The following is a 288,358-nucleotide window of genomic DNA, read 5'->3' on the forward strand; positions in this document are numbered from 1 at the left end:
TGCCTCTTACCTGGATAACTTACATGATATGGTTTTCAATATAAAATGAATCTTATTTATTTTAAACCAATTTTATACTCAAGGGACCTTCCTATTTTTGAAATATGTAATAGGAATAAAATAAATGTAAGCCACTGACACATTAGGAAACTGTAGAAATCAGTTAAATGAAAACAAAACCAACAAAAATCATTGCCAATGGTTTCTCTTATCTGAAGCATTTTGAAATGCAGGATATCTTGATAACAGTCATTATCAAAAGTAAATATGATTTTTGTCTCCCATTTAACTTGGAGGCCATATACACACTCAGCAATTAATCAGATGTTGAGAAATAGGTTGCCTGTTTAATGCTTGCATATAAAATAAATGTACAACATTATTATTTTGAAAACTTGGTGATTTTTTTTGTTTATTGTATCAAGACTGACAATCAAATCTGAAAGGAAGACTAATTATAGAAAATATTTGGAGAATAATCAAGAGTACAGTTTTTTTCATTTTTTAACTAAAGAAATTTAATTTCTAGTGGAAATTTGTAGCACTGATAGCAAATCAGAGTTAATGAGATCAGGATAAAATAAGTGGAGTAGGCTGGTACTCTGAAATGAAGTGTTAGGCAGAGTTTATGTGGGAAAGTATATTTTCCAAATAGTGCTCAAGTAGATAAGAATAAATTTAGTCGGGCCTTAAAGTTTAACTGAAAATTTAAAATATGGCAATAATCTGTGTTGTTGTTGTTTTTTTCCTACTGATGCTATACAGATGTGAAGAGCATTACGGGTCATCTAAGGAAGTGGCCTTAATTGGCTTACTATATACTTGGTGAAGACGTGTCCCTGAAAATCTCTTATGAGTGTGTCAGGAATTAATAAAATTTGATTCTAGCTCAATAATTTTATCTATACATATCCTAATTTTTCAAAATGTACTTCAAATGAATTGTAAAATCTATTTGTTTTCATTGGTTCATTATAATTACACCTAATAGTTGGATTAGTCGGGCATATTTACTCATGTGTACAACATAATTTGTTCAGTTTCCTTCCCCAGTTCATCCTCTTTCCCTCCTCCTCCCTCCCCTTGTTCCTCTCCTAGGATGCTTTCTATTTTATTAATTGTTGCATTAATTGTTATGTATTAACCATACATAAAGATGGGATGCACATTTGATGTTTGACATATGCACGTAGCATAGTTTGGTCAGTTTCATCCCTCAGTCCCTTCCTTTCTCTCCCCACCCCCAATCCACTTTCCCTACTCTACTGTCCTCCCTTGTAACATTCAAGTTAAATCACATCTTGGCAACATACTCATTTTAAATTTACATGAAAATATCGATCTTACTTGCTATGAATATTATTTTGACACCTCATTAACAAATTGAATAAAACTTTTGACTCATGCTTTTATAGACTGAATGTTTTTAATCATATGTTTAAATTCTATTCCCCAATGTGGTGGTATCAGAAGGTGGGTTTTTGGAGGTACTTAAGTCATGAGAATGAAGTCCTCATTAATCAGGTTATTGCCCTTATTAAAGAGACCACAGAGAGCACTATTCTCACCTTCTTTCTACCCTGGGAGGATGAGGATGGGGAGGATGGAAGGGGAGAGGAAAGGGGGAAAGAAGGAGGAAAATGGGGAAAGGGAGAAAAGGGAAGGAGAAAGAAGGAAGGAAGAAGGAGGAAAGAGAAAGAAGAAGAAGTAGTGAGAAGTATGCAAACCAGAAGGAGGCCTTCATCAGAACCAGATATGCTGAAGTCATTCCACCTCCAGAACAGTGAAACATAAATTTCCAATGTCTAGAAACTGCCAGTCCGTGGCATTTTGTTACAGCAACCAAATACTAAGACATGTTTTCTTTGTAGCATCATAATTTTATCATTTTGAGTATTAGGGTTTTGGGGGGGTATTTCCTCAAAAGAAAACAATATCACCAGGAAAATCTGCAGTGTGTCAGATGATTCAAAAGCTGATAATGGAATGGTAAATAAATAGGGTCATTTGTTAACAGGAATGAAAACATGAAAGAACGAAATGAGGAGGAAGCAGACAAATCAAGTATTTCTAAAAAAAAAGAAAGAAAAAAAAGAGATTCAGAATGAGAAAGGGATGGAAATTACCTTGTATAGGTTTGTTATGTGGCATTTGAGTAGGGTATAGTGTTTAATTGCTGGCTCTGAAGAAGAGGAATGTATTTGTCAATTTTGAAAAGTATTGACAGATTCATTGGAATTCTCATTGTTTAAAGTTCAGGGGCCCTTTGTTAATTTAGTGTGTATGATCCCACTAGAGAGAAAGCCAGACAGTCTAATTGGCTGTTTTATATGTGTTTCTTTATATGTTTTGACAAAATCTCCACTGTCTGCTCCATGTTAGCAGGCACTTAATGATGCATGTGCATTCAGAATCCATCAAAGAAGATTGGAAATAATAGATGTTTCATAATTGAATGTAAGTGAATACCAATTTCTCTATCATACTGAACTGACTAATTTGGTTACTTTCCAAAATCTTTTAGCTTCTACCTTCTAGAGGTACCAGAACCACAGGTTTTCTGTTGTTTTACTAAAATGTGCCTTTTTCCCAGAACCATCCAGCCCTCTATCTTCTATATAACACCTATAGAACATACTTAATGTAATCATTCTATCTATTGCCCAGAAAATGGTACAAATATCATTAATAAATATTAGATGAATGTTAGTGTTAATGTTAGTGAATGTGGTTTTCTCTAATTACAGATAGTCAACTCATATTCTTTATAAATTTGTATGTATACATACACACACCATATATATATAAATGTTTACACTCTCCCCTGAGTAGCTAAATTCATATATCTGCAATCTCAGCCAATGATTGGCATTTTATATTAACTTATACCTATAAACTTTTCATTTGTCTATTCTTTCCTATATGTTTATCACATTTCCATTCTCTTCACCTTATTTGGCATTCTATTTTTTATTTTAGTTCATAATTTATGGTAAGAATTTCAGAGATTCTCTCAGTTCATGTGGGACATAAAACACAACAAATCATAACAAAATATATGAGCATAATTTAATTTCATGATGATTAGTAAAAATAATAACAAATCTGAAAAGTTAATCAACTTTTAAGAAAATAAATGACATTATGATAAATTACAAATTATGAAACACCACACAGAGCACTTACAAATAATCTTTCATGTCTATGTCTCTTCCTTCTTTCACCTCTGGAAAGGACAGTTGGCATTTTCATTTGTATGTCTCCTATATGCATATATAAAATAATTCAAGTGAGAAAAATATTTTAGTTTCTCAACATTATTATGCAATGGCATGTGTTTTCATATCAATTCTTACCAATTTTCAGTGACTTATACTTTGTTCTGTAGAATAAACAAGTCTGTGCTAAAGAGTTAAATCCTAGTGAGCAGCATGAATCTTAAGATTCAGTTTAAGTGTAGGAACATCCCCAGAAAAATAAATTTTAGTAACAGCTCAGCTGCAATATTTGAATATACTCAGTGTAGCATCGCATAATGTCTAAATTTATGTAGGATTTTGGGAGAGGATATGCTTTACAGAGAATTGTAACACTGAAGCAACATATGGAAGAAATTCTAGGAAAGGAATTAAGATTTTATATTTAGTATACTAAAGAAGTATATGGCAATCAAAATATGTGTACTTGATAAATACTTGTTCTATGCAAGTAATTTTGTGCTTTGTATGAGACTCTGAATTAGATTGCTTTAAATGATCACACCTGTTAGATTTGCATTTTATCGCAGTCTTGTTTTAACACAAACCCTACAGTCAACAACTTAAGGTGTTTCCAGTGTAGAATCAGAGCAATCTCTTGTAAACTTTCAACATATACTATTTAGCAATTGGTAATTAATACACAATACCTTTCAAAATGGCTTCTTCATCCTAATTTCATTTCTACCTGAAAAACTTTTACTATATTCCCTGATAAATTGAGCAATTAAAAATGTTAACAATCAGGGACATGAAAGCTTGCCTTGAAAACATTCATCACCCTTTCTCACAGTGATTAAAAGGCATGTGTACTGTGACCTTAGCATCTGTTTAAGTGAGAAAATGACATTTTATAGAGGTAGTAAGAAGTAGTAATGATTTGTGAAAAGGAATATTATGTGATTTCTCTAGAGTTCTCATGTGAAAGCCCATTCTACTTTGTCAAGGAGCTTGGTAGAAAGATTCAAAGTAAATGAGCATCATCAATAACATTAATTACTGGCTGCCTCCACAGATATGTATATTAGAGACACCAGGCAAGATGGGTTTTACTAAAGCAAGACAAACCCCTGAATCATACAGCCATGAAGGGCAAGCTGTGCCATGCATCCAGTTAGACCTGACTTTATCACTAAAATAGATATGCTGCCAGATTGAAAATAGAAAGCATTCCACTAAGGCTGCAGAACTCTACAAAACAATCCACAGCACAATAGAGATGTCTATTTAAAAAGTAACTAATTTCTAGCCCTGAGGAATGCTATATGCATTTCAGAAAGAAACAGAAAATAATGATGCTAATGATGGCCACATGCTTAAATAAGTACTTGTTTTATAACTTGTCCCTAATTCTAGGATCCTCTAGGACAGATCTAAATGTTTTATAACACTCTTCCTCACTTATTTGCTATGTGTATTTACCATTTTTATTATTATGTTCAGTGGAAATATCAGGAAGTGATATATTGTCTTGGATATAACAAGTTTAGTAAGTACCTCTGGGTAAAATTACTTCAATTCAAAAAAGCATATGCATTTTCTTATGCAAAACTTGAACCTATTAATACATAGAACATCAAAAATATGATGGCATCACATTCTGTAGAACTACAAAGAATAATAATTGATTATCGGGTGAGGAAACTAGAAATCTACACATGGGACAAAATGCAATAAATACTTGGAGAATTTGTAGTGTTGTAGCTTCGGGTTTCCTGTCCCACATGTCTCTGAAACAGGCATATAGGTTGTGCTGAGCTAGATTTACTATTAAGAGCCATAAGCTACAGTTTCATGTAATGACTTAGCGAAGAATCCTGGGCCAATCTCCTTGACACTTTCATATAGTTATTTTACCTTGGGCAAATTACTTAATCTTTTGCTGCCTCAATTCGCTCACATGTAAAATGGGAATAATAATACTAACTAACACAAAAAGTTGTTGGGAGAACTAAAAATCATAGTCCCTTTGAAATGAGCATATGGTTTTTACTATATAAGTGTTTATTGATGATAATTATTCATATAAAATATTGTGTTAGGGTCTGCAGATGTAACTTACCGCAGTCCGGCTGCAGCAAAATAACCAGGGGGTGACGAGCAACTTGTATACATTGATACAGCAGGAGTGGAAGCCGTTTATTATAGGACAGGAGCGGTATATATATACATTCCACACAGCTTATCTTAATTTACATAAACTAGATACAGCAGTCAACCAATAATAAATCTCCACACTTAATGGCTCGCTGGCGCCACCTCACAAACCACACCCCCTGGCAAAATACCAGGCGCCATCCTGACTTGTTTACAGACTCTAACAGGAACTCAGTGGTAAAACATTTCAGAAGAATGCTGTAGGCCCTGGGTTTGATTTCCAGCACCACAAAAGTTGTATTAAAAATATCTACATAACCACTACATATCATTTTTTACTTCTGTCCCAACAAGGCAATGAGGTTACAAGGAATAAGGATGTTATTTCCAGAAAAGTGAGCTATAAAGACCCTCATGAAAACATTACATGTAATGGAGAATTGGGAATGATACCATAATGAAGAGAAATAAGGGAATTAAGCAGAAATCTAAACGCTGAAAGTACATATTAATATTTTATTGCCCTAAAAATCTTTTCTGTGCCTTGATTTCTCTTCCTTCTCCCCAGACTCCTGGAAAACAATTACCTTTGCAATTTCTTTATACTTTTTCCTTTTCCACAATATTCTACCTTATCATTAATCCTGTAAACTCTTATGAAATAACATTTGAGTAACTGTCATCAAGAAGACTATGGAAACCTGATGATTGAATTCAATGTGGTATCCTGCATGAGATCATGGAACAATGAAAGAACATTAGGGGAAAACTACTGAAAACTGAATGAAGTTGGATTTAATTAATAATAATACACTGATGTCAGTTCCTTAGTTGTGACAAATGTATTATACTAATGTAAGACATTAAGGGAAACTGGGTGGGGGTATACAACAACTCACTCTTTCATCATTAAAATTTTTCTACGACACTGTATGGATTGTGAAACAAAGAATTAATTGCAAAGTAATAACCCTTTTGATTTTATGTCTTCTGAGCAATTATTTTATATAATATTTTCAATCTATTAATACTACTTAATGCTTATTTACTGTATCAAATAGGATAGAAGACACGTTTCATTTATGTGCAAGCATTTACTCTGATGTATTAGTTTTCCATTGCTGCATAGCAAATTGGTACAAGCATAGTGGTTTGAAAAAACACTCATATATTAGTACAGTTCTGTAGGTCAGGAATCTGGCAAAGCATAACAAAATTCTGTGTTCAAGTCTCACTGGACTGAAATCATGATGTGACTTGGGCTTTGGTTCTTTGAAACCCACTAGTTGTCCAAATTCGTTTTCTTGCTGTTGCTAGGCTGAAGTCAACTTTTCCTTGCTGGCCATCATCTGGGGCCAACCCCTGACTCCTTTTTATCTGACACAAAAATACCTTAATATACACAGCATTAGCCTCTTAAACTAGGTAAGTGTGGTTATTCACAGTCTTCAGTTAATATTGTAAAAACCCAGATAGAAGCTGATTTAGGAAGGCATAAAAATGTAATAGAAATTACTCTTCTCTCTTAGTCTTTTACTCTTTTATCAAGTCTAGTTTGGATATTGGGAATGTGTAAGGCATGAGAATGGTTAAGTCTGTCATTTAATGTCCAAAATAGTCACAATCAAGAATACATCAGTTTTGGGACTGGATAGTACAATGTTAAAAAAAAGCAATAGACTTTAATAATTTTCTTAACAATTGTAAAAACAAATCTGCCTGAAGTTTTTGAGTCTTTAGTAGATGTGTTTGTCTTAGAGCTCGGTTCACAGCCCATGGTTCACAGCCCTTGACAAATATGAATGATGATAATCACCACCAGGAGTGCTTTACAGGCCTATGTGAAGAGTGGTAGCTTGAGGGATTGCCTGGGACAGAAGAGGAAGCAATTCTTGTGATGGCAAATGCTACTAAAAGAGATTAAATAAAAATATGAAACTCAGGCCTTTTTATTTAGTCCTTAACTCAATTATTGATATGGATACCTAGATAATTTATTGTCAAATGTCTTTTGGAATTTGTATAGGTAGTGAAAACAATTAAATAATGTGAATTGAATGTTTACAATACATTTATGCACAATTTGGCACCCGTTTTCTAAATTCCCAGATATTCCTTTGTAAATAATTTATCCAAATTTTGTTTACAAGGAACTAGAATATGATAATGATTATGTCATTTTTCTCCTTTTGTTGTGAATGACAAGTAGATATCTTATCTCAATAGAAGGCTTTGGGAAACTAATATGCAGTGAGAATAGAAGTTCATTTTCCATTCAGTAAAATAAAAGTCATGTAATCCAAATCAACCAGGTATACAAACAATAATTTTTATAAACAGAAAATAAAATTACTTAACATTTTTAATATATTTAATTATAAATAAAATATATACAAAAAAGGTATCAAATGTTACTGCCAAGCACTATGAGTATCCACAAACTGAAAACATCCATTCAACAGTATCTATTGCCAACAAAAACAAAATAGAACTAACCAGTGACTTAGAATCTCTTCCCTATCTTCTTCCAGTTTTATAAGCTAACTACTTACTTTGAAGTGCCATATAGCAGTTTCTTTATTTTTAGACTTTGTATAAATAAAATCATTCCATACTCATTCTTTTAGATGTAACATCATTTTTGAAAATACTGTTTGTGTGATTCATTCACGTCAATACTAAGTTGAGATTAGTTCTTATTGCCATAATGCATTGATTTGATTGTTTCAATATATTGCATTCATATATACATACCTCAATTAAGAGAATACTGTATTGTGTGAAATTTTTGACTATTAAAATAGAGCTACTGTATTCACTTTCCTACTATTCATTTGTAAAATAAATGTAAGCTTGTCTAACAAGTACATAAGAGAGTACTTCCTGGTTCGTAGAGCTGTATTTGGTATTCTCTGGCAATTAAGTCAAAGAAAATCTTACCTTGGGTTTGCCTGCATATAATTTTGTTTACAACCTTGTTTTATTTATCTTTTCCCAAATTAAACTTTAAACTCTGAGTGATAATATGCTGTTTGGGTTTTTTTTTTTTTGGTGTGTATGTGCTTGTGTGTTTACATGTGTGTAAGTGTGTGTTAATAAGGATGTAGTGTTTGTGTATGTGTGCATATTTTTATGTGTAAGGACATGAAAGATTTAATACTCAAATAAATATGAACTTGGCCAATAAAGGAAACCTTATTACTCCATTACCTTGAATAGGTCTACAAACTACTATAGTACCAGGATATTTTTTTCCCCAGCCTATATGGGCCATTGAACCCAGGAGAACACTACAACTGCTATATATCCCAAACCATTCTAAGTTCCAGACAAGATGTTGCTAAGTTACACAGAATGGCCTTGAATTTAACACCCATCCTCCTGCCTTAGTCTCCCAGATAGCAGGGGTAACAGGTGTGTGTCACAGTGCTTGACTTAGGGCTAGTTTTAAACTAGAATTAAGTTCATTCATTTTTGTTTCAGATAAATTTTCCCCTTTATTTCTATTTTGTGAAAGAGTTTCAAAAACTTTTTTTTGTTTCACTTGTAGAACTTGTTTAAAATGCTAATACCATTTAGATTTTCTTTTTATGGATCAATTTAATTTTATATATGTATATATATGTGTGTGTGTATATATATAATATGTGTAATATATATGTCAAGTTCATAGATAACTATATCTGTAAAGATCAATTTATATGACAGGGAGAATTGTTAGCTATTTTCCCTTATCAATTTATTGTTTGTTATATTATGATTCTCCAGAGACACAGAGCAATAAGATAGGCAGATAGAAAGATATAAAGGTATATAAGGAGATTTATTATGAGAACTGGCTCCTGAGATTATGGAATCAAAAAAGTTTCTCAATATATCAACCATAATCTGCAAAACCAAGAATGCCAATGATATCATTCAGTCTGAGTTCAAAACAAATGCTTCAGGATCTCTGCTGATGTAAGTCCTAAAGTTGAAAGCACAAGAATCATGAGTTCCAGGATCCCAAGGCAGGAGGAAATTGATGCCCTTGTTCAAGAAAATAGGATAAATGCTTCCTCCACTTTTTAATTTTCATTTAAGTTCTCAATAGATTTAATGTGTCAAGTACACTTTAGTGTGGGTAAATTTTCTTTAAATTGTCTGCTGATTCAAATGCCAATCTCTTCCAGAAATACAGTCAGGAATGGTTTACCAGTTGTCTGAGCATCTCTTAACTCATTCAAGTTGACATGAGATTAATCAGCATATCTGTATTTTTGTTTATTTGTTTTAGTTTGGGGACATGGTGGTAGGGGGTTAGTGATCAGCTTCTGAGGACTAAATCATGATCATTGTTTCAAAGTCAGAAATTTCTGAAAAATTTTTTTTGGTTAATATTTTTGTCTTATTTTCTAATCACATTTCCTTGACCTCCTCATTTTTTACCTGGCTTCTGTAATGCTTATATTCCAAATTATTTATTACAGGGATGATTCAGAAACTTGTAGAATATTCATTATTACTCTGCCTAATTAAAATTTGCCATCTCTCAGGGCTAGAACTGCAAAGCTTTAGGAAGGCTGCATAATAATATTTTACAGAAAATTATGGATTAATTCTTTCAAATGAACGTTAGTCATTTGCACATACAGATATAGAAACCTAAGGGACAATTACCACTAAAGAACTCACAATTTAATATAGGTTTTCTATTATACCTATGTAACTATGTCCCAGGCCTCAGTTTGTAGCTAAGAGAGGTAAGAAATCCATTCTCTTTGCTGCTTTCCTCCCTGTGTGTGTGTGTGTGTGTGTGTTCACACACATGCATGCACATGCACTTCCACAATGGTAAAGATGGTGATTGCTCTCCCTTTTATTTGAATTTTGAATCATACAGAAAAATTGTAACAATATTATACTTGAAAAACAAGTTTTAAATTTTTTATCCCTTTTTATTAAGAAAATAAACATGGAAAATATTTCATAATAATTTCCTCACCAATACCACTTGAGGTAAATGGTTAATAAGTTTCAGTTGTTCGATATTAGGCAGTTAGAAGATATTTTAAACAATTTTACTATAAAATATTTTTTTCAGTTAATGTATATCCAAATGCACATGAATTGAATATATAACTGAACTTTTATAAAAATTCATAGTTTTCTTCCAAAGGATAACCATATGTAGTTTGCAATATTAGCTCCTTTTTAGCAAAAATCATTTTAAAATAAGACATTTAAGTGAACCTAGCTTTTCTTTTTGCCCTTGAAAGACATCTAGTAGATTAATAAGAATTAAAGAAAACTGTCACATTTCCCCTTTGCTAAATATTGTAGGATTGTATGAGTGTTCCCATTGATGGTCTTAATTTGAAACCTAGAATTTCCTATCAAGAATAAGTCTCCAATTTTAAAACATTTGAGTTTTGTAAGGAACTATAGAAACATATATTTAAGGCAATTATGCAATACATATGCCAAACTATCATTTAAACTTGAGAAAATTTGATTATATTCTAATACTATTGGTTTATTTGCATAAAGAAATAATTTTTGATAAAAATTTTTAAAATTTTGCATAAAGGAATAACTTTTGAAATTCATAAAAGTTTAAATGTGTATTCTTTATGGTACACTTCTATTCAATCTCTTTTACTTATTTTAAAAATCTTTTTTTAATATATATATTTTAGTTGGAGACAATATCTTTATTTTATTTATTTATTTTTATGTGGTGCTGAGGATCTAACTCAGGGACTCACATGTGCTAGGGGAATGCTCTACTGCTGAGCCACAACCCCAGCCCTTTTATTTATTTTATAATTGTTTTACATAGAAAAGACAAATTGATGGCCTAGAATTAGATTAAAGTGTATCTCTCATCACTCTTTTTTTCTTTTTTTGTCATCAGTTTCAATGAATTTGTGTCATTTAATTATGACTAGTTTGGGGGGCATATTGAACCAGTATGAACTAAGTTTTAGAGCATATTGATAAAATACTTTATTTCATATCTGTTTATAATTCTACTATACCTTTATTGCACTGACACAACTGATTAGGTAATAAATGATATACAGAGGTTGAAAAGTGTGTATAACATAAAGAATTTGCTTTGTGAATGAATATTATATTTTTCCCTCAGATTTATCTGAAGGTCATGCAATAGCTTTGTTTCTTTTTTTCCTGATTCTTGCTAGCCTCCGTGTCTCCTCTTCCACCTTCCACTGTAATACAAAATTATCTTTACGTTGAGGATATTGATCACAAAATAATGAAGCTTTGTTTCAGAGATGCCAAGTAGATTTGGGGAACAACTGGGAGAGCAGGGTTAATTTTATATCTTTAAATGGGCTTTTCTGAACTGGGTCAAACTACAGAAACAACAATATCCAGGAACCTGGATTGCTCCTGCTTTACTTGCAACTGCTGAACAAGAACTAAAAGACTTCAAACCCATAAACCAACCATATGCCTCTGCCAATCATGCTTTGTGGAAAATATTGCAAAGTTGAAGTTTTTATTCTTTTAACCTCTTCCATTCTCCTCCATATCTCAGTGCATGGTCCAGATGCAACTGAACTCTTTCTTTCAGTACTTCGATTTCTCATTTGAGCTTGTTATTGGTTTTTACATTAGATTTATTGACAGACTATAGAATTAAGAATAGAAACAACAGCATTTAAGAACATTTTTTATGTTACAAGCACTGATGATTCAACATGACTAGAAATGAACTGAAATTTTGGTAATTTTACCATTTCTATTTTTATCTTTCACTTAAATCAAGGAGGTTATTTATTTTTAAATAAATTTCAGTACAGTACTTGAAGTTAACAAAGGAAGTGTTTCCTTTGAATTTGAAGGACTATGTTTTCAGAGAAAAGGTAGGCCAGAAAATTCAGTTCAGATGATGAGAAAAAACAGTATATCATTTTAAAAAACTACTCAGTTTACTTTACAATTTTGTGATGTCAATGGCTTACTATATTTAATGACCTACCATATGACTTCTACTTAACAAATGCTAATTAGTTATAAATCTCTTAGTAGTATAATTTTTTTGAATGTAAAATGCTTTTCATACTAAATCAGAAAACTTCAATGAAATATTGGCACAACTTTATTTTGAGATGAATGCCTTTCCTGCAATACTGTTGAATTCCCATGAACATAAATAATATAGTTTAAAAATATTACTTTTTTGATTTGGTGGTAAAGAAATGTTCAAATACTGGCATAGTGCTTGGTATATAACATTAAGTGCATTTTAATTGACTATATCAATTAATAAATATATGTTCTTATTTGATTTACAGATGACATTTTGGAACATACCCCAAGAATTGTTTTACTCTATTATGAGTGCCATTTGTGCTGTGGAATATTTGCTTGACTAGACCAAGATATTTTGTGAGGAAGTCAGAATCATCTCATGAAAAAGACCACATCAACAGTTTTGTCCTTGAAGGAGAGAGAAATTTGGAGGGTAAAAGCAGAAACTAGTCCCAAAGTAGATTTCTCCAGTAAATGGATTTTATTTTGCCACATGGTTCTCATTTTGCCAGGAGACCGGTGAATTTTTTTGTTAAGAACATATCCAAGAACATATCCTGAATTATCCTAAATTTTAAAATAAAGAGGATAAAGTAAGAATTGTGCCCAGATCAATGATATCAGAGAAGAAAAAGATTTTGAATCTACATTTTTTTTTCTTTTAAATTTTTACTTTGGAACCTTTACCAAAAAGAAAGTTAATATACTATTCCTCAAATACAATGACATTCTCTTCAGCTAATTGATTTATTTATATATTTTCAGCTAATTGATTTAACAACATTTCAGGATCATTATTGGATAGATGGACACCGTGTTTTATGTCTCATGCTTTTTGTTCCATCTGCACATCCAGTCTGTCACTAGACAGACATTCATTAACACATAACTTATGTTATAGAAAGGTCATGATGAAGGTGTCTCAGCCCTGCCTTATGGTTGAATTGACCCCATTGTCCTTCCATGGCCATAAGTATTCAATAAATTGCCATATTTAAAAATATGTAAGAGATGAAGTACTCTATTGTGTTGGCATCTTCACAGCTGTTCTACTTCTTTTTTGGCAGATTCACTGCCTCTTGACCAAATCATTATGAGACAGATTCAAGAGCTTTTAATTGTACTATATTTTAGTAGCTTAGGAGAGAGAAATGTGAATAGGGTTAGTATCAAAGGACAGAATTGCATCTTTATATTTTTATATTTAAAGATCATATGAAGAAGAGTCAAAACTAAATTGTACTTTTCTTCTGTGGAATATATTCGAGTCTCAATTGACTAAATATCTACTCCATCCTCCACCCCTTTGGAACCAATATACTGTCTCATCAATGCTTTAATCAATAACTTGTAGTGCTCCAGCGATCGAGACCTAATTTTTAAAGCAGGAAAAGTAGTAGAGAGGATAAGAGCTATTGGTAGTTTTCAGAGGATATACAGAGTGGTTCTATGATTTTTTTTTGTTTTTAATTGGCATCCCACATGGACATATTTCTTCAATCTTATGAGTGTGATGCAAAATAAATTTCTATTATGATCACCTATTGATGAATACTATTCTCTTGAATTATACAGGCCCACATTAATTCTGAATCTCTACTCTGTATGCTCTATGCAACAGCCCTACTATTTCATTCTCTTGGAGAACAGAAGAACTACTTAACTTTTCCTGAAGTTCTCTTCAATACCTTGCACTGAAAAAAGACAGATTCACAGACCAAAATCCACTAGTCTATCCTCAGGTACTCAAGGAAGAAAAGGCAACTTCATTAGTAAAATTCATAGTAATCAATTCAAACTTAAGGCTGTTTTCTTCATTTAGTAAGTTTTAATTGAGCTCTCTTCTTGGTTCACAGTCGAATGGATGGATGTTTATAATCTACAGGTAATTTTTTAAAATAATTTTATATACTGGTTACATGCAATTCTGTTTTTAAAAAATCATTTTTTTTTCATGGATTGAACTTAGGGGCACTCAACAATTGAGCCACATCCCCAGCCCTTTTTGTATTTTATTAGAGACAGGGTCTTACTGAGTTGCTTAATGCCTCACTGTTCATGAGGCTGGCTTTGAACTTGTGAACCTCCTGCCTCAGCCTCCAGAACTATTGGGATTATAAGTGAATGCCACCACACCTGGATAAAATTCCAGACTTTAATTGAGGACTTCTGGAGTAAAGCCAGAATTTGTGTATTTCATATAAGCTCTCAAGCTGGCCCATTGACATGTCTTTGAGTACCAGTGTCCTAAAAGGTAATGAAGTCACTCAAATCACAAAAGCTTCCACACAAATGTGTGAACAATGTGGTAAGCTTTATTGGCAGAGTTAAGAGTAAAGCATTAAGAACATATCCAAGGCTAGTGGAATGCCTAGTGCTTTTAATCCCAGAGGCTCTGGAGACTGAGGAGGGAAGATCACAAGTCCAAAGTCAGACTGAGCAATTTAGGCCTTAAGTGACAAAACTGACTATCTGAGAACAAAAAGTAAAACAGCTGTGAAAGTTGCTCAGTGGTTAAGAAACCCTGGGTTCAATCCCAGGTAACAACAAGAACAAGAACAAAAACAAGAACAAGAAGAACAAAAACCCAAAATGTATCAAAGAAGGTTTCATTGTGAAGGAAGGCAAAGACTGAGTCCCAAATGATATGTAGAATTTTGATGAACAAATTATTACAGAAAATATGCTGCCATTTATGATACAATGAATAATGTAGTAAGACAGACTCATGAAGAAGTCTGAGATACTGTGAAAGTCAGTGTGGTAAGAATATACACGAACCTGTGGGAACTGTCAAACTAAGATGATAGTGGGAAAGTAGGCTGGTCCAGATTATAAGGAAGAAATCAACACAATGATTTTTGTATTCTTTAATTTGCATAAGTAGAAGGGGCTACAGATCACAGAATAAAATTATTTCTATCATTTAAAGTAATAATTTTGAAGTCATTTTCAGGATTCATTGATAAGGAAAGTCTGGTGACAATAAAACACAGAAGAAGATTCTTTTTTATTTTAATGTTTTAGAATTTGTTTAATCTGTGATACGTGACAGCAGAATGCATTTCAATTCATAGTACACATATAGAGCACAATTTTTCATGTCTCTGGTTGCACACAAGGTAGAGCCACACCATTCGTGTCTTCACATGTACTTAGGGTAATGATGTCCATCTCATTCCACCATCTTTCCTATCCCCATGACTCCTCCCTTCCCCTCCATTCTCTTTGCCTTATCTAAAGTTTCTTCATTCTTCTCATGCTCCCTTCTCTGTCCCCATTACGAATCAGCATCCCCATATCAGAGAATACATTCCACCTCTGGTTTTGGGGGATTGTTTTACTTCACTTAGCATAATATTCTCCAACTCCATTCATTACCTGCAAATGCCATGATTTTATTCTCTTTTAATGCTGAGTAATATTCTATTGTATATATATACCAAATTTTTTTTATCCATTTAACTACTGAAGGGCATCTAGATTGGTTCCATAATTTAGCTATTGTGAATTGTGCTGTTATAAACATCGATGTGGCTGTGTCCCTTAGTATGCTGTTTTTAAGTTCTTTGCATATAAACTGAGGAGTGGGATGGATGGGCCAAATGGTGTTTCCATTCCAAGTTTTCCAAGGAGTCTCCATACTGCTTTCCATATTGCTGCACCAATGTTCAGCCCCAGCAGCAATGTATCTGTGCGTCTTTTTCCTCACATACTTGACAACACTTTTTTGTATTCTTAATAGATGACATTCTGACTGGAGTAAGATGAAATCTTAGATGAGTTTTGATTTGCATTTCTGTAATAGCTAGAGATGTTGAACCTTTTTTATATATATGTTGATTGATTATATATCATCTTCTAGAAAGTGTCTGTTCAGTTCTTTGGCCCATTTGCTGATTAAGTTGTTTATGTTTTTCGTGTTAAGTTTTTTGAGTTTTTTATATATCCTAGAGATTAGTGCTCTATCTGATATGCATGTGATAAAAATTTGCTACCATTCTGTAGGTTCTGTATTCACTTCACTATTTTATTATCTATTTATTTATTTATTCATTTATTTAGCCTAGAAAAAGCTTTTTAGTTTGAATCTGTCCCATTTATTGATTCTTGATTTTAATTCTTGCACTTCAGGAGTCTTGTTACGGAAGATGGAGCCTAATCCAACGTGATGAAGATTTGGGCCTACTTTTTTTTTTTTTTTCTATTAGGTGCAGGGTCTCTGGTTTAATTCTTAGGTCCTTGATCCACTTTGAGTTGAGTTTTGTGCATTGTGAGAGATAGGGGCTTAATTTCATTTTACTACATATGGATTTCTAGTTTTCTCAGCACTATATGTTGAAGAGGCTACCTTTTTATCCAATGTATGTTTTTGGTGCCTTTGTCTAGTATGAAATAACTGTATTCATGTGGATATGTCTCTGTGTCCTCTTTTCTGTACCTTCGTTCTAAAAGTCTGTTTTGGTGCCAATACCATGCTGTTTTTATTAACTATTGTTCTGCAGTGTAGTTTAAGGTCTGGTATGGTGATGCCACCAGCTTCACTCTTCTTGCTAAGGATTGCTTTGGCTATTCTGAGTCTCTCATTTTTTCCAGATGAATTTCTTGATTGCTTTCTATTTCTATGAGGAATGCCATTGTGATTTTGATCAGTATTGCATTAAATCTGCATAGTGTTTTTAGTAGTATGGTCATTTTGACAATAATAATTCTGCTTATCCAAGAACACAAGAGATCTTTTCATCTTCTAAGGTCTTCTTTAATTTCTTTCTTTAGCATTTTGTAGTTTCCATTGTAGAGGTCTTTCACCTGTTGCCTTAAGTTGATTCCCATGTATGTTATTTTATTTATTTATTTTTTCAGGCTATTGTAAACAGGGTGGTTTTTCTAATTTCTCTTTCAGAGGATTTACCACTGATCTATAGATGCCTATAATTTATTAAGGTTGATTTTATATCCTGCTACTTTGCTGAATTCATTTATTCGTTCTAGAAGTTTTCTGGTAGAATGTTTTGGATCCTCTAGGTATAGAATCATGTCATTGGCAAATAGTGATAATTTGAGTTATTTTCCTATCCGTATCCTATTATCTTTTGAGTTATTTTCCTATCCCTTTATTTCATCTGTCTAATTGCTCTGGCTAGAGTTTCAAGGACTATGTTAATAGAAGTGGTAAAAGAGGGCATCCCTGTATTGTTCCAGTTTTTAGAGGAAATGCTTTCAATTTTTCCACATTTAGAATGACATTGGCCTGGGGCTTAGCATATAGCCTTTATGATGTTGAGATATATTCCTGTTATCCCTAGTTTTTCTACTGTTTTGAATGTAAATGGGTACTGTGTTTTGTCAAATGATTTTTCTGCATTTATTGAGATGATTATATAATTCTTATGTTTAAGTTATTGATGTGATGAATTATATCTATTGATTTCCATATGTTGAGCCATACTCACAACCCTGGGATGAAATCCCACTTGATCGTGGTGCACAATCTTTTTGATATGTTTTTGTATTTGGTTTGCCAGAACTTTACTGAGAATTTTTGCATCTATATGCATTAGAGATACTGGTCTAAAGTTTTCTTTCTTTAATGTGTCTTTGGTTTTGGAATCAGAGTGATATTGGCTTCATAGAATGAGGTCAGAAGTGTTCCTTTTTTATGAAATAATTTGAGGAATACTGGTATCAATTCTTTGAAGGTTTTGTAGAACTCAGCTGGGGATTCATCTCATCCTGGGATTTTCTTGGTTGGTAGGCTTCTGATGGCATCTTCCATTATATTGCTTGAAACTTATCTGTTTAACTTGTGCATAACATGCAGATTCAGTTTGGGCAAATAATATTACTCTAGAAATTTGTTGATGTCTTCAATATTTTGTATTTTATTGGAGTAAAAATTTTCAAAATAGTTTCTAGTTATCCTCTGTATTTCTGTAGTGTCCATCATGATATTTCTTTTTCCATCATGGATGTTAGTAATTTGAGTTTTCTCTCTCCTTCTCTTTGATAGCATGGCTATGGGTTTATCAATTTTATTTATTTTTTTCAAAGAACCTACTTTTTGTTTTGTCAATGTTTTCAATTGTTTTTTTTTCAATTTCATTTATTTTAGTTCTGATTTTATTTATTTCCTATATTCTAATGCTTTTGGTGTTGATTTGTTCTCCTTTTTTCTAGGGCTTTTAGATGTAACGCTAGATCATTTACTTGTTGACTTTTTCTTCTCTTAAGAAATGAACTCCATGCAATCAATTTTCCTCTTAGTACTGCCTTTATAGTGTCCCAGAGATATGATATGTTATTTGCATTCTCATTCACCACTAAAAAGTTTTTAGTCTCCTCTTTGATGTCTCCTGCAATCCATTGTTCATTCAATAGCATATTATTTAGTCTCCATGTGTTGGAGCAACTTTTATTTCTTATTTTATCAATGATTTCTAATTTCATTCAATTATGATTGGATAGAATGCAGTGCAATATCTCTATATTTTGTATTTGCTAAAAGTTGCTTTGTGGCATAGTATATGGTCTATTTTAGAGAAAGATCCAATCACTCATTGATTGATGAAATGTTCTATACACGTCAGTTAAGTCTAAGTTATTGATTGTATTATTGAATTCTATAGTTTCTTTGTTCAGCTATTATTTGGATGATCTACACAGTGTTGAAAGAGGTGTGTTAATGTCACCCAGAATTATTATGTTGTAGTTAATATGGCTCTTGAAATTGAGAAGAGTTTGTTTGATGAATTTAAATGCTCAATTGTTTGAGGCATATATATTTATAATTGTTATGTCTTGTTCATGTATGGTTCCCTTAAGCAGTATGTAGTGTCCTTCTTTATCCTTTTTCATTAACTTTAGCTTCAAGTCTACTTTATTTGATATGAGGATGGAAACCCTGCTTGTTTCCACAGTCCATGTGAGTGGTATGATTTTTCCCAAAACTTCACCTTCAATCTCTGGATGTCTTTTACTATGAGATGAGTCCCTTGAATGCAAAACACTGTTGAGTCTTCTTTTTAAATCCAATCTGCCAGTTTATGTCTTTTGATTGATGAGTTTAGGCCATTAATATCCATGGTAATTATTGAGACATGATTTGTATTCTCAGTCATTTTTGTTTATTTTTCATACTTGACTTGGTTTTACTTTTTATTCTTCTTTCTTTTACTTTAATACCTCCCTCTGCTGATTTTCATTGTTGTTTTTATTTTCACCTCATGAAATATTTTGCCAGGGATATTTTGTAGTGCAGATTTTCTAGTTATAATTTCTATTAACTTTTGTTTATCTTGGAAGATTTTTATTTTGTCATCAAATCTGAAGCTTAATTTTGTTCAATATGATTCTTGGTTAGCATCCATTTTCTTTCAGAGCTTGGTATATGTTGTTCCAGAATCTCCTGGCTTTGAGGTTCTGGGTTAAAAAATCTGCAGAGTTCCTAATTGGTTTCCCCCATATGTAATCTGATAACTTCCTCTTGTGGCTTTTGAAATCCTATACTTATTCTGTATTCTGGGCATTTTCATTATAATACATATTAGTGTAGATCTGTTGTAATTTTGTACATTTTGTGTCCTGTAAGTCTCTTGTGTTTGATTTTCCAATTCATTCTTCATGTTTGGGAAATATTCTGATATTATTTCATTGAAGATATTGTACATTACTTTGGTTTGAATCTCTATGCCTTCCTCTATGCCAATAAATCTTGGATTTGGTTTTTTGATGCTGTCCCATACTTCTTGAATGTTCTACTCATATTTTCTTACCATCTTCACTGTGTGGTCAACTTTATTGTCAAGATTGTATATTTTCTCTTAATTATCTGATGTTTTGTCTTCTAAGTGATCCTGTCTGTGGGTGATTCTTTCTATTGTGTTTTTTAAATTTTATTTATTGTTGCTTCATTCAAGGATTTCTGATTTCTTTTTCTGAATCTCTGTCTCTTCCTTGAAGTAGTTTTGGTACCTGTATTTGCTCCCTCAACTCTTTCTTAGTGTGATCATCTTGGTTGCCTGCATTTGCTCCCTTATCTCTTCGTTGGAGTGACCAATTTTTGCCTGTATTTGCTCACTTAGGTCCTTCTTTATTTTGCAGATCATTTTAATGATGTACATTCTGAACTTCTTCTCTCACATTTCATCAACTATGCTGTCCATGGTTTATATTACTGTAATATCTTGGTTTGTTTAGGGTACTTTCCTCCCTTGTTTTCTCATGTTTTCTATGTGTCTTCCTTTATTGCAGGGCAGATCTGAGATTTTACCATTCCTACCATATAATTTTATAGTATCCCTGCAGACTACATATATCTCACCTTGGGGTTGGGCTTCTAAACCCTGGCTGGCGTCCCATGATAAGTTCTATTACAACTAAAGGTGATTGTGGCAATAGCAGAGATAATTTAAGATATCAGTGTGGTATCCCAAGATGAATGCAACCACTTTCAGAGATGAGGCTGCAAGTCTGGGCTGCCTATTCCAAGATATAGTTGCATCCAGGCCCCATGTGTTGTCCCATGGTGGAGGTTACTCTGTGGGATGGGCTATAGCGATGACTGCAGTGTCCGCAGATGGGTTAGACCTCCATTGTGTTGTGGGTCTGCCAGTGGATAAGGGTAGTTCTTTGCTAGCGTGTGGCTTCCAGCACAGGTCTGCAGCTTGGTTGGGTGCTCCCGGGAGTAACCTTGTCCTTGGACCCTGTGTGGGTTGGCAAGGCAGTCCTAGGCCTTGGTCTTGGTGCCTGCACAGGTCAGCAGAGCAGTGAGAAGATTTTAAAATAGTTCAAATGCAAAGAATAATAGTTCATATTAAGGCAGAATATGGGAGTCAGAGAAGAATGGCCAAACTTAAGAGATATTCACAGGTTTTATTACTGTTTATTAATAGTAATAGGTGACTGATTTGTCATGAGAAAGAGAGAAAGGGGACAATTTGTTATGATACTAAATTTTCTATCTTAGGAATCAGAAATAACAACAGCATTCAAAATTTTGGTCATGTCAAAAATTTTTGTCATTAAAATACATGTATGCAACCTAAAAATTCAGTGTCTTTTCTATTTCTTTCTTGTAAAAGCTAACAGATAATAAATCATTATTAATCTATATATTACAGATCTGATGTTCTTTTAGTTTTCATAGCATCATGCTAACCAAAATAATTTTAAGTTTAAAATAGAAATGATTTCTCAAGGCTTAAGAATTTTAAGACATTTGCTTTGGTGTCATTATAATTATAATATATGTTTTTTCATTTTTCATGTTATATGTCAATTTTTTATGTTCTTGTGGTAGTTTTATTTTCAATAGGAAAAAGAACTTTCTTATATAATTGTATCATTTCCACTTTTACTGAACTCTATAACTGCATGTTCAGCAAAAAGAGTGAAAGCACTTTCACCAAGTTAGTATACATAGTGTAGGCATAGGAGGATAAGCAAGTTTACATTTTTGTAGATAATAACTAAGATTAAAAATATAAAATAAAATTTTAAGTCAGAACACTGTTATATACTGTCAATTTCTTTTTTTGAGAGGAAAACATAAATCTTTATTATGTATTTTCTAAACTCAGCTGTAGTTTATGGCAAAGTGAAAGGAAAATATTTTGCTCTAAAAATGAGGTTAAATATAAAACATACTTTTTAGAAGTATCCTGCAATATTTACAATAGTTAACAGCATGACTTTTAGAAACTTGAGTATATAATAGTAATTTGTCATTTTTCTCCAAGTTCATTGACATTGTCAAGGCATATTTAACTCAGCAGGAGGATTTAAATTTCATACTTGGTGATTTCATGAGGCATTCTTCTCACCCTGAGGTATCAGCTAAAAATTTCCTTTTTATTTCTTTCAATAAATTACCATCTATTCATTTCTCATGGCTTCATTAGAATGTTCAGATGCAAATAATCAAAACACCACCTGTTTTCAAACCATGTTTATATGAAAGTTAACTTCTGATTTGTAATTTGGATAATGGCTGAAGAAATTCTCATGAATACATTCTTCATGGGCAAGCAGAATTACAGGGTTTGGTGCAAGTCCCAAATGGCATAATATGATCTGTTTTATCAGTGAGTTTAAATTGGTTGTGTTGTATCTGATTATTAGTACTACTGGGGGAATATAATACAAAGCAAAATCAAATGCAATATAATGACATTTGAAAGCTAATAAATATAAAGAACACCAAACTTTTATTGTAGTAGAAACTATGATTTCCTATAAGTTTTATTCTATCCCTGTTTGAGTGGAGAACATTTATTCAAACCATGTACAAACTCTATTTTACTACCCCAGCCACAAACAAGATCTCCTTGAAATTCCTGTGAATTATAACTCAGTCTTTCTTCCATTTATTGCAGAAAATGGGTCTTAATCTTTTATTTTTATTTTTTTTATTTTGATGCTGGGGATCAAAGCCAGAACCTTGCACCTGTGAAGTGCATATTCCTCCACTGAGAAGAAACACCCCCAACTCCCATTAAGTCTTATTTTAGTGTTCATAATGATAATGGTTTTTATTAAATCCATGTAATAGCCAGCTGTTGTGCTAAGCACTATACATTGTATTTGTTCTAATTATGTCAGAAAGCACTATCATATCCAAATTATGTCATCTACATTGTATAGCAGAGGAAACTGCTCTTTAATTCTATTTATTGCCCTATCAAATCACACAGCAGAGCAATGCCAAGCTGTAACCATGTCTTTTCATTGTATTAACTTGTTTTGGTTTCTTATATTTAAAGTTTGAGAATGTTATCAAATGATATTATTTTATTTCAATGTGACTCTTGGACTTTCTTTCTTTTTTTTTCTTCCTTCCTTCCTTCCTTCCTTCCTTCCTTCCTTCCTTCCTTCCTTTCTTTCTTTCTTTCTTTCAAGTTTGCACTTCATAGAATCGAGTCCAAACTACTGACTGTTAACAATTTGCTTTTTCTTACCATATTTAGTAAAATTTTATTAATTAGCAAGTACCACCGATTTTCTCATATAAAAATATTATTTAAAAAAACCCTCAACATACACCATTTTGAACCCTTAGAATCTGCTCATCTGCTTTGAGAAGCTTCTTGTTGAAACGATTTTTTTTCAGTTGTTCCAAATGATCTCTATTATAAGAATAGGCCCAAAATATTGAGTGTACCTTTTTAAGTACACAATGCTTTATACAATATGAATTCTTCCTACTGTCTGTTATCCTTCTCTCACCCTATGCCACATACACATACTCATGTAGCAAAGTAAATCTGTTTTAGTAGACTTCCACTTAACTGACCAGTTGTTAAACTGGCTAATAATGTTGACTGACACTTGCCCTTTCTTCTATCAACAAAGCAGCACAAGTCCAGGATACTCTGAAACTTAATGGCACACCAACTTCACACTTCTGTTTCTTCCAGCTCAGCTATCTGCTGAATACATGTCTATTGTTTTCTTAATCCTTTGCCATATTTAATCTGAAGAGTATATTATAGAAGATTTTTGCTTCTGTGTTCAAAATTGTGGTTCTATGTGCATATGTGGACAGATTTAGCATAAGAGATAAATCTAGCTTTGAGAAAGATGCTGAGAAACTTCCTATTCTTGCTCTGATTGAATACCCTGAGGATAATTTATTTGTTGAAAGCTTGGCGCAATTTGCATATACATACTATCTCACCCTATGTCTTCTACTTCTTTGATTTTTTTAAGGAAAAGGGTAGATGATTCATCTTTTCTTAGATTCTTTGGATATCAATCTATAAATATTATTATTTAGTTCTTTTTAGTTATATATGACAGTAGAATACCTTGTGATATAACTATACAAGCATGGAATCTATCATATTCTAATTAGGATCCCAGTCTTGTGGATGTATATATGTTTATTCATATATATACATAGAAACAATTATGTCAGATTCATTCCATTGTCTTTTCTTTTCCTCTCTCTCTTTCCCTTCATTTCCCCTTTGTCTAATTTACTGAATTTCTATTCTTCCCCTCCTCCCTTTATTGTGGTTTACCTTCCATATATATCAGTGAAAACATCCAACTTTGGCATTTTAGGACTGACTTAATTCACTTAGCAGGATATTCTCTATATCCCTCCATCCACTTACTGACAAATATCAGAAATTCATTCTTAATGGCTGAGTAATACTTCATTGTGTGTGTGTATACATATATATATATGCAATATATATGCATATATATGTGTGTGTGCATATATATACACATATAATTTATTTGTTGACACACACACCACATTTTCTTTATCCATTAATCTATCAAAGGGCATCTATGTTGACTTCATAGCTTAGCTATTGTTTTTTACTTACTTTAAGGGATATTAAATTTCCTTTCTCCCTCATCCATCCTTTTTATTCAGCTTTCTTTTGGCAGATATTATGCATTACATTTATGTAGTGCATGCAATCTGACCTTTTATTTATAAGACCTTCCTTAATTTTGCCCTAGCTCTTATTATAATACATTTCTTATTTCTACAAAATACATGTCAAATACCTCATACTACTTATGCTAAATAGAACACCATATCTAGTCAATTTTGTGTTTCAGTCCAACTCTGAAATTTTTTGTCATTTTTATCTGCATCTGCATAACTCTCATTATCCCCAAATTTAATCTGTATAATTACAAGTTAAATTATACTACTTTACACAGAAATCATTTTTATCTGTTGCTGGTCATATTTAACTTCATTAGTCAGAAAAGATTTGTCCATATGATCTGATTGTCTGATTCTTAGAGCATAAAATTTTCCCCAAAAATAGGTATAATAATATTTTTCTCAAAATATTTTTTTTCTTTTAGAAAACTGTTTTAAAATTCTCCTAAATAAAGAAATGTGAGTGGCTTTCATTTCCTTTATGAATAACCATCTTTTCTGCTACCACATGGAATGACTAAAACCACTGGTTGAAAAAAGTTATGATGACTATGACTCCCCAAGTTATTTAGAAACATTTTTGTTCCATGCAAGGAAAGAAAGGCAAAAACGATATTTTTTTCTATGAACCAAAAGAGAAAATATAAAATGCTAAATCTGATAATAAATTTAATATTTAATAACTATGCAACATTGAAGCAGCCACTTTCTTCTTGAGAAAGCTAATAATACCTAACTCATTCACTTATTTGAGGATTACAAAAACAGAATGTAGTTACCAAGATTCTTGGTACCTGTGAAACACTTAGTAGTCAATTCTAGAAAAACATCATACGCTCAATACATGGGCCAGACCAAGGAACTCATCAGAATATACATAAGAAATATATTTTTTTCAAATATTTATTGATAATCTTCTCCGTAATGAGAGAAGTACAGATGAAGATAGATTGAAATTAATTTTATGCTATAAATATAAAACCAGAAAAAAATGAAATTGTATGTATATACATTTTATTTAACTCACCAACATCACTTCTGTCTTAAAATAACTGCAGAAGGGACTGCAGTTTGTGGCTCAGTGGTTGCCTCCCACATGTGAGGCCCTGGGTTCAATCCTCAGCACCATATATAAATAAGCAAATAAAATAAAGGCATTGTGTCCATCTACAACTAAAAACTATTTAAAAATGACCTTAGAAACTGTTTCAATCAGACACCCATCTAAATAAAAATGGATTCCCAGTGTCTGTTCTCCAAGATAGGAGTTGGCAAATTATGGTCTGCAGGCTGAAAATAAAATGGAACATCTTCATAAAGCAAAGAACAAAGAAAACTTGTCACTGTTATATTACCTCTTTGAAATTACAGAAAAAAATCTTAAAATTTACAAGTTTTTTTTTTTAAATCAAACTTTTGTAACCTTTAGACTTTTCATGTCATAAATAGGTTCAAGACCTAACGTGGCCTAAAACACAGATTTATATACTCTTTTGAGAGTACATTTCTGGTTCAAAAGAGAATGAGGCCAATGAGATTTAGTTTAAAAATATTGCATGTGGCAGATCTGAAAAAGTCACTTAATGTTCAACAATAATTCATTAATTTATTTTAAAATGCATCCTCTAAGGCTTTTAGTGTTGATGAAAGACTCTATCTGACACTAAGTAAAGACAATAATGCATCTGCAAAGAAAGAAGACATTTCACAGTAACAATGCTTTAAATTACTTAAGGGAAAGATTGAGCTGGCCAAAGACAGGGGTGATCACTATTGTAATATCTGAACTTCCTTTTAGGTGTTTGATTGTTTGATTTCATGCAAGTAGCATTTTAAAAATCACAATTTCAAAGAAAATAGGCCATCTAAGTACATATGATTGTGCTTAGAGAAAAATCTTGAGCACAATCACATATACTTAGATAAGACATATTTTTAAATATATAACATTGAATTTGTAGTTTTCACAAAAGAGCCAGAGTAATTTGTGTCTCTGCAAATTTAGTAAATTTATTCTGTATAATATATTTATATTTATAAATGGAAATTATTTTATAAATTATAAAGCATTTTATGAGACATTAAAAAAAAAAAATATATATATATATATATATATATATATATATATATAACTTAATTTTGTTGCTATGGCAAAAGGAAAATACCCAAAACACTATTTTTATTTCCTGCTTAAATCTACTACAAATTCTACTGTGCCCTTGCCTTCTTAAACTATTTTTGACTCCCCAGTTTTAAAATTCTTGTCTACTATATAATACTAGGTATTTAACCCCTACATACACTATTTTTATATTTTTTTTTTTCTGAAATGTATTCATACTTAGCTTTGGAAAGACTGATGATTTGAAACCCCTTGAATGATACTACTTTTGTCACATGTAAATAGCTTTATTTTTGTCATCTCATTCCTAAAACAGGCAAAAAGTCACTTGAAAAACAGGTCTACCGTGTTTCTCTAAGTCTTGCCAAAATAACATTAGAGAAATTTTCTAATGTTTTTATCACTTTATCAAATTCAATTTTTAAAACATAAAAGCATACTCTGTTGAAAATTAATTTTATATTCTCAAGGGTTTTTTTTTTTTTCAGTATTGGGGTTTGATCCCCGAGGAACTCTACCACTGAGCTACATCTGCAGCATTTTGTTGTTGTTGTTGTTGTTGTTGTTTTGAGACAGGTCTCACTAAGTTGCCCAGGCTGGCCTGGAACTTGTGATCCTTCTGCCTCCCAAGTAGTTGGAATTACAGGCCTACAGCACTCTGCATGGCAATTAATTTGATTTTAATAAGTAATTATTAAGTTGAAATGTTTATAAAGGTACACCTAATATTTATTGAGAATTTCTAATTATTATATGCTCAGTTATATTGTGCTACCTAGGCAGACAAATGTTGATTGTAATTAGAAATAAAACTGTCTAGTTTACTTAGTAAACATAAAAAGATCAGGATAAATTATAAAATACAAATACTCCCAAAAGAAGCTGCTTGCAACCTCAGTGTCATTGTGATTTGCACAGAAAATTTCATATCTATAGAAAAGTGTGAAAGAAAAAACCAAAAATTTTATTAAAGAATTTTCTTCTAAGATTTACCAACATGAAATATCTAATCAACTAATAAAGCCTCCATGAAGATTAATACAAAAAATAATTTATCTAGTGGCTAATAAGAATTACAAATATATAGTAGAGCACTTGCCTGGTATACATAAGGCCTTGGGTTCAATCCTCAGCACTCCCCCTCAATTTTTTTTATATAATGAGAACAAAACATAACTGAAGATAAAACAAACAAGAAACTAACCAGAAATTGAGGACAAGAAACATTTACCTGCCAATTTATAAGATATAGCAATAAATATTAAGAACAAATAAGAAAAAGTGAAAGCTAGTGGTAGAGACTTCAATGTATAAAGCAACTTGATATGATTTTTTTTGTTTTCAAATAATAATTGGTAAGCATCAGCAAAGTAATTTTAGTTATTAAAATAAGACATAAGTAAATAAACCCATATATATGTATGTACAAATATATATCTGCCCCAGTCTGGCTGGGCACAATTCAGGAGCCACTTGTCAAAAGAAACAAACTTTATTTTTAAAACTACAAACGCCAAACAAAACAGCTCCTCAGGAAAAACCCTCAGAGCCCAACTGCCACCACCGGCTTCCACAAGCCTCTCCCACACACCAACCACCACCTCCCCCAATCCTCCTGCTCTTGAGGCCGATTGGCTAGGTCGTGTGGGCGGAGCCAAAGAAGTCCCCCAATGAGCAGTTCCGTAGTCTGAAGGGCAGGGAAACAGCCCAATGAACATGACCGCAGAGGAGCCAATCAGCTAGATGTTGCTGGGGCCACTGTGAGCCAATCATCAGCTGGCAGTCTGAAGGGCAGGGAAACAGCCCAATGAACATCACCGCAGAGGAGCCAATCAGCTAGATGTTGCTGGGGCCACTGTGAGCCAATCATCAGCCGGCAGCTGGAAGTTTGCTGGCAGCTGGAAGTTTGCTGGGGCCCCTTTGGCTGTGGCTCTCAACATATATCTATATTATATATATTGGTATATATTTGTATATACAAATATGTAGATATGTGTGTGTGTAAAAATATATATGGGTTTATGTACCAATGCATATAAGAAGATCACAATGAGAGAAATATGCAGAGCTATTCATACAACATATTTATAGTGTTATGCACTTTTTTCCTGATTTAGGGAATTCATATTTGCAGGTTAATATAAAACTATTTTAAAAATAATTTTCTTTCTTTAAAAGTAATTAATGCCTCATATGAAATATCTAGAATATGCAATAATAATATAACCCACCAGAAGATGAACTATGTTTAACTATTTTGTGCTCAATTTTGTCCACACATTAATATTTGAAGTATTGTTTTTTTCTCCTTATTTTTATTTTTCTCTAGGATTACTGAGAATTTCTAATTATTATATGCTCAGTTATATTGTGCTACCTAGGCAGACAAATGTTGATTGTAATTAGAAACATAACTGTCCAGTACTTATTGATTGGAAAATTCTTCGATTTTTATTTGTCTTAAACCAAATTAATTTTACTATCCAAAAGCTCAATATATCATTAATTTTTAGAAATCCCCATTGTCATGAAAAAGAAAAACAGTATTCTGTAGGAAGTCTCTTTAATTCATATACTGATGTCTTTTATACCTTTGCTCATTACCATCAATGTTAAAGCATTAATAAAAGATTAAGATGTTCCCTGCCAGTTCAAATATTAAATTGAAGCTCACATGTATACTTCTCCATTGCAAAATTTCATTAAAATTACAGAAAGAATATGCCCTGAATAAAATACTAAACCTACAGTAATACTGAAGTCAAGAAGAATACAGAGTTGAAAGTTTTAAATGAAACAGGATTTGCCTAGTTTCAGAATTTCCCTTTAAGATATTAGTTACAAATGAAAGATCATGGACAAACATCATTGTTGTTCTCTTCTTACCCCAAATTCCTAACTTTATTCCAATCATGTGGAAAGATTGGACAGATATAAATGGAGGTAATTTTTTTTTAAATACGGAATTGGTACAGCCTACGAGAGATTAAAAGGAATAAAAAATAATCAAAATGTGGGGTGCTAATTAGGATCTTAAAGGAAAAAAACAATATTATAAGGAAAAGTGGTAAAACTGTTTTAAATGTTTGCTATGTAATTGATAATGTTATACTAATTTGTTTTATCCTGTTAGCACTATGTTTGAATTGGATTTTAATATTAAGGGAAGTAAGGTGAAGAACATCCCAAAGATTTCCAACTTTCCTAAGTTTGATAGTTTTAAATAAAATGTAAAAGAAGCCAAACAAATCCTCACAAAAAAATTTAAGGGCCTTCAGTAAGAAGGAGAGTAGGAAGGGAGAAAACAACAGCATAAGTCAGTCTAGAAAAAAAAAAAAAACAGAAATCAAAGCCAGAATAAAACCACAGACTTGTTTGGGATCACAAGGAGGAAACCTCTGAGAGGTAACATTACTTGTTTTTCACTGTCTTAAATACAATCAAACATAAATGGAGTCATAAAAAATACAGGCTTAAGTTATATAATTAATGTCTCTCTTGATATTCACCCAACAATCAAGTGTCATAGCATTTTAGGCAATGTGAAGGCATCTGTCTGGCAGACCCTAAATAATGCTTTGAGCCAAGTAAGAATTTTCCTCTATGTGATTCTACTCCAGGTTGCAATGAAGTGGAATCCATAGTTGGAATTTTAAAAGGAAGGGTGAGGGGGCAGAATAGTTTTAATTCTCACCTTGGGTTTGTGATCTTCTCTTCACTTTTCTATGAATAGTTGATTTTTTCTTGTGAGGCTATTCTTTCCAAAACACAGAGCATTAAATTTTATACCTTCCAACTCTCTAGTGAGTTGTTTTCTGTCCTTATTTATAACTGAAAATCATCATCATCATCATCATCATCATCATCATCATCATCAAGGCATTGCCTTGAAGCCTGAAATTTAAAGAATTAATTTATATAATTTGGATTTTTTAAAAACCATACAACTTTTGTTTTATCAATGACATCTATCTTCATCCTAATGTGAATGTATTAAATAGAAATATGGCCATATAACACACCCTCTATAAATGTCTTTCTTAAATTTGAATTCAATACAATGCTAAAATAATAATGTTATGTTATCTGCAACTTGGTAGAGGTGGAATAAATAAAGGTTGATCACATTCTAAGTATTGTTGAGAGGCGGTCAATTTATGCAAACTTTTAGTGGTTTAATTTGCATGTAAAATATAAACCATCGGGAGAATTTTGTGTTATAAACAAAAAAAATAAATATAATAACAGATAAAAAATCTATGATCAGAATATTGATTACTCATTAAACTTTCAATACTAGGTAAATGAAAAAATAACAAAAAAGGATGAAGGGAGACACTAAAGTGTACCCAAATGACTTCCCCACTCCTGCCATACTGGGGATTAAACTCAGGAGTGTTCTACCACTTTTTATCTTTTAAATATTGAGACAGGTTTTCACTGAGTTATCCTGGCCTCAAGCTTTCTATATTACTATCTCAGCCTCCCATGTAAAGTTTACAGACTTGTGCCACCACACTGCTTAAAATGATATTCGATAAAACTGAATATCAGTTAAAAAATGTTATGGTATATAAATGAGTATGTGTGGTTGTACAATACTCAAAAATTTACAAAGCAATGTATCTATATTAAGCCAATAACCCAATTTCATTAACATAATAGTTAAATTTTTATTTAACTATTTAAGTATATTTATTTAACTATTTTTATTTATTTATTGTGAGTCAAGAACTATTAGTAAGTTTATATGCATTAGTGATTTGAATTTTCACAAAATTCCCCAAATTCAATATTATCAATATCTTCATTTTGCAGCAGTGAAAAGAAGTAAGGTGAGCTACATATCAAATTTCTTCTCTCATTGCTTTGAGAAGCAGTTTGACTCTGTAGTCACTGAATAATGAATGCACCTTGACCATCCTAGATCACCCCTTCCCTATAATTTATAAAAAACAATGTCTTATTTTAATTATGCAAGGTATTTATTATCTGTTGATCATTTTATTTTGACTTTGCAGATTAAACTCTAATGTGTCAAGGATTTGATTTTCTGGTTTCAAATTCCATTAGAAACATAATCAATTTTTATTTGCATGAACAGCAAGGTAGTTGACTTCTGCGAAACATCATTATATCTTCTAATTATAAGTAAAGTAGAGCTTATTTTCAGTAAGGTGGATTGCTATCCCAAGCCCCACATCTTTTTTACTCATCCCAAAACATGATGGATTGCAATAATCCACAGTCACCAGGTGTTCAAGTGAAAAACAGCTGATGTTCTCAAGTAACTTCTGCAAATAATCACCATCCTAAATCTAGACTACACAAAGTCCAAGAGATTGTATATTTTTAAATTAAGTTGCTTTCTTAAACTTTTTTTGTAAAAAGAAAGAATAATGGAAACCGGAACCTCTTCACTAAAACAGAACTTACACTGAATTTTCTGACCCTGTTGTCTTTCTGAGTACAGATAGAAGTAAAGTTGCATTATTTATTATTCCTAATAAATAATACTTCTAGTATATCTATGTATGTTATTGTGGCATTCATTCCAAACCCCGTTGTACAAGAGATGAAAAAGTAGAAAATACTTGCCATGCATGACATAAACCATTCTAATTAAATATGGTGTCATTTTGGATTGATAATTTATATTATTTGTCTTTATTTCCTTATAAATTAAAATAATATAATTTAATTAACAAATTATACTTAAATTTTAGAAAAAGGTACAGTGCCTAGTAAATGATAGTATTTAATTAAATAGTATTTTTTTCTTATTAACACTGATACATCTATTATCACTCTTAAAATTTATACCATGCACAATGCTACAAACTATATTCCCATTAATATAAGCATAGAGAGAGATGACTTTATCAAAATTAATATCATTGTAGAAGAGAAGAGAGAAATAAAAAAAATGAGGAAGTATACTGGAAAAAAACACATGTGGCTGATAACATCAGAACAGATATAAGAAATCATTAGAATCTAAGGAATTAGATGTCTGTAATATGCATGCAAATAATATTACAAAAATACTGCTTTGGTTTAGAAGGTGCATTTCATTATATTAGTCAAAATATTTTTGATTTACCTTATAAATTCTTCTTTCACATTACAACTGTTTTGGAGAGTTTGTTAACTTTCTAAATACATTGGTGTAATGATTTCTTGCTATTGATTTATAACTAATTGCATTTGGGAAGAGAATTTTACTTTATAGGATTCTAATCTTATTATATTTATTGAAACTTGTCATATAACTTCTAGATGTGCTAGCACAGTAAATGTTTCAAATACTGTTCAAAATATTGCATATACTGATATTCCTGGCAATTACATCAATTAGAAGCAATTGGTTAATACAACTCTTTAAATCTTATATAAGCTTACTGAATTTCTGTGTACTTTATGAATTTCTAAAACATAATTGTTGAAATGTCCAACTTTTAGTTTGAATTTTCATATTACTAATTTCTAAATGTCATGCCTAGAATGTTTCTAAATTATAAGCAAAAAATACAAATGAATTGTAAGCATTCTGGTGGATCTTCTGTAATTTAAAGTGAGGGAATAAATAGCATTTTGAAAGAGAAAGAATATTTCAAAATATGGGGAATGCAATGATATAGTTATAGAACTGTGATTTTTCTGCCATTGATTTGACACAAGAGTCAATTCTGTTTCTCTGGATCTTAATAAAATTGTAAGGAAAGAGTGAAGTTGACTTTTTTTAGATCAGATGTGCATTTCTAATTCAGATATCTTATGTTTGGGGATGGGAAGAGAAAGCTTACATAGAGGAATTTTATAATCAGTTAAGAACATTTGGCCTTGTGCAAGGGTTGATGCAAACTTTAAATAGAATCTAGAAGCAAAGATCCTATTAAGAGGTTTGTATAGGAAAGTAATGATAATCATATATGCCTTCCTTTTGCAGGCCACATTTTAAAATCAATCTTTTAAAAATAATATATTAGAACACATGGATTTATTGAAAACAATAAATTGTACCTACAGTTATATTTGCCTACTTTTATAAGACACTATCTCATCCACAGATTCTCTATGTCTCTATTGAATTCTATTAATTATGCTTAAAATTCATAGGCATTATGCATTTCCATTTCTCCTCCAAGACTCCTCAACTAGCAATCTGTCCATCTTCTTTTATTGGCCCTAATGTGACAAAAGGGCTATCATATAGAAATGTCCTTGATTTTTCATCCTCAAATTTCTCTTTATAGTCTAACCTATGTGGAAACAAGTAGAATCCTGTGCAGAATAGTATTCTCATTTCTTGAATTCTGTGTTTTACTCTTTGGTAGTTGAATTTTCTTTTCAGCAGGATAATACAATGTGAAGTTGCTATTTAGGAGTCTTTTTGGTAGGAAAATATCTGCTTCAACTTAAATTATTCTTTTATTTCATACCAGATAAAGAATTCTGAATTTAAAACATGTTTAGACATAACATCAAGGGCATTGCTTTTCAGTTTTAATTTTTCTTTGATAATATTTTTAAACCAGTAATAACTTTTTGTTTATGTGTTGTTTAACACATTTTTGTGGGTGCTCTTCATTATAGATACCATATCCAGGAGAATACATAATACAATGCAATCAAATTCCCATAACCAGAGTAAGAAGATCAATCAAGCAATAAACATTCTTTACTGTTTGAACAATGCTTTTTAGCAAGACATATTTCTGCCTGGATGTGATAGTTTTATGTGCCTGGATTCATGTAGTTCTTTTTCCAGAAACATATCAAATGGATATTATTTTATGATATTCATCAAAAGGTCCTATAAAGATAGTGAAAAGTTGCCAAGATGCTAAATTTAAAATCTCAGCCAATGAAGATAACATCCAAAGTAATAACAGTTCCAAAAAGAGAAACCAGAAAACAAAGAATGGATAAAAAGTTGAAAGGATCCTTAGTTGTGAAACTGACAAAATCACAAATGATAAAAATTGGTCCCCGAATCTGATTTATTTCCTTGCTGCCTTCCTTCCTGCCTCCCTGCCTTTTTGCCTTTCTGTGATCGATTGGTATCTAAGTGACTAACCATATCATTTTCCCTAGCTTGTGTTAGAAAATAAAGAATTTACACAATACAGACATTACACTCTATTGTAAGACATCAATTCTGTTTCTTATTTCTCTATAAATTTTCTAACTTTCTGCATCTTGCTAGTGACCATGTGAACTGAAGTCTTGATCATTCTGTACCCAGATAAGGATATATTGTCCTAAATGTCATTTTTACATTTATTTTCTTGCAGAAAGATCTTCAGGAGTACTCTTATTATAAATGGAAAATATTAATATAATACAATTTATTAGGTCTGTTTGCCCTTAATATAAGATAGTATTCCCTAGAGTGCCTCACAATTTTTTTTTGGTTGAATCTCTGATCAAGTAAAAAAGAACTCCCGTGTAGTATTTGTTGCCCTCTTAATTGGCTTTTTATTCCATCTCTACACAGTATCTTAGAAATCCCAGAATGTTCCATTATCTGTGTCATCTCTTTGCTCTGTTGTGTTTCTACATATGAATTGATATATTGTCTCTCATCACTCTTTTTGGGGGGGGTGAGGTACTGGGAATTGAACTCAGGGCCACTGGACCACTGAGCCACATCCCCAGACCTATTTTGTATTTTATTTAGAGACAGGATCTCAATGAATTGCTTAACACCTTGCTTTTGCTGAGGCTGGCTTTCAACTTGTGGTTCTCCTGTCTCAGCCTCCCTAGTTGCTGGGTTTACAGGAGTGCATTACCATGCATGGCTTCTCATCACTCTTATTTAGGCTAATTCCTACTCTTAATAAGCCCTCAATTGTATTGTTAGCCTTCAATATAACCACACTCTGAGCTTTGGGTACTTCTTTTGCTTGCCCAAAGGGAAGATTTTGTTATATGCTTTATTATAATAACTATGTCATTTCCACTTAATTTTGAGTCATTTGAATGTAGAAACTGCAATTAATTTATCTTGGATTAGCAGTGAGTAAAGATACTTGACATAAAAAAGACATGCTGGCCTTTTTTTAAAACATAAATTAGCAATCTAGCAAGTACATAAAGAATGAATATACTATGTAAATAATGAATGCACTATGCTTCAAAAAAAACTAAATTAATATTAATGTCATAATTAGAAAAGTGTTGCTTTCTTTGGAAAGAATTCTTTGGATGTTGATAAGCTGTTTCCAGTCATCTAGTAAGTAGTAAAGTAGGACAATTAGTAAATGCACCCTTCACAATGAATCCACTGCATGTTCTTATAAAATATAATCAGCAAGTTGTAAAATATTGGACATGTTTTTATACCCTAAAATATGATTTAAGGAAATAACTACATAGGTTGGAATCTATTAATTCAACATAAGGCTGCTCAGATCAGTATTACCAGCAGAATGAAACAACACAAATTCGTGGGTATGACCAAGTAAATGTGGCATTTGGAAGGATATTTTACTTTGTTATTTTCTCCCTCTGGTATTTTATGTAGTATCAGCTGATAATGTTAAAGTCATTCTGTAAATGAATTTGAAATTTTCAATTTTGGTTTTATATGACACATTCATGATTTCCAGGCATTATAGCCAGGCAATGTCTACTCGCTTTACTAGTCTCTCATGATAATGCTGTGGTTTATTATTTCACTAAAGACACACACTCAAAAAGCATGCTCAACTGTCAACTCATAAAACAGATGTATTTCAATAGCTTGAAATTCTTACCTAGTGAAAGGAATTTTATATTGGGGATTATAGTGGTTCAGAAAGTCATTTCTAATTTTACTTATTTAATCAGGTAAATAAAACATATTGAGAATTAAATAAAACATTGGGAAAAATGAGATCTTTATTTTTTTCCAAAACTTGAGATTCTTTAAATACGTTTGTAAACACAATATATATAATGGATTTCAATTAAGGTCCCAAAGAACTTCATTATTTTTAATTTGAGCAATTTGCAAGAATTTCTGTTTCTTTTTGAACTTTCCAAAAACCTCATATGTTAAAAGTCAATGAATGGTTGCACTACTCTGTGCCTAGGAGTAAATGGAAGGTATCTTCTTATCTCTTCTCTATTTCAAACTCAGAATTTTCTGAGTTTGAAATAGAGAATTACTAAATAATACATATTTAGTAATTACAATTAACAGATTCCAACAACTTGTTATAAAAGTTTTCTACCCCCTTCCACTTTCTATGTAAATTTTGTGTTTGTAAATTTATAATACATTTAAAAAGAAAAAAAGCACAATTTGTATCATTACTAAAGAATACAGCTAAATAAAAAGATATCCAAGTCCTTTATTTTTTTTCTTTGGGGGTAAAATTTCTATCATATAAATATTACTTGTGGTATAAACTAATGTTGGTATACCTTGGAAAAATCACTGCACAGATGATGATTATGTGTATGCCATTAAATAAAAATTCTCTAGGTTTTTGCAGTATCTTAAAATTTCCTTTAGGTTTTTATTTTGTATCTAATTTTTAGCAGGTTTTTAAGGCAACTAACATATTTTATTGTTCTCTGGGATCCATATAAGTGCAACTATAATTAGACATGCATATGTCAAATGGTTTTCAGAATCCCAGAAGTTAGAGATGTAACTTAAATTAGTTTAGCATCTTTGTTGGTGGCATTTATTAAAAATGTTTGATATGAAAAAAACCAAATGCTTAGCATTTCTACATAAACAACATACTTCAGAAAACAAAGTCAAGTATGAAACATCCTATTAAATTGTGTCAACAAAAATTTATATGATGGAGATGATTGCTGTATCTCTGTTCTTGTCTCTGCTTAAACATCTCACATTTAAAGTTATAAATCCCATTTCAAATTATTATCTTCACTATTTTTCTTTGTGCATTAGGGTCTTTCTACTATTTAAATCAACACATAAAGCCTCAAGTGATAAATATGCCCTGTAAAAATCTTAATAACATTAATTTATTAATTTATTGATTTGTAAACTTAAGATATCAGCAATCTGATCTCTATTTTGTTGTTGTTGTTGTTTTATGTTAGGGAATAGTCCTACATCTACCACCCTTCATGTTTTTCTGCCTTAAATTTTGGAACTTTTTTTCAATGTTTTATAATATCAAAATGCAGGCTGCTTTTGTTGTTTACATAAGTTAGAAATTACATTTTTTTTGTATGTCAAGTCATAGCTTCTACAAAATGTACAGAAATGTAGAAACTTTATTGTTATTATTTGCATCAATTTTTCTTACAGCTGCTTTATCAGAAACCACATGTTGACCATGTTGAGGCAAATCCTTTATTCTTGGAAAATGGTACAAATCCATTCTTAGATATGGAATTTTATTTTAAAAAGAAAATCACCAACTAAAATGAATACTTATAAAAATAATTTTAACATTTAATCAGATTTTAGAAACATTTAATACACATTTTTATGAACATAGGATGTGCATATTTTTAAATAACCAAAAATTTGAATTTAGACTGATGCTGGCATAAATCATTGCAACACAGAGAGGTAATTCGATTGAATTTACATAAGGTCATTAGGAGCAGGACAAGTACAGAGCTGGAGGACTCTAAGTAGAGGTCTTGAGAGACAGATTTTCTGGTAAACAAAGCAGAAAATTCCAATGTTAGATATGAAAATTTCAGATTTTAGTAATTTATAGTGGAAATCCTAGAAACTATGATTGGAAACCCAAGTTGCTAAATTAAACATTATACAGCTGAACATTTGCAGTTAAGCAATGAAGATCTTTATTATCAGGAGTGAATCTTGTCAGGAAAAGAACAGAGAACTAAGCCTTCTAATGTAATCCAGGAACAGGTATCATTTCCAATTATCACTATTAACGGCAAAGGGGAGAAAATCCAGTAGCAAAGGTAACAGGACTTGATTTGCTTAATTATCTGTGGCTTAGATTACTCTGAGGACTTATTTAAATTAATACCCATCACCGAATCTTCTCATAACCTATTGAAATATTTTCTCTTTGCATGGATCTGGGGCCAGGGGACAAGATTTCAGTTTATTCTTGCTGCAGGGACTGGCAGGCTATGCAATCTGAGTTACAGGCAAGGAATAATTGCCTAAAACAGGCAAATATAGTGACACTGTGAATGTGGCAGATTACATACCACATATTGTTTCACATATATTTGAAATATAAGCATATATTTTGATAATTAGTTTTGTGAAGGATGGCAATTAGTTGATTTTATTCTTGGAAAATTTATCAAAATATATTCCAATAAATACTTCTATTAAAATGGCATATGGCATCAAATTATAAAATGTAAAATAACTATTGCTAAGAGGCTTAGATTGTGGAACAAGTGTTTAATGATTTTGAGTTGCCTTTCTTGCATAGATTAGAAAAACTTTCAGGCCAAAAAGTCACATTATTTTCTAAGTTATGAAGCAGGAATGATAGGATTCATTATGAGATGTCAAAGTATGAGACCTGATTACATTTGCACTTAAAAGATAAAGTATTTCTACAGCCAGCTGTGCATTACTTGTTTCATTATGTAAAATTTAAATTGGAAACCACCGAACATTTTAAATAAAGGCAATGCATTGCCAAGACTTATGACATTTTATTATTTCTCATGATTTAGGTGTGTACACTAAAAAGGAAAAGCAACAACCATAGTATAAAAAATTTTATACACAAAGTACTCTTAAATGTACTTACAATTTCTGTTAGTCTAGTCTTTATACCTTATTAAAATGTTCATTTTATTCTTGAAGTTCTGTTCAGAACAAGTGAAAAAAATGAAATAATTTTTATATTTATTTAATGTGTCTCAACTCATTCCATTCTAGTATATGTAAATAACTTGATCTCCAATGATCCTCATTTCCCTCGTATGCTGGGTTAAGTCATACAATGAATCTATGTTTTACATGATGTGAGTTTCCAGGCTACTTAAATCTTAAGAATAAAAACTAGATTGTTGCACTATGGAACCAGGAATGGTTCATAACATAAGAAGTCTATGATCTTTACTTTAGGTGCATTTATTAATATCTATTTCAAAAGAAAAGCAGCATGCTTAAGAATCATCCTAAACCCAAAAGGTCAGGTAAAACACTGCCATGTTCTTTTTGAAAAATATCTGTAACCTCAGAAAGTTAGAGGCAATCGCTCTCGTATATTTTGAGCTCTGATATTTTGATGCCTACATTGATCTTTTTGCTCAGTATTGTTTTGGCTATTCTGGCTCTCTTATTTTTCCAAATGAATTTTAGAACTTTTATTATAGTTCTGTGAAGAATGCCACTCATATTTAAATGGTAACTGCACTGAATTTGTATAATGCTTTTTGTAGTATAGCCATTTTTGATTACATTAATTCTGCCTATGCAAGAACATGGGAAGTTTCTCCATATTCTAAGGTCTTCTTCAATTTCTTAAGTGTTCTATAGTTTTCATTGTAGAGTTCCTTCACATCCTTCATTATATTAATTCCAAAGTTTTTTTTTTCTTTTTAGATTATTGTGAATGTAATAGATTTCCTATTTTTTAAGCAAATTTATTATTGGAGTATAGGAAAGCCATTGATTTATGTTTGTTGATTTTGTTCACTATTTTACTAAAATTATCTTCTCTAGAAGTCTCCTGGTAGAATTTTTGTGTCTGATAAACACAGGATCATGTGCTCAGCAAACAGAGAATTTTAACTCTTCTTTTACTATTTGTATACCTTTAATTTTCTTCTTTTGCCTGATGCTCTGGCCAGAGTTTTAGAATTGGTGAGACTAGGGATCCTTGTTAAAATGTTTGCTGTAAATTTGGCTCACTTTTATTCTCATCTATTATGAAGATGTTGGAAAGAAAATTAATTATTCAATGGGAAGATTAGCCAATTTTCAATCACACTAGGAAACTGATTCTACTTTTACATAAAGGGCACACATGATAAACTTAACTGGAGTCACTTCTTTAGGAATAAATCTAGTTAAAGTTCCCTGATTGATCTTAACTATAAGTAATACTATGGATGATTGAAAAACAATTAAAACTAGTTTATTTTAAATTGTTCTATGGGTTAAACTGCATAAATGGTTTGAAAAGGAAAACACTGTGTAAAAGCTATATGTTGTTTTCAAGATTTTCAGCTTTGATTAAATTTATTATCCATTTTCTCTTTCATAGTATCTATATCAAGATAGTCATATAGGACATAATGCTATATATTTTGTTATTCTATATACTTTCCATTTGCCATTCTCATATAAACTTATTTTATATTTTTTAAAGCATTTCAGTCTGTGATGTTTCTCATTCTTCATTTTCTCAATCAAGATAGGTAGACTATTTGGGATTTCACTATTGGGACTATGATTAATGAACTGTGTAGTACAAATACAGTCAGGCTATGATCTACCACAAAAATGAGAAAAAAAAATATATGAGGCTTTGGAAAAGTAGTAGGATAAATATACATTGTGGCTCACATTAGCTTATGCATTCTTCTTTTGGTCAATATAATTTATTATTTATTGTGTGTTAGAGTGTGTAGAAAAAAAATATATATATAATATATAATATATATATTTATATATATTATATATATATATATATATATATATATATATGACAGAGGGAAAGAAAGAGCAATTTCTGTCTCTCTATGCTTAAATATTGAAAGGGAAATAACCATAAAGATTGAACATATTATGATTATCAGCAGAGAGAATAAAACTAAAATAATAAAAGTAAAATTAAAGAATTAAAAGGAACAATATCTGAGATTTTTAAAAAAAATCACTCTATTGCTTAATGCATAACTTTGAAGACATCAGGAATAGATAATTTAAAGATACATGATTAGTAATTATCTAATCTGAAATGGCAAAGAAGCTCAAGGAAGCATAACACAACTAATTTTTGCTTACCTGGAAAAACAGCAATCATTCCAACACAGTGAGTGTAAGACTTAGTAGAGAAGAAGATGCCATCCATAATTTCTTTGATTTTGAGGAAAACCTCAACTGTAGGAATTTATATAAATCTTTTACAGGATAAGTACACAAAATCTGACCTATTAAAATCACAGTTAAACTGGTGAAAACAAAAAAACAAAGTTGCATTGGAATCTTTTTGTTATATTAATTTTACATTCTGCTTACAGTCCATTTTCTTTTTTAACCATTCTAAAAACTGCCATTTTTCACAATTCCACAATACTAAGGGTTTGACAAATTTAGAACACTGGTAGCAAATGAAATATTGGAATCAATTGTTATGGTTTGGATCTAAAATGTCCTACAAAGCTCCTATGGTGAAGGTTTGGTCCCAAATGCAGCCTTGTCAACAGGTAGGGCTTTGGGAAGTGATTGGATCATGAGGGTTGTAACTTCATCCACTGATTAATCCATTTGATGGATTAATAATTTGAATGGTCTACTGGGGAGAGGTAGAAAGTGGGCAGTTGAAGCATGGATGGAGGAAGTATGTCATTGGAGGGTGGAGGTTTGAGGACGATATCTTGTCCCTGGCTCCTTCTTCTCTCTGGTTTCTGGAAGCCAGGAGCTGGGCAGCTTTTCTCTGCCAGGGCCTTTTGCCATGAATGTTCTACCTCATCTCGGGCCCAAAGCAATGGAATCTGTAAACCATGGACGTAAACCTCTAAAACTGTGATTTAAAGGGGGATCTTTGCAACTCTAAGTTGTTGTCATCAGATATTTATGGTCACAGCAATGAGAAGCTGGCTAATACAGAAGTATACATGTCAAATAAATAAAATTGAAAATGAAAAAATAGACTAGTAGTAGAGTACGGGATGTTTACTTGTTAGCCACTATTCCTTTTGTTATTTAATAATTAAGATAATAATACTGTTTAACTGTTATCTAAGTTTCAGAAAATAGGTTATTTGAGAAAGGACTTCCTATTTAGGGATTAAAAACTGATGAGTAGGGAAGAGTAGTTACTTTAGATTAGGTAGAGGATAGAAGGTAGGGAAGGGGAGGCGATATGGAGATAGGAAGGATAGTAGAATGAAACAGACATTATTACATGATGTACATAGATGACGATGTGATTCTACAACATGTGCCATCAGAAAAATGAGAAATTATACCCCATCTATGTATGATATATCAAAGTGCATAAATGAATTCTACTGTCATGTATAACTAATTACAACAAATAAAAAATTTAAAAAAGAAAAACTGATGAGAGGAAATGATTGAAAAAAGAAATAGTCTAAGTAGAAAAAATAACTATTGGATAACTTTTTCTGAGAATATCAAACAAATAACACTGTGAGGAGATCAGGGCTAATGAGTTAGTTTTGGATGGGAAACAATCAAAAAATAGTTTTTCATCTGATTAGGTCAGTATATAGGCAATAACAGGTATTATTTTAGTAACAATTTTAAATATAAGTCTGGGAAAGTGATCAGTTCATGCCAGATTGTCCCTATTTGATCTGGGGTATACAAGGTAAGGTCATTACATAAATGACGGAAAATGAGGATAGAGATTCAGACTGGAAATGATTGTTAGAATAACTATTATAGAAATGCAATATTTAGCTCACTCTGAGTGAGGAAAAGTATTCTTAGCTAAATTCAGTGCCTTGGCATAAGATGAAAATGTTAAATACTGGAGCCAAAAATATGCAAAATTGGTGTGTGTGTGTGTGTGTGTGTGTGTGTGTGTTCCTGGCACCATTCAGCAGACTGAGGAAGCTGAATTACAAATTACTTTTTAAGTGTAAGAAATGCATATGATAGGTGAGAATATCACATTGATTTTCTAAGGGGAAATCTTGTAACAGAAGTTAACACCTTTTACTAATGAGTAAAAATGTTGTACATAATCATCTGGAGCTAATTGAACCCATGAAGTCACTTGTTGGTCTTGTTTGTCATGGGATTCACATGAGGGATGCTATGTCACAGTTTCTATGCCTGGAAGACAGTTATAGAAACACACTGTGAGTAAACTCATGTTGATAGTAGCACTTGAGAATTAGGTGCCGAAATTCTTCCACTTCATAATTTGCTTTTGGCACCTCTTCTTAATCTTCTACTCTGTATAAAACATAGTACTACTAGCAAGCAGCATATCACAGCATTACTTGGAGATTTGTTAGGTGGCAAATTGGTGTCAACACTACTAGCATTTTTAGTACTTACAGAATGCCACAAGAAAATTGAAAAAAAAATAAGGGCAACTTGAAATATTCCTAAAAGAGATGCTGCCACATTAGAAACAAATTAGATATTTCTATTTTAAGTAAGTGAACTATTTACTTTCAGAGTTATATAAAATGTTAAATTTTACATATTACACATATTACAAAGTAAAAGACAAAATATGTAAATGTTAATTAGGAATCTTTCAGAAATTCTTTGTACATTCAGAAAGAGGGAAACCAACATCAGTTATAGTGAGATACTTTTTAATTTATTTTTTCAGAAGGGCACCTCTACCCAAATATGCATTTATTATTTAAATATATGATATGAAACAAAATATGAGAATATAATAAAATATTTTAAGTGAACTTATATAACCTTTAGCAGGACAAAAAATATTTATGGATCAAGAAAATGAATACCACTGGACTTTAGCTTCTGTTCTTGTAGGTAATCTCCAAGATCTTACAAAATGATAGTAATTATGTTAATAGCCTTCTTCATAACAACAGTAGATGATAAATGGATCAATTTCCTGGTGTGCAGACACTGAACTATACTTTCCTTTTAGGGCTCCAAAATTCATATCACAATGAATTCTATTTTCCCCATGTTCATATTGTTATTATCTTACTCTTCACAGGCATTTAGATGACCATATCTGAAAAGTATTCCTGTTCGAGTATTTTCATCATGTTTCAATATCTAGATAAAATATCATCTCTTTGAGAATATCTTTCTACAATTGTGTTACTAAAAGTATCTCAGTTATTCTTTCTGTATCTTCATGGGATCAAGGGAAGCCAATTTGTTATTTTTATGTTCATCTTCTTGTGGATTATTTGTTTTGCTTATTGATTCATTTTTGAGAATTTTTGTCATTTTTATGTTTCATATTTGTTCTAAAAGGTCTTTTGATATTTGTGAATTTTTTTCCTTTTTTTTAGTTATATACTCCACTAGAGTATGTTTTTATATATTTATATAGAGAATACTCCAATCTACTTATACTAGATTTAGGGATTCACTATGATATATTCATATATGTGTAAAGTTAAATCAGATTCATTCCACTGTCTTTCTTATTCCTGTCTTCCCTCCCCTCCTTTTATTCCTGTTTGTCTAATCTACTGAACTTCTATTCTTCTCCTTCCACCCTTTGTGCTGTATTAGCATCCACATATCAAAGAGAACATTCAACCTTTGCATTTTGGGGACTGATTTATTTCACTTAGCATAATAGTCTCCAGTTCCATCCATTTAATAGTAAAAGTCATAAAGTTTTTCTTTCTATGGCTGAGTAAATATTCCACTTTGTATATATATCACATTTTTCTTTATCCATCCATCTGTTCCAAGGCACCTAGGCTAGTGCTATAGCTTAGCTATTGTGAATTGAGCTGCTGTAAACATTGATGTGTCTGCATCACTGTAGTATGTTCATTTAAAGTCATTTGGGGGCTGGGGATGTGGCTCAACTGGTAGCTCAATCGCCTGGCATTCATGCAGCCCGGGTTCTATCCTCAGCACCACATACAAAAAACAAAGATGGGCGACGCGCTGGCAATTCAAACTGACAGCCGGAAAAAGCGGAAGAAGGAGCAAAAAACGACGTGTTCGGTGACAGACTACAGCTCCGAAAGAACCTAAAAAGCGACCCCTGCTCCACTTCACCAGCACAAACGCTCACTCAGGAGCAGCCGCTGTGGGAGACACCTGAGGGGACCGCGAGGGAGAACTGAGGGAGGGAGGACTCGAGAGACGGCGCGAGCGCGAGCACGCTGAGGGCCGGGGGTGCTGGGAGCCGAGCTTGCGGCCAAGCAGTGCTGAGAGTCGCGGAAGAACGGAGGATTGAGGAGAGCCAGGGTCCTCGCGGTGGAAAAGCTGAAGAGTTCTGAATCCTAGGAAGAGACATCCCTCCTACCAATGCAGTGGACTTCATTGGACGATGCTATTTCACCGAAATCTGCAAATGTAAACTTAAGGACATCACGTGTTTAAAATGTGGGAACATTGTAGGTTATCATGTGATTGTTCCATGTAATTCCTGCCTTCTTTCCTGCAACAACGGACACTTATGGATGTTTCACAGCCAGGCAGTTTATGTTGCAGGTATTTTGTCAATAATGGTACCAAAGAAGACTTAATTGGAGTTTTGTAAATAAAGTTGGTTCTAAAAATGACCGTCCCCAGGATATTGAGGAAGATGGCGGCGGGGAGTGAGTGAGCCGCTCTGTGCTCTGCGCCACCGCCACCGCAGCGTATGTTGCTGCTTCTTAAAAAGAAGAAGTAAAGACCATTAAAGGAGATCTGTCGACAAGGATTCAGCACCGTGTCAAGAAAAGGGCCTAGATAGAGTGAATCCGCCACGACTTCAGCGCGAGCATGCCTGCAAGCTAGGCAAACCTGCAACCCACGGGCGGGTCAGGTCCAGCAACCTGCCGAGTGACAGAACAGCTACACGTGTCTGCAGAGAACGCGGACAGGACCCACAAGTAGGACAGGGCCGGTGGCTTGCTGAGGGGCGGAACCGACCCCTCCCCCAGTGCCTGCAAGCTAGGCGAACCTTCGACCCATCGGGAGGTTAGGCCCAGCAACCTGCGGAGTGACAGAGGTGCCCCTCGTGCCTGCTGGGTAGGCGGACCTTTGACCGACCAGCAGAGCAGACCTAGGGCCTGCCAGCGTGGTACACGGATCACACCAATTGGAGGAGGATCACAGCCACTACCTGCCCTGCAAGGGTGATTTTTCAACTATACAAGAGCAATATAAATAAATAGAGGGAAAATTTCAAAACACAACAGTTTCACCAAGCAGAAAGAAATGCCAGCAGTATGAAAAGACAAGGAAAGAAAGGATCACAGGCAATGCAGGTCAACTCAACTTTAGAAGAGGTAATAGGTGCAACAGATGGAATGTCAGATAGAGAGGTCAGGATATACATGCTTCAGATGATCTGGAGTCTCAAGGAAGACATGAGACAGCAAAATCAGATAATGAAAGATCACATTGACAAACAAATCCAGGAAGTAAAAGATCAATTTCACAGGGAGATAGAGGTAATAAAAAACAAACAAATAGAAATCCTAGAAATGCAGGAAACAATAAACCAACTCAAAAACTCAATTGAGAATACTACCAGCAGAGTAGATCACTTAGAAGAGAGAACATCAGACAATGAAGACAAAGTATTTCAACTGGAAAAGAACATAGACAGCTCAGCAAGTCTGCTAAGAAACCATGAGCAGAACATCCAAGAGTTATGGGACATTATCAAAAGACCAAATTTAAGAGTCATTGGGATACAGGAAGGCACAGAGCTCCAAACCAAAGGAATAAAAAGTCTATTCAGTGAAATAATACAAGAAAACTTCCCAGACTTGAAGAATGAGACAGAATCCCAAATCCTAGAAGCCTACAGGACGCCGAATGTGCAAAATCATAAGAGATCCACACCTAGACACATTATAATGAAGATGTCCAACATACAGAATAAGGAGAAAATTTTAAAAGCTGCAAGAGAAAGAAAGCAGATTACATTTAGGGGTAAACCAATCAGGATAACAGCTGATCTCTCAACACAGACTCTGAAAGCTAGAAGATCCTGGAATAACATATTTCAAACACTGAAAGAAAATGGGTTCCAACCAAGAATCGTGTATCCCGCGAAATTAAGCTTCAGGATAGAAGATGAAATTAAAACCTTCCAGGATAAACAAAAATTAAAAGAATTCGCAGCTAGAAAACCATCTCTTCAAAAAATCCTTGGCAAAACATTACAGGAAGAGGAAATGGAAAATAACATTGAAAACCAACTATGGAAGGTAGGACAGTAAAGGGGGGAAAGTAGTCAAAGAGGATAACAAATCAGGTTTAGTAACATTAGTAAACAAATATGGCTAGAAGAACAAACCATATCTCAATAATAACCCTAAATGTTAATGGCTTAAACTCACCAATTAAGAGACACAGGCTAGTAGAATGGATCACAAAACAAGACCCAACAATATGCTGCTTACAGGAGATGCATCTGATAGGAAAAGATATTCATAGACTGAAGGTGAAAGGTTGGGAAAAATCATACCACTCATATGGTCTGAGGAAACAAGCAGGAGTGTCCATACTCATATCTAATAAAATAGATTTCAAGCCAAAGTTAATCAAAAGGGATAAAGAAGGACACTTCATACTGCTCAAGGGAACCATACACCAACAAGACATAACAATCATAAATATATATGCCCCAAATAATGGTGCAGCTGTGTTCATCAAGCAAACTCTTCTCAAGTTCAAGAGTCTAATAGACCACCATACAATAATCATGGGTGACTTCAACTCACCTCTCTCACCACTCGACAGATCTACCAAACAAAAGTTAAATAAGGAAACTATAGAACTCAACAACACAATTAACAACCTAGACTTAATTGACATATATAGACTATACCACCCAACATCAAGTAGTTACACTTTTTTCTCAGCAGCACATGGAACCTTCTCAAAAATAGACCATATATTATGTCACAGGGCAACTCTTAGACAATATAAAGGGGTAGAGATAATACCATGCATCTTATCTGATCATAATGGAATGAAACTGAAAATCAATGATAAAAGAAGGAAGGAAAAATCAAGCATCACTTGGAGAATGAACAATAGGTTGCTGAATGATCAATGGGTTTTAGAAGACATCAAGGAGGAAATTAAAAACTTCCTAGAGTTAAATGAAAACACAGACACAACATATCGGAATCTATGGGACACATTGAAAGCAGTTCTAAGAGGAAAATTCATTGCTTGGAGTTCATTCCTCAAAAAAAGAAAAAACCAACAAATAAATGATCTCATACTTCATCTCAAAAGCCTAGAAAAAGAAGAGCAAAACAACAGCAAAAGAAGTAGAAGGCAAGAAATAATTAAAATCAGAGCTGAAATTAATGAAATTGAAACAAAAGAAACAATTGAAAAAATTGACAAAACTAAAAGTTGGTTCTTTGAAAAAATAAATAAAATCGACAGACCCTTAGCCATGCTAACAAAGAGAAGAAGAGAGAGAACCCAAATTACTAGCATACGGGATGAAAAAGGCAATATCACAACAGACACTTCAGAAATACAGAAGATAATCAGAAATTATTTTGAATCCTTATACTCCAATAAAATAGAAGATAGTGAAGGCATCGATAAATTCCTTAAGTCTTATGATCTGCCCAGATTGAGTCAGGAGGATATAGACAACCTAAACAGACCAATAACAATAGAAGAAATAGAAGAAACCATCAAAAGATTACCAACTAAGAAAAGCCCAGGACCGGATGGGTATACAGCAGAGTTTTACAAAACCTTTAAAGAGAAACTAACACCAATACTTTTCAAGCTATTTCAGGAAATAGAAAAAGAGGGAGAACTTCCAAATTCATTCTACGAGGCCAACATCACCCTGATTCTGAAACCAGACAAAGACACTTCAAAGAAAGAAAACTACAGACCAATATCTCTAATGAACCTTGATGCAAAAATCCTCAATAAAATTCTGGCGAATCGGATTCAAATACATATCAAAAAAATTATACACCATGATCAAGTAGGTTTCATCCCTGGGATGCAAGGCTGGTTCAATATACTGAAATCAATAAATGTTATTCACCACATCAATAGACTTAAAAATAAGAACCATATGATCATCTCGATAGATGCAGAAAAAGCATTCGACAAAGTACAGCATCCCTTTATGTTCAAAACTCTAGAAAAATTAGGGATAACTGGATCATACCTCAACATTGTAAAAGCAATCTATGATAAGCCACAGGCCAGCATCATTCTGAATGGAGAAAAATTGAAGGCATTCCCTCTAAGATCTGGTACAAGACAGGGATGCCCTCTCTCACCACTTCTGTTCAACATAGTCCTCGAAACACTGGCCAGAGCAATTAGACAGACGAAAGAAATTAAAGGCACAAAAATAGGAAAAGAAGAACTCAAATTATTACTATTTGCAGATGATATGATTCTATACCTAGCAGACCCAAAAGGGTCCACAAAGAAGCTATTAGAGCTAATAAATGAATTCAGCAAAGTGGCAGGATATAAGATCAACACGCATAAATCAAAGGCATTCCTGTATATCAGCGACAAACACTCTGAAACGGAAATGAGGACAAGTACTCCATTCACAATATCCCCCCCAAAAATAAAATACTTGGGAATCAACCTAACAAAAGAGGTGAAAGATTTATAAAATGAAAATTACAGATCCCTAAAGAAAGATATAGAAGAAGACCTTAGAAGATGGAAAAATATACCCTGCTCATGGATAGGCAGAACTAACATCATCAAAATGGCGATATTACCAAAAGTTCTCTATAAGTTCAATGCAATGCCAATCAAAATCCCAACAGCACTTCTTGTAGAAATAGATAAAGGAATCATGAAATTCATATGGAATAATAAAAGACCCAGAATAGCAAAAACAATACTAAGCAGGAAGTGTGAATCAGGCGGTATAGCGATACCAGACTTCAAACTATACTACAGAGCAATAGTAACAAAAACAGCATGGTACTGGTACCAAAATAGGCGGGTGGACCAATGGTACAGAATAGAGGACACAGTAACCAATCCACAAAACTACAACTATCTTATATTTGATAAAGGGGCTAAAAGCATGCAATGGAGGAAGGATAGCATCTTCAACAAATGGTGCTGGGAAAACTGGAAATCCATTTGCATCAAAATGAATCTGAATCCCTATCTCTCGCCATGCACAAAAGTTAACTCAAAATGGATCAAGGAGCTTGATATTAAATCAGAGACACGGCATCTGATAGAAGAAAAAGTTGCTTATGATCTACATACTGTGGGATCAGGCTCCAAATTCCTCAATAGGACACCCATAGTGCAAGAGTTAACAACTAGAATCAACAAATGGGACTTACTCAAACTAAAAAGTTTTTTCTCAGCAAAAGAAACAATAAGAGAGATAAACAGGGAGCCTACATCCTGGGAACAAATCTTTACTCCACACACTTCAGATAGAGCCCTAATAACCAGAATATATAAAGAACTCAAAAAATTAGACAATAAGATAACAAATAACCCAATCAATAAATGGGCAAAGGACCTGAACAGACACTTCTCAGAGGAGGACATACAATCAATCAATAAGTACATGAAAAAATGCTCACCATCGCTAGCAGTCAGAGAAATGCAAATCAAAACTACCCTAAGATACCATCTCACTCCAGTAAGATTGGCAGCCATTAGGAAGTCAAACAACAATAAGTGCTGGAGAGGATGCGGGGAAAAGGGCACTCTTGTTCATTGCTGGTGGGACTGCAAATTGGTGCAGCCAATTTGGAAAGCAGTATGGAGATTTCTTGGAAAGCTGGGAATGGAACCACCATTTGACCCAGCTATTCCCCTTCTCGGTCTATTCCCTAAAGACCTAACAAGAGCATGCTACAGGGACACTGCTACATCGATGTTCATAGCAGCACAATTCACGATAGCAAGATTGTGGAATCAGCCTAGATGCCCTTCAATAGATGAATGGATAAAAAAAATGTGGCATTTATACACAATGGAGTATTACTCTGCATTAAAAAATGACAAAATCATAGAATTTGGAGGGAAATGGATGGCATTAGAGCAGATTATGCTAAGTGAAGCTAGTCAATCTTTAAAAAACAAATACCAAATGACTCCTTTGATATAAGGGGAGGAAACAAGGACAGGGTAGGGACGAAGAGCTTGAGAAGAAGATTTACATTAACAGGGGTGAGAGGTGGGAGGGAAAGGAAGTGAGAAGGGAAATCGCATGGAAATGGAAGGCGATCCCCTGGGTTATACAAAATGACATATAAGAGGAAAGGAGGGGTAAGACAAGATAATACAAATGGAAGAAATGATTTACAGTAGAAGGGGTAGAGAGAGAAAAGGGGAGGGGAGGGGAGGGGAGGGGAGGGGGGATAGTAGAGAATAGGACAGACAGCAGAATACATCAGACACTAGAAAGGCAATATGTCAATCAATGGAAGGGTAACTGATGTGATTCAGCAATCTGTATACGGGGTAAAATTGGGAGTTCATAACCCACTTGAATCAAACTGTGAAATATGATGTATTAAGAACTATGTAATGTTTTGAACGACCAACAGTAAAAAAAAAAATAAATTAAAAAAAATAACAAAAAACAAAAAACAAAGATGTTGTGTCTGCTGAAAACTAAAAATAAATTTTAAAAAAAAAATTCTCTCTGTCTCTCTCTCTCTCACTCTCTCTTTTTTTTTAAAAAAAAAGTCATTTGGGTCAAAACTGGGTCAAATCATGGTACCATTCCAATTTTTATGAGGAATCTTCATACTGCTTTCCAGAGTGGTTACACCAATTTGCAGCCCCACAAGCAATGTATGAGCATATCCTTTTCTTAAAATTCTTGCCAAAATTTTTATATGTTTTGTTTTCATATTGTAATTATCTATTTATGCCAGGAATTCGTGTGTTGAAACTGATTTGCTTCCAAGAAACTTTGATTAAACCCTCTAATTCAGTTGTTTTTTTTTCAATTGTCCTACAAAAAAATGAATTTTCTATACAACATTCAGAATTTCTTTTAAAAAATAAGCAAATTTGCTCATAAAAATATCATAAACCAAAGCTACTTAATCTCAACTAGTATATTTTTCATTCATTTTAACTAAAACCCAACTCCTTCAGTGGATTATATTTTACCAAAATTCCTCAATAATATCATCTACCTTATGGGGATATGTCTCACTCTCTAGATTTATATAAAGAACTAATTCAGACACAATCAATTTTGAAATGAACCTATGTGGAAATACTTCTAATACAAATTTTAAAATCATATGCACTCTGTGATTCTAATTAACTTAGTCACTCCATAAACACATCATTGAAATATGGCAACCATAGAGTTAAGTACTGTGAGTTCTAACATGATTATTTTGGTTTGGTTCTTTCATCTCTCTCAGGTGAAAGGGAAGACAAATAACTGTAGGATATTTTTTTATGTACTATGGTAGAAGATTTAACACATGTCATGCTTATATAAATTGAAGAGGATATTGAAATCTTGACATTGACTGGAAATCTATTAATTTTATATTTCCTCATAATTGCCAAATTATAAAAAATATAGGTAAGACAATTCATTCATCATTTCTATACATTTTAAATGCTCTTAGAAGGACTAGTTATTAAGGCAAAACTTATCAAGCATTTTTATCAGATAAAATATACTTATAATGCAGGTATTCTTATTCACTGATACCATAAATATGAATGTTGATTTACCTAGATAATCATAACTGGAGATCAGTCACATAGCCTTCTATTCTTAGTACTTTACCCCTCTCGTATCAGAACCTCAGAACTTGAAGATTTCAATTTGGCAGGCTCTTTCCCAGTGAGCTACATCCCTAGCCCAACCTTGAATTTTTTTTTCCACATGAGTTAGAAATAAAGATTATATATGACATTTCCCTACTTTTTGTGTAGGCAAATGGTACTCTACAAATTATTTATGAATAATCTATAAACTCTCATTTTCTTATAGCTCTTTGGTTTGATAGTGCATTTTAAGTTCTGATCATAGACATTATCTCATTTTTAAAAGGTTGATTTCATTCTCAGAGGGTCAGAATCAACCTGTGTACATTGGGAATGATAGGGTGCTTCAGTGTTCCTCTATCTCTGAGAGAAGAAAGGGATAACCACTTGGGTTTGGCTGCATATGGATATAGTAACCATATAGTAACTGAAATGGGGAGTGGGGAGGAATAGTGGGAAACCACTGATCCCATGATAAAAACTATAAAAAAAAAGCCATACATCAATCCAAGTTAGACTGAGATTCTTAAATCTCCACACTTGGCTGCTACACATGATGATGAGAGCAGCCACATGGGACAGAGTGACAGAAGAGAATGCCTAGGTTTGGAATAATAAGAAGCAGCTAAGGAAGACTGTTTTAGAAATAAATTTTGTGGGCTGGAGATGTGGCTCAGCGGTAGCGCGCCCGCCTGGCATGTGTGCGGCCTGGGTTCGATCCTTAGCACCACATACCAACAAAGATGATGTGTTCGCCGAGAACTAAAAAATAAATATTAAAAAAATTCTCTCTCTCTCTCTCTCTCTCCTCTCTCACTCTCTCTTAAAAAAAAAAAAGAAATAAATTTTGTATTTGTTCTACAAATTTTACCATACACATACACAAAAAATATAGATTGGATTTAGGAGCATATTTCTGTAGATATTAAATTTCTGTAGAGGGCTGGGCCTGTAGCTCAGAGGTAGAGCACCTGCCTCGCGCACGTGAGGCACTGGGTTCGATCCTCAGCACCACATAAAAATGAATAAAGATATTGTGTCCAACTACAACTAAAAAAATATTTTTTAAAAATTCTGTAGATATTAAGGGAAACATAATAAGCTTCAAGAAATCCAAACCTTAAGTTATGTAAACAAGAGGTATAATATTCTATTGTATCCAATTTAGTGAGGAGCATTTTTGACAAACTATATTCTTCAGTAATGGTGGTATAATAATTATGACATTTAACAGAGGTGAAGATCTGTGTCAGTTTTTCATTGCTGTAACCAATACACCTGACAAGATCAACTTAGGGGAAGAAAAGGTGATTTCAGTTCAGCCCGTGGTTGACTGTCTTAGTTGCTTTTGGTCTGAAGTGAGGCAGAACAGCATGGCAGAAGGGTATAGCCAAGGAAACCTGCTTTCCTCATGGCATCTTCGAAACAGAGAGACAGGGAAGAGCCAGGGGTCCAAGATCCAATCCCCAAGTGCACACCCCCATAACTCTCCTCCACAGCCAACTTGCCTATAGTCACCACACAGTTAAACTAGGATGCATTGATTAGATTGCAGTTAATATAATCTAATTATTTAATGTCTGAAAATTCCTGCAGTAACACAGGAACTTTGGGGGACACTTCCAAACCATAACTAGATATTATATTCATAGGTTTTAAAAATGTTCATTTTTAAGCTATTTAGTTGTTTTAATAGATAGGAATTAACAAATAATGGTATCCTAGAAAAGAGTAGAGTGTCATTTTAGCCAGTCCACAAAAGACTAAGCTAATAGGTAGGTGGCCTATAAGCACTTTAGTGACCAGAAGTCACACAGGTCATACAGCTCGTTTCACCTTCTTGTGTCATCAGCCACATCTGCGTGACCAATGCTGGCCCATTTAACACCCTTTCTCCATATCAGTGCTTATGATGTAGGAAACAGAAAACAGCGTCTCCTCAAGATTGTAATTGAGAAATTGAACACCCATCACTTTCTCCCTCATATCTCATTGCAGTTTTTGCTGCAAAAGGGTTGTAAAATATTCTTGCCATCTAAATAACTCTAAAGGGAGCAAAAATCTTTGTCTCCTTTACTAAATGAAAAAAAAAAAAAGAAGAAGAATATTGAGAGAATACTACCAGTCCCTATTATTGCATTCTTAAAGTTAAAAGAGACCTGTGATATTAGTTGGTATATTTAATCTCTTTTAAAAAGGAAAGAAATATAAAAAGCATACCACTATCCTTGAGAATGTGGTTAAAAATTTCTGAAATTTTCCTTGAAACAAAATATATGGTGTTCACAAATGATTCCTTTTCTTCCATCTGGTTTTGCATTATATGATGTCATCATATGCTCTTAAACTTTCTTGTAGCTTTATTTTGCAAATAATAAATTTAAATGTCAAAAAAGGTGATAGCTTGCCTAAAAGCATATGACTCAAAGACAGGATGATGACTTAGATATGAATATATAACCTCTATTTTCTTCATCTTATTGATTATGATGGGCATTTATTTCAAAGGGAAAAAATTGAAACTACCTCATTGTGTCTATTATTTCAATTCATGATTCTCATGACTACATAATTTCATTTTTTTTCTCTTTTGAGGTATTTATTGACACATCAATTATACACATTAACGAAATTGACTGTGAGGTTTTCTTTTGTGCTTACGTGCATTGAGCAGATCCATTTCCGTGGATTTCTAACTTCCCAAACTAGCACCCTACCCAGGACCTAGTTCCCTCTCCTATTTTCAGATTGACAATTTTATTGCTTTTGATTTTAGCTTCCACATTTGAACAATAATATGCAATACCTATCTTTTTGTATGTTTTATTTCACATAACATGATGTTCTACAGATTAATCCATATGGTGGAAATTAGAGTCTTAATTTTTTATTGCTGAATGATATTCCCCTTGCTTTGTCCATTTACCTATTGAGGACAATTAGGCTCATTCCATGTCTTAGCTATTGTGAATAAGTGTTGAGGGCCACAACCAAGTCAAGATGGCGCCTGGCAGTTTGCCAGGAGGAGTGGTTTGTGAGCTAACACCATTGAGCCATTAAGATGATGAAGATTCCTTATTGGCTGATTGCTGTATCTAGACGATGTTAATTTAAACAAGCTGTGTATAATCAGTTAGGTATATATACCTCTGCTGTCCCACAATAAAGCGGCTCCTGCTGTTTCAATCTTCACAAGTTGCTTGTCACCACCCCCACCCCCACCCCCATCCCACCCCCATTTATTTTGCCCAGCCAGACTTGGGCAAATAAGGCCACAATGAGATTTGTATGCAGATATCTCTTTTGTATACACACCTTATTTCTTTAAGATATATACCCCGGGACTGAATGCGGTCCATTAATTTATAATCCCAATGGCTTGGGAGCAGGAGCATCCCAAGTTCAAGGCCAACCTCAAGATAGTTTAGGCCCTTAGAAACTTAGTGAGATCCTTGCTCAAAAGAAAAACAAAAAACAAAAAACAAAAAAGGGTTGGGCATGTAGCTTTGTGGCTAGAACACCTGGGTTCAGTCCCAAGTATTAAATATCCCAGGAATGGAATTGATGATTTTTATGGCAGTACTATTTTTTATCTTTTTGAAAAAATTCCATACTGTTTTCTATAGTGTCTGTATTAATTTATATTTCCACCAATAATGCTTGAGGACGACTTTTCCCCTATATCCTTACTATTATTGGTTTTTATTTGTTGTGTAGATTTCCTTTGTTTTGAATGCTGCCATTCTAACTGGGGTGAGATGGAATTTCATTATACTTTTAATTTTCATTTCGTTGGTATTTAATGATATTGATTACTTTTTTAAGTACTCATTGGCCATTTCTATTTTCATTTTTGAGAAATACCTATTCAAATTATTTGCTCATTTTGGGGTTGTATTACATAGTTTTTTGTTGTTTTGACTTTGAATTCTTAATATATTATGGATGTTAAACCTCAATTAGATGAATGGTTCACAAGTATTTTCTCCTAATCAGTAAGTTGTCTTTATAGACTTTGTTATTTTTTTTTCCTTGGATGAGTCTATGCCTTCTATTTTAATGTAATCTCGTTTGTCAGTTTTTGCTTTTCTTTCTTATTTTTGGAGTCCTACCATAAAACTATTGCCTGCATTAAAAACTTGAAATGTTTTCCCTATGATTTCCTTTAGTGGTTTCATAATTTGATTCTTACATTAAGATGTTTAATCTATTTTGAGTTGATTTTTGTATAGGGAGAGAGATAGGGGTCAAGTTTCAATCTTATGCATATGGCTAATTAGTGTTCCCAGGACCATTTATTAAAGTTGCTGTCTTTTCTCCAATGTATGGTGTGGTAACTTTATCAAGAATCAGTTGACAGTAGTTGTGTAGATTTATTTATTTTTTAATTCCATTATTTTATTCCATAGGTCTACAGGTCTGTTTTTGTGCCAAAATAATGCTGTTTTTGTTACTATGGTTGCATAGTATGTCTTGAAAGTAGATATTGTGATATTTGTAGCTTTGTTCTTCGTTCTTAAAATTGCTTCAACAATTTGGTATCTTTTGTGCTTCCAGGTCAATTTTAGAAATATTTTTTTCTATTTCTGTGAAAAATATTATGGGAATTTTGACAGAATTGTTTTTAATCTATAGATGACTTTGAGTAGAATAGATATTTTGTATACGTTAATTCTTGCATTTCATGAACATGGGGCAATAGGAGTTATTTCCATCTTTTAGTGTCTTCTTCAATTTATTTGATCAATATTCTGTAATTTTCATGAAGATGTCTTTCACTTCCTTAGTTAAATTTATTTCTAATTTGTGAGTGTTTGTGTCTATTATGAATGGGATTTCTTTCATGATTTATTTCTCAGTAAAATTGTTATTGGTACCTACAAAAGCTACTGATTTTGTATATTGATTTTGCATTCTATTTTCCTGATTTCGTCAGTTGTAATAGTATTTGGTAGACTCTTTAGATTTTTCTGTGTACTTAAAATTGTATCATTTGCAAATGGGAATAATTTGATTTCCTCCTTTTCTATTTGTATGCTGTTTACTTACTTCTTTTGTTTAATTGCTTTGACTAAAACTTTTAATTCTATATTGAATAAGAACAATGAAAGCGGGTATACACTTGTCTTGTTTCTGATCTTAGAGGAAAAGCTTTCAGCTGTTCTCCATTCAGTGTGATATGACTATGGGTTTGTCACACAAAACCTTTATCTCTTTTTCTGATCTGATTGATTCAGCTGATTTTATTATGATCAAAGGCTATTTTGTATCTATTGGTATGATTACATGATTTGTATTTCTATTCATGTGGTATCTTATATCACATATGTTAATTATTGAAACATCTTTGTATACATGGAATGAAAACAACTTGGTAATGGTAGGGGATGTTTTTATGTGCTTTTATCTCACATGTGTCCTGCTCAGGCAGTGGAAATGGGGTTCCCCTCAGTGCAGTGGGCTGGCTGAGAAAAACTAGAAAAAAATAGAACAACAACAAAAAAAAAAAAAAAAACACAGGTCACAGTATTTTCAAAAGTGGGGGCAGGATGGGCAAGCTGATCAGATGAATTGAGCTTCTATATTATGGTAAATAGAGCCTGTGCCTGCTTCATTTATATCTAGAAACATCAAAGGCCTTCCATAGAATGTTCTTCACCAAAAACACCTAGAGGTGGGCTGTCCAGTTCCCAAAAGGTTACACCCTTCTCCAGAGATATTATGAGGGACCTTTATTGTAGAGCTGAGATAAAGGTCACATGCATTGAGTAATCTATTGCCGAGGAAAAGCCATGGGTAATTCACAATGCCAAAACTAAATCTCCCTAGCTACCATACCAAGAGAAGACCCTCATGTAATTCACGGCTGCCTTCCCGCACTTTTGAATCCTCTTTGCTAGTATTTGAGAAATTTTGGAACTACATTCAACAGGGATATTGGTCTATAGTTTTGTTTTGGGGTGTATGCATACTTGTGAGTTCTTGTCAGGTTTTGGTAACAGGTAACGTTGACCTTATAGAATGAATTTGGAAGGATTTCTTTCTTTTCAATTATATGAAAAAGTTTTAGAAGCACTGTAATTAGCTCTTCTCCAAAGTTTAGTAAAGTTCATCAGTGAAGCCATCCAGTCCTAGACTTTTCTTCAGTGGAAGATTTTTTGTTTGTTTGTTTGTTCCTGATTCAATCTCATTATCTCCTTATTTGTTATTCACTTATTGAAGTGTGTGTGTGTGTCTGTGTGTGTGTGTATGTATTTTTTTCATTCAACTTTGGTATGCTACATGCATCCAGAACTTAGTTCATTTACTCTAGATTTCCCTATTTGTTAGCATAGAATTTTTCAAAAGAATTTCTAGTGGTCCTTCAAATTTCTTTGGTATCAGTAGCAATGTCTCCATTTCATCTCTGATTTTATTTATTTGGACCTTTTGTGGGGAGGATAATCTAATTAAAACCTTCTCTGTTTTGTTCATTATCTCTTTCTTTCATTGATTCTTAGTATTTTTCTATTAGACTTTGCTTCATTCATTTCTGTTTTGATCTTTATTATTTTTTTTCTTCTGTTAACTTTAGGTTTGTTCGTTCTTGCTTTTCTAAGACCTTGAAACTTATCATTAGAATATTTATTTGAAATTTCCTTCTTATGAAGGTACTCATTACTACAAATATATATATATATATATATAAGCACTCATTAATGTACACATATATCTATACATGTACATATATGTGTGGGGGGTATATATATGTAAAATTTACCATTGAGCCACAATCCCAGCTTTTTTATTTTTAATTTTGAGACAGTCTCATCAAGTAACTTAGGGCTTGGCTAAATTTTGAGGCTGGCCTTAAACTTGAAATCCTCTTTCACCAGTCTTCTGATTTAATAGGATTATAGATGTGAACCACTTTACCTGGCAATTTAATGATTTTTGATGTCATGATGAGAATTTTTTCTGTTCTTGTGTATTTAGAGTTCTGTTAGCTTCCTGTACCTGGATGTCCACATCTTTTCCAAAGTTAAGTAAGTTTTCTGCAATTTTAATAAATATTTTCTATGTCCTTAAACTGTATTTCTTTCTCTTCAGGTATGCCAATGAAATGGATGTTTAATCTTTTCATATTTCTTCAAAAATATTAAATGTTGTGTACTTTCATACTCGTTTTTGGTTTTTATTACTGTCAGAACATGATATTTCCAAGGATCTCTCTTCAAGCTCCATTATTTTTCCTTCTACTTAATTGAACCTGTTGTATTTTTCAAAAGATTTTTTTAATGACTTATCAACCTTTTTATTTCTGAGAGATTTCTTTTTGATTCTTTTTCCACATCTCTCTTTGGCAAATTTCTCATGTATATCCTGCATTGTCTTCCTAATTTCATTAAAACTGTTTATTACATTCTGTTGGATCACATTAAATTTTGTAAAATTAATTTTCTTATATTTTTATTAAGCATTTCATCAACTTTGATGTTTTTGAAGTCTGTTTCCAAAGAGTTCTAATCTTAGGAGAATTCATATTACCTTATTTTTTCATACTTTTTAAATATCTAGTGTCCCTATGATTAGCTTGTACATTTGGTGGAATGTCACACCCCCTTTAATGGAGTGGTCTTTTTAGCAAGTTGTTTTCTTCTCAAGATCTGTGTTGGGTATCAGTGCTTTGTTTTTGTTTTGTTGTTTTTTTTTTTTTTTTTCTGGAAGTGATCAATTTATAGCTGGGCACCATCATGTAATTTACCTGTGCCTCTTTGGCCATGTTTTGTCAGTTTGAACATACTGCATACTGTACCAGTGTTGAAGAGACCCACTGCATCTCCAGGCTATGCAAGTGGGTAGATACTCTCTAGTAGTTCAGGCAGCAGTGGTGTACACAGTAGAGTTTGTGGAGTGTGGCTTTGATCACTTCTTTAATGGTAATTGTGGCTCTTATCAGGTGATAGGCATATCACCAGGCACTGTTGGTATTGGCTTTGTTAAATAAAAAGGACTGTGGTACTGGCTGTGGTAGTATTGGTGATAGGTCTGAAACACTTGTCTTCTAATTAATTTACATTAGTACAGTTCAGGTGATTCATGGGAGAGGCATGGTGAGGAATGTCAGCACCCCATGTGTTAATGGTACCATCTAGTGTTGTCAGTAGTGCATGATTAGACAAGGTGTCTGCTGATGCAGAGGACCCATGTAGATGTAGTTAAAGTGAATGTTGTGTTTGTCCTCCCTGCCACTCCTGTGAGTGTGCTTCTGGGGGATATCATATACCGCCCCCATCAGCTGTGCATGCCTAATGCCAGGATGATGGCTGTAGGCTTTACTCCACCATGTCTTCCATTGTAGTGCCCACCACAGATCAAGTGGGAGTTGGTTGCAGCTAGATCTGAGCAAAATTCCCTCAGCTAAGGTACTCACAGGCATGAGCAAGAGTAAAAGTCAACATCATTAGGCAAACATTCTCTCCAGTGCAGTGAAATAGCTTGGGGTCCTAGAGATGAGAATATGTAGTAGTTTATGAACTTACTCTAAATAAAGCCAATAGGTTCCTTCTCAAGATGGTTCCTGGCTACATAAACCTGGGTGTGCTCTGATTGAAGTGAATTTCTTTCACACAGCCTGGCTACAGTGCAGATTTCAGCTTTTCTACTTATTTATATGATTGTGAAATTTTTCAGTAACTAGGATCCGAAGTCTCTATACCTGACAGAGTTTTCCAGAAACTCTTCTTTACCTTTACCCCTGTTCACGAATGATTCCCCCTACACATGGCTGTGGAGCCAGGGAAGCAGATGCTAAAATATTTTCTCTTGTTATTCTAGTTTATGTAAGGTTCTCATTTTTCTACCATTAAAATTTCAATGTTCTCTCACATTCACTCACCTCAAAAAGTAGCTATACACCTATTGCTTCAATTCTTTTTGTGGGACATCAGATGAGTGACGGGTGTCTCTCAGTCATCTTTTGAAATTCCATAAACTGTACATTCTTAGGTTATTTCAGACAATCAAATCCCAACTCTCTTTGCAATAAGTTGTATCTGGATCTATAGGGATTCTGAATTTTAGGAGATAACATTTCATGAAGTTTACTCAAATAAAACAAAAATATATTAACATTAATTTAAAATAAGAGGTAGCATGTACTTATTAATGCTTTTTTAATTTACATAGAAAGATGTACAAATTTCACTCCTTCCTGTCTAGTAGGGATATAAATAAAGGTAATAAAAATATAGTACTCAGTAAAAAGTAAAACAATATGGCAACAAAAGCCTGTATTACTAGAAAAAAATATAAATTACTGATAATATATTTTTTAAAAATCTAAAATGCTGTTTCTTATTGATCAATTATTATGCTCCCAATTACTACTTGGTCACAAAAATACAATTGTCTTATGTTAGACACATTTCAGCTTCTCTATGAAGTAGATATGTTTCAAATCAAAACTATTTACTAAATAATTGTATTTAAAAGAAACAGGTATGTAGTGGATTCCTAATAGGAGCAGCTTTATACATGTATTCCATATATATATTGTATTGAAATGGCAGCTATTATGAAGACCAACCACAGTAAGTGTTGTTGAGGATTTGGGGAAAAATGTGCACTCATACATTGCTGGTGGGACTGCAAATTGATGCAGCCAATATGGAAAGCAGTATGGATATTCCTTGGAAATCTGGAATGGAACCTCCATTTGACCCAGCTATCCCTCTCCTTGGACTATACCCAAAGTATTTAAAAAGAGTATACTATAGGGACATGGCCACATCAATGTTTATAGAAGCACAATTCACAATAGCTAAACTGTGGTGCCAACCTAGATGCCCTTCAGTGGATGAATGGATTAAAAAATGTGGTATATATACACAATGGAATTTTACTCAGCAATAAAAGAGAATAAAATCATGGCATTTGCAGGTAAATGGATGGCATAGGAGAAGATAATGCTAAGTGAAGTTAGCCAACCCCCCCCCCCCAAAAAAAAAAGGTGAATATTTTCTCTGATATAAGGAGGCTGACTCATAGTGGGGTAAGGAGGGAAAACATGGGAGGAATAGATGAATTCTAGATAGGAAAGAGGGGAGGAATGGAGAGGGAGAAGGTAGGGAATTAGCAAGGATGGTAGAATGTGATGGACATCATTATCCAAAGTACATGTATGAAGACACAAATTGGGTGTCAACCTATTTTATACACAGAGATATTAGAAATTGTGGTATATATGAATTGTAATGCATTTCACTGTTGTATATTTGAAAGATAAAATTAATAAATATATACATATAATGTGTTGAATAAACATTGTAATAAAGTAAAATTATTTTAATTATCAAAAATTTTAATTTAGGCATACTTCTAAATTATTTCATTCTTGTTTTCTAGATGGAAGAAATAAATGGGAGTTTTTTAATGTGGAAAATATCAGAGAAAGATGAAGTAAGAAGTTGCTGACTGATTTTACTCTAAATGAAGTTTCTCCAATAAAAACATGTTTTTTTTAAAGATACAAAGTTTTCCTATTTAGCTTTCTTCTACATTCTCCAGGGTTCTAATTTTTCCATATACCTTACCTTCATTATCTCTTTTCCTAATTCCATCAGAAAACTATTCCTCTAACTTCATAGCCAGGAAAAAAAGGAGAAATTTATGTTCATTTTTATCTACATTTTACTTTTTTGAGTCCTATTGTAAGATATTATCTTTCCTGTGTTCAAAAATTAATCCTAAAAAAATTAATCCTATTGATTAATTGGGTTCATTGTTGCCCTTACATTTTCAAAACACTCTCAAATATCTACATCTCATTAACATTTGTTAAGATAAGAATTCTTCAAGAGTCAAACAATGCAAAGCAATTTAAAGATATATAAAGTATTAGTAATCATTCGACAGCCAATTCTTTTACATACACCCTTTCTCAAGATAATCTCTTTAAAAAATGTGTTTCCTCTATTTCAACTCCTCTCTCATCTCCTACATACTTTGATGCACCCGAAATCAAATGTTGTCACTTTTCCAGATCTCTGGTCAACAGCAATATGCTTAACACATTATTATTCCCATATTTCTTTCTTTGGTTTTTCTCTCTCCATCCACAATACAATGTGATCACCAATAAAGAACTTTACATTTCTTTTTCTTCCACAGCTTAAAACGTTTGTTTTGTATATCACTTCTTTTTTTTTTTGCATTTACTCTTTTTTTAATTTGTTTTAATTAGTTACACATGATAGTACAATGATCTTGACATATTTACATTTGAATCAGATGGGATATAATTTCTCATTTTTTTCTGAGTATACAGGTTGCAGAATTACATTGGTCATGCAGTCATGTCTATTAATAATAATGTCTATTTTATTCTGCTGTCCTTTCATTCCCCCCTTCCCCTTCCCTCCCCTCTCATCACTTCTCTCTACCCAATCTAATGTGACCCACTTCTTTTTCTTTTTTCCTCCTTACATCATCATACCTGTATTCTGTATATCAAAGGGGGTCTCTTCCCTCTTCCATGCAAATACCATTCTCCCCCCCTTCTTTATATCCATGATGAGTAAATGAGTGAATGATCAAGTGAATGGTCAAGTTAATAAATAATTTATTATTTTCCTTTAGTTTAGTAAATGGTAAAGGAATATTGAAATGAAAAATGTTCTCGACAAACTTTTAGTAACATTGTCAATTTTATGTAGATAAATGTGATCAGAAATCGAGGCATTTGCTAAAATTTAAGATTAAATGTTTTAAATGAGCAATAGATCAATAATTTTAGTATATTTTCACAAGGACATGAAGTTAAACTTTCAATAAAGAATTGAATGAAAGAAAGACTTATTCATTCAGTATTGCTTATAAGGCAGCATTTTAAATCCTTATGTGAAAATGAATTTTAAAATAATTTATTTTTGATAATAGTTAAATATTCTGATTACTTTTATGAATACCATTAAATTTGGTTAAGTAACCAATTATCTTCTAGCTTGTATTCATATGAATTATTTGTATTTTATTTGTATTTTTGAAAAACTTTGAACAAAATTCTATCACATAAGCAAATCTTTAAACAGGAAAATCTGAAATGGTTGTATTCTTTATCTCGGTAGAAGATTGGAATACATAAATTACATTTTTATTTTACTGATATCTGAATTTAGATCAGCTTTGATGTAACAACTGTTGGTTGACCCAATTAAAGTGAACCTCTCATCAAGTTGATTTAAGTCTACTCTGATGTTACCCAAGAATCTAAAATATGTGCTATTTTAAACAACCATCTGGCCTCTTAAATTCAAAACTTTATTTGACTGCAGTGTTCGGAAGCTGACTTTTTGTTTCTAATTAAATTTTGTTTTATTCTGTTTTATATAAAACTTTCTGCAATATGGCAAGTAATTTTCTTTTTAACTTACATGAATAGTTATCTCCCCACCATTAATTCTACCTTAAGAAAGCAACCATAACCTTTAGAAGAAAGTCAGTCATAATGAATGTCACAACTTGAATATTTCAGAGCATTCTAAACAGAAAAAAAGTGAGAGATGATGAGGGGATGGGGAGAGATAGAGAGAGGGAGAAAGCGAAGGAGAGAAGAGAGGGGGAAGGGAGGAATAGAGAAAACTTTATTTTTGAGGAAAATAATATAGCATGTGGTATTCATCTCTTCTAGGCAAAGTAAAACATTCTACTGAAAATCTGAGAGATGACTTATAATTCAAAACTTCTATAAATATTCAAATTGTCACTCTCTAACTTTCTGTGCCTGTATTCCAGTGCCATTTTCATCAATTAAATTTATTAAAATAATAATAATTTTTCTGTTTCCCTCAATATATGGACAATTGATGTTGACATAACTCTACAGTGATAGTTTCAGAATGCTGAACAATTATGTTCCAAATAATATTCTTCAGTAGGAGTTTATTTTATTTATTTGAGTAAACTCTCTGAAATATTATGATTGAAGCATCTCATACATTTCATATTTATTAATCAATTATATATCATGGTATGACTTGTGTCAGGAGGTGGAAATGCAGAGTTAAATGAATGAACAGTCTATTTAGCAAAAGGGTAGTTTCTGGTTCATGCTTTAATTTCAATATAAGAAAAACTATTCATCTTAATATTTAAATATTATTGCAAGGTTAGAAAATTACTTTTGAAAAATCAAACAATATAGATGCATACAATAGTAAAATTGGCAGCACCCACCTACCATGCATCATGCTTTGTGTAACTACTATGATGGCATGCCATTTATTCTTCCAGATGTGCACACATACACACATGAATACATACATAGAAGAAGCATAGTTTCCATTATGGCAAAATTTTTCCTACACTATATGTGTTTCTGTAACTCATTGTTTTTCTTAGGAAAATATATTCTTAACATCTATGTTAGTGCCAAGAAATCTACTAATCTGTCTGTATTATATATTTAGTGTATTGTTCCCACAATTTTTAATGTTCTAAATTATATGTAAATGACACATATAATATTTCTGTGTAGGCATATAAATACATGTGTAATTTAAAATATCCTTGCATATTTTGCCTTTCTTCCTTTTTTATAAAAAAAAATATTATTAATCATTTACTCTGTGGGAATTTCCTCTTGAATTCTGTAAAACTACTGCATCTAAGGAATAAACATCTTAGAGGAAGTTATGGAAAATAAATAAATAGATGAAATTGATTATTACAGTTTTTGATAATGTTATACTGTATGATAGAGATTTCACCACAGCAAATAAATTTAAATAATTGAAGATGTAAACTCAAGAGAGTTCTCTTTCTAATCTTGCATGTACAGAATTTGGAAGATGCCTCTTCTATACACACAGGAAAAAAAAAAAAAACCTGAACAAACGAAAATCAACAACTTTTCTTAGATGTATTAGAGAATTAGAGTCCTAGGATAGGGTAAACCACTTTTTTTCAGACGGATTCTCTTTTCTTTTTGCAGTGCTGTGAACTTACACACACTGAACAAGAACTCTACCTTTGAGCTACATGCTTGAAACTTCCCTTTTTATGTTATTTTTAGACAATCTCAAGTTTCTGAAGCTGGCCTTGAATTTATGATCCTCCTGTCTCAGCCTCCTGAGTAGCTGGGATCACAGGCTTGCACCACCATGACCACCTTCTGTTCCCAGAACTAAAAAAGTAAACAGGCAGACGCACAGAATAATAATGTCTTAGAGTGGAAACCCATGAAAAGAAAACTCTGTAGGAAGAAACACTAGATCAGAAAAAAATTAAACTGTAATTGATACTGATATAAGATAAAACTCCAAGGGGGTAAGTCTTAGTGTGACCCTCCTCACCATTAACAGTTTGCCTGTAGGAGCCAGGTTTTCCACAGTGACAAAAAAAAAAAAAAAAAATCATTCTTCTGTGAAAGTTCAGAGGACAGTAGAGCATTTTACATGTATTCAGAGCATTCTTCTTACTAATATTATCTTCTCTCAAGAGATGCAATTTTTCAAGAGCCTAACCCACTAGAATTTTATCAGTACTTAAAAAAACTGAGAACAACAATACCCAACTCTATCTTGCTCTAACCTTTCCCATGGCAAAGAGTAGTAGCCATATCTATTATCCTTTAGCCATCTTGTCTCACCTACAGGGAGAAAAATATACCACCTGTAAGAGAGAAGCACTTATAAAGGTGACAGCTCAGGAGTTCCAGCTCGCTAATAGACTGAGACCTAATCATAGGTCTATGGAAAGTGTCCCTTATCATACTACCACATCAATAGTACTCTTGTATAATAGGGGAGAAAAAACAAGGGCACCAGAGGAAAGGTTAGCTCTGACACCTACAGGTAAATATAGCCTCATTCCTTTCCAGATAAAAATAATCCTCACATTAAAATCTAATTTATTTTGTCTACTTTTACCTCGTTTACATGTCTGACTTGAAATTTTTAAAAAATTCAAGACATGACAAAATATAGTAAATATAGTTTGTTGAGACAGATCAAGTATCTAACTCACATCATATATGGCAGCAATTTAGGGATAATGGGACCAAGAATTCAAAGCAAAAATGATTAGTATGCTAAATATTTAATGGAAAAAGTGAATAACATTTACTAATGGTTGGGTGACATACGCAGAAAGGTAGAAACTCTAAGAAAGGATCAAAAGGGAAGGATAAAAATGAAAGAAGCTTTAGCAGAAATGAAGAATGATTTTGATCCCATTGTAGACTGAACATAGCCACGGAAAAAATCAGTGAATTTGAAGAAATCTCAACAGAAATTTTCAAAATAAAGATAGAAAAAAAGGATGGATATAGATTAAAATATACAAACATTATAGAATGATTACAAAAGATGGATATAGATATAATGGGAATAACAGGAGAATTTTAAAAAGATATAGAAGAAATGGCAGATAATTTATTCAAACTTATGATAGACACTTAATTACAGACATGGGAAACTCAGAATATCAAGCATGATCAATTCAAAAATTTCTATACCTAGGCATGTCATATTCAAACGTCAAAAAATCAGTGGCAAAAAATCTATTTTTTTTTGCAAGTAAACACATGGATGAAATGCCCTACTTATACATGAGCAAGAATAAGTATTACATTGACCTTCTTTTCCAGAATTTATGCAAGAAAGAAAAATAAAAGAATGGAATAATGTATTGTGTGTGTGTGTGTTTTTTAAGATTACCAATTTAAAATTCTGTATTCATCAAAATTGTCTTTTAAAAGTGAAGGAAAATAAAGATTCTCTCAGTCAAACAAAATTTGAAGTAATTTATTGCCAATAAATCTGCCTTGTAAAAAATGTTAAAAAATATTTGGACAAAAGGAACATGATATATGTCAGAAACAGATCTACACAAACAAGGGCAGAATGGTAAAGAAGGAGGATAAAGCAATATTGCAGTACAATAAGACTGTCTAATGATTGTCTCCTAGAAAAAAAAACATAGCTTTTCATGCATGACACTACAATCACAAGTCCTAAGGGAGCCAAAGAGAGATCTCAGTACCCATTAAATGAGAAGAAAAGATGCATTAAAGAAGGAAGGAAAGGATTTTCTATACCACTCCTCCCTGACTCTGAGTACAATGATGAGTAGAGATGTTCCTTCTTCAAGGAAGAAGGAGGAAATTAAGTCCAAACTTTAAACTTAATACCCAGTACCAAATCCACCATGGCGAGACCTAGGTCTAAGTCCATGTACTGTAATCCCTGTCCAAAGGTCAATATGTAAAAACTATACTTCTGTACCTGTCTCCATGCTTGGCAGAGGCCCAAGACCCCAGTTGGTGAGAATTGTGTTTCGGCTAGCATCACCTGAGGCTTACTGTAGTGGTATTGGGCTATGACTGTACTCAAAGGGAAAGCAGTGCACAGAGTATAAGCCTTGGTCCTGCTCCTGTGCTGCATTGGTCTCAGTAAACTGTGGGCTCTACCTTTGATACTCAATTACAACATTGGTGGTCATGGTAATGCCCAACCATGGCAAATCCAGGCAGAAGAGATTCATTGTCCATTTGGGGAAATAAAAACAAAGTAGTTGCCAAGTCATTAAAAGCCAAGGGGTAGTCCTTCAGTGGTGAAGTACAGTGAAAGGCCAAATCCTACTGTCTCTTACACAGGAAGGAATGAATAAGACATGTGTGTACACCCAGTCCAGCCACATGTTTTTAGTAATGGGCTACCTTTTTATGAGGCATTCATTCTAAATAATACACCAACTTAAGATGTGGGACAGATTTGGGTCTGGGGCACCCTCTAGTGCTAACTCAGTGACAATGCATCTACCATAGATGTCAAACATGGACTTAGGGTTCCATTTCATGATTAAACAGTGGCAATGATGACAGGTTCAGAAAAATTAATCTGACTCATAATGTCTGAAAGGAGAGACACAAGACAAAATTATAAAAAGTAAAATAAATATCAATTCCTCGATGTGCAGACATTGCTGTACGCTGAACACATTAAAACATAAGCCAAGATCTCACCTAACAAAGTAAGACCAAATATCTACAATGTAGCAACCAATTATATGTGAAATTTTTTAACAGAAATTTAAAATATCTATTTTTAGAAAACTAAATACAATTCAAGAATACACAGAGGTACAATTGAATAATTTATCATAGAAACTTTACAGAAAGATTTAGGTAACAATAAAACTGAAACAAAAATCCTTGTGCTAAGAAGTACACTAAACAAATTGAAAATGTGATAGAAAGCACTAATATCAGAATAGAATAAAAAGAAGAAAGCAACCTTAAGCTAAAAGAATAAAATTAAAGTGCGCAGTTACAGGAGGAAAAAAAAAGAAATGAATGAAAGGGCATAAAGAAAATTTATGGGAAATTTGGAATTACATGAAAATAGAAAATGCTTAGGCTATCACCATTCAAGACAGAGTTAAAAATGCCAAATGAGCAAAAAAAAATATTCAAAGAGATACTAACAGAATAGTTCACAAACCTAGAAAAGGTTATATAATCCAAGCACTGGAAAGTCAAAGCTCTCAAAACTTAAATTCAAAGAGAGAATTCTCAAAGGGAGGGAAGAAATAAATATCATAAAAATTTATTAAATTTACTAGACAACAGATTTCTGGCCAGAAATTTTATAGGTCAGAAAGAAGACATGATAGATACGTACACACACACACACACACACACACACACACACACACACTCAAAGACTACCTCAATGAGTTTATTAAACACATTCAGTAAAATTACAGGATAGAAAATGAACATACAAAATCAGTAGTATTTCTACATGTCAATAGTGCATTATCTGAAGTAGACATGAAGAAAGCAATAGCTTTACAGTAGCCACACTAAAACTGAATACCTAGCTGAAAAATTTAACATAAAATATAAAGATTTCAATGATGAAAACTATAGACATTGATGAACAAAATTGAATAGGACATTAAAAAATGGAATGACATAACATGTGTGTAGATTAGAAGCAGAAATGTTGTAAAAATATTCATATACCCAAAGTTATATAGCTTCAAAGTATTCCCTATCAAAATACCAATAAAAATCCTTGCAACCCTTGAAAAAGTCCTGAAATTCCTAAATAATGACAAAAATGTCCAAATAGCCAAAGCAATTTTTATCAAAAGGAACAAAACAAGAAATATTACACGACCTATGTTCAGAATTACTATAAAACATTTGCTTTAATTTGATATTCAATGTGCCAAAATATCATGTGTTGAGACTTGCTCTCCAAACTTGTTCTATTGGAAGTTTCTGTGGACCTTTAGTGGGTAGGCTCAGTGAAAATTCCTTGGGTCACTGGAGGTGTGCATCGAGGGAATGGTAAAACCACAGGCTCCCCTGTCTCTCTGGTTTCTGGATCATGAAGCGAATGGTTTTCTGGGCCACATACTCCTCATCATTGCCCTTTGGCATCACCAGTAGAACAATGAACTACATGACTAAACAGTCTTTGATGGAAACCTTGAGAACTATGAACCAAAATAAACATTTCTCTTCAGAAGTTATTTACCTCAGGTTTTATTTGTATAGTTTACTAACACACCTATGGTAATCAAAACAGCATGGCACTTAAAACGAGACACATAAACCCATTCAACATAATAGAGAACCTGTATCTTTAATTCTAAAACATACACATCTAAAACCAACTGATCTTCAATAAAATTGCTAAAAACACACATTAGAAAAAATATAGTCTTTTAAATACTTGATGTTGGGAAATCTGGCTAGCCACATGCAGAAGAATTAAACTGGATGACTATTTCTCACTTTACAAAGATAAATTATAAATGATTAGACTTAAGTATAAGATCAGAAATTGTGAAACTAATAGAAAAGAAAAAAAACAGGATAAACAATTCAGGACATTTTATTAAACAAAGATTTTTTGGACAAGACACTTTAAGCATAGGCAAAAATTTCTGTACTCATGCTGGGAGGAGGGGGAAGATTGCACAGCAAAGACTCAACAGAATGAAGGAGTAGCTTTTGGAATAAAAGAAAATACTTTTAAAGAATATGTTTCATAAGAATCTAGTACTTAGAATATCTAAGAAATTCCTAAAAGCTCAAAAGCAAAACACCAAATAACCCAATTAAAATGTGGGCAGTATACAAGATGACGTTTCTTAGGAGAAAATATACAAATGGCCAACAGATGTATGGAAAAAATGTTTCATGTCTGTGATTATCAAGGAAATGCAATTCAAAACCACAGAGAGATATCTGCTCACCAATTAAAATGATGATTATAAAAGAGCACACAAAACAAGTTGTGATGATGCTGTGAAGAAAAGAGAAATTCTTCAAATTCTTGGAGGAAACATAAACTAGTTCATTCATTATAAAACAAAAACTATGAAGGTTCTTCCAAAAATGAAAGAAAAATTCCCATATGATCCAGCAATCCCACTTTGGGGTATATTTGTAATGAAAATAAAATCAGTATGTCAAAGATGACTGTAGCACAGTAGCCAAGACATGGAATCATTCTAAATGTTCATACACTGGTGAATGGATAAAGAAAATGTGGTACATGTAAACATTGAGATTATTATTTTGTCATAAAAAATGAAATACTTATTGAAGGTCAGCCTCAGCAAGGCCCTAAGAAATTTAGTGAAAATTTTTCTCAGAAAAAAAAAATAATTATAAGGGCTGATGATATAACTTAGAGACCAGTAGCTCAGTAATAGGCATCTCTGTGTTCATGTCTCAGTAAAACAATACAAGAAAACAACAACAACAAGAAGGAAATCCTGATATTTGTGACAATATAAATAAAGATCCTTATGTTAAATAAGTCAGACACAAAAAGAAAAGTATAATCTTACTTCTATGTTGAATCTAAAAAATTGATGATATAGATGCTGTGAGTAGAATGGTGTTTTCCAGAGGCAGGGTACAATGGGGCGATGGAGTAGGGAAAGTTTGAACAGTGAGTACTAAATTACAGTTCATAACCGATGTGATTCTGCAATCTGTATACAGGGTAAAAATGGGAGTTCATAACCCACTTGAGTCTAAAGTAAGAAATATGATATGTCAAGAGATTTTTAATGTTTTGAACAGCCAATAAAATAAATAAATAAATAAATAAATAAATAAATAAATAAATAAATAAATTGATTAATTACAGTTCAACAGAAGCAAGAAGCTCTGAGGGTACCATTGTACAATAGGCTGACTATAGATAATAATTTTTACTGTATATTTCAAAATAATAGAAGAAAGCATTTTGAAAGTTTTCATTACAAAAATTTGTTAATTGAGGAGATAAATGTGTTTTCCTAAACTTAAACCTTACACCACATATACCTGAATCAAACATAACATGGTGCCCCACTAATATATATAACTTTTATTTTCTGTACCATTTGAAATAAAATAGAAGGTGCATTGTAAACTTAAAATATAATGGTAGAAAGGGAATAAATAATAGTAAAATACAATATTTCTCTTATTCTCGATTTTATACATAGAAAGTATTTAAAATATTAATGGCAAAAGTAATATATTTAGTGGTTGTAACTTATTAATAGAAATGCAATGAATGACAGCATTGTTATAAGCAATGAGAGGGAAATATTCGGAATATATTTCTATATGGTATTTACACTTCTGGAATAGTAGTGTACTGTCATTTGGAAGAGTACAGGGAAGAGTATATTTCAAATAAAGCTCAACCACTAAAAAAAAAAGGAAAAATAGAAGTGTAAACTTAACATAATAAGAGAAGAGAAATAATAAAATAATACAAAATAATTAAAATCAGTGCATGCCAAAATAGAGTTGAAGAGAATAAAAAGAAAACTCAGAACAAGGCCAGGGGTGTAAACAAATATAATACAGAGATGTTGATAATCACTGAAAAACACTAATAACATACCTATACCAATTAAAAGACATGCTGTGAACAAGGGTTAAAAACTGTTTCAAATTGAGTCTATCATATGAAATCTAAAGACATGTATAAATTAAAGTATGTACAAACTTGGATTGCTTTTTTCATAAAAATGTTAGTTATTATAACTGGAATAGAAGTACCTAAAGCAGCTATAATCCATATCACATGCATCTGTTAACTATATGAGTTTTTAATTTTATTTTAGATTTTTAATCTGTAAAATATGAGACAAATATGCAAAAGTAAATAAATATTGTACAACTGAAAATTTTTATAAACTGAAGAAATGAGTAATCACTACCAAGAATAAAATAGAATGTAGATATTTGTCATATATATGAAGTAGATGGCAGATTATTTAAGATTCAACTATCTTACTATCGCTTTTTGCTCTATCATGTTGTATTTGGTATTTACAAAGTATGTCTCTTAACAGAGATTTTCTGTAGCTCTTTTCACCATTATCCACTATTATTAACCTGGAGCCCTCTTGGCTGCTGGTAATGTATGGGTGAAAAGAAGCATTCTGAAAGTTATGATTAAAACCATCATTCAGTGGCCTGTTTGCTGTGCTGTTTTCTGCAAGGTGTTTCTTATTTCCTCTCTCTTCCTTATGTAAGAAAGGAAGGCTGAAGGGGCTCTAGTCAGAAATGCTTTTCCTCTAAAACTTTTAGAGAAAATAGATTAGATTTTGTTAAAGCCTTTTCCCTTGGTAAGTAGACTTTTCTTGAGGAAAATATCCTGAGCATACTTCACAATGTTTATCATTCCTTTTTCCTCTGCAGAACCATGAGGGGATCTTTCCTAGAGTCTCAATTGGTGGAGTTACTCATGGTAACACTTATGAAATTGTTGTCTGCATTCTCCGATGGCTAATGACTCACCTCCTCTTACTTTGCATTGTCTCTAATAATTCTTCAAAATTTACACTTACAGGTTCCTTATAGTATTGGCTCAGCAGGGTCCATTTCAGGTACTGAGATCTTTCCTGTCTGGGAGTCTCAGGATTTACCTGTTCACACCCTATAATGTCTGTTTTTTTCTGCAACATTAGTTGCGGCAATTGATTTTTCAGATTGATTAGATTTTTTTTTTTTTTAATTTTAGGGTAACAAATTTCAAGCTCTTCACATTATAGAATTGGAAGTGAGAATTCTTTTTTTTTAATTGGTTGTTCACAACATTACAAAGCTCTTGACATATCATATTTCATACATTAGATTCAAGTGGGTTATGAACTCCCAATTCTTACCCCAAATGTAGATTGCAGAATCATGTCGGTTACACATCCACAATTTTACATAATGCCCTATTAATAACTGTTGTATTCTGTTACCTTTCCTATCCTCTACTATCCCCCCTTCCCTCCCCTCCCATCTTCTCTCTCTACCCCATCTACTGTAATTCATTTCTCTCCTTGTTTATTTTCCCATTCCCCTCACAACCTCTTATATGTAATTTTGTATAGCAATGAGGGTCTCCCTTCATTTCTATGCAATTTCCCTTTTCTCTCCCTTTCCCTCCCATCTCACGTCTCTGTTTAATGTTAATCTTTTCTTCTTGCTCTGTTCATAGTTGCTCTCATTATATCAAAGAAGACATTTGGTATTTGTTTTTTAGGGATTGGCTAGCTTCACTAAGCATAATCTGCTCTAGTGCCAAGTGAGAATTCTTAATGATATTTTAAGCATGGTAGTACAATCATTCAGATAAAAAGGGTTATCAGAGTATATAAAGAAACACAATGTTTTGTCTATTAAAACTAATTTTAAATGTAATTTCTTAGGCTAAAAATAGAGGCACGAGGAAAATGTACAATGCTAACAATCAAGGAAGGCTGGAATAATTATGTTAATTTCAGACAAAGTAAAAGGCAAAGGAAGTTGATCAAAGATATAAGTAGGAGCCTGACATATTAATAAGGGGGTAAGTTTTCAAGAGGCGAAATTTTCTGCATTAATCCATAGGCAAAGATGGCTTAAAAATATATGAAACATAAACTGATAAAACTCAATGGAAAAATCTAGTAATTTTTATGATATTTGTAGACTTCAAGACATTACTGTCCAAAATTGATATAACAACAGCTATAAAATATGTAACTTTATGAAAGACATGTATAATATTTTGAAATTACCTGGTATAATTGATATTTACAGAATTCTCCATCCAACAACAGAACGTACATTCTTTTCAAGGGCATATAGGATGTTTACAAAATTAGAACACCTGAACTGGTTAAAAGCTTCTTAGAAAATTTAAAATAATAAAAATCATATAGTGCATACTCTAAAACATTAAAGTTGTTAAAGAAGAAATCAACAACAAACAGCTGGAAAAAATCCCCACATATTTGAAAGTGACAAAGATACATCTAAATAATCCATGCATTAAAAAAATCATAAAAGAAAATAATACACATATATATGTATGCAAACACATGAACCCAAACAAGAATTATAAAATATAATTTATTAGAATCATTTGGATACTATGAAAAAGATGCTCAGAGAAAAATTGTAGCCATAAATCCGTGTTAGAAAAGAAAAAATATCCAAATCAGTAACCTAACCTTCTGCTTCAAACCACCAGAGGAGAAACCAAAATAAATTTAAAACAAACAGAAAAAGGAAATTAGCAACAATTAAAAAAGAAATCTAAATTTGAAACAAAACAAAACAAAAGCATAACTTTTGAGAAAATCAGTTAAACCAAGAGCTATTTTTTTCAAATAATAAAAGGTAAACTTCAAATTAAATAAGAAAAAAATAACATACAAATCTTCAGTATCAGCAACAATAGAGGGGTCATCACTACTGATCTCATGGACATCAAGCAACACTAAAGGAATACGAAAAACTACCCTGTTCAGAAATTTTATAACTAGTTACAAATTATATAACTCACACAAAAAGAAATAATCAGAATAGACCTAAATCTTTTAAAGTAATTGAATCAATAATTAATAACCTTCCCCTCCATAAAGCACTAGGCTCATAGTTTTCTGGTGTTTCTACCAAACACCTACAAATGATATATTAGTCCCTGATAATCTCTTCCAAAAAATTAGAGCAGGAATAACATTTCCTCTGTTTTCTATGAGGCTAGAATTATCTTTACAGCAAACATAATAGTTTCCAAGAGGAAAACTGGTGATCAATATTTCTCATGGACATAACATGCTAACTTTCTTCACAAAATGCAAGTAAGCAATATTTGACAACATAAAAAATACAGTACTTCAAAGTGTGACTCATTTCAGGAATACAAGTCTACATTAACATTCATAATGTTTAAATTATAAAATTTATAATCATAAAATTATAAATTTATAATTTATTAAAACATATAATTATATCAATAGATCCAGAAAAAAATTGTCCAACCTCATTAGAAATCTGTTACGATAAAAGATTAGAAAAATAGAAAGAAAATTTCTTAATCTAATTACCATCATAGAAGACCCTGCTAACAGTATCTTTAACTGTTTCTTAACTAAGAAAATATTTATTTTTTCTCATATTTTCTATTTAACATGAAACTAGAAGTCCTGACTCATTTAATTAGAAAAGAAAAAAAAATGCATAAATTGAGAACGTAGAAAAAACTGTCTTTGTTTTTAGAGGACTTGAGTACAGATATAGAAAACTCCAAACAATTCATAAAATATTTTAAAAATAAGCTAGTTAACAGTAAGGCCTAGGATACAAGGTTGTGTCTCATTTATACATAAAGTCACATACCCACAATGATAAAGTGAATTTTAAATCAAAACTCAATTCTATTTATAACAGCACACAAAAATTACTTGGGTATATGTAATAAAATATCCATAAAAATCTACACATGGAAAACTATAAAATACCGATGGAAAAAAATCAAATGAATAAATGGAGAAATATTTCATGTTTGTAGATTAGAGGATTCAATGTTAACCAAGATGGCAATGCTTCCCACCTTGGCTTGAAAACATAATCAAATTTTCTGAAAAGAATGTTGTAAATACTAAAAATTTGTTTGAAATGCAAAGGGCCTAAATTGTTTAGAAAGGACAAATTCATAGGATTTAAAACCTCTGAATTTGTGACTTACTCTAAAGTTACAATAATCAAGAGTTGGTGGTATTGATGATAAAACAGACACTTAGATCAATACAATAGAATAAAGAACAGAGAAATGGACTCATACTAGTAAATTCAACTGATACTTGTCAAAAGCATGAAAACTATTCAGTGGAGAAAGGATAGTCTCAGAGTACTGTAGTCATTGGAGGTCCATATGCAAAACAAGATGAACACAAACTCATTTAATAAAAAAATTTGTATTAAAATGAATTAATGTCTGTTATGGTTTGAATGTTTCACCCCCAAAACATGTGCTGGAAACTTAATCACCAATTTAATGATGTTGGGAAGTGGGTGTTAATGAGAAATGACTAGCCCCTGACGGAAGAGTAAACCAATTAAGATCATTATTCTGATATTAAATGAGAACATGTGTTTGGGCCCATTCCTTCCACACTCATGTGCTTGTGTGTGTGTGTCCCTTTCTCTCTCTTTCCTTCCTGTATCTAATCCTCTCTTGCCTTTTCTTGTCCTTCTGCCCTCTACTTTCCATCATGGAATGACATAGTAAGAAGGTTCTTGCCCCCTGTAAAAAGTACAAAGAGTTGGGTATATAGCTCAGGGGTAAACTGTCCCTGAGTTCAATCTTCAGTACCTTGCCTCACAAAAATGTAGGTCCTGGAGTTTGGATTTCCCAACTCTAGTATAATAAGTAAATAATTTTTTACTCATTGTATATTACCTGTTATGTTTTATAGCCACACAAGATTGAACAAGAAATAGCCCTATCTGTAATTTTCAAAAGTATAATATTTCAACAAGAAAATATAAAAGAAAGTAAATATATATGACCATGTATTTGTTGATAAATTTTTAATACAAAACCAACATAATGACCTTGAAAGATTAAAAAATTAAGCAGGAGGTTCTTTTTTAAAAAATCTGAATTTCTGGGAAATACTTTAAGAGAAAAGAATTAGGCACTAGTTGGTTAGACATATTTCCAAGAATCCAAAGTATACAAAAAGCTCTTAAAGCCAAAGAAAAATAAACATTAAAAAATTAAAGATCACGAAAATTCTCAAAAGAAATCTCATCAAAGATGATATACACATATTAAATAAACATAAAAAGAAGCTTGTCATCATGTGGTATTTGAAAAATGAAAAATAGAAATCAATACATATTCATAAAAGTGACTAAACAGAAAAAAATCAAAAACACTGAATATAGTAGTTATTAAAAGAAGCAGAAACACAGTGTTCTCATTGCTGATGAGAACATACAATGATATTGTTATTCTGGAAAACAATTTGGTGGCTTTTTTGCAGAGCTAAATATAAGTCGTAATCAATCTGGAAATTATACTCCACACAAAACCTGCAGATGAATGTTTATAGAAACATTTTTTTTCTTCCAAAACAATTGATTTATTTTTTAAATTGTTTAAATTTATTTTAATTAGTTATACATGACAATAGAATGCATTTATGTACTTCTATATATCACACATAGATGGGATATAATTTTTTTTGAGTGTACATGTTGCAGAATCATATTGGTCATGCAGTCACATATATACATACAGTAATAATTTCTGTGTCATTCTACTATCTTTCCTATCCCCACATCCTCTCCTCTCCCCTCCCATTACTTCCCTCTACCTAATCTAAGGTAATGCTATTCTTCCCTAGTCCCCACCCCCCCGCCTTATTGTGAATTAGCATCCGCACAGTAGAGAGAACATTGGGCCTTTAGTTTTGTGGGATTGGCTTATTAGGCTTAGCATGATATTCTTCAACTCCAATCATTTACTGAAAAATTTCATAATTTTACATCCACAAACACTACAAATCATAAGTAAACAAAATTCTCTTCAACAGGCAAATGGATAAACAATTTTGGCACATACATGCACTGGATTATTTAACAGTAATAAAAAATATGTAATCAAAAAATAAGACAGCATTTCAAGACATGCTGAAACATGAATGATAACTAACTGCATGTTGTTAAGAGAATAATCAGTCTGAAAGTTTCCATACCACATGCTTCCATGATATGATGCTCTACAGAAAGAAACTATGGAATGAATAGACAAATCAGTGTTTATTAGGGGTGTGGAGAAGGAGAACATTGAATGAGTGAAATGTTACTTTTATGAAGAGTTATTTATTATGACTGTGAAACTATTCTATTATGACACTATTTGTGGCCACTTGAACAACTATACTTGTCAAACTCATGGAATTTTACTGCACAAAGCCTTATCCCAATATTGAATGCAGACTATGACAAAATAAGTAACTTGGATAAGGAACACAGCCCATAATAATAAGTGTAAAGGCCTATGTAGAACCACTGCAGTTTAGTTGATAAGGTTTTTCTCATGGTGGTATTAGTTAGATCTGAAATCATAATATGTGTATCCTGGAAATGGATAAATAAAAGATTGGTGGAGAGTTGGCTTTTTAAAATTAACTGGTGTACTATAATTTTACATAATAGTGAGATTCACTGTTACATATTTGGTTGGGCAAGGTGGTGTCTACCCATGATCATAGCAATTTGGGATTCTGAGGAAGGAATATCAGAAGTTCAAAGCCCAAGTCAGGTTTCTTGGTGGGTTGAGAAGTGACAGGTAATTGAAACAAGATGCTAAAATGAGCTATATAGGACTGTGCTACATTGGAGAAATCCAGAACAACTCATGTTTTGTTGAAAGTACATATTGAAGAAAAGATATAGAAATAAAACATGTATGGATGACCCTTATTATAGACACAAATATTTCCTAGTTTTATCAAATAAAAGGGCTCAAAAGCAATAATAAATACTTAAGTAGTAATGAGAGCATGTAGTTCCTGGAATTTGGTATTAAGGCCAAATTCTACTTTTTTTGAATCAGTGCCCCTCTGATATATTCTACCCATAATATGGGCAAGTGTATGTGTGTGGGGGCACTAAATGATGCACCAAGTTATTTTTGTGCTTGAGTGTGTGTGTGTGTGTGTGTGTGTGTGTATAAAGAGAGAAAGAGAGAGAGAGAGAGAGAGAGAGAGAGAGAGAAATCTTACAGTGTCTTTATATAAATAAATAAATAAATGTATATAAAATTAAACTTTTAAAAATTGAAGAATCTAAATAAAATAACTTTTATAAATTAGAAAAATTGAAAATTTCAAGTATCAAAGAATTAAAAAAAGGACTCTAAATATGCTAAACTCAATCAGGACATAATTTTTACTTCATGGTAGACATACTTACATATTCTTACACATATAAATATGAATTATAAACAAAATTTATACATATATTTATAAACAAGGTATTATAATATAATATGAATCAGCAACCTTAGAAAATATTTAATATATAATACATATTCAACTATACCCAATAGTCCCCAAAATATCTTTGCTGCTATTTTTTAAAGTTGGTACCCAATAACACCTTCTGAATTGCTTCAATTGTCATGAAGCTTTTCTCTAATTTATTCTCTAATTTATATTTTGCTTGTTTTACTAATATATTACAATACATTTCACATTACTGAAACATGTAATTTTCTTTTGATCAGACTCCGTTACACATTTTTTTTATTAAGAATGTTTTATAAGTGTCATTATACATTTTATTTATTTTGCTATTTACATCTTATTGTGAAATATCAGAAGAATAGCAATTCAAGTTTGATAATTTGGATAAATATTGCATCATTGCAAAAGTGTATTTTCCCAAATGTAATAAATATAAAGTAATCAGTAGATTTATACTTTTAAAAATTGTGAATATTTACACATCAATAACTTTTTTCCCAATGATTTTAGCATCTATTGCTCTTCTTTACTTGAATTAATTATTGTATGATGAGTTGTAAAGGGGAGATCTTTCTCAAACTTTTTCTTTCCTTTTTTGGAGGGTGGACACTGGGTATTGAATACAGGAGTCCTTTACCACTGAGCTACATGTCCAGTCATTTTAATTTTTTATTTTGAGTCAGGAGCTTGCTAGGTTGCTGAGGGTCTAAGTTGCTTAGGCTACTATTGAACTTGCTATCCTCCTGCCTCAACCTCCAGAGCTGCTGGGATTATAGGCATGTTCCACTGTGCCTGGCTCTTCTACATTTTTTAGCTGGCATTTTTCTATAGGATTTCTACTCCCTCCTCTGTTTTGAAAGTTGTTTGACATTCATGAATTACAATGTTTTGTTAATCATTACCTGAAGTTTTTTGTGATGCACAAATTGTCCTAAATATAATAATTGAGGTTGTTTCAATTAAATGAGGCTTAAATTTAGTACAAAATACAGGTATTACTCACACTATATCCATTAGTTTCCTCAACTGGTATCTCATATCTTTTAAAAAACATTTGCAATAAAATTGTTAGTTGTGGACACTTTGGTAATCTCAGACATTTTATAACTCTCAATGTGTGTCAGGCACTGTTCTTGGTATTTTAAATATAATAACTTTATAAAATACCCAAACTTTATATGAAAATTTCTTGTATTATGCCCACTTAACCAATAAGAAAAAACTAAGCACAGCATGTTTAAGTAATTTCTTAATGCAATCAAAATCATATTATATAACTCACTGAAGAGTTAATGACAAGTTTTAAAGCCAAGAATTCTGACCCAAGATTATATACTCTCATGTATCACTGTATACTATGTCTTTATGGAATTCTTGAGTTTGTAGCAGATATTGTGAAGAGATTAGACCTTGAGAAAATAGTAGTTATTATTATTATCCTCTTGTTAGAGATACCTTAGTCTATAGGAATTTTGATTCTAAAATGTCATACATTTTATGTAGAATATATATTTAAACTGTTGCCTTCTCTATATATTAGTTATATCCATATGATCTCTTCCTTTTAAGAATTATGCATTTTGCATGACAAAAAACTTTCTTACATATAGAAAATAACAGAATAATATTTATTTTTGTGAAATAAAAGTTCACACCCCCAAATTTTAAAGTATGCATGCACTTCTCTACAAAGCAACAATCAGTATTTATATAATTCATATGATGGAGAAAAGTGTATCAGTCACTATTTTTGGTATGCCATTTGACATACAAGGTTATAAATTGGCAATTCTCTGTTGTCCTGGTTACAGAGTGAGGATTATCAGAGGGTATATCACACAGACACATATACAGGAGTACATAATATTCTACTCATATTTAAGGCCCATATACAAAGGAAAATTATATATTATTCCTAATATCTTTAAATTATTATGATTAGACCATTCATATTTCTATTACTTATCTGAATTTATAGAATATTTCATTAAGTTCTTCATAAGCTTGCTTTTGGCCCTACAGTGATCATAACATTTTACAGACAGTGAACTTTACATTTTTTAATATAGCTTTCAGTTGAAAGAAAGGCCACTTTGAAGAAGAATAAAAGAAACTACATTGTAATTTTACGTACTACTTTTATACATGGGATGTTGGCACACACACAAAAATCTCTGTAAGGACAGCACAACTTTGGTGATAGGTTAGGAAACTACTCCTTTCATACTAAAATTAGCCCTTGGGGTGTTGCATATTTTACAAGCTCTATGCAAAGTATGTGCTTTACACTTTTAAAACCATATAAGCAACATATCATGTTATATAAATTTGCCCAAATAAGTATTACATTAAGTAGTCATTTATTTATTACTCATAAGTTGCCTTGCAGTGGTCAAAAATGAAGCTGATAGCCTGTGCTCTGACATGGGGACAAAGCACACTGAAAAATATAAATAGGATTCATTCATTGGAAAAGCAACAAAAAACACTTTAAGAGCCATTAGCTTATTAAGAAAGTCTTGGCCTAATCTGACATGATGGAGATTTGGGTCTACTTTTTTCTTCTATTAGATGCAGGGTCTCTGGTTTAGTTCCAAGGTCTTTGATCCACTTTGAGCTGAGTTTTGTGCATAGTGAGAGATAAGGGTTTAATTTCATTTGTTGCATATGAATTTCCTGTTTTCCCAGCATTGTTTTTTGAAGAGGGTATGTTTTCTCCAATGTATGTTTTTGGTGTCTTTGTCTAATATAACTGTAGTTATGTGGGTTTTTCTGTGTCCTCTATTGTGAATCATTTGTCTACAAGTCTATCTTGGGGCCAATACCATGTTGTTTTTGTTACTATTGCTCAATAGTAGAGTTTAAGTTCTGGTATAGTGATGCCACCTGCTTCACTTTTCTTGCTAGGGATTTCTGTAGCTATTCTGGGTCTCTTATTTTTCCAGATGAATTTCATGTCAGCTTTTTCTATTTCTATTTCTATGAGAGATACCATTGAGATTTTGATTGGCATTGCATTAAATCTGTATAGTGCTTTTGGTAGTACCGTCATTTTGACAATATTAATTCTGCCTATCCATGAGCAAGGTAGATCTTTCCATCTTCTAAGGTCTTTGATATCTTTCTTTAGGGTTCTGTAGTTTTCATTGTAGAGGTCTTTCACCTCTTTCATTGATTCCAAAGTATTTTATTTTATTTTGTTGAGTCTATTTTAAATGGGATAGTTTTCCTCATTTCCCTTTCAGAGGATTTGTCACTGATATATATATATATATATATATATATATATATATATATATATATATATATATGCCTTTGATTTATGAGTGTTGATTTTATATCCTGCTACTTTGCTGTATTCATTTACTAGTTCTAAAAGTTTCCTGGTGAAATTTTTAGGGTCTTCTAGTTATAGAATCATATCTTCAACAAATAGTGATAATCTGAGTTCTTCTTTTCCTATCCATATCTCTTTAATTTCATTAATAATTGCACAGCCACACAATGTTTATAGAAGCATAATTTACAATAGGTAAGATGTGGAACCAAACTAGATTCCCTTCAATAGATGAATGGATAAAAATTTGGTATATATACACGTTTGAATATTACTCAGCAATAAAAGAATAAAATCATGGCATATGCAGGTAAATGGATGGAGTTGAAGAATATAATGCTAAGTGAAGTTAGCCAATCCCCCCCAAAACAATGCTGAATGTTTTCTCTGATATACACAGGCTGATTCATAGTAGGGAGGGGAGGGGGAACATGGGAGAATTAGAGGGACTCTAGATAGGGCAAAGAGGTGAAAGGAGAAGGTAGGGGACATGGGTGTAGAAAAGATGGTGGAATGACATGAACATCATTACCCTAAGTACATGTATGAATACAGGAAAGGCGTGAATATATTTTGTATACAACCACAGACATGAGAAATTGTGCTCTATATATGTAATATGAATTATAATGCATTCTCGTGTCCTACATAACAAATTAGAATAAAAACTTTTAAAAATATACAAAAAGAGCCATCAGCTTCATGAAAAGAATAGCTACTGTTGTTAAAGAAGGTTTTTCTACTAAAACTTTGTGAAAATATGATGCTTCATTATTTTTTAATAAATATCATTTCACTTAAATACCTCTAATAAAAGTTTCAGAAAGGGTTGAGATCTATGCCTTAACACTGGTTATATAAAATAATTTACACACATGGGATGATTCTATTTATTTACTTTTTTCTGGGAACATTAAAATTTTTAACTTAAAATTTTCAAATAACAGAAAAATAAAAGTAATGTATATCTATTTGAATATGTATTTGCAAAACTGAGAAATGCTTGAGATAGGAAGATAAAAATTTACATTGAAAAAAGTTAGAATTGAAATAAATAGATTAAACTTTGAGAGTGTTACCAGGATACACTGTCAAAATTAAAGGCATAAATAGTTCTATGTTTTGAATGAGTTTGGAGAAATACAGTGCTATGGAAATTAAAAATAATCAGAAAATTTAAAATAATTGGGAAATTTAAATATTCTAATTCTGAAATAAATGAACAAGATGCTAATTATTTCCTATGAAGACATCTCTCACAGCTATTTTTTTTGTTAATTCTTAGAAAGCCCCATGCTAAGTAGACAATCTTAGAAAATTGATGAGTTAATAAATAATTCATTTTTAAGGCTAGTCTGTCAAATAAAACATAAAAATAGATTTCTTATGAAAATGGTAAATGCACTGCAAATATATCAAATTGAAACCAAATTATAATGTCAATATTAAGAATTTAAAACATTAAGGGTTAAAATTTAGAAGCAGACAGTATACTTTGTACATGTTAAGGTTTAGACTATATCTCATGTTACATATATGTTAATTCACATGGTAAAGCAAACACTAGATGATTCATAATTGGGACACATATCTGAGAGCAATAGGTGAGCACACTGACACATTTTCAATGATGAGGACACTTTAAAAATTTGTTATATGTATATTTCTGAGTTTGATTTTATAAATTTTCAGGTGCACATTCTGTTTTTAGAGAGGAAGTAAATCTCTCTTCCCATTAAAATTTCTCAAGAGATATATGCCATTCCCTAACAGATTATGTGAGATGGGTTTGATCATTTAAAGAATTAAAAGTATATTAGAAGACATATTTGAATAGATATGCAGTGCTAATTATTCCCATACAAATGCAATTTTTGCTTCTGTAAACTTTCTGGCATCTTGCTAAATCCTGATAATACAACTATGAACAATATATGTCTTATTTTCCTCAAAAGATTCAAGACATACACGTAAAGAGATATTTGCAGTAAAATATTAGGTGACTGTGTATTCCAAAAATCGGATGGTTATATGTCCACAGTTCTAAAAACTAAATGATACTCTTTGTCCTTAAGTACACTAAAAAAAAAAAAAAAAAAAAAAAAAAAAAAAAAAAAAGGGCAGTGAAACCATATCCTCTATCCTTAAGGTAGTTTCTAGACAACACTAAATTTCTGCACATTCCTGTGACTTCTTCTTTAAGGCATCAGTTTTGTTTTAGAATCAGAAGTAAAGTTCTAAGCTGATTGTGTCTCTAATGCAACCCTGATCATGCTCTGACAGACTGCCTTTTGATTGCAGCTACTCTTTCAATCTCAGTACTCCAGTCTCCCTATATGTTCTTTTTTTGTGCGGAGGGTGGGGTACCCGAGGATTGTTTTTAGGGACATTCAACCACTTAGTCACATCCCCAGCCCTATTTTGTATTTTATTTAAGACAAGGTCTCACTGAGTTGCTTAATGACTTGTTTTTGCTGAAGCTGGCTTAGATCCTCCACTCTCAGCCTCCTGAGCTGCTGGAATTATAGGCACTGTGCCCTGCAACTATGTATTCTTTTAAGCTACAAAAATACCCTTGTATTAAATAGTTCCCTCTGATGAATTTAGGGATATAGAGTTTGGCTTTTATTTAAATCATATAGGAATTGGTACCAAAAGTGAATTGTGGATAAGGATTGTGATTACCAACTGATTTACCTCGTGCTTAAGGAGCAGAGTGTGGTGAAAGCTCTCAGAAAAAAAACAGAAAATAATCAATATGACTTGCCAGCCCAAGTTATTTGATGTCAAAATAGCTCATTAAATAATTGACTGTTATCAACTCTAATGAAATTCAAATGAAAGCATGTCTTTGAGGGGCACATCTAGTATCGTCGTCAGCACTGTTATAAATACTAAGAAGGAAGTTATGGATTTAAGGACTGTAAATTGATACATCAAATTTTGATAGCAATATGAAGAAAGAGAACCACAGCTTGAATCCATAAATTCTTGAGGTTAAAGAAAGAGCTGAGAGTACTGAGAAGCTGGACTTCCTGTGAAGATGCTTTTCTTTATTTATTTAATTTTAATTTTTTTTTTCACTTTAATCTTTGAGCTTCAGGGCTGTGGGAGCCAGAAGCAATAATCACAGTAGAATGCAGGCTTCCATTAGGTACAGGATAAGGAATTTCTTGAGAAAGTTTGAACTCAGAATTTGAAATGGTTTATGTAAAAAAAATTCTAAGAACACTGAATATTTCAAACCTCGATCTCCTCTGAGTCTCATTTGTCTGGTAAAGCTGATTTATTTTCTTGTTAGAAGATGTTTTAATTATCTAATATGAAAAAATACTGCCCCAAAAGAAAGAAGCAAATTATCCTCATTATTCTCATGATACATATTCACTACTCTTTGATTTTGTATTTTTCTCCCTAGACATATGATTAGACTCATATCTCAGCATGAACTACATGTCCATTTACAAAGTCAAACTGAAAATATATAAAACATGATTAAATAATTTTGTAATTTTTATTAGCCCAAATTTGGACAATTTGTGGTAGAAATGAATCCTTAGTAGATAAATCTAAATACACAAAAATATAATTTAACTCAATATTTTTGAGCATATTTGTTAAGTTTAATGTGATAGTTCATGTAATGAATAATTATTATAATTTCCTTACTCAGAATTGGAAAAATGAAATGATTGTACAAGATCCTGGAAGTCTGCCATGGTAACAGAGTTCTTTTACACGAACATATTTTTGGATTTGAGTAATTGATCATCAGTACTAAATAGATGGACAGGTCACAAAAGTTCATTTCAATTTATATAAGATAAATAATTTCAGTTCTTTTAAATATGGCCACTCTCATAGATCACTCACATTTAAGAGTTCTGTTTCAAATACACTCATCCTGAAGGGGAGGCATTAAGGAAGGATAATGAAATAACAACATAATTACATTTTTTAAGTGTTATTTCTAAATTTCTCAGTTACCCATGAAAAGAATTACTTAATATTTTGAGTTATTAAATTTTGAAAACTGAAAAACAATTACTGATAATCCATAATAAAATTGCGGTATTTCAGTCAGAATAGAAGAATATAGACAGATCAGCAATTTTAAGCAATACATTGCTTGTGATAGGTCTAATAAGATCTAAATCTTCACAAATTCCCACAATGCCTTTTGGATCCATAGGATTAGAAATGTTGTGATAAACTTGGCAACTCAAGATCTTTGGAATTTCCTTTCTACTAAAATAACGAAATAAAATGAATCTATGATCCTGAGGAATGAACAGATTAGTACCATCTTTGCCACTTTAGAAAATTCTTCAAGTTGTGTAATCATTTCTATCATTCCACTGGATAAATTCTACAATTTGAATATTGAAGGGAGTTGAAGAAGGTTAGTGATTGAAAAAACAAAAAAAGAAACAAAATGTCAAATTTCAATTGTAGCTGCTGTTCAAGATGAAGTATCTAAATTTAAGTTTTTCAATAAAATACAAAGTTTTATATTTTGTGGGCTGTTGAAATGTGACATATGCTTATAATTTATTTTTTTTCAGTGTAATTTCTATGATAAAGTTTTGCTTGTGGGACATTGATGCTCCTTCATAATATCTCTAGGCTCTGTGAGGACAAAACCATAAACACCTAAAACTAATAGACTATTTATTCATTTGGTTTTTTTTTTCCTTTTTGGTTGCACTTGTAATAAATTGACTGAGAAATAGTAGGGGGAAAAATGTGTCACATTAGAAGAAGCCCTTAAGTGGGAAATGTGAGTAGGTATTTTAATCCAGAATTTAATGAATCAATGCTCAGCAGTTTCTGGAAAAAATAATGGTTAACCCTTGTTTTGTTTAGGGATACTCATGATCTATCCAACAGTTTGTTTAAACATTGCAGAATTGTGCCAATATATTCACGGTTTTCAGGACCCTCAAGAAACATAGATGGGCCTGGTGTGGTGGCACATGCCTAAAATTCCAGCACTCAGGAGGCTGAGAGAGGAGGAACATGAGTTCAAATCTAGCCTCAGGAGCTTAAGGAGGCCCTAAACAACTTGCAAGACCCTTTCTCAAAATAAAATATATTTTTTAAAAAGGGCTAGGACTGTGTTTCAGTGGTTAAGTGCACCTGAATTCAATCCCTATAACCAAAAAAATTTTTTAAAGTTAATTTTAAAAGTTTTTAAAAAGTTCTCTCTGGAGGTTTTTGTTATGTGCATCTGGAGACATCACAAATATTGGGGCCATGGCAGACAAACCTTCTCACTGACTGAAGTTGAGCAGAATGTGACCTGTTTCAGACCCATATTAGCTCTGGAGGATTTTATATGTTTGCCAAGAGGTCTGACAAATAGTAAAGCCTCCAAGGTCAAGAGTGAGCAATTGTACCACTATGAAGGTGACAGGGCCTGAGTGATCTGCTATCTTCTCCCCTGGCAACTTCAGATCTGGCCACTGTATGAAACTACATCTGACTCGTGTTTCTCCAATCATAGAAGGCAGATTCATTCTAGGGGCAATGTCCTCCACTTCTCTCCCTGTTGTGATCCACACTCCCTGTAGTATGAAACTATCAGGGATTTGTGTCAAAGAGATTCCCCAATGCTCAGAGTGTTTTGTGTGGTTCCTAGGTCCTTAGTCAATACATTAGAGTTTCTATGGGGACACTCAGATGTGTTTCTCCTGGATACTTTCAGCCCCACAGCAGAATAGTGTCAAATGGTAGCTTCTCAAGAGCACTTCTAAGACAAGTGGGGTGGTGCACACCTGTAATCCCAGTGGCTCAGGAGGTTGAGGTAGGAGGATTTAGAGTTCAAAGCCAGCCTCAACAATAATGAGGTGCTAACCAACTTAATGAGACCCTGTCTCTAAATAAAATACAAAAGAGCTCTGGTGCTAAGTGATTGAGTGCCCTTGAGTTCAATCCCTGGTACCAAAAAAAGAAAAAAAAAAAAAAAAAAGGATCACTTCTGACTGTAGCACTCTGAGCATTTGCTGAGAGTTATAGTGAAGTTTCTTCTCTAAAGCTTGCTTATTGTGCAGACTCTAGATCACTTATTTAATTAAAAATTTGTCTATAGGGTTTAGCCTCTTGTCCCACAGTATGACTTTCTTTCACATTTGAAAGACTTCATAAACTCTTTATTGCTGTTATTTTATATCTCATTAACAAATATTAATAAGGTTTTTATCATATAAAATATGATAGTTACAATGGTGGTTTCTGAACTTCTAGATTACAGTAGTTGGCTCAAGAAATAAGCACCTACTCTAAACTAGACCAGGTATTGATTACCTTAGTATTTCTATAATATGAAACTGGATTGTGATTTTCCTTCTCCCACTTTTAATTCTTGGTCATAATGGTAAAAACTCAGAGCAGCCTGTGTCTCTACCTAGTTCTAAAACCTAGCCTGAAAAGAAAAGCCATACATGTTGACAAAGAATCAGAGAAGTTATAAAACTGAGTGATAAAAATAAGTTTATAGCTTAATTTTTGTTTAATTGTGAATTGGGATTCTGTTTATTGCAATTAGATTTCCTGAAAAAAAATGTAGTTTTACATCTGGGATTATAAAAGGAAAAATGTGAAAAACATCTCAAATATTGGAAATTAATGAATAATTAAATATATTTTTCATAAAGTCAGTAAGCTTTGTGTTTATAAAAATGGCATGGTATTTAATTTTGAAAGTAAATATATATTTAGCAAAGTATTGCTATCTCACACATACATATTTACTTATATCGAAATTTAAGTTCATTTTACTGCTATAATCAGTAGCATAATTATATTACTGGCTTCTAATTGGACTGTAGTAATATTGCATTGTCATTTAAATTTAGTCTTCATGTATCTCAGTACACTTTCCAAAATAAATGTTTCAAAACCCAGTTTAACTTTGGGACTTTTGCAAGGTACAGTAACATCAAATCAAGGGAAGCAGCACATCATTTCAACACTGTGTTTTGGCCTTTTCTGGTGCCTTCTCACAATGGAGACTGGGAGCATTAAAAAATATATGGTAAGATTAATTTTAGTGGTGTTGGGACTCTTAAGCCTGTATTCAGTTACTGGATAATTTATTCAGATAAATACATATTGAGCACTGTGTGAGCATCATATGGTCTTCTAAGATACATTGGCGCATCCTTTGGGAGTAGATACAACACAAAACACACACACACACACACATTCACACACACAAACAAATAAGATAGCTTTATATATTTTTTAAAGAATAAAACCATAATAGTTATGGATCACTATTTCACTTAGTATAATTATCAAAATAGAGAATTTGTTTTTCAAGCAGTGATCTGCATAAAATAAGGGATATTTCTAGGCAAGTATCTGAAAAGGTTGAAAGAGCACTTAGGGCAGGGAAAAGGGCAAATGTAAAAAACAATAAAAAAAAAACTTGGAGAGTTAAAAAAAGAGAGAGAGAGGACAAAGAATGGGGCGGGATCTCAATGAAAATCTGATTGATGAAAAAATCAGTTTTCAGGAGACCAGCTTCTCTAGGGGCTTGCAAGTCACGCTAGGAAATTAAATAAGTTTGTATTCATTTTTGGTTTTAGTTAAAGAAAATTACATATCTTAAGATGAAAATACAGAAGGGGGAATGATTTCAGAACAATTCTTTATTTATCAATTTATCTGGTGCTGATGATTCAACCTAGGGCCTTGTATATGCTAGTCAAGCAGTGTGTCACTGAATTACATACAATGTCCAGAACAAATATATTCGACTTAGCTGAAAATTAAATATACTTTGAAACCAAATAAATTTTTATGTGTAAAAGGAGCTCCTAAACCATAATGCCTCTTTTTTCATAACCAATAGGTACAACATGACTAGTATAATTTAATTACTTAAAAGTGCTTCCAATGTGAAATATGATATATCAAGAACTATGTAATGTTTTGAACAACCAACAATAATAAAAAAAGTGCTTCCAAACTTTATTCTTATACTTTAATTTTTCATAAGATCTATTTGTTATTAAGTATTGACCTCTAATTACTTTCAAAATATCTGCTAAAATTTATATTTCTGAACAAGCTTAAATGAAATCATAATAACAATAAATAAATATGAGAAAAATAAAAATATTATTTTAAAATTTAAGTTAGTTTAAAATCTTGTTTTATTTTATTGTGTTGCTGAGGATTGAAACTAGGGCCTTGTGCATGTGAGGCAAACATTCTACCAACTGAGTTATATTCCCAGATCTAGTTTAAAAATTTTAATATTCTTCTCTATTTCTGGTTTCTAGCAATATGTCTATATGGACTTTATTAGTTGCAATAATTAAATTTAAGTTTTCATTTTTTTCACTTAACTTTATAGAAGTTTTTCACATTTTCATGTCAGTCTGATTATATCCATTCTACCCTGAAATCCAAAACTATATTAAAAAAACACTGTTTATTATTATTTCATCAATGCACATTATATTTCCACAATCAATACAGAATATCTAATGGTAATTTGTAACTTATCTTTATGATGTGGGAAAACATAATTCAAAATCAATTGAATTCTTTCGGGACATAATCTTTTCCTTAGTAGATTTGTTTCTAAATACTTCACTATAGACCAGTTAATATTTTCTAATATTTTGATATGATTGCTAATTTTATGATTTTGATATAAAATCAAGGCTATACATGTTCTTTTAGCACCAATTTAAAATTTCAAACTTCAAATGTGCCACTATATAGAACTTGATTGGTTAGAACAATTTAATCTGTTCTATACGAAAAAGAATACATATTCAAAATGTTTCAAATGCTATACTATATTTGTACTTTCCCTAGTTCTGTTATGATTGCAGAATGAATATACTTCATTTCGATCTGTTACTTTAGAGCTGAGTCTTGTGGGTAGGAAAGAAAGTAATAATTTCTTGTCAGAGCAAGCTATAATTACGTGTATTTATATTTAACCTTTGTAGATACTACTCATTAAGTCTAACTGCACTTGCGTAGTTTACATTCGATACTCAACTTTTGTATAATGCCTGTAATGACTGTGGTAATCTCTGACTTAGGACTGTCTTTTTTTTTTTTTTCCTTTAAAAGTATTGCTTCAATGTCAGAATGCAAACATCTGAGAACAATGTTTTGGGTGGTAACTATATATTTTTTCTACTATTATAACAAATTCAATTATGTGAGCAATTCTTTTAGAAAATATCTTCTCTTTTATTATATAATTGAAAGATAAGACTGAATAAACTGATCCTTGAGCAAATTTTGAACATGAAGAACAGAAGTGCAGCCATTTAAGGGAAGTCAAATTGAGAAGATAATCAGGTTTGAAGAGTAAGGACGAGGACAGTAGCTATCCTGTTCTTCACATTTTATATTAACAGGATTAAAAGCCTCTCATCAATTAGTTTTACTGTCATGACCTCAGAAGCAAAGTAGAGCACATCATCAAGAAGAAATCTCCATTACTTTCTAAGTAGCTGATCTTTTCTTTTCACCATCTGTCATCATCCCTGTGTAAATTATGTATTATTAACAATAACATTTTACAGGTTTGAGAAACTTGAAAGGAATTTTGGTACCCTGACATGTTTCTCAGCAGCTTATAAGTGAGAGTATGCATTATATTTAAGCAATTGCAAATGCTTTGACTCCTTTATAAATGATTTTATATTTTGTACTCACTTTTCAAGTGCATTTAGTGAATTAAATAAAATAAGTAAATAATATTTTTAATGAAATAAAAATATTAATGGAAAATGCTAGAATCAAGGGTCAATGATCAGGATTCATCTTTTGCTAGTTATGGATTAGTGTGTCATTTATTAGTCATCTTTCCCTTACTATAACAAATACATGAGATAAATCAACTTAAACAGAAAAAAGATTTATCTCAGAGCAAAGATCACAGTTTTGGAGGTTTCAGTTAATGGTCGATTGGCTTTGGGCCTGTGGCAGCAGGACATCATGGCAGGTGCTGGTAATAGAAGAGACTAATTGACTTCATAGCAGAGCATAAAAGAGAAGGAAGAAAAGACTGATATTTCACGGTCCACTTTGAGAGCACTCCATAATAACCTGAAATCTCTCATTAAGCTCCACCTTAGACCACAATTTTAGCACATAGGCTTTTGGGGAACATTTCAAATTCAAATTGTAATAATATGTTGATTGATATAGACAAAAGATTTTATCTTTTAGAAAGAAAATAGATGGTCTGTTATAGTAAACTTAAAAGTACTTAATCTGACTTTATTTCTGATGATCATTCTATTCAACATTTTCATGTTTTTAATGTATCATACTATTTCTGGACATCATACTTGGCTATACTATTACTCTAAATCATAACATTCATATGTATATTAAATATAAAGATTTTTATGTGTGTACATATATATATATATATATATATGTGTGTGTGTGTGTGTGTGTGTGTGTGTGTGTGTGTGTGTGTGTGTGTATACATGGTTGGTATTGATATCATGATCAATGGTTGCCTTGATTTTTTACGGTACTATGTCTCCTTTCTGGTAAATATAAAATGAATTTGTTTTGCATCTATCTAGTTTAATTATTTTCTTATTTTTGTGATACAACATGAATTTATTTTTATAATCCTTATCAACATATATACAGGGTGTGATAAAAAATTGGGCAAAAGCTGACAACTTCAATTGATAATATATTTTATGAAGAAAAAAGTTCATAGGGAACAATAGATTTTCCATCTTGTTTGCTGCTAATCAGATTTTTGCTAAGAGCAAATCTTACTTTCGTTATCTTGTAGTAGGCTGGAAATAACTAGCCTAATATGTATTGCACACAGTTTTTAAGTGTCTCCTGTGTGTATGTACCTAAATGGATTATGTAAATTTTCCATTAATCCTGCCTTCTCTAGTTTCTTCTTACTTCTCACTTTCTCCAGCTGTTTTCATAACACATTTGGGTAAAAGAATTCACTGTGAATAAAGCACTAACATTATCTATTAAGGTTAGCTACTTTGTAATTAAATTCTCAGTTTATTTCTCAAGGAAGATTTATGTTAAATAAAAGCCAAATTAGATATCATCATTTAAAATATTTAAAGGATTTCAATAATCATTAAATATTGGAAATTGAATCAAACTATAAAGAACAATAAAATCTTCCCCCAGAGTAAAAACATCTCCAGTTTCTTGGACTCAAAATGAGTCAGTAAATAAACAGTAAATGACAAGATTATACAAGCATGACTTCTAAGGTCTAAAAATTATTCTTGGCTCTGATCTTTTAAGATAGTGTATGGGCCACAAAACTCTGTAGATCCTAGAGTAGACAGACACGTACCCCTGTGCCCAATTTGAATGTCACCATATAGGATAATGACAAGGAAAATCCCTGGAGATGGAGAAAAGTTCAAAAGAAATACCTTCCATAAAGTGACACCTCACAAGAAACTTTCTACACTCTTAAATATTTAAAAGAATTCACATCAAACCAGCAAGAACCACTTTCAGAAAATAAAGAAGAAACATTAAGTTGTCATATGAAATGAACATAATCCTAATGTGAAAACCTTATTAAAACATTATAAGAAAAAATTACAAAGTAAGATTCAACATGAATTCTGGTGTACATCTTTGTCTAAATTGCTAGCAAATAAAATTCATCATTTTTTAAAAAAGATAAAGCAGCATTGATTTGAAATATCTGATTAATATTTAAGAAAATAAAATAATATTTGAGAAACAATCAATATAATTCTTTATTTTAACAACATCAAAAAAGACGAAATAAATGTAAGATCATTTTAACTAATAGAACTTTTGATAATTTCTTCATTTATTTGTGGTAAAAAAAAATCTTCTCTTGAATAAAGGAGTGAAAGATTTTTCTCAATGTTTTATCAGGCATCTCTGTAATCAAATGATCAGTGATACAGAAATTTAAATGCAAACACTGAAAGAGAAGATAAATTATTCTTCTTTTTCATTAAGCAGAAGTTTTTAATTTTGAAGAAGAATAATTTGTCATTTTATGGTGCTTTTCTTTATTTTGACACAAGAGATTGAATCCAGGGGTGCTTATCCACTAGCTTCACCCCCAGCCCATTATTATTATTATTATTATTATTATTATTATTATTGTTTTTTTGAAATAGGGTCTAATTTCCTTATGGCTTTGCTAACATGCTGAGGCAGCCTTTGAACTTGTGATCCTCCTGCCTCCTTTATTCTATGATATGCTAAATTGATTTAATCTAGTAATTGCACTATAAATTCTCTGACTTACTTTTAGTAAATAATTAATATATTAAAATCATATCATATTGTACCACAACAGCTAGTATCTCAAATTCTATGTTGACTATAAGTAGTAAGCATGAGCATACTCACCTTGTTCACAATCTTATAAAAAAAATCAATATTTCAAAATTTATTAGGATGGTAGCTAAGTATTTTTTAAATGTTAGGGCATGTGTGGGCACCCGAGAGACATAAAAATACAGTAAGAGAGATGTTTACAAGTGTTTTCACCAATGGTGTAATTGAATAAATGAAATGTACTGGGAAGTTAGATTAATCAAATTATGTTATGAGCATGCTCAAAGAATTATAATACACCAATAATAACAACAAAAGAGGGCCAGGCACAGTGGTGCATGCCTGTAATACCAGCTTTTGAAAGAGTGAGTCAGGAGGATTCTAAGTTTGAGGTCAGTGTTGCCAACTGAACAAAACTCTGACTCAAAATAAACAAAGTGAAAAATGCTGGTACTGTAGCTCAGGTTCAGTCTCTAGAACCAGAAATAAATATTAACCATGGAATCAGAGAAGGCCAGAGAAGCAGCACAGCAACAGTTCAGAGTGCCAGGAAGGGGCTACCTAGTCTGTGATTATCTCAGAACCAAACACCCCACTGATCTTATCTCTCAGAAGCTCAACTACATGCCAAAGAGATGGAGTGGTTTAAAAGCATGTATTTATTATGTTAAAGAAATGTACAAACCCTGTGAAGTAAGCAATTCCTTGTTCTGGAATCCACCTTTGAAAAGTGCTAGTCATATACGTAATGGCCAAAGTCTAAATAACCTACTTGTCTAGCAGTAGGGAACAGCTAAAGTGTGACATTGCTATAGCACACTATGTAAATCCATTTCACAGTTAAAACATGATGAATTGATTTATACTGACTACTGTGGAAATATCCTTGCAGATTTGTTGTTGAGAAGAAAATAGCATTTTGGATATAATATAGGTTTTGTATATAAACCCTTCCCCAGTACTTTGTTTTTTCTTTTTGAAACTTTCTTAAAATTTTATTATTTTAAGCATACAGGAGGTGTTGGTTATCTTTTTTCTCCATGAAGTACCTGAAATAAAATGATTTATGAATTTGAAACATAAAATAAATGAAACATGATTTTGAAATTAAATTATTAAAATTTGAACAATGCATAAATAATCTTTACGAAAGAAAATATCTGTTGATATAAAAGGTGAAGCATAGCATAATGAGGGTTTGGAATGTTTATTATTAGTTCAACTATGTAACATAAAATATTAATTCTGAATGGAAAATTAGGAACTTTTACTTATTGGGATGAGTTATGTATTCACCATCTCAAGGAGAACATCTTCTATATGAGTAAATCTTATATAATTTGATTTTTATGTAGACACAGTTATTAAATTTTTTTAAAAATGCAATTTTATATATGAGCTGGGAAATATTAGGCAAGTAAAAAAAATATGTTGAATAAGTCTTAAGAAGTAGGCATTGATAAATTTGCAGAAAAATTGAGAAATAATTCATTTTTCACTGTTAAAAAGTAAACATCATCCTAATGATCAAGAATTTGGTAAAAATAATATATTTGGTGAAGAACTAGAATTACAAATTTTAGGATGGAAGATCATGGATTACATGTTTCTAGTTTATTCCAAGATAATTTAGAGCATCAGTGCCTTTGCATAGATAATTTGTTCTTTTACAATAACATATTTGCTAACAAGTTTCAGATAAGAGGAAACACAGGAGTCACATGGACATGATGAATTGATAGAGTTTCTTTGTTTAAATCTATTCCTGTTCATTTAAAATAAATATGGTTTGCCATCTACAGTTTGTTTTACTGACTACTTCTCCATGTCCAGAAGTAACTATCAGCCAGCCTTGATTCTGGTGTTGTTTTTGGCTTTCATCAGATAAATTTTTTCTTCTCTACTAAGGATTAAACCCAGGGAATCTCTACTATTGAGTTATATAGCAAGCCCATTTAATTAATTAATTTGTTTATTTATTTATTATTTTGAAACAGGTTCTCCTAAGTTGCTGAGGTGACTTCAAACTTGTAGTCACTGGAATAAGAGGCATGTACCACTGTACCCAGCCCAAATAAACATTTTATTATGATCCTTAGCATTATTAGATATTACCCTGAAAACACATTTAATTTCATGTGTGTATTAGCATTTTCCATTATTAAAACATGCTTGCATAAAATTAGTTATACAATCTTTTGTGGTGAAAATCTTGAAACATTTAGATTTAGACACTAGTAGTTATATGCAAATACTATGCCATTTTATATAAAAATACTTGAGTGTCTGTTTATTTAGGTATCTATGAGGATTGTAGAACTAAGTTCCATCAGATACAAAGTGGGATATGTAAATAGGACAAAAATAAAAGCAGATATCTCTATTTCTGGATTTCATGATTCTCTTTGTTGTGGCTTATATTTGGAGTTAGCAAGGGATACCCTCTTGTAACCTGGTTATGACTTACCTAATAACATATTATAAGTTCAATAAGCAAAATAACTTGAAACTTTTAAGTGTTGTATTTAACTTGCAAACATAAAAAGACTAATGTTCAATCTAGCAGCAATGTTTTTGTTCTGCAAATTTTCTAGAGTGAGGTACTTCGTTATTTTACGAATGTGCTATTTTGTGTGTTTTGGGTGTATAATTTGTTCATAATTTAATAATTGATTTTACTAATGAATAAATGCAACCAAATTTCATTTTCACTAAAATTTTAGTTTATTATGTTGTTGACTTATTTGAGAGAGGTGATCAACATTATAAAATATATAAACTATCATAAATGTATAAAGTTTAGTTATAATTTTAATATTCTTAAAAAGGAAATGGCAAATATAAGCCATTTTATCATTTATTTCTATAATCAATTATAAATAATATACAACATTAACATTTGGTTCTGAAAGCCAAGTAGTTATTTACTGTGTGTTTGATCAGAAATAGTCTATCATTTTTATTTCTTTTGATATTTTAACTAAGGTGTTTTTCTTCTCTTCTGCTACTTCAGAAGAGTGAAATAAATGCCACCTGGGAATCAAGCACAGTCTTGAGTGCCTCATATGAATAACAACATAATTCTAGTTGTCAAAGGTGCTTTGATTAATGTACTGGAGAAAATCAGTTAGGCTTCACACTCTGGAGCTTTAGACATCTTTAAGCTGGTGCATAGGATATCATAACTCTTATTTTCATGATTCTAAGTCCTGAGTGGAAATTTTATGTGTCTCTTGGTGATTTCATGCAGAGCCCGTGAAACAGTTGCAACTCATCTTCTTGCTGAACTCTCCATCTTACATTTAAGAAAAAATAACAAACAAAATATTTTAGCATTAAGAGTATCACAAGATGGTAACCCAGAAAAGAAAAAGGTTAAGGGTAGAGAATATCTATAACCAATGATTATTAAATGAAGCAAAATTACCCATAAAAAATGGAATGTTAACAGAAAACTCTGAAATGGTTTCAAATTATAGAAACATCATTTTGTTAAAAAATCTGATTATTTAAAACAATAATAATTATTAGTCTCTAGTTTTCAGTACTGATAATCTAAAATAAATTACTATCTTTTGCTTATGGCATGACTGCTTTTTAAACACATAGGCAATGCAACATGGTCTTGAAATCACTTGAGAAATTATCTTATTATCCTATTATTCAAGTATTGACAGCAAAAGAGAAAATCTAGAATGTACATGCAGTGATCATTCTTGAAGTACACCCTCTAAAGGAAAATGAAAGTTTTTGAGCTTTTCTGTAAATACAGAAAGCAAATATAAAAGGGTTTGCACTTACTTGTTTTTTGACTCTATAAGTCATTGTTCTACATAAAATCCAATAAGAAGGTTCACAGCTTTAAAATAATCTTTAGTATTTATCTTCAAAAGTTAGAGTTATAAGACTTTTACTTATTTTCTCTTAGTCTAAAATTGTGGGCACATTAAGAGAATTTTAAACATAACGAAAGCATACTAGAAGGTTTCTTCAAGGACTTCCTTCTGTGATATCAATAATGATAATATTAAACCTAGAAATAATTTGGCATCATTAAGATTTTTTTTCTGTTACTGTTGTCATCATATCAATTATATATGTCTGACATTTTTAAAAAATAAAATATAATGATGCTTTTAACTTAAAATGCAAAAAATAGAAAATCAGATATAAACCAGTAAATAATCAGAAATTTAAAAAAAAAGATAAAATGTAACATTCAGAAGAAAAAAATCTGCAGAATAAAATGAAGCCAAGTTAGGTATCATTAGGGGATAAAATTTTTCCTCCAGGAGACCACACAGGCAAGATGTTAGAATACTTATACAGATCTTGAAAAACAGGATCAGGTCCTTGCAAGAGCAAAGAGTAAATTTTGTTTAAGAAACAAAACAGAGAGAAAGAGAGAGACTGACTCCCCCAGAGAGGAGGGAGCCTAGAGCTGGTGCTTGAGGGAGTGTGTGTGTAGGGGTGCTGTCCCCTTATAGATTTCAGGTGTCCTTTCTTCTCAATCCTGCATGACCAAAAGTGACCAAAAGGCAGGAAGAGAGCCTCAGAGAGTGATTGTTTGTGTTGGAAAGTGCAATCCTTCCCCTCCCCCAGAGGCTATTAACATCCAGTTAACAGGGAAATGCTGTCTACCAATTTCCTTTTCTTAGATAATCAGCTACCAGTTGGTCTCCGGCCCTGGTCTCAATAGGATGGAATAGATTGGCAAGGGACAAGTCATGGAGCATAACAGTCCACAAAAAAATTATTCTGTAGAAAACGTTGGTAGAAACTAAAGGAACAGAGGAAGATTCTCTCTCTCTCTCTCTCTCTCTCTCTCTCTCTCTCTCTCTCTCTCTCTCTCTCTTAAAAAAAGAAAAAAAAAAGAAAGAAACAAAGAAACAAAGAAAAGAAAGAAACTAGAGAAAAAGAAAAAAGAAATAAAGAAAAATAAAATAAAAGGTACTGTATAATATAAGGAAAGTACCTAAATGCACAGCTTGTTCTAAAATTAAGAAAAGGATATCACTAGATGGCCAAATTAAAGTTAGTGCACAAGACTGTGAGATGAGCAGAAACTGCATTCAAACTGACAGATCTTAAAAGAAGGGACTAGGGATCAGAGTCAGTCTCTCTGGTGATGGAAATGGAAACTTCAGGCCTATTTGTAACTGTGAATGTGAAACGAAATCCCCACTAGTTTAAAATGCACAACCATTTCCATAAAATGGACACTATGCTTATTCACCATCAGGTCCAATTACAATGTGGATAACAGTGAAAGAACTTGCTAAAGAAATGAGTCTTTTTCCTAAAAAGGAGAACTCAATGTATGTTTTAGTCAGTGACCCAGACTTCTGATTTTCATTAATCATATTGGCAAGCTAAAATTTAAATAAAACATTTTTAGTAACTAAATTTAAAAAAATAAAGAAAGAAATTAACTTCCAAATACAAATGTAAATGACTAGTTTATACATAAGCTACACACATGTCCATGCACAAACAAGTCCATGCACAAACAAGAACACGCACACACACATACTTACACATTTAGAGTTTTTGAGGATGAGACATAAATAGTCAATAAAGAAAAGTAATAAGAATATTAATACATGGTCAAATTCTTATGTTCAAAACAGCACTATAATAGAATGATCAAAAATTCATCGTACCCATTGTGGTTTGGATGTGAGGTATCCACAAAGAGGCAATGCAAGAAAGTTTAGAGCAGAAATAATTGGGTTATAGAATCCTAACCCAATAAGTGAATTGGTCCCCTAATGGGGACTTCCTGAATGGTAACTGGTGGCTAAGGTATGGCTGGAGGAGGGGAGTCATTGGGGGTGTGGCTTTAGGTTATATATTTTGTATCTGGTAAGTGGAGTCTTTCTCTTGTGCCTGATCATCATGTGAGCTGCTTCCCTCCACCACACTCTTCTGTCATGATTTTCAACCTCACATCAAGTCCTAAGGAATGGACCCTGCTGTCTATGGATTGAGACCTCTGAAACCATGAGCCCCCAAATAAACTTTTCCTCCCCTCAAATTGTCTGATCAAATCTTTTTGTCACAGCAGTGAAAAAGCGAATACATTATGTAAGCATATGTAAGGCATCATTCACTATGAATGAATTAGGATTCATTATGCAGTAAAAACTATTTAACCTTATAAACAGGCAAATTCCAAATCTTGAAATTAAAAAAAATGTAGACATTGATTTGGTGGCAAATTAGTACAAAATATATAAAATGAAAATATGCAAACACTTAAGAGCTGGTAAAAGAAGAACTATAAAATGAAAAACTTTAAAAAGGCCCATACTGAGTTCTTCAAGTAGAAATAGTAGGAAGACCATGATAGAAGAGGAAATAGTCAGTAAACAAGGAGTAAGAACACTGTGTCACCTAGACCAGCAGTGCTGTATCAGACACTGTATGGAGAGAGAAATGATCTATTATTTGACTTTTTCCAGTACTGAATCTTGACTATCTAATTGCCTGCTCAGTTGTATAGTTATCTAGATGTGGTAAGTTTCCAACCTGAGTATAATGTGAAAGAATGCATTATAAATGAAAATCTGTCTTTGAATCTTATAGTTTTTAGTTTTCAATTTTCTCTAAGTTTCAGTTTTTAAATGTTATTCTTCCTATTTAGGAATCTGTCTGATGGAACCATATACATAGACATAGCCAATGATTCTTTAGAAAGAACTTGCTCAGTTTTATAAAATCATAACTCCCTCAATGGTATTCTGTCTTAAGAGTGGGAAATAGCAATAGAAATCAATAGGGAACAGCAAAATAATTGCAAAACAAATAAATAGTAAAGTGAAAAATTTAAAGTTGCATGAATTCTGAGACATGAATACCCACATTATCTCCTTTAATGTCAGTTTATCTTAGTATTCAACATATTTCATTTAACAGAATCTTTGAAGTTCAGACATGAAAATAAGTAATAACATAATTATATTTAAAATAAATACCTTGTGGCTGGGGTTGTTGCTCAGCAGTCGAGCACTTGCCTAGCATGCACGAGGGTTCAATCCTCAGCACCACATAAAAATAAGTAAATAAAATAAAGGTATTGTGTCCAACTACAACTTAAAAAAAATTAAAAAAAATAATAAATACCTGAAGTGTAACTTTCAATACTATTCCACTAAAAGGTTTCCAGAGTTCTAAGATTTGGAAAGCAGTATGGAGATTCCTTGGAAAGCTGGGAACGGAACCACCATTTGACCCAGCTATTCCCCTTTTTGGACTATTCCCTAAAGACCTTAAAAGAGAGTACTATAGGGATACTGCTACATCGATGTTCATAGCAGCACAATTCACAATAGCTCTATTGTGGAACCAACCTAGATGCCCTTCAATAGATGAAAGGATAAAAAAAATGTGGCATTTATACACATTGGAGTATTACTTAGCAAGAAAATATGACAAAATCATGGCATTTGCAGCAAATGGATGGCAATAGAACAGATTATGCTAAGTGAAGCTAGCCAATCCCTAAAAAATAAACGCCAAATGTCTTCTTTGATATAAGGAGAGCAACTAAGAACAGAGCAGAGAGGAAGAGCATGAGAAGAAGATTTACATTAAACAAGGATGAGAGGTGGGAGGGAAAGGGAGAGAGAAGGGAAATTGCATGGAAATGGAAGGAGACCCCCATCATTAAACAAAATTACATATAAGAGGAAGTGAGGGAAAAGGGAAAAAAATCAAGGGAGAGAAATAAACTACAGTAGATGGGGTAGAGAGAGAAGATGGGAGGGGAGGGAAGGGGAGTGGGGATAGTAGAGGATAGGAAAGGCAGCAGAATACAACAGACACTAGTATGGCAGTATGTTAAAACGTGGATGTATAACCGATGTGATTCTGCAATCTGTATACAGGGTAAAAATGGGAGTTCATAACCCACTTGAATCAAATGTATGAAATATGATATGTCAAGAGCTATGTAATGTTTTGAACAAGTAATAATAAAAAAGACAAGAAGTTAAATAAGCTCAATGATTAACTCAAAAAACCAAACTAAGATATTAATTATATTAAAAAAGGTCATATATAGATAAATTTGACTTTGAAGGTTGTCAACAAAACAGGTCAGAAAATTTACCTGGCACAAAAAATTTACAAAAACAAATAAATGTTAGAAAATTAAAATGACTAAAATATAATAATAAAACAAATAAATTCAGAGATAAGCATTAATAAAGTAAGGCAGTCTTTATGATTTAGGGTGCAGTGTACAATAAAGTTTTAATACCATTATTACATTTGTACAGAATGTAACATTGAAATTCAGAAAAACAATATCTATAAAAATTGAGAAAAATTCAAACAAAAAGTAAACTCACTTATCTCTAACCATGACATTCCATGTGAACAACAGATATAGAAATCAAAGAGTTAGTTTGTTTATTCATAAAAATTTAAATACATTTACTATAAGTAAGTTTACAAAGACATTTCTGTTAAAATTTTTAAATATCTAAAAATGAATGTGCCACACTCACTTTATTATAATTGCAGCCTGAGCTGAAACACATGGAAGCAACTGGAACTAGGAAGAGTCTTACTTGGGAAACTGGTTTTGTTGAACTTGACTCTCTCTGCATTAATGCAATGAATTTATATATTGTTTTTTGTTTTATTTTTCTGTTCAAGTATACATAAATCATGAGCAAACATACACGTGAAGAGAGACAATGAAAATAAAACAAATACAGTTAATTCTGTTTAGTAATAAAGGATAAGTATACAATATCACAGAATAAGAGTGAACAGTGGGAATGGATTTTGAATACATTAAGTGCAGTGTTCAGGAAAGACCTTTCTGTAAAGGTGATAACTGTGATGAGAATGAAAAGTAAAGGAAATGATGCATAATGTGACACATGGCTAGAGTTCATTTGCTAGAATGTCTTGTAGTAAGAAAAGTCATATGACTAAGTATTAGCCAGTGGGGTGTGGGCAGGAGTGATGAACATCTTTTTCAGATTAAACTCTTGAAAACTTCTGAGAAATCAGTTTTTCATATTGATATTGAATGGATCATAACTAATGCAAGAAATAAAATTTATTTTCTGCCCCCAATTTTTTGAGTTTTTTTTGTATACAAATTTATCAAATCTGATAAATACAGATATTAATGTGCAAACTTGATCAACTTTCTGAAGTACACCGTGCCTCATTAAAATTTGGAAAGTGGGTTGATGGTTTTATATCTCCATGAGATTTTTGTGAGGATTAAATAAGTTTATAAATTTAAAATATTTAGAATAGTGCCTGGTATTTAGTAAGCATTATGTAGTTTGATCATTTATTTTTGTTATCTTGGAAAAGAGTTCCTGGATGAGAGTACACAAAGATGAGTCTAAGGCTCTCACAGCTCTGTTGTGGAATAAAGAGGGCAATGACAGTGAGAGGAGATGAGTCCATTGATGTCTGCAAGTGTTTTAGAAATGCAAAGAGGAATTCATAAATACTGAGAGAAAATGAATACAGGAATTTATAGTTAAATATACCACTTTTTTGTGGAGAATGGACTTTTTATGGGTAATATGTAGCACAGTAAACATGATTAACAGGTTATTGTAATAGGGCAGTAAAAAGACAGTGGTGTTTGTACTATAACAGAAATAGTACAGATGATGTGACAGTCAAGGAAATGCAGTAACTATGAAGACAACCTCTGCCTCATTCTATTAACTCATTTCCTAAGATGACCTTTATTTCCATCACACCCTTAATTCTCTTTGTCTATTGAATATGAGAATGAAGCTTGAAGTCATAGATTTTTTAAAAGATACTTTAATATTGTTTTTATATTATGATATTGATATTTGACATTTTGATATTGATCAAATTTCATTTTAGTAAGTTATAAGACTATTCTAATTAATTACTTCTGTTATGTTTATTTTTTATGGTATTTCTAGAAAATTTAAAATCATGTGTTAATTGAAGTTGTATTTCTTGTTATATTTGTTGCTGCAAATTTGACTACCTGGTTTTACGTCACTTAATCTTGTAAAATGAAGATATGATTTCCATGTCCTTTAAAATGTATCATTAAAACTAATGAGCATACATTACATTTTTCATAATAGGTTTTGGTATTTTTAAAAATTCTTAATTTATTATCATTATTGTCATGGAAATAATAGATCTTGTTTTGGGGTTTGAAAAGATATACTAGAAAAAGAAAGAAATTAGACTCTATTTCTTATTATTTTCCCATCCACAAGACTTAAACTTCCTATTTCTATGGAATTTAAGTAGGGAAACGTGTAACCAATGTTCCATTTATATCTGAAGACAAAACACTCTCCATTACATATTTTGGATATTTTGTTTGATTTTAGTAACATATATCACTAATATATCACTAATTACAAATATTGATTATAAAATATAGATTATGTACTACCAATAAAACGTTCAGATATTTAAAAATATATAAAAATAAAGATAGCTTGCACTTAACATATGGGATTATTACCATATTTAAAATGACAAAAAAGGACCTGATTAAAAATATTTACAATATCAATTGTAGGGTTTTTGTTTGATTGTGGTGTTGGGGATTGAACCCAGGTACTTGTGCATGTGTGGCAAGCATTCAACCAACTGAGCTATATCCCTAGCTAAAATCTCCCTAGACCACATTTCCTTCTATACTGAAAATTGAAAGCATTTGTGGCAAAAGAAAATTTGAAAATCTATCCTGCTAGATTCTTTTTCTTAGACTTCAGATTCTAGATATTTTTAGATTCTGAATATTTTTAGAGATATGGAGACACTTAGAATTACTAATCTCTAATAGAATTGAAGCACAATATAGAAGTGAAGAATATTCAAAATTGTTTGATTAATTTCATCCATTTCATCATTGAATATTGTAATAAAGAGTTCAGATATGTGTCATTTATGAGAAGGGAATTAGAACTTGAAAAGTGAATTACTAGAGAGAGAAAACCAAGCTTGTAAATATAGGAGGAACAAAAAAACAATGTGTAGGCATCACTGTGTATTGCTTTCAAGTGCTGGAAGTTAAAATAGGTGAAGGGAATTATTTGAAAAAGGAGGTAAACAGGTGAACAAGCAAAAGGTCTACTACGAAATTTCAGTCCAAAAATGTAGATGTGAATCTGAAGATAACAATGATCTTCATTACATGGAATTTTAAGTTTGATTTTAGCAATATGTATCACTAATTTTAAGAATTGATTATAATATATATATATTATATATACATATATATAATATTACCAATAAATATTAAAAATGTTGAGAAATATGTAAAAATAAATTGAAATTTCTCTAAACCTAAAGGTCACATTTTTACCATTGAATTTTTCTTTTTTTCCCAGTTATGCTGTATCAGAATCATCACTCTAGATCATTAATTATATTCCAATAATATGAATTTTATTTGTTAATTTTTCAACAGCTACCTATTCTGTTCCTGTTATAGGGCAGGCATTAGTTTTCGACCCTGAAGACTACGTTAGAAAAAATAGACGACTCGTCTCTATGTATGTTATTTACAATACAATGAAAAAAAGCAATATTGAAAAGATTGACACTTTGTGATATATGTGGCACATATGTTGGCACAAAATATTATTGTCTCCTAAACTAAATAATTTGGAATGCATGTATAATTTTCTTTTCCCTAAGGGGTCTATAAAGAACAATGATCTTAACTTTCTGCTGAAGAGAAAGGGGCTTTCTCTTTTTATATCATCAATGTCAATATTTACTTTTTTATAGAAGTTGACACAATGCCAAGTGTAGGTTTATTACCTTACTGACATTTAAACTCTCTTCTTAGTTTATAAACCTAGTGGAATTAATGTGTTCTTTTTTCATTTTTTAAAAATTGTCTAAATTATATGAAAAATATATTTTAAAATACTTAGAAAAACAGTATTGCAAAAAAAAAAGAAACTACATATTCTCCCACATAACTTACAGACTTTATCATCCAACACATAGTAATTAAATGAGTGCAAGGTGCCAGGTGCCACCTACCATGAAGATATGACAATGCATTTCACTACTAAAAGAAACATAATGTAGTATCTCTGGATGCCAGGCATTTTGTAGAGTCAAGAAATAAAGAAATAATGGAATTCTCCAGGTGTGTTCACTATAAATATTTGCAAAAAAGAACCAAGAAAATACAAACCCATGCAGTTAATTATACGCTAGCAGGTGAAATAGAGGACAAAGGATACAGAAAGGAACCAGCGTAGCCTGGGAAGATACAAAATTTTCTAACATGATTGCAAGCACAGACTGCACTAAAATTTAAAATGGATAATCAAGGTTCACTTATATGGTGTTTGGAAATTAAACATTTTCTAGAAATTTACAATACTATTTTTGTGTTCTTTAAGGTAATTTTCATATGTCTTTTCATTCTTACCCAACAGTTTGTGCAAAATATTTGCTTTATTAAATGAGTTGGTTTACTTTTCTCTATATGCAGTCCATTTTCTTGTACACAGAACATTGCCCTCTTATTTTTCTATGAAAAATCTTAGCATATTAATTCTGGCATGTCTTTAGTAATTTAGTGGATGGGAGATACTGGCAGTTAAAGACAGAAATTTTTGTCCCAAGCTCAGTGTAAGTTCTTATGAGAATAATATTCCACATGGGAATGAATTGCAAAATTTGCCCCATTGCTCCAGGAAAATATTATTATTGTGTTTTTTTCATTTTTACAGAGAATTCGGTTTGAATAGCTACAAAGAAATTTCATAGTCATGTGATAGATTCATTTTCTTACTTGAATAAATATGAAAACTTTTAAGCACACAGAAAATATAATACAGGGAATGATTGGAAAGCAATCATGAATTTTCAGTATCCTTATTATTTTGTATTGTTGAAACTGTCAGAGGAAAAAGATTTCGCTGAGAATGAGAGGTGTTCCACACAGTTTGGCAAATGAGTAATTGGGGTGACTTAGGTATGTTATTCAAGTTTGTTAAGTAATTAATTCTCAAATATTGTTGAAGTTTTACATTAATTAAATGAAAAAATCAACTGGAAATATTTGAAAGTAGATGAAGTGTTTTAACAAACTAGAAATATTCAAAAGCTTAATCTTGATTGCTGTTGCATTGCATTTACTAAGATGTATTTCCCTGAATAAGTAAGAAGGTTCTTTGCCAAAAAATACCAAAGATGATTCCAGTTTCTAGAGTGACCTCATAATGTGATTTATGTCTGATTTTTCTATTTCTACTATTGATTTTGCCTTCTGGTGTTGAAGAACACTGTATAAGTTCTTATACTGAATCTACTACCTTTGTGGTGTTGGGAAATTATGTAAGTTTCTCCATGATATGTCAGTAAGAAACATACAAATCTCATCAGGTACTTATGAGGATTTTAAAAGTCATGCAGATGAAAACATTTACCAGTCTGCCTAACTCATGGTTATGGTCTTAGTTTATTAAAAATCTACTAATAAAAATGTATTCTCCTAATTTTAGATGAAAAAGTAAAGCATTTAAGATACATTAGAACAATATTTTCTAATTAAGTATTTGAATAAGATTCACCTGGGGAATTTTATTTTAATGCAGACAATCTGGACACCTTCTGACCTACCATTTCAGATTCCCTTGTCCAAAATTAACCACAGATATCCTGCATAATATTTAACCTATTATGTAAGCACTATTATCATGGGAATGGAAACAGAAAGATATATATCTTGTCTAAATATATTTTTAAATATATTCTTTATTTTTTTTCTCTTTGGCAACTACTTTCTGAAATAACTTTTTATGTGGAGATTGAGAAGTTATACTTATAAATATATTTTTGTGATAAATACTGTTAATTTAGTATAGTTAAAAATAATTGGATTTTAAATAGTCTTGATTTCAATAAGGTGGCATACAAGTAGTATAACCATATCTTTTTGGACTTTATTATGTTTAAGAGCAAAATTTTAGAAGTATATTTTTGTGAGAACTGGATTAGATTAGATGTAGAATGTGTTCAGATTCATTTTTATTTACACTAGAAGTTTAATGGTGTTAGTACCATTTTTCTTTCTATTTTCCTTTGAATCCAAGTCTCATCTCCTCCTAGCTGTATATTATAGGCAAATCTTTAACTGTAGTGAAGAAGACCTCTTAAGTTTATTGTAGCAAATAAAAGAAGGTATTTCAATGTGATTTTGCAACCAATAACCCACTATTAAAAAATATCAGTCACCTTTTCAATCTTTCTGATATTCCAGAGATACATACACACATACACACACACACACACACACACACACACAACACACACACATGTGCATTTGAAAAAAATATATTTTATAAAATTTACTAAGCAAGAGTCTCATTTAAAAGTAAATTATAGCTGGGTGCAGTTGTGCATGCATGTAATATCAGCAGCTCAGGACTCTAAAGCAGGAGGATCGTGAATTCAAAGCCAGGCTCAACAACTAAGTGAGTCCCTAAGCAACTCAGCAAGACCCTGTCTCAAATTAAAATATACAAATTAAAAAATGGCTGGGGATGTGGCTGAGTGTTTATGTGCCTCTGGGTTCAATCCTTGGTAACAAAACACACACACACACACAAACACACACACACAAAAAATAAAAACTAAATTATATTTTCTCCAAAATAAAACCTCTGTAAGGATTCCTACTTATTGACACATTCTTGTTTGATATTTTTAGAGACCCAATGCTACATATTTTCTGAATCTTTCAACAAACATTTAAAGTTTAATATTTTATCATTTGAAAATATACTTGATAGATATATGCATGTGTTACTTTCTTGAATATGTATCACATAACTCTTATTTTGGAAATTAATATTCTGGAAATCAAATTGCAAAACATATTAAGCATATTTCTCCTAGGGTATAAAATTCGAGTTATAAATTGTAATAGCCCATCATGGAAAATTGCTCAGAGTGGTGTCTAATAGGAAACATAGTATAGTGAATGAAAGGTCCATGCTAATTAATTTTTATCTTCAGGTAATTCTATACACAAGATAAAGATACAGAGCTCTCCATATTCCTCTACTCCTACTAAAAGCCAAAAAGCATCAGTCTAAAAGCAAAAAAAAAAAAATTATTATAATTCAGAGCAATGAATGGGGAGCTTCTGAAGTTTGTATTTAAAGACGAATATAGTCAGAGTGAAATTGCTCTATGTTTGTTGGAGAATGAATAGGTAACCGTTTTTCAGCAATAACTTTCCATTTTGGCTATATTTTAGCTTTTGAAAATGAGGATTAAAAAAAGTGAGAAAGGCAAAGCATTAGGCTTATCCTATTGCATGTTTTGATTATTAAGCAAACAGTAGTAGATGAAAATACGTGCTGAAACAAGTATATCCAGACAGAGCTAATTTTATATTTGTTAAATGATGTTTATTGATTAGATTTTACATCAACTTTATAACAATTAGGAGATTAAACCAAGTATAATACTCTCTTTTATCACTGGGTATTACATGAAGGGGAAAGAAGACTTTAAAACAGACGCTAAGAACAAAGAAGGAAGGGAGGAGGTTTCAACCAGTCATACATTTATCTATTCCCCATACATCCTCTAGTTTGTATCCTTCACCATATGGTTTTTCCTTGAGTGTAAGCTGCCAGTCAATGAATGAGATCAGGATCATCCCTGGATATGAGTTTTCTAGACTTTAATCTTGTTGAGCTGTTATTTGGCTTGTCATTTGATTTCATTTGGATCTTAAAATATTTCCTCCAAAACAAAGATATTTTCCCTATCAAATACCCTTCCACATGAGGAGTTACATTTTCTATAGTGTTCCCTCCTTGTTGGTTACTGACTATCAAATACAGTACAATTCTTTTACAGCCTCATTACTGTTGCTAAGACCCTATAAAGAGCATTGTACATGATGCATAAAAAACTACTTGGTATTTAGCAATATTAGTATAAATTATCTATATTTATTTATACATTTTCAGCTGAAACATACTCAACATGTATCTGTACTCATTGTTGTCATTTTTTCCCATCTATTTTTCCAAGGGTAGAGGGGCTTAAAATAATAATAAATTTTGTCAGGAAAACATGACTATCTATGACACATTTTTCTTTCTGGCCCATCTATAATCCTGATGTTTTATAATCATATAAGTGTTCCCTTAACTAATTGATCAATGATCAAATAAAGGTAATTACTATTTTCTTCAAATTTCAGTCTATAGTAGGATGACTATCTTCAGGTTCTGTTTATTCCCTATATTATTCCTTTTCCCCTTCCTGAAAAATATTTAAAATATCTTAGTGAAGCTGGGCACGGAGGCCCACACCTGTAATCCCAGTGGTTCAGGAGGCTGAGACGGTAGGATAGTGAGTTTAAAGCTAGCTTCAGCAAAAGTGAGGTGCTAAGCAACTCAGTGAGACCCTGTCTCTAAATAAAATACAAAATAGGACTGGCCATGTGGCTCAGTGGTTAAGTGTCCCCGACTTCAATCCCAAGTACCAAAAAAAAAAAAAAAAAAGAAAGAAAAAATTCTTAGTGGAAATAAAATGCAGTATCCGTGCATGAGGTACTTTTACATTAGTATCATTTTCATGCTGTCTTCACAATCTACCTTTTGATCCACCCTATTACTTATTCACTGTCTTAGTCAGTTTGAGCTGCTTTAACAAAGCCCCATAACCTGGGTGGTCTATAAACAACAGAAACTTGTCACAGTTATGGAAACTAGAAATCCAAGGTAGATATTTTAATGTAAAAGTAAGTAAACATAAAGAGCATACAATAAACTTTTGCCAGAAAGACGGTTATCAAAAAATACCTTCCAGCAGAATATTAATACTAAACTAAAACAATATTTAAAACCTGTTTAAAATAATGAATCAGTGGTTATCATTAATAATTGCTTTTTTAAAAAGACATTACAACAAATGTATATTCACAATGGCAGTACAAATCCTGAAATGAAAAACACATTTTATTTGGAAGTGCAAGCATTTACCCTAAGAATTAAAAAAGATTATGTTTACAAAGGATAGCCATAAATAACATTTATAAGAAATCATAAGTAAGAAGTGTCAAAAATATCTGGTGAGGTTTTAGATATATCTTTAGAGGAGTTAAATTAGGATGGTACAGCCAGATGTGATGATGCATGCTTATAATTCCAATGACTCGTGCAGCTGAGGCCAGGAGGATCACAAGATTGAGGCACCCTCAGCCATAGGCCCTAAGCAAAGGCGCTAAGCAACTTTGCTAGATCTTGATTCAAAATTTAAAAAAATAAAAAAAATAAAAAGGGTGGGGGTTATGGCTCGGTGTTTATGTGCCTCTGGGTTCAATCCACAGTTCCAAAAATAAATAGATAGATAGATAGATAGATAATAATAATGATGATATATATATATATAAATATATATATATGAATAATAAGTATACTGCAACAAAAAATTATGAGAAATATAAATATGATTACCAAAATTTATGCAATAATTTAGAAATAAATGCAGAACAGATTATTTAGTCTTTAATTTTCATTTCTTCATTTTTAATGTCATAATTTTTCATATAATATTCTAATATACTGTATCATAAGTGGTATAAAAGAAGTTCATAGTTTTCCAATATTCTATAAAATACAGAATTGAGAGTCACTGAGAGTATTAAAAGTTGTCCAAAGTCGACTAATAAATTTAGAAATAATTAATCTAAACCTAGAAAGGGTGGAATACAATGTTACAGTTTAGAGTGACTCTTTTAAAATATAATTGAATGTTTAAGGAAATGTATTAGTAATCAGCAAAATGATGATTATTAGGATGGACTTTAACATTTGCCCTTTCTATTCTGAGATGCCAACATGAAAATGATGCTCATTTATTTGTATTAACCCATGACCCAAGTTGATTATTCAGGCTTTATAAATGTTCCTTGTTTATAAGTTGGTTCATTAGATTAGTTCAAAAGTAACTAGAAGGTAAGATAATGAAAATGTTAAATCAAACACACTTTCTACTTCAAGAAATAACCTGCATGAAGAATCTTGTTCATTCCAACAGGTGTACTACAGAATCCTATTAACTCAGTTTGTCTGTAAAGTTTGCAATATATATTGCAAATATATATATAAAATAAGAAGGGGAAAATATTAATCTGTTAATACTGATATTAAATAGACTTATCAAAACCATTTTTGTTATTTCTGGTTTAATCTATTACTACTATATTTCCAAAATATTAGAATTAATTTTAATTTCAAATTGCTAATGTACAGAAACTATTTAATATTGAAAATAGAAAATAAAAGCTTTGTGTTATATTCTGAGTGATTAATAAATTTTTGTCTTTGTTTTAAAAGAGAATATTTTCTAAATGTAGCCCTTCTTAGAAATTAATTATATAAAGACAAATTATCGAACACAACAAAACAAAAACCTTGAGTCTCAATAAAATTAGCTCATTAATATATTGAAAACTTAATTGTTTATTATGAATAAATATGTAATAATTCATTATATATTGGGAGATTTTCAATAACAACATTTATCTTTATCAAAAGTGGATGATAAGATAACATAGAAAATACAGGATAGAAAACACCCTACATACAAAAATACTGTTATTGTTTTCTAATTTTTTACTGGGTGATTATTTCATTCATTTTTGAAAAGGTAAATTATATTTTTTAAAAAAATTACAGTGATAATATAGTAGTATTTCCTTTGTGATATCATTTTTGAGGTGAGTGTTCTTTCTGTGACACATATTCATGGTTTGTTCATTCTTTTCTTACCTATTTTGTATATGTTTTAGCACAGTTTCTTTTTCTTTCTTTCCACTCATCCTACCTTCCTTCTGTCTTCCTTTTCTTTTTCTTTTATACTTTTCTTCAGTACTTGGGATTGAACTCAGGGGCCTCTACCATTTTATTATATTCTTAGCTCCTTTTATCTCCGATTTTAAGACATGATCTCACTAAATTTCCAAAGCTGGCTTTGAATGTGTTATCCTTCTGCCTCAGCTTCTGAGGTAGCTTGGAGTGCTGGTGATAGCCTATTTTATTTTTTTCTTATTTTTCACACTCATGGGAATTTCTCGATTCCTGAAATACAAAAAAGTGGCATATGTAAATTCTCTTCATAACACAGTATAATCTTTATGTGATAGAGTCTGGTTAGCATGTTTCTTCTGAAACAAAACAAACTAAAGATATCACTGAAGGTTGTTTAATACACTTTCCTATCTATATTTTTGTGAAAATACTTGCCATTTCTTTGTTTATTTATTTAAATATCCCGCATTTTTAAAACTCTAAATGAAATCATGTTTTTTATTATAGCAGTTATCTTTACTGAAGTTCTTGGTTTTTTTCCAAAATAATTTGCAATAGACTGTTTACATCCAACATTTTTTTAAATGATAAATAAATGTGAATTGATGTTATGGTTTGGATAAAATTTTATGGTGTGAATTCTTCTGTGCTAATAATGGTCAGAGGTGAAAAAATCATGAGAGCTATAACCTAATCAGCTGGTTAATCCATTGGATGGATTAATAATTAGAAAGGACTGCTCTATTGGATGGTAACTGTAGGCAGGTGGGTAAAGACTGGAGGAAGTGTGTCAGTGGTGGTGTGCCCTTGGGGATTTTATCTTGTTCACCAGACTCTTTCCTGCTTCTTGGCTTCAATGAATAGTGATAGTTCTGTACCTTACCTGAGGCACAGAGGTTAGAGTTGGCTGAACATAGATTGATACCTATGAAACCATGAGCCATAATAGACACTGCCACCTCTAAGTTGTTCTTGTCAGTTATTTTGACACAGTAATGAAAAAATAACACTGAAATTGGTATGGAAAAGTGGGGTCATTGTTATGACTAATTAGACTTTGTGGTTCGGATGCCTTCAAATGGGAAAAGTTTGGAGATTCTGGGAGGAGATACCTTAGAATATTGTAAGCATAGCTTACTAGGAAAGGTTGGTAATAGCCCAAAAGACCAAAATTCTGAGAGGAATGTGAACAGTAAAGACTGTTTACATGAGGTTTTAAGAGAAAAACAGGAACTATAATAAAAATTGGACTAAAGGCTGCAAATGTTAGATTCTTGTGAGGAAATTGTCTAAATTTTGCCCATGTCTTGACACTTTCAGGAAGGATAAATTTTAAGGCACTGGAGTTATTAATATTTTGGAGAAAATTTCAAGGTAATACAATATTCAATATGGGTATTGTAGAAGTTTAAGGTCAGATATACTGTGAAAATTAGAAACAAAAGAAGAAAGGAAATCTTTGAAAAACATGTAGTTAAGCCTTAGGAGAAACACACATAATATTGTGTTCAAGTAAGCTGTGGTTGCAAAGGAGATTAATATTGCTAAAATAAATAATATTGCTAAAATAAATAAATGATATTGCTTTGTGCAGAAAATCTCAGGAAACAACAAGATCACACCAATTTCAGGCTCAAGGAGTAGATACGAAAACATATTTAAGAGATATTAGAGGCACACTATCTATACACTATGTTTAGCTACTCAAGTGCTCAGAAGCCATTGAATATGGTCCAGGAAACCCTGGCTACTGCTTGAGCTGGTGGATGGCCTTGGCTTTGTTCATGTGGTACTGGTTCTGCAGGAATGCGATATAATGGAGTTAGGGAGTTACAGAAGTTTCCACCATAATTTCAAAGGAAAGGTTGCAGGGCCATTTAAATGTAGAAGTCAAACAACAATAAGTGCTGGAGAGGATGCGGGGAAAAGGGCACTCTTGTTCATTGCTGGTGGGACTGCAAATTGGTGCAGCCAATTTGGAAAGCAGTATGGAGATTTCTCGGAAAGCTGGGAATGGAACCACCATTTGACCCAGCTATTCCCCTTCTCGGTCTATTCCCTAAAGCCCTAACAAGAGCATGCTACAGGGACACTGCTACATCGATGTTCATAGCAGCTCAATTCACGATAGCAAGACTGTGGAACCAGCCTAGATGCCCTTCAATAGATGAATGGATAAAAAAAATGTGGCATTTATACACTATGGAGTATTACTCTGCATTAAAAAATGACAAAATTATAGAATTTGGAGGGAAATGGATGGCATTAGAGCAGATTATGCTAAGTGAAGCTAGTCAATCTTTAAAAAACAAATACCAAATGACTCCTTTGATATAAGTGGTGTAAACAAGGACAGGGTAGGGACGAAGAGCTTGAGAAGAATATTTACAGTAAACAGGGATGAGAGGTGGGAGGGAAAGGGAGTGAGAAGGGAAATTGCATGGAAATGGAAGGCGATCCTCAGGGTTATACAAAATGTCATATAAGAGGTAAGGAGGGGTAAGTCAAGAGAATACAAATGGAAGACATGATTTACAGTAGAAGGGGTAGAGAGAGAAAAGGGGAGGGGAGGGGAGGGGAGGGGAGGGGGGATAGTAGACAATAGGACAGACAGCAGAATACATCAGACACTAAAAAGGCAATATGTCAATCAATGGAAGGGTAACTGATGTGATACAGCAATTTGTATACGGGGTAAAAGCGGGAGTTCATAATCCACTTGAATCAAATCGTGTAATATGATGTATTAAGAACTATGTAATGTTATGAACGACCAATAAAAAAAAAAAAAAAAAAAAAAAAAAAAAAAAAAAAAAAAAAAAAAAAAAATAAATGTAGTAGGGTTGTAATTGCTCCAGGCAGCCCTTGAGAGGTCAATATATGAAGTTGTGAAAAGTCAAAGCTGCTGTAGAGAACCCTTTAATTAAGAGACATTAATATCATGGAGTGTTGCTAAGGAAAGTTGCTGGCTACAGACAGAGCCAAACTAAGAGAGAAGCCACTTGAATGGTAAACAGCAAGGCTCTAGGGGTAGGGTTGCCTAATCCCTTTGGAGATCTCATTTTGGAAACATCTGTCCCATATGCTGAATATGGAATCACAGGATATGTTTGCCCTACTGGGTTTCAGTCTTTCTTTAGTCCCATCCCTTCTCTATATGCCACTATTTCTCCCTGTTGAAATAGAAATTTTATTATACATATGTATATGTTTACAGAGGCTCACAGCTCACAGACAAGAGATTGCTTTCAGTTTTAGCACACTTTAGACTTGGACTTCGCCTAATTCTGAAACTGTTAAGACTGTGGAGACACTTAGAGATGGACTAAATGCATATTCACTGTTATTGGACATAAGCTCTTTGGGGATAGATTGAATATTATGGTTTGTGTATGAAATGTCCCCACCAAACCTCCGATGTTAATACAGCAGGGGGAAGGGTCAGATTCTGAGAGTTATAACTTAGTCAGTGGATTCATTAACTGAATGAATTAATAATTTAAATGGATTACGGAGTGTTAAATACAGGTGGGAATGGTTGGAAGAAGTATGTACCTGGGGCAAAGCCCTTGAGGATTATATTCTGTTCCTGGTTCTTTACTCTCTCTGCTTCCTAGCTTCCACAACCTGAGAAGCTTTCTTCCACCATCATCTCAGTCCCCATGCAATCGAGTCCAGCAACCATGGAATGAACCTCTGATCCCATGAGTCAAAATGACCTTTTCTTTCTCTAAGTTATTTTTGTGAAGTATTTTGATCACAGTAACAAAAAATTGACTAATACATCAAGTGATACTAAGAGGTGTCATCATTGCTGTGAGTAGTCTGACTTTGTAGTTCAGAAACTTTTGGAACTGATTTGTTGGAAGAGTTTGGAAAAGTTTAAAGATGCAGGCCAGAGAAGCCTTATAATGTTGCAAGTAGAACTTAATGGGAATCTCTCATGAGAATTCATTCAAGAATGCAGATAGGCAGAAATGTGGACAATAAAAGAGTGTGTTCATGAAGTCTCAGAAGGTTATGAGGACTCTGGGGAATTGAAGTAGAGGCCACATGCATTACATTATGTTAAATAGCTTGTCTATATTTTGTCTGTGTTCTAAGACTTTCAGTGAGGCTGCATTTAAGTCAATGGACTAATTAATCTGGTGAAGAAAATTACAAGTCAGCACAACATTTATGTAGTGACATGGCTATTTATGATAGATTTTTGGCCATTATTGCTATGAGAATTGGGAGTAGAAACTAGAAAGATTTGGGTAAAAAAAAAATTGTATTTTTGTCAGAGAAGAAATCTTTGTCAAATTGGAGCCAATGAAGTTGTGGTTGTCAAAGAGATTGCTGTCCCTAAAGAGAAGCTAGTACTTTATACAGACAAAAAAAAAAAAAAAAAAAGGAAAATGCCTTGAGGAATAAGCAAGACCATACCCATAAAATGTTTAAAGCCATAAAAAGGAAATTTTCTTCAAGAAGAAACAATGGGGGAAATCTGCTCTCACAGGAGTTTCTAGGAAGTTGTTTCCACAGGATTCTTTTTACTATGCTCAGCTACCTAGGAACTCAAGAGTCTATTCCAACCATAGTACCAGGGGGTCTGAGTAGTACTAATTCTACAAGAATATGTGACACTGGAGTTCAATGGTCATGAAGGCTCTGTCAAGATTTCTCAAGAAGACCTTACAGGCCAGGCAATGTGTAGCATGATAAGAATACTTGCAGGCAGCCCCTTGGAGGATGATGTATAAAGCTGAGAGAATGAACCCAAGCTTGAATGGAGACCCCAGGATTAAGAGAAGCAAATAACATGGAATGTCTGCCAAGGAAATCTGCTGTCAACAGATCCATGGTAAGTTAGAGGCCTTGTGAGTTGCTACCAGGAAAGTCACAGGGGTGGAACTGCAGCAGCCCTTTGAAGATTTCAGCTTGCCACCATATGCCATGGATGCTGGACATGGAACTACAGGACTTCCTGCCCAGATGAGTTTGAATCCTATTTTCATGCCATTGATTCTTCCTATGCCCTCATTTTTCTCTTTCAAATGGAAATATTTATGGTGTGCCATTGCATTTTGGATATATATGGCTTGATTTATAATTTTATATGGATTTACAGTAAAGAGTTTGGCTTAAATCTTAGATGAAGATTTTTACATGGAATTTTGGGCAATGCTGGAACTGGTAAGACTACAGAAACTGAGAGATAGATGAAATGCATTTTACACCTAATGGATATGAGCATTTGAGGGTCAGGTGTATAGTTTTATTTTGAGAATATAATGTACCATGGAAAGTTTATGTACTGAAAACATGATAATACAGTATTCAGAGGTGAAATGCTTAGATTAAAAGAGCTGTAACTTATAAGTGGATTAACTCTTTTGATTACCTTATAATTAACATGAATTATTTGGTTGTAACTTTAGGCAACTTTAGGTAAGTCACTTTGGTGTGATTTCAGGGATTCTGTCTTATTTTCTGGGTTCCTCTATCTTTCTCTCCTTCCTGGCTGCCATGAGTGAAGAAACTTTTTCTCTACTATACCCCTTTCCATGATTATTTCTGCCTCATCTTGGTCAAGAGCAATGGAATCAGCCAGCCATGAACTGATCTCCTCAAAGTTATCCTGTATTTCAGAGACAATGATAAAAGCTAACTAATACAATTGGTAATAGGTTAATAAATTTCCACATAATACTGTGGCACAAATTTACATATTTGTTTGCTTTATATGTTCTTACATATACTTGTGTGTATGGTTATTTAGTATATATATATGTATTATTATACAGGTGTGTTAGTATGCATATATGTGTGTCCACCCTTAATACTCTTGAATACATATTTTATATCAGTGGATTTATTTTATAGTGAGATAAATAAATGTTAGTATGTGAATCTATCCAATTATTTGTTTAAACATGTAAAAATGTTCATTTGTATTACCATTAAAACTAGAATATTATTCTATGAATATTATTATATTCATAGAATATATTTATATTTATATAATATTGTTCACTGATATTAGTTTTGTATTGGTCTAGTTTAAATATGTTTATATAAGTAATAAGTCATTTCCACTGTTACTATTTTATCGGGTTGATCATAATGACCTGTACTCTAGTTTGCGTAAAATTTTAATAGGTAATTTTAATACACATTTGTATAATGTCGGTTATTTGATTAGGAAGTATTAATATGCCCATGAATAAACATTTGCCATTAGTTGAATAAAGTGCAGGACTATTGTATTTAATAACCAGAACTTGAAATATTTTACTTTAATAAAATTTTCACCTTTATCCACATTGCTGTCTTTTGACCTTGGGCTCAGTCAGAAAAAATCACCATCCATGATTATTGCTTAATGGCAATTTTCCAACTTCACAGGTTAAGTGAATATCCACTGTCTTATTAGTAATCAAATACACTTTTGCAGGTGAAGTATGAATATGAAAATCTACTACATATTTATATGACTGATTTTCAATTTCTGTACAAAAATCCTACAGAAATATATATATTTTATATAATCATATATATGTTATATATATATGTGTGTATGAGTGTGTGTGTGTGTGTTTATGAATTGAAAGATTAACCAGACCCACAACCATTTGCTAAATATACACTCTCACAAAGAAGCAACAGGTGAGAAAGACACATCCACTATTGAAATAATCTAGAAATAATTTAATAGTGAGTGATACGTTCAGAATAAAATGTGATTTAGAAAAATATTTTTTACTTGTAGATGGACAAAATATCTTTATTTATTTATTTATCTTTATGTGGTGCTGAGGATTGAACCCACTGCCTCACATGTGATAAGTGAGTGCTCTACCACTAAGCTACAACCCCAGCCCTAAAATGTGATTAAGTCAAGAGAAGTAAGCAACTAGCAAAGATTTGTGCATATGGAATAAGGGAAGTTGTGTGTTTAGTACCTGTTCTAGGGTAGCTTTCATGATGAAAACCAACCATTATAAATTTCATATCAAAAAAGTATTCAACAGATTGATAGATGAAAAAAAATATATATATATATATATGAATATCAGAAAAACTATAGGATGCATTTGAACAGAGATCTTTGAATTTCTCTAATTTGCCATTTTTATGTGAAATATTCTCATAATTTTAAAACAGGTTGATTACTTGAATACAATAAATATTCACTTCAGTTTCCTTATCCAAGCTACATGTAATGCTGAGTATTTATATTTAGTACTTCCAACATTCTTTCATTGAAACACATTTCAAAATTGTGAAAAGTAATGCTATCATCTTTTCTTCGGAACTATTGATGTCTAGTTTATCTGATTTTAACCCAAGTAGGTCAGAGGTTTTATTCAGGCCTTTCCAGTATCACCATGGAAACATCCCTACACCAAGGAGATTATGAGCTGATAATGAAGACTGCAGTAGAATAATGGGCCTAATATATGAAGGGGTGCACCTAAGAGGTAGTTTGAGAGAAACACACCCAGAAACATACACACACAATTCATGTGTAATGGTAGAACAAATTATATAAAATTCTAATATTATGATATTATGTTTGAATATTGTTAAACTCGTTGCTGATTTGTGATATTTCCATTGAATAACATAAAATAAATTGAATTTTATTGCTTTTTTTGTGCTTCTTACTTGGAAGTTCAGATTTTAGCAGTCAAGGAAAGTAAAGGATTCATATAATATGATACAACATGACTGGTGGATGGCAAGTCACTTCTCTTACTGTCTGTAGAGTGTGCAATCTTTAAATAATTGACCTATATTCAGGAAAAGAGCAACAACTTCATGAAATCTGTACTATTTCATGGTAATTTTTCAGTATGTGTCAAAGTAGGTTTACTTGACTATAGTAACATGAGAACCAAATGAACCTAGCAAAATACTTTCATTCAATGAAAACTATGAGGTATGGAAAACCTGAGGGCTGTTTTGCTTCAGCAGCTAGAGTATGTCATTGCTGTCTTGTCTCTCCTTTCTCTCTCTTTTACTATCTGCCACTTCTTTTCAAGACTGGTGTCCCACTATGATTTTAAGATGTCTGCCAAGAGCTCCAAGATTTATACTATTCTATCATTAACTAGGGGAAGTTTTCCAGGTGAAGTAGGACATTCAGTGAAATTTGAATTTGTATAAAACAGCAAGTGAGTTTACAATTCAAATTAGTTGGTCAGTTGCCAATTCTGGAAATCCCTTTAAAGGAAATAATATATCTGTAAACATTATAAAATTGAGGAAAATTATTTTTAGAAACTCTCACAGAATATTTTCTCATGCCTCATTCATTGTCTCAATTTTGTTTCTATACCTCAACAGTATTTTTCACTAAGTAGGATTTTATAGTTCTAAACTATAAATTCTGAACTGCATATAACTCTAAGTTGTATTCTATTAAATTTCTGGATGCGCTTAACCAAAATACATTAAAATTTTTAATAGTTAAGTAAAGAAAGGAACTAAATTTTGGTGAAGGAACAAAGGTTGTATCCCAAAATATGAGAACAGAGCCAACATAATGTAATTTTAAATAATACAAATTTTGAAACCAGATCATGCAAATCTTCTTACTATTAGCATGTAACCTTGGGAAAGCTACATAAGCACTCTGTTTATAATTTTTCTAATTTCTCAAGTGATATTAATAGTATAGTATTATTCTTTAATGACATTAAATGGCAATATCATCCACTTAGTAATAGTTTTATATATATTTATGTATAATCACTTAACTTATATTTTGCATTAGAAAAACCTTAAGAAGTAATGAATCATAAAATATCCATATTAAAAATCTACAAATAATTATCATTGTTCATAAAATATTCTCAATTAGTATGTGTTGAAAAGTACCCTTAAATTATTTTATAAGGCTATTTATTGAGCATATTATTGAAATAACATTTATTGAAAATATGGACATTTGTTAAGACAATAGAACAATTTAGCTAATACTCAGTTGTGTAATTTGTTTTATAACAATTTCTATAAACAGACTGAATTATAGCTACATGTCTCAATTTCATTATAATAGTAAGTAGTTTCTTTTAATAATTATTTTGTAACCACATCCTTTTATATTATCTCAGAATAAAAGTCAGCTGAAAATCAGTGATGAGTCAAAGGAACATAATGAAAAGTATGCTAATTAAACACACAATCTGTGAGTATATTTCTAGCCACCTATCATAATTGTTGATGACAAAGAGATTTTCATCTATACTCTTATCTTGATTTCCTTAAATATATAATACAGATTTTAGATATACAGTCTTTTTTTTTTGTGTGATGCTGAGGATTGAACCCAGGGCCTTTTGCATGCAAGCTAAGCACTCTACCAACTGAGTTATATCTGTAGCCCTTAGGTATACAGTTTTTAAGTGAACAAACTCATTCTACACTGACTTATTAAATAAAATTTAGTTTATTTCTTTCTAACAGATATCTTATTCCCTATGAGTTTTGTACATTTAAGTAATTTGTGGCAGGCACTGGATGGGAGTTTTTGGAGAACATAGAAGAGTTTAAATATATATATATATATATATATATATATATATATATATATATATAATATATATAATATATATGTTTATATATATTTATAAAATATATCAGATTTAGTTTGTAGAGATAATACTGTATGGTAAATACAAGTAAATTTCCACACTTTCAATATTCTGTTTTCTCAACCTAGTCTTGTATATATATTATGGAATAGTAGAAAACAAACAAACAAAAAAACTACTGTGAAAAAAAGAACATGTGACAATAAAGAAATATAGAATCCTTGAGTCCCTAACTCCACTCTAGGTTGTCTTGGGTTGGTGTGCTTGGGATTGGTTTATTTGAATTCCATCATGGCCATTTATCTAGCAGAGTTCTCCATTGTTTGTGGCTTGATTATCTAAACTCTTCTTTATGTTCTGAATTGATTGGGACCAGTGAAAATCAGCTATGCTACTTTAATATTCTTTGTCCCTTACCTCTGAATGTGACCACATTTGGATTCTTGCCTAGGCAGTCTTCAGTATCGGTTTCAAAGTGGCCTTATTTCTTTATAGCTATACAGTATGTACTGAGGTCACCTTAGCTTTCAGTTTGGTTACTTCTAATTGACTCTAAAAGACAGGTGGGTATTACTGAGTCTCCTCATGATAATTGTAAACAGAACATTCAAGAGTGACAACTAACCCCTCTTGAAAAATAACAAAGCCAATCTGCCTTGTCTCCTTTGCTGGAATTCACTGATGTTGGGGAATAGTATTGGGCAGGGTATGTCCTTCAAAAATCTTAGACATAAAATGTCTAAAGATGTGTAAAATACATTTACCCTTATGTTTGAGATCTTTGTGATTGGATATCTGTCTTACTCTAATCAAGATATCTGCCTTACTCTTCCCATTATATCTACGCCTCTTTGCCATACGCACTCCTGGGAACATAGCTACTGTTTTTTCTCTCTTTCTTTTATTATCTGATTCAACATTTCCTTAGGTTGAATTCTGTAATTAAGTCCCCCAGGCCTAGGGTCTTAAAATGATAAGGGCTAAAATAAGGAATAGAAAAAATATTTTACATTTTATAAATTTTATGTTTAAAAGACAAGTTACAATATTCTGTTGTTTGTCATAGTGAAAAAATTCAATCATGCATATAATTAATTCATTAAAATATTTCAATACACAAATTATGATTTAAATATCTATCTATCTATCCTTTTATTAAAATAAATGAATAGAGCAGAATTCTCAGCTGGTGCACATTTCCTAGTTAAGGTTATCACATGTAAAGGTATATTATTAAAAATATTTTTAAAAAAAGAAATGTTCTAGTATTGATTCAATTGTAAAGCAGCTTGCTTGTGGCTGTCAGAGAAGTTAGGTAATCATCAAGGTCATATTTCCTTAACATGAGGTCCCTAATGATCTCTGATAGGCATTAGAAAAGTAATTATTTTACAAAACCATCACATATATTAGATTCTCAAAATAACGGAATACAAACAAAAAGTTTTACGTATTTTTCTCAAAGATGCTTAATTTTATAAAGTTCTTTTCTAAGAAATAAGGCATGGGAAATATATGTGGACTTTGCATGTTTTGTATCTGTTATATTAAAAATGGTCATTTGGTTATAAAAATTTATGAATTGCTTAGAATTATAAGAAAAAAAGACATTATTTGAATGTTAAATATTATACTACATTTTATATTTGAAACTTAGCATGCTAGTTTCAATGTCGATTTTTGCATGAGAAGACCTCTTTTGAAGTATTGATTCATTCACATACCATCAGTGCCCAGCTACAAACTCCAAATCTTTTTTTTTTTGGGGGGGGAGAGGGTAGTGGGATTGGACTCATGGGTACTTGACCTTTGAGCCCCATTCACAGACATATTTTGGATTGTATTTATTGACAGGGTCTCCCTGAGTTGCTTAGAACCTTCATGTTTCTGAGTCTGGCTTTGAATTTGTGATTCTCATGTCTCAGCTGCTGGGATTACAGGCATTCACCACTGCACCAGCAACACACATCTAGAAAATGATCAAGAGAGACAGAAAATGAGACATTCATCTGATGTTTTATTATATGGACACATTGCATATATTAATATTAAGGATATAATGATCTGAAAAAAATCTGTCATTATAGAAACAACAGGTGTTAAATATTTTAATTAATTGCTAAATAAACTGATGAGCTCTATTTTATATAATAAAAAACATCATATCTAAATGATAGTACTTTAAACTTTACGAAAATATATAATTATTTTATAGAGAGTAATAAATGTCAGGACATTCACATTACAATGGAAATATATTTGAATATAGATGCAGCATATTGACTATATGACATGTGGTGACTTAAATGTGATGACATTCAATTTGGTTTGCTAGTGAAAATAATGTAAGAAATGAATATATATATATATATATATATATATATATATATATACACACACGCACACATATATATTACTTCCTGTACTAGAGCAATACTAACTGCATATTATCCACAGTTTTTTTTCAAAATGACTTGAGATTACTTGCTATATTTAATTTTTTTGTCACTAGATGGCATACTATATGTAAAAATAAAGAATTCACTAAACTGATGAAATTAAAATAAAGTATGTAAACTATCAGCTTATGCTATAGTGATCAAGTAACAGTAATGAAGATAGAAATTCAAATTCCTTTGGTAAGAATTTATTTCAAGGATTTTTTTATCATCACAATTTAATGATAAATTTAGAGGGAAATAATTACCATTTTCAATTTTAAATGTTAATATTGATATGGTTTATAGCTATCCTTAGATTCTAACATAATTTGAAGATTCTTAAGAAATGAATGTCAAAATAATTTGGTTAAATGAAGAGAAAAAGTTCTAAGAAACATAAAGTATAATTATGATCTTTTAACAGATTGTCATTATTTCAGTCATTTACATGTTATTATGTGTTAAAGCTTCTATAAAGATCCTTTTTAATCCTAACATACTCCAAACTATGGTAAATATTCCGTAACTATTATAAAAGAGAAGAAATGAGAACTCCTAGTTTGTTTATTTACTGTTTCTTGGAAACTATCCCAATTATTAAGTTTAAAAATAACAAAAAATTGCTTGTCTTTATTTTTTTTAATGGAGTGTACTCAACGGGAATAGCATATCTCTATTCTGCATAGAACAATTAACTGGGCTAGAAGATGGAATTGCAAAATCATCCACCTACCCAACTTTTTTAGGTCTGGAAACTCCTATGGGACTTTCAGATTAGACTCCAAATTCTTCTTCTGATGTTCACCTGGGTTGTCGTTGTTTTTGTTGTTGTAATGCAGCATGTCAGGCTATATTTCCAGAGACAAGACACAAAACTCGACATTCTTAAAAGTTAGGACTGAAACTGGCACAGAGTTTTTCCACTGTATTTTATCAAAGAGTCACAGAACTAGAGGATGGACAAATTTACCAAACATTTATGTGTAAAAAGTAGCAAAGAAATTTTAGTTTTGTTTGAACTACATTGGTCTATTTTCAAGCCACTATTATTACATATCTCTAACTTGCAAAATGCCTTTTCTCGTAAAAGGCCACCTAAAAGATTTCACTAGTTATTTCACTAGTTATCATACTCAAAACCCAGAATACTTCATCCTTAACAAGAGGTTAAGATGTCAATGTTGTTTTTTTTTTAGGTATTTTTTTTTTTTTTAGGTATGGTTACTCAAAAAGATAAAAAGAAAAATATTTGTCTCCCATACATTAAAATAAAATTACAGAGATAGGGAGAATACAATAGGCACTCATTTATAAAGAAAGAAAATGGGAGGCACATAGAAGTCATTGGTTCATAGCAATTCTGAAATACATCTGGGTACATGTTGCCAATTGCTTGATTAGCACTCAGGCCTGTTCTGTTGTAATTTTATATAGCAATTGATGTCACTCTGAACTCTTGGCTCTGAATAGCAATCTCATTTTGAGTGATGTTCATAGAAGTTAAAGGACTTAGAGGCCATTCTTCACTTTGAACTTTCTCTGTACCTTTTGGTCCAAGAAGAATAATCTTTTGAAAACTGTGAGTTCCTTGCATGCAATTTATATTCAACTCAAAGATACAAAAGTCAAGCCCACATTTCTTTCCAGGGCAGGCTCTTCTGTATTTTAGGTCATATTTGAGGCCGTTATTGGAAAACACTTTAAGATGTTTAGTAGTCCTTTTGTCTAGGTGCATGGGTTTATGAGGTATATTCTTAAATCTTTCTGATGACTTAGCAAAGGTTCTAACAAGCTCCGCCATTGATATATTTGACTCAGTAGAAAAATTTTATTAAAATCAAACTGAATTTGAACTTTTTCTAAAACCACTTTTTATTTTAATAACCTATTGTTTAGAAGGCCAGAATGAGAAAGTTTTATTTTCAAACATATTCCTACTCCTTTACGTTTAAATTTTACCTCCCAACTGAAAAATTACTTTTAGCTCTTCCTGCAGGTTTACATTTTATCACAACCTCAGAGATGTCACCTAGTGCTTATAGTATTCTTCCTGGAAATGTCCCAAGTCCTGTCCATGGGTTAATCAGATGCCATTTCTATTTCTGAGAATATCCCAAGGAACTGTGTTACAAAATATATTTTACTTTTCTCCTATATAACAATATCCTTAACTTTACAGATTTCACCAACAGTGTCTTTGAAACCTTCTATTACCAATTTTCCTAAACTTTTTTTTTTAGTTTTTATTGATTCATCATAATTGTATATAATAATGAGATTCATTGTGATTATGTACAGTGCATAATTGGGCCTATTTCATTCCTCCTTTTTCCTGACCTTTTTCTCACATTCTCCCTCTCCAAGTTACTTTCTTCTAGTGTAATGGTCTTCTGTTTTCATGAGTTCCCTCTTCACCCAGCTCCCCACTTTCTGGCTTTCACATATGAGAGAAAACATAACAACACTTGATTTTCTTGAGTCTGGCTAATCTTACTTAGCATAATATACTCTAGTTTCATTGATTTTCTTGCAAAGGACATGATTTTGTTTTTCTTTATGGTTGAATAAAACCCCATCATATGTCCATACTACATTTCCTTAATCCAGTCATCTGTTGGTGAACACCTAGGCTGGTTCCGTAATTTGGCTATTGTGAATTGTGCTGCTGTAAACCTGGGTATGCTTGTATTGCTAGAGTATGCTGACTAAAGCTAATTTCACATTTTAAGTTTTTGCCTCAGGAGCACACCCTTTCTGAAACGGTTTCATTTTAACTACATACTGCTGGATAGCAACCCACCCCAAGATAAGAGGCATAAAATATCCACAATCACTTGGTTGATCCTGACTTTGTGATTAAAACAAGGCTTAGTATGAATAGCTTATCTCTTCTTTATATGGTATTAGCTGAAGTGACTTGACTGAGGATGGGAGTCCACATTAACATGGCTGAGAAGTTTATTTTGGTTGTCATTAGAGAGCTCGGTTTTCTTGGTTGGGAACTTCAAATTTCTTTCACTCAACTGCATGGACTTTCTCAAAACATGACATTTGAGTTCAAAGACAGAGGAAGCAGAAGCTGCCTGTCACTTTTTACACTAGGTCCTGAGTTGGCATATTGTCATTTCCATCATGTCTCTATTCTACAAAACATTCACAAACTCAGCACAATTAGAAGTAATTTGAAAAGCACACTTCATTTCTTGGTGCAGGAATGAAAAAGAAGGTTAACCCATTATTATTTCAGCAAAGCTAATGGTATTAGCTAGACTATTTATAAGAAAAATAATTATTTTTAAATTTGAAGTTTTTTGGATCATTTACTGTCACAGAAAAGTTTTAAACATACAACAGAGAGTTCCTATATAACCCACACCCAGTTTTCTAAATAGCCTGTCACCGTGGCATTGAGTATACCAACTAAGAAACTTGGTACTGGTACAGTCATATTAACTAACTCCAGACTTCATTTGGGTTTTACTCCTTTTTTCAATAATGTTCTTTCTCTGTATCAGATTATAATTCAAGGTACAACTTTAGAGTTATTTGTCGTTTCCCCTTAGTATCCTCAAATCTGATAATCTAATAATCTTTCATAGATTTCCATGACCTTGATAGTCTTTAGAAGCACTAGCTAAGTATTCTGTGGAATGATATCCAATCTGTGATTGTCTGATAATTTATTTTCATGAGTATCCTGAAATAAGGGGAGTTTTTTTCAGCAAGAATATCACACAGTGCTATTCTCATTACATGAGGTGATAAATATATCAACTGGCAATGGGTAATGTAGCATTGGGCAAATTTATCCACTGTCAAAATTAGTTTTCACTTTCTGTAATCTGTCCTTTGGAAACAAGATAGCACAAATAGCCCCACCTTAAGTAGAGTCTGAAGGGTTTGATATATGCATACACATGTATATATATATATATATATATATATATATATATATACAGCTAATATCTATCAGTAAATATATATATTCAAAAGAGTGAGTGCTTCTGAAAGATATACCTCATCTTGTTTGTTTATTTATTTATTCATTTTCTTATATCAGCATGTACATATATACTTTTTATTTTAGTTCATAATCTAATACTATGTTCAATATTTATTGCTTCAATAGATTTTTTTTTACTCAGAGTTCCTTTAGGTTGTCTAACATGTTCTTTTAATGTATCACTTTCTTTTTATATTCTCTAAATAAACTTCTTAAAAATTTTAGAATAGACTTAGATTTATAGAAAATTTAGGAACATAATACAGAGTTTTCAAATACCTCACACCTGGTTTCCTCTATTATTAATGTCTAAGATTAGCACAGTTCATTTGTCACAATTAATGAACCTATAGTGACACATAATTAACTAAAGTCCATACTTTCTTTCCTAATATCCTTTTTTCTGTTCCAAAATTCCTTCTTAGATACCATTTAGTTGCCAAGTCACTTGTAGATACATTACATTTATTAGCAGACTGTGATGTTTAATAAGAATACCTTTGTTCTTATGATCTCAAAAATTTTGAGGGATGTTGGTCATAATTTAAAAATAAACTATTTTACAAGAGATTTTTCTCATATGATTCTCATAATTAGACTGAGATTTTGAGTTATTGGTGGGAGTATTGTAGAAGTATTGCCAATTTCATGCATGGTATCAAGATTATTTCTTATTAGTGTTGCTATTAGTGTTGATCATCAGAATGGGGTAGAGATATTCAGGTTTCTATAATCTATTCTCTTTCTGTTTTCCACACAGTGGTCTTTGAAATAAGTCACTGGGGTCTGTGAACACTGAAAAAATGAAGAGTTAAACTCTACTTCCTAGAGGAAGAATCATCTTCATAACTTTTTTTATTCCTTTATCGGAATTTTTACATTTTCTTCCATTTATTTGTTTATTCAATCACTTATTTATACACTTTAGGGATAATCCAATCAAGATTATTAGACTACCTTGCATATTATCTGACCCAGAAATCTAGTCAAGAAGCCAAGGTTGTTTGATTAGAGAATGGAAGTAAAAGATAATACCAGAGAGGAGGTGCACTATTTGACCCAAACAGTTAACAGAGTAAGAGAATATATTTCTGAAAACCAACTTGTAATATACCTACCTATAAGCATTCCTGTCTATTTCAATGGTAAGCTAAACATAAGTTCATACTGCTTTTTCTAAAATGTTATCTATTACCAACATAGATCAGTATTATATTTTCTTGCTTTTTTTTAACCCCAAACTCCTATGAGAAACCTGGCTTTTGACAACTGTCACAAATTTACATAATTGTTCAATTCCACCATATATGTAAAGTGGTTTCAAAACTAAGCAACAACCCAAAGAAGAACACAACACCAAATAAAATCTAGTGCTTACATACAGTTCTTTGGTATTTAAACTTAAAATTTCCACTCATTTACAGAGATAATTAGGTTGACAATTTCCTCCCACTTGGTTCTGTAAGATTGCTTGATGCCTTTGTGAAATGGTTTGATGTTATTATCATGTCTGCATTCGATCCTGGGACACCTAGACCTTCCTAAGTGTTATTTTAAAATGTATGTTCACTACCTTTTACTATAAAGTTTTGAAATTTGACAGACATTGAGTTATGTATTCACCCTTACTGATTATAGAAGATAATTCATCTAGTTTCTGTAGTAGTTCCTCCAAACTTACAAAACCCCTAGCAACTTTTGATTTGCTTAAACTTTCTGATTTTATTTTTCAGGATTCCTAGAAATGAAATTGCTCAATATGTAGCATTTTCACACTGACCTTTTTCACTTAGCAATGAAAACTTTGCATTCATTTTTCACATGTCTTGATAGCTCATTTCTTTTTCCCTCATTGAGTAATATTCCATTGTAAGGATGTTCCATATTTAGCTTATCCATCCACTGATTTAAGAACATCTTGGTTGCTTTCTGTATTTTGTAGTTATAATAAAAATGTTGGAAATACGCAGATTTTTTTCCATGTACAAAAATTTTCATATCCTTTTATTCAATGATTATTTTGTGCTTATTTTTTAAAATTTCAGTACTGGTGTATATTTCTAGGTCTTTTGATTTTATATAGTTATTTTAAATTTAAATTCATTATCTACAAAATAGATTATTGGGATTTTTATTAGAATTTTATCAAATACATAGATCAAGTTTAATAAGAATTGAAATCTAAATATTAAGTTTCCCAATACATGAACAGGGATATCTCTATAATATATTTAGACTTTTTTATTTCTTTTATCAATGTCTTGTTGTTTTCTATAAACAGATCTAGGGATTTGTTAATTTTTTTCCTGCTTTACTATATTTGAATCTATTGTGTTATATAATTTTTCACTCTCAACATTTGATTGTTCATTCCTAGTATAAGGAAAAACATTTGACTTTTGTATACTGAACTTTTATGTTTTGACTTTACTGAATTCACCTATCACTATCCTGCAGGAAAAGCTCCACACCTAGCTTAGTACCCAATCAGCCTGACTAACTGAACTCTCTAACTGACCACCCTACTTGGTCCTCAATCTAAAAGGTTTCACCTTTTTTTCCAACTTGTACAACTATTCAGACAAGATAATCACATCCTCCTGTGACAGCCAGGAGTTATCCCTATCCTCCTACTAATGCAGAAACTGCCTCGCCTAACCTATTCTCTTATTATTTTCTCCTCAGTGCAACTTCCCTGTGCATCTCTGCATAGTGTGTTGTGACATCCCATCTCCTTGCTGTAAGTGCATGTGATGTGACTAAATACTGCATTACTAAGGGTTTCCACACTAACACTAGTACATACTCATTCTCCAGCAATTCACCAAAATCATGATTTATATATTCCTTAGCAGCCCAGAGAAACGGTGGCTTCTGTTACAGGTCAGCACATCTCAGTTTCAATTTCATGGTATCAATCTGTGCTCCAACCTTAGTTCTCCATGGGGTCCAAGAAAAGGCATGTTTTGTTTTCATCTTTTATTCTTTGGGTAAGTATGCTTACTTAGTAGATATCTTCAAGCTCTCTACAACTAACTGCCACTAAAGCTCTTCAGCTTTATTCATATTTTTTTCAGTTACTGTTGACTTTATAGCTTAAAAATGCATGACAAAAAATTTGGTATTAATTTCTTATGCCCAATTTTTCAAGAAATTATTTTGAATGTTTTCACAGTAAAGAAATAAGTGTTTGAGGAAGATATGTTTAATATTATTTAGACATCATGCAATATATATTTGCATCAAAACATTTCATGATACTCCTTTAATATGTACAACTTTTTATTTATCGTGTAAGTTTGCATCTTAAAAATTCTATTCTGATTTACTGTGCCTAATTTTCAATTTTGCAAAGTCTACCTTTTTATTAAGCAGAATTGTTCTCATCTGATGAGAAATAAGCATTGGAACTCACAGTACTTTGTTGTTGCTTTTTTATTTGTTTGTTTTGCAATGCGGGGGTTGGAAATTTTGGTATTTTGAAAAATTAACAACTAAAATTTTTGAGCTATTTTATGAATTGATTTATATTAACTTGCTAATATTGAAGTAGTTTAATGATATTTGCATAGTCATATAATTATCCATATCTTTTCTAGTTTCAAATAACATTTTTTGTGCTATGTCATCAAAATATTAATTATATTAGCTGTAATGGTGATTTAACAATAAGAATTCTAACATTCCTTGAAATAGAGTGGCTGACATAAAAATTGCTTTGGAACAAGTACAGTACTTATTTTTCTATTTCTATTTTTTCTTTTAAATCTTAAGCAAAAAGTAATTACTACTTATATTTCCTGTATTATAAATTACTTAATTTGTAACTAGAGATTAGAAAATTTTTAAAACTTTCTGTATTTTGGTAAAATCAAAAGTATCACATTATGATTACTCAAACTGATTGACCCAACGTCTTTCTCTAAAACCATATTGCATTTTAACTGTTTTTGCATTTTTACTCATTATTACTACTTCTTAGAAAAATAAAATTTATAAGCATTAGTGTTTACTTAGCACTTTATAGTTTCCAAAATGTTTTGTGCAAATATTCAGACATCATAAAGCAATGTGATGTCTGAGTTAACTGCACATAAATATGTATATAACAGAAATCCCAAGAGCATAACTGGAAATCACACTTTTGCTTAAACTATTTTGGATTATACTTTTGGCAGGAAAAACTGTATAAATTATTTGCAATTAAAATTGATTGAAACCAGTTGTGGTGACTCACACCTTTAATCCCAGCAGTTGGGGAGGCTGAAGCAGGAGGATCAAGTGTTCAAAGCCAGACTCAACAAGTTCTCAAAGCCCTAAGCAACTCCGCAAAGTCCTAAGAAACTCAGCAAGATCTTGTCTCTAAATAAAATATTTATAAAGGGCTAGGAATGTGGTACAATGGTTAAGGACCTCTAGGTTCAATCCCTGGGACCCCCCTCACCCCCCAAAATAACTGTATTATATATACTTAATATCAACCTTGCCCAAAATCAAAGTGAGTTTGATTTTATCTATGTATAAATACAGTTTCAGGGTCATGCAGTGAAAAGCACTGGTATATTTGGAACTATTATGCACAGTTCATTACAGTGGGTTATGCAATTACTAAGATTTTAGGCAATTTGAGATAAAAAGGGTCTGCTTCAGGGAGTATGAGTGGCAAGATTTGAATTATCATAAAGCAGAATATGAAATAAGGATTCAAACACAAGTAGTTTATTTGGGTTTTAATATGATGGGATGCTGGTAGTAGATTGAGAATGTAAAAGAAGGGAAAAAAATGAAGCCCAAATAGTTTACCTTTCTAAACTACCACTGCAGGCTATTGAAGCTTAATCCACATGAGGAGCTCTAGTATACAAGGTATAAATCTTGTTATGATTTATCACTCTCAAGTAAAATTCATCATTGGTTTAACGTTGCTGCTGGGGATTGTTAACTTTGTTGCAATTTCTTGTTAGCCTAGTGTCCTCCAGCAGTTTTGTCTCTGGAGGTCAGAGAAGGCCCTTGGACAAATAATTGCAAAGCTGGGAGCTGTAAGCTTGGACAGGAAGCAGGGAAATTCTACATTTGGAAGTAGCATAGATAGAGCACTGCCCACCTGCCACAGCACCAGGTAGCCTGGAACCAATTTTTGTGATCCTAAATGATAATATATATTTTATAAATTTAGTGTTGCCATGAAAGCAGAATCTAATGATAAGCAAATGATTACCTGAGGCTTAAACACATAAACAGTTTATAGTCAAAAACTTCACCTTCTTTTAAATATATTGGTTCTTTTAAGTGTATAAATGTTTTGATTATGATATATTTTTACAACTGCTAAAGAAGAAAAATCACTCACAAAACTAATATATTTATATAAGATAGTTATATAAATACATAAAAGCTAATATTCTTAAGTCAAAACTCTCATAAGCAAACTTATGAACAAGATCTACTCCAAGTTGTCACTGAAACTCCATAATAACTTGTTTTTTTTTTAAATTATTACACTAAAATGGAAGAGACATGTTGTTCATTAAATCAAATTCTTAAGGCACAATTGCATATGAACAGACAAAAATAGTAATAAAGAGGAAACTAAAAAGAAAGGGGAAAAAAAGAAAGAATTTTTTTTCAGAGTAGTCAATAGGTATTGAATGCTAACTGTTGAAAAGGAATTCAAGGTCTGTGCACCACTTAGCATTCAATACCTGTTGACTGCTCTGAAAAATTGGCTCTCTTCCCCTATATATTAGACAAAGTTGACTAGGTTTTAGTAATCAAAACTAATATAGGGCTGGGGATATAGCTCAGTTGGTAGAGTGCTTGCCTAGCATGCACAGGGCCCTTGGTTCAATCCCCGGTCCCAGAAAATAAATAAATAAATAAATAAATAAATAAATAAATAAATAAATAACATAAAAACTAATATAGTGCTCCTGGACAAGAAAAAAACTTTGTTTTTTTTTCCACATCCTTGGGATTCTTCTCCATGATTATTATGCTGTATTCTGGAACCTATTTACCTTGAGCACTGTGTGGCAGGGAAAGAGAAGGAGGGAGGAAACACTGCTCTTCTGAGTAGTGATGTGCATGCCTCTCTTTTACATTTCTCTAGACTGAACTAGTCTTAAGGCCCAAAACTACTAGAGAGGGTCAGTGATGTTAAACTATCACTTAAAGAAGTGCTCCATAGTCTACCCTCTTTGGAATAACCTTTTGTTTACTTTCCTTCCTCATATATAGAAACTTTTTCTCAAGATACTGAAACTCAAAACCCATTTAGTCCTCCAAGTAGAACTCTAGGTTCTTCACTTAAGGTGTACTCACATCCGTATGAGAGCTGAATGTTGCCTCTCTTCTTTGTGAGACTTTAAACTTCAACACAAAAGCAAAAAGCAAACAAAACCAGTATTTTATGCATTATCAATATACTTTATGTTTTTATAAATACTTCACATTTATTAAACTATATCAATATGAGGTCGTGGAACATGAATTGGATAATTCCAATGAATATACCATTATAAAAAGGGAATAATGGGACAGTTATGCCTGTTCTTTAGCAGTTCTGTTAAACCATGAAAGTCACAACTTCATCAGTAGATTGGTCAATTTGAAGGATTAGTAATTTAAATGGATTACTACTGGGTGGTAGCAGTAGGCAGGTGGGATATGGTTGAAGGAAGTGGGTCACTGGTACATTCTTCAAGATTATATATTTTGTCCTTGGCTCCTTGTGTGTTTGTTCTCTCTCTCTCTCTCTCTCTCTCTCTCTCTCTCTCTCTCTCTCTCTCTCTCTTTCTTTCTCCCCCACTTCCCTCCCTCACTCCCCACCCTCCTTGCCTCCCTCCCTCCCTCCATCATTACCCTTCTTTCCCTCTCTACTTCTCTCTGTCTCCTTTCCAGATTCCAGGAAGTGAGTAACTTTCCACTATTCTGTTGCTCATTTCAGGCTCAGAGCAATGGAGCCAGCCAACCATGGACTGTAACTCTGAAATCATAAACCAACATAAACTTTACTTTCTTTAACTCTTTTTTTTTGCCAAGAATTTTGCTCACAGTGACATAAAGCTGACCACATACAAACTGGTGCAAGAAACTGGGCTGTTACAGTGAAGAAATTATCCATGTGATTCAGAAATATTTTGATTTGCTTTGTAGGAGGAGTTTAGGAAAATTTGGAGGTGAAGGCCAGAAAAGCCTTAGAATATTATAACTGAATTTTAATGGGCAATTCTAGAGGTAGCTTGGAAAACCAGAATACTTATAGGGATGCCAACATGTGAAAACTCTGTGATCATGGGATTTTAGAGGGAAAGAAGGGTTCTATTGGAAGTGAACTAGAAGTTATTCATGTTATACTCAGGCAAAGAACTTATCTACATTTTGCCCATGTCCTGAGACTTAGTGTGAGTCTAAAGTGATAGACTAATTAAAGTGAGAGACTAATTAATATCATGCAGAAAATTTATTTTGTATTTGTTCTAATTAGTTATACATCACAGTAGAATACACTTTGACACAACCTACATAAATGGACTATAATTTCTCGTTATTCTGATTGTGCATGATGTAGAATCAAACTTTATGTAGTCATATATGCTCATAGGTTAACAATGTTGATTCATTTTACCATCATTCTTACCCAAATAAGCCCTCCCCTCCTTTCACTCCCGTCTACCTAATCCAAAGTAACAATATTCTGCCCTAGACCCTCTCTATATTGAATTAGCATCTGTATACCAGAGAAAACATTTGGCTCTTGATATTTTGGGATTATTTTATTTCACTTAGCCTGATATTCTCCAGCTATATCCCTTTACTTGCAAATGCCACAATTCCATTCTTCTTTAATGTTGAGTAATATTCTATTGTGTACCACCTTGTCTTTATTCATTTATCTGCTGAAGGGCCCCTAGATTGGTTCCATACTTTATTGTGAGTTGAGCTGTTATGAACATTGATATCGCTGCATCACTGCAGTATGCTGATTTTAAGTTCTTTGGGTATAAACCAAGAAGTGGGATAACTGGATCAAATCGTGATTCTATTCCAAGTTTTCTGAGGAATCTCCATACCCCTTTCCTTAGGGGTTCCTATAATTTGCAGTCTGAGTGTACTTTTTGCCTCACATCCTCACCAATGTTTATGGTTACTTGTAGTCTTAATAATTGACATTCTGAACGTAGGATCAAATCTTACCATGGAGAAAATTTTAAGGCAGCCCGGCTTTCAGGTGGTGGCTCAAGATTGCTGGCAGCTTTTGGCTAAGTTTACTGTAAGAATCAGGACGAGAGAGCAGAAAGAAAATAGTTTAAAAGTTTGTAGTTCAGCCAGAGAAACACACAAAATACTGCATTCAAGGAAGCTATGGTTGTTGAAGACATTCCTGCCATTAAAGACAAGACAAGGCTTTGCACAGAGACAATAGGAAAGATGCCTTGAGGGCATTTCAGGAATCAGCCAGACCACATCCATCATAGGTTCAAGGGTATAAAAATAAAAATTTATTTAAAATAACATAGAGGCACCCTGTGCACACAGAGGAGACTAGAAAGCTGTTTTACAGGGATTTGTTTCACCATGCTTAGCTTCCTAGGCACGAGACTGCCCACAGTCCACTGTAGTCATGGTCCAAGGAATCCTTGCTATTGACTGAGCTGGTGTCAGAACTTGGCATCATCCACATGGTGTTGGTTCTGCAGGAATGCCAAATTCTGGAGGTAAGGGGTCATGGAAGTTTCCACTGATATTTCAAAGGAAGGTCAATAATATTTATTCATAGTTTTTTTAGGCAAAGATAGACTAAAGGGAATATACTCAGAAATTTCATGGGGTAATGCACACCTGTTATCCCAGCTGCTCAGGAGTCAGAGGCAGGAGAATTTCCAGTTCAAAGGAACCTCAGGAACTTAGTGAGGCCCTAAGCACGTTACTGACACCTGTCTCAAAAAAAAAAAAAAAAACATTAAAATGACAGGAGATGTGACTCAATGGTTAAGCATCCCTGGGTTCAATCATTAATACCAACAATAAAAAAATACAATTGCATCATCACATCACACACACACACACACACACACACACGTGTGCACATATACATACACAGAGGTACAATTTATTAATGTGGAGTTTAACTATCATCAATAATATTCATTCATTCTAATATGCCATTAAGAGATTCAGTTCCAGGCTAAGATGGAGTAAGCTCATTCTACCCTGCCTATTTGCTGAAAACGCTCATATGATATGATATGAACAATATGCATGAATCAATAATTGTATAACTCTATTTTTTGCATGGAGAACTGAACTCAGTGGTGCTTAATCTCTGAGTTACATGTCCATATCACCATTCTTTTTATTTTTATGTTGATATTGTATCACTCAGTTGCTTAGGGCCTTTCTTTTGAAACTCTAAAAATGTAAATAGGAGAAGGTAACTTGGAGGGGAATAAAATATCAGAATCAAGCTATCACTGAGCCAGCAATCTACAGTGACCAGTAATGAGCACATGACAGTTTAAACATAGGATGAGGATGTTGGTGTAGATGCAGAATACCCCGGAAGAAGCTCTGTACTATGAAACAAGAAACAAACAAACAAAAAAATGGATCTTTCTATTTCTCTGCCTGAAACCCCCCCAACTCTCTCTCTCTCTTCTGTCCTTCTCTCTCTTTCTTTCAAACTCTCTCCTTCCTCTTTGCATTTTTCGTTCTGTCAAATGCCCCAGCACAGGTAAGCCACAGACATCCAAATATTTGCAGTAATGAACTTTTCATTTTTGATTAAAGAAACTATAATATCCAAAGCTTGCACTTTGTCATTTTTCCTCTTTTTCTTGCCATTACGTGGCCCTGAATATGTTGGAAAAAATGACCTCACAGTATAATATAAGTGAAGCAGAGTACTGTGGTTGGAAAGAAGAAAAGGGAACTCCAGGGAAATGTAATATACTAAGGAGAACATGGAAAGGGAGGAGTTCAGGAAAATGACAGCGTAAACTTGTTTCTGAACTTCTGGGCTAACTGTGAAGCACTATAGTGTCGCGACCCCTTGCCCGCAAGGAAGACGCAACTCGGGAATCTTCTCTCAGCAGTTTATTCAGGTCCTTGATACTTTTTCTTCTATCTCCTGGATGCCCCTCCCAGCCTTAATAAAGCACCTCAAGCCCCAATGCGAAGCTGCCACGTGGACTTTTCTCACAGGGTGCCAAGTCACAGCGTGCCAACTCATTCTGATAAGGAGTTGTTTGTCACAGACTACAGGGGAAACCAGCGCCATCTTGTAATGGCGGCCACAGTTCACAGAAACGGCTCACCACAGTTCCCCCTTTTTTGTTTTTGTATGACAATACAGGCGAGAGTAGAGGTCCTATCCCACTGTGCAGAAGTGGCTGCATAGTATGGCTCAGCCCTAAGGAGGCGCCTTCCCCAGATCCGAGGCCATATCAGCCGACGCCTTTTTTCGTGGGGCGGGGCGTGGATAAGGTGGGGTAAGGAAGGACGTCAAACCCGCATGCAATAGGACATGCTCTCCTTGAGGTCCACTCCAAGGATCACTCAAGTGCAGTGCCTTGCCTCGCATCCTGTACCGTGACGATGGTGGACGGAGGGGGATAGCTGAGGCTGAACTGTGGCTGTGTACAATGACAAACAAGTTGACAGCACCCTGAAAGAAAGGCAGGGACTTTAAAGCGATAGAGAAGCACTAGTGTGGAAACCCATCTGCGTGCAACGGCAGCAAGACCGGCAGAGTGCAAGGGCTTTCCAACACTAAGAGAACAGCGAGGAAAGACATGTCGATCCCAGTGCAATGTTATAATAACTTGGGGTGCAACGACCATGTCAAAGATTTACTGTTTAAGATGCGCAAGCCAGACTTGAGGTGAATTGCCATTTTCTAAAGCTGCAAGAGCTTGTATGATCATAGCCTTATCGTGAGCATTGCGGGCCTTGAGGCGACAGAGAAACCACAAACAGAGGAACATACCGAAGCAACACATTGCACCAAAAACGCCTACCCCCACCCACTCTTTAAAAAAGGAAAAGGCAGAAGATATCCAATCGGTGAATTGTCCCAAGGTCACGGGATCGACACGGGTACTGTTCAAGACAGCTATTTGGGTTAGTTGAGACTGGATCATGTCTTCCGCTTCCATGGACCAGTTTCCGGCCAAATATTCGCCAATGATGCGGGAAGCATTCCTGGAATCATTAAATCTGACAGAGGTTATGCATAAATGTGCACGTTGGTCAACGCAACCCAAAAGCACCAAGTCAGCTAATTCTTCTACCTGAGCTTGGAGTAAATCTATTCTTTGGTTGGCAGCTAAAATCCCTGACAAAATATGTTGATTGATTGTGTTTTGGGATTCGAGTATGGTGGAAGTTTGTTGAACAACTCGATTAATGGTGGCAGCAGTTTGTACTTGATTGGCCATGGCCACTCCGGTCGTAACCGCTGCAGCAGCAGATACCGCCACGGCTGTCACTATGGCTGCTGTAATTCCAAAATCCCTGCGGACTCGAAATAGCTCAACAATGGGGAATTTTTCAGGATCTGCAGTTACCGGGATTGGGACAAAAGTTGGAATTTTCATAACCACTGCTACAGTCCAAGAACCATTCCAACACTCAGATAAGAGACAGGTAACATTAGAACAATCTAGCATCCCTGATGAGGTGTCATTAGCCAAAAGGAACAGGAACGGGGATTGGACACAGACCATTGCAGGGGGTAATGTGGCACTATATAACAGAGAGTTGAACGAAACAGATGTAAGTCTATTTCCTCGTTCACTCTCCCTAACAGTGCCAGAAACATTAGCCAACCAGCTTTTGGCTCCTAGCAATTGAGCCAATGTAGAAATATCGGCTGAAGCCCCCCTTTCATTGGAAATCAGCCACTGAAACCAGGACCAACCCACTCCTGTAGAAGAGTTGGCACTGTTATTAAAGTTATAAACATACCTCTTAAGAGAGGGAGAAAGGGAGAAACCTTTAGCAACTTGATGTTTCTCCCAAGAATGATCCTGACAAGGCGTAAATGTTGGGGGAAAACCAAGATTAGGGGTACAGTAAGGAGAGGCCTTGAAATGAGTGGCATGATAGATACTATTAGAAGAAGGAGGCACTGGGATTAGCACCTCGGAGATAATAGCCAAGGTAGTTATATTTAAAGCAGAGCTATTTGCGGGGGTCCCTGAGCCTGATTGCTTCCCCAAAACTACTTGGCTCAGTACGGCACTGATAATGCTCCCTGAGTCCTGACTGGACCGCAATGGGTCCTCCCAGTTAGTCAAATTTTTGGTCTTAAGGCTAATGCAATTAGCGTTCCCAAGGCTGAAGCAAAAAACTCCTGTGAGATTAACTTGAGATTGTTTAAAAATGCTCTCTATGTCCCCTCTAGGAGAAGCACAGGGAGCAGACATCTCACATGAGGTAGAAAAAAGAGTGGGGAGAACACTAGAATTACAATGAACCGGCATCGGCATCGGCCATGCCCGTGCCACTGCCCACCACTGCATCGGTGTCGCCTGTACCATCGGCATCAACATCAGAGCCAGAGCACTTAGCAGGATGAAGATCCTCATCACAGGATTGCTGTGGTATCTCTTGTTGCTGGTTGGCTGGAGTCAAGACTCTTCTTGTCAGGCGTTCAGGGACCCACAGCGGTTCCGTGCGATCCTGGGGAAAAACACATACAGATCCTCGTGCCCATGTCAGCACGGGGTCGGGGCCGTTCCATTGGCCCGTAAGAACATCTTTCCACTTAACATAGCCAATCACAGAGGGCTGAGGGGACACATGTCTATCGGCCGCAGAGCGACCATGAATATCCAAATTCAAAAAATTAATGGTAAAGAGAGCTAAGGACAGGCGTTCTTTAGGAGTGTGTTCAGCTCCTATTCCCCCTTTTTGTTTTTTAAAGTTTTCTTTAAGGTGCGATGAGCACGCTCAACAATGTCTTGTCCTTGAGGATTGTAAGGCAGACCATGAGTAAGTTGCACTCCCATAGTAGAACAAAAGGATGTAAATTGTCTGCCAGTATAAGCAGGTCCATTATCAGTCTTAAGGGATGTAGGAGCACCCCATGCTGCCCATGCCTCTAGGCAATGAGTAATAACATTATGTGCCTTTTCTCCCGATAAAGCAGAAGCGTGAATAATTCCAGAGCACGTATCAACAGAAACATGTACATACTTGAAGTTACCAAAGTCAGGAATGTGTGTCACATCCATTTGCCAGACAACCAATGGCTTTAATCCCCGTGGGTTTAGGCCATAATGAGGGGGATGAAGAAATGTGACACAATGAGGACATTGTAATACTATCTGACGAGCATCTGCTCTTGAAATGGAAAAACGCCTGCGTAGCGTTAAAGCATTAACATGGAAGTTTTGGTGAAATAATTTAGCCCCCTCCAAGGAGGAAGCCAAGCATATCAACTGATCTCTAGTGGCTGAGTCCGCACAGGCATTGCCCTGTGATAACGGACCAGGAAGAGAGGTGTGAGCCCGGATGTGCATTGGATAAAAGGGAGCAGCGCGGCTACAGATAAGCTGTTGAAGTTGAGTAAAGTAAACAGATACATTATGGGCATCACTAATAGCTCCCACGGCCTCCAGGACTCTTAGTGCTTGTACCACATAGACGGAGTCCGAAATGAGATTAAAAGGAAAAGAACACTGCTTAAAAACCTCAATAACAATTTGTAGTTCTACCCATTGTGGATTTCCTGGAGCAAATTGATACTGGACAGGGGGAGAATCATTAATTACATAAGCTCCCATTCCAGACTTGGAACCATCAGTAAAAATATTAACAGCCCCCGGAATAGGACTGGGTGAAGTCACCTTAGGGAAAATGATGGGATGCTCTTTAACAAAATTGAGTAATGGATGGGAAGGGTAATGATTATCAATATCTCCTTGAAATGAGCAGCATAGAATAGCCCAGTTGTCTAGAGTAGCACACAAAACATTAAGTTGAGCTTTAGTGTAGGGTATGATAAGAGAAGAAGGCGACTGTCCGAAAAATTGAATGCTTTGTTGAATCCCTTTAAGTGCTAACGCTGCAACAGCATCAGGATAGTATTCTAAGGATTTTCCTGGAGATACATGTGGGTGGATCCATAGTAAAGGCCCATCTTGCCACAGTACTCCAGTAGGCTGCCGCATAGTGGCAAGCACACATAACTGGAAAGGTTTATCACTCTGGAGCCTGTATAGAGTGGCATGCTGTATAGCTTCTTCTACTTTCATAAGGGCCGCTCTAGCCTCTTTGGTGAGGCTACGAGGGGAAGTAAGATCTGGATCACCCTTAAGAGTAGCATACAAGGGCTGAAGCACAATATTAGGAATATGTAAATATCCTCTTATCCAATTAATATCTCCCAGCAGTTTTTGAAAATCATTTAGAGTTTGGAGATCCTGAGTTCTTATGGTGATTTTTTGTGGTTTTAATTTGTCATACCCAATCGTTGCTCCCAAATACTTAATAAAATCCCCCGTTTGAACCTTTTCAGGTGCGATATGCAGTCCATATTGAGCTAACAGGTTTATTAGGTCTTTATAAGCCTCATTAACCCTTTGTTCTAATTTAGCAGCCAATAGTACATCATCCATATAATGAATGATCTTAATGGAGGAATACTTTTGTCTGAGAGGTACTAGTGCCTTCCCCACATACATCTGACACATCGTAGGACTATTAGCCATGCCCTGCGGCAACACTACCCACTCAAACCTTTGATCTGGTTCCTCGTGGTTACACGAGGGAAGGGTGAATGCAAAACGCTGTGAGTCTTTAGGATGCAAAGGAATAGAAAAGAAACAGTCTTTAATGTCAATAGCAATAATATGCCAGCCCTGAGGAACAGAGGAGAGCAGAGGCAGCCCTCTTTGAATGGGCCCCATAAGTTGCATTTGAGCATTAACCGCTCGTAGATCATGCAGTAGGCGCCACTTCCCTGACTTTTTCTTAATGACAAATATGGGAGTATTCCAGGGAGAAGTAGAAGGTTGGATGTGACCCAAGTCAAGTTGTTCTTTAACTAGGTCATGGGCTGCTGCCAATTTAACCGAGGGAAGAGGCCACTGAGGCACCCAAACAGGCTCCTCGGTGAGCCATGTTATGGGTATTTGAGCCCCAGTGGCCCCTAGGAAAAACCCAGACCAAATCTGTTAAGCTTTTGATGACCTTGCACAGGATGCCTACGCCCCTGTAGGTGTTTTCCTAGTCCTAGACCTGGCCTATACCCCATATCTAGCATAATTTGTTGAGACACCGGGGAATAGTCATTGCTAAGAGTAAACCCCATGTCATTCATCAGATCACGGCCCCATAAAGAAACAGGCAAATCAAGTACATAAGGCTGAAAAGTACCATGATGTCCTTCCGGGTCCTTCCAAGATAGATGTCTACAGCTGATTTGAGGGGCTTGGGCATATCCAAGTCCTCTTAGGGATTGATCAGAAGTCTGTACTGGCCATCCCTTAGACCAGTCCTTAAGGGCTATAATGCTACGGTCCGCCCCTGTGTCCAGCAATCCCACAATAGATTTACCTTCTATGCTTAACTCCAAAGTGGGGCGATTGCTCATATTCAGTGACAAATAGGCACAATTTCCTCCGGTGGCACCAATCTCATCTCCCGTCCGTGACTTTGAGTCAGAAGGGAAGTGGGTATGCAAGCTAGGCAAAATTAGTAATTGAGCAATCCGATCCCCTGGAGAGATAGACACAATGCCCCTTGGAGCTTCCATTATAACCTTTACTGTCCCTACAGCATCAGGGCTGATGACTCCAGGGAAAACATAAAGACCTTGCAAGATAGAGGATGCACATCCAATTAGCAAACCTACAGTGCCAGGTGGTAAAGGCCCTTTAAACTCAGTTTCTACCAATTGGACTCCCATCTTAGGTGTCAATACGAGTCTGGAGGTGGAACAGAGGTCCAATCCTGCGGCGCCTGTAGTGGCTCTCCGCGTTTCATGGGATGGCGTAGAGACGGCCATGTCTCGGGTTCGGGTGTGACATTCTCCATTGCCCCATATATTTGTGGGCCCTGGGGTCGGGGGCCCCGTTGGCCGTTTTTTGGCCCAGCTGAAACAGGCTGTCCATGGATGTCTCTCACTGATTGACACTCTCTTGCCCAATGTTTCCCCTTTTTGCATCTTGGACACAACCCCGGTAGACGAAGGCCATTGGAAGGGCCACCGTAAGGAGGTCCAGTAAAACTGTCTTTTTTGGGACATTCCCGTCTGAAATGACCAGATTGACCACAATGGAAGCATGTTCTGGCACCAGGACCGCCCCCTTTGGCAATCCGAAGGACAGCAGCTGCAAGACCTGAATTAGTTAAAGGTCCTCCAATCTCTCTACACACCTTCATCCATGCTTCTATGCCCTTGTTTTTATAAGGAGTGATTGCTGCTTTACATTCCTTGGTGCATTGCTCAAAAACCAATTGCTTGATAAGGGGCATGGCTCTATCAGGATCCCCAAAAATCTTTCCAGCGGCATCTACCATCCTTGCAACAAAATCTGAAAAGGGTTCTGTAGGGCCTTGTAGAATCTTGGTCAAATTACTAGATACCTCTCCTCTATTTGGAAGTGATTTCCATGCCCGAATGCAAATGCTGTTAATTTGGTCATATACCTCAAGAGGAAATCCTGTCTGTTGATTAGCAAATCTCCCCTGCCCCAAAAGCATATCCTTATCCCAAGCGGGGTGTCCCGCCGCATGGTTTTGGGCGGCCTGCTCTATTGCGCCCTCTAGCACAAATGCTCTCCAGTCCAAATATTTACCCGGGGAAACGCAAGCCCGAACAAGGCTAGCCCAGTCAGAGGGAGTCATGCAGTATCTAGACAAACCCTCCACCTGAGTTAGTGTGAAGGCGGCATCCACCCCATAAGTACGCACGGACTCCGCCAGGGTCTTCACAATTTTGAAATCTAAAGGTTCATGGAATCTTCCCCTATTGTCATCCTGAAAAACTGGATAAGCAAGACCCATCTCAGCATTAACAGCCCTCCATGTTTGGGCATGGAAAGCTCTCCCCGAAACACCCCCACCATACGGCGGTGGATCTGGAGGATCATTTTTCTTGAGCCCCTGTTTATTTCTGTTCCCTTCTCCCATACCTACACTCCCTAGCTGACAAGACAGCCTCCCAAGCTCCTCCTCCTCATCCTCCTCTTTCTCTGACCCAATTTCGCATGGGGGTGTGCGCAGCGCACTGAGATCTGGATACAATCGTCTCCTCCCCTGTTTCACATTCCGTACATTCCCATCCTTCTGAGATATCTCACTTCTTGCCGGAGACAGCCGCCTCCTCCCCTGTTTCATGCTCCGCACACTCCCATCCTCCTGAGATACCTCACTTTCTGCCGTCTCTGACTTCTCCTCATGTAATTGCTCTAAAACTTCCTGTCCTTTAGTAAGTGCTTCCTGACATCTGCCATCTGTGAGGCAACTACGGACCATCTTCCAAAGGGGTATCACCCCACCCTCTAATATGCCCTGCTCAGAAGCAAAGTCAAGGTCTTTGCCTAATTTATCCCAGCTAGGTATAGTAAGGCTGCCCGAGAATGCAAACCACGGTGCAGCAATATCTGTCTTCTGTAAAAATCTCTCTAAAGTACTACGTTTCACTTCCAGGCCCTTGGAACGTAACAGGTCATCTAGGGCCAGGAGGAGCGGACTTGAAGATGTGACACCCATGACACAACAACAAAAGACGCACAAAAAACAACAAGAGATACCACAAAAAACAAAAACGAGATGACACAACAAAAGAAACACAGAAAACAAAAGTGAAAGTACACAGTGCAGCTGCAATAAATATGAGGCTCTCTCTTTCTTTGTAGAGGAGCTGACCCCGCTTTGGACGCGGATCCCACTTACTGGGACTATCCCTGCTTTCATCGCAGATCCCACTTACCTGGGACTAACCGGTGCACCACCCCTGACTGACTGAAAGTTCTGGTTCCCGGGTTTCGGCACCACTTGTCGCGACCCCTTGCCCGCAAGGAAGACGCAACTCGGGAATCTTCTCTCAGCAGTTTATTCAGGTCCTTGATACTTTTTCTTCTATCTCCTGGATGCCCCTCCCAGCCTTAATAAAGCACCTCAAGCCCCAATGCGAAGCTGCCACGTGGACTTTTCTCACAGGGTGCCAAGTCACAGCGTGCCAACTCATTCTGATAAGGAGTTGTTTGTCACAGACTACAGGGGAAACCAGCGCCATCTTGTAATGGCGGCCACAGTTCACAGAAACGGCTCACCACACTATAGGTTTATAAATGACCCTAAGTAGCATGGCATATATTTTAGGAACTTAACCTTGAGTGTTTTATCCATGACCCATATTTATTTTGCATGTAATAAAAGAGTACAAATAAGTTAAAATTTAAATGCTGGAAAATGTTATCATATAAAAGCTAATCAAAGGAATATTAATATCAGATAAAGAATACTTAAAGATAAAGAAAAACACTAAGCTTATAGAGGGACATTATGTAATGATAAAAGTAGCAACCTAGAAGACATAGGAATTCAAAATGAGTGTACATCTAGCATTAGAAGTTCAAAATAAAATGGATAGAGAAGACAGGAGGAAGAGAAAAACCCAAAAGTTTGGATGAAGCTTCATAGTCTAAACTGCCAATATGACTACTAACTACAAAAATCAGGCAGAGTGTAGAGATAAATATTACCATCAAACAATAGGACTAATAATGTTTCATAGATGCTGAAAATCCATTATTTTCAAGGTCCACAGATCATTCATCAAGATAAAATACCAAATTTTCAAAAAAGAAACTCAATAAATTTTAAAGAATTGATATCCTACAGTCAAGTTTGGGGTCATAATAGAATCGATGTAAAAGCCAGTTAACAGAAAGATAACAGGGAAATCTTCAGAAAAAATCAAACATTAAAATAAGAACATCATCATCTTCAAATGACTCACAGGTAGGCAAGGAGGCCTCAATAAAAATTAGACAATAGTTTGAACTGAATGAAAGTGAACAAATTGTACATCTATATCTGTGAGAGGTAGATAAAGCAGTGACTTCATCTAAGCAATTAAATACTTAGATTAGGAAATAAATATCAAGAAACTATTTTGATCATTTACCTCAAGAAACTAGACAGAACAGAACAAAAAAAGTCCAAAACATAAATTATGAAATGACAAGTAATTAGAAATAATTTTTAAAGAATTTTAAATTTAAAAAATTACTTGAAAATATGATGAAATGCATGAACCTCTAAATAAACTGACAATGTACAGAAGAAACAAATTACAGATATCAAGAATGAGGTATCATTACATGCCTATGAAAATGGCCAAAATTATTAAATTACAAATTGTTGTTAAAGATTCAGTTCAAATGGAATCCTTCTGATAGTGGCAATAAAAATATTTATAGTCATTTCAGGAAATTTATTGTCAATATATATATATATATATATATAGAGAGAGAGAGAGAGAGAGAGAGAGAGAGAGAGAGACAGAGACAGAGAGGGAGAGAGAGAGAGAATTTTTTAATATTTATTTTTTAGTTTTCAGTGGACACAACATCTTTGTTTGTATGTGATGCTGAGGATCGAACCCGGGCAGAACGCATACCACTTGAGCCATATCCCCAGCCTCTATTGTCATTTTCTAATAAAGTCCAACATTCACTTACTATGTAATCAAGTGATCCTAGTTTTGAATATTTACTTCTGGGTCATGAAAACTTGGTCTAGATACAAACCTCTCTCAAGAATGTCACTAGCAGAGCTATTCTTAGACACACAAACTTGGTGACAATCCAAGTCTTCTTCAATGGAAGAATGGATAAATGAACTGTGATGTGGCCAAACAAAAGAAAACTCAAAAATAAAAAAAGAAATAAACTGTTAATATGCATATGCATAACAAGTAGATGAGTCTAAAAGATATTATGTTTATTCTTGAAAATTTTCACTTTTTATAATTTAATCACAAAACAATTTTTTTCCAGGTCTGAGGATAAAACTCAGGGCCTCTTGCGTGTTAGGTAAGCACACCACCATGGAGTTATATTCCCAGCCTTCTATATCATTCATTTTTGGGGGGTCAGGGGAGTACCAGAGATTGAACTCAGGGACACTCAATCACTGAGTCACATCCCCAGACCTATTTTGTATTTTTGTTCACAGACAGGGTCTCACTGAGTTGCTTAGTGCCTCACTGTGGCTAAAGCTGGCTTTCAACTCTTAATCCTCCTCCCTCAGCCTGTGGAGCCACTGAGATTATATGTGTACGCCATGATGCCCGACTCCTAAGACATTCTTGAATGAACGAAAATGTAGCGATGAAGAAATGCTCAGTGTTTTCCAGAGTTTGTGTGTGGGAGAATGAAGCAACTGTTCAATATGCTGATTGTGTTGGTGCTTCTATACTGTGTTCATTTGCTACAATTCATAAACTATACACCAAAAATCAGTCAACTTTACTATGTAAATTCAAAAACTACAAAATAATATACCACAAAAAATAAAAAAGGTAATCGCAATGTAGTATCTGCACCTATAAATAAGAAAAAAAGGACAAAAAAATTACTAAAATATGTTTTTCATACAATTAGATGCATTAGATATTTTTATGTTTGTAGTAGTTCTTTTTTGTCCTCCTACGAGATACAAAAGTTCCAGGACAGTAGTGTTCCTGTCTCTTTTTATCTTTATCCTTGACCACACATTTTAGAACAGTGATAGAGACTGGCAAAAATTTCCAAGCATTTAAGCTTAAAAAAAAATACATTTAGCTAAGTACATGCAGCTCTATTTTCTCCTCTAAATTCTAAGTCTTTTAGAGTTTCTTAAGCAGAAAGTGAGCCCCATGCAGTGAGGCAATGCAGTGGAAATTGCACTTTCATGGGAAATCATGCCCCCTAAAATTATGCATCCCACAGTTCTGACCTTACCTACTAAACCAGAAGAAAGCACAGAATTATTAAACAGGCAGGCAAACATCAACAACAGTAAAAACTCTAAATAAAGATGTTTCCCGTGTTAGACTCTACCTTTTGTCTAATGTCCAAGTACAGTATTCCTAGTTGCAAAGGCCTTGAAATGCAGGATATTCTGTTACCCATAAGTGTACCATCTTCCAGGTGCGTTACCCTCACAGTAAAATATTCTAGAGTTAAGAATTTCATGATATGGTAAGGTTTATGAGAAGCTGTATAGGATTCACTTTTTATAACCACAATAGCACTTATCAACTTTATACAGATTTTTCTTATAAACATTAAATAAATTATGTCTGATATTTTAAAAAGAGCTTATCGAAAATAAGTACCTTATTCATGTGCTCCTTTATTTTTGAAATTATTTTTCCTTGGTTTCTATGAAAATTCATTTCAGGGATTTCTATTTGTATGGGATACAAGAAAGTTAATTCTGAATACAACACAGAACTATCTTTAACATATATTTTGAAATAATAATAAATTGAGCAATTAAAAATGATATGTTTAAACAATTAATATAAACATTTGAAAAACAGGGCAGAGTAATATCTTTGTGAAGTCAAAGCTTAAAATTTTTTTCTAATACATTGCAATTACTTCCAGTTAAGTATAGTACTTACCACTTCATTTTAATAGTGCTACAACCTACTTTAGAGACCCATCTTACATGTAATACCATAATTTAAATAAGTAATATAATTATTATTCACATTTTAATGTTTGTTACAGAAGCCCAACAAAGGAAAAAAGAAGCAAGTAAGATAGAGTGAATTGTTTAAAATTCTTTTCCCCCCAAGGAATTCATTTTAAATAAGACTTTTTGAATTTTAGAGTTTCATATTAGTGACATATATTTTACTGTTTTCAAAATGTATATTAACATTAAATTTTAGCTAATGTAAATTTGGTTAATATTAACTGGTCCTAATGATTTTAGAAATAATTTCACTCTTGGACTATGCAGACCATGATATATTAGAATTAGAGGCCTAGGTCATGTTTTCTTTCATTCCAAGTAGAAAATAAGACAAAGTTTAAAATGAGTTTGGCTCATTTGTTTACCCAAAGGAGTTGCTGCATAAATCTGAATTACAATGAATAGATTTAGAATTTTATGGCAAATTCACATGAATCTAATATAATTTATCACTTTCTTTTTGAGTTCTATACATTTTCTTTGAACTCTAGAATCATATACATTGCATCAGAGCATTTACATACATTATTTCTACAAAAGTTTTTATTTTTTATTCCACAATTCTTTTAAGTTGATATTTTAGATGAATAATGTAATAAAATGATGAATAGCAACCAATATTGAAATATGCAATTCGCATACCTGTTAACACAGTTTTAAATAAAAACATTAAGTGACTTCATGTAAAATTAAAATTTAGAACTTGATATGTTTTGGTGGCATATTTGAAAATGAGAATATTGTAAAAGAATATTTAATTTCTTACTTTTTAGGACAAAAAATTTAATGCCATTTGTTTAGATAAACTCTGAAGACAATTAGCTGAAATTCATGAAGCCAAATCAGAAGCAATCATCTCTTTGTTCTTATACAAGAATAGAATAATCATAATGTATTTTGAAACTGAGTGGCAATTAAAGACTTCTAAGAGGATACTGTTAGAGATAAAATAATATTATTGACTTGATGACTGACATTTGAACAATTTATTTCAGAGAACACACAATAGAAACATAAAATGTGGGAACAGATGGAGAAATTTTTATTTCAGAGGAAAATAATATTTTAAAAGATACATTATGGTTCTAAATACCCTCTTCAATTTTTTTCCCATATCATAGGATTTGGTCCCTGGTCTCTGATATTGTATCTTTCTCCTTGCATCAACTTTTTTTTTTTTTTTTTTTTTTAAGACAGAATCTCAATAAGTTGCTTAAGAACTCCCTAAATTGCTGATGTTTACTTTGAACTTGCAATTGTCCTGCCTCAGCCTCCTGAGCCTCTGGATTCCAGGTGAGTGCCACAGTGCCCGCCCTTCTCCAGCTTTTAATATTGAAATATCCCGTTCCTAACTCATGATGATCTCATCCAGCCTTGTGATTAAATATAACCTATAAACTGAAAACTCTCAAATTTATATCTTTAATTCAGACTTCTTTTATAAATTCTGTCATATACAAAAACCTACCATCAGATTTTTCTCTTCAATACCTTAAAATTTAGTATATCCAAATATGAACTCGGAATTTCACAAAAACGTCATGTACCACACAGCCTTCACTGTTTCTCTGGATGGCAAATTTTTACTTCTAGATTTTAGGATAAGAAAAAAAAATCTATTTCATGCTAGAATCCATTATTTAAAACAAAACAAAACAAAAAATACAAAACAAAATGAAAACATCAACATCATGAACCAAACTATCATTTCCACTCTATTTTAAAATATTTGAAATTCCAAGCAATTCTTTTCATCTTTACTGCTGTCATTTGGTTTTGATCCACCATAATCTCTCATCTGTATATCCATAATTAACTCCTAAGAGTTTTCCTTGTGAATATTCAAGAATTTAGAGTCCCAAAGGCAGGTGCTAGAGTGAACCTTCTGATCAGAAATCAGAAATATTTCCCTTCTGATTTAAACCCTGAATAGCAACTGCCTGTGTAGAGTATAAAAATTATCTGCAATGCTTGTGAGGAAGGTATTTATTGAATTTACTATCCAAACAGTTTAGAATGTAAAAAGGACTATACTGGTTATGACAGAATAATACCCATAGATGTGACTTGGTCTTGACAAGTAGGAGGATCCATCATGGCACTGCCAAGTTGTCTTATCACTTGTGCTTGTTGCCTCTCTGACCTCTTCTGCCATTGCTCTCCTCCTTTGTATTGATTTTGTTCTCATTACGGTGATTTACTGGCTCTTCTTTGCACCACGCTACATAGCACACATCTATTATGGTTCATGTGCTTTCAACTCTAATCCTTGTACTTAAACTATTCTTATCCCAGGAATTCATTGAGATACTTTCCTCATGTAGATATGACACCTAAAAGTTTTCACATTTAATTTGTCATTTCTAGTAAGTTCAAGCATAGAAAAATATTTATATATAAATAAAAAATTATAAAACATTTTCCTAAAGCAAAATATTCTAAAAATTGAAAAAATGTTTTATGCTACCTGTTACAAAAATAACAATAAAATTTATGAAAAATAGATACTTAGAGAAATGGCTGTGTACGTAGAGTATACAATGTGTATTAATATTAAATTAATATTTGAGATTTCCATGATCAAAAGGGAATAATAACCAGCAGTCTCTCTCCAAGTGAGTAGCTAATGTATTAAGCAGATATTTGCACAAAATCTGTAATATCAAAACAATGTATTAGGAATTTATATTTCAAATGAAAACATATCAATTTATTTCCTTAATTTACTACATTGGCAATAAAGTTCAGCCAATTGGGTATCTTAAATTTTTCAACAAGTCTAATAGTGCCATGTAATCTTTTTCCTATGTAAGAAGAAGCTCCTATTCAGATTTTCTGCTTCATATATAAGCTTCTTTAATCTCCTTGTTTTCCAACATTCATATTGTTTCTCTGTACTATTCTTGGAAACTTTTCTATAAACTTTATAATTTTTTAAAGAAATTAAGCCCTAGTTTGCTGAGAAAATAATTTTGAGGACATCATAAAGTAAGCTGCTCTTTATGCTTATCAAAATATCATTATCACATATTCATTTATTTGAATTTATTTTTAACTAGTACATTAAAAATGCACATATTTATAAAGTACCAAGTGATGTTTCAATATGTGTATGCAATGTGTAATGTTTAAAAGGTATCTCCTCAAACATTTATCATTTCTTTAGGGTGAAACACTGAAAATCCATTTTTTTCTAGGGTTTTAAAATATATAGTACATTACAAGGTTCTTTAATAATCAACTGCAGGATGAAAGTAATATAAAAATTTCAATTTTAATTTATGTTGTTTCATATCTCTGGCCTATTTCTACAGGGTCCTAGGAAATATTTTTTAAAAAGATGATTGTTTTTAAATGAAGAAATACAATATGAATAAAATAATTATATATAATTCACAATTAAGTGTTTAGAGTTTTAGTTTTGGCTTTAATAGTATCTTACTCTACAATATTAAAAAGTCATTACTATTTCAAAATGGAAATACAAGCATCAAGATTTCTCATTGGATTTTTTTTAACTAATGAAATGTGATATTAAACATTGGATTACTAAGAATAATAGTCATCACTATTTGCCATCCGAAATCCCTGGAATATTTTAAATTTATTTAATTGTGTGTTTATTTTAAGTCATAATTTCCATATTTAAGTATACAGACAAAATGAATACATCTTTATTAAATATTATTAAATTTTAAACATCGTCTGCCTTAATTAGTGAATTCTGCACACAAAAAAATCATAGTTATATTTTGCATTTTGTTAACGGGATTATCTAGATTCATATCAAAAATGATTGAGTGAACTCCTTTGTTTTAACTAACTGGAGGAGGAGACTGTATTTGGCAATAGATTGTTTGTTAATTATTATGTTTGTCAAAATTCATTTAAAATATCATCATCTGAGATTTAATTAATATGATAAATTTCACTATATCATTAGAGCCTACAATATTATATGATTTGCTTTATCTTCTGACTAAACTAATCTTATAACTGTTAATCATCACATTTTTTCTCTTTTACACCATGGATAGAAAATAAAAACTTCCAATCCTCAAATTTGGTACTACAAATATAAAAGAACCCTACAAAGACTCTGTGTTTTCTTTTCTAGTATCTTCTTGAAATGTGCAAAATTTTGAACAACATAATAAGAAAGTAAAAGAATGACAATTTATTCCACTACTACATCATGGTTCTAAGAGATTCTGTGATTCCTTCTTTTTTTTAATTACATATTCTTTCTGTTTAATGTGTTTGGGAATAATTGATGAGTAATCATAAGGAATAATGAAACAATTCTTATGATGATGATACAGAGACATTTTACAAACTATACAGAAAATAAAATCACTCAATAATGTATTTGAGAATCATAATAACCCAATGGAACAATAGTAATTCCAAAAAAATAATTCTACCTATATATTATTAAAATAGGAGGTTTTCCTTTTTTGTTGTTGTTTGAAAGGATTTATGAAATATAAATACTTGAAAACAACACTGTTTAAAGAATTTCTTCCTTGGATGTCACATTACCAAAGTTGACTTCTTGATTTGCTCTCTTTCATTTCTTTTACCAAAATATTTGCAAAATTGCAAACTTAATTTACTGTATTTTAGTATTTTTCAAGTTTTTAGGAACATGTACCTCATAATTTTAAAGAGAACATGTAATAATAATAATTTATTTAATATTTTTAATATGATAGACACAAATTTATTTAATCTTCAATTATGAACTGGATCATTTGCATTTTTCTGATGAGAAAACAGGCATAGAAATATTATATTACATGAAACTATTGGATCACAGAGATCAAATTAATATATCCAGACCTGTCTGTGATCTAGATAGAGTTCCTTTTTTATCCATTATGAATAAGTAGCATATAGGGTATATGTGCATCCACATATATGAGTTATTTATCAGTTGTATGAATATGATATCATGTAATACATATAATAATATAACATGTACAGACATACATAAACACACACATAGTTATGCATTGGTTAAATACAGGGATATGTCCTGATAAATGTGTCATTAGGTGTTTTATCATTGTGAAAATGTCATACATTTTTGCGTAATACAAGCCATGTTGGCTACATCATTAGGCAATATGTCAGAAATATGATCTATTGCTGACTGAACTGTCATTATGAGGTATATGCCCACCTAATACATGTATACATATATTTATAAAAGAGAGAAACTAAACAATATGTGGAAGTTCTAATACTATCTCCCTGCACTGAATTTGATCATCATCAATCCTTCCTACATGAGTGATCTTCATTTTTTCTAGAAGAAGAAGCTGAGTCAGAGTTTCAGCTGAAAGACTATTTTCTTTTTTAATTTTTTAAAAATAATTTATTTCTTACATACATGACAATAGTGGAGTGCATTACATTCATAATTATCCATTCACAGCACAATTTTACGTAACTCTGTATAGAGAGTATGTTCATGCCAATTTATGCCATTATACGTGAGCGCTCTTCTTTGTTTTTTTTTGCATTACAATTCTTAATACACCTTTATGCCACAATTTATCATATCTCTGTTTGTATATAAGGTGTGTTGACACCAAATTCACATCTTCATACATGCATTTTACATAATGATGACTGTCTTCTTCCACTATCCTTGCTATTCCCCTTCTCCCTCCCTTTCCCTCCTATTCCCTATCTAGAGGTAATTTTCCACCCATGCTCTCCCTCCCTACCCTACTTTGAGGCACCCCCGCCCCCTTATATCAGAGAAAACATTTGGCATTTGTTTTTTAGGAATTCGCTAACTTCACTTAGCATAATCTTCTCTAATGCCATCCATTTCCCTGCAAATGCCATAATCTTATTCTTTTTAGTGCTGAGTAATATTCCATTGTGTATAAATGCCACATTTTTTTTTTTTAATCTGTTCATCCATTGAAGTACATCTAGTTTGGCTCCACAGTTTAGCTATTGTGAATTGTGCTGCTACAAACATTGATGTGGCTGTGTCCCTATAGTATGCTGTTTTTAGGTGCTTTGGGTATAGTCTGAGAAGAGGAATAGCTGGGTCAAATGGTGGTTCCATTCCCAGCTTTCCAAGGAGTCTCCATACTGCTTTCCAAATTGGCTGCACTAATTTGCAGCCCCACCAGCAGTGTATGAGTATACCTTTTCCCCTGCATCCTTGCCAAAACTTGTTGTTTGTCTTCATAATGGCTGCCATTCTTACTGGGGTGAGATGGTATCTTAGAGTACTTTTGATTTACATTTCTCTGATTGCTAGACATGATGAGAATTGTTTTTGTATAATTGTTGATTGATTGTATATCATCTTCTGAGAAGTGTCTGTTCAGGACCTTGTCCCATTTATTGATTGGATTATTATTTTTAGTGTGCTTATCTTGTTGAGCTCTTTTTATACCCTAGGGATTAGAGCTCTATCTGATGTGTGAGGGGTAAAAATTTGTTCCCAGGATGTAGGCTCCCTGTTCACCTCACAGATTATTTCTTTTGCTGAGAGAAAACTTTTTAGTTTGAGTCCATCCCATTTGTTGATTCTTGGTTTTTATTCTTGTGCTATAGACCAGTTTCTAATTATTAGTCACTAACACTTATGAAAGGAAGAGCAGGGAGGCAGGAATGGGCAGAGGAAGAATATTGACAATGATGTAATTCTGGCAGTGCTCTCTCAAGTGGTATTTCTTAAAAATAAAAACCAGATTAAAATACTAAGTAAAATCAGTAACACAAAAATAAGTATGAAAAATCTTATTCAGAAAAAATTAGATAGAATCTACTACTAAGATATCTAGAAAAAACATAGTGGATTATTTTTACTATTATTATTTGAACTTACTGCCTCTCTGTTAAGTATGCTTTTCTATGAAATTAAGTGGTCAATGATGAATCCAAAGCATGTGAAAATCCCAAACAAAACCAATAAGTAAATTAATACATGAATAAGTAAAATATCTACTAAAATAACACTGGGAAAATAAATCAAGATGGTAAACTCAACATACAGAATAACTAAATTACAGAAAAATAAAGAAATGTGTGTGTGTGTGTGTGTGTGTGTGTGTGTGTGTGTTTACAGTGTATATACACAGGAAAAAACAACAAAGAAAAAATTACCTCAAAACACATAGAACATATTTTATTTCATCCCCTCCCCACACCACCCTAGTACTAAGGATTAAACTTAGGGGCACTACCATTGACCTGCACCTCCAGTATTTTTAAAAATTATTTGAGACATGATCTCACCCAGGATGGTCTTCAACTTGAGATAGTCTTGTCTCAGTCTCATGAGAACCCTATTTTATTTTATTTTTGAGAGAGAGAGAGAGAGAGAGAGAGAGAGAGAGAGAGAGAGAGAGAGAGAGAGAATTTTTTAATATTTATTTTTTAGTTTTTGGTGGACTCAACATTTTATTTTTTTATGGGGTCCTGAGGATCGAACCCAGTGCCCTATGCATGCCAGGGAAGAGCGCTACCCTTTGAGCCACATCCCCAGCCCAAGAGAACTCTACTTTAAAGGAAGGAGCTATTTGTGGATATTACATGAGTAGATAGGAACTTAACAAAGACTTTTCTTTAGAGTGATAATTATTACAGAGGAGTTTAATGAAGCTATGATTCTCTGGCATCAAAGTGCTACAATTACTGAAAATACAATTTTTTTAAAAAAATATATTGGTTCATTATAGTTATAAATAACATTTGGATGTATTTTGACACAATTATAAATGCATAGGAGTATAATTTTCTCCAATTAGATTCCTAGTATTTATGCTTGCTCTTCCTTTCCTTCCTCCCTCTATTTCCTGTTCTCTCTTCTACTTACTTTTCTATTTATGTACATTTTTAAGAAATTAGTATCTTGTGGATGTCCATAATGGTGAGATTCATGGCAGTATATTCATATATTTACATTGGAATTTTAGGTCAGATTCATTTCACTGTTTTTTCCTTTTTCCTTCTTCCTTCCTCACATCCCCTTCTTATACTCTCCTGATCTTTCTTTGACTTTGATGAAATCTTCACCCCGCCACACACCATTTATTTACTTTCCTAAACTCCCGATTTTAGACAAGCTTCTGTATGTCAGAGAAAACATTTGACTTTTTTACTTTTGGAGTCTGGCTGATTTCACTTAGCATTATGGTCTCCAGTCCTATCCATTTATCAGCAAATGTCACTATTTTATTCTTTTATTGGCTGAGTAATACTTCATTGTGTGTGTATGTGTGTGTATCATATATATATATATATATATATATATATGTATATATATATACATATATATATGTATATGTATATATATCACATTTTCTTAATCCATTCATCTGTTGAAAGCCACTTAAGTTGGTTCTATAGACTAGAGATTTTGAATTGCAGTACTATAAATATTGATGTGGCTGCATGCCTATTGTATGCTAATTTTAGATCTTTTCCATGTATATTGGGGAGTAGAATAACTGGGTCATAAGGTGGTTCCATTCCTAGTTTCTTGATGAAATCTTCATATTGCCTTCCAGAGTGGTTGCAGTGATTTGCAGTCCCACCAACAACATATAAATGTACCTTTTCCCATGCATCCTTGCCAATATTTATTATTGTTTATACTTTTGATAATTGCCATTCTGACTACAGTGAGATCTCAAGATGTTTTGATTTGCATTTCTCTAATTGCTAGAGATGTTTAAACCTTTCTCATGTATTTGTTGGCCTTTTGTACTTTTTTAGAAAATGTCTGTTTAAATCATTTTCTCATTTATTAATTTGGTTATTTATTTTTTGGTGTTAAGTTTTTTGAGTTTTTTATATAATTTGGATATTAATGCCCTACTTGAGGTGCAGGTGGCAAAGATCTTCTCCCACTCTGTAGGTTCTTTCTCCATATGCTTAATCATTTCCTTTGCTGTTTGGAATCTTTTTAGTTTTATGGCATTCCACTTATTGATTTTAGTTATAGTTCTCACACTTTTGGAATCTTATTAAGGAAGTTGGTTCCTATGCTAATATTTGATTTTCAATTTTTGAATTTAAAATTCAAATGCATAGTAAAAGACAAAATTATATAAATATCAACTAATTTTGAAGTAATAACCAGCAGTACAAACCCCACAATTCTTTCAGGTGTAATTGCAATAGAAAGGGTATAAGGAATTTTAGGAGAAGAATTTTGACACATGAGGATTACCTTGGAAGCCTTAAGTTCACTTGTTGTAATTTTGAAAACAAAAGCTTGGAGGAAAAAAAAGAAATCAAAGAAATGATATGACAAATTTTCTCCTCAATGAAATGAGCACATTGATCATCAGATTAAAAGAAGCTATGGTTAAAGCATTTTTTTTGTTGTAAATATTCTCAGATGCAATATGTGGAATAAAAAATGTCATGCCCATATAGACACAATATATTTGGAATTTAGGCAACAAACTGTGAAGATAAATTTTAAAAATCCTGGTAGAGTGAAAAAATGATATATATTCTCAAATGAAAACATACATACAATTTTATCTGTAGAGAAAAATAAGTGGATTGGTATATAAGTATGTCTCTTCTACCCAAAATACTGACAGATTTCAAGGTTCTGAGGAGTTGCATCCTTAAATTTAAAACAACTGGATTATCACTGAAGGAGGATTGATAAGAAATATGTTCAAATATGACATAGTTGGAAATTATAGAAGAGGCATTTGTTTTAATTTTCTAAATAAGATATTCATATGATAGAGTGAAAATTGAATCACATAAGACTATTCGACAGGGGAGGAAATAATGAAAAATGATAGACCATTAAACTTATTCTTGCATCAAGGAAAGTCTAGAGAATAATAAAGTGACTGATATTAATGTTCCCACCTGCCACAAACAACAATAAAACTGTTGAAACTTAGGAGATATGTTTTCAGGTGTTGATGTTATCCAGTCTTAGAATGACACCAATATTTCTGGCTGCTTCTAGTTTTTCTTTTAGCTACTCTTTGTATCCTGCCAATAATTGCCTTTTTATGAATGCATAATACAAAAATTATGCTGCCCTAGCTCATGCTTTATTTGTTTGGGAGCATGGGAATTTGAATCCAGGGCCTAGTGCACCATAGAGAAGCATTCTACCACTAAGCTCATATTTTTGAAGAAGAGGGTGGGACACGGAAGTCTTGCAAATTACTGTGGATAAATTATTTTAGAAAACCTTGGATTTATGATGTACATGGTTGTCATGAATATATTTGTTAACTTAATTCATATTGATATGTTAAATTTTTGTCATAAAATATTAACTTATTGAACCAGAAGAGAATCTTTCTTCTGATGAAAGTTAAAGTGTAATCTCCTATTTTCAGCTTATGGCTACTGATATTGTTACTTGATTTAAAATTTTCTGTGAGTCATTGAAATTGTTGTATTAATATACAGAGGTTCTAGATTATAAGTTGTTTCTGCTTTTTCTGTTGTTTTTCTTATTTATTTTTTTGTTTTGGGGTTCTTGTTTTTTGTTTTTATATTTGTTTCTTTCTATACTGCATTTTGAACAGAAGGCCATATGCATTCTAAACAAATGTTCTACCTCTGATCTACAATATCAATTCCCTTGTGTCTTCAGTAGTACAATTAGATCAAATTCTATCAAAACAGTTAACATCAAAGTCAATGGAATGCTAATAAGTTAGCTTTGTGGTTCATATAAATAAATTAAGATCATAAGACAAAGAATGAATGGATTATATTTTTAAATAACTGAATCACTATCTTTACAATATAGCTTAAGGAAAAAAACTATGAGTTCTGGGAGCATAATTTTGGAATTGGATATTTATATAAAGTCATCTTATGTCAGGTCAAATTAAATTTAAGGAATGGGCACACTTACTAAAATAACAAGAGATCAGAAATTTCCATTGAATGTTTTCTAACAGTATTGGGAATGAAAATATTCTCTTACATTAAGACAAATGGCCACTTATATGTGTTAGAATTTCAAATCAGTATATAACAGGCATTCACTCAGAGCTTTCCATTCAGGCATGAGTAAATACTCTTTCTCTTGATCCATGCAGAGTTCATTGCACTCAAATTTACCTTGTAAAATAGGAATGAATTTTAGAAAAGAAAGAATAAGAGACCTCAGGTTTAACTCCTTACCCACTTTAAAATAAGTAACTCTAACTGCATCTGAAAAATAACTAAAAGAAGTTCTTTTCCTCTTCAGCCTAATTGCATAAGTTTAGTTTTATTTTTTAATTTGTTTTAGACAGTCGTAATTAAACACCCCACCCCCAACACACACCTAAAAAAATAGTAGACTCCATAGCCTCAGTTAAAAAAAAATTGGGGGAGGTGTTATAAAGCAAAACATATATCAGTCATTTAGTTGCACAAAAATAAATTAATATATTATCTAGTCATAATATATGTGACTATAGTAAAGAGCAATTTAGGTAACCCTATAGACAACAGCCACAAATCGGTCAAAGTGATGGCTTACAATAGTATCACTGTTTTCTTTTCAAAGGAAATTAAAAAGCATTGATAAATAATTACTGATTTTTTGAATAAATCATCTGTATTTCATCTGAGACTTACACAATAGCAAACAATAGTCCTCCCACAAAATATTTCTTATTATAAAGGTTAAGTATTATACTCTATGGGATCATTGTTATGCATATCTCAGTATGAAGAAGAACTCAATGGAGATTTTTGCACAAAGTGAATACATGGCCTTACCTAGAAGCTTTAGATTATATGAAAGCAAAAACACACATAAATGATACTATAGGAGAACTCACTGAAATGATTGTCCCTGCTCAAGTCTCTTTAAGTCTATAAAGAGATAGGTGATCTTCAGGTCTCAGTATGAAAATACTCTGTTATTCGCACAAATATACCATAAAAATAAAGCAATCAAAATTAAAAAAAAATAAAAATACCTATTGCTTATACAGATTATGATCACTAAATATGTTTAAGGACTGGGAAGAACACATATAAACTTTATATGTGTTTTACCTTTGCTTAATTATTTCATTGGAGTGCAATAGCATTTATATGTGCCTTGAATCTTTTTTTGTTTTTAAGCAATTGTTTATTAATATTTTGTTTGATCACCAAAAGATTAAAAATGTATTCTTTCAACTGGCAGTATTTTTATTTGAAGTTATGAATCTTACTTATTTTAAAATAGTCTATGTTTAGGGAATTACACTAAATAATACTTTAATATATTCTGAGAATGAAAAATGCAAAATTTTAAACTATTAGCACTAGAAGAAACAGTATGGGGAAGCTATTGACTCTTTTGAAATTTAATGAGTTTGGGCATGTATTTTATACATTTTGTACTTTTTATTGTAATATTTACATCATGTATTATTTCTGCCAAATAATTAGAAAAGCATTTCACTGGTTGATATTTTTGTATCTGTAAAACATACTTCAGTAATATGGTTTAGCAAGAAAAAATGCCAGAAAGACTTAATTCTGTTGTCTCATTTAAAAAAAAAAACAAACAATATTTTATGTTTAAAACAAAAAGAAGAGAATCCATAAACATTCAACAGTCAAGGAAAGTTTAAAGGATTCATTCTATTATCTGGCTCAAATATTATTCTTTCTAATCATTTTTTTTCCAAACACTCTAAGAACACAGTATGATTGGGTGGCAATTATTACATGAAAAGCTCTCTACTAAGAGTGGTAGATAGCCTGCTAATGGGTTTGCCTTCTTGAGATTTGTAAATGAAAGTTAATTTTGAGTTAAACAAAGTGTATGCAATAGTGTAGTTTAATCTCTGGTATAAAATTCAAGCCTAACATATTTGCATACACTTTTGCATAAATGCTTTGGAGAAAATAGCAAAACTAGCATAGTGAGCTCTTAACAGATATAATAGTTTTTAAAATTTTTTGTTTTAATTAGTTATACATGACTAATTTAGTAGAATGAATTTATGCACTTTGATATACATAAATGGGATATAATTTCTCATTTTTCTGAGTCTACATGTTGCAGAATCATATTGGTCATGTAGTCACGTATGTACATACAATAATTATGTCTCTTTCATTCTACTATCTTTCCTATTCCCACATCCCCTCCTCTTCCCTCCCATCACTTCCCTCGACTAATCTAAGGTAATGCTATTCTTACATAGTGCCCCCATGCCTTATTGTGAATTAACATCACATATTAGAGAAAACATTCAGCCTTTGATTTTGTAGGATTTAGTTATTTCGCTTAGCATGATATTTTCCAACCCAACCATTTACTGGCAAATGCCATACTTTTACTCCTCTTTAAAGCTGAGTAATATCCCATTGAGTATATATACCATATTTTCTTTATCCATTCATCTATCAAAGGATGTCTAGGTTGGTTCCATAGTCTAGCTATTGTGAATTGAGCTGCTATAAACATTTATGTGGCTGCATCAATATAGTGTGCTGTTTTAAGTCCTTCGGGTATAAATATACCAAGGGGTGTGATAGCTGGATCAAATGGTGGTTCCATTCCCAGTTTTCTGAGGATTCTCCATACTGCTTTGCATAATGATTGCACCAATTTGCAGTCCCACCAGCAATGTATGAGTGCACAGTCTTCACACTTCCTTGCCAACATTTATTGTTGCCTGTATTCTTGATGATTGCCATTCTGACAGGAGTGAGATGAAATCTTAGAGAAGTTTTGATTTGCATTTCTCTAATTGGTAGAGATGTTAAACACTTTTTCATATATTTGTTGATCAATCATATTTCTTCTTCTCTGAAGTGTCTGTAAAATTTCTTAATGCATTTTTTGATTGGGTTATTTGGGGTTTTTTTTGGTGTTAACTTTTTTGACTTTTTTATATATCCTCGAGATTAATGCTTTATTGGAGGTGCATGTGGTAAAGAATTTCTCCTGATCTCTAGGCTCTGTAATCATATTATTAATTGTTTCCTTTGCTGAGAAGAAGCTTTTTAACTTGAATCCATCCCATTTATTGATTCTTGATTTTACTTGTTGGTGAATATTTGGGCCTATTTTTTCTTCTATTAGGTGCAGGGTTTCTGTTCTAGTATCTAAGTTTTTGATTCACTTTGAATTGATTTTTGTGCAGAAGTTTAGTTTCATTTTGCTACTTATGGTTTTCCAGTTTTACCAGCACTATTTGTTGAATGGGTTATCCTTTCTCCAGTGAATATTTTTGGTACACTTGTCTAGTATGAGATAACTGGATTTATGTGGGTTTGTCTCTGTATCCTTTATTGTGTGCCATTGGTCTACAAGTCTATTTTTGTACTAATACTATGCAGTTTTTGTTACTATAGCTCTGTAGTGTAGTTTTATGTCTGGTATTGTGATGCCTTCTACTTCACTTTTCTTGCTAAGAATTGCTTTATCTATTCTGGGTCGCTTATTTTAGTCTGAGCAAGATATACACAGAAATGTGTGCATTTCATTCATTGATATTCCCAGTGACTTAATCAAATTCAGAATTTATAATTAGATTATTGAAACTTCTGAAAATTTAGTGTGAGTGTGTGTGTGTGTGTGTGTGAAAAATAAATAAGACTGAATTGTTTTAATAAAGAGTAACAAAAATGAGAAACTAAAAAATAGAGAGAGAGAAACCTGTGACTAGACTAAGAAATGAAAAAGAGAAGATATTTTAACTGATCCTGCAGACATAAAAAAGAATCAAAAAAGATTGTTATGAGCAGCAATTAATTTTCCAAAATTAAATAACCTAGCTAAAAAGCACAAATTCTTACCTTTTACATCTTAAAACAGTCAAGAGAGATTAAAAATTCTGAACAAATTAACTAACAAGGAGATTGAACTAGTGATAAAAATCACCCACAAAGAAAAACCCAAGATGAGATGGCTTGAAAATATTTTCTAACAAATATTTAAGAAACAAATTTCACTAATCATTCAAACTTTTCCAAAATTAAGTAGGAAGGCATATGTATACATGCTGTGAGATTAGCAATATATTAATACTAAAACTGGAACATGCCCCTCCACACACACACACACACACACAAAAACTACAAGTAAGGAAAACTACAGACCAATTTCTCTTTTTGAATCTATACCAAATGAGTATAGATTCAAAAATTCTGAAGAAAATCCTAACAAAAAAAATTAAATATACATCAAAACATTCAAAAATCATTACCAAACAGGATTTATTACTGAGATTTAAGGACAATCCAATATAAAAATTTAGTTAATATGATGAAAACATCAACAGAAAGAAAGTTCAAATTTACATGATCATCTTGTATTTTTCATTTATACACAAATACATTTGAAAAAAAATTCAACATTTTCATAATAGAAACACTTAAGTAACTAGGAATAAAAATAATTTATATAAACCATTCATAATCAGTCCAAAGCTAACATCATTCAGAAAACATGAAAGTTTTTTCTATAAAACAGGAACGAGACCAGGACAGCCCTTCTAAACATATCTATTCACAATAAAACTGTAAGTCCTAGACAGGTCTATTAGTCAAGAAGGAGAAATATAGGCTTCAAAACCAGAATGGAAGAATTAAAATTACCTGTGTTCACAAAGGACAAAACTTTCTTTATAGACTCAATGAAAAAAAGTTAAAAATAATATGAAATTAAATTTATTTTATACAAAGTAACTTCAAACATGACTTCTACTTCCATCCATTATAAATGAATAATCCAAGAAGAAAGTTAAAAAGAATTTCCCACTTATCATCAAAAAGGAAAAAAAATAACAAAAAAGATGAAAGATATGATATATTATGAAAATTATAAAGAATCAATTGAAAAACTGAAACAAGTGGAAGAAATTCTGGATTTATTGATTAGGTAAATCAATATTGAATCTACAGCTTAAATGCAATTCCTATAAATATTTCAATGGCATTTTTTTTACATACATGAAAAAAGGATGAGCTAAAATTCATATGGAAGCATGATGACTCTGAATAGCCAAAGAAATCTTAAGAAAGTAAAAATAACAGGAGAGGTCACATCTTCTGATTTCCAATATATTAAAATCTATATTAGGGGCTGGGGATGTGGCTCAAGCGGTAGTGCGCTTGCCTGGCATGCGTGCGGCCCGGGTTGGATCCTCAGCACCACATACCAACAAAGATGTTGTGTCCGCCGAGAACTAGAAAATAAATATTAAAAATTCTCTCTCTCTATCTATCTCTCTCTCTCTCTCTCTCCTCTCTCACTGTCTCTTTAAAAAAATCTATATTAATTAAAATAACATGATTAGACTAAAAAGATAGATTAATGGCACAGAATAGAGATCCCAGAAATAAAACCCCTCACATAAGGTCAACATAAGGTCAAATTTTTTTAAGGAATGCTGAGAATATCACTGCCATAAGCAAATAATAAAGTCAGAATCTTATCTCACTCCATATATGAAATCAACTCAAAATGGATTGAAGAAGTAAATATAAGTCCTGATACTGTAGGACTCCTAGAAGAAAGTGGAGTGAAGAAACAAATATCATGACATTGGGATCAGCAACCAAAAGCATAGGTAATAGAAAGAATAGAAAAGACTACATCAGACAATAAGGATTCTATAAAACAAAGGAAATAATCATCAGAGTGAAAGGTCAATATACAGAATTAGAGAAAATATTTACAGATTATATATCTATTAAGGACATAATAACATACACCAGGAGATTTTACAACTTAGCAAAAATAAATAAATAAATAAAATGAATAGCTTAGTTAAAAAAAATTGGTAAAAACTCAAAGAGATATTTCATCAAAGATATCAGTGAACAACAGGCGAATGAAAAGATGTTCAACATCCCTAATTATCTGTGCAATACAAATGAAAACTGCAATGAGATATCAATTCATATTTGTTGACTATTATATAAGTAATTTTAAATGATCAAATGTTTTTGAGGACAGGGAAAATTGGAACCCTTGTGAATTTTTAATGAGAATGTAAAAATAGTGCTAAGGAATTGAATAAATGTTCCTGAAAAAAAAAAAAAAGAATTATCAGATGATATAGCAACCCCCTCTGCAAAATAAGTGAAATCAGGACATAAAGATTTCTGGTCCTTCTCATTCTTGCAGTATTACTTATTTTATCCAAGTTGGGGAAGAAACCAAAATGTCTATTGACAGATGAGTGGAACAATAAAATGGAGTCTATACATAAAATCACTTATTCAAAGTTAGGGAAAAAGAAAAAGAGAAAGAGAGAAAGAAAATCTTGTCCTAAGGACGAAACTTTGGGACTTTCTGAAAAGTGGAATAACTTCATCATGTGTAGATAAATACTACTACATGAGGTATCTAAAATGGTTAAAATCATACAAGTAGAAGCTAGAATGATATTTTCCTGGAGGTTATGTGATAAGAGAAATGAAGAATTGCTATTCACTGGGTATAGAATTTCAGTTATGTGAGATGAATAAGTTCTAGAGATCTACTTGCAATATTGTACTTACAGCTAAAACTACTCTCCTATCCACATTAAAAATTTGATAAACTGTAATCTCATGGCAGGTGATCTTAACATAATTTAAAAAATCATAATGAAAATGTAATAGATTCTAAATCTCTGTGTTAATTTTTCCATGCTTGATAGCAACAATCACTGAGTTCACCTTATAATGTGACAATAAGAGGCTCATATATGTTGTGAATTCTGATTTATTTATATTAATAAGTGTGTGGACCTTTCTTGAAACTGTTCTGTTTCAAGCAACAACGAATGATACCAAGCATGGAAGAATTACATAATGAATGGCTCTCTTAGCATCTATGACCATAATGTTAATTTGGTCTTAGATGTTAAAGTATTATAGTTTTTGAAATAAAGTATTATAGTTAAATCACAAAGATACAGCTATAAACGTTATATTTGGAGAGGAAAACCTCATATATTGGAAGTTATATACTGGTAGTTAGAGCGATGATTCTTAATTTGAAGTAAGGTAGTAATTGAGAAGTTATGATATATGGGGTGGAAAAATTTATGAATGAAAAAAACAACAAAGTTTATGTATTTTCAGAGTAATAGAATTTGTAATAATTTGTTGGGAATCATAGCTGACAAATGCAAAAGTAAAGTATCATTAACATGAAAAATGTACATTTGCATGGTTTTTGTCCAGAATAAAATAGTAAAGATACTTTATCTTTGAGCAGAACACTGACTCATAATATAAACATAGCACCTGGTGTAAAGAGTTATTTTAAGAAAGAATAAATTAAAAAAAAGTTTGTTTTATTAACTGTTCCAGAAAATTTCCTGATCTATTGACTCATATTCATCTACCTACTCAAGGTCTATACTTAACTATTAAATTGAATATGTTCAAACCCCAAGCCCATATTTTCCCCAACATGGTTGATATTATGTATGTTTGTTTTTCCAGTTTCTCAGAAAAAGAAATTTGGGCTCATTCTTGACTTCTCTTTTAGTCACTAACAATACATCTAATACAAATAATACACCTAATACAACACCTAATCCAAAATGAAATTCTAGTATATATGTGTATATATACATATTCATGCACATACATATACACATACACATATCATATGTGTACATATGTATATATAATAAATATATATGCATGTACATATGTATATCACATATATATACACATATGAAAATATATACAGACACATTGTATATTTTCATGTATATATATGTATCTATATCTGAAAATGTGTATACACAATGGGTATATATAAATATATATACAAAATATATATAAATATATATACAAAAATAAATATATCATGGCTTCATATTATTAAATTAATTAATTTTCCATGAGACAATTGAAAATCGTGGCAACAAATTTTACCTCAACTATTGGTACCTAACTTTACCTGGAAAATAATTTTTCAGGGCCACAGATCTCATTCTGTTGTATCATCTTAAGTCTTTGGTACTCCAGTTGTTTTTTTTTTTTTCATGTACACCACTGTAGATTAATAATATAATTTGACTGTGACATTTATAAACTGTGTTTCACAGTACAGCTCAGATTCACTATATTTGGGGTTTTGATATGTTATATAAACTTTAGAATATCTGTATAACTAGATATAAATTTCTTATTTTTAATGAAATTTCTCATTTTAAAACTTGTTCATTTTAGATATACATGACAGCAGAGTATATTATGATGTATTACATGTACAGGGAACATAACATAGTCTAATTAGGATCCCATTTGTGGAGTTTCATCAGTCATGTATTTATATATGAACATAGGAAAGTTATGTCTGATTTATTCTACTGCTTTTCCTAGTCCTGTCATGCTTTGATTTCTTTCATTCCTCTCTGTCCAATGCAGTGAAATTCTATTCTTCCCTCCCTACCCTTATTATGTGTTACTATACATATATCGGAGAGAACATTCACCCTTTGATTATTTTGGAAATGACTTATTTCACATATCATAATACTCTTCAGTTCCATCCATTGAATGGCAAATGCCATAATTTCATTCTTCTTTATGACTAAAATATATTATTGTGCATGTATACTACATTTTCTTAATTCATGTATCTCTTGAAGGGCATCTAGCCTGGTTCCATAGCTTACTTATTGTGAATTGAGCTGCTATAAACATTGATGTGGCTGTAGTCTGCTGATTTTAAGTCTTTTGGTATATACCAAGGAGTTGGCTAAATAGATCAAATGGTGGTTCCATTTCTGAGGAATTTCCATACTGCCTTAGAGAGTATTTGGACCAATTGTAGTCCCACCAGCATTGTATGAGAGAACATTTTTCCTGCCATCCTTGCCAACATTATTGTTGCCTGTATTCTTGATAATAGCCATTCTGACTAGAATGAGATGAAATATCAATGTAGTTTTAATTTGGATTTCTTTAATTTTAGAGATTCTGAACTTTTTTTCCACATATTTGTCGATCATCTATATTTCTTCTTCTGTGAAGTGCCTGTTCAGTTCCTTTGCTCATTTACTGATTGGGGTTTGGGGTGGTTTTTGTTTGTTTGTTGGTGTTAAGTTTTTTTTTTTTAGTTATTTGTATATCCTTGAGATTAATGCTTTATCTGAGGTACAGGTGGCTAAAATTTTCTCCTATTCTGTAGGTTCCCTCTTCAAATTCTTGATTGCTGCCTTTGCTGTGAAGAAGCTTTTAGTTTGACTCAATTCCATTTAATGATTCTTGATTATACTTCTTGTGTTTCATGAGTCTTGTTGAGGAAATCATTTCCTAAGCTGCCACAATGGAGAGTTGGGCCCACATTACCTTCTAATAGGTGCAGGGTCTCTGGTCTAACGCCCAGGCCTTTTATCCACTTTGAGTTGATTTTTGTGCAATTTAGAGATAAGGATTAAATTTCATTCTACTACACATGGATTTCCAGTTTTCCCACATTTTTTGAAGAGACTATCTGTTCTTCGAAGTATGTTTGGGGTACCTTTGCCTAGGATGAGTTCTTTGTATATCCTGTATTCATGTGCCTTTGTCTTTGTGTCTTCTATTCTGTTTCACTGGTTTTAATGCCTGTTTTGTTCCAATATCATGCTGTTTCTGTTGTATAATTCAAGATCTTGCATGGTGACACCTCCTGCTTCACTTGCTTTGGCTAGGCTTCTCATTTTTCCAAAGGAAATTTATTTCTGTTTGTTTTTTTCCCTATGAAGACCATTATTAGTATTTTAATAGAAATTACATTAAATCTGTATATCACATTGGATATTATGGTCATTTTGACAATATTAATTCTACATATCCAAGAACATGAGAAATCTTTCCGTATTCTAAGGTGGGTCATCTTCAATTTCTTTCTTTAGTGTTTTGTAGTTTTCATTGTAGAGCTTCTTCACTTCAGTTTTTGGTCTTATTTACAAGTATTTTATTATTTTTTGATGATATTGTGAATGGGATAGTTTTCCTAATTTATCTTTCAGCTGATCCCTTATAGTTGTATTGATTTATGGGTTTTAATTTTATATTCTACTACTTTGCTGAATTCATTTATGAGATATACAAATTTTCTGATAGAGTTGATTTTGTTTTTTTGTTTTTTTTGGTATTCTAAATACAGAATCATGTTTTCAAAACATAAGGATAGTTTAAGCTCTTCTTTTTATATTTGTATCCCTTTAATTTCTTCCTTAGCCTAATTGTTCTGGCAAAGGTTTCCAAGTCTCTGTTGCTTAGGAGTAATGATAGAGGTCATCTCTGTCTAGTTCCTGTTTTTAAAAGGGAATGATTTAGATTTTTCTCCATTTAGAATGATGTTGGACTTGAGATTAGCATATATAGCTTTTACAATGTTGAGCTATGTACTTACTATCCCCAATATTTATAATGTTCTGAACATGAATAAAAGTTGTATCTTTTCAGGGACAGAGGTACCAAGGGTTGAACTCATGGACACTCGACCCATATCTCCAGCACTATTCTGTATTTTATTTATAGATAGGGTCTCTTTGAATTGCTTAATGCCTCAATGTTGCTGAGGCTGGCTTTGAACTCCCAACTTGTTTCAGCTTCCCGAGCTGCTGGAATTATAGGCATGCACCAATGTACCTAGCCTGGAAGCTGTAGTTTGGTCAAATATTTTTTTTCTGCATCTATTGAGATAATCATGTGATTCTTGTATTTGAGTCTATAGATGTGATGAAATTATATTTATGATTTCCATATGTTGCACCCACCTTGTGTTGCTGGAATGAACCCCATTTGATCATGGTGCACTATCTTTTAAAATATGTTTATGTATGATGTTTCCCAGTATTTTATTACAAATCTGTGCATCTATGTTCATTAGGGATATTAGTCTGAAGTATTCTTTTCTTGGTGTGTCTTTGCTTGGTTTTGTTATAAAGGTGGTAGTAGCTTCCTAAAATGAGTTTGAAGGGGTTCCCTCCTTTTCTGTTACATGAAATATTTTGCGTATCATTGGTATTATTTTCTTTTTAAAATTTTGGTATATCTTGGCTAAGAATCCTAGGCTTCACTTTCTGGTGGTCTGTGGATGACTTCTTCAATCTCATTACTTTCTCTTTAGATTTTCTATGGCCTCCTGTTCCAGTTTGAGAAGGTCATATGTCTCTAGAAATTTGATGATATTTTTATGATTTTCTATTATATTGAAGTATAGATTTTCAAAATAGTTTCTGCTTATCATCTGTATTTCAGTAGTGACCATGGTGATATTCCATTTTTATCACATATTTACTTATTTTTTGTTAAACTTGCCTCATGGTTTATCAATTTTATTTACTGTATCAAAGAACCAACTTTTTCTTTCATTGATTTTTTTGAAATTTTTTTGTTTTAATCTTATTGTTTTCAGCAATAATTAATTTTTTTTCTTCTGTTTTGGTATTGATTTGCTATTGTTTTTCTCAGGCTTTGAGTTGTAATGTTAGATTATTTCTTTGGTGTCTTTCTATTCTTTTAAAGTATGCACTCAATGTAATCAACTTTCCTCTTAAAGCTGCCTTCATAAGGTCTCTGAAATGTTGATATGTTGTGTCATTTGTCTCATTTATCCCTTGTTTTGAAATTTCATCTCTGATTTCTTCAACTATCCATTGGGCATTCAATAGTCTATTATTTAATCTCCAGTTGTTAAAGTATCTTCTCATTTTATTTTCTCATTATTTCTAATTTCATTCCATTATAATCTGATGGAAAGAAAGGTATTACCTCATTTTTTAAAAAATGTTTTAAGAATTACTTTGTTCCCTAAGATATGGTATATTTTAGAGAAGAATCCATGTGCTGCTGAGAAGAAAGTGTATTCAGTCATTCATGGATGATATGCTCTACATATGTCTTTTAAGTCTAAACTATTAATTGTATTTTTAAATTCTGTAGCATCTTTTTTGGTTTTTGTTTGGAGAATTTATCCTGTGGCAAAAGAGGCATGTTAAAGTCACCAAGTCTTTAACATTTGATTTTTGAAATTGAGAAGGTTTGATATATATATATATATATATATATATATATATATATATATATATATATACATATAGATGCTCCATTGTTTAATGCTTAAATGTTTATAATTTTCATGTAATATGGATGTATAATTCCATTAAGCTGTATATAATGGCTTTCCTTGGCCCTTCTGATTAACATTGGCATGAAGTCCACTTTAGTTGATATAAGGATAGAAATCCCTGCTTACTTACTAGATCCATGAAAATGATAAGTTTTTTTCCTCATTCTTTTTTACCTTCAGACTATGTATATCTTTGCCTATGAGTTGACTTTCTTGGAGACTGTATATTGTTGGGCCTTGCTTTTTAATCCATTCTGCCAGTCTTTGTGTATTGATTGATGAATTTAGGCCATTTATGTTCAATGTTACTATTAAAAATTTATTTTTATTCCCTTTCAGTTTTATTTATTTCTAATTTTTTATTTGAGTTAGTTTCTTCTTCTTTTGCTTCGTCATGAAACTTCTTATTGAGTATGTTTTGTAGTGTAAGCTTTCTAGGTGAATTTCCTGGGTGTCTTTCTCCCAACCAGGAGTGTCTCTCCCAGGTGATCCTTCAAGTGTCCAGTCTAGAGAGGGAGCAAGGAAGTTGGATGGGTTTTCCCTGACAAGTATTTTTCTGTATAATCCCATCATGATGCTTGACTTTCTCCTGGTTACTTAGTCACACTCTATGCCATGTGGAGTTGATTTGCCAGGCCTATATTTCAGGGTAAGTGCAGTAGTCAGGATTTTCCCAGTTGCCAGTTCCTGTGCCACAGCTGCAAAATGCTTCCTCCCTTTGTTTTCCTTAGTGGCTGGGAGAATTGCAGTTTCTTTCTTGCACAGGGACATTGTGCAGGATACCTTTCAGGTTACTCAGGAAGTATCTTTGTTGTAAAAGCTCAGTCCTTGTCTCCAATGCTAATCCAATAGTGAGCACAGTGTTTTGAGAAAAGGGAAAAAGAAGTTTTATTGCTTTTGCTAGCAAAGGAGAAACACAGGGGTCTCCTGTCCCAGTGGCTGTGATTCTGCCCATCAACAGGAACAGAGGGCTTTTAAAGAGATGATTTAAAGGCTACCTACATTCCATATGTTCTCTTTTGGAGTTGTAATTCACTTGTTAATTTGTGATATACTAATTTCTGAGATCTTGTGGTACCATCCTCAAAGTCTGGATTACTTCACTTCTATGGTGGGTATATTCTCAAAAACAGATAAATCTGCCTAAAATGAGGAAGAAAGGTAATCCTGTTTCCCTGAGGTTAAGAAAGGGGAGAAATTATGGAGAAATGGGGAGAGAGGAGTGGGAAAAAATAAGGAGAGAAATGAATTACAGTAGATGGGGTAGAGAGAGAAGATGGGAGGGAAGGGGAGGGGAGATAGTAGAGGATAGGAAAGGTAGCAGAATACAACAGTTACTATTATGGCATTATGTAAAAATGTGGATGTGTAACCGATGTGATTCTGCAATCTTTGTAATGTTGAATAACCAATAAAGAAAAAGAAAGAAACATGTTCATTTTAAAATAAAGTTGTATTGACAGAGCAGCAAAAGCTATATTCAAAGCAGGAAGTGGACTACTGTTACATATTTGATGTCTGATCTCTCCATACTCAGACATGCCTCAGGCTTCCTATTTGTTGTTCTTGTTTGAATTGATGTACCTCTTCTAGGAGGACCAGGGTCCACACTGGCAGGTGCTACTTCTGGTGGCAGCAGAACTAAAAATTCCTTATTTTGCTAAATCTATTCTCATGAGACCCCAATCAGCTTTGAGTGTCCAGAATGAATTCCCAGTAAAACCTCCTCTTCTCAACATGATGAGAAGTTGTGTGTCCGATTTCATGCCATGGAACAACCAGGAAAGTGATGTTCTCCTCCTCCTGGTTTCTCTTCTTGAACCTATGTTCCTCTCATCTGCAAAAACCTACAATCCTCCAACAATTTTGTAGGTGAAGGATATCAAACATGTAATTATCCTAGGTTCTGCTTTTAAAAGTTCACTGCTGAGAAATTAAGGATGACAGATTGGAGGAATGCAAGATTAGAAGTAAAATTTAAATATGCTGGCAGTGAAATTAAAAACAAAAACACCAATAAAATAAAGGAGAAAACTGAAGAATATTTGAAAAATTAAATAAACGATATTAAGTGTCTGTCCAAAGGCATTCAATAAACATCTCTTTATACAAGCATAGGATATTAAGAATAAGGACCTTCCAAAGTGTTTGTAACAATAGAATTAGCATTCATTCATCAGTATTGAGACTTATTCATATTGTTATTATTACAGAATACTTTGTTCTCAAATTAGCTTCTACGTTTGTCATGAGAAGAATATAGAGTATGGGAAACTACATAAGATACACTAATAAAAGTTTGGAACTGGAAATTATATTTATCCCTGTGTGCCTTTCATTTGCCACAGAAAATCTTCATTCTTAATTTCCCAATAGAATGTAATTGAAAGGAGAAAAGTAATTTAAGTTTGTTGAATACAACTACTATAATTCCAGTGCTCTGTGCTAGAGATCAGAATACAAAATAAGGATATTTAAATAGGTATGTGCATTTTGTATGATTCAACTACATGGAAAATACAAAAGAGAAAATGTTTGAGATCAGTGATGAAGAAACCATTACGAGGCATGTTTAGGAGTATTTGTGTGATGTGAGAATAGAATTATACTATATTGCAGGTGTTTGAGGTGATGAGTTTGAATCATTCTATCCAATTATAGGATATAACTTGAGATGAAAGAAGCAATGGAACCATAGCATCCATAATGATCAGTGTATATATTATCGGTATCATTTTTACCAAAACTTTTAAAATTAAAATATTCTACTTCTTTTGTCATTTGTCATTTTGTCATTATTCTATTTTATTTATTTGTTACCTGACAGATTTTACTAGATAAGAAGTTTTACCATCAAATGAGATTTAGGAGTATTGACTAACTTTCTACTTAATGAAAAATATTTCCTTCAGTAAATAATAGGTGTCTAAATTTATTTCACTTTGTTGACATTATTTTCAAATTTTTAAAATGTATGTTATATGAAAATGGAGAAACACAGCCTAGAATAGTTCTATTCCGAAACCTGAAAGATACAAATAGAATTTACTACTCCATAAAAATGTTTCTCCTTACTCTCTGATCATTTGATTTAAAATACTGAATTATTGAGCAGCATATGTTCCTTAGTACTAGAGTGCATCTTCAATGAGATTTCTGTTCATATGTTGTTTTTTTCTGTGGGAAAATATATTTCTCTGTAGAAAATGCTAGATGTTTACTAATAAGTTGTTTTCTCAATATGCTTAGACTTTTGGATGCTAACTTTAAATTGTTCTTTTTATTACATTGAGTCTGTTTTGATATACAGGTTCTTGAAATTCAGAGACATTTTAGCCTACATTTATATTATATAACATCAAGGAACACTTACAGACCTTTGTGAATTATTTTCTTAGAGATTACAATACAAAAATGTCATGTTTAATTCATATGGAAACATAGTGCTATATGATTCTTTCCTTTAATTGATTAAATATTTTTCAAATGCATTTTTTACTCAAATATATCAGCAATTTTTTCCTAGAATTGAATGTGTTACAGAATTAACAGTGTTTTAAAAGTGATATAAGGAGGGTGACTCAAAATGGGGTAGGGAGGGAGAGCTTTGGAGAAAGATTACCTCTAGATAGGGAAGAGGGGTGGGAGGGAAAGGGATGGAGAAGGGGTATAGCATGGATGCTGGAAGGAGGCAGTCATCATTATACAAAATACATGTATGAAGATGTGAATTGGTGTCAACATAACTTATATACAAACAGAGATATGATAAATTGTGGTATAAAGGTGTATTAAGAATTATAATGCAATAATAATAATAATTATGTATATGGCATAATTTGGCATACTTTATATACATACATTATACAGAGTTACAAAAATTTGTGCTGTGAATGGATAAATAATTATGATTGTAATGCATTCCATTATTGTCATGTATGAAATTTTTTTTAAAAATTTAAAATTGAAAAAATAAAAATAAAAAAATAAAATAAATTTAAAAAAGAAATTGCAAAAATAAATTCATATATGTGTTATTTTGAAATTTAAACAAAGCATTATTTTCACGCTAAATATTTCTTAGAATACACTAATATCAAAAAAGATAATAATATATATGTATATATCAGAGTATTGTATATGATTTTTTTATCTTGATTTTTTTTTCTTAAATGTCCAAATGTGAAAATATGTGATGAATTCTAATGTGAGCAACACACAGTATCCTGATCCCTCTTCCAGTTCTTTCTAAAAATGTAGAAATCATACTGTAACCCTTACCACAAATAGTCATACCAATAACTCTATAACAAAGAAAAACAAATTTGAATAATATATATTTATGTAAAATTATTTGATGATCATTGTGATAGAGATAGATAATGTCAAGATGAGGCAGTATTCCATGAGAACTGCCCTCATGATCCAATCACTTCCCCAAAACTCTACCTCTGAACACTACTATATACTGGGGACCATGCCTACAAAAATGGGCCTTTGGAAGACATACTCATCCAAGCCATAAGAACAAGATTCTAAAGATTTAGCTAAAATTAACAAATAGAGTATATAAAATATGAAATAGAAAATCATCTTAAAGTTATTTCTTTATGTCTGTTTGCCTATCTAACTGAATGAGAGAGGACTTTTCTGTATAATCTGTTTTGTGAAATATAATGAGCAAAAATATGCAGAAACATGCAATCAAAAATATGTATACAGCTATGTTAAAATATTGCAATGAAGATCCACCATTAAAGGAGATTCTCTGTCCCTGGACTCTCTGGAACTGCTTTGCCTAGATAATGTAGACACAGCTGTGGGGAGAGTCAATCTGTATGCTAACCCCAACTCAGACAACAATTCACAACTGACCTTGTATGAGTTACTTAACTCTTCTTAAGCTTTCTCATCTCAGGCAATAAAGACCTTATCTAGAGGTGAGTTGTGGATATTGATCAGCTAATGTTCTGAAAGTTCTTTGCAGATGGAAGAAGTAGGACATAAAAGATAAAAGTAAGTCCTTACAGACAAGGAGACTTCAGTTTAGGCTTCCAATCATCAAAATTGCATTCTCCTTGTTATTAAAAATAAACTAGAAAGGTGACATTTTAAAAAAATGATGCAAACAATTTTTAAAGATTATTTTTATTAAAATGGGATCAACCTACATATAATATATGCATATTTGTTTCTACATTAGTTTTCATTAACATTGATCAAAATAAATAACAAGTGTACACTAAAATTTTCATCAGGTGGGGTTAATAATTTCCACCTAAGAATATGTATTAGTCAAGTAGAAATTTCTTCAGCCATAATTTAAAATAATGACAGTAATATTTAAGATAAAATTTCAAGGTCTAAAATAGTTTTTATTATCTCTGTGATTATAACTTTACTAAATAAACATTAAAATAGTTATAGCTTAAATTATCAATATCTATGAAATATAAAATAATCATAACTGGCTGTTAAAATCTGCATATAAGAATATTCTACAAAATCAACTGAAATAATTTGAGGACATATTATTTTAGCAGTCTAGGCTTCTTATGTGCAATGACCTTTTTTAACTGCTTCGTAAAATTCAAACTAAATCAATGTCATATTATAGAGGTATAAATTATTTTAAAAATCTTTTTAAAAAATCTTTTTCAGTTGTCAATGGAGCTTTACTTTATTTATTTATATGCAGTGCTGAGAATCAAGCTTCATGCCTCACACATGCTAGGCAAGTATTTTACCACTGAGCCACAAACCCAGCCCCTTAAAACCTTTATATAGTATCTTCCATACATGGAAGATAAAACAAAACTCAATTATTGTAGGCTTTCAACATGTCTTAATGTGCAAGGCTCTGAATTCAATCTCCAACACTACAAAGAATTAAAAATACAAATAAACAAAGCCATGAATTCGTCATTTCTTCCTTTACCCACTTTTTCCCTGAACGTTGTATTGATTCTGGAAATTATTGAAATAATATATATTTTTCAAAAGAAGAAATACAAATGTCTAATACATACATGAATAATTACTTCAAATTATCAGCTGTCAGAGACATGCAAATCAAAAAGCAATCAGGTGCCATTTCACCCAAGTTGAATGGTTGTTGTAAAACAACAACAGCAAATGCAAAAATAAATGTTGGCAAGGATGTAGAGAAAATGAACTCTTACTCACTATTGATAGGATGTACAGGATTATGGAAAACATATCAAGTGTCCTTAACAAATAAAAATAGATATATCATATGATTCAATTATTTCAGTTCTGGGTGTGTATCTAAAGGGAATGAAAACAGTATTCCAAAAAGATTCCTTCATGTCCAGTTTTATCCTGTTCTATTTTCAATAGCTGATATATTGAATCAACCATGGTGCCTATCAATGGATAATTAAAGAAAAAATGGTATATATACACAATGGAAAATTATTTAGCAAAAAAATAAGAATAAAATCATATAATATATAGTGAAATAGATGGAATTGGGCAACATTATGCTAGGTCAAATAGGTACACACAGAACGAAAAGATTCACATACTTTCTCTTGTACGTGGATGCTAAAACAGCAACATGGAAATAAAAAGGTGTTTAGTAGAGGTGGGAAAGGATGAAGTGAAAAAAGGAAGGTTGATATATATATATATATATATATATATATATATATATATATACACACACATATGTATATTAAATGGAGAAATAGTTTCTCTTTTCCAGTTTGGTTACATTTTCTTTCTTTGTCTTGTCTGATTACTTTGGCCAGGACTTGCAATAGTATATTAAAAGTGGTGAAAGTATGTATTTTTGTCATATTCCTGATCTTATAAAAAGAAAAAAAAGCTTTCAACTATTTCTCACTAAGCTTTTTTAATTATGCAAGGGTAATGTTGACTTTGTAGATTGTGATTTAAAGAATCTCCTCTGTTAGTCAGTTTTCCATCACTGTGACAAAAATGCCTGACCAGAATGACTTAGAAGGAATTTTTTTTTTTTTTTTTTTTTTTGCTCATGGCTTTGGAGATTCAGTCCATGGTTGGCATGCTGCATAGCTTTGGGTCCTTGGTGAGACACAGCATCAAGATCAATGAGCATGATGCAGGAAAGCTGCTCAACATGGCAGTTGGCATCAGAGAGTTAGAAGGAAAGGGGCTGCAGGAAAGATGCCCCCTTCCAAGAGATCCTCACAATGACCCTCCTCCTCCAGCCATGCTCCACTTGCCTAGAGTCACCACCTAGTTAATGCATTCAAACCTATGGACTGATTAGGGGAGAGCTCTCATGAACTAATCTTTTCACTCTGAGTATTCTGAATTAGCACAGGTACTTTGGAGGGAAACATTATATCTAAACTGTAATACCCTTCTCTTTAAATTTTTAGAATACTAAAGATGTTGTACTAGCATTTGTTTGAAATGTTTGGAATAACGCAGCAGTGAAGTCATGAAGTCCTTTCAGTTTTTCTTTTGGGGTTACTTTTTAATACTGATTTTATATTGTTACTGATTATTGGTCTTTTCCTGTTTCCTTTTTCTCCATGATTTAATCTCCATGGGCAGGAATTTGCCCATTTCTTCCACATTATTGAAATTGTTAGTGTATAGTTGCTTATAATCATCTCTTTGATACTTTGTATTTCTGTGGTAGTGTTAGTGATAATTTTTTCCATTTGAGTATTCTCTCTCTCTTTTTAATAGTCTTGCTAAGGGTTGATCTATTCTGATAGTAGTCTAGCTAAGGGTTGATCTATTATGATAAAGTTTTGGAAGCACCAGCTTTTTGGTTGCTCTTTGTGTTTTCATGGTTTTAGTCTCTATTTCCTTTTTATTCTGCTCTGATTCTTACTATTTCTTTCCTTCTATGATTTTTGAGGCCAGTTTGCTCTTATTTGTCTTGAGTTGTAGCAATAGGTTGTTTATTTGAGTTCTTACTGTATTTTTATGTAGATTTTTGTTGCTGTAAAATTCAATCTTTATATTGCTTTTGCTGCATCCCATGAATTTTGATTGTTTTTTCTCTTCATTTTCATATATGTCAGTACACTTTTAAAATTTAAAATTGCTTGTTAAAGAGTAAGTTGCTTAATTTTCATATATTTGCATGGTGTCAAAATTTTTATTTTTTGATATCTGGTTTGATTGCATTGTTGTCAGAAAAAAATAATTTGATTTCAATTTTCTTGAGATCTGTTTGTTTGTTTATTATATGTTCTATCTTAGAGAATTCCCTTGGGCTGATGTAATTATGTATTCTTCAATACACAATTGAATGAAATGTCCTGTAGAAGTCTGGAGTACATTTAATTCTGTATTTTTCCATTGCTGTTCTGTCTGGATGACCTGTCCATTCCCTGTTGTTAAGGTTCCCTACTCTTACCATTTAAGAATCTGAAGTACCATGGGTCTATTAATATATGTTTTATATTTTTTGGAGCCTTGAGTGCACAAATATGTAATCATGATTTCCTCTTGCACAACTGATCGTTTTATGATGACACTATAATCTTCCTTGTCTCTTTTTGCATCTATATTAATGCTGATTTATGCATGTAAACTTGTTTTCAGTTTTCATTCCAGTAATTTTGCTATTTTTTAAAACTTTGCTGATCTTAAATATAATTAAGAACATTTCATATTTCTTATCAGTAGCATCTATATAAAATTTTGTAAGGGAAAAAAATTTAAATGTAATGATCAAGGAAATGTTTTTCTTAAAACTTTGCCATGACAAGTCTGTTAGTCCAAGCTAGACATTTACTTATATTTCCATTTTTCCCAAGAAAAAAATATGTATAGAACTCTTTGAATCTACACACTGAAACCAAATTACACATTTAAATCAATTTTCGTAATATTAAAATGTGTTAAAAAGTACATACTAAGTTTTCATTTGTAATAGAATTCTACTTAGAATATTAGGCTTTCATTTTTACTGTATAAATTAATCCATAGCTTTAATTAGAAACCCTTTTTAATACTTACTGTTTACCATCAAAACTCTTCTTTCTGAGTCAGCAAATTCTACATATAATTATATTGTAAATTTTCCTGCACAGTTATATAATATAAATATTAAAATAATTAAAATGTATATAAATTCTTCTATCTATGATATGTCTCATTTTATATGTTATTATAGGATGCATAGTACCATTTCTGTCTGTATCATAATTCTTAGGACCATTGATTTAAAAAAATGTTGCTCATTTATTTACTATAAAATTCACTAAAATATAGTATACTGAAGAAAATGGAAAGAACTATTTTTCATATAGAATGAAACCACATAATTTTTTATACTTTAGACTTTTTTAAAAGAAAGCGAGAGCTATGGCAAGAGAAAAAAAGGTAACATATATTCTAATTTTCGCCAGACACCATTATACATATCAAAACAATGGTTATAATCCATTGCTATTATCTCTTTAGTCAAAAGAATTAAGAAATCTGGGAACTCTCTAAGAGCAGAAACTAGATCTAATTCTAGAGTAAATTTTATATCTGAAAAACAAAGGAACACTTCAATAAATGTTTACTGACTGAAGAAAGCTAAGAAATGGACAGATGTCATGTGCAGACAGTGCTTTACCAGTCTTCTATGATTATCAGAGGGAAAAATAACATTTAAGGAGAAAGTAAAAAGACAAACTGTGGAATAACTGGAAATTTTGTAATTTTTATATTTCACCATGCCTATTCCTCTTTATTCTTCTCTTCCTTTTTATTTATTTTTTTCCTCTTCATTTGTTGTTACTTGTTTTATCAGGATGAGGATCTCACTGTCTTTCCAAGCTACTTTATAATCATGAGCACAAATGATCTTCCCATCTCAGTCTCCTGAGTAACTCAAACAGCAGGAGTGTGCTATCATGCTTGACTCTTTTTCTTTTTTTTTTTAATCATGAAAAAATAACTTGATAGGATGAGAAAATAAAACTTTATTTTTAAACCTCAATTTAGACTTTATTGAATCCGGAACATACTAAGATTTTTTGCTCAGAGTTTGTATTTTCCTGGATAAGCATGTGTATTATTTTATTATTTTAGAAGACTTTTCGTTTGACCACTTGCTAGGTTTCTTCCTCAGCCACTCCATCCACTGGAGTATCATCTTATGTGGAAAGATAATCCAGCAACTAGCTTAGATATCATTGACTCCAAAATAGTGCCTGTTCACTGATTATTCATCACCATGCTCCTGAGGAAACACTGAAAACTTAATTTTCTCTACAATTATCAATGAGACAGATATACACTTTGAATATTCTACAATCTTTCAAGTATACAGCCAGACCCTAAAGTTGGGTTACTTTCTTTAATGCCACAGTTCCCTGCTGCAGTTTGTATGTGGGTATTAGACAATCTTGTTTCTATGTGCATTTGTTGATGTGATTACATTTTCTTCTTTAAGCCAAAAAGTTCTATTTGGTAATGTCTATTCATTTAATACTTGAGTAATAAAGTAACTCTGTCCTTTTACACAAACCTCTCATTTCTAACTCTATTTATTATTTTTACGCTTTTTCTATCACCAGCCTTGTTGATTCCATTTCTTTTAAAATTTCATGGTTTTTAAAATAAGAAAGTAAAATATGCAATTTTCTTTTTCAATTATTTATGAGTATGCCTAAATAAGACTCTTATATTGCCCTTTAATTCTAATTTCTCTTGTCTCTCCCCTCTCATCTAATATCTTTGAATTCTAAGGTGTTCACCAAACATGTCATTTTTTCTCCCACATGAGATCCAACAAAAACATTTCCTGTCAGGGGAGAAAAAAATCATTTGCACTGGCCTTGAAAACAGAAAAACCCAGTGAAGCCCTTTGCTATTGTTTTTCCCAAGTAAATCTTAACAACAACAACAACAAAAGGTCAATTAGCTTGTCTAAGTACACTGTGCTTAACAGCTAGTAAATATGGACAAACTTTACATTTCACATTGCCTTATAGACCCCAAAATAATATGATAAAAATAGTTTCTTATTGCTAGATTTTTCTTACAATTCTATTGATAAGGACATGCAGTGAATATAGAATATACTATGAATGATCAATTTCTGAATCTAGTTCTTTATTAGTTTCCAAAGAAATACAAACATTGAGAGATGGTATTCCAATCTTAAGTTTCAACTGTTCTGTAAATATACATTCAACTTTATTTCTGAAAATATATGAATTCATATGATTCCTGAGGTTAAAAATGAAAGGCAAAGAAATAGAAGTATTTGGAAACTTATGAATAAAACACTTATTTGATAATCTTCAAACATTAAATTTTCAAGTGGGCAGAAAACCAGATGAAAGAATCAAAAATTATGGTGCCAACGAGTGACTAAGATAATAATGGGAAGTATTGCATAAGAATTATATACAGAAGACAGACAAATCACAATCAAATAATTTGAATAGTCACTAAACTTCAGGAATGTTCCTATTGTGTATCAGCTTATTTTACACTGCACTTGCTGCATTACAATTTAGTGCAAATATAAAAAATAAGAAATAGCTCAGAGTTTTATTAAAATTTGCAATATATGATATCAAGCTCACAGGATTACAAATAAATTTCATAATGCAGTACTTTGGATACTATAAAATAATATTTTACTGCCAACTCAATGTGAAAGTAAAATTTTATTGCAACCAACAATCACGTAAATAACCACATGTAATTCCATAACCAAATAACAGATGTTATTTAGAGTGATAAGCAAACCACATCCAATGACATTTATGGAACTCACACCAGAGTGATCACAGGTACTTTGCAACCTATAATCAATATTTTACTAATTTATTTTATAGTTTTTCTTTTTTTCATGACTAGAAATCATGTGGACACATTAATATTTGTAGTTACTTAATGAAGTAAAATAAAGTATTATGTGATATATTAAATGATCATAAAATATGTAGACAATGCAATAACTTATATGTTAAGAAATAATAGTAAATATATGAAGAATTCAATGAATAATCATACATTTATTATTTGATAATTAAACCAATAATGCATATATTGATATTGCAAACTGGCACGCACAAAAATATTAACCTACTTCAAAAGCAGAATATAAATGTGGGGAAATGACTTATGGTATATGCCAGAAAAATGGCTATACTTTTAATAGTTAACAACATATTAAGTAGTAGTGTATAATAATAATAGTAATAGTCTAATACATGAATTATGGAAATTAATTAGAAATAAGTGGTTGCCATGATATTAAAAAGATTAAAAATCTTATGATTTGTAGATGAGGTGTCCCCAAAAACACTCCTGTGTTTATGCAGGAATATTCAGAGTTGAAATTATTGCATAAAAGAGCCATTACCTGATCAGTTGATTCCTGTATGCATAGACCAACAGTGAGATAATCCTAGGCAGGGAGTTTGCTACAGGAGGTGAGTCACTGGGGAATATATGGAAAAGTTTATATTACCTACAGCTCCTTCCTCTCTATCTCTCTGTTTCTCAGCTGCCACTGTTGAGCAGCTTTCCTCTGCCACATTCTTTAGTTACAATACTGTGCTTCCCCTAGGGCCAGAGCTATGGAGCCAGCCAATGGGAACTGCAAAACGATGAGCTCAAAATAAGCTTTTTCTCGGCTAAAGTGTCTTGATTAAGTGTTTTGGTCATAGTGACTAAAAACTGACTGATAAATACCAAAGAGATAAAAGTAAATAATCAATAAAATATGCTAAAATTGTCTAATAAAAATAATGATTATTTGTTATATTTTAAATATTTTGTTTGGCTCATCATTTTAGCCCCAATGTGTTTTAATGCTCTTAAACCAACAGCTCTAAAAAAGAAACCCAAATTTTAATAAAATTATAAATCTGCAAAGACAATTTTGTATATTCATTGTAGAATATAAGCTAAACACAAATCTGTAGGTAAAAGTGATATTTAATAGAATTAATTATTAGCTAGTTTTCAAAAGCAATAATGTCTATCTATTTTTATATTATAGAATTTTTAAATATTTTAGTTAACAACTACAAGAAACATCTGTTTTGTTATTTTATTTTATAGGCATATGTAACTAAACACAAAGTTAAAAAGATAATTCATATAAAACATGCATACTTTTCAAAATGCTGAGAGTCAAACTTTTGGAAAACTTTTCAAAATTGAGGATCTCTTTTATTTCACAATTCTTTATCTCAATAAGTTAGAAAAAAATAAACTAAAGCAAAAAAAAACTGAAGGGAAGAAATTATACAGGTAAGAACAGAATTACTGAAGTAGAATACCACTTTACAATACAGACAGCATAAGGGGAGAAATTAACTTATGGTTTCAATTTAATATTTAAAGACCTTGGAAGTTCTTATCTCCTCTATTACCACTGAAAGAAAATGGAGGACCAAATGGAAAACAATGATTTTTCTTGAAACAAACCCTCATTCTGAATTTTCTCTTCCTTTCACCACATGAACACATCAAAGAAAAATCAAATGAGGACATAGCATGAGGATGACCCTCTAAAATCCAAGGAAAGAATTCTTACCAGAATATGACCTTGCTGCCACACATTGATTATGAACTATCCTCCAAGTGTGTGAAAAATAAATTTTTGCTATTTAAGCTACTTTTTCTATGGCCCTGAGATTTGGCAGCCTGCATTGACAAGGGCAAGAGCTAAAGATTTGATTATCTGAAATAGAGGCCACTGGAGTTATAAATCTGTAGCAACAGTTAAGTGGAAATCTTGACAAGTTGTTAGAGATTGTGTGTGTATTTTTCTGATAGTAAAAATGTTTTGGGAATCGCATTCTTGGTAGGGAATGAGAATTAAGTGGTAAAAATTTAACATAGTTAAAAGGCATCAATCAATCATAGACATTAGCTCCAGGAATTCCACAATATTCTCATGATGAAGAATAATCAAGAATTATCCTCTCATAATGTTGTGGTGTGAACTGATAAATACAATAAATAAGAGTGTAAGTTATAGGTTATACATTGGTAAAAATATAGATTGTAGGTATAGGATTTTGATAAGGGAGATAAGACAATTATAAAGCAAGAACTGTCATAGACAGGCCTAAGACTCTTTTCTGCTGTCTTTTGTAAAAAAAAAAAAAAAAAAAGAAAGAAAGAAAGAAAGAAAACTGTTACAAGAGCTGTTTCTGAGAAACTGAAATGAAAGCTGTTTTCTTATAAAATTGTCTTTCTGTACTTTTTAACCCACAAATTGTACCCTACTCAGGATGCAGTGGGTGGTCGTGGTGAGCTACAACCTGGGTTTGAATGCCCTTATGGGTCTACGTGACTAGTGAGTAGATTCTCACCCCTCTGACCCCTGCCCAATTCAGAATGCAACTGTATAGCATCTGCTTGAACCCAGGACTGTGGTCAACTGAACTGCAAAGCTAATGCTTTTTTTGCTTCTGTTTATCGCTCATGTGCTGATTGAAAAATTCCACTCCTGCCTTTAACCCACAGGCCCCTCTTATTAATGTTTTATTTTCTATGATTGGCTAGCTTACATGACGATAAGCAAGTCACTAGGTTGTAGTTTTTGTGCTTATATTCTCTTAGATGGACCAGGAAGCCTCTGTCCTCCCACAGAGCTTAAGTCTCTGTGGTGGATGACAGTCCCTGTCCAGGTAAATAAAACTCTCTTTTGATTTGAATTCAAATTTAGAGTGCTTTCTGAGGCATCTCCCCATAACAATATCTATGGAAATGGAAAGAGAAAAGTAATTATTCTGAATTTGGAAAAGACTATAATTATATTCTGTATGCCAGATGAAAGTACTTTGAGAGACCTTATTCCAATTTGGGATGGACATTGCTCTCACTCCAGCTTCCTACCTAGGTTTTGACTGAAATTAAGTGGTAAAAATTTAACATAGTTAAAAGACATTGAGATTTCAAGAAAATGTGGAAAATCTTCACTCAGAAAATTAAATATGTGGTGTTGAGGGATTTAGAGTAAAAAGAACACAATAAAACTTTCCAAAATAAATGACGGACACTGGCCTTCAGAGCTAAAAATATCTCTAAAACTATAATCCTTTTAGAATAAAATAGGAGCTAATCATAGCTGTAACCAAATCATCCAGAAGGAAATATGTAGAGAGAACATTTATTTGGGCCTCATGATCTCAGAGGTTCACTTTGTAAACAGCTAATTCAATTGCTCTAGGCTCAATATGCATCAGCATATCATGGTGGAAGGAGTCAGTGGAGGAAAACTGCTCTCCTCAAAACTGGGTCAGGAGAAAGAGAGCAAAACTTGTAGTGACTGCAGGGTACATGCACCCTTCTTGAGCACATCTCATACCTCTAGGGACTTACCTCTTCCAGCCATACCCCACATGCCCAAAGCCATCAAAACTGGGATAAATTGATTAGGTTATAGCTCTTAAAATCCAATCACTTTACTTTGAACAATTCTGAATCAACACAGGAGCTTTTGGGGGAATGTCTCACATACAAACCATAACACAAAGTGAACTATGGTTGATTAGAGATATTTATATGTACCAAAAATAAGATAAAAGAAACAAAAGATGTTAATTTATATTTTATTAAGTTTTAAACATTCAGCTTTGATACAAATTTATATGCTATTAATGACATTTTATGTGAACACCCCCCACCCTGAAAAAAAGTACTATGATAATTAAATTTTGTTGTCAACTTGTATTGGAGTTCCCCAATACTTACTTAAGCATTATTCTGTGAAGATAATTTTGGATGATATCATTGTTTAATCAGTGAGCTGATGAAAGCAGTTTGCCCTCCTGAGTAAGGAATGGGCCATATCTATTCAGTTGAAAGTCTGGGGGAAAAAAGGCTGACACTTTTCCAAGTAAAAGAAAATTCTCATGTCTGATTGTCTTTGAACTGGAACATTAAGTTTTTCTGGCTCTAACAGCTGCTTCTAGCCTCTGGACTTGAATTGAGACATTAGTTCTACAGATTTTGAATTTCTTAGATTTCGTAATTACATTGACCAATTTCTTACAATAAATCCTTTTACAGAGAGAGAGAGAGAGAGAGAGAGAGAGAGAGAGAGAGAGAAACACAGGCACACACATTATTTTGTTTATTGAATCTGTTTCTATGGAGAACACAAACTAACATAAATTCATACAACTAGTCTGATTGTGAAAAAAGTATCAGACAGATTCAAGTTTTAAGATTTGAGGGGCATTTTACAAAATGCCTACTCAGAATTGCACAAAAATCAAAGTCATACAAAAAAAGAGAAGTCTGAGAAGGCAACATAGCAAGATGATTCTCAGTAGATAGTGATGATTCAATAAATAATGTAATTTTGTGGACAATATCCTAGGACAGAAAGAAACACTAGTTTAAAAATAAAGGAAATTTGAATAGTGATCATAATTTATTTCATGATAATGCCTAAAGTGTGAATCATAAATATATTACACAAATATATCATCCTTATATGTGGTGTCAACAATCAGAAAAACTGAGTATTTGGTATATGTAAATAATTTGTATCATCCTAATATATCTGTAAACCTAAAACTGAAAAATTTTAGTTTATATTGCAAAGGCAAAACAAGTTTTTGAATACTATAAATTGATATTTGTGCTGAGACCAATTAAGACAGATTAAATGCACAAACACACAATCAAGAAACTTTTCTGTTATGTTTCTGAAGCTAAATAATCTGGTGATATGAACTCATTACTTTATACATGGTTATTTTAATTCAACATTAGTTAGAATTGTATTAAGAAAGATGTACAATGATATTACATAGAAAACATTATTTCAAGAATTTGCAAAAATATTTTCATTAACATTTAATATACCTTGATTTTCAACTATGTTCAAACCATGGAGAGTTGTGTATGATACTAAAAACAGGGAGTGTGTTTTATATTCTTTTTCTTTTGTCCTTCTAAATAGTTAATTGTCTATTATGGTATGGAAAATATTACAATTTATTTTTAACCCTGGAATATTTCAAATAATATGGGAAAATACCAGAAATATCCAGCAGTATTTTACTTTTATTTCAATAAGCCAAAGGAAAGAGAAATCACATACTTTTAAATTTTTTATGTAAACTCTGACATATAGTTATAAAATTTCTAAATTTGATTATCTCTAATATTCAACCAATTCCTGCAAGCAGAAAATTACTTCTTTATTTATTTAATATTGTACTAGTAAGAATAGAAAGAAGGAGGAGGAGGAGGAGGAGAAGGAGGAGGAGGAGGAGAGGGAGGAAGAGAAGGAAGGGGGGAAGAAGAGGTGGAGGAGGAGGGGAGGAATAATTTCTAATGTGGCTGTGTCCCTGTAGTATGCTGTTTTTAAGTCTTTTGGTTATAGACTGAGCATAATATTTATATTTTAGCCTAAATTTTAATATGATAATATGCATTTTCTGATGGTAAAATAAAGTAGAAATATAAAGTTGTTGAAAGCTAATTGGTCTTTTATTTGACTTTAGATTTTTTTTCAATAATTAAAATTTTCAACAATTAAAAAATATCTCCAAAAATAATTTAAATAACCCAAACTATAAGTGTACAAAATATCTAAACACACATTTCTCTAAAGAAGAAATACAAATGGAGAACAAATATATGAAAAAATGCACAATATTCATAGCAATAAAGGAAATGCAAATCAAAAGTACAATGAAGCCAGTGCAGTGGGGCTCACCTGTAAACTCTGTGGCTCGGGAGGCTGAGGCTGGATGATCCCGCAAGTTCAAAGCCAGCCTCAGCAACATTGAAGTACTAAGCAAGTCAGTGAGACTCTGTCTCTAAATAAACTACAAAATAGGGCTAGGGATATGTCTCAGAGGTTGAGCACCCCTGAATTTAATACCCAGTAACCCCCCTCCCAAAAAAAGTACACTGAGATTTCTTCTCATAAGAATTAGAAAGGCAATCCTTATGAATGCAGATAACGGTAAATATTGGTGAGAATGTGGGAAAAGATGTAAACTCATGCCTTGTTGGTGGAACTGCAAATTAGTACAACCACTTTGGGAAGCTGTATAGAGCATCCTTAAAAGATTAGAAATGGAAAAACCAAATGTGGCTATCCAACTTCTTTGCATTTATCTAGAAGAACTAAAATAAGCATACTTTGAGTGATACATGCATACCAGTATTTATTCACTGTTTAATTATTTATATTTATTTTCTTATTTACTTATACTTAATCACAATTCACAATATTCAAGTTATGGAACCATGAATAGATAGTGGGTAAAGACAATGTAGTATATATACGTAGGGGAGTTTAACTCCGCCCTAGAGAAGAATGAAATTATGGCATTTTCTGGTATATGGTGGAAATGGAGAACATCATTCTCAGTGAAATAAGCCAGAATGAGAAAGTCAAAATTTGAATGTTTTCTCTAATATGTGAAAGCTGGAGAGAAATAGGAATTAAATACAAGTGATCTCATGAAAATAGTAGAACAATGGAGTAGAAGAAGGTCATCTTTTGTGGAAGAAGAAGGAGAAGAAAAGTAGAGCAACTGAAGAATAAAATTGACCAAATTATACTGTGTTCACAAAATCTCTCACAATAAATTTTGCTTTTATGTGTATCTATAATGTACCAACTAAAAAACAATATAAATAAAAGGAAGGCCAGCTGAATAGAAAAAAAGAAATCAGATGGAAGGAAATACTGAGGATTGAAATGAAACAAATTATGTCATATGCATTTGGAATATGTTAAATGAACCCTAATATTATGTACATTTATAATGTCTTAATAAAAACATTATAAAATGTTCTATTACTATAATTGGTTACACAGAGTCATTTAAATAGTGATAAACAATGAACCATCCATCACTTCTAATGACTTAATTGGATAACTTCTAGGGAAATTATATAATGCTTAAAAACTTGAAGTATTTAATGTAAAAGGGTCCCTTGCATCTTCTAATTCTTCAAAGTGAAACTCTCATCCTCAAATAACCCAAATAGATATTCCCAAAATACTATTGAATGGTAAAGCATATTTATGATGGTGCTTATTTAGATTAGCAATGTCCTTGATTCCCTTATTAAATCTTCAGGCACTGAAAAAGGAAACAGTTGCACAAATTCTTAGAACTCCTAATAAGTGAATAAATTCAATTGATAAACAGCATGGCATTAAATGGCTAATAATTAGAGAGGAGTTGGAATGCTTTTTCCCAACAGAGTACAATGAAAATGGGAAAGGACATGGCAAGAAGTGATTTTTCTTCCAAAAAAAAATATAGAATATACACTGTTGAGAACAAATACGTATCTTTCTCAGGAACACAACACTTTTCAATTTCTATAGTTTAGAATCATTTGTGGCCTTAAGTTATATGAAGAAAGCTTAAATGAAGCTAGCATAATACCATAAGTGACATTAAATTTGAATGTTAAGTAAATAACAATTAAGTAGATTGTGACCTCATTTATCTTGGGTGAGAAATACTTAGTTAAATAAGATATTAAATGCATAAAAATATACAAGTACCTAATAAAATTAAAAATTACAGAATAACCCAAACTTATCAAATACTGAAAACCACATGAATAAATCTACAAGGTTGTGAACAACTGCTATATAAAGGGGAGTGTCACTTTAGCACAAAGATAGGTCTGAGAAATTTGTCCTGCACCAATTTCTTCAGTGTGCAAGTATCAGTGTATACCTATGTGAACCCAGATGTTATAAGTTAACCAGGAATTACAAGATGTGTGATGCTTCTGCCAGTGAAATATGGTATAATATTTTACAGTAAACTTTTTATAAGAAGAAAGAGTACACTCTACAGATCAAAAGTGTAGAGTAGCAAATACATAATCCAGTGACCATCACTTATTATTGTTATCAAGTATTATGCACTCTATATAATTTATATGATTAGCAAATACAGTAGGTTTGTTTATATTGGTGTGACCACAAACATACGAATTGCACATTACATTATGATGCTATAATGTTTATGGCATCATTAGATAGTGGGAATTTTTCTAGTACATTATAAATTCCTGTGGAACCACTTTCATATATGTAGTCTATCATCATTGGAAATGTCATTTTGTGCCATATAGTTGCAGGTACAATTCCAAGACAGAAAACTTAGAGTTTACTGATCATATGGAGGTTGTATTTAAGATTTAATCATGTAAGAAAGTGAGCTGAATGTGATATCATCTGAATAAATTGGGGACAAATAAAGGGCTATCTATCCTATGAAAAATATTAATCTACTAGAAAAAGTCTATTAGCAGAAACTATAAATAGTGTATTGGTTCTGATTAGGAAAATCCTTCTTTCTAGTAGTAAAAAATATCCATGTAATGAATATTAATTGAGAAAAATATTATACAAGTTTATAAATCATCTTAGAAATGGGAGTCCATTGATGTTTTTGTAATGCTTGAGAAAGCAATGAAAATATAATTATATAAAAACAACATTAAACCACGATTGCAAGAAAATTATTCACAAAAAATGCCTCCAGGAATGAGATCAAAATTAAAGTTAAGCACATGCATACACAGAAAGAGAGAATGAGGGGAGCAGGGATAGAATGTCACAGATAACAGATATATAAAAAAAAAAATGCACTCACCTCGCATGTGCGAGGCCCCGAGTTCAATCCTCAGCACCACATAAAAAATAGATAAATGATTAAAATAAAGTTATTATGTCCAACTACCACTAAAAAAATAAAATATATATTAAAAAAAGAAGCATCAACAATAAGAATGCATCAACTTACATGCATTCCCAGCCTCAGGGAGCTGAAATAGGAAATCACAAGTTTGAGCCTGCCTCAGCAATATAGTATGCTTCAAAATGAAATTAAAAGGGCTGGGCTGTGATTCACTGGTAGAAGGCCTCTCAGTTCAGTCTCCACTACCATACACAACAAACACACACACACACACACACACACACACACACACATATACACACACATTCACACACTGGAATGTCCAAAATTAGAATCATAATAATCTGAAAAAAATTACGAAATAACTCATTTTAAGATAAATATGTTTTAACAAAGAAAGAAGAGATAGTTATGAAAGAACAACATCTATTTTTCATATTTTATATTGGTACATTATAAATGTACATAATTCTGACATTCATTGTTACATATTTATATGTGCACATGATATAATAGTATGATTTGCCAGTATCATTCCCAAGTATTTCCTCTTTTTCTCCTTTAATAACTACCCCAGGTAAGCTAATGTTGCTTGTGATTTAACAAAAAGAAATTGTTAATAAAATGATAAAACTATGGGGAGTTTATATAATATACTAGATAAAGTTAAGAGAAAATTATATGAACTGGAAAATAACATGGAAGTTATTATACAAAAACTAAAAATATAAACTTACGAAAGAGAGGTATAATGACATAAAGATGCAAGAGTACACAGACAGAAAGAATATCTTTTAGAAAAAGAACATCTTTTTAGAAAAAGAACATTATCTTTATGTTAGTCACTGCTGCATGACTGTGACCAAAACACACAGGAATAACAACATAGTGAAGAAAAAGTTATTTAGACTCACAGTGTCAGAGGTTCAGTCCAAGGTCAGCTGATTCCATTGCTTTGGGACTCAAGCAGAAACTTATCATGTAAGGGAATGGTAAAGAAAACTGCCCAACACATGGCAGTTGCAGCCTGGAAGAACAGAGATTGGTAGAAGCCATGGATTAACTATATTTTCCCCAAGCCATTCCCTCAGTGACACACTCCACCATCCTTCTCTCACCTGCCTGTAGTTATCACCCAGTACAATAGTCTTCTAAAGTTATTAACCTATCAAATGGACTAATCCATTGATTATGTTACAGGCCTCACATCACTTCACCTCCAAACATTCCTATGTTAACACAGGTGTGTGGGATACCTTGTATCCAAACCAATACACTTTTTTTTTAAAGAGAGAGTGAGAGAGGAGAGAGAGAGAGAGAGAGAGAGAGAGAGAGAGAGAGAGAGAGAGAGAGAATTTTTAATTTTTATTTTTTAGTTCTCGGCGGACACAACATCTTTGTTGGTATGTGGTGCTGAGGATTGAACCCGGGCTGCAGGCATGCCAGGCGAGTGCACTACCGCTTGAGCCACATCCCCAGCCCCCAATACACTCTTAAATAAGTGTTTCAACAAAAACTGGATAGGTAAAAGCAGGATAAAACATACACTCATCTTTAAAACATACACTCATCTTTAATACATACAATAATTAACTGAAAAATCAAAACCCTAAATGAATCATCCCAAACTAGAAAACTATCAAAAGAAAACAGGGAAAATAAATCAGGATAGTGGTTGGAAAAATTGGGATATGATCCCCAAAACAGAAAAGAAAAACAAAAATTGACAAATTAAAGTAATCAAACTAAAGTGCTTTTTAGAAAAAAAGGTAACAACAGAATTAAAAATAAAACATACAAATGGAAAAAATATGTGAAACTATTCATTAGAAAAACAATTAATACCCTAAATATATAAAGCACTCAATTAAAAAGCAAATAATAATGATAATAAAAATAATTTAATTTAAAAACACTAAATAACCATTTCTCAAGAGAAAACACACGAATTTCCATGACCTATATGGCTAAATCCTAAAGACTGGCAAGTGGCAATAGGGGATTAAAAAAGACATATACACATTTACAAAAAGAAAGCTGGGACCAAGTGGGACACTGACATCTGATGGAGTGTCAATGACTCAGAGATAACACAGCATGTTTATTACATAGGATTTTTATCATCAAAAGGTTATTTGTGAGAAAATTCGTGCAAAGCAGGCAGGCTTGAAGGTCACAGCACTTGCAGGATATAGTGATTATCTTGTTATGCTCAGAATTCTCTATCCATAGCGGCTGGTATTTGAGATCAAGGTCAAGACTATTATTGTTCCATACCTTTGCACCAAAATTCCCCAGACAGAGCATTACCATAGCTTTTCCTGAATCTTTACAGAAAGTTCCCAGGGAAAAGCACAGCCACAGCTCCAGGGCAGTCAAAGACCATGGTCCAAGGAACCACTCTTCAAACCTCTCCCTTTTTAAAATTTTTAAATGTAACTGATGCATGTCCACTCTAAAGGGCTGGAACTTAGATCAGAATAGCTTGCAGTTTACTGTGTGAAAACAACATAAAATTAAGAACAAGGAAATATGTCCTAAAAGAAACCATGCAATATGTTTTAGCATATTTCAAGGAATGCAAGAATTCAGGTCATCTAACAGCTTTTCTACGAAAATGGCAAGAATAACATGGAAATCTGTCCTTACTGCACAACTTGTATGTAATGGAGCAGATGCAAGAGACCTAAACTAATATTGTTATGATTCTAAGTTCCAAATAGATGCATCTTTACCTTGTTGCAATCTCAGTGGGAGCTAAATTGACAGATGACATGGCATTATAATTGTTGTCTGACCTTAACACTTTGTATCTGATCACCCAAGCCTACTACAGTAGCCTCTAAGGCATTCAACATAGCTTCATGTTTATTATCAATAGCCTCCTGATCTCAGAGGGCTCTTGAAGTATTTTGTACCAAAGCATTGGTGGTGAAGAGTGATTTCTACTCATTTCTTTTCTTTGTTAATCAGCTACTGGTTCTTTGTCTTGATCAAATTCCCTCACTCTAATTAAGGGAACTCTTACTGTCATAAGGCAAATTGGCAAGGATCACTCCAGTTGCTTCAGGCTGAGAGGGGGGAATACAGAGCCAGCAGTTCAGACTTCCCTTTTAGAATTGTTTTGGGTCAGTTGGAGGGGTCCGTGATAAAACGTTTGGTTCAGAAAGAAAACTTTTTAAAGTCATATGGTAGGCGAGTATTGCTATGATAGAAACAAGAAGGCATGAGAACTGGAATGAGATTAATACAAAATGAATGAATATGTTGATGACAATAGAGACTAGCCGCTTTTTTTTTTTTTTGCCAGAAGGTGCAAGAGCTAAGAAACTGTTTCTATGAAAAAGCCAGTGAGTATATGGCCTCTATTTAGGGATGTAAATCTTTAAGGATATAAACTACATTGTTAGAGTTCTCAGGAATATAAATACCACACTAGTTTTTTAATGTCATAGAGGCCCCTTTAATTTGTAGTTAAGATATCTAATTTCATCTGATTTTAAAAAATCCTTTTTTGTAGGCATATCTTTTGGGTTTAGTACAGTTCCCTTTATTTTTTCACATAGGGCTAGATAATCATACTAGCAAACACAGATTAACTCTATGTAGGAGGTAAAGAAATATTTGTAGGCCTTAAATTGCCAAAAGCATCTTTTGACTCTGATAGAGTTTTTTTTTTTTTAATAGTTATTAGGCAGTCCTGTATAAGAATCCTTCTTTTATAACTTCAAGCTTTATTTACTCTTGGTGGGGCTGATACAAGTGTATGTCTTAAGTTACATTAAAAGAACTATTGTCTTTTCTTTTAAATGTCCAGTTATGGCTCTGTTTTAATTATAACTTGTTTTTGCTAGGTGTTTAAGACAAAGCTAATCAAATTAAGTTTGCTCTTATCTACTGTTAAGAGTCAGCTGAATTTTCTTGGGGAACTATTTTTGGGAACTTGGGAGAAGCCTCTTAGCTCCTCTAGTGACATCTGTCAGTGTAAGTCAGGATTTTGTTGACTATGTGGCTTCCCTTGGAAATATCAGGGATATTTTCCTTTCCAATCATCCTCTCCTTTGTAGAATGTACAATGGTTGGCTTTTGTTTTCCAGGGTTCTCCTGATTGGGAGGTCATGTGTTCCAGAGCTGTAAAGCCCTCACAGAAGTGTCCTTGTTTCCTGGGTTCAAGCTGACTCGGAAAGCAAGAACCAAACATTGGCTATTTTCTTCTTAGTCTTTTACTTCCCTAACTTTAGTTTCCAAGTTTTGGCTTTAAACATCTAGCAAGCCAGTTTCACCAATCTTAAAGTAGGAATACTAGGGTTTTAACTTTAATGTCTATTACTCTACAGTTATATTCCCTTTCCACTTAATTGGAAATTATTAGTTCTAGAAGTTAATCTTACATCCCATCGGTCCTTTAGATGAATGCCTATTATTTTAAATTAACTCAGGTTGTTATATTAATAGTTGTACTTTGGTAAGGCACTACCAGAAAATACTTATAAAGTTTACAAGGAAAATACAAAATTAAATTAGCAATAGTAAAACATATTGAGTTTGTATAGTAGCTATGAACCAAGATACATAATTTTTACAATCTCAAATCTTTACCTTAACCTTTAATTTGAAGAACACCAACTTGGCAAAATGTTCTTCTAAACCTGATATTTTAAAGACTTCTAAACGTGGAAGATTTTAATATATCTAGTATGCAAAAAAGCCAGTAACCATACCACAACTAGACTGATAATCTTATATTAACCAAGTTTAACTGTGAAAACAAAATTGGAATCTGGAATGTAGTGTAATACTCTAAAATAACAGTTGTGCAACTATATTCATACAAATCATAGTCTTTAAAACTAGCTTTTATAAATAAGAAAACTTAAGAAATACATAAGAAATTATCTTGATAGATAAAAGCAGAATAATGTCTTAAGAAATAATTATTACTTTAATAAAAAAGAATTAAACTTTGGTTTATATCAAAAAGAATTAAACTTTGGTTTATGTCTGCATATATTAACATTTGACCTTAGAAAAAGCCTTAAATAACTTTAACTGGTTGTTCTTATTATATACAACAAATTTAATTGCACATAAACATTTGAGATTTACCCTCAACAAACCTTATGTAACTTATTTAGACATTTTTACAACTTTTTACTTTAACACACAGAAGAATTTATCACTCATCTTTTTTCAAACTATATTAAAAATTTTTAACATATTTTTATACCTAGAACTTTCTCGTATCTCTTTACCAGTTTTTATCCCCCTTTAAAACTTACATTAAATTAACATTCTGAAAACAAATTACAAATTATTCCATTTTAATAAGATGGAATACTTTATTTTTTATGTTACTTTAATTGAAACTCAACTAAAAGATTTTGTACTCTTTGTATGTAGAAATGCTCTTCAGAGTTTCTTAACTCCTAATAACCTTGTTTTTTATGGAAGACACAAAAATAAAGCAATTTCCAGCTTTTTCCATTTACCAGTTTATTAAAACACATTTAATGTTCAGATATATTTCCTCATGAAATTCAAGAAGAGGAGTACTTGATTTTATATTTAGCAGTTGATGTTTTAGCATTTTAACTTTGCAAATTAATCAGATGTCTCCTTGAACAAAAATGTTTATGAAGATTTAGCCCATTTATGTTAAATCTAATTGACTCAAGTGTAGATAACAGAATAGCCACATCTTCCCTGTTGAGGAAAAAGCCTAAAAGCTATGGATATTACATTTAGACATTTTATAGAAACCCACACAATATTGGCTGACCACCTAAGAAAATTTGTGAGTCAGTAATTATAAAAAAAAAAAATCTTACTCTAATCTGTTTATCTAATTTAAATTGAACTTCTTTTTTATGTCTCATGAACTAAAAGGTATTTGGGCACATTTCTTTTTTAAAATTTTGATTTTTGAGCACTCATATATCTATATGCCAATTTTGATACCATGTACCAGATATATGGACACAGCACATATGTAGACACAACAATACAATACCCAGATGTGCATACATACACAAAACCAACAGGAAATAGAAATATTGTAGTTTTTTGTAGGAGATCTCCAAAGATAGGAGGCAACACAATAAAAGTTTATTAAAGCCTCTATTAGATTTAACCTACTAGAAATGGAAAGAGCCTATGAAACATTTACATTATGGCTTATATTTATGGCAGGATTGTACAGTTGGAAATGACAGGTGCAAAGTCTGACAGCCATGATAGACACTAAAATCAAAGGCTCAGGTTGACACTAGGCTTCAATGACCATCAGATTTACTCCAAACGTTACCATGTCTATATTCTTTTTCATATTTTGTACAGGAGACTTTCCAAAGTATTTGACATTCAAACCTTGACAAACTAACTTTAAATATAGAGTATAGTTGGATGAAATAAGACTAATCAGAAAAATACACTAATTTAGGAATGTGGGATCAAATATGAAACCATGAGATAAAAAGTATAGGAAAAAAAAAACCTTGCATAATCCAAACAACAAGAACAACAAAGGAGTTCTAAAAATATGACAGGTCTATAATTACTCAAGTAAAGGAGCTTGTAGAACATTATTATCAGATTGGAATGCAATTTTGGTTCAATTAGAGTCAATCCAGATATCTAAAGAATGTGAGAGTCCTGAAATCCTCAGGTAAAAATTCTAAAGATAAAGAAGGCTTATATATATGAAATTATTTCTTTTTTCCTTCCTGTGCTGTAGTGTTTGGGGGAAAACATGTTAAGAAAGTAAGGTGGAGTGTAAGAACAGTTATGATAACCAGCCTTTTAGGTCCCACAGTGGTTTAAATTTAAAAATGACACGTTTTTTATCCCTTTGGTCTCAAACTAGTCCTTTGCAGGCCTTATAAATCTCTCAAGTTCTGCAGACTCTGTAAGACTTGGGAATATAAAGATATAGCAGAAGTCAAAAGTAAGGTGAACTACTGTTCTGGATTTGAGAAGCAAAACCTCATATATAGGGCATTATAACTTTTTATTTCTTTATTTATTTCTAAATCAGTCTCTTAAGGTGCAGTCCTGTAGTTTATGTTTCCTCTGAAGATAAGTTTTCATGCCCCAGTTGGTAATCAGGCAAGGTTGGATGCAGAATATTATGAGACATTTCCATTTTCCAACTGTGCTTATATCATTTCCCAGAAAAAAATGAGACGATTTTTTGAGCATCTAGCTACCAGCCTCTAGTGGCCAGTCATTTCTACTCCTTCTTTATGAAAATGAGGTTGTCCTCTGAACGACATGAAAATTCCAATAATTTCAATATGCAGACTAGGGGTAAGCCTGGCATAACTACTGATAACAAAGCTCCCATGTGAGTATGAGAAAACAGAACTCCAGCACCATGCCATAAAAAAGAGGAAAAAAAAAAGATGCTTTAGGGACATCTCCCTATGAGTTTCTTTTTATCATCAAATCCTTCTCTCAGCACACAATTTTGTCAAATCTACTGCTGACATCATTAGCATAATAAACAAGGTCCTTTTTTTGTCTCATGCCAAAGACCCTATAGAGTCTGGAAACAGAGGCAAGACTTCTTTTGACACTATAAACTCCAAATGTGATAACCCACAGGAAAAAAAAATGACCTAGTTGGTGTATATTTATCTACTCTGTTAGCCAAAGTGATCTCTGGAGGGTAAGAATGTCATCTAATGGTTCTTAGACATTTAATGCCCTTCTTCAGGAGGAGTTTACAGAAGGAGTGAATTGAAAATTCTTCCCTTTTGCAGCCAAAGAAAGTCATGGAGCACAGAAACAACAATGGGAAGCCCTATAGGCTTATAACATCATAAAAGATTTTTCAACCCAGACCCTCAAGGTAGGGAGACCCTGGAACAATATATGCTAAGCCCTGAAAGAAAATGGATGCCAACCAAGAGTGTTATATACACCAAAATTAAGCTTCAGATTGTATGATAAAAAAAAAAAAAACTTCCATGGTAAACAAAAGTTAAAAGGATTTACAGCAAGAAAGCCCACACTACAGAACCTTCATAGCAAAGTATTCCATGAGGAGGAAATGAAAAACAACATGAAAATCTGCAAAGGAAGGAACTACACTAAACGGGAGGCTAAAAAAATAAAAAGAGAAACCAAGACAAGTCAAAAAGCAAAAATAAACCAAAATGACCAGTAATACAAAACACATTTCAATAATAACCCTGAATGTGCATGGCCTAAACTCATCAATTAAAAGACATAGACTGGCAGATTAGATTGAAAAAAAGAGAGAGAGAGAGAGAGAGACCCAACAATATACTGCATTCAAGAGACTCATCTCACAGGGAAAAACATCCACAGACTGAAGGTGAAAGGATGGGGGAAAATGTATCCCTCACATGGACCATATGAACAAGTAGGCATTTCCATTCTCATATCAGATAAAGTGTATTTCAAATAAAGATTAGTGAAAAAGAATGAAGAAGGACATTTCATACTACTCAAGAGAATCATACATCAACAAGTCATCACAATCATAAATATCTATGCCCCAAACAATGGGATAGGGTTTTATAACAAACCCTTTAGGCTTTATAACAAACCCTTCTCAACTTCAAGGATCAAATAGACCACAAAAACATAATCCTGGGTGATTTAAACACACCTCTTACCACTGGCTAGATCTTCCAAACTGAAACTAAACAAAGGAACTATAGAACTCAATAAAACAATAATTTAGTCTTTACAGACATATATAGACTATTCTATCCATCAATGAGTGAATACACTTTTTTTCTCAGCAGCACCTGGACCCTTCTCCAAAATTAACCATATGTTATGCCACAGAGCAAGTCTTAGCAAATATAAAATATAGAGATACTACCCTGTATTCTATCTGATCATAACAGAATAAAATTAGAAATCAATGATAAAACAAAAAAGTTGAAGCTACTCCAACATTTGGAGACTTAAAAATACACTGCTGAATGACACATGTATAACAGAAGATATCAGGGAGGAGATGAAAGTTCTTAGAGGTAAATGAGAACTACAATACAACATAACAAAACACTAGGATACTATGAAGGCAGTAATAAGAGGAAAGTTCATTGCATTAAGCTCATTCAATAAAAGAAGAAAAAGTAAAAAAAAAATAAATGACCTGACATAACATCTCAAAGCCCTAAAAAAGAATAACAAACCAACAACAAAAGTAGAAGAAGAGAGGAAATAGTTATAATCAGGGCTGAAATCAATTAAATTGAAACAAACAAACAAACAAACAAACAAAAAACAATTCAAAAAATTGATAAAACAAAAAGCTGGAGGGTTTTTTTGAAAAAAAAATAAAATAAAACTGACATACACTTAGTCACTCCAATGAAAAGAAGGAGAGTAAAACTCAAATTACTAAAATTTGTGATAAAAAGGAAATATTAAAACAGACACTTGAAATGCAGGAGACAATTAGAAACTATTTTAAAAATTTATACTGAAGTAAAATAGAAAACCTCAAAGATACTGATAAATTTCTAGAGATATATAATCTGCCAAAACTGAGCCAGGAGGACATACACAATTTAAAGAGATCAATTTCAAACAAGGAAGTAGAAGACACCATTAAAAGCCTACCAACCAAGAAAAGCCCAGGACCAGATGGATTCTCAACCAATGTCTATAAGACATACAAAGTAGAATTAATACCAGTACTTCTCAAATTATTCCATGAAATGGAAAAGGAGGAAACCCTTCCAAACTCATTCTATGAAGCTAATATCATCCTGATACCAAAACCAGACAAAGACACATCAAGGAATGATATCCCTGAATAACATAGATGCAAAAATTTTCAATAAAATCGGGTAAATTGCATACAAAGACATATTTAAAAATTTTGCATCATTATCAAGTGGAGTTAATTCTAGGGATGCAAGGTTGGTTCAACATATAGAAATCAATAAACATAATTCATCACATAAATAAGTTAAATATAAGAATCATGTGCTTATATCAATTGATGCAGACAAAGCATTTGACATAATACATCACCCTTGCCTATTCATAACACTAGAAAAACTAGGGATAGTAGGAATACACCTCAACATTGTAAAAGATATCTATGCTAAACCCAAGACCAATGTCATTCTAAATGGAAAAAAAAAATTGGAAGCATTTCCACTAAAAAATGGGTCAAGACAGGGAGGCCCTCTTTCACCACTTCTATTCAACATAGTTTTTGAAAGTCTAGCAAAAGCAATTAGAAAGATGAAAGAAATTAAAGAGATATGAATAGGAAAAGAAGGACTCAAACTATCATTATTTGCAGATGACATAATTCTATACATAGAGGATCCAAAAAATTCCACCAGAAAACTTCTAGAATTAATTAATGAATTCAACAATGTAAATACCCATAAATCAAATGAATTTCTATACATCAGTAATAAATTATCTGAAAGAGAAATTAGGAAAACTACCCCATTTACAATAGCCTAAAAAAAAAAAACACCTTGGTAATCAATTTTAAAAAAGAGGTGCAAGACCTCTAAAAAGACAATTAGAGAACACTAAAGAAAGAAATTGAAGGAAACTTTAGAAGATGGAGAGATCTCCCATGTTCTGCATAGGCAGAATTAATATTGTCAAAATGGCCATAATACCCAAAGCACTATACAGATTCAATGCGATTCCAATTCAAATCCCATAGTCATTCTTTATAGATACAAAAATAATCATAAAATTCATTTGGAAAAATAAGAGACAATCTTTAGCAAGAAAAGTGGAGCAGGAGGCACCACAATACTAGACCTTATACTGTACTACAAAGCTATAGTAACAAAAACATCATGGTATTGGCACCAAAATAGACTTGTAAACCTATGGTACATAATAAAAGACACAGAGACAAACCCACAAAAAGCCAGTTATCTCATACTAGACAAAAGCACCAAAAACATACATTGAAGAAAAGAAAGCCCCTCAACAATTGGTGCTGAGAGAGCTGGAAATCCATATGCTGCAAAATGATACTAAATTCCATACACAAAAGTAATTCAAAGTGGATGAAGTACCTAGAAATTACACCAGAGACCCTTTAAGTAATAGAAGTAGATTAGGCCCAAATCTTCATCATGTCAGATTAGGCCCCAATTTCCTTAACAAGACTCCTAAAACACAATAAATGAAATAAAGAATCAATAAATGGGATGGATCCAAATTAAAAAGCTTCTTTTCAGAAAAAAAAAATGAGGTAAAGAGAAAGCCTATGTTTGGGAGCAAATTTTTGCCACAAGCATGTCAGATAGACAGTAATCTCCAAAAATGTATACAGAACTTAAAAAACTTAACACATAAAAACAACAAACAACCTAATCAATAAATGGGCTAAGGAGCTGAAGAGACACTTCTCAGAAGATGATATATAATCAATCAACAAATATATGAAAAAATGTTCAACATCCCTAGCAATTATAGAAATGCAAATCAAAACTAAAATTTTATTTCACTCCAGTTAAAATGGCAGTTATCAAGAATAAAAACAACAATAAGTGTTGATGAGGATGTGGGGGTAAAGGCACACTTACACATTACTCGTGGGACTGCAAATTGGTACAGCCAATCTGGGAAATTGTATGGAGATTCCTTTTAAAACTTGGAATGGAACCACCATTTGACCCAGCTATACTACTCTTTGGTCTATACCCAAAGGACTTTAAAAAAAAAAAAAAAAAACATACTACATGGACACAGCCACATCAATGTTGATAGCAGCACAATTCACAATAGCCAAACTGTCCTTGATGAACCAAACTAGGGGCCCTATAATAGAGGAATGAATAAAGAAACTGTGGTATATATACACAATGGAATATTACTCAGCAACAAAGGAGAATAAAATTAAGGCAGTTAGAGGTAAATGGATGGAGTTAGACAATATCATGCTAAGCAAAGTAAGCCAATCTCAAAAACCCAAAGGCCGAAATATTTCTCTGATAAGTGGATGCTAACCCATAATGTGGGGGGTGAGATGAGAGGAAGATCTTTCAATGGGGTAAAGAGAGGGGAGAGGAGCATGGTGGTAGGAAAGATGGTAGAATGAGATGGACAACATTACCCTAAGTACATGTGTGATTGCATGAATGATGAGATCCTACTTTAGGTACAATCAGAAAAGTAAAAATTGTGCTCCATTTGTATACAATGAATTGAAGAGCATTCTGCTTTCATGTATGAATGATTAGAACAACTAAATTTTTAAAAAAAGAATTTTATAAAATAGGAGGTACAAGAATGACACAGCCATAAATGCCCCAGTAGAAGAGCATGTAGAACATCTTTATTGGATCAGAGTGTATTTTTGAGTCAGCTTGCAGTCATTCCAGATATTTAAAGAGACTCCCGAAATCCTGAGGTAAAGACTTTTAAAGTAAAGTCTATGTAGATGACATCATTCCATTTTACTCCCTGTGTCATAGTGTTTAGGGAGAAACTTGTTAAGAAATAAGGGTTTTAGAGTGTGAAAGCAGATGAGATAGCCAGTAATTTAGGTCCCACAGCAGCTTGAATTTAAAAGTAACACTTTTCTCCCCCTTTGGTCTCAAACTGGTTCTGAATAATTGCCTCTGCAATTTACATTTTATATGCAAGCCTAGGAGAGATGGAGATTTAGAAGAAGTGAAGAAGTAAGGAAAGCTGATGTTTGAACTTGAGAGGCAAAACCTCAGGCATAGAACATTTTAACTTTTTTTTTTCTTTTATAAAATCAAACTCTAAAGGTCTAGTAGTGCTATAGGTTATGTTTTCTCTGAAGAACTCTTTCCCCCCTTTCTTTCTTTCTTTCTTTCTTTCTTTCTTTCTTTCTTTCTTTCTTTCTTTCTTTCTTTCTTCTTTCTTTCTTTTTATTTCTTGAGCTTTAAGCAATTAGTCTAAGCATTTGTATGTAAAGATTCCTCTTTTTGGAAACTGCATGTCCCATATTTACTTTGGGTTAGCTTCCACACATAAGAGACATTTTATACTCCTTACCTTTCTTTTCTGATGCATGTCCTCAGGAGTGTCCCGTAATCTAATCATTGAAGTTCCCCTGTGTCTGGTCCCTGTATGAGTGCCAACTGCTGTGGCCCACAAGGCCAAAACTTATAGACTGGTGAGGGGTGATAAGGGGGTTAGAAAGACTACATTTACAAAAAGAAAGCTGGGACCAGGTGGGACACAAACCTTTGATGGAGGATCAGTGACCCAGAGTTAGCACAGCACATTTATTGTATAAGTTTTACCATCAAAAGGTTATTTGTGGGAAAGTTTCTGTAAAGCAGGTGGACTTGAAGGTTGCAGTGCTTGTAAGATATTGTGGTTGTCTTGGTATGCTCAGAATTCTCTATCTACAGAAGCTGGTGTCTCAGCTCAAGGTCAAGATTTTTATTGTTTCATACCTTTTCAAAGAACTCCCTTGGTAGGGCATCACCATAGCTCCTGGACACTCTCAATGCTCATCTTTGCATGAAAAGTTCCCAGGGCAAAATACAGCCACAGCTCCAAGGCAGTCAAAGACCATGATCCAAGTCACCAGTCTTCACAACAAATCACAAACAAGTATATAAAAATCCTCAGTAGCACTGATCATAAGGAAATGTATATCAAAACCAGAGTGAGAAGTCATCTAACCCTACTTAGAATGGATAATATCAAAAGGCTAAACATGACACATCCTGGCAAGAATATGGAAAACATATGTGCAAATATAAATTAGCAAAGTTTTTAGAAAAAATAGTACAAAGTTTCCTTATAAAAGTAGAAATGTAATTATCATATCATCCAGCAATTCCATCCCTGAGTATGTATCCATAAAAAGAAAATCATTATGCTAAAGAGATATCTGCACTCCAATGTTTACTGCAGCACTGTTCAAAATACGCCAAATGCCATATATACCTAGGTTGATCAAGGACACACACACACACACACACACTTTTATATGCACATACACATATATAGAGTGGAATATTCTTTAATCATAACAAACTTGTCATTTATAGCAACCTGTTTGAAACTAAAGGACATTAAATTCAGTAAAATAATTTAGGCATAGAAAAGTAAATCTTGAATGTTCTTGCTCATATGTGGAAACTGAAAAGGTTGATTTCATACTAGTGGATAGTAAAATAGTGATTACTAGAGAGTGAGAAGTGATGGAACAGGGACAGATGGAGAGTGGATGATTAATAGTTACATGGGAACAGTTGAATAGGAGAAATAATTTCAAGTTTTCTATAGTACAGTAGTGTAATTATGTTTGAAAAAAATTAATAGTATACTTCAAAATAGCTAGTAGAAAGAATTTCAAATATTCCCAACACTCAGAAATGATATATGTTATGGTGACAGATATATCAGTTACCTTCTTCTAATCATTACATGTTGTATACATTTATCCAAATATCACACTGTACCCATTCATATGCATTGTTGTTTTGTCGATTAAAATTAAATGCAAAATAAAAGCAATTTGAAAATATTTTACAATGATTGCTAGCATATAGAGAAAGAGTATTCATAATGATAATTATAATGGCATTATAATGGCAAATAGCATATAGAGAAACAATATTCATAATGATAAATATGGAATCCTTTGAGCAATGATAATAAATATAATATTTAAAGTAAAAATTTAGTCCAAGTTGGGTTGGTATTTAGTAATCTCTGCTCATTGACCAATTGGTATTATATTACTTTGAATCACCTTAGTTATATGGATAGTGCTTATTAATATAGGAGGCATTTTTAAAAAAAAATTATTGGTTGTTTTTTATTTACACATAACAGTAGAATCCATTTTGATATAAGCATGGAATATATCTTATTCTAGTTAGTGTCCCATTCTTATAGTGGGACTCACTGTGTTGTTTTCATATATGTACATAGAAAAATCATGTCAGAGTTATTCCATTGTATTTCCTTTGCTTATACCCCCTTCCTTTTCTCCACTTTCCATTGTCCAATCTACAGAACTTCTATTCTTCTTATCAATTCCCCTCCCCCTTACTTTTGGTTAGTTTCCACATATAAGATAAAACATTTTACCTATAGATTTTGGTGACCAGATTACTTTACTTAGCAAGATAGTCTCCATATCCATCCATTTCCTAGCAAATATCATAAAGTCATTCTTCTTTATGGCTGAGTAATACTTTATTGTGTATCTATGCTGTATTTTCTTTATCCACTCATTTGTTACGTACATTATTATATTAGGTATGTACATTAGTTCAATAGCTTAGCTATTGTGAATTGAGTTGCTATAAATATTTTTGTGGGGCTGGGGTTGTGGCTCAGTGGTAGAGTGATTGCCAAGCATGTGTGAAGCACTGGGTTTGATTCTCAGCACTGCATATAAATAAATAAATTAAATAAAGGTCCATCAGAAACTAAAATAATAATAATAAAATAATAATAATAATAATAACAATAATAATAATAAAATATTGTTGCCTCAGTGTAGTAAGCTGATTTTAGGGCCTTTGGATATATACAAAGGAGTGGGACACTTGGGTCAAATTGTGGTCTCATTCCAAGTTTCCTGAGGAATCTCCATACTGCTTTCCATAGTGGTTGCACCAATTGGCAGTCGCACAAGCAATGTATAAGTGTATGTTTTCCCCAATAACCTTACCAATATTTATTGTTACCTGTATTATTAATAATGGTCATTGTGACTGGAGTGAGATAAAATCTCAGTATAGTTTTAATTTGTACTTCTCTAATTGCAAGGGATGTTGAACTTTTTTTCATATACTTGTTAGTTATTTGTATTTCTCCTTCTGTGAAGTGTCTTTTAAGTGCCTTTGCTTATTTATTGACTGCGATATTTGTGTGTGTGTGTGTGTGTGTGTGTGTGTGTGTTTGGTTTCTCTTGTTGTTTTTGAGTACTTAATATATTTTTATTCTGGAAATTAATGCTCTATCTGAGGTACAGTGACAAAGAATCTCTCCCCTTCCGTAGGCTTTCTCTTCATGCTCTTGAATGTTTTCTTTGAAAAAGCTATTCAGTTTTATACCATCCATTTATCCATTATTGATTTTATTTCTTGTCTTTAGGCATCTTAATAAAGAAATCACTTTCTGAGCTAATACATTGGAGCATTGAGCCTACCTTTTCTTCTAGTATGTATAGTGTTTCTGATCTAATACCTAGGTTCTTGATCCATGTTGAGTTGATTTTTTTTGCAGGGTGAGAGAGAGAAAAGGGTAATTTTACTACATATGAATTTCTAGGTCTCCCAGCATGATTTGTTGAAGAGGGTGTCTTTTCTCCAGTGTATATTATTGGTGCCTTTGTCTAGTATGTATTTTTGAAGATTTGTCTCTGTGTCTTCTATTCTGTTCCATTCATCTTCTTGCTTATTTTTGGTGCCAATGCCATGCTCTTTTTATTAACTATATCTCTGTAGTATAATTTTAGGTCTAGTGTTGTGATGCCACCTGCTTCACTTTTCTTTCTGAGACTCTTTTTGGCTCTTCTGGGCCTCTTGGTTTATCAATAAATTTTGTAAATATTTTTTTCTGCTTTCATGTAGAACATCATTGTAATTTTGATGGGAACTGCATTGAATCTGTCTGTATAGCACATTTGGTAGTATGGCTGTTTTGACAATATTAATTATGCCTATCCAAGAATATAGGAAGTCTTTATAGCTTGTAAGATCTTCCCAATGTATTTACTTAGTCTTCTGTAATTTTCACTATAGAGTTCTTTCACCTCTTTTCTTAGATTGATCCCCTAGAATTTTATTTTTTTGAGGATATTGTTAATGAAATGGTTTTCCTAATATTTTTAGCTGATTCATCATTGGTATTAATTTTATATCCTATTATATTGCTGAATTTATTTCAAATTTTAAAAGTTTTATGGGGAAGGGGTTTGGGTCTTCTAAATATAGGATCATGTCATTGACAAACAGAGATAGTTTTAGCTCTACATTTTCTACTTATATCCTTTTGATTTCATTCGTTTGCCTCTTTCTCTGGCTAGAGATTCAAGGACTATATTGAATAAAAGTGGGGAAAGTAGGTATCCCTATCTTGTTCCTCTTTTTAGATTGAATGTTTTCCATTTTTCTCCATTTGAAATGATATTGGCCTTGGGTTTAACATATATAGCTTTTAAAATATTGAGTTATGATCCTTTGTTTGTTTGTTTGCTTTCAGAACTTCTTATATATTTTTCCAAGTCCTCCTAGCTTTTAGGGTATGGATTGAAAAATTAGATGAGATCTGGATTGGTTTTCATCTAAATGTGATCAGTCTTTTTTTCCCCTCTTCTAACTTCTTTTAAAATTTTATTCTCATTCTGTTTGTTAGGTATTGTCATAATAATTTGCTTAGTAGTGTGTCTTTTTAAATTATATACATTTAGCGTCATGTATGCTTCATGTATTGGATTTTTCATTTCATTCTTGAGATTTAGAAAATTTTTGTTATTATTTCATTAAAAAGATTATGCATTTTATTTTCTACTTTGTCTACCCATATGAATGTTATCTTTGGCCTTTTAATGATATCTCATATTTCTTGAAAATTATATTTGTGGTCTCTTAACATCTTTCCTCTATGATCACCTTTATTTTAAAGATTACATACTTCATCTTTGTTATCTGAAAATCTATATTCCAAGTGGTCTAGTCTATTGGTGATGCTTTCCATTGAATTTTTAATTTGTTTTATTGATTCCTTAATTTCAGTAATTTCTGACTGATTTTTTCTTTAGAATTTCTACTTCTGTATGTGAGAGATCTTTCACTTTTTGTATCTTGCTGTGATTTCACTCCTTACATTACCTTTTATATCATAAATCAATTTAACAATTAACTTTCTAAAATTATTCTCTTACATTCCTCTACTGTAGTGGAGTCTGCTATTGAGCCATTCTGGTTTGTTTGAGATAGTTTATTCCCTTGCTTTTTTATATTATTTGTGTCTATTCATCTATCTGAATAAATCTGAAGCAGCAGAGCTGCTATTTTATGTGCTTTTGATGGTCCTGTAAGTTTCCTTTGCCTCATAGATTGGGGGAAGCCCAATAAATACAACTAACTATGCATGCAATATAAAGCACTAAATTAAGTACTTAATTCCTAGATGAACATTTACAAAGTTATATGACACAATAAACAACAAAGGTAGGATCATAAGTTTCTATAAATAAAGATAATAAGTAATCATGAAGTATATCTGGCTTAAAATCAAACAATAGGTGTTTTCTATGACTTCTGTTTTATTAATTGTTGCTATAGCATTAGTAGTGGGGTCCGGCATTTTATAAATCAATTAGTGTTAAGAGAAGTTAAAGACAGAGTTCATTGAGACTAGCAAACAATACAATCAGGATGGCTAAAGGTAAACCCATAAAAGAAAAGGACAAAATGTCTGCTTATGCCTTCTTTGTGCAACATTCGGAGAAGAACATATGGAAAAATTGAAGAAGTTGCTGTCAATTTTGCAGAATTTTCCAAGAAGTCTCTGAGAGTAGAAGACAATATCTGGGAAGATAATATCTGAATTTGATGAATGACAAAGGCAGATAAAGTATGCTATGATTGGGAAATGAATGATTATGGACCAGCTAAGCGAAGTAAGAAGAAAAAGGACCCTAATTCCTCCAAAAGATCACCATCTGTAATCTTCCTGTTTTGTTCAGAATTCTGCCCCAAGATTAAGTCCACAAATTCTGGTACCTCTATTGGAGACGTGACAAAAAAGCTGGGTGAGATGTGGTATAATTTAAGTGCCAGTGAAAAGCAGCCATACATCACTAAGGCTGCAAACTTGAAGGATAAGTATGAGAAGGAAGTTGCTGACTGACTCTAAGTCTAAAGGACAATTTGATGGCATAAAGGATCCTGCTAACATTGCCCAGAAATGGTGGAAGAGGAAGATGAAGAAGATGAAGAGGAAGAAGAGGAGATACCTTAGAGTACAGGAACACCATGATCCCTGTTCTCATTAGGATCAATTACAGAATTTGATCACGATCATATTGTATTCTCTCAAAAGTGCTCTAGAAATTGTCAGTGGTTTACATGATATGGCCCTTGGTGTCTAGAGCATCCTGAAACTCTATGGAAGTTTTATATATTTCCAAACACTTTTTAAATAAAAAGGCACTCTCCTGCTATCCTCTGTGCACTTTGTGGTTGATGGGACAAGGCATTTGAAGATGTTTCTGCCATTTAAAAAAAAAAAAAAACTTAGAAGGTGGTTCTAACTATATGGTTATTGGGTACAAATTCTCAGTTATCAATTGTACATATCTATCATTATAATAAAAGAACAAAACAACTGGGAAAAAATTATTGATGCCCCTTTCTTGGCATTGAGGCTATGGAGTGAAGCTCCGGGCATGCACTGTGAGGCTGGATCTGTTGACACTGTAGTGGACATCCATATAGCATCAGGTTGTGTCGTTTTTGTACATAGTGATAAAGCATTCTGCTTCCTTTCTTACTTGTGGAAAAAGGAAAGTCATCTGGCATGAGAAGTGTTTTAATTTTTTTTTAAGTTAAATACAATAGATTTTAAACTTTGTTTTCCAACAAAGTATAGAACTCTTCATTGTCAGCGAAGGGCCACCACATCAATGAGAGCTCAAGAACTTCTGTACTTACATACAATTTGTAATGTTATGTTATTTTTTTGTATGTTTAAAAAGATGAAATGTTTCTGAAGTTAAATAAGCAGAATTACATCAAAAATAAAGATAGAGTTCATTAAGGGAAAAGAAGAGGAGAAGGGGTTAGAAAAGGGTTTATAGATTTAAGAGGTGAATAGGGTAAATATGGAGGCAACATAGCATGTACTGTTTATGAGTGGGGAGGAGAAAAATGTAAGAAAAAAATTAAAGGAAAAGCGAAAGTGAAAACCGTGGAGTTTGGCTGTTAGCAAAAGAGAGAAATAGGAACAAAGGGAAAGAGATGCACTTTTACACTCTTTTTTGGACCTTGTGTACTAATTTGGCCAACTCCCACTAGGAGCTCAGTTCCAATACTTTTCCTCATCCTTCTCTGATACAACCCAAATTTTCTAGTCTTCAAGGATCTCTGTCTAATATTGAACATCAGTGGACAGCTTTTTTTCATTCACCTCACAGATAAGCAGTTCACTCACTCTTTGAGTCATCTGTCACAGAGTTGTGAGAAACTCTGCTTCCAGTTAATCTACCCTCTTGTCTCCTTCTCCTAAAGGAGGTATTTCATGAATCAAATAAAGTGAGAACTTTTAAAATACTAAAAAAAAACAAAAAACAAAAAAACGGAGATATTAAGCTTTTTTTCCATGAACTTCTAGATAGACTGTAAGATTTTTATTAGTGTTTTTCAATCATTGACTATTGTTAGAACATTAATAAAATGTACATATATGCTTACTGTATTTTTTCCTCACCAGCATTAGATGATATAAATGTAAATTTGTATTTTAAACATAAAATGTTACAGCCAGAAACTTTCTGTGATATCCAATTTAATTTAAGACAGATAGGCTGGATTGAAGAAAGAACAAATTACCTAAATTTCAAATGAAATTAAATGTAATAAAAGAATTTTACTTCCTTCTAAATATAAGAATTTTTGTTTTATACTAATGAGAAATGTTTTGATTTAATTAAAGTCAAATTTTTATCTATATTTGACTAAGTTTTTATTGCCATATTCCTTTCTTTGTTTAAAAACAACAAGAAGATGTCTTTTCATATTAATAGTACATGAATAATTCAGAATTTCCTATTTTATTTTTATGGTCCCATTATCCCAACTATTTTTTTAAATTTTCTGTATTGTTGCATTTTATTAGTGAAAGCAAAATTAAAATGAAAATCTCTTCTATAAAAAAAGCAGAAAAAACCTTTGTTTTGAAGAAATGAAAAATAAAAAGTAGTCAAGATTAAAAAAGAGAACTTTTACAAAGTTTGGGATTATAAAAACTTATAAAATGAACAATACTGGTAGGAAAATTTAAATATACCTAACTCAAAATTCCAGGAAGAGAAAGTTTTTGGTAAGATTAGACATAGCAGAGTACAAAATTGATGAAATAAAATATACAAACTTGAAAACATTTATAAGTGTATACATTTTAACAGTTTGTAATAAATTTAAATTCATAAGTTATAACTTATTACATAGAAAATTTAATTTTCTTTCTAATGGATTGATTTAAAAATTTTATTTATAAAAGAAAAAATTCATACTCAAATATAAAGTAAGAAAATAAAAAGAGAGAGTAAAAAGAACTTGTTAAAGTAAGTAAAAGCACTCTGTCATATGTTTAAATATAGTCTCATAAGATAAAAGCAAAGACAATGACATGAAACAACAATCCTGTGAAAATCTATTTCTCGCCTATTTAGAAATCACTAAAGGAATAAATACCTTTTTCCTAAACATAGTCAATTGTTTTTATATAGAAAGTATTCATCATGTTGAGATAATATATATATATTATATATGCCTACATGCATTATGTATGTAAGCATTATTCATTCTACTTCATTTTTATACTTAGTTTTATTAACAAAAAGGATAATTTTGTATTTTAAAGCATTGAACAATGAATCAAAATTGATGTTTTTTAGCTGATAGTGGGAAACTGATGTGACTCCATTTTTGAGAAACCAGCCTCTACCTCAGAGCAAAGCCTTTCCAAGGAAGGAGGCATGGCCCTCGTCCTTGGAAAAACCCACACAGTGTTCCTAGGCACATACCCATCCTGCTGAGTTGTTTGTCTGCATATAACAGGAGAGATCTGTGGCACCAGGTGTCCCTGACTCCATCAGGCCAGGTGAGGACCCATAACAAACCCCTAGCAACCACCAATCAGCACGAGACAGGGAAAATACCTGTGATGCCAGATGAACCTCCCAGTAGTTTATGGTGGTTGATAACAGGTTAAGAAACCATGTAGTTCAGCACATACTCCTCTTGTGGCTTAAACCAATTAGTTCAAATGAATCCCCCTCTTGTACTAATCCATCACCCTTACCCAACTTGTTCCCACCAGTGAATGTGCTAATCATGTTTTAGAGTTGTCTTATGATTTTCCTGTGGTGTGTGATGATTTGCTAAGAGATGCTATGATGTATGTAAAGTCCCTGCCTTCCTCAAAGAGTGTATAAAACTGCTGCAAACCCTGGGCTCAGAGTCTCTCAGCATCACCAGTTGCTGTGTGTGCAGAGGATCAAGCTAGCTCCCAATAAAAGCCTCTTTGCTGCTTACATCGACCTTGGTCTCTGGTGGTCTTTTGGGGGTCCTGAACTCGAGCTGATCAGTAGTTATAAATGATATCTGACATAATACAGATGGTCAATCAATATAGAATAAAAAATTTCATAGACTGATTAATATGTAAAACAAGATGCCAAATATCAAAGGACTGAAACTCAGTGTGCTTAACATGATATACAAATAGGTGAGACACACACATACACACATATGCACACACACATAGACTCTAGAAAATAAAAGTGATACTTAAAGAATAAGATTCTACAGCCCAAAATACTGAGAAGATGCAAGAAAATTTAGACATGAAATGATTGGGTGATGAGAATCTTAATCTAATCAGTACAACAATCCACCATTATGGGTTAACATAAATTAAATAGTTAGGATATAATTGTAAAAGACAGCAGAGCCACTAAAGAAATGCTAAAGACTTTGCCCAGTGAAAATAGGAAAGATGGATTGAAGGAATCTCAGGAATTGGCAGGAACACACCCAGTTCATGTTCAAGGGTGAAAAAGTAAAATTTTCTTTGATCAGAGGGCAGTGGGGAACCCTGCTTACACAGGTGATCTAGGAAGTTCTTTTTCCATGTTTAGATACCCAGGCCCTCAGAGGGTGCTGCAGCCATGCTCCCTGGACAGTAGGCTGATGTTTGAGATGATGGGATCAACCATATGCTGCTAGTTTTGCAGGAATAAGAGATGCTCTTGTGAGGGGTCATGGAGTCTTCCACTTATTTAAGAAAGTATTTTGAAGAAAGGCCTAGTAGTCTGGGTAAAGTGCAGCTGGGTCAGAGAACTTGCAGGCCGCCCCTGAAAGGGTGATGAATAGAGATGGGGAAAAGAAGCTGAAACTTCAGTAGCGACCCCTAAGATTAAGAAATATCAGTACCATGGAAAGTCTGCCGTGGGAAGCTACAGGAATCAGAGTCAAGCCAAGAGAGAGGCCATATAGGCTGGAAACAGCAAGGTCATAGGGGGTAGAGCTACACAAACCCTTTGGGGTGCACAACACAATGCTATGTGTTACATATGCTGGAAATGGAGCTACAGGACTTGTTTGCCCAGCTGGATTTCAGTCTTGCTTTGGTCTCAATCCTTATTTCTATGTCCCTATTTGTCCATTTTAGAGTGGAAATGTTTACTCTGGGCCTTTATATATTGGATTTGTGTACTTGCTTTTGATTTTTATAGGAGCGCATGCTCAGAGTTTGCCTGGAGTCTCAGAAGAAACTTTAGACTCATACTTTTGGGCAATATTTAAACTGTTAAGACTGTGGGGACCCTTGGAAATGGACTAAATATATTTTGCAGTGTGAGATGGGAATGAAATTTTGGGGACCGGAGCAGAGTGTTATGGTTTATATATGATGTATCCAACAAGAGATTATTTGTGCGACAATGCAAGAAAATTTAGACATGAAATGATTGGGTGATGAGAATCTTAACTTAATCAGTACAACAATCCACCATTATCGGTTAACTGGGTGATAACTGTATGCTGGTAGAGTGTGTGTACAGGAGGTTTGCCATTGGAGGTGTGCCCTTGGAGGTTATATTTTGTGGAGATCTCTCTCACCCCCACTTCTGCTTCCTGTTGTGATGTCTTGAGCCACTGTCCTCCACCAGTCTTCAGCCATGATGTTTTGCCTCACCTGGAGCCCTGAGCAATGGAATTGGCCATCTAGGCTGAGACCTCTTAAATTATGAGCTCCCAAATAAACTTTTACTTCTCTAATTGTTCTTGTAAGGTACTTTGGTCACAGTGGAAGAAAAGGTTACTAAAACACTCAGGATTCAAGATATGGACAGAAGTGAAACTTGTTTTTTCTTTGATACTGGTGCCTCACATGAATGCTTGAAGAGGGCAATAAAATGTGTGAAACCTGCCATAGACATTCCACCAAAGATAGTTTCTTACCCTGCGCTTTAAGTAACAATTCTCAAGCAACACCTGAGATCCAGACAGCTATCAGAAATTGTCATTTGCCTGACCCAAAGATTTGTTTATGTAATCTGGCCAGATTAAATGCCACACAATAGTTCTAAAAGTTCCAATCAGATCTAGGTTCTAAGTACTAGATCTTTCTATTGAGAATTCTACATAAGCTCTGCTGAGGGTAGTGTTATTTATTTTTTCTGTTTGGACAAAACTAATAGAAATTTATATTCTATACTCCCTATTACAAGCAATTGGAGCACCCGAGAGCCAATTCAACAGGCAGTTTGGTAAGCAACACAAAAGAAGGAATAAACCAAAAAAAAAAAAAATGGTTAAGCATAATGAAGAGTTTGTTTATTAAAGAAAAACAAGACTGATAAATTATTAACTAAACTTATAAAAAGAAAAAGGAAAAGAAAAAAGAAGACCCAAATTAATTAAATAAGAGATGAAAAATAGATGCCACAACAGCAATCACAGAAATGAGGACATCATTAGGGACTGTATGGAAAATTTACACTCCCCTCCAATTTTTTTAAATAAATAAAATGGATAAATTTCTAGGCACATACCAGTAAGACACACTGACATGGAAGTGTTGATAAAAAGTGCAAGAATTACAATTAGGAATCAATAAATGGGATGGATTCAAACTAAAACGCCTTTCCTCAGCAAAAGAAAAAATCAGTAAAGCAAATACAGAGCCTACAGAATGGAACCAAATTTTCACCACACACAAATGAAATAGAGCATTAATCTCTAGAATATATACAGAACTCAAAAATCTTAACACACACACACACACACACACACAATAACACAATCAATAAAGGGCCAAGGAACTAAACAGATCTGAACAGATGCTTCAAAGAAGATGGTATACAATAAATCAACAAATATATGAAAAAAAAATGTTCAACAACTCTAGCAATTAAAGAAATGCAAATCAAAACTACTTCAAGATTTCATCTCATTCAAGTCAGAATGGCAGTTATTAAGAATACAAACAACAATAAGTGTTGGCGAGGATGTAGGGAAAAAGGCACAATCATGATTGCTGGTGGGACTGCAAATTGGTGCAGCAAATAGGGAAAGCATTATGGAGATGCCTTAGAGAACCAGCAATGAAACCATTATTTGACCCAGTTATCTCAGTCCTCAGTCTATACCCAAAAGACTTAAAAACAGCATACTACAAGGATGCAGCCACATCAAATTTATAGTAGCACAATTTATAATAGCTAAACTGTAGAACCCACCTAGATGCCCTTCATTAGATGAATGGAGAAAGAAAACGTGATGTATATATACACAATGGAATATTACTCAACATTAAAAGAGAATAAAATCATGAAATTTGCAGGCAAATGGATGGAGTTGGAGAATATCATACTAAGTGAACTAAGCCAATCCCCTAAAACCAAAGACCAAATGTTTTCACTGATATATAGGGATGCTGATTCATAATGGGAATGGGAGGCACATGGGAGAAATAGAAGAACTCTAGATAAGGAAAAGGGGAGGAAGGTAAAGGGAGGGAACATGGGAGTAGGAAAGGCAGTGGAATGAGATGGACATCATTACTCTTTGTACATGTATGAAGACATGCATGGTGTGACTCTACATTGTGTATGACAAGAGATATGAAAAATTGTGCTATATATGTGTCATATGAATTGAAGTGCATTCTGATGTCACATATAACAAGTTAGAATAAATTTTTAAAATGTGGGAATTCAAGTTATGAAACATAATTTGGGAATAAAGTCTTTCTGAGATGAAAATCTGGTGGGTGCAGGGGCAGATATTATCCTTGAATCTAATAAGAATCATAAAAATAAAAATTATTCAAAGTCTCATATTTTTATCTTTTTTAGGCATTGTTGTGAAATCTTAAGTTTTAAATTTCCTTCTTTGTTTGGTACAATTTTTTCTGCAATCCCCAAGTAATGTTCATATAAGGAATCCTTGATCCTTGCTATTCTAGTTTGTGTGAATAAATACAGTGAGTTTTTCACATTAAAAAATATTTCCAACACAGGACCATATTAATTCTTAGCTATACTCTCAATCTCTAACAGAATAAGTAATATCAGTGTTCCTCCAATCATTACATTAAATAGAAAGTGAGGAGAACATTCCCAATCTCATTCTACACAGCCAGTGTCACTTTGGTACCAAAATCAGAAAAGGACACATCAAGAAAGAAAAACTAGAAACCAATAAAGTTGATAAACATCCTTCATAAAATATTAGTGAATCATACTCAACAACATATTCAAAAGATTTGTTTCATTCCAGTGATACTGGCTGGTTCAACATATGCAAATTAATAAGAGTAAATCACCACATTAATAGACTTAAGAACAGAAGTGGCACAATCATCTCAATGTGATCAAAGCCTTCAACAAAATTTAAAACCCATTCATGGGCTGGGGTTGTGGCTCTGCGGTAGAATGCTTGTCTAGCACATGTGAGGCTCTGGGTTCAATCCTCCCACCACATAAAAATAAATAAATAAAATAAAGGTATTATGTCCAACTACAAAAATTATAATTTTTTTTAAAAAATAAATAAACCCCATTCACAATAAAATAAATAAATAAAAAATAGGGATACAACAAACTTAAATCAATATCACATGACAAACCCAAAGACAACACCATACTTAATCAGGAAAAAACAGGTTGAATGATTGGGTTTTGAGGTTCTTAACATAAGCAGTGCATTAATCCCCTCAGAGGGAATAACTGGGTGATAATTTTAGACAGGTAGAGTGTGGCTGGAGGAGGTGCATCATAGGGGCAATTTGGGGGGCTTATATTTTGCCTATGGTGATGGGAGCGCTCTCTCTCTCTCTCCTTGCAATGTCCTGAGCCACTTTCCTCCACCACTCTCTTTTGCCTTGATGAATTTGCTTTATTTAGGGCTCAGAACAATGAAGCTGATCATCAATAGATTGAGACCTCTGAAATTGTGAACCCCCAAATAAACATTTCTTCTTAAAATTGTCACATCTTTTGGGCCCAGTGACAATAAAGCTGATAAAAATAATAGGGATAAATGCATACTCATGTTTATAGCAGTATATTTCATAAGAGGTAAATTATGGAGCCAGCTTTGCTGTCTGTCAATACACTTATACATATATCTTGATGTCTGTCAATAGATGAATGGATAAGGGAAATGTGACGCATACATTTATATATGTATAAATAATATCTATACATTTATGTATATATAAATACACACAAACTATGTAACACGTGTACACACATACAAACAAACAATGAAGTTTTATTTAGTCACAAAGAAAAATGAAATTATGTCATTTGGAGAAAAATAGATGGAAATAAGAGCATTCTGTTAAATGAAATAAGCCAGACTCAGAAAATCAATGGTTGTATGTTTTCTCTCAATGTGGAAGCTGTGGAGAGGAAAAAAAAAAGTTAAAGCCAAAAGAAAACAAAGCAAAAAACTGGGAAGATCTTATGAACATAGAAGGGAGACAAGTAGAAAAAAATAACAGGACCATGAAGAGGAATGAAAGGAAGCTAACAAGTACTGGAGAACAAAACTGACCAAATTATGTGACATATTTTTATGCATAATATGTAATAATGAATCCCACTATTTTTTATAATTCACCAATAAATATATTTTGAAAGAAATTTCATTAAGTATCCATTTATCACATAACTCAATATTCCATCTGTAGATTATTTATCCAATAAAAATGGAAACAAATTTACTAAAAAACTTACACTTATAAAAGTTTTATTCATAACAGTTGAAAATGGATCGAAAACCAACCATTTGCATTAGGTGGTAAATAGAAACGCACACTGAATTATTTACCTATAACTGCATACTATATAGTAATGCAACAAAAAGGATAAATCTCAGGTGGGTTTTATTTGTGGGGATAAGTGCATGGCATACTTTTAGGGCTTCTGAGTGGCAAACCAGCTAGGCACCTAAGCTAGGCACCTAAGCTAGGCACCTGAGAGGCAAACTGCTTATACAGTAGAAATAGCCCTGGGGATGAGGCCATTTGTTGCAGTCCCTGTGCTTGCTCCAGGGCTCACTCCTTGATTGGTTGCTGCAAAGACAGTTGGCCAGAAATTGTACTGGTGGCTGCCTATAATCTGTTCAGCTACTGCCTGAGTATATATACATGGTAACTGCGCAATAAAATCAGACCTGCTTCCTGGTTGGTCTCTGGAGGTCTTGATTAGTGACTCTACAGCCATGTTCTCCTCTACCCTGTTCAAAGGACCTCTTCGCTGAAGGAGAGAGAGTCAATGCATTTATTGTTAAAATGACCTACATTAGATAACTAAAATTGTCAAACGATTGTAAGAAAAGTCTAGTAGAATGCTGTTGGTCATAAAGATCATAGCATATTTTTCTCCTTTTTGAAAGTGTCAAGAAGGAAATTTTTACAATATAGGAAATGTTCTAAATTTACTTTTGTTTATGTTTACATTTTCAAGTCATAAAGTTGTATACTACAATTTGATTTGTTTTATTATATGTAAGAATACCTCAATAAAGCTCATAAATATATATTGTGTTAATACTGAAAAATATATTTTAGCAAAGCAAAGTATTACAGGAAAAACCATAATCATCATACTAATGAAACCAATGGAAATTAGAGGGAAATAAATATTCTGAGTGCCTACACTGTGTCAGGCATCAAAATGAATTGTTTTTATACATTTCCAAGGAAGATGTTATCTTATAATAAATGCAAAGAACAATATCAGTTAATTTATGCAATTTAGTTTTGTTACATTATAATAAGGAAATATACACTAGAAAATAGTTGCATTTCAGCAGGTAAATATCCAGAGACACCAAATTTTTTATTTCTTTTTTTCCAAGGCTCATTATAATAGTTAATAATTAGGAGTAAAAACTAAAAAGCTTTTTTTTTTTTTTTTTTTTTTGCCTGGGCATCCATTCAATGGTCTGTAAAATGAATCAAAATAATGTGTATTTGTAATAATAATACAGATATTCTGTTGTATACCATAGCTATCTTTAATAAGTATTTTGTAATGGTTTTTTGTTGTCCTAACAAAATCATTTATAAGTCATTTTGTTTTCCTTTAGCTTTTCTCAAAGCTAACTTTGAGATTTTTTTTTTTATAAAGAAAGGAGCGAAAAATCATCAGGTGGGATAATCCTTACCTGTTCCTCCTTTTGGAGGGCAGATAAAACATGATAACTGGAGTTCACATGATATGTGATTGGCTTCCCTGAATAATCAGGACTGTAGCATCCTGATTGCTTCTATCTAATTCTTCCTGGCGATCTGAAAGTTAAAAAAAAAAAAAAAGGAAGGAACAACATATATGAAATAATTAGCCACTTTAGCAGCTTAATAAACATGACAATTTTTTTTTTAAAGAGAGAGTGAGAGAGAGAGAGGGAGAGAGAGTTTTTTTTAATATTTATTTTTTAGTTCTTGGCGGACAGAACATCTTTGTTTGTATGTGGTGCTGAGGATCGAACCCCGGGCTGCACGCATGCCAGGGAGCTCGCTACCACTTGAGCCACATCCCCAGCCCCAACATGACAATTCTTAAGATAATACCTTTTTATTTCTTCAGAAGTCATATGACTCCATACATTGGAAATGTTTTTTACATGTTAAATAAAATATTCTTTAAATAGTTTCAGTTTTGAAGTGATTTTTAAAAAATCAATTTCCATGTTTATATTTTATATGACACTATTTGACCTGCAGAAAAGTTAAAATATTTCACAATATATAAACCATCTGGAAAGAGTTAATAGTGAGTGAAATGAGTTTGTGTATTTCTATGAGTGTGGGAATATTTTTTTTCATAAAGGAGCATTGAGGCTGCAGATATAAAATAATACATCTTTGTGTATGAATTTTAGCAAAGAATATTCTCACAGTAAGGCAATTACATATAGTAATAAAATGTGGCATACAGTGTTTTTAACATGAATTGATGCTAACTGTATAATAGTTTTCTATAGTTTTTCTTATAAATTTGATCATGTAACAAATCCTCCATATAATTTATTAAGCAGTGGTTTGCAATATTTATGTCTGGTGTATTTTTATCCTTTTTTACTGTTACTAGTTATTGAACTTCACACAATAATATTCACTAAGAATTACATCTGTGAATGTTGATAGTAATTCTTATTGTAGGCAGTTGTGAGGCGACAGAAAAAAAAAGTAGTCATCAGCTATACTGTCTTGGCCATATTTCTATATTTTCAGTGACATAACAATATTTGCTCACATAAATCATGGCAAATTACGCTCCTTGAATGTCACAGTTACACTTTTTATGTGAATTACTGAGCTGTTAGAGCATGTGAGGAATTAAATGTCACACGAAATCAACAAAAGTGCTTAGTGGCATGAAACAAACCTAACTGAGGATAAGATAATTCCTCATGTTAGTAAGCCATTTTCAATGAATAAAATTGAAATTTACATTTCCAGAAGAAAATTAATAGTTTAGTAAGATAGGTTAAAGAATCTTATTATTTATCAAGTAATCCTTGTATTTCAAAGTTGATGTATATAACTGCTTGACTTATTAGATCAATTCAACCTATTTAAAAATATTTTTTGTTTAATTTCAAGGAACTAAATTAAATTATATAATTTGAATTAGTTCTATTTTTGAATCTTATGCATTTAATGTTTTTAAAACAATTTAATTATTGTGCTTTAATTAAAAAATAAAATTATGTCATGTATGGTGTAACATGGAGTTTCTTTATCAAATGTTAATATGAAAATAGCTTGCAATACACATAAAATTAATTATTCATGATGAATTACTTTGATTTACATCTTCAAAAACATGATGCTTATTCAAGGAAGCATTCAACGTGTTTAGGTAGATTATTGAAGTTTGAAAATGACTCAGTAAATGCACTGAAGATAAGAACTGTTAGAAATGACCAATTCTAACAAATACATTATGCATATATTTGGAGAGTCAGTTCATCACTAATGGTCAACCTGAAGCTGGCTGGTCTCAATTATTTGCCATATGTATTTATGCAAGTGATAGCTAATCAATGGCAGTTAGCTTCATCAGAAGAACAGGTAAGAATGAGAGAGAGAATAATCATAATGAAGTACACAATATTTATAACCTAGTCTCAGAAAAAAATATCTCACTACCTTTGCTTTATTCTGATTGTTAGAAGAAAATGATTTGGACCTAGCACACAAGATGAGAAAGGGATTATCCCAAGGAATGGATGCCATATTCCAAGATTAAATTTATTTTAGGTAGGTTTTTAGAAAGTCTACTTTACTGATCAATTTTAAATACCTGAATTAATTGAAAGTAAGTAGAACCAGTCAAAAATTTAGAAATATTCTGTATAAATTTATCAAATCTAGGTTAAAATAACCAGAATAAAACAAAATTGTCATAGCCATGGGATTATTCTGAGAATTGTACCAACAACAAAAGCAGAAACAAAGACTTTTAGAATTAAACTAGAGAATAGTAATAATTTAAATATTAAAAACACACATTATTAAATAATAGGATAGATTTGGCTAGGTCACAAAATATAATTATGCTGAATTGTTCACAATATCACAGAAAACTTAAAGGAAAATTAGTTTATAAGGCTACTGTATATACTGTATAGAATGTAAGAGGTTATTGGTATCAAAGTACAATCAACTCTGAAAAATCTTTATGTAAATTCATCAAGATCACTTATTATAAAAGCATTTTGACAGTAAAGCTGGTATTAACATAATGGATCAAATATAAATTTAGCACATAAAATAATGAGTTTTATAAACTTTAAGTTGCCATTATGATGTGTTACTTACACACTAGATGCTCTCAAGATACCTTTATTGTTATGTGTAAGTTGGAGATATTTCTTGGAAGATAACACGTGTTTGTTGAATATCTAATACAAAATTACAATTCATTCTTTCATGTTTAAAAATATAAAATTAAATTTGTCATTATACAAAATAGCAAGTATTATTGTAACATAGAAAAGCTTAGAAATAAAAAATAAAATTAAATTTAAAAACCTGAGAGACATTTCCTGGGTCTCTTTAAAGAGAACAGTTTAAAGAAAGGCAATAAAAAATTATTAGAAAATATTAGCTACTAAATAGATAAAGTATTTCCTCCATGTGATCAAATTATATGGTGCAGCTGGGCACATAGAATGCAACAGCAGTCTTCCTCGGATGAGCACAACACAGGTTGTCTCCCACAACTGCCTTCTCTTCACCTTAACAGCCTATCTTAGCTCCTCTGCTGAGTGTGGACAGGATATGGAATCTGGCTAATTTTCTAATATTTTTTGAGGGGGGCGGGTCTGTTAAATGTCTTTGTTTTCAAAAAATAAAAAAAAAACGACACAGTAACTCTAAAGAATGCTGTCAAAATGAGTAGAATACACAATAAAATAATTTAAACTTTAGTGGTCCTTGTATTACATTTTTCTTCTAAATCAAGTTCTTTTTTATTTGCTTAATCACGTTCAGTTTCTATTCAGTTATGCAGACAGAAATGATGGTTTGGCTTCATTATATTACTTATCTGGAAAGCTAATATGCATAATAAGAGTTACATCATGTAAAACTTTTATATCATCTTTGCTTTTAGTGCACTGACAACAGTTCCTAATTATAAATTAAATAATCTAATTGTTTTACCTACATTATCATCTATGTAAATGAGCAGTTATGGGGAAAAAAAAGTCCCTATACATCCTGTTTACTCAATCCTAAACTTTACTGAATTTTTAAAGCCTTTGTTCAGTAGGAATTTTTATTATGTGTATTGCTTTGTAGCCTTCTAGTAGAGGTTCAACTTCTTCCCTGAGGATCCCGGCTTAGAATTCATTAAATGGGATGATCCTTTTGACATTGTTCTCATATGAAGTGAGCCCAGAGTTCAGAGTGTATTGTAAGGTCTTCAGTGCACTGGCCTTTGGCGAAGATCCTAAATATTCAACAGTTAATTTTTTGACTGTTCCCAAGCTGCTGAATCTGACAAATTCTGTGAACTTTCCAGGTTATTTGTGTCCCTTTACAATATTAATTCTGAGGGTTCAGTTGGAATTAAAATATCAGACGATGTATTTTCCAAATTATTTTTTGTCCTTCAACTTCTCATTAATGGTACCAACTGTTTGCTGTGGTAAATCTCTTCTCTTTGTCTCTGCTGCCCAAATTGACAGATTTCAATTCCATATCCCTCAGTTAATTTTTAAACCATCCCTGGCAACAAAGATTTTACCAGCCACCTTGTATGGGAATAACTTGCTCAAAATTTAAATCCCTTCAGTTTCTGCCTTATTACCCAGCTTGCTTTGTTTCCAGTCCCTTCTGTTCCGAGCTTTGACTATTTTCAGGGCCCAGTTTAGAAACCTGCTCACTAATTCCTCCAGGTTTTCCCCTTTTGCCTACTTTGAATCACAGGCTATTCTGCATGGATCAATTTTGTCCTCCATCTGTCCCCATCTGCTTCATGTCTTCCAGAAATCCCTCAAAATTCTGGTTCATCAAAGATACTTGTTCCTGTGTCCCAGTGATGCTAAAACTTAAAAAAAATATTTTAAACATCATTAGAGCGGAGAAGGAAAATATTTATGATATATCAATAACTTTTAAATAAAAATATAATTTAATTTATTGATCATATTTTTGTTTCTGTCTCATTTTTGGTTTATTATTTCTTCTATTTTTGTCTCTATAACTTCTCCATAATGTTTTGCACCATAGCAATGTGAAACCTCAAATATTTGTGTTTGCAATTCTCTTTGATGAAAACCTCTCCAACATTCCCAAATATCAAAACCTATTTCATGAAAAAAGGATGCAATTGTCCATTAACATTGATTTTTCTCCATGTCTATGGTTATAATTTTATAAAGAAGTAATATACTTCTTTATCAACATTAATCCTTTTACGTTAAGCTTTATGAAGTAGACTGTCAACAAACTAAATTCTCCCAATAATTTGAATTTTTGAGTTTTAATACAAGGAAGTCACATCAGAAGCTAATAAAAATAGTTTTGCACTATGATTATTTTTACATAATTTGACTGTCTGAAATATTTTTGAGCTTTCTATCAAGACATTTCAAGGACTGTATTTTCAATGAATATTCATTAGGGAAGCAGAAGTTGTAGGATTGGATTCTATGATAAAATTCTTTCCAGTCTATGTGAGGTTTGACCTAGAGTAATATCAAACAAAGCTCTCACTTTCTTCAGAAACTGTGAACTCTTCACATGCCCACCATGTATGTTATTGCAATGAACAATACAATTGACGACAAATTGGTATTTCTAAGAATTTTACATTACCCTACCTTTATCAATACCACTAACAATTTGGTTGTTTTAGTTATTTCTTTATCATTCTACCTCTCTCCTTACTTATTACTAAAGTCATAATCCCAGAGTAAACTTTAACATTTATATTTGATTTTATGGAGATAACAAACTTGCTATATTTTCACAGTTTAAATATTGTTTATATATAATACTTCAAAATGTACTTAAAAATTGCCAAATTTTCCACTTCTCTTGTCTTAAACCTTTTGTTGAATTATTTAGATATCCTATGTTGAGAAATAAGGCGATAACCTTGTAAATAGTGTTGTCTTGTTTTTCTAATTCAGCAAAGTTATTCCACTATGAGCTCTTATACTGAGTAATATTTCAGTAGAATTCAAGTAACAAACTTTCTGTTAAGATGAATCATATTATATTTAATGTAAATATTAGAAATATTTAGATCAGAACAAATTTTGTTCTCATTTATAAATAATTAGTATTTTAAAAGCAGAAAATACCAAACATTATGCTTTACACTTGGCTTTCAGTTAAAATTGTCATTGGTTTACTACTTCAGGCTAATCGATTTGTCTAATTCAACAAACCTTTGAAAACTGTTGTTATTTTAATAAATTTGGAGAGATAATTGTGGAGGACAATTTGAAAAAAGAAGAACATTCTTAGATATGCATCATAGAATTTATTTTACGGAATTGTTGCATTACTTGCAAAACATTGTTATTCCTTCTTGTATAATAGTTTCAACATAAATAGAGGCAACTTAGAAATTTGAAATCAAGACCTCATGATTTATTGATGATTCATTATGATGCTTTAATCAACCTATGTCATAGTATATACAAAAAAACTGTATCTCCTATAACTAGCATTTTTCTCCTAAAAGCAGCATTCATTTATAGTTCTGATTGCAACTTATATAATCATGTGTCTATATCAGACTTCAAGGTGATTACAAAATTTTGTCATTTGGTGTGCCCAGACAGGATGAGATCTGGAAGCATTAAAAGGAAGAATAATACAGTCATCTTTTTCTCTCAATCACCTACCTTCTGACTTATAAATTTAAAGCATCATAGATACTGAATCCAATTTCTTTTCTCTATCACTATTATGTTATCTTAAATTATCTTTAAAGAATATTGCCAATTTATGCATCAATATATGCATAAATAAAATCAAGAAATATTTTCAAGAATATTGGTCTTATCATTTTGCTGTATGTGAAATTATGAAAATTACTTAAATTTTCTGATTCTATATAGCATCTTATAAAATATAAATAAAAAATCTCCCTTTTTAAAAAAATGAGGGAAATAATGAGAAAACTCTGTCAGTTGTGCCCAGCATTATCAAGTGTACTCAAGAATGTTATCTTCTGGCATGCTACATTCCTATACAACTATACTTCTAGCTTCTTCTCTAGGTAATTTGATGCTTTGAAATCATTTGTATATTAAGTTGTGGTATCAGAAAAACAGTTGTTTAAAATAATAAAACTTCATTTCTTGCTCACATAATCTCCACTGTGGTTAGGACAACTCTCTACAGCAGCTGTTTCTTATGTTGTTTTAAATTTCAGGCTGCTTCAGAGTACTACCACATGAATGCTTACTTCTGAGATCATAGTAGCATGGCAAAAGTTATCTAAAGTACACTTATCAGTTCCACATCCACTTTTTTACATATTGTCATACTAGTGTCTGTTGTATTCTGGAACCTATGTGAATCTGCAATATGTATATGGGGTAAAAATGGGAGTTCATAATCTGCTTGAATCAAATGTATGAAATACGATATGTCAAGATCTTTGTAATGTTTTGAACAACTAATAATAAAAAAATGTTAAAAAATAAAAAAAATGAAGTACATTTATCTAAAATTAGCATTCATACTTCTGATAGTAACTTATTAGTTAATAAAGTCATTTTTTATATCAGACTTTTAGGTGACTAAAAAATCCTCTGGTGTGTCCAAATGGCAAAAGAGAAGTAGAAACATTAAAGCAATGATGATATGTACCATTTTTTTATACAATCATCTACCCACCAACTTAGAAATTGAAAGTAACATGAGTACTGTATCTTCAGTAATCATCTTGAGAGGAGGAAACTAAAATCAGGCAAGAAAAAAATGATTTTGGTTTAGAGTATTGTGTATACAAGTAGCAGAGATAAGACGACTCATGTAGAACTTCTTTGTGCTTCGTTTTCAATACTCTTTTTATTACCAAATAGTTAAAATAATTGAATACCATAAAACTAATAACCCAGTGGGTAGCATATACCTATTTGGAGTCCAAAAAGAAGTAGTATTGTGTTAAGATGGTCCAAACTATATATAAATTAAAATAGCTGTTGTGGGAAAAAGAATGGTCACTAGAAAAGTGCAAACCTTGGCCAAGACATCTAACTGAGGGAATTGAAGTTGTAGTAACGAATATGAAACACAGACTTCCTTTTAATCTGTGAGAAGTAAGAGTTTACTTGTCCATGTTTGATTTCTTTCAGATGGACTTCCTGCAATGTCTGTTGCAATGGTTATGGGAAATACTTAAGCAATCAGTCCTCTGGAATGCTAGGGCATCCATGCTGGACACAGGTCCTAACAGCCAGAACAGTTCAAAACCATAAGAATTCCAACTCTCTTGTCACTCCGGAGGAGTGAGACCTCCTTGAATATGAAGCTAAGGGCCTGAGTATGTCTGCATTAAAGTTTCTGTTATGACATGCTGAAGAGGGCTATCCACCTCTGATCTCATCTTGGAGGCTTTGGGTCCTTCCTTATAAATTCAATTTCCCTAGTGGCTGTTTATCTTTCTTTATACTATCCTAAAATTTAAAAAGAAGTGTTCAGGGCTGCGGTAGAATGTATTCAATGGTAGAATGCATGCCTCACACATATAAGGCACTGGGTTTGATCCTCAGCACCACCTAAAAAGAAATAAAGATTGTATCCATCTACAACTTAAATAAAAAATGAAGTGCTGATCTACACATCGATTATTTATCTTGAGTATGTTAACTTTCCTCAATAATAAGGCATCCTGGGGCCTGTTAAAGGTTAAATCAGGTTATTTCCCTGAATTATATTTGTTTAATACCTTCACAAGATAGAATTCAATGTTATAATAGAGGGAGATTTTCATATACATAAGTGTTAAATTGGAAATGTGAAATTATAATTTATTTCTAACCTGAAACTAAAGATGTTAGGTTTGTATTCCATGACAATTATCAATTTATTGCTTTTCAGATCTAAATTCAGTATATTTCACCTACTTTGTAAAATGGACACTGGCCAAGAATGTTACATGTATTATCTCATTTAATATATATAATTATTTTATGCTATATAAAATAATTTTTCTCCTTATAGGATAAACAAGATAATAAAGAGTGTATTAATTAACTTAAGAGTAAAATGATATATCTGATTAATTTTATTGAAGACCAAAAATTTAAAAACATATCCAGATAATTTTCCTTATCTCAGTTCCATGTGAATATGTATATACATACACATAACACACATTTTATATGTATACACATAAAGATATAAAATGTATAAACATAAATATCTACGTATACATCTTTATATATTCTTTTGGCATACACCTCAAGAACTATGATTTTATAAATAATGTATTTCAATAATCAAGACATTGTCAACATTACTTTGCACAGTTTTTCATTAACTTCACTAGTTAAGCTAGAGTATAAAAGAAATACAGATGGTAGATAATCATCTCTATAGTTATTAATTATAAATAAATCTCTACATATAGCAAAACATGGTTCAATTGTTCTTAAATCAATAATAATTCATTGCCAAGAAACTGTATTTGGTTTTTACCACAGTGAATTCAAATTCCTGATTTCATACTTGTCTTTTCATCTACACATCATCCAATCAATTGCCAATGTATCCAAATTTTCTCTGCATACCTTCTAGCTTTCTCAGATAGCTTGTGCCTACAGGGTCTCCACCCACCCTCCATCTGTCATGTTAAGATTTCTTTATCCGTTCCTTAAGAAAAACAACTTGTACAATCAAAAACAATGTGTTCAGTTCAAATTAGAATATTTAAGCACATGGTGTTTTCTTGAATTTATGAATATGAGATCATATATTACCCATATTTTAAAATTTGAGTAAAAATTGAATTCAAAATAAATTATTTTAAAATTATATAAATTGAATATATAAAAACATTGAGAAGAAATGGCAACAAGAAAACAGCAAATTCATATGAAATATGACAAAGCAAGTAGTTGAAATATCATTGAAAAATAAAGATGATGCAGTTTCTTTTCAACACAGTAACACACCACATAAATATTTTTACAAAAGTAACCTAGACTTTCAAATAAGTTTTAACTTAGATATCAGTTAATTTTATAAAAGAACATTTGCACACATTGAAGTGATGTTATTGATATACTACATGAAATATTTCCATTTGAAAACATGTGTCATAGTAGAAAAGGGTCCATAGATAGAATATCACTATTGGACTATGCTTAAATAACTGGTATGTGTCTATTTCAAAGTGGAGATCCAGCAAGAAACTTGGTTTTGGAAAGTCATAGTCTCATGGTTTCTTAGAATGAAAATAAGATTCTTGCCATCATTTATATCAGAATCTAAGGGCATTTTATTCAAGACCAGAACACAAGACAGTTGGCTACTGAATACAAACATATTCATCCTTAGATATTAATTTTTAAAACTGGTATGAGGAAGATATAATCGGGTAGATAGGCTTGTAGTGTGACAGCAATCTCGAGGATGGTTTTTATGATAATGTGGCCCAAATAAAGATAAAGAAGACAGAATTTCTGGCCTTCAGCATATTGAATATTAAGTGACTCTCATCCTAAACAGTGAGGATCATGCTACTTGGCAGAGAATCCAAAATGACAAAGTTATAGAAGCAGAGACATTGATTCTGGTTGAAAATACTTGTTCATCCTTAATGATGATGTATTATTTTAGTTGTCATTTTATGGGCAAATGAATATACAGTCTCCACAGCAGGGAGAAAATAAGAGAAATCATGTACCCCAAGGAAAGGATGACATAATTAAACAGACAAAAGTTTCATGATAAATCCAAAGACTATCTTGTGAAATGTTTCTGAAGTAAGTTCAAAGAAACATTATTGAAAAGGGTTTTAAAGGAAATGATCACTCAATGAAAAGATGGGGAAGATGTTTTAGCATAGGCTTATTTTAACTATACTTGGTTGCTAAAGGAAAATCAACTAAAGAAAACCATTAAAATTAAAAGAAAGAAATGATAAAACATCACAAATAAAGAGGTAATAGTATTTAAAGATTAAGTAATTTCACCTGTTGGGGAAAACCTCAGAGTATCTAGATACTATAATGCTTCTAAAGTTTGAAATCTATTGACCTAAATTGATTAATTATGTTTAAAAATAATTACTAAATGTACCAAGTGTGGAAATGCTGGTAAACTTTTAAAATCTTAAGTTATAATTACAGCAATTTTGACTTATAGCTTTGTGCTTTATAGAAAATAAATTTTCAAACATCAAGATTCTTGTATTTCACAATTTATGTAGGGAAAATGAATTTTTCCTCCCCAAAGAGAAGTTCTACCTTCTTTCTTAGTGATCTATCCTTATAGAACATGGCACTCATTTTTTAGAGTACTTTATCTTGATAGGAAAATGCACTTAATATTAGAATACATTTTGTAAAAAAAATACTCAATTGGTAATAGGTTAGCTGGCAAAAGTCACACAATGCATTCTTCATTTGCTTATTTAGAGGGTCAACTAACATAATATTTGAGTAAATCATCTCCAAATTGTAAAAGGTGATCACCAGTGATATGATTATTTCTCCTCCACTATATTACCTCTCTGCTGAAAGAATTAGTCAGATAAATTCACTGCTCTCAAAGATCACTCTAAAGGTTTTCATATATTTTCTTTCCACAAATTTTGGATGGAGTTTATCCCCCCAGGTGTTATCCAGACTATGGGCTTGGGTGCACTGAATACCTCTTTTCACTCAGCCATGGCTACCACTGATGCAGAACTTCAGAAATCTCATCCTTTTTACCCTAACCCCCAACAATCCCATTTTATTGCAAACAATGTATTCATTAGATATAATTTATTCCTAAGGTAATGTCATCATAGATATCAGAAGTTCAGTACTCCAATCTCTCAAAGAGAAACTCTATTTTATTCTAATGAAAAACATCTTTTCTGATTTTCTTTGAACTGGTATAGGATCTAATTTTAACTTTCGCTAATTCCTTAAACTCAAAGTATAACCTACTTACATCTTTCTGTTATATTACAAAAAAATACTATTAGCAAAATAATTCTTTATTTAATGTCTAATGATGCTCAGGAGTGATAAATTAATTACTAATAAAAAATGTTAGATGTGTAGTGGTTAAGACTGATGAAATAAGTATTTTAAAATTCATTGACATATTTTATATAAATGTATGCATGTACATACATGTACATGTATATGTGTGTGTGTGTATTTCAGAACTTATAAAATTCTCATGCTACATTTTTCTTGTGGTAGGAAGGTTAAAATTATCTTGCTTGTTTTACATTGCCACTGCTCATATAACTAAATAAAATTAATCATGGTTTTCAAAAGTACTAATGTTCTGGTTATTGCCTGCCTCTGTTTTCTCATTTTGCATCATTTTCCTTGTATACATGTGAACTCAGGGCGTAGTGAATTTCTTTCAGCACTGGTATATTCTCCTTTTTCACAAAGAGCTTTGCAAATGCTGCATTCTCGATTTATAGATTTTTTTTTCCTTTTATTCCTCATTCTTTTTCAGATCAGGTCTATTTCTCTCAGGAATCTTTTCAGAAATTTCAAGCCATGTGTCCTAAAACATTTTCACAGTACCATAGACGTTTAACCCAATTGAGATTTTTGTATTGATTTTTCTTTTTTAACATCTGTGTTCTTAAGTGTTCTCTCATATCTAAAAACTACCTGAATCAAAATAGTTAGGGAATGGTATCATGTTTTGTTTCTATTGATTTCCGAATTTAATACGTACCATGTGCTTATATATACAGATGATAAAATTTAGAAAATATGCAAAATTATAAGCTTTTGTTAACCACACATTTTAATAAAATAATAATAAATAAGATTAAATGAATTATTACTTTCCTTTAAGACATTTGGGACGAGGCCTAGCATTGCACAAAATACTTCCAGCTTTCTGATAGTTCTGAACACACAGAAATGGCAGAATATTAGACATTTACTACTGTTTACCAAATTAAAAACACAAATTATACAAAAAAACTTAAAGAGAACATTTTCATGCTACAAAGAAAATTCCTCAGCACTTGATTCCCATGACAAAAATCAGGGATTACATCACAGTTTATTACATCACAGTACTTAACCTATTTTTCATTCATTTTTATGTAGCAACTCCAAACCAAATTTTTTAATTTGCTTTGATTTTTATTGATACATATTAATCATACATATTAATGGAATTCACTGTGATATTTTTATACATGCATTATTAAGTCAAATTCTATGTTTGATCCACTTTCCACTCAGATTATTGCTGGTATATGCCTGGAGGAATGTTATAGGTTCTTTAGATCATATTTATATATGTAGATGTTATGTGCATAATGATTTCAATAATTAAATTTAAATTGCTCTTTTCAAGTTGGAATGAAGAAATGATCATAGAAGGTTGACTATTTTAAAAAGTTGAAGTTTTAAGCCAATAGGCATGTAGCATCTACATGTATAAAGTGCCTTTTTCTACTAGTCATAATAAAGCTATAATCTGAGTGGACAGTGGAACAAACACCGAACTTGACAATTTGAATCTTGAGCATCAACAAATCAAAAAATTATTTGCACTCTTGAAACATCTTTTTCATTGCCTGAATGCTGCATGGGATCAACATCAGAATGCAGACTGAATTTCCTCTATGTGCAAATACACACCCAAGATGTAGGCTCTCTATTTACCTCTTTTATTGTTTCTCTTGCTGAGGAAAAAAACTTTTCAGTTTAAGTAAGTCCCATTTGTTGATTCTTGTTATTAACTCTTGTGCTATGGGTGTCCTATTAAGGAATTTGGAGCCCGACCCCACAATATGTAGATCGGAGCCAACTTTTTCTTCTATCAGATGCAGAGTCTCTGATTTGATATCTAGCTCCTTGATCCACTTTGAGTTAACTTTTTGTGCATGGCGAGAGGAGGGGATTCAGTTTCATTTTGTTGCATATGGATTTCCAGTTTTCCCAACACCATTTGTTGAAGATGCTATCCTTCCTCCATTGCATGCTTTTAGCCCCTTTATCAAATATAAGATAGCTGTAGCTCTGTGGTTTAGTCTCTGTGTCCTCTATTCTGTACCATTTGTCCACCCGCCTGTTTTGGTACCAGTACCATGCTGTTTTTGTTACTATTGCTCTGTAATATAGTTTGAAATCTGGTATCGCTATACTGCCTGATTCACACTTCCTGCTTAGAATTGCTTTTGCTATTCTGGGTCTTTTATTTTTCCATATGAATTTCATGATTGCTTTATCTATTTCTACAAGAAATGCAGTTGAGATTTTGATTGGCATTGCATTAAACCTATAGAGAACTTTTGGTAATATGAGAGCCCTAATATCCAGAGTATACAAAGAACTCAAAAAATTAAACAATAAGAAAACAAATAACCCAATCAACAAATGGTCCAAGGACCTGAACAGACACTTCTCAGAGGAGGACATACAATCAATCAACAAGTACATGAAAAAATGCTCACCATCTCTAGCAGTCAGAGGAATGCAAATCAAAACCACCCTAAGATACCATCTCACTCCAGTAAGATTGGCAGCCATTATGAAGTCAAACAACAACAAGTGCTGGCGAGGATTTGGGGAAAAGGGTACTCTTGTACATTGCTGGTGGGACTGCAAACTGGTGCGGCCAATTTGGGAAGCAGTATGGAGATTCCTGGGAAAGCTGGGAATGGAACCACCATTCCACCCAGCTATTGCCCTTCTCGGACTATTCCCTGAAGACCTTAAAAGAACGTACTACAGGGATACTGCCACATCGATGTTCACAGCAGCACAATTCACAATTGCTAGACTGTGGAACCAACCCAGATGCCCTTCAATAGATTAATGGATAAAAAAAATGTGGTATTTATACACCATGGAGTATTACACAGCACTAAAAAATGACAAAATCATGGAATTTGCAGGGAAATGGATGGCACTAGAGCAGATTATGTTTAGTGAAGCTAGCCAATCCCTAAAAAACAAATACCAAATGTCTTCTTTGATATAATGAGAACAACGAAGAACAGAGCAGGGAGGAAGAGCAGGAAGAAAAGATCAACAATAAACAGAGACATGATGTGGGAGGGAAAGGGAGAGAAAAGGGAAATTGCATGGTAATGGAAGGAGACCCTCATTGTTCTACTAAATTACATATAAGAGGTTGTGAGGAGAATGGGAAAATAAACAAGGAGAGAAATGAATTACAGTAGATGGGGTAGAGAGAGAACATGGGAGGGGAGGGGAGGGGGGATAGTAGAGGATAGGAAAGGTAGCAGATTACAACAATTACTAATAGGGCATTATGTAAAATTGTGGATGTGTAACCGATGTGATTCTGCAATCTGCATCTGGGGTAAAAATTGGGAGTTCATAACCCACTTGAATCTAATGTATGAAATATGATATGTCAAGAGCTTTTTAATGTTTTGAACAACCAATAAAAGAAAAAAAAGAAAAAAAAAGAAAAGAAAATACACACCCAAGTCTTCAACCTGAACTTTGGATTCTATGATCCTTCCCTATTTTGTACACTATTCTGGATTTTTTTTGCTTTTACTTAATTGGTATGTTATTCATATATTTTTTCCTTCAGATTCAATTGTCAAGGAAGTTGACTCTTTCTCTTGATGAGTAAGGCACAGTGTCACAGCAGAGGAAAGCATGTGCTGAGAGATACTAGGGTGCCATAGCAGGCAGACATGGGCACAACAACATGAAATTAAATTATTAGAGTACTGATGTAAATGAATATAAAGTCTATTAATAGACATGATTAATCACTTTCCCAGTTGTTTGTTCCATTTCTTCTGACCTAGAGATTAAGTCGAAGTAGAGTTACAGGCATTTCAAGATCACTAATCTCTGTAAAAATGACAATGTTTTAACAAGAATCTGTAAATATTATCTAGCTTTAATAGGTATTATCACTGACATCAATATGATATGTAAGATATAACCCTCTACAAAGTAAAAAAATAAATAAATAAAAATAAGCTGAAAGGCTAAAATCCTCTCCAGGAAGCACATGATTTCAGAAGAAAAATTTAAAAACCTATTCTCATGCTTTACCAAAACAAAACCAAAGAATCCCCAGACATTAGTATTCCTCCTACTAAAGAAAACTCATGATATCAGTGGGTTAGTTTGACAATGATATCTTGTAACATCTTCTATTCCCTCTGATCCTAGTGTTGGCCTCATGAGTTTATAAAAATTTACAGGTTATATTTAATACAAATGGTTCTGTGTGAAGTCAGTGTATTATGAAATAAAGTTACAGAATATAGTGTAGGGCTGGTAATGGGGTGGGGATTTGACGGTGGTAATTTTAACAAGGAATTTAACAAGGAATCTAAATTATAAATATATCCTGTGAAAGATGAAAAGTATTCAAAACTATAGTTCTGTGTATTGCTTTGGATTGAATTTTTAAAAAATTATTAATGAAAAATATGTAATACTAAAATCCCCTTAGTTGCAAAGTCTAATGATTGAAGAAGAGTAGGTAAATCTTTTCTATCAATATGTAGCTTTGTCACATGAACAAATAAGAAAATATTAAAAGAGAATAGGATATTAATAAAAATTCATTTTAATGAGTTAGGATAATGAATTTATATTTGAATCCAGTTGTTATAAAAGCATATGTGTGCATGAATATTTTTATCATAGTCTTAATTTATACATAGAGAAAACTATTCCTGCATTCAAGGAATTTAACCATACTGGGTGATAAACCATTATGGGAGATTTTATTTGAAAGGTGTATAAGATAAAGGATATGGTAATAGAAACCGGTTTGAGCTTTCAGAAGAAGAAAACTAAATTTCTTAGAGGATTAAATAGTACTTGAGCTAGACCTTGAAATTTAAAATAGGGTTTTATAGGTATAGAAAGTGTGGAAGTGTGTATTTCAAGAAAGAGTAAAATAGAAATCATAAAACAGAGCTTGCTGGGGCTCAGAAATAATATGTTTTGGGTTGAAATGTAGTTCAATTGAACTAAAGTTTGCTTTTTTTTCTTATTTCTCCTTTTCTCCTTCCTTTCTCTTTCTTTCATTTCTTCATTCCTCATTACTATTATGGATATTGTTATTTTCTGACTAGACAGAAAAGATAGATAAAACTGGTATTACTGAGATTAACTGTACAAGTGAAAAAAGCTTCAATTTTAATCTTAAATTTATACTTTCTCTTATAATTTTCAACAGGGATTGAAATGAACAAATGTGTCCATAAATGATTTGAGTGCACTGGGCACAATATATTATATATGTGCTCACTATTATCCATGAGATTATGATAGACACAATAAAATTCCAAGAAGTTATAATAGAAATTTCAAAATAATATTTTTAGGAGACTTAATGTAGCAAACATTGATAGTACTAGAATCAGAACAAAGGCATCAAAATCACCTCAATAAATTAGAGGTAAGTGATGGGAAGAAAGGGGAAGGGGATGTGTGGATAGGAAAGGCAGTAGAATAAAACATACATTATTACTTCATATATATTTCTTTATATATATATTGGTCATTATATATATATACATATATATGTATATATATATAATGACTAATATGATTTTGCAACATGTATACTCAGAAAAATGAGAAATTATACCTCATCTATGTATGATATATCAAAGTGCATGAATGCATTCTACTGTCATGTATAACTAATTAAAACAAATTTTAAAAAATTATATCCCCCCAAAAATAAAAAAATTAAATTCAAGATTTTGCAGAATTTAATAATTTCAAATCATAATAGAATCAATATTAAATGAAAACAGCAAATTCACAACACCACTGATCATATTCTTCCTTCACTATTTTTAAAATATCATCTAGTATTTATTTTTTACTACAAAATCAATGGATCAGTATAAATAGGCATATTCTTATTGAAAATTATTTAAACATATATAGTAAGCTAACTCTTGTTTCTTACTGACAAATTCATGTAAGCACTAAACATGTCCTCAATATAAGTATTAAATATTAGAAATTTGAATTCTGAACTGTCTTAAAATATATGCAGAATCAAAATAAATACAGGACTTGCCTAAAAAAATGAATCCCCCTCATCAAAGAACTTTATTATTATACATTGCAAATATGGAAACTAAAATGCTAAAAAATTATATTTGCTTTATCACTTTCATGGAATAGTTTACATATTTTTATTCATCATACCATTTTTTTTTTTTTTGAAAATGTACTATAGGGGCTGGGGATGTGGCTCAAGTGGTAACACGCTTAGCTGGCATGCGCGGAGCACTGGGTTCGATCCTCAGCACCACATAAAATAAAATAAAGATGTTTTGTCCACCGAAAACTGAAAAAAAAAATTAAAAACTCTCTCTCTCTCTCCTTCTCTCTCTCTCTCTCTCTCTCTCTCTCTCTCAAAAAAAAAAAGGAAAAGAACATGTACTATAAAAATGTATTTTGTTGTTTTGTATATAACTGAAAGATCTGGGAATCAAGGAAAAATATTTATTTATGAGAATAAGAATAATATGAGCTAGGTATTTAACAGTTTTGATGAGGATGTGAACTCAGTACACTATGTGAGAATGTCATTCAATGAAGCACAAGTCTCACCAGATGGGTGAGGACTAGTAGTGAATATGGGGGTATCATATATTCACAGATTAGAACAGAAGCTGTGGGGATAAAAAGGTGACCAGTGCATATGGCTAGGAGATAAAAAGAAATAGGTTTTTTTGAGAAACCAAACATCTGTTTTTAGATACATATTTATGTCAGAAAAATTAAATATCTAAATGAATATTCTGTCTTAAAAGAAGTACAAAAATTACTAGTATAACTTTCATGAACCATAGATAATTTACCTGTAGTTGACATTTTTGGAATATATTTAGGATATTTTCTCTTTATTTTTAAAGTAACACTTTAGAATTCAGTGTTACACATAATTTCCCAGTGATATAAGTGTTAGTACATACATACAATTCTGTAATAAAAAAGGTTTTTCAGAACTACAGAAGATAGGATGATTCATGTAAAATATGTTAGTCTTTTTTTTTTCTTTTAGTAACATGGATTCTATTTCTCCAAATCTTTATTAGAAATATTATGGTTGGAGTGAATATTCTTCCATTTGCACATCCAGATGCTCACTCCTACTTCTAGTGAATCTGACTTACAGTGACTGAGTCACTGGAACCTCTCACTCTATGATATCTAGATAAGTTTTGCAAAGGTCAATTTCTTGCAAGACTAAGTTCAAAATAGTTATTCCTTCTCACAGCTCTACTGAGGGACTACAGCTAGAGTGCTCCCCTGTACCTAGGATTTGGGTTTGAGTCCAGCATCTCTTCCTCATCACTTTCTTTATCAGGTCTAGTAATGGCTCCTCTTTTTTTTTTTTTTGTTTTTTGTTTTTTGTTTTCTTCAGGGATATATTGATAATGACTGCTGGATTACCTTTTGTAATGGTGTTTAACTAATCTGACTAATAGTTTTTAAAAGAAGTTATTTAAGTGCTCTTTAAAATCAATTTGTATTTGCCATTGTCTTTTTTTTTAATGCCAAAACACTGCAAGTTACAATTTTCCATATTACATTTGTCTTTCCTTGAAAAGGGAAACTGTGGAGGAAATTTTGAGAAACAAAAGAAACAAAGCTGGCAGAATCCTACAGGACTTCTATATTTTAAGAAACTTGTACTTAACACATAGTAAAATTAACTTTTTTGGTGGATACAATCCTATGAACATAAAAAAGAAAGAAAGAAATTGTGTAAATATTCTTACTGAGAAAGCACACTCAAGATCCAGAACAGTTCCATCACCTTACAAAATTGCTTTGTGCTACTCTTTCTAATCAAAGTCCATCCCCATCTCAAATCATTGATCTGTTCATCCTTATTGTTTGCATTTTTCCCCCCAAAATGGATTCATACAATATGGACTTTTTTTTGGCCTGTCTTCTTTCACTTCAATAATTGCCTTAACCATTCATCCATGTATCTGTTAGTTCATTTTTATTGCTGCAGACTATCCATTATTTCTTTATCCTACCATTTGAAAAACATCTGGGTAATTTCCAATTTTCTGCATTCGTAAGAAAGCACTGATATAAATTTTCAGTACGGGCCTTTGAGTAGATAAATCTCATTTATATGATGTATGTTTAATATTTATAATCACTGACAAAAACTTGGCATTCAAGTCACTTTTATTTTAGTGTACATTCTATTGGATGTGCAGAGGTTATCACATTTTGGTTTGGGTGTATAAATTCCTGAAGGCTAATGATGATGAGTATTGTGTCATATTCTCCTTGCCAGTGACATATCTTTTCTAGTGAAGTATATATTAACATAATTTTCCTGCTTTAAATTGCAATGTTTTTCTTATTGACTTATAACACCTTTCATATATTATCAACACCAATATGCACAAGTATTTATGTATTATGCATGATTATGTATATCATGCAAATTTTAATGGTCATAGTATTTTCTGCAATTTATACACTTTTATGCACATTCATATAGTTTTATGTAATACACTACTATGCATAAAATAGCATATATATTTGGTATTTTATCAACTATAGTCATTTAATTTTCTTTAATGTATCTTTCCAATAACATACTTTTTCTTTTTGTTTAGTATACTTTTCTTTCAGTAGTTTATTAGGATTAGACATAATAGTTGAATTTTTTAAAAAATCATACATAAATTTGATTTACTCCATTTCATTTTCTGGGACCTCTCCCTTTATTTCTCCTCCCTCCTCCCTATATTCTCCTCCTTCTATTGGTCTTCACTTCACTCATTTATTTGTGGGTTTTTTTGTTACTATACCTTTCTTTATTTATAAAAAAAATAGAATGAACAAGTATTGCCTTTCTTATTGCAACAGCATATATTTTTAATTTTGTATGATTCATTTTGAGAACATCCATTTTATTTGTTACATTTTCTTTTACTGATGAAGATATAGTGTCTTATTTAAGAAATCTACACTTAAACAATAATCAAAAACATTCTTATCTACAAATTTGCAGTTTTACCTCTTACTTTTACTTTTATGACCAATCTTCAGTTTATTTTTTTTACATTGAGGTTTCTGAGCTCGAGATTGTTAATATTGTAATTGTCATTAAAAAGATCAAAAAGATTAATCTTTATACAATTAGATATCTGGTTTTCTACATCTTTTTAAAATCATAATTAATTTATTTTAATTAGGTATATATGACAGCAGAATGCATTTTGATTCATTGTACATAATTTCAGCACAACTTTTTATTTCCATGGTGGTACATGATGGAGGGTCACACCATATGTGTAGTCATACATGTACCTAGGTTAATGATGTACATCTCATTCCACCATCTTTCCTGCCCCAATGCATCCTCCCTCCTGTGTCTCCCTTTTGGCTAATCAAAGTTCTACTATTTTTCCCATATCTCCTCCTTTCCTGTTATGTATGGAGCTTCCTTAGAAAACTTGTAATGGAATCACCATTTAATCCAGCTAACTGAGTCCTCCCTCTAGACTCAAAGGATTTAAAAATCAGCATACTATAGTAACGCAGCCATATCAATGTTCATAGCAGCTCAATTCCCAATAGCTACATCATTTTTAAAAGACTGTTCTTCTTCAATAGAGTTAAATTATTCTATTTAAAATTCCAATTTGCCGTATAAATATGAGTGTACTTCTAGATTTTCTATTTACTTTTAATATTTATATATTGATTTGGATGTCAGGAGCAATCTCTGTCCATGCAATTAGTAAGTATCAAACCTGGATAATTTAAGTCCTCTAACCACTTTCCTTTTATCAAATAATGTTTTATGTTCCAAGACTCATGCTTTCTAAATATTTTAGAATCAGCTCATTTACAAATATTGCACTATGAATTCAAAGATTTTTATTTAGTCATATACACACTGGAGAAAAATTTACATTTTTACATGACTAATATTCTAATTAATTAATATTATTTTATTATTTATTATATGTTTAATTTCCCACAGAGTTTTTCTTTTAATTTCCAGTATGCAAATATTATTTATATCTAAATTATTTTTAGAATTTTCTTTTTATAATTTTATAAATATAAATTTTATTTTTTGATTTTCCATAAAATGATATATTGTAAATGTACTTTTATGTATAAAATTTTTTTTCTTATTATCTAATAAAATTACTTGTTACTGGTAGTATTTTTGTGTGTGTATTGTTTGAATTCTCTATTTCATGCCATCTATACAAAATACAGTTTTATTTGTCTCTAATTTAGTGTTTAATTTTCTTTCTCATGTTTACACAGGCTAAGTCAACTAGTAAAATGTTGCACAAAGATAAGAGCGGATAGACTTTTCTTACTCAAGATTTTAGACAGAAATTCTTTCAACATTGACCATTTTCCTTTCTGTTTCTAGTTTGATAAGTTTTTCATGATTTTCCTTTCAAGAACTTTCTTTGATTCTGATAAAATCATCTTTTGCTTCTACAATATCTCCATATGTTAAAGGACATTGATTTTCAGGTCCAAAACAAATCTTATTCCTAGTATAAACTGTGTTGTTAGACTGAAAAAAATTTGGGATGTTTGTTTTAAGCTAACGATGTTGAGTGAATGTCAAGAGAACTTTTTTGTTCACTGTTGATATTTCTATTTAGTTTTTAAAAAATTGCAGTAAGAACAAATAACTCAGATAATCCCACATGTTCAATCTCTCTCCTCACCACCTGTTATTCACATTTTGTATGTGGATAGTACAGTTGTTATAAGTGATGAACCAATACTGACACATTACTGTTAGCTAAACTCTGCAGTTTATATTGAGATTCATGTTTTATTTTGGTAGTTCTGTGGTTTTCCATAAGTGTTGACCATTATGCATACAGTGTCTAAGACACCTTTTGTTGTACCCTCATCCTTTTTACCAATCCCCTACACCCTCAGCAAAAACTGACATTTTTACTTTTTTAAAAACATTTTTTCTTTTGCAAAATGTTTTAAGGTTGGACTCAGTGTAACATTTTCAATTTGGTTTCATACATTTAGAAGCATGCATGTACAGCTTCTCCATGTCTTTTCATGACTTAAGAGCTCATTTATTTTTGGTGATTAAATGATATAACATTATATGGATATAGCATATTTTATAAGTAGTTTATTTAACTATTAACCTGTTGAAGAATTTCTTGACTGCTTCCAATTTTGAACATTTATGGATAAGTTATAAATAAATTTATGAATAATATGTAAATGTTACTAACATTTATACATGAGAATTTGTGTAGATGTTTGTGGAAAACACAACTGAATGAATATTTTTGTTTTCATAGCTGCTGGATCATATGGTAAGCCTATATTTAACTGTAAGAAATTTCCAAAAGTGTCTTCTGAAGTTGTTATACCTGTTTGCATTCCCACCAACAATGAACAAGAATTCCCACTGTTCTGCACTATCTCCAACATTTGATAATTCCAGAATGTAGATATCCTTTGGTGTAGAGTTGTGTCTCATTGTTAGGATATCATTTCCATTATGACACATGATAGCATTATTCTTTTATATGCTTATCCAGTATATGTATATCTTGTTTGGTAAGTTGTCTTTACTGAGTTTTTGCCAATTTTTAATTGATTTGTTTTCGTTTGTTGAAGGATTTGAAGGAATTTTTGTGTATTTTAAATACCATAATTTATTAGACATACATTTTGCAAATATTTTGTCCCAGGTTGTGGCTTGCCTTTTCACTTTCTAAGCAGTAACTTCTGCAGGGCAGAAACACTTAAATTTAAATAACTCTAACTTAATTTTGAATAAGTCTAAATTATTCTTTTGATATTTTATCTAAAGTGAATTATTAAACTAATATTCAGGAAAATTTTCTCTGAATTAACTCTAGAAGTTGTAGTGTTATTTTGTAAATTAGATGTATGATTCATTTTGAGTTATTTTTTATGAGAAAGCCTTGAATGAACAATTTTCAGATTAATTGTTTTTAAAGATCACCTTTTCTATTGAATTACTTGATCCTTTGTCAAAGTTCAATTGTCTGTGTATGTGTGGTTCTATTTCTGGTCTCTGTTCTCTTCCATTGATCTGTCAACGAAGTATATTAGTTTAGTATAATATAGCCAATAGTGCACTGTCTTGATCACTTGCTGGAATCTGATAGGGATTAAACTAAATATAGATTAAGTTGGGAAGAACTGATACCTTAAAAATATTAAATCTTCTTGTCTCTGGAATAGTTTCCTTATTTAGATATTTGATTTCCTTTACAATAATATTTTATAGTTCCTAATACATCTTTTGGACCTCTATTATTAGATTTAGGCTTAAATATTTTCTGAAAAAAATAAAGAATAAAAATAATTTTCATTCAATTTTCTTACTACCCTTTATTTCTTCATATAGATCCAAGTTTTTAACTTACAAAATTTCCCTTTACTCAGAAGAATGTCTTATGATTTTTCTTTCAAGGAAAGTCTATTTTCTTAGTCTGCTTAAGAATTGCACTTCTCCTTTCTTAAGATACATGAAGTTTCTTTATGGAAAGCTGTGAAATTACAAAAAAAAAAACATTTAAAATTTTTTCATATATACAAGGCTGTTCAGATTTTGTATTTTTATCTTGAGTCATTTTTACTTACAATTAGTTCATATAATTCATCTAAATCATAACATTTTCTGCATAAAATTCTAACACCAGTCATTGATTATTTCCTCTACATAAAAGTTCCCACCTTTAATTCTTACATTATTATGATCATCATCCCTATTTTTATTTTCCTGTGTGAAAATTTATTATTGATTTTTAAAAATATTCAGCTTTTTTTACTTCATTTTTTTTCTTTTTAAATTTTATTTATTTATTTATTTATTTATTTATTTATTATTTATTATTTTTAGAAAATGATGAGAGCAGAGTATATTTGTACATATACATACATGGAATTAAGTTATTCTTATTAGAATCTCATTCTTATGATAGTACATGATGTGGAGTTTCATTTGTGATGTACTCATATATGAACATAGGAAAGTTCTGCTCCTTTATTTCTTCTGCTTATCTTGTACAAAATTTACTCCTTGTTTTAAATCATTTCAAAAAGGAAATTCCAGCTGTTGATTTTACCTCATTTGTCCTCCATAACATTATCATGTATAGCTATAAATATTCTTCGAAGCAGTATTCTTTCTGAATTCTGCCAATTTTGAATATTGTATTTTCACTTCACTTCAGTTAATTTTTTGTTATATCCTTTGTTATTTATTATTTGATCCATGATTATATATAAATATATTGATGAATTTCTACATATTTTGAGTTTCTATTTATGTTTTTGCAGTTGATTTCTATTTAATTTCATTTTGGTCATAAAAATGTGTTCCACTATTTTAAAGAAGTTTTAGCTGCACTTGATCTATTAGAGATCTCCTAGGCCACTGCTTAGTATTTACCTCCAGGAAGGAAATGAACTGAACTGTCTGGGATGGCACATCAGGCCTCCACTAAAGTAATAATTTTGTCCAAAATGAAGACATACAGGCCTTGGGAAAAAAAGGAGATATAAAGATGCAAGCTTTTAGAAGTGAATCACAAGTTTACACAATGGTCACTACAAATGGAAAACAAATCTTTTAATCAGAGGATGTATAAGGTTAGAGACTGAATACTATGCAGTTGGCATTGAAAGATATGACTAATAACTGCATGTTTAAGATATGAAACTGGCACAGAGAGAATGGATGTCTCCAGGGATAAAAATTATGAGGCCTTTTAAAAATATATATATTTTTTATTTTATAAGCAGCAAGATCTCAATTACCATGTATAAAAGGAAGGAGAAGGGAACATTACGGTGATTATGATTTCCTTCCTTCTTTCTTTAAGATGGGCTTGTTTGAATGAGGTTACTTCCATTTAGTAAGTATTATGGTGTTGTCTGCTTCTTAATCTTCAGAAACTTTCTTAAAAGCAAAGTTTTGCAAACAAAACCAAGAATCTTAAATAGAACCATACTGAAAATTTCTTAACAAAGGATTAATTTCAGACTCTGTAGGTAGGCTTGATTGATTTATGACAAATCAGCACTAACCTTTTGAGCCAAATGATATAGAGAGATGTGCAACCCTTAAAAGTCAGTATTGATTTGAGGCGTGTTGCTGGTTTATAAAGAATTAAAAATGATCCTGCAGAATGCTTTACATTGCTAGGGCAGATAAACTACAGGCAGCTTTTAACCAAAAAAAACAAAAAAACTTAAAATTAGTTACCAAATAAAACTTACTCAGATCCTTACAAAACATTAGAAATTCATGTACTTTGTTTACTTTATATGTATTATGAATGTTGAGGGAACTGGGAACTAGCAGACTTGAGCACCCATAAACCAGGGCACATACTAGGGCATTAAACAGGGAAAAGAGGAAATCAGCATCCCAGTTTTATACCCACTGCACATTGAACAGGAAAATGCACCTCTTCTTAACCAGGCTTGATCTTTCTGAACTGAAATATTATTTTGAAATAATTGTTAAGAATAAAAGAGAATTTACTTCTATCTGTTTTGGTGCCCATTATGTGAACTCTATTACCCCTCTCCACCATTCCCAACCTATAGTAATCACTATTCCACCTTTCGATCTATTTCATGAGTCTTCACATATCAAAGAGAAAGTGTGGTACTTGCATTTCTGTGTCTGAATTTTTTCACTAAACATAATATTCTCAAGTTCTATTTTCCTGCAAATGATAGATTATCATCCTTTTGACAGCTGAATAATAGTCTACTAGATATCATAAATATAACAATATTCAATATATAAGCTATCAATAATATTCATATAAATGTGTTTATATATATATATATATATGTTTGTGTGTGTATGTGTGTATATATATATGGATATATATGTATATAAAAATATATATCCTGATATATAAATGTCATTTATCCTGATAGTTTTCTGAATAGCTATTGTGAACACTGCAGCAATAAGAATGAGTACATAAGTGAAGGTATCTTTTTTTTTCTTCCAAAGTATCTCTTTGCTATGCTGATAATAAATTCCAGTGTTTTATTACACAGTGTGGTGATTAAAGTTCCTAATAATAAACTATTGCAACTTTTATAAATAACTAGAAGAAAGAGCTCAAAACTCCAAACACAAAGTAATGGTCAAGTGATGGAAACAGTACTAACTTGATTTGGCCACTACACACCATTTGTGTGTGTGTGTGTGTGTGTGTGTGTGTGTATAATTACATTAATTGAAATTAAAAGAGAATAATTAGTTGGACATATAGCTACAATATTTTGATCATTACATCATTACATACTGTACATATACAGAATTATCACACTGAACCCCATAAATAGGTATAAAAATGCAATTAATATAAAATAAAAATTAAAATAATAAGAACAAAGGAGGATATGATGTCTGCTAATGTTTTCCTGGATACCACAGTCAACAGTGATTTGTCACACATTTCCAAAAGGCATTTTTCTTCCCAACAACTTGCCTCTTTCTCTTTTTTTAAACCAGTTTTGCTCCTTCAGACAAATAAAACTTCCTTGAATTTCTCATTGTTCCTGTAGAAGCACTACTCTCCAGAACCATAGAAACATATGCTCTAAAGTTGGAGAGTGTTTACTTTCACTTCTTAAAGAAACATTGTTACATGATATAAGGATTAGATGTAGATCCATTTGTTTAAAACATCTCTTATCTTCTGAAACCAAACTATTTTATCCCAGGATAGACCACACCTAAACAACCTAAGTCAGGCTACTCCCAAACTGTTCCATCCCGGGGTAGGCCCCCAAGTTAGTGAAAGGAGAAGGCTGAGAGACGTGAAGAGGGTTTTAGATTTCAAAGAGAAAAGAGTCCCAGAATTTGGAGGGTAGTAAGAATCCAAAGCAGAGAGGATGTCTAGCTCCTAAAGAAGAGTATTTATATAGCAAAAAGTTAGTCTATTAGGAGCCCATGGAGAACCCTCTCAGAAGGGGTGGAACAGCTGCCTCCTTCTCCTTGGTAAACACGGATAAGTCATTTTTCCAACCCTTTGCCTATGAAGTGTCCAGCTACTTACATGGAATACTGACTTGGGTTTCATAGGAATACCCTGGGGGTAAGGGTTCAGTTACTACCACAGCTTATTATTGCTATGAGATATTTAATAAGAAATCCATCACTGATTTATGATACAGTGTGTACATATTCATAACTAAATTAAAACAGAATGATTGTAATTCCAATGAGCACTTTCTCCATTTTTTAAAAATTTCTTCTTATACTTTACTTCTGGTTCAAAACTCCTTTAAAAATATTTTATACTTGAAAACAAATTTCACACTATCATCTAGTATTTAAGTTATATTGACTTATTTATATTTTTGCACTTAACAAAACTTTCTAATAACTAATTGCATTATGGAAATATTTCTTCCATAGGGTCTAAAGATCTGGTACTTAGTTATCACATCTACACGTTACTGGGTGTAAATATTATGAATTGTGACAAATGCAAGGCTTCATTCCTGATCTGAAGTACTGAGAGTGATCTTGTTCACCTTTAAGTGATATAATGATGAAATCAGTAAAATTTAATGATAAATTTCTCAAACAAATTGTGGCATATATTCAGAAATCAATGAATGTAAGATTCTTTTATTCAATGATAAAAAGTGATAATACTTGTATTAAGACTCTTATTTCTTTATCTTACAAATCCAGTATTTTTGCACCATCATACTTTTTATAGAAACATCAGAAAACAGGGACTTGTATGGAGGAAATAAAGAGGAAACTTGATATTACTAGTTTCTTCTTTTTAGGTTACTGCCTTTGCTACTGCTAATAACCTCTTAAACACAACTCTCCGTTGCTTCTCTGTGGATCTGGACTCCTTTCTCTTTTTACAATCTGCTATTAAAGGGAACACGGGCCTGTGAAATGGCACTGCTTCCCTCTTAATAAAATGCTTTTTAAATTTCAACTCATTTCATTAGAGAACACAATGCACGAATTGATGATCAAGATGTGAAGCAGGGCTAGCAAAATTCCACAGTGGATTTTTTTTGCCCCTCTGTAATGTAGCCTCACTGTGTAGAGAATCTTCACATGAGATAATTTTTTTAAAAAGCCTGAAAAGCAAAAGTAGCTTCTTGTTCTTTCAAAAGGAACCCCAGTCTTTAGGGAAATTATGTGTATCATAATACTTGCAAATGATTAGAAGCTGTAATATATTGAGGCAGTCTAAAGAATATGGTGAACTCATTGCTGAGTCTGTTTTTGAAGCTCAGTTTTAAAAAGAAAAACAGTTTCTATGTAGACAACATATTTTGAGAAACTCTCGTGGTATCTATTTTTCCTGAACCAACATGAACTATTGTTATGTTAGATATCGAGAGCCACTTGTATTTGGAAAAATTTTTGTTCTATGGTTGAAATGGAACCCAGGGGTTTAATTGCCTTATCACTGATATACATCCCTAACCCTGGAATTTTTTTTCGTTAATGTAAGGATATCAAAAGAATGGATTAAAAAGGAATGATCTAAAAAGAAAGATAAAAAGCAACACACTTATATTTAATATTTTCACCAGAAATGTAAACTTAAATGCTTTAACAAAATGAGCATAGACTATGTTTGAGGCATCTAGGGAGTGTGAAGACAACATAATACATATTATGCTTCAAAACTGTTTTCTCAGGCCAAATTTATTAAGATAATTAAAAGTAATTTTTTCCTGATATTTAATTCTGTGTGTTTGAAAGCATAGTATTAGTATATATGCAGGATCATAATTTTTAACTACTATTATCAGAATGACATTCATCATAAAATAACACACAACCTTGAGGAAAAAAAATGTTTGTAGTTATCTTATTTAAAGGTAAGATATCCAAAAAAAAAAAAAAAGCTAAGGTATCTCCAAATAATTTCTAGAAATTAAGAACTGATGAAAGAAGATCTTTCATAATTATATGTAAAAAAAACACATGTGAAATATTATTAATTTTGCTGATTTTAAAAATTCAATGATACTTATTTCAGGGAACAAAAATGACTCATTCCTAAGAGTTTCCAAAGGTTAACATATATATTCTTTTCCTAAGGTATTACATTTGGAAACTATAGACTTTTAGATTGTAAGCATTCTTCACAATTGGGAACAAACTATTTTATATTTTTTCTATCTTTAAAAAATGTAAGGTATAAAATTATAGGAAAGGTTGTGTCAGTCCAGTAATTAGAAGGTTGATACCCTCAACATTTGTTTGTCATTACTTTTTCTAAAACTTATTTCATTTTTAAAGAAATGAATAAACTATTTTTTATGAAAATCACCCAGAGATAATACTGGTAACAAAGTTGAAATATGTAAAATGTTGCTACACCTACTAGAAAAAATGAGTTAACTTTTGTGTTCACTCTGTATTAAAAGTTCTTCTTCCTAGTTTGTGCAATTTATCTTATAATTTTCATAAGTGTACATATCTGATTAGTTACAAACTGGACACTTAAAACAGAGTTTCTAAGATAAAAATCATATAATAACATTTTATTGAGTGAATGCTCTTCTAGATACTGAAATAAATGTTTATATTAAATAATGTTTATATTAAGTATATCAAACAATGTAGCATATTATACATTCACATCTCCATATTGTAAAAATTCAAAGGCATTGAGGTTTACATAATTTTCAAAGGTAACATTCTTAATATGTCACTCCATCTGGATTAACATCTATATTTATATGAATTGAAACCTGTTCTTTAAATTCCACATTCTGCTTTTTCCTTTGGCTAGAGATATCATGAATCATATTTTCAAACAAAATGTGGAGATATAAATTTTGTTGAAAGCCAAAGACCTAGAAACTAACCTCCAGAGTGCTTCTTACAAGAAATGGATGTTTATGTATTATAACCTGCACCAAGTAGGTCACTGGGTCATTAATCAGTATTACTCCTTAGCTGTTGTGACTGGGCCATGGTTAATGGTATTTTTCAAAAACTTATGTCACTATATCATGAAGGAGCTATTTTTCAGCTGATATTTAAAATACACCTCCCATCTTGCCAATGTGCTGAACTTTGACCTCAGTCAATGTACACAGAGAGTCCAAACAAAAGTCCATTGCTGCACAACCATAGCAACCATAAAATAGGCTGCTTGGTTAAGCAAAGCAGTCAGCTGAATTTTCTCCCACTCTTTAATTATAAGAGCAGGCAGTCTGCAATTTCCAAAGCCTTCTTTAGAAATCAATGGACAATTTGGTACTTAAAGAACTCTGCATTGAAGAAGATAATAAACAATCATTATTTCAGTAATAAGTTCCCTGATACAACAGACTGGTATTTTTACACAAATGTAATGAGAAAATGACAGCCAAAGCACCATAGAAAAGGAAATAGACTTTTCTAAAATTCAGGCCTATACTAAACTAATTAATGATTTACACAGATTCTGTTAACTAGTACAAGCCCATTGCATACTCTATGTATGTAGGAACACCGTATATTTTATCATCCAAAGCAGGATAATTTGACAGTGAAAAGAGGCTTTATTTTTATGTCTCTAAAACAACAGGTAAAAAGCAATAAGACTCTTGGGCATATTAGCAAATATATTGTTTTTTAGTTCTTATATATTAGTATAGTATTATATTTATGTTGCTTTAGTATACATTTGAATATAACTTCACACATGATGAAATTTCTAATTTTCCTCCCACACCACATAGTCCCCCCACCCTTTGCATGCACCAAGGAAGGCAATGAGAAGACATAAATGTAGATGTCCCTCACCATGAAACTTATCATGGAGGCAACCTGATCTCAAAGTTTTAGCTTTTAGCTCTAGAAGAAATGAAAGTTTAATATTTAAGCTCTTCAGTGTATGACACTCTGTTATGACCGCTCTTAGTTTTGTGCTGCTGTAACATGGGTCCTGAGTCTAGGTAATTTTTTTTTTTACAGCAGAAATTTATTTGTATATGGTACTTGATGCTGGGAAGTCCAAGAGCAAGGTGCCAGCAGATTTGGTGTCTGATAAGAGGCCATTTTCCACTACCAAGATGAATCCTTGAACACTACATCATCTAGAGAGGAGAAATATTGTTCCATGCACAATACAAGAATGGAAGGGAGAAAGAGAAAAGGGAGGCAGAAAGAGTGGGTGAGGGAAAGATAGAGCCAACCTTGCAATAAAGCATTAGTCCATTCATTACAATAAAATCCACAGAACCAAAAGATTTTCAACTAGGTCCCACATTTTAATATTGCTGCATTATGAATCAAGTTTTCAGTACAGGAACTTTGGAGTCATAATCAAATCACCTAGCAACAGCCCAAGTGGACTGAAATACATATACTACTTTCAATATGCGTATAAGCTGTCAATAATACACCAATTGTATACTTTTACTACTAGGAAATTGAATTTGTCAAACACTTCATTAAGACATTCTCTATTCCTTTGCTGAAGGATCAATGTAGTAACATAAAATGAAAATTAGTACACATACTTTTCCTGAGATTTCACAATCATAACTTATATATTCTCGTGACTACAACACAGCGTGGTAAAGTACAAACAAGAGGTGATTTTATTTTTCAAGAAAGTTTTAATATATGCATTTTAAAACCACAGTTTCCTAATTTTTCTCAGTGCAATTCATTTGCAAACACTTTTAGCTTTTCCCTTTTCAGGACCCTGAACAACCAAGCCACATCTTACTGTGAACAAATTAGTTTTGACACCCTGAGACATTTAATTATTTGCAACAGTGAGTCAGATAAAGGTGAAGGTGAGAGAAATTTTTCAAGCTCCAGGGAGATATATACATGCTAAAAATGCCATTTTAGTATATCTTAACCCTAAAAATTTAATTAATAGGCACAATAAAAGTGTACACATAATAATGCACATTTCTAGGAAATAAATATATTACAAATTAAATAAGAGGGTAATAAGATGGTAAAGCTTAGCAGTTAATAATAATTTTCACATCTTACTACTCAGAAGTCTTCTTTGGGGCTACAGAAAATTTCAAAGATGGAAATAGTGTGAAGTTCATTTAGTACAGGCATTCATTTTACAGTTGAGGGAACTGAAGTGCAGAGAGGTTTAGCGATTTTCTAAGGTCACTTGCCAGTCACTATTAAACTCAGGGAGAAAATAAAAAATTGTGTTTTTTTTTAATTTCCCCAATATAATTTTATTAATTTCATTGATTCATGTGCCAGCAATAACAACAAGGAAGACCCAAAGCTTGTGTGGATTGATGACATTTAATGGGAAAATAATCTCAAACAATGTTATAACCAAAAGTGTTTTGATTTTTGATGAACACATCTTTTGGTAATTATTAGAATAAAAATTCTACTCAAAGTTTGTTCAACATTTCATTAATATATATTGATATTTTGTTATTTTTCTGATGGCATAGAATTGTATGGTTTGTTTTCTGTCAAATTGTGTGATTAATTTCTATTAATCAATTTGTCATTTACTTGGTTAAAAAAACTCTTTGTTCACAAATTTTTTTTCTCTTGAATAAAAATTGGGAAAATTGTTAGCACATTATGCAGCCAGGGAAAATAGTCAACACATTATACAAAGATGAGAGTACTCACTTTTTCAAAGATAATAATTAGCAGCAAATACCTCAAAACAATAATTGACATACACAAATTAGTTTTCCTTGAAACATCTAAAAGTAATTTGCAGAAACAACTTAATTATCCTCTCAGAAGCTCACTAAGATAGCTATTATATTGTAATTACAATGTACTTTATATTAACAACATTAATGAAAAGAATTAGTGCAGAAAATTCATACAGATTTATGCATGTACAAAGAAAGCTGGTGTGCTTCAAGTAGACATGCTTGCACAGACAGTGGCACAAATAATGTTTTTGGTAAGCTGAACCCATAACTAAGGTTAAATTTTATTTGCACTTTTCCTCTTTGTTTGTTTAGTTTTCTTCTTGGATAGTTTTAAACATGTTCACATTTTTTTCTGTTCATGATTTATGCCTCAAAGAAAATTAACAAGAAAATGAGACAAAATTATATTCTCTGTGGGTATCCCAAGGGTATCCAAAGTGTGTGGATAATATTTACTTTTTTAACAACAACCATGACAATGATGACAACAATATATTCTTATTTGGTACTTTATACTATCTAGAGGTCATAGAGTTAAGTGATATATTTTGGTGATTTACAGCTAGTTTGTTTCCCTTTATTTCTAAAGATAGTCTAAAGTACAATTGACATGTATTTCTATGTATTTTGAACCAGATATATCTAGAGTGAGTGTAAGGTTTCAACCTATGTATGAACTATGAAACTATCAACATAATGAAGAAATCAAGTATATTCATCATCCAAAAACTTCCTTCATGTTCTTTAGTCTCAAAATAACTTTGATAATGAAAGAAGCAAGACAATTAGAAAAAATATACATTTTCTGTGATTCCATATTCATATGCCTAAAGAAAATACAAAATAATCTAAAAGCATATAAAATTTAAAAAAAACATAAAATTTTGAATTCAGTCCATTTATTATGTTAATCAACATTTTAATTCACAAATAATATTTCATTATATAGATGGACATTGGGGTTGTTGCCACCTGCATTTTGGCTTATGAATACACCGGTGTAGTGGTGTTTGCATGAACATATATTAATTCATTTTGCACATATACCCATAAACAAAATAACTGAATCTTACAACAAGTATGTTTGGCTGCAAAACAGTTTCCTGAAGGAACTGTATAATTTTGTATTCTCATAAACAGTAAACCAGTGTATAGAGAATTTGCAACCTAGAAAGAATTGTTGTAAAATAAAATGATCTTATTGAAAGCAAAAGGCAAACTATCTCATAATCTGCTGAGAGCCATGGCCGAGTCTGTATGGCCCCTGGCATTTTGCCAACAGTATTGGTTGACAGGCAAGGCATTACTATCCACCTCAGTCACTACTTTTGAGTTCTCCTGCTACTTTGGAGTTCTTGTGGGGATTCCTGGGGATTCCCTGAGAGTCCCCATTGGTTGGGGAAGTGCAGGAGGAGGGATTTCCCGGAGAGATATTTCTGGCTTGGGGTTCCTGGAGGAGCCGCATGGCATTCGGGAGAATTCCCCCTGAGCATGTGTGAAGTGTTTTCTTGCAGTTCAAAAGTAAAGTTTGTTCCTGCTTCAGTGGCTCGTGATTTGTGCCCAGCCAGACTGGGGCAATAATCCAAATTTATTATCTAATTGGACCTCTTAATTAAGTTTCTCCTAATTGATTAATTCATCCTAGAATTGAAAATGTAATCACACCATCTACCAATGAAAGGAAATATTGGTTGTAGCATTACTCTCAATGTTACAGTTTTAAAAGCTTAATTGCTACAGTTTTTCACTTGACGAATCCCCAGAAGATTAATTCTCCATTACATGAATTTAGACGTTATTTTATTCTATGGAAGGATTAAAGGTATGGGTTTGAGGTTGGGGGTGCAGCTTAGTGATAAGGCAAATTACTAGGAAGATTGAAGTTATGGTTTCCATCTCATAGTGGAATAAAACAAAAATGAATGAGAGACATAGTGTTGTATGAACAGAGAGAGGATAAATATAGTATAGAGAAAGGGTAAACAAAAGTAGAAATGGAATGGGAAGGAAAAGGTCCTCAATGATTCTTTATGTACTTATGAGTAGAATCATATACATCACATGCAGAATAACTATTAGAATTATTTATATAATTTTGAAACATTTATTAGGATACACACACACACACACACACACACACACACACACACAGAACATTTCTTAGAGATAAACTGAAGTGGCAACTCCATCCTAAGATGTTTCTTTTTATCTCTGTTAATAGCTCCAACCTGCTAGTTTCTGTAATCATGCTTGCTCCTGTAAACATGCTTGCTCAACCCCTGCAGCAGGAACCAGAGTTGCCTAGAGAAAGGGAGAGGGATGAAGCCTTCTTGCTTGAGAAAGTCTTGAAATGAACATAGGCTATGCTCAGCCTTTGGAGAAGACACACACTGGTGAACCCACACTGGTGTTGCATAAACCTTGCTCTTCTGTATCTCCAAGTGCTGTTTGTCTCTTTACGTTGCCATAATTTTCAATAACTAGATAATTATAACATATAAATAAACAAATAAAACAGAATTCATTAAAATATTCTGCTGCATGTGGTTTCTTAATTTTCTAAATTAAAAATCCCTACTTGAAACTGTTATCATGGTAATCATTAAGGTTTGGGAGCATTATGTATTTTATGGTTACACAATTTACAAATGTGAATATAGTAATGAGGGCTTAATGATTATTTTATTAAAAATAACCTAAAAAACAAAGATTATAATAAAAATTCAAGTGATTTTCTTGCTTTCAGCAAGAATAGTTTATGCTGCTTTTAATCCTGAAATATGCAGGGTTAAAAAAATTCCAGTATATATGTTTTTAATCATTCAATTTAGCATTGACTTAGTCTGTATATTATCAATTTAGCATATTATTTTCCACTTTGTGATTTACTCTAATAAGTTGAAAAAGGGGAGAGACAGATGAAAAGTTAATGATCAGGTAAGAGAGCCAAAACATACAAGACTGCTGAATACTATGGAAAAAAAATGGTCTTATTAATAGAATCAATCTCAAGAATTAGACTAACAAAAGAGACATCACAGTAGAATAGAATTTGGCCCTATCTAACCTAAATGACCAGTGGCAGATACCTGACCCTTTTCAATTTCTGTGAAAAATAAATGGTAAGCATTTGAAGAAAAAAGCTTGTTAGGTAGAATCTGAATTTCTTTCTTCCCTGCATGAATTAGGATACTTAAAACAGCCTTATTCAGTATCTTTAGTAAATTTATATACATGCCCACTTTTTTTTCAACAAACACTTCAAACATTTCCATTGGCAAAATTATTTATTATTTTTAACTTTTAAAGTATTTAAAATTTGTTTTCAAAATAGTCCAAGTAACAATCATTTGAGATTTTTAAAGTCATTGTTTTTTTTTTTAATGTAAGAATATAGGTCTCAATTTTCTTTGTTTTCTTTTTCCTTCATCAAATAAGATGATGGATTGTTTTTCTTATTCAGAAGTGATAATAAGCAGAATGAAACCAAGTGATAAAACTGAAGCATAATGAATGGTGATTGCATGTTAGAGAAAAGAATAACTGCACCTGATATGAAGGGTAAGTGCCATTGTGTGAGAAACAATTCACTGAAAATAAACATTTTATATTGTATTTTTATGGTTAATGAGGAAAGAGGGAGACAAAAATAGATCAAACTATAGAAAAACATGATAAAATATGCAATTAAATATCTCAAGCATCCAGGTTTATAGAAAGAACAGGGAATACTTCTTATATTTGATAAGTCCAGTGGCAGATATATAGAGCATATACTTCATTGAGTTATTGGACCAGATTCTTCAATCTCTTCTCTACTCATGACTTTTTCCACGTAACCCTGATCTTGATTGAAATGTGGTCTCCAAAAAATGCTAATAAATTTTATGAAGGTGAAAGCTTAAAATGGGCTTGTACAGCTGGATTTTCCTTTAATCAGTTCCGATATTGCCACAATAGGATGTCGCCATCCTGCTGCTTAATAGAGTATTGGAAGCAATGGAACTGGCTTGAAATATTTAATTACACATGAACTAGTTAAATTTAAAAATTTGTAAGTAAACTTACCTGCAAATGCATAAGTGAGAATAAATAAATGACACAGAAATTGGAGTAGTTATTTCAAAGTACTGTTTTTGGAAATTTACTGTACAGTAAATTAGAAATTGCTGACTGCATTCAGAATAAGAAGACACTTTTATTTTCGATTCTTCTACATGAAACTATTCACGTTTGAATTTTATATGAATTCCCATGTTAAAATAAAACACATATCAACTTTATACTATAAATTGGCTTCAGAAGAACTGGTATATTATTGACTACTGATAAATGATTATGAAATATTATATGTTAACTTCATTTCTGATTAAAATAAAACATATATAACATGAAGGTAGCTTGTCTATTGAATTGTTATTACACCTATATATTTACTTAAGAGTTTGGTAAAATATATATATCATACTAATAAGTTTCATGGAACACATGGTACAGTCTGAGAGGAAACTAGAAATAGTAAAATTGCTGTTATCACACTATCACAATATGCTGTTAACTCTTTATTTATGTTAATAACATCATTCAATGTTACAAAAAAAAACCTTTATTGTAAGAAAGAGTCACTTTATCCAAAGATAGAACTCATGATGACTGAATTGAAGGCTGACTTGCCAAATATTTATACAAGATATTGAAACAAAATGATAATAAGTATAGATTTCCCGATGTGACACATTGTGAAGTATGCTTCACCCAAACGTTTTCGTTCATATATTCATCCTTCAAATCCTATATAAAGGAAGTTGAGAATTAAGAAATTCTCCATAACTTAGCAATATCTTACCTCCTACCTGAGAAATTCAGTAATAGAGACATGTAAATTTTCTCACTAGATTTTCCCTTTAGCTATCTAAAAAAAATTGGTACTAATATTTTTGTTGACTGCAATTTTACATTAATCAATTCACCTATATAAAATTGCACAAAATCTTTTTCTATGATTGGTTTGGTATATAAGAGGTTTAAATTAGAAATTAGAAAGGTATTGTAAATGATAATAATTTTTTCTATCAGAGTCTGTTTATCATAAATCAGAATAAATGAATACAATTCTACATTACATGATGTATTTTTTAAATTATGTAACCTATTTTATTTTATTTTACAGTTCTAGGGATCAAACATAGGGCCTAATTTATGGGAGGCAAGCTTTCTGGCACTGAGATAACACCACAGGCATTGCCCTCTTTCAGAGACACTATAATTTGTTATATAATTAATAAATAACCAAAACCCCCACACACTTATCATTTTAATTTCCTAGATTCCTAGAATCATAATTAAGTCCAAAAATAATAAAAATCACTATTTCTATATGTTTGGTCATTTTTTCCTGAAAATAATTTTAGGATAAATTTTGTTGTTTGTTGCATGTATGTGAATACATAAATTAGAAATGTTGGTTGCCAATCATATAATATATATTATCAGTCACAATTAGTAAAATAAATATCTTCCACTATCTACTAATCTTGAGAGAATGATTACATGTCTTAAAAATTATTAATTATATATTTAAAAAATATTTTATCATCTTGTACTTGAAGCAAATAGGGATAGAAAATGCATATCCAGTTATCTTTTTCCATGGCTATGGCAGATGTCTGATTTGGTATTAAATTAATTACAAAATGCTTTTGCTCTCTGACATTTGGATATTTTAGACTTCAAAGGCAAATAGATTTTGAAGCAATATAATAACAAGCTTAAAAGTGTGATGTGCAGCAGAGCTGAAAAGTGAAAACTCAACAGGCTAAGCTGGTTATTTCTTCCAGAAGAGTTAATCAATCATCATGTAACAGCAGGAATAAAATGCAAATCCTGTGTAGTGCAAATAAATTTTTCCATACATCAAAGTTTTATTTTCTATATCATCAATAGAATTTAATTTCAAGATGGCCCTTTGTTAAACAAACTGATATGTAAGTAGATTTACTATATTTTGAACAGTGTCCTGGAAGGTCATTATATTTCTGGGCAAGTTTTGGAGATAATTACCAGAAAACATATAAAAACTGTATATTTTAAAAGTTTATAATTTATCATATTACAAATGATAAACTGGATGCATTTACAATTCTGTTATTTCTAAACACTCATTGATTTACTGTCAGTATAAAATATTAAAATTCATTCATGAACTTTTATTAGATATAAAACAGGCATAGAATGACAATTACAATCTATCACTTTTCACAAATATTAAAATAAACTCATCTGCATGTTATGTTGAAGCTCACCTATAACCTCATTTTGAGTAATTTATTCGTTGATTACTATGAAATCTAGAGGGCAAAAAACTAGGAAATTACTTTCTGTGCCCATAAATGTAGTGTATTATAATATAAACATATTTAACCATTCATTTGTAAAAAAAAAAAAAAGTCTGTTTTCTCTTAAAGTAGCTCTTTAAAACATTTTTATAGAAACCTGTATTTATTTCAATTTGTGTGTCTTCTACCAGACAATTATGAGACTTTGAAAAAAAATTGAGAAAATTATTATTTTATTGACATATATTGATTTTTCAGTTACTACATATTTAAATGTATGCTTTTGAAAAAAAAATTTGTTTATTTTATAAATATAAAATTTTATGTAAGAATTAATATAAACCATTCTCTATGAATCTAAGGACATTCACAAATATTTTAATTTTACATTTATTATGTTGCTTAATATTTACATTCATGCCTTCTTTTTCAAGCTTCTCTCTCTTTGATCCCTTTAACACCTAACTCTTCACTTTTTATATGGTAGATATTTAAGTTAATCTTCTTTAATATAAATACATTACAAAAGAAAATAAGTGTTTAGTAAATATAATGGAAAATTTATAGAAATGTTAATTTATTAACCACAAAATTATTTATGTATTCAAAAATTGAAATTTGAACAAAAACAAATCACAAATAGTTAATTAGTTACAGGTTTAAATGCAGTATAGATACTACAGGTCAAATTTATGCACCTAAATAAACAAACAATTCTTATAATGCCTTTACTTTCTGGCACACATACACAGAAAGATTCACTTTTTGTTATCATATTTATTAAATAATTCAAACATTATTAATTATGGAAAGCATCACACTAATGCAAGTAAAGACTTTTCTAAAAATTAAATCTTGAACTATCATGTAATTATTTATTTATTTATTTATTTTTTAAAGAGAGTGAGAGAGGGGAGAGAGAGAGAATTTTTTTTAATATTTATTTTTTAGTTCTTGGCGGACACAACATCTTTGTTGGTATGTGGTGCTGAGGATCGAACCCGGGCTGCACGCATGCCAGGCGAGCTCGCTACCGCTTGAGCCACATCTCCAGCCCGTAATTATTATTTAAATTTTATATTTACTACCAATAGAATACAGAGACAGCTAACCTAAGGTATAATTGTTTTATGAAATAGTACTTATATTTTATAACTGATTATATAGCTTCTATTTGTAAAAATTAATGCAAATTTATGTAAATAAAGATAACATAAATTCAAAAATAATTTTAGGCCAAAAAGATAAGGTTTCAACATAGCCTGACATTTTTTTACAATATAATTTGACTGTAAAATAGTTTCCCATTTGCAAGATAAACACATCACAACCTTTATGCTATAAGACATGAGCAAAAGTAGAATTAGCACTTGTGAGTAAAAATGGTGGTAATCAAAATTGTGAAAAATGAACAAAAAATGACTAAGTTTTTAACAAGTTACTTTGAATTTATCTTCAACAAACAGAAATTAAAAGGGCAGCTGTAGATTCTGGGAGAGAATTTCTCTCTCTTTATCTCCGTGTGTTTGTGTGTGTGTGTGTGTGTGTGTGTGTGTGTACATAAAAATTATACATATATATGATAGAATGCTTATAGATATATCCCCAAATTAATTGAAAACAGAAACTCAAATCTTGTCAGTATATGTCATTAAAATATTATTTATGATAACTAAAATGTGGAAGTAATCCAAGTAATGCTTTTCAAAATATAGTATAATAATAATGGAATAGTATTTGGCCATACAAAGGCATGAAGTTCTGATATATGTTACAACAATAATGACTTGAAAATTTTGCATTAAATAATGTAAGAGAGATTAAAAAGTACATGGAATATTATATGATTCCATACATCAGTTATTTTAAGTAATCAAATGAGGTAAAGATAGAAATTACACTAGAGGATACCTTGAGAAATACTAGAGGAGATAAAAGAATTAGGATTTATAATTTAGTGTATATACAGCCTCTATTTTGGTGATATAAATTCAGGAATTAATGACAATGTTATATAAAATTGTTAATATAATTAAAACCATGGTTGCTCCAGGTTTTTAAACTCATGACTTTGACTTCTTGTGAACCTACAGTTTTATAAAATATGCTCTTCCAGAACATCCAACTGGATCCAAACTATGTTTACCATTTCAATGTTAGGCTACTACAAAAACAGGAAGCTTTGCTCCTAGGAGGAATACCCATGGTATTTTATGGTTAGATGAGAGGGAGGTAAAATATGCCGTTTTGTCAGATAAAAGTAGAATAGAGATAGGAAAAGATATGGGAAATGTATGCCTTGTTAGTCTGAGGTTATGACTGAACAGTGAACCAGGAAGTAATTTGCCAGGTTCATTTTAAAACCACAGCTACAGAAGGACTAAAATTTACATAAATGGTGGCTTGTCTGAGTTATTATGTGTGCACAGTGGAGAACAAGGAGAACAAGGTACTGTCCAAACTAAGAGAGCAATGAGAACCAATTGACTTCAAATGTGCTTTGAAAACTCATAATGAGCAACTGTTGGAAGATGGAAGCAGAATGGGTTTTAAAGACAGTTCTCAAATCATTGACTTAAAATAGGGCTATGCAGACACAGAGAGAATCTATATAAGCCAAACTAGAAAAGGAAAATATAAAAGAAGAAAAAAGAACAAAACAAAACTAAACAGTCATTAGCAGTCTTAGTCCATTGGAAACATTCCTCAGTTTAGGTTGTCAATGTGGTTGCATTAGAGGTGGTAGAATCTTTGAGAAATGAGGCTCAGAGTGATGCAATTATGTCATGGGGTATCTCCCTTGGAAGAAATTAATCCTGGTGTTGTGGAATGAATTACTTCATGAGAGAAAATTTATTTAAAAAAGCAAAATGAGGGCTGGGGATGTGGCTCAAGCGGTAACGTGCTCGCCTGGCATGCGTGCGTCCCGGTCCGATCCTCAGCAACACATACCAACAAAGATGTGTGTCCGCCAAGAACTAAAAAAAAAATAAATATTAAAAAAAATAAATAAAAAAATAAAAAAGCAAAATGAGTTCTATCTGACCTCTAGCTTTCTAACTAACTATATAATCTGTCCCTCTTGCACATTTTTCTGCTATGATGACATTAACAATATTGTGATGCAGTCAAGGAATTCATCCAGAGAGGCCAAACAGATGGGGCTGAGATGTCTTGAATTTTCTGCCTCCAAAATTATAAGTGAAAGACATTTATTCTCAATTATTTACCCAGTGTCAGTTATTTTATTATAACAACAGAATAAGCAGACTTATAGCCTAACAATGGGTTAACAGATAAAAAACACATTTGATATATGGAATATATATGAAATATAAAAAACTATTGATCCATGAAAAAAATATATATATATATACATATATATAATGTGATTAAGCTTTCAAGAAAAGGGAAATTGGCCTTATGACAATTTAGGCTTTCAAAACATTATTCTAAGTAAAATAAACCAGGCACTCAAATTCCTATGGACAATTAAAGGCCTTCAAAAATGGCATATATATGGTTAAATATAAAAGACTCTTGTGGACTAAATTATAAAAAACTCATCTTTTTGATTCCTTGTACCCAGTACCTCTTAATGTGGCTGTCCTTGAATATAAGGTAATATAAGGTAAGAAGGTAATTAAGATAAATGAAGTAATATGGGTGAGCCCTAAACTAATTGGAACAATGCCCTTATAAGAAAATGAGGTTAGGGCATCACAGAAAGGATTATATGTAACACATAGAGAAGAGAGCCATTTACAACTCAAGGGAGACAACCTAAGAAGAAATCAATTCAGCCAATACCTCAATTTCAGACTTTCAGTCTCTAGAACTGAGAAACAACAAATATCCTTGATTTAAACCCCCATTGTATGGTACTTTGTTATGGCAAAATAGCAATCTGACATACAAAATAATTTTTCTATTACTTCTATTATAAATTTTTAAAATTTTTACAAAAAAAATGAAAAGATCGTCTAAAGTAAAAATTACATCACATTTTTTACAACATATAGATATATACCATGTAAAATAACACCATTTATAACCTATGTTGAATAAAATTTCTACATTTTACTGAAATAAATCTGGTTATAAACAATTTGATTATAAAAGTTAAAATTATTTAATCCTCAAAAAATATTTACTATGAAAATAACACCAAAATGAAGTTAAGGGCTGGGGTTGTGGCTCAATTGTAAAGTGCTTGCCTAGCATGTGTGAGGCCCTGGCTTCAATTCTCAGCACTATATTATAAATAAATAAAATAAAAGTCCATTGACAACTAAAAAATTATTTTAAAAAATGAAGTTAAAAATCATCAGAGTGGGCTGGAGACATTGTGCAATGGTTGAACACTTGCATATGTATGAGGTCTTGGTTTTAATCTCCACCATAACATATATAATTTTTATTTTTTATGCATCAGTCAAAATTTTTGAAAATTAATGTAGAAACTAAAATGGTGAGTATAACATATGTAATTCAAAATGTAATTTTGAATGTAATGTAATTCAAAATGTGTAATTTAAAATAACAATAAAAGGGTAATAGAAAAGCAAAAAAATTACACAAAAAGATCATAATGTTAGAAGTAAATATCAATATTTTATTAATTGATTAAATGAGTGAAAAGAATATCCCAGTAGAAAGTCATCAATATTAAAATTAAAAATAGTTATTTTAAATATATGCAATCCACAAGCAGTACCAGTTTGATAAAGGACAAAGAAAATTTGAAAAATGTTACAATGAAGATACAGCATGAAGAATTATGAGTGCTGACATGGCTATAGTATAATATAGAACAAACCACACATTTAAACAAGACATATTGCTATAGGCAAAACGGTAATTTCAGATTAGTTACCAGGAAGATAATATCAAAAATGTGCAAGCCACTAATACATAAACCAAAAAACAGGAACTAAAGGAGAAATAAAAATTTAAACAAATATAATTTAATTTACACAAAATCAGGTAAGTATGTAGAAGATATACACTACATTAATTTTCTTCTTCTAATAGCTATAGAACACTTCATCAGTCCACACATCAGGATACACATTTTAAAACATATGAAACCCTGTATAATATTACCTGTAATGGCAGATTTTTCTGTTCTATCAGAAAAACGTTTGCATTTTAATATTCTTTTGTGATTATCAGGGAATGTGTATGCATACGTGATTAAATCTAAATTAATACTTCAAAGAACTGTTAACACCAAATGACATGCCTTCAAATTTGTAGTTCCATAGTTAATAACAAGTAAATAAAGGTAATAATCTAGAGTAATATTTTTGAGAGCAAAAATCCATTTATGGCATTTTTAAAACTTTGATTTTATTTGATATGACACTATTTGATTGTAAACCTAACACAGTTTTCTCTACTGTGCTCCAGAGTAAAATGTAGGTTCTCTGAGGGCAATTCAGTGTGAGTCCTTATCCTGTTTTATACCATGCTGTTGCCAAAGCAGTGTGAGATGCATAAGAAATTCCTCAATAGATATTTGCTAACTCATTCAATTAATGAAGGTGCAATAATTAAGTAAATAAATTTAGCACCAGGCTAATACTATATAGTTTAGTTTTGTGAAGCCATAAGCTTATTGAATATTGTAAGGCTGGAATATTTTTTAAAATGCTAAAAATGGTTGAGAAGAGGAAATTAGATTTTATCAAAAATATGGTCTTTGGATTAAAGGACACTTCAAGACTATGAAATAATATCTCTTAATATGATTATAATGGGTAATGATGGTTGTCTGATAGTTGGCAAAAACTGAAATGGAAAGGCATCCTAAACACTAAGCTAGCATCAGTATCAGAATACCCAAAGGCTCATTTATTTCTATTATAAGTTTACTGTAAATTCACAAATACATTATTCACAACAAAACTGGGTTTCAGAACAGGAGAAAGAATAAACTGAAGATATTAAAGTATACTGTACTTTTCTAAATGGACTCATCTTTCATAAGTGAATTTAAATAAATATTTTTAAATTTAAAATATTATTAAAAATTAAGGGTTGCAGTTCAATTTTATTATTATCCTTAATATTTCTGTATCTTGCATTGACCTTTCCCTTGTCATCTGTAACATGCCAGAAACTGAAATACCAAATTTATTTTTTTTTCCTTTTAAAATAATATGTTATGGAGGGATGAGAAGATGGTAAATTAGAGGAAGGATGTAGTACCAGACTTAAAAAGTGGGAAACCTTTTCCTCAGTGAGGTGGGTAAAAGGAACTCACTGAAATTCCATACTGGACAATAAAAGAAGCCATAGAGACACCAAAAGTCAGATATGTCAAACATATTACAAGAAATAATATTTTAGAGATGTACCAGTTTGATTGGCAGCAGTGATAGCAGCTGCTGTGGAGAGGAGAAACATAATAGTGAGAGAGGAAAGCATGATGAGGGGATTGGCTTTGGGGAATCTGGAATAAACAGGGAGACTGATCTTAATGGACCCAGAGGTGGGGGGGGTAGTTTTTTGGTGAAAAGCAATCAGAATAGCTGAGCCCATGGAGGAATAGTTCAGCAGGAACCTGAGTCATTAGTGTGGGAACCCTTTGTAAGTGCTGTTTGGCAGTGGGTGAGCAAAGGCATGGAACAAACTAAGAAAAAAAGTTTCCAGCTGACCGAGAAGTTGCTTATTATTGGCCACACATGTGGATGGACCAGTGTGACTATAATGGATGCAAAGAGAATTGTGCCTAGAGTCCAGGGTTTGGATACCAAGAGAGAGAGCTTCTTTTGTTGCTGGTGCCCTGTAAGAGCTATTGGGAAGAAGTCCATAACTTGCCACACAGGAGAATCAGCACTCCAGGTTGGCTACCTAGTAATTCACTCGCATAGTGATAAAGGTAAAACCTGTGGAGGGTTAGACCTTATGTGCTAAAAGTAAAATTTATGGGAGACTTATGAGATACAGATATCCATCAGAAACTGACATTGCCTCAGTAACAGGGGGCCGTGGATCAAATATGAAATACCCACCAAAGGTTGGCCAAGAGTAAATATGAACGATTTGAACTTACAACTTAGAGGTATGCTCCATAGTCCCTACAGGAGTGCACAGTTTGTAAGCATTCATCCATCTATCCTACTCTATATAGGGAAATGGGAAAATGGATTACTATAATCAGTTTTGACTTCTAGTCACAATGTCTGGCAGCTAGGTGAAGAACATTAAGATATTGGACTTCACAAACTTCAGACCTTGACCCAAGGGTTTGGGAGTCCAGAAATACATACAAAGAAAGAAAATCCATTAATGTCAATAGTTTTGACCACCTCAGCAGAAACAAGCCCTTTATTTCACATTAAGAAATTTTATTTTTGCCAAGATCCCCTCTTTTTTATTTAATTATTTTCAAACTTTATTTCATTTTATTTATTTCATTCTATGAGTTTGTGTATGGGTGTTGGACTATGTGTGGTGGTGAGGGTATATGAATTCTCACTACATGGATAGGTGTATAATTATATATACATATATACATTTACATATATACATATAAAATATATATTAATATAATTTTATTTTCATTGTAATTGTTTTATTTTCACTTATTTGGTATTTATGCATGCTTTTACTTAGGTGTGGTAAAATATTATATGGGTTTGAGTTGTTTTGATATTAAATTTGCTTGTTCATACCTTGATTTTTGTTCCTACTATTACTATTTCTTCTCTATCTTCCCTCATGAATAGAAAATGTTCCTGTTCCCTCTTCCTTTCTTTAAGTATTTTATTACTTTAGCATGTGTTATCTCTCCTTCTTTATAGCTATAATCTGCTACCCACCTCCAGTTTCTTCTGTGTTCAATTTTTAAATATTTCATTCTTTCTTTTGCCTTCCTCGCCTATTTGTCCTCACTTAAGAAACTGTAATCACACAGAAACTAATAGGATTATATAGTTTATGTAATTTCTATCTCATCAATATAATAATACACTGGACAATATAGAAGATAACCTGTTATTTAATGCCTGACCTAGGTCACATTTTTTTATTGATGATGCTAATATTAAATGCTTAGCTCATCATTTCTATACAAATAACAATTTGTGTTATATATGTGAAAGCAGACAACAGACATTTTTCTTAATGCTGTATATGTGTTGCTACCATTAATGCTCTTTCTGGCTCTTTCCTTCTTCTAAGAGGGACTACAATAATGGAAATGAAATAAATATCTACACACAGGAACCATGGAAGATTCCAAATGGATAAGATTACAACAGAACCTCTCCAAGACATATGATCATTAAAATATCTAACATATAAAATATGAAAATATTATTGAAAGATGCAAAAGAAAAACATCAGGTCATATTTAAATACAAACCAAAGACTTTCACTTCTGACTTCTCAACTCAGAACATAACCTCAAAGGGGACTGGGATTAATATATATTAAGCTCTAAAATATCAATTGCTTGACAAAATTAATGTATCTAGAAAAGGTGTCATTCAAAATCAATGAGCACTAACAACATTACTTGATAATTGTAGAAAGCAGAAGATCAGGCTTGATCTTAATTAAAAGAATCCATGACCACCAAGAAGGTACTAAATATTACTCAAATATATACTGCTGAAAAATAAACCCCAAAGTTCTCAAATAGATGAAAATTAATAGAAGAACAACCAACTAAATGGAAATCAGGACAGAATGAAATATAGCAAACAAAACAAATTGGCAAAAAAAATAATAAACATATCCATAATAAAACTGAATATAAATTGTTTCAATTCCCAAATTAAAAAAAAAGATTAATGGAATAGATTTAAAAACAAGACCCAATTATAAGCTGATTGCAAGAGACTCAACTCAGAGGCAAAGTTACACACAAAGTGAAAGTTAAAAAAAAAGTATATATATATATATATATATATATATATATATATATATATACTTTTATATACTTTTATATATATAAATAATAAAAATGGAATCCAAATAACAAACAGGGTTAATGATTCTCAGATCTCACAATGCAGTTTAAGCAAAAATTAACCAAATAAAAAAAAAAGACTACTACACACTTGTAAAGAGAATAATATAAAATAAAATATAATTAAAACAAATATATATGCCCCAAATATCAGTATACCTAACCACATTAAAAAGAAAAATACTTTTTGATCTAAAATCCTGGATAAACCTCAATAAAATAATATGGTGTGGTTTCATTGCACCTTTATCACCAATAGACAGATAATCCAAATATAAAATTAATAAAGATACTTCTGATTTAAATACTACATTAAATTAAATGAACTTAATAGGCAATTACAAAATATATCATGCTCAAATAGCTGAGTTTACATTCTTCTCAGCAGCCCATGAAACATTTTCCAAAATATAACATATTGCAAATCACATTGCAAGTCTTAGCAAATATAAAAAACTAATATAAAACAGTCCAATCAAATGACATGAAACTAGAAATCAACAAGAAAAGTAACATAAACCATATAATCACATGGAGATTCAATAGTACACTTTTAAGGGAAGAATGAATCAGAAGAAATTAAAGAATAAGTTGTAGAAAAAATTGAGAACAGAGATATAACTTATAAAATTATCTGGAAAATTATGAAACCAGTTCCAAGAGGAGAATTTATAGCATTGAATGCACATTTAAAAAATGGGGAGAATCCAAATAAAGAAGTTAATACTCCAATTCAAGGACTTAAGAATGTAAAGAACAAACTAATTCCAAAATTAATAGGACACGGGACATATTGAAGATCAGAGGAGAAATTAATAAAATTAACAAAAAACCCCACAATATTGATGCAACAAGAAGTTATTTCTTTGAAAGTGTAAGTATGATTGATAAAACCTTAGCCAAACTAACTGTAAGAGAGAAGATAAAAATTAAAAATTTAAAAAAGACAAGAAGGGAGATATCATGACAAACACTTTTGATATCCAGAGAATCATTAGAAACTATTTTGAAAATTTATACTACAATAAATTGGAGTCTAGAAGACATTGAAAAATTTCTAGACACATATGACCTGCCCATATTGAATCAGGAAGACATAGAAAAGTTAAACCAACAAATATCAAGTAACAAAATTGAAATAGCAAGTAAAGGTCTTCCAAAAAACCAACTAACCAACCAACAAACAAAAAAAGCCAAAGCTGAGTACTAGCAGATTTTTAAAGAAAAATCAACATTATTCCTTGTCATCATTACATAAAATTAAAAGGTATAATGCTTCTAAATACATTCTATAAAGTTAGTATAATGCTGATACCAAAATCAGATGAACGTACACCAAGGAAAGAAATCTACAGACCAGTATCCCTGATGAACCTAGATAGAAAATTCTTACCAAATATTCACAAATGGCATTCAGAAACAAATCAAGAAAGTGATATATCATGATCAAATGAATTTCATTCCAGCATACAAGATTAGCTCAACATACATAAATTAATAAATATAATTCATCACATAATAAAATTAAGGAACCAGGCTTGGTGGCACACACCTGCAGTTACAGCAGCTCAGTAGGCTGAGGCTAGAGTATTACAAGTTCAAAGCCAGGTTCAGAAATTAGGGAGGCCCTAAGCAACTTAGCAAGACCCTTTCTCTGAGTAAATAATTTTAAAAGGCTGGGCATGTAGCTCAGTGGTTAAGCACCACTGGGTTAAATTCCCTGTTACCTAAATGAATAAATAAATTATGAAAAAGAGTTTTATGATTACCACAATAAATGCATAAAATTCATCACTCATTCATGTTAAAAATGCTGGAGAAACTAGGGATAAAAGTAATTTTGTTCATTGTTATAAAGGGTACATATTTAAGTGGCACCCCCTTTCTCTACAGAAAAGTCCTCTTCACCATGGCTGATTTTAGGACTGTCAGCAAAAGAGTCTCTGCAAAAGAGTTCAATGTAGATAAGCTTCCTATTTTCGTGTCACCCTGTTTTACTTGGGCACTGGCGAAGTAGATACCAGCACTCCAGGTGCTGGACACCCCCTTACTAGCTTTTCACAGACATATCCAGTATAGTACTTTGAAGAAATGTGCAAACAAGGCCTCTGGCCTTGAGCTGGGCTTCACAGAAATGTCTACATTTTTAAGATAAGAGAAGTAACCAACTGGGCTCCATGGTAACAGCTGGCAGGGGGAGGAAAGAAAGGGGAGAAGAAGCTCTACCCTTCTCAGGTGATGTCCTTGAAGGGTTAACATGCCCAGAACAGTGAAAGAAAAAGCTGCTTTTATGTGAACTTCTGCAGACTGTGAACTTCTGAGCCCCTCCCCTTACATGCTGGGTATAAAACTCTGAAACTACCTGAACTTGGAGTTCAGGGGATTAATTGATTACAGCAAAATCAATTAATTTTTTGTGCTTCCTTGGAATTTCTTCCACCAGATTAGTTAGTACATCACCTTTAAATTCAACCTCACACAAAGTTTCAGAATAGAAGAGAAATGTAGCATTTCTTTGCCATGACATAACACAAATAGCCTCTATTCCAATTTCCAAGAGAGTCCTCCTTTTCCTCTGAATCCCCATGAGCCCAGTCTTCATTGTCTGTAGTTTTGTTGGCATTCTGGTCTTATGAGTTCCCACCAGAGTCACTAATTAAGCTTTCCAGAAAGCAGAGAGAGAAAAACTGTTCCACTCACCAGGAACAAAATATGTATCCAGAAGGTACATCCCCAGTTGTCTATCTCCTCTAATCATACCCTACTTGCCTGCAGTCACCACCCAGTTAATCCAGTCAAATGGATTGATTCACTGATTAGATTAAGACTATCATAATCCATGACTTCACATCTAAAATTTCTTGCACTGTCTCATACCTTACCATAAAACCAGCAATCTCATTCCTCGATATTTATCTGAAAGACCTAAAATCAGCATGATATATTAATACATGCACATCAATGTTTATACAGCATAATTCACAATAACTGAATTATGAAACCAGGCCACATACCCATCAATAGTGAATGGATTAAGAAAATATTGTATAGATACACAATGCAGTTTTCGTCAGCCATGAAGAAGAATGAAATTATGGCATTTTTCAATAAATGGATGAAAATAGAGAACATCATGCCAAGAAAAATAAGCCAAAATCAGAAAATCAAGGGTGTAAGATGTTCTTTCATATGTGGAAGCTACAGCAAAACAAGGGGAAAAAAAAGGAGAGGTGGGATTTGACACCATAAAGATACAGGGAAGCTCAGTGGAGTCAAAAAAAGATCAAGAGGGACTAGTCTTGTTACAAATTTTTATATATTTTAAATTTAAATTATTTCCATTTATTAGATCTTAAATAGTTTTTTTATTGTAATGAACATAATAAGTCTTATTTAATACACCTAATAGTTACAAGAACATTTAAACTATACCTTTCTAAAAGCATGGAAGAACTATTCATTTTGATTGCATTTGCTTTTGAGCAAATTAGTTTGATCTTACAACATTTGTGAATAGTTTATCTACCAAGGCATAGTATCTTTAAATCATATTGTAGCATTTGTCAGGATTTCCATAGCTACTGAAAAATTCATTATAAATTTTGTATTTCAAAATTAAATGAACAATAGCCAATATACAATTAAAGTGAACAAAAGCAGAAACCTGACACCAATAATACTGCACTTTAAGATTTAATAATTTTAATTTAAGATATAAAACTCCTGTGACAATATTAGTCAGTTTTGCTTTACTCTGACCCAAATATGTCAAAAGAAGCATATTTCCTTATTTTTATTTATGTATTATAGCTGTAAATATTGTACATATTGTTGATCTTATGTTTTCTTTTAGGTGTTAGTTTTTTTTCTTCTAATTCTGAGGTCTTTGATTCATTTTGAGTTGATTTTTCACATAGTGCTAGATAAAGGACTAATCTCATTTGTCTACATTTGGATAACCTGTTCTCCAAACACCATTTATTAAAAAGATTGTGTTTTCTCCAATGCATTTTTTTGTCATCTTTGTCAAATACCAGGTGAGTGTATATTTGTGGGTTTGCCTCTGTATATTCTGTTCTGTACCACTAATCTAGTTTCAGTTTTTATGTCAATACCATGCAGTTTTTGTTACTATAGCTCTGTAAAATTTGAAGTCAGGTATTGTGATGTCTCCAGCATTAATTTTTTTTTTTTGGCTTAAAATTGTCCTAGCTATTCTGGATCTTTCCTTGTTCCAAATAAAGTTTAGAACTCTTTTATCAAGTGTTGTGAATAATATTATAAGTATTTTGATGGAGATTGTACTAAATCTGTATATTGCTTTTCATACTATGATCATTTTTACAATTTCATTTCGTATAACTCTAACTAGTTGACATGCCAAATTTTATAACCACTTTTGAAGACAGTTTGAAAGTTTCCTACAAAACAACAAAAACTCTCAGCATACAATTCTAGAGTAGGATTTCTTAGCATTTACCCAATGTATTGAAAATTTATGTTCACATAAAACTCTGTACTATTTTTTATAGCAGCTTTATTTGTACCTGCCAAAATATGGAAGCAATTGGAATGCCCTTCAAATAATGCACAGATCAATAGAATATGATATATTCATGTAATGATATATTATTTATTCATTTTAAAAATGAGCTATGAAACCATGAAAGTCATGAAGCAACTTTAAATATACATTACTTAATTAACTAAGGCAATCTAAAAGTCTACACACATACAATATGATTCCAACTATTTGATATTCTGAAAAAGGTAAAACAATGGAAATTGGGAAAAGATTAGTAGCTGCTGGGGCAGAGAGTGCAGTATAAATAGACATAACACAAGAAATTTTTAGGGCAGTTAATATATTGTATACAATATTGTAACATTAGATACATGTCACTATGCATTTGTCTAAGTCTTTAGAATGCATTACACAGTGAACACTAATTTAAACTATGGCCTTTAACTAATAATAATGTTTCAGTATTGGTCCAATTATAGGAAACATACCACAATAATGGAAGTTGATAATGATAGTTATTATTGGGGAGAAGTAGAAGGTATTATTTGGGAATTCTTTATACTTCCTTGCTCAATTTTTACAAAAACCTAAAACTACTCTAAACATCATCTATTTATTTAAGAAATATGTGAATAAAATTCAGTCAGAAAATATATATACATATATAAAATAAACATCCCAGACAGACACACTTACCTGAATATATTTGTGAGTACATTGGAATGAGCATGAAAGACAGTAGAGTCAAATTTATTCTGTTAATGCTTTTTATAATTCAGATCGTGATTGGAGGAGAAAACAGTAAAAAAGGGAAAGAATATCCCTTTAAAGGCTTGTATAGTTTTAATTTTTAGACTAAAATTACATTTTTATATTGAAATCAATGAAATTGAGTTCATACCATTTCTATTTCCTGGTGCTTTATCCCAAGCTGCTCTCCTCTTCTACACCATTCTACAATGATGTGCCTCATCTCAGACCCTAAGGAATGGCTTCATCTGTTGACTGAGACCTCTGAAACTGAGAGCCCCAAATAAACTTTTCCTCCTGAAATATTTTTTTGTCAGTTCTTTTGGTCACAGCAGCAAAAAAAGATGGCTAAAATATTTAATTTCAACAATGATTTTGAAAATGGCAGACTTAATTTCTTTTACTTCTGAATAGTATGTGCATCTGTAACTTTTTAAAATTTATTCATCAATAGTATTCAGATATATAAAAAATAATCATGATAACTACTCTCTAGGGAAATACAAATCAGAATCACAATGAGATGTAACCTCACCTCAGGAAGATATCTCACATTTCTTAAAACATAAAGAAAAACCTTCATGTTCCCAAGGAGTTACCATGATCCATTGGATATGTCTACATGGGATCCTGCATATAGAGGAAATATCAGAAAAGAAATCACATCTTGCATTCTATCAACCATCACCTCAGTTGTTAAGACACTATTTTTAGGAAAACTTATGAGTTTGAATAAACATAATATAAATTGATATCTTTAAATTATACTTTTTAACTGTAAATTACATTGGAATAGAAATACTTCAGGAACAGACCAGAGTGGATAGTTCCATTATAGGCAAAGAAACTGGTATAGTATAGTAGGCAAAATAATTGAACAGGCATTTTCTCAGGAAGACACAGAAATGCCAAAAGAATCATAAGAGAAATGTAAATTAAAAAAAAACACATTGAGATATCATCTCACTAATTCTTACAATACTATTACCAAAATATAAAAGATAAAACCTGAAGGATGGATAAAGGAGAAACTTTGTATATTTTTGGTGAGAATGTAAATGAATTAATCTACTATGGAGATCACTATGTGGGTTACTCAATAAATTAAAAATTAAAATACCATGTGACCCGGAAATCTCCAAAGGAAATATATATGTAAAATCTCCTACCTTCAAAGGAAATGAAACCAGCAACTCTCATGAAAATGTCTGGACTCCTGTATTTATTGCATAATTATGTGCCATAATAAAATGTAGAAAAAAACAAGTATCTATTATTGGATAAATATAAAAATTTATGGTACACACATGTGCACATACATATGCATTATTTAATACTGAAAATGGTGCTGGGGGCCTTCCCCAGCAAGATCCAGGGAGTCCTGAAGGAAGAGTGACCTCAGTGAAAGAAGTAAGACAAAACACTGTGGTGGTTGCAAATTCACGTAGTCTTCAGAAAAATCTGCTGCTCCCTGTGGAGCCTTTTATTCTTAAATACACTTTTTCAGATGGTTAAAAGGCCTTATGGCCTGATTTTCCTGATTTACATATTTTCCTTGTGAATTACACAGTCTTTTAGCATGCATAGACAACACTTCTATTTTTGCTTTTCCTTTTGATATTTTACTAAGCTATGATTAACCTTTTAAACTGCTAAAGAGTTTCTTTGTTCCTTGGTCAATGTAAACCAATTTTTGAACCTTTGTAACCTCTGACTAAAGGGAAAATTATGCATGTCAGTCTATTTTCCATTTACATTAACTATACATCTTCCATTTTCGCCACATATCCCCCATAAATGGCAAGGGAGGGTCTGTGGGTGAGGGGAATGTATTCTTATTAGTGCCCCTGCACCGAGAGGGTTCCATAGTCTTCCTTTAATTAAATAAGCTATAAATGGTGGGCCTTGCAGGACAATTCTTTTCCTGTAATTAGGCTTACACACAGGTTGTGCTTTTGGGATCAGGAGACCTAGAAGAATACATCAACTGTGGAGCAAAGAGTTTTTGTAATCTAAGCTTTTCCCACAAATCCTGCTCTGGGACTATGTATTTGTGTTTACTTATATTATTGATAATGTTAGTGTTTTAAAACAAATTTCAGGACTTTTTTGTCATACTCTTAGTCTCATTCTGGGAAATTTCCCATACGTTGTAACAACATAGGTTTTTAGTTTGGATTGACATGCTTCCTGTTATCCACATTAATATTCCCAGGATCAGAGCAGTCATAGCATCTGATGATTTGGATTTCCAGATGTGTTTCCCTGTCACAACATCCGCCACGCTGTGACCCTGTCAGACAGCGGGGGCAGGAACACCTTCACTAAAGAATAGGCTAGAGTTTCAGAAAAACAGAGAAAGTGCTGCATGATCTCATTGTATATGGTATTTAAAACAGAAAGAAAAGAAAGTCAAATACATAGAAAGACAAGGTAGAATTGGGTCATCTGGGGCCACAGGATGACAAGAGCTAGATCAAGAGTACACATTTGCAATATGTAGAATGAGAAAATTTATAGAACAAAAGTAAAGTACAAGGACTGTAGATATTAATTCTGAGTGTAACAAAAATTTTCTGAGAGTAGATTTTAGATATTATTACCACACACATATGTGAGGTAATATGTTAACTTGCTTAATTCTAGCAGCTATTTAAAAATTTTGGTCTTTCAAAGTATCATATTATACAATTTAAATAAGTTACTAGCAGAAAATAATCTTATAATTTCTTCATAAATCTACATGAGAAACAGTTCAAACAAATCACACACTGGGTTATGTGGTATAAGAAAATTGGTGTTCTTGAATAGATAATATTGAATATTATAGTATACTAAGAGGGAAATAAATTATTGGTAAACCTCTTATGAAATCGTATTTGTTGAATGATTATGATAATGGCAGACTAGGGGAACACACTATAAGTTGCTGCTTTCCAAAAGTCAATTAAAATAATGGTTCCAAGGTGGCATGACAAGGTAGGAAGACAGCAGGAAAGTACCAGATGGCAACGTGCAGAGCTAGTAACCAGGCGTAAACCAAAAATATAGGGCTTTAAAATATAAAGAGAATAAAAGGGATAGGCTATTTCAATACTGGGCACATAGTGAACCAGTGTGGATGGAAGTTTCCCCTCCAATGATCTGACACTTTCCCAGCTAGTTTAAGAAAAGTAGACTATGCTGTTTAGCAAATTTTCAATTTGAGCAAGAAAAAATATTCAGATACTTTAGCAGTAGACTAGTGCATGTCATAATCCTAGTACTTACCAGTGGATTCAGTGAAAGAGGGGTAGTCCAACAGCTTAAAACTACATATTGTTAGGACTTTCCGAGGGGAATATTAGAAATCTCTACAATTTTATTTTAGTTTTTTATGGTTTTAATTTTCTACTCAATTTTTTTTTGTCTTATTGTTGATGTTCTTTCTTTTTTTTGTACCCCAAATCCAACAGCTGTTTACACTTTATTCTTCATTGGATCAATGGGCACCCAAGCGATGAGTCAATCTTTGCCCAGGAAAGAAACTCCAACACAGAAATATGGGAATGGAGAATCAGCTGCTAGTCTCCAGATCTGCAGAATGGAGAAGAGAGAACATTTTCATTTGAAATTGGTTTTCTGAATTCTGTGTAAAAGAGAAAAACCACAGAGTAGAACTGGATGAATTCCAGATTGGGTGGAAAGATGCCACCAGCATCATCCTCTCACAAGCCTAGTGACATGTCCCACAGCTGGAACTCTCTGAATAATCTGCTGATGCAACCTGGGTACTTTCTACACATTTCCTCCCCAACACACAAACAGATGCTGAAAACAGGGAGTGTCACAATGGGGATTAGTCTGCAGTATGCCTAGGTGAGAGGACCAGTCAACAACTCCTACCAGAGTTACTCTCCCATCCCTGGCTATGAAACACAGTTTTATTGAGGCCATATTCTACTCTGAAACAAGAACAACAAAAATATTCCCAATACTTACTGGCCAGCAAGAAAAGGGTGGAGTTAAATATACAGAAATCCCTAATTAATTTGAATAGTTTGAGTGAAAGCAGAGAATGAACAAACTGTATAAAAATTGTGTCCCATAAATATCCTCATAGATGGGGGATTTAACAATTAAAATCCTACAAAAAAAATCCCATATGAAAGCCTCAGTGAAGAGGAAACGGAATCTTCTTATGACTGTTGTTAGTTGTTTGTGTAAAGTGCTTTCTAGTGCCTTCCCTCAGTATATATTTTTTTCATAGCTCCTATTTTAAGTACTTTTTCAGTTAATTAATTCTTTCCTCAATACCACTTTTCTTTTTCCTCATGTTAATCTCCTACTCTTCTCCTTCATTCTTCTTTCACTTCTCATTTTATTCTCTGATTTCCTTATGTGCCCCAACTTTTTTTTCCTACCTTTTTAATTTCCCTTGTTCAAATACTATTAGGTATTAAATATTCTATCACTAATATTCAACTTTTCAGTCTGTTCTATGTCATTTCTCACTTTTCTAACTTATTAAGAGTTGTAGTAGTCATATTATGTTTATAAATATGTGTTGATATATGGTTTAGAATTAAGATACCACAGTTATTGACTTACTCTTTACTTCCAAAGCAGTACTGGGGGTTCCACTTATTGCCTTGATTATTCTGACTAACAATTCATATTCCACAACCTATTAAAAAGATTTTACATGATGTTAAATTCGTTTTATTCCAGGAATACAATAATGATTCAATATATGCAGATCAATAAATGTAATATATCACATAAATAGAACCAAAGACAAAAAGCACATTATCATTCTAAAAAATGCAGAAAAAGCATTTGACATAATTCAACATTCATTCAGATATAAAACTTTAAAGAAAATAGCAATAAAAGGAACTTCTCATAATATTATAAAAGGCAAAAAAAATCAACAATGTACTAAATGGGAAAAACTAAACACATTTTCTCTAAAATTTAAAATAAAGACATGGATGCCCACTCTCATCACTCCTACTGAAAATAGCACTTGAAACATTAGCCACAGTAATTTTCACAAAGAAGGAAATAAAAATGATACAAATAGGAAAGGAAAAAGTCAGCTTTTCCTTTGTCTGCAGTTATGATCCTATACTTAAAAGATTCTAAAATTTCTATCAGAAACATTCTATATCTTATAAACAAATTCACCAAAGTAGAAAAACAAAAAATAAGCACATAAAACTCAATAGATTTTCTCTATAAAAGTAATGAATCTGGTGAGAAAGAGAACAGGAAAAAAATTCCTTTCACAACAGCTCAAAACAAAACAAAACAAAAAAACAACTCATGTACCTAGGAATAAATAAATTGAACAAAGGTAAATAACCTCTATAAGAAAAATTACACAGAACACTGAAAAAAAATTTAAAGAATACATTAGAAAATGGAAAGACCTCCCAGGGTCAAAGGCAGAATTGATATTATTCAAGAAGCCACACTATTAAAATTGACATTTAGATTCAATGTAATCTCCATCAAAATACTAATGATATTCTTCCCATAACTAGAAAAATAATCCTTAAATTTATATTGAAGAATGAAAGACCCAGAACAAGCAAAACAAATGTGAGCAAAAAGAGGATAGCTGGAGGCATCATTATTCCTAACTTCAAATTCTCCTGAGGGATCTTCCAACAAAAATAGCTTGGTAGTGGCATATAAACAGACACATAAACCAAGGGAACAGAGTAGAGGACACAGAGACAAAACCACAGAGATGTGGTCATCTAATTCTTGACAAAGGTGCCAAAACTTTACATTAGAGATGAACCTCTACACCAAATAATGATGATAAAATAAATATTCACATATAAAAAATTGAAAAGTGGATCCTTACTTCTCACCCTGTACAAGAGTCAATTGAAAATGTATTAAAAATAGGGGGAAAAGTGTCTTACAAATTCTAGAAGAAAACTTAGGGGAAACACTCCCAACATATAGGCATAAAAAATGATGTCTTCAATAGGACTCCAGTTCAGGAAATAATACAAAGAAACAACAAATGAGATGGTCTCAAACTGAAAAGCTTCTTCATAGCAAAGGAAACAATATTGTTAAGAGAGAACATACAGAATGAGAGAAATTTTTTTATGACTCCTCTTTCAAGAAATGATTAATATCTAGAATATATAAATATTTTTAAAAGCACCATAAAATGAATTAAAAATAAAAGGGCACATGAACTAAGCAGATACTTTTCAAAAGAAAAAGTACCAATGGCAAAAAATCATATGAAAAAATGCTAAACATTTCTAGTCATCAGTGAAATGCAAACCAAAAATACATCAAGATTTCATCTCACTCCAGTTAGAATGACAATCATCAAAAATATGTATAACAATAAGTACTGGTTAGGATGTAAGCAAAAAGATATGCTAACAATGTGGGAATGTAAATTATTATAGTAGCTATAGAAATCAGTTGGGACCACTAAATGATCTAGCTCTAACACTGGTTGGCATTTACCCAAAAGATTAAAGTCAGCACACTGCAAAGATAATATGCATATCCCTATTTATAGCATGGCAATTTATGGTTGACAAGTTATAGATCTAACCTAATTTTCAATCAACAAATGAATGGAAAAAGGAAATGTGTATATTTACACATAGTGGAGATTTTTGCAGCTAGGAACAAAGAACAAAATTATGTCATTTGAAGGAAAATGGATAGAAATGTAGAGCATAACATTTATCAAAATAAGTCACATTCAATATGAAAAGGGCCTAAACACCAAAAACACAAATAACTCAATCAATAATGGTCCAAGGACATGAACAGACACTTTTCAGAAGATGATGTACAATCAATCAACAAATACATGAAAAAATGTTCATTATCACTAACTATTAGAGAAAAGCAAATCTAAACCACTTAAGATTTCATCTCACTCCAATCAGAATGGCGGCTATTATGCATACAAATGATAATAAGTGTTGGCAAGGATGTGGGGAAAAAGGAACACTCATACACTGCTGGTGGAACTGCAAATTGGTGCACCCAATATGGAAATCAGTATGGAGATTTCTTGGAAATTGGGAATGAAAACACCATTTGACTCATTTGTCTATGTATACAACTCTCTACATAAAGGACTTAAAAACAGCATACAACAGGGACACAGCCACATCAATGTTTATAGCAGCACAATTCGAAATAACTAAACTGTGGAACCAATCTAGGTGCTCTCCAATGATGAATGTTATGTGAATGTTCAAATATGTCACAATGAAATGCACTATTCTGAATAATAATTATACATTAATAAAAAATAAAGTAAAAATTTGTCAGTTGTTTTAAGCATCATGGTTTTGTGATATATTTTAGTAATCAAGTAGGTAAGATATTCTATATTGTTTTCTCCAATATTATCATGTATGGGGAAAAGGCATAATTCATTATAAAGGGAAATGAACATTTATGAGACAAGTAAATTATTTTGGGTAGGTTTTTGAATATAATTAA

At 32.3% G+C, this 288,358-nt stretch overlaps 1 non-coding gene and 1 pseudogene across 1 annotated transcript; both read left to right on the top strand.

The window, feature by feature from the left end:
• The first annotated feature begins 45,659 nt into the window (after positions 1 to 45,659).
• On the top strand, positions 45,660 to 216,640 carry LOC113175815 (high mobility group protein B3-like; annotated as a pseudogene).
• A 10,422-nt stretch (positions 216,641 to 227,062) lies between these two features.
• On the top strand, positions 227,063 to 227,196 carry LOC113175817 (U8 small nucleolar RNA). The gene has a single exon (XR_003300006.2). It is a non-coding gene; the product is annotated as a U8 small nucleolar RNA (small nucleolar RNA).
• Positions 227,197 to 288,358: the final 61,162 nt, after the last annotated feature.

The sequence above is a fragment of the Urocitellus parryii genome, chromosome 2 (assembly GCF_045843805.1).
Source record: "Urocitellus parryii isolate mUroPar1 chromosome 2, mUroPar1.hap1, whole genome shotgun sequence".
In the NCBI taxonomy this organism is placed as follows: domain Eukaryota; kingdom Metazoa; phylum Chordata; class Mammalia; order Rodentia; family Sciuridae; genus Urocitellus; species Urocitellus parryii.